This window comes from Brachionichthys hirsutus, chromosome 11, assembly GCF_040956055.1.
Source record: "Brachionichthys hirsutus isolate HB-005 chromosome 11, CSIRO-AGI_Bhir_v1, whole genome shotgun sequence".
Taxonomy (NCBI): Eukaryota; Metazoa; Chordata; class Actinopteri; order Lophiiformes; family Brachionichthyidae; genus Brachionichthys; species Brachionichthys hirsutus.
The window spans coordinates 7,930,653-8,217,789 of record NC_090907.1 but is presented as its reverse complement, the minus strand read 5'-3'; the positions used below and the strand labels follow the sequence as shown (position 1 = coordinate 8,217,789).

General features: G+C 43.6%; 3 protein-coding genes across 3 annotated transcripts in view; 1 reads left to right on the top strand and 2 right to left on the bottom strand.

Moving 5' to 3' along the window:
- The window catches only part of b3glcta (beta 3-glucosyltransferase a), a 45,887-nt gene extending 45,601 nt beyond the window's left edge, over nucleotides 1-286 (bottom strand). Inside the window, 1 exon segment of the mRNA XM_068745773.1 lies at nucleotides 148-286. Within this exon segment, the coding sequence (XP_068601874.1) occupies nucleotides 148-286 (139 nt within the window).
- Nucleotides 287-53,020: 52,734 nt separating this feature from the next.
- robo2 (roundabout, axon guidance receptor, homolog 2 (Drosophila)) lies at nucleotides 53,021-104,375 on the top strand. The gene is made up of 29 exons (XM_068745771.1): nucleotides 53,021-53,078; nucleotides 53,713-53,870; nucleotides 54,124-54,244; nucleotides 54,360-54,498; nucleotides 61,271-61,407; nucleotides 62,468-62,479; nucleotides 65,957-66,081; nucleotides 67,483-67,654; nucleotides 70,194-70,399; nucleotides 71,445-71,526; nucleotides 71,638-71,803; nucleotides 71,946-72,112; nucleotides 73,829-73,950; nucleotides 75,707-75,938; nucleotides 79,111-79,235; nucleotides 79,325-79,496; nucleotides 80,434-80,622; nucleotides 81,529-81,555; nucleotides 84,080-84,122; nucleotides 88,082-88,209; nucleotides 88,830-89,102; nucleotides 90,022-90,147; nucleotides 94,304-94,463; nucleotides 96,854-97,117; nucleotides 98,088-98,302; nucleotides 101,730-101,912; nucleotides 102,341-102,499; nucleotides 102,644-102,910; nucleotides 104,173-104,375. The coding sequence occupies exons 1-29, from the start codon at nucleotides 53,021-53,023 to the stop codon at nucleotides 104,373-104,375; spliced, it is 4,431 nt and encodes a 1,476-aa protein (XP_068601872.1).
- An 18,844-nt stretch (nucleotides 104,376-123,219) lies between these two features.
- On the bottom strand, nucleotides 123,220-266,094 carry robo1 (roundabout, axon guidance receptor, homolog 1 (Drosophila)). The gene is made up of 31 exons (XM_068745770.1): nucleotides 265,968-266,094; nucleotides 254,399-254,488; nucleotides 226,026-226,352; nucleotides 165,311-165,468; nucleotides 160,991-161,111; nucleotides 160,139-160,277; nucleotides 159,892-160,019; nucleotides 156,391-156,399; nucleotides 155,346-155,470; nucleotides 154,942-155,113; nucleotides 153,148-153,353; nucleotides 150,807-150,888; nucleotides 150,456-150,624; nucleotides 150,193-150,359; nucleotides 149,977-150,098; nucleotides 148,269-148,500; nucleotides 147,347-147,468; nucleotides 145,622-145,793; nucleotides 143,510-143,710; nucleotides 141,377-141,403; nucleotides 140,300-140,342; nucleotides 138,567-138,721; nucleotides 136,379-136,765; nucleotides 135,602-135,718; nucleotides 134,328-134,472; nucleotides 133,852-134,076; nucleotides 132,766-133,268; nucleotides 132,528-132,689; nucleotides 129,242-129,517; nucleotides 126,671-126,858; nucleotides 123,220-123,336 (listed from the first exon to the last, which is right to left on the bottom strand). The coding sequence occupies exons 1-31, from the start codon at nucleotides 266,092-266,094 to the stop codon at nucleotides 123,220-123,222; spliced, it is 5,214 nt and encodes a 1,737-aa protein (XP_068601871.1).
- Nucleotides 266,095-287,137: the final 21,043 nt, after the last annotated feature.

Sequence of the window (287,137 nt, the reverse complement as noted above, 5' to 3'; positions counted from 1 at the left end):
TACTCCACATGAATCTCGTTTGCCACTCACTCCCTGTATCTGTATACATGTTCCTTTACATTACATTATTCAGAGACGCTGGAGGTTGGAGGTGTAATAGACCTGCATCACGGGCAACAATACAGTCCATGTAATGCTCTTTCTGACCAGTCTTTATTGGTGCTGTGACAGCCAGCTTGGTCACAGTGGCGTGGTGGCGGAGAGGGTCTAGAGGGGAGGGGGTCAGATGGACGAGGTAATTATCCAGATCATTGAGCATGAAGGTGGGGCCACAGACCGCTGTCATCACTAGACCAACAGCTGGAGGTTGAAGCCCCTTCAGCAGCTGTGTGATAACACACACACACACACACACACACGTGTGCACCGTCCACAAGAATTATCCTCACCTGTACTGCGATGAAACATTGCCCAGTGCTGTGATAATCAATGGCACAGCCAGCCGCCTGCACTCCTCTTTCTTTGCGATGCTGCATGAAAAGTGAACATACATCTTCTTTGTCACACTGTTCATTCGGTCATTAAGAAAATACGAAAACGAGACCTCCTCCCCCCCCACGTTTCCTCTTGTCACCTTGTGTGTGTGTCGTAGCTGGTGACATGCCTTCCTTCATTCTTCCACATGAGGAGAATAGAGACATTAATGGAGCTGGCAGTCCTACTGCATGAGTTATTACTCTGCTCTTTCCCTAATGGAGAAAAATGTAATTATCAGCTAATTTGCTGTGTTGTCTCTGGTGACATGAAAGTTTCCCATAATGTCGGCTCCCATTAAATGCTTGGCTTTGGCTCTGTTATTCAGAATCGGGGAGTAAAGAACTCAGGTAGGTGGCGTATATGGCCCACATCACACCATGTGTGTAAATCGGCTGCCGCTGGTCTCAACTTCAGCTCATGTTTGTATTTTATCCAAAGCGAAGTGAAATATTATCATGTGCACTTTGGTCATTGATTATCTGTATTTACACAGAGGGGGTTCTCTCATCTGTGCACCGAGTGTTTAATATGCTTCCCGGCTTTCATCGTCACAGTAAATTGGCCTGACTTCATGATTACAAAGACTGCATTAGTTAGAAACACTAAATCTTCACAATTTATAATCCAGTCTCCTCTAAGAGTTGTGTACAATATAACACCTGAAAGATACGGGACCTGAATGAACCTCCACATAGTCTGTCTTACTAATACTCACAAAGTGTGTTCCATCGTGTTCCTTATGTATCTCTCAGTCTCCGGTAAGGCTGGATATAATAAGAGTCGGCAGTGGAGACGTCTTCTCTATGCATATGATGTTGATGACATCCGGTGGGACCATTAAAACAATGTGTTATGATTGGACGTCTTGAGCGGTGAAAGGGATTGATTTCTCTTTACCCTCCATTAAATCCTCAGACATCTGGCATGCCGTTTCCAGCACGTTTCCAACTCTTCCCTTTTGTATCGCGTTTAAATATTCACGAGTGCCTCCTGCTTGGGTGCTCTCGCTACCTCCTTGTCAAAATACTCTCAACCCTAATTTATTTATTTCTCTTTAGGATATGTACACGTAAACTCTGCACTCAGTTAGTTTTTAGACAGCTGAATTGAAATTCGGAGCTATTATATGGTGCAATGCCATGACTGTTTTACCTATACTGTGAATATAGATGGGTTTTTTTTTGTAACTATGAGCTTGTGGTGTCTGTGAAGGAGACTGTGTTTAATTGCATGTGTGTCCACGCAGGCTATAGTGAAGCTCTGAGCATGCTGACGTTGTGTTGTTGTATGCTAGACCCGCAGGCCATGCATGAAGAGGGAAGGGGCACATGAAAAATACATGATGATCATCCCGCCACAGTGCACACAAAGCTTAATTGGAGAGAGGGGCCCCTCCCTATTTGTGTATTGAGGGGCAACAACATAAATGGCATCATCCTTTCGTTACGCCTTTGTTGTAGTTTTACACTAAGAACAGCTGCATAGACAAAAAGAAAAAAAAACTACTCTGAAGCAAGTATCCAGTATATGAATATCCTTATTTAGGATAATGTTTTTTTGCATTATATTCCCAAGCTTGCAATGTAACAGACATTTTTAATATTCTACTTCCATTTCTTTAACAAATGCAATCCATTTTGCAATCCAAGATGCTCCAGCCATTTAACAACCTAGAGGCTGTTGTTGAATTTAGCCTGAGGCATTGTGAAAAGGGGTGTAAATATATGGGTCAAGAGTAAGAATCGTGTGCCCCCCCCCGCCTGCCTGTGCGCTTTCAGTCATTATTACACTGCACAGCTGCTTATCCGTGCATACCTCGCCTGCAACACAGTAGCTTATCAGCAGAGAAGCCACACTGGCTAAATCAATTAGAAACTGTGAATATCTATGGATCTGTAGTGTGAAAGCATCAACATCCCTCCAGCTCCTCCTGAGAAAAGCTAAATTAATAACTCTAAGTGGATAATGCCCTTGCCCAATCAACATGAAAATGGAATAATTGCAAACAGTGGAGATATAGCCAGGGCACATACGGTATAGCGCTGCTGCAGTCAACGTGCAGGCTCTTGCTTTGATAGCTTGGTATCCCCCTGTCCTAATATGCATTCAAATTCAAAATACACGTTCTTAATAATGTATAATTATCAGGGGCTGCAACGTATAAAAGTGTTCTTGGAGTCATTTCTTAGCAGGTGCTGTTTTCATCATTGGCTTCCGGCTGAGTGGCTCTATTGAACAAAGAGACTGGACTCTGCAGCGTGAGCATGGAGTCATGCAATGCCCTGACAGAAGTCAGGCTCACTGACTAGTCGTATATAACTAGAACATAGAGAGAGCTCAACCAGCGCTTGGAAAAAAGTAGAAACAAGGTAGTAAATGTTTTATCTAACATATAGTATCATCAAATCCTAATTTTGTGGTTCCACTGCAAACTTTTCTTTGTGCTGTTTATTTTTAGCACTATGGCTCATCCATGCTGCCAGAAGCACAACAGCACACCTGTAAAGAGAATCAAAGTGCTTTGACTCATGTTAGACTGTCCCCACTCAAAAAGATTGCGGTGCACTTGAAATGACAGTAATGTTAGTCCGAGCAACAGGAAGGAGTCACTGGGTGGGTGGAATACAAAACCAAATGCACAGAGACCGGATGGGTTTTCATTCAGCCCAGCAACAGGAGCTGATTTGTTGAATGCAGCAGAGCACAGAAGACAAGCAAGCTTGTTTTTGACGCCACGGCCGCTGCTTCATTTTAGATGCCTTTTGATAAAAAATATTTTACCTTTGTTGATAAGCTTAACAACCAGCCAATGACAGCCTGGATAGGGAAGGACGTCCAATGTAGGTTTACAGCATGCAATACATCTTCCAATTCAAGAAATTGCTATGCATTTTGTTGCATGGTCTGCACCAAGCGCTAACATATTTTAGACTAACTATGACTGAACGGAATTTGTTTGGACAATATAGTTAAATGTTCTGCACAGTATAGTTTCTTTTCTATGACTTATTTGCAGTGTAAAACAATAAACATACTGTAGATAAAATCATTTTAATTTGCTTAGCCTAGAGTTTGTTTCAGCGAATGTGGATCTGACTAGTTGTTTTAATCTCTTCTCTCTGGAGTGGTTATTCCCCCCCCCCAGATCAGGTTTCTCTGGGTTTTCTCTTGTGCACTTTGTCATGTTTAACACTCATAGATTTAACACACCAGTATGACCAGCTTCATCCTATTCAGTCTGTTCTGCCCAATTACATTTAAACAGATTTCAAGGTCATGGAATTGCAGATTCCTTTTTATAGCCCTTTCTTTTTCTATTCTCTCTCAGCCCCCCCCCCCTCTGACTTTATCTCTCTTGATGCCCCTTTGTCGTCCTTCATCCACTTCATAATTTTACGCTCATCCATCATGAGTGGATAGTCAGGTTAAGTAGTTCTTGTCTTTGTAAACCTCCGGTACACCATCCACAATGGCCCTCGAAAACGACAAGACTAAAATCGAGAAACTGTTGTGAAACCTCCGAAGGAGACAGCTCGGGCTCTGCCCCTCTCCAGGGTCAAAAGAAGAAGGGTGCCACAGAACTGAAGGAGCAAATCAATCTCCGCTGAAGCATAAATGTTACGATGTCAGGGCAGCCGAAGCCAAATGACACTCTCAATAACGTAACATGTAAAACATGAGAATCCATTTGACTTTGGATTAGGTTGCTGCTCATAACACGGTCCTTTCAAATGATTGCCGTCTGCAAGGAGTCACAGTCTGGACTTTGCTGCTCACAAATTCAGCAGTGTTTTAAAGCATTTGAGGCGGACAAAAGGTTAAGAAAGCGTCTTTCTCTTCTCCCCCTTTGTCCTCCTCGGACAGCAATGGCTTTTGAAATTATTGGGGTCCACCTTGATCTGATGGAAGCGGGGATGAGGTCAGGCAATCCACTGGCCTGCCTACAAACACTCTTTCATGCTAGACTGCCTTTCCATAAATAAGAAATGTTGACCCCCTCACTAATATAATATTAACCTGATCTCGTCCATGGAGTATATGCATGGGGGGTTACTGTTTCAGCGAGGGGTGGTAGAAAGGCCTCCAGGCCATGCTGCTAATGGAAACACACGTACACTGTGTTTGAGGATTAGACCAAAGCTCATCTACAGGGAATACAGGCCGGAATAAAAAAAAGGTGGGGGGGGGGGGGGGGGGGGTGTGATTGCGGAATGTAAAGGCATCTAATTTATATCCATTTCAACATTTCAGCAGAACCGCATCTTCTACTGGTGGTCATGGAGTTCACACAGTATAATCAAGGCAACAACAAGAGGACTGAATGTAAATTGCGACGGAGGGACGTTGAAGTCATCTATAGCAGTGTCTTCATGCTGCGTTTACATGGAATCCCTCCATTTCCATAGGCCTAAATTCACTGTTTTCTGAGAGACAATCTATTGGTCACAGTCTGGGACTAAAATAGCTCTGTTTAGGCCAGAGAGGTTGAGCTCCATTCCAGACAGGTACTGCTGGACACGCTGTTAGATAAATGAGGTTTAGATATATCACAAACCTGACACACGCTCTCATTCAAAGTCTGTGTCAAATAGTCAGAGTCTCATTATTTTAAGCAGATCCCAGGGTCAGTCGTTTGTCAGTTATTCGCTATGTGCCATCCAGGTCGCTTCGAAAAATAATCGCCGTATTAATACAAGCCTTTAGTTTTTGGTATACGATTGCTTTAAACAAGTTGGTATGAAATTAAGCCCAGCCACTGCGTCATCACATCACAGAGTCCCATATGTGCCCCACTGGCGCAGCACTCAATATGTAACGTTCTCCATGAAGATATGAACTGATGTGAGAAAACAGAGATGAAGGTTACTGGCTGGAACAGGAGCAAAGTAGTGGAAAAGGAAGATCTCCATGCGCCGCCAGGCCCGAGGAAGCACACAACCGAATCACCTGATTTCAATCACTCTGACAAGAAACTCACTGGAGATGGAGGCGTGTAGAAGAACCTGCAGATAATAGTATATCTGGAAGAAGGAAACCACATGCAGCACTCTATGCCAAAAGGTTTGGCAAGGAAACAGTCATCTTTTCAAAATATCCAGCAAACATGAATCAAATTAACCTCTTCAGCTCCAGAATTAGTAGCAAGTTAACAACAGCAGCTTAAGTTGAGCTGAGCCGTCAGCCAACCCATCCAGATGTCTGTCATATTTTGTTTCTTGAGCATAACAAGTATTAAAAATATTATATACTCAATTTTTATTGTGTGTGTGTGTGTGTGTGTGTGCGCGCGCGCACACAACAGCCAAGTTCCGAGGTGAATTAAATTAAGATTCATTCTGTGTGTGAGATCATCCCCCCCATGAACTGATTTAGTGATTCTTTTAGTCAGGCTTTGTTTGAAGTTATACCCAAATGTTATGACAAATGTCTCAGCAGCTCCAGGTTTTCTGTCCGTGGTGCTTTCACTGCAGTGGCATCGGTGGCCACTGCAGTGACCTAATGGTAATAAGGGAGGGAAATTAGCTTGTGCTTCTCAGACATTTCCTCAGTGATAGTGCATTAAAAAAATATTTGCAAGTCCCAAATCTCTAGTCCAAGTCTTGCATGTCATTAGGATGAGTCTTAAGTAAAGTCTCAAGCCACTCAGAGCACGATACTGCTCAAATATTATGCTGGAGACTGAAAGAATAATTGCTAATGATGACTTTATAATGGCTTCATTCTGGAAATGAGAATGAGGCTGACAGAAAATATTTCAAGTCTTTATCTTGAGCATTCATTAACGCAACTTTAATGGAAATGCTTTTGAGAGCGAGGAATGGTAATTACCACCATTCATTTTCCACTGAGCAGAACGCTTATGGTGGTTCCACCAGAACCAAGGTGACTCCGACCTCACGTTCTTAGAACATTGTGTTTATGTGCCAACAACTGCCTTGTTGTTTGTTAATGTCCCTCACAACTGATGGTTGCTCGGAATAATTTTGGTTAGTTCACCTGTTCAGAGCAGAACACGCTGAGAAATTGCCTTTTTTTATACGTGTATTTAAAATGTAGAATTTGATCTGCCTTATGAGAGACAGGAATTCTTGGCCATGCATCTTTAATGTATAGCTCCGCTATTAGGACAGAAAATCCGCTGGAAATGTGTAGAGGAATGCAGATGTGGTGGCGAATGCTGATTGGATGCACCGATGTTCACAGTGTGGAAGTCGTCTATAATTTACAGGGTCCCCACCCCTCTCTGTCACTAACAGATGGGGGGTGTCGGCTTAAAAGACTGAGCAAGGCTTTAAGAGAGGATTGTCTCTTGAAGACTCTCCACCACCAAAGCAGAGAAATAAAGCCCAGTTCGGTTTGATGCAAGGTCACCAAATGTACTGGGGTGCATCTTAAACACAGCTGTAAGGTTTCCAAGTGCAACATGTCTTATCAAGGTAGATGCTTTAGAGGAGGAGGGGGGGAGGCGATGGAGATATGGGAGGAGAGAGTGTTTCAATGTGGAGTACACACAGATCATTACCATCCCATATAGCTCCAGGGCTCGTCACACTGAAGGCAGGCAGATTGAAAGGGCTAATGGGAGCCGGGGTGATGCTGTGTGGAGTCATTTACTACAAGAGGCGTGGTGGTTGAGGGAAAGGCGGGGAAAAGAGGAACGCCTAATCCTCATTCTAAAAAAAAACTAAAAGAGAGATTTCCTTTCAGTGTTCGGGGTTGCGCCTTGAGGACAGGTGCCCAGATGAGAAAATGATGATGCCCCCTATATTGTGTTGAAAATGACTGTATGGCAAAGAGCTGCCAATCCCTCTATGTGTTGTGTCAGCTCAAACGAGAACAGCCTGTGCTTGTTGGCTTGTCCGTAGCCTTGACACCAGATGTGAGTGTTAGCCGCAGGATGAGGAGCAGCTGCTGTGACCTTAGAATGGTATGGCTTGGTTGAAAATCCTCTTCATGTTTGCCTCTGAAGTTTGGTGGCCGTCGTGATGGTATTTTGTGGCTTGTAATGGCTAAGCTCAGTAGGATGGGACGGGTTGGGTTAGACTGCAATTTGGGTTGTTTACATTTGTCAGACATGCATGCAGAACTAACACAAACAACAAACACCATGTCCACAAAGGTCATCTGCAACGCTTGTTACGATGTGACCACTTTACTTCACTCTTAGGTGGACTATGCTCATTTTTCCAGTTTTCTTTTTTTTTTTTTACTCCGAGAGCCAGATACATTTCCCTCCTTCTGGCAGTAGAAGGATCGAGAAACAGGGGTTCCATCCGGAGAGCTCGAGGCAGCACCGTGTGATGAGAGGTGGATGAAATCATTGTTTGAATACGAAGGACACAGAGGAAGCTGTCTGATACAGTTCAAATCAATTTGATTTGAGCTCCGGGTTCAAAGGCAGGCCCCTGGGCAGCTCTGTATTTTTAGTTATGCCTTTAAAGCCATCCGTCATTTTTAATCCTTATTAACTTATGGAAATCGCAAGCTATTTTTGAGGTGTTGATTCTCATTAGTTTACTGATGGCTAGACGATGACTGGCAGAGAAGCGTAGTCATCTGAATTTCAATGGGATCATTGATTTTTTATTTGTTTTACATTCACTATAGTTTTAATTATATCTATATATATATTTTTGACATTAAGTAGGGCTCTGCATACTGTAGGTCTGTCTGTGTAGTTTCTCAATGACTCATAAGACAAATCTAGTACTGACACACCCTCACATACAAAACACTGTTCAAAAGCTTTCTCGTTTCAGACATTGTGTTTCAGGTATTGTGTGGAGAGCTTTTAAAAGGTTAGATCCTGTGTTTGACCTATTAAGGGGAATGCCCGAGGACACCTCAATCTTGCTTTGGACAAAGTACACGTCTCTGGACAAAGCTACTCTCCGCCTCCTTTGAGGAGACCAGAGGTGTCGCCGACTGTGCACATGAGCCCCATAAGACATTAGGGGTGTATTAGTATTTATAAAAGCAAGAGCGTTAACACACCCCAGTGCACCGGGATTAGCTTGCGTTGCCCGGTCGGTAACCTACTGTTTTCTGTATCGTTTTCCAACCTGGGTCTTTTCAGACAAAGATTGGGATGAGGCCAGATTGTTGCGTAATTGGTGTAGAGAGGCCAGAGCTCCCTGCGATCCCATCACTCTCTTCACACCTCGCTGGTATTCCCCGGAGACCAGCACCATACAGATAAGAGGAAGGGGTATTTATATGTTCGTGTATGAGTGAGAGTCGACTGTGCGCTCATGTGACAGAGGAAACACTTAGACGTGTGTGTGGTTGATTTGTAGATTGGCCTTCTCGCCCAGTCATGTTTCTGGTTTTACTACTCCAAAAACTGCCTAAGACCCGTCTGTCTGTCCCTGATGCTGACACTGACATTGGATCATTCAGTACAGGAAGTCTGTTGACCTGTGTGTCCATCCTGGGGTTCACCCTTGCACATACAATATTTCCTCAGCAAGCCCCCATTGGCTTTTTTTTTTTTTTTCCTTCCTCTCCTCCTTTTCATCTCAGACGGATAAATTCTGCTTGGCTACCCTGCCGTCAGAGGGAAACTGAGTGGTGGGTTAGGCTCGAACAGAGTGAGGGTAAGAGAAAAGGATAGAGCAGAAAGAGATAGAAATAGGCTGCCAACCAAAAAAAAGAACATTTCATTTCCACAGTATTCTACACACTGGTTTATTCACAGATGGAATTGTTGACATCACGCTTGGTCCATTCCTTTGTCCCGGACCAAACAGGGTTGACCCATTATGTGCCTCTGCTGAAAAGCTTGCATATTCTGTAAAGATTGAATGTCACAACTTTGTTTAGAACCAGCCAATGAGCCCATTGAGTCCAGAATACCACAGAGTTTAGTGGACACAATACTGACAACAAGAAAAGGAAATACATTCCCAGATACCATCTATCCCAGCCTCCTTATCTGGACTCTTCTTGCCTTATCCCAGAATCCACATCGCCGGTCCTTATGCATATTTGCTTAGTTGTTAAAAAGACACTGAGGCCATGTTATCATCCAGCAGGGCTCTGTATTTATTAACTCCTCACTCCTTTGAGATTCCACTCATGTCTCCGTGACTCAGTTTTCCTTTGAAGTGGCATGTTTTAGGGTTCAGTTCTCTTTTTTTATTCTTGTGAATCTTTAAAAAGCCATTGCTGATATTGTTTGATACATTTTTGCTCCACCAGTCTTTACTCCTAAAATAACCATGATAAGTATTTGCATCTGTCTGTTAATGATTTTGATTTTCTGCATAACTCTCCTTTTGAGTTTTCCATGTAAGGATGATTTAAACATGACTGAAGGCTATTCATTACCTTAATTTAGCATATCCAACACAATATGCACAATAGGATAAGTCATTACTGATGCATTTGATGCACATATTTTATTTTATTTTTAATTATTTGTATTTGTAATTTCTATTTTATTTTGGGGGGGGGGGGGGGGGTGTGTATGGCGGATGTTTAAAGAGGGGTATTCAAGAAATCCACTGCTCATAAGTAGTGGCACTAGAGTTGAATGAGTGGCTGTCAAGGCTGCTCAGCTCTGACTTGTTGACAGATCCTCTCTACATGGCTGTGTAGGTGTGTGTGTGTGTGTTGTGAAAGAGGAGGCAGCTCAGCTTTGACACTGTCTGTAGCCGGCCTCGCAGAGTGGACACATGGGCGTTTGACTGCAATTAGCTGCATTGTAACACACAGAGATGTTTTTGGGCCCTGCATGTGCTCACACATGCATGCATCTCTCACACATGCACGCATCTCTCACACATGCACGCACAAGGATTTTTCTGTGGCTCATGAATTTGACATGCATAAATGCATAGACCGCTCAGACGAGGCTCCTTCTTGTTGTTCAGGAAGAGTCAATAAATTGGCTCCTCTTCCTGCTTTCTTCCAAAAGATGGATGAACTCTCAGAAGTCTTGTTTAAGACGCTTTTTGTTAACAAGTTATTTTAGATGTTGCACTACTGCTGCTGGAGTCCGGTCCGCGGTTCAGACTACAGGTCTTTGTGCACGGCTACAGGCAACGCAGTCTGAGACAATAGGTGTGAGGTGAGGCTCGCGCTTTAACCTCAACACTACCAGCATTCCCTCAAACAACCACCCCCTGCCTAAGTTCTCCCCCACCCTGACTGACATCCCTCTGTGGTTCGTGTATCCCCAACAGCGACGGTCAATAAAACCCAGCCCGATCCAGCACATCAAAAAACAACCAGCCTCAGTTCTTGTTTGAGCCAACAGCATCATGAATAACAATTAACACCCTCCAAAAAAAAATAACACAGCAACCTCCCATGACTCCAGCTGCATATCTGGCTTCTGGGGTGCATTAGCATTAATGATTTCTCTGCCTTCTGGTTTCTGGTTTCTGCCTCTCCAAGCTTCTATTGCTTTGCATGTCCTTTTTTCACATCCACTCTATATCTTAGGTAATCCATGTCCCTTTTTAAATGTGTCTCACAGCTCTCGTTATGTAGATAAATTGCTGTAATGTAGTTACAAAATCCAAACATTACAAAATCTTGTCTGCATTTTCAACAATTTTCTTCAATCAGAAACGTCCAATGGGGGAAAAAAAACAGCTGGTATTTTCGATAATGGTTGAATCCAGTCTGCTCTGTTGCAGTGGTTAGGGAGACAGTATATGCACTTACTGTGAATATGAAATACTTACACACTGTGTTTTTGCTGATGCCAGCATTCCCCTAATTTGTCCTTTTTTCTCTCTCTCTCTCCAACCTGCTACGCTTACCTGATGGCACCACCCTTTCCCAAATGTCATCAATCAGGTGAGTCTTTTTAAGTCCTATTCAGTTTATTTTATATTTACTTCACAAATGAATAACTCTTACTGCCGGTTGTGCTTAAAGTTTGCTATTATTTATCTGTGATTTGTCTTTAATGGGATAAGACACATTTTCTTTTTCATATGATATAAAGGAGTAAATGCAGCTGATTGTCTTCTTTTTTTTTTTTTTTTGGTGCATTTGTATTATGAGACCCTCATAAACATACATGTAAACACACACACCCACACACATGTGAACCCACATGCACACTTAGTTGTACCTTTCAAGCCCTCTTGAACACTAAGAATGGAGCATGCATTTTCTTGTTGTGAATTTGTCATGTGGTGAAATGAGAAAAATCAGACGGCCGTTCTGGATTGCACATCCCCCCAAAACCACTCCCATTTCAATTGTTTTTTGCAAGTTTGCTTTTTTTAAATCTCAAGTAGCTGTGCCTTTTTTTTCTCTCCTATCTCCTTTTTATGATATTTTCTCCTCATAGCGCTCTCTCTCTCTCTCTCTCCCTCTCTCTCTCGCTCATGGCTGGAGGAAAGTTATGGAGAGGAGAGAGCTTGAATGAATTATGCATTCAGCCACATAGTGCACCAATCCTGTTGGGATCCACCAGATGCTTGCCCTCCAGACTCTCTGCTTTTGTTTCTCTTACCTCTCTTAGCATGTAATTAGTTGTGTCTGTGTCTTTGCTATTGTCTGTTTGTTTATTCCCCATTTAATAATCAAAGAATGGGTCACATTATTTATAATTCAGGACACTTGCTTTTTACATGTGCATCACACTCAGACCTCCGCCAAGCAGCTTATTCCCCTCCTAAATTTTTCCTGGTATCTTTATACACCAACCATGAAAAGTAAAAGTGAATGGGCGTTGATGTGTATTTTTGACAGATTTTTGAATCCGTAAATGGAGTTTTCAATATTAAAATGTAATATTCTGTCCTTACGTCATTCTGGATCTGATCCGGATCAAATTCGGTGGTGAGATAGAGGCCCCCGCCCTACACGACTGTGTCACATTCCATAAACATCAGTGAATAAACAATTGAGATATTGAGGAACACATTTTGAAGTTCCATTGACTGCAATATTTACAATTCCAACTGATCCATAATCTCTTCTGGAGCATCACCAAAATTGAACAATCTGTTCCGGCTAACATTCCCGAAAAAATTTAATCCAGATCTGTCCAGAACTTTTTGAGTTATCTTGCTAACCGTTGGACAGACAGACAGACAGAAAAACGCCGGCGATTCCCTCGGTGGAGGTAATAATAGCAGATTATATCCTGAATCCTCGCATTGTAGACTTGTCCCAGGGTCTGCGCCCTCCATTTCTGGACATGATTACCCCACCTTCCTCGCATTAAGATGTGTGTGTCTGCAACATATTTGTGTGTGTGTGTGTGAGAGAGAGTCCCTGTACGAATGAAAGGGATATTTACATGCTCTAATGATGAGGGATCAGGGTGAGGACAGTGCCTGTCAGCACCCGGAATGAGAGCGGTCCTGTTGCCAGAGGCCAGGCTAAAGAAGGAGAATACGAACAGGGTCGGGGTGGTCGCAGCAAGCGGGGGAGGGGGAGTCCGAGGCAACGGAGGCTGGCATATGTCATTGATGACTCTGACCTCACAGCTAATTCCCAGCTCCTTCCCTGAATTCCTCTGTACACAAATGATGTGGATACAAGAAAGCGGCAGTCCGGGTCTGTTGAAGAGGACGACTGATTAGCGCTGTTAGACTGAGGGATTGAAACCTTTTCATTCTGGCACACAACGCCATCCCGCTGTTTTAGCTGTGCTAAATTATGCTGCTCATTGATTCAGAATTCACATATAATAACCCCATGCTGGTTCAGACTAAAAAATATTGATGGAATAAAAATAAAAAAATGTGGGGTGACTTTTAATTTGTAAAATGTGCTGCTCGTTATGTAGCGCTTTCTCTTTTCTCTGAAGGCATTTATTTATTTATCTATGTTACATTATTCCTGAATAAGGCAGAATCCCAGGGATTAGTTGAGTCTTATACTTAAGCCTCTAAAGATGCCCTGTAAACCTGAGCAGTTTCTGAACACTCATCTTCACCTGAGGGACTCTCTTCTCAGCTGTGCTCCAGTGTGAGCAGCGGGTGTAATATCACGCCTACTCCTCTACCTTAGGCACAGAAGCCAAATGTGTCTGAACCCAAAAATGACCTCCCCACTGGCTGTGTAGCCCCAAATGGACTCGGCTGAAATGCAGCAGAAAAGTATTGTCTACATATCTACTGCACAATAAACACAACATACACATATCTGAATGGGATTATGAAATAAGCATCAGTCGTAATAGATTAAAACGTTCTTCAATTTGTTGTTTTTCTTTTATATTCTAGGAAAAGCACCGCCGAGCCTTCAAAGTCTCCGTAATTACTTGTGTGCCAGTAGAGATAATGTAGTGTACGGCTGGAAGCTATTGACTTGACCTCTGACACTAGAAACGACCTCAGGGCATGCCCTGGCTGTTGGGAGATCTCCCATGATATACTGATGCTGCAGTCTGTCCATACATGTTGCAGTATTGCTGCAAAAGACCATTGATAATTCAGCTAATGAGTGCGATGGGATGACCAGGATTAACCCCTCTTTAGCACCCCGCCGCCTGTTTGCCTGTCCGATTGTGCCTCATCGTGAAAAAGACAATCAATAGCTGGATATATGTCACACAGCATTGATGAAATGATCCACTGAAAGAAGAATGTCGAGAAAAGAGAGTGGGTGTTTTACTGATTTGAAAAGAAAAATAAGAATAACAGTCCTGTAGCGTAACATGTTTCCACCCGCGTGTCCCAGGTTGGTGGAGCTGGTAAAGCCACTTTAAATGCTTCAATGAAGATGATGATCTACAACAAAGTTACCTGAGTCAAAAAGTCTAGTTAGATTAGCAGAAGAAGATGATTGACAACACACATGACACAAGCGCGTTAAAATTTAAAAAGCTGCATGTCAGTGAAACGTGATGCTGAAATGAATTCATGTTTCAAGTCCCTTTGTGGTCACAAGCATGACTTCACACTACTCTGAATATTTAGCAGAAAGTTCTGATATCAGTACTTGTGGCTAATCCCTGCTTATATCTAGTGAGTGCAATCTGTACAAACAGTTTACATCTTTGTTATTGTTTTGTTTTGTTGGTTTTAATTTATTACATAAATTTGACCCTTTTCAGTATCAGAATACTTTACTAATCCCAGAGGGAATTTCCATCAGCAACATTGCTCCAGTCAACAAAACCCAGAAATAAGAATTGGACAGTATGCACATAGTGCATTAATATAAAAGTATAGTAGTAAGTGTTCTAGTTGTTAAACTACAGCTAAACTAATAGTTCAGGACTCCACATCACTGAGGCTTGGTGGAGTACAGAGAGGGAATAATCATTAGAGAGCCGAGCAGCCCGGTGTTGCCACATGCAACAGCCAGGGCCCTCCTTGGGGATGTGCTCTGGGCCCTGCTCCACCACATCAGTGGAGGAGGCCCCATCCAGCAGCCCTGTCTCCGAGCTCCTCTCCACCTCCTAACACGACGACCAGGCCCAGGCTCTGCCTACGCCGCTATAATTATAACAGGAGCTCCACAATCTGTAATTTATAAGTCTAAAACATTGTAATTAGCTATGGCTTTTATGGGGCGTCCTAAATAATGCCAGACCTTATATATATAAAGCTAACTGCCCTGCTCTGCTCAACATTGCCTGCCTTGGGTTTGTTTCATATGATCACAGGGGGAGACCTAAGATTATTATCAAAGCCATCCACCTCATCCAACCTCATTCAGGCAACCTCAGTTTTTTTTTCTGACTGGTATAGGAGATTTTTTCTGGGGTTACCCAGCGACATTACGTCAGAAGATCTTGTCAGGTCCTGCTGGTTTTGGGATGTTTTATTCCAAGTTTGGTGGGGGTGGTTGAAGGACATAGACTTAATGTGTCTTTGGCATTCCTGGAAATATTCGTGGTGTGGTGAGGGATCCCTTTGAATGATCTTGATATATATACTCCTTTTCTCGTTTTTAGAATAGTGATGGAATTAATGACTCTAACAGAGCAAGACAGAAAACCAAAGCGGGCAAGGAAAATATTACCATATGCCTGAAGTAAAGACAGATTTCCCAGTGATGCCCTGAGAAAAATACAGGACACAGTGATGGCACAGTCTTCAGATTAGTTAAGTGGAGGCTATGTTTTATGAAGCTGCAGCAAAGTCTGAGCTCCATAGTTAAAAATACAGAAATATCAAAAGTCTTTATTTTTGCCTTTTTCAGACGTTTACCGTCCCCGAGGCGGAGGTTATCGCCGGCGTGTGTTTGTCTGTCCGTCCGTCTGTTAGCAAGATAACTCAAAAGGTTCTGGACGGATCGTGATGAAATCTGACTAAGAACAGATGGTTAAATTTTGGTGATGATCCAGAAGAGAGTCTGGATTATGGATCAGTTTCAATTTGTTAAAATATTGCAGTCAATGGAGCTTCAAGATTTGTTCCTCAATATGTTGGTTGATTATTGACCGATGTTTATGGAATTTGACAGTGATGTAGGGTGGGGACCTCTATCTCACTACAAAATTTCATCTGCATCGGATCCAGAATGACGTGAGGAAAAAAATCGTACATTTTTACATTACATTGAAAACCCCCATTTACAGATTCAGAAATCTGTTACGAATATATGTCAACTCTGATTCACTTTTACTTTTCATGCTTGTTGTAGAAAGATACCAAGAACAAACAATTTATATATATTGATGACCCAGATCACCATGTGGATGGTGTAAATCTAATTATGAGGGGGATGAGCTGCTTGGCGGAGGTCTGCGTGCTTTCCTCGTTTACTTTTTTGTCCACGGTAGCTATGATAGTCAGGTATGCAAGGGAGCTGATGGTGCATGTGGCTGGTTGTTTCTTCAGTAATCGGCTGCATTGTCTGATGGCTGATTTCCTCCCCTTTCTGTTTCGGTGGCTGGTGATTTATGTGGTGGTCTTCACATTTGGTCTTAGGGAGGTAAAGCCTCTGAACACGCTGGAATAACTCGAGTCAGCATTCCTCCCAGTCTCTCAACTTGTTCCTAAGATGGCAAACATAAAACAAAAACAAAAAAACGGAGAGAAATGACCAAATCTCTGGAAAAAAATGTAATAATTTAGCTGTTTTGTCAGAATCTGTGTGCTACAGCGAGTTACATGGTGAGGCACAAAACTACAGCAAACAAAACACAGCGTAACAAAGCCTGAGACTGAGAGGAGGCAAAGAGGTGAAGTGTGGGATAAAGAACGGACCACCCTGGCCACAAGGAAAACTCTCAGCACCCACTCCCCAGGACACGATAGACAATGGTCCATCTGCTGGAGACACGCAGGCGCTTTCACTCCACAGAAAAGCCCCCTCGTTTGTATTCAGCCTCCCCGCATCTTTCTCTCTCCTCCCTTTTCGACCACCCAGACATTGCTGCCGCCCCATCTCCCCACTCTCTCGCATCACACATATGCAGGAGATGATTATAGTCCTCCCTGTCTTACGGCCCTGCCTCCAGTTTTTTTAGTATCCACTGGAGACAGATCCTACTGATAGTTCAAGGCAGACAGAGGCTCTGTTCCTTCGCTGTGTAAAAGCCTTCTCTTTAGCAGACAATTCACCTTGGAATCAATTAATCTTAAGCCTCCCTGGTAAAAAAAAAAAAAAGCCTTCAGGAGGGATTTTATTTTAAACTGGTATTTTTTTTCCAAGGAAATACACAGCTGAGAATTCAGTTTCAGGTGTTACAAGGAGCTAATAAACAGAATACTGATCCAGTTTCTGATCCTCCTGAAGAGATGAGAAAAACGCCTCACAATATATATATTTTTTTCCTTCACGATTGAAGATGCACGTAATGAATGTGCGCACATATTTCTGTCTGCTTGGCAGTCTTTGTTTCTGCTAGTTTGTTTGTGCCTTTGTGCGCCGGCTATAGGACCGAGTGCCATCGGGCCCCCTGAGATGTGGCTCTGGGGCTTCCTGTGCTCCCTTGGCATGTTGTGGTCTTTAATGACAATATGGTGGCCCAGGCAGTAACAGCTCCTCTGAGGAGGGGGGGGGGGGGGTAAAGTAAGAGCTGCAAAGATGAAAAAATGATGTTTGCAAGGCTTTACTGCTCTGTCAGGCTCTCAGAGATTAGGCTTTCATTTTATGCACCTTATCTTATCTCAGCTTTCACCACCTTCCCTGACAAAATATCTCATTTTGCTAGTTTGTTGTGATTTTACCTTTAGAAAATTTGATCCAAATTAAAACCGAGATTCACCACCATAATGTCGACCTTCCGTGCATTTTAAGTGGTTTTAATGAAACAGATTTTATTGTTGTGTGGTTGACTGTTTTCCGTTTCGCTTGCACTGATTCCACGATAATCAAAGTAAATGCGTGCATTTGCATGTTCTTGTGGGTGTTTCACTCAGAATGTCCTTGACGTGAAGTAGACGTTAATCCTCCCTTTTACTAAGCTGCCAGCTCTTGGGTATACTTTGAACCCATCCAACCTAAATCTCAGCGCGTCTCTTTGCTAAGTGGTGGGTTGCAGACTATAGTTTCTGTCTGTGTATGGCAGCTTTTCTCTGATGGCATAATGCATTGACCCTCCCTCTTGTGTTCAGACTGCTGATCATACTGACGCGTAATCTGGAAATAAGTGAGTGCCAGAGAGAAGGGATGTCCTCTTTAGAGCTTATCTGTCTGCCTGGTGCTGATGAGAGGGTTCGCTCTATGGATGAGAGAAGCTCAGCACATCCCTGTGACCTCAAACCTACCACAACCACTTTTCAGGGACACTTAGGATGGATGTGGGGAGGTGAGGACAAACCTTGTCCTGTTCACTAGTTCACCACGAATGCCAATAATGTTGATGGCAACACAAACCAGTGGCAGTATTTCTCTTGTGACTACTGTGAGTGTGTTTGGTCGAAAGAAAGGCAAGCTACTTATGTCTATACAGTCTATTTTATGATTTAAATGCAAAGATATTCTTTACTGAGACCAATTCTCACTCTGTGCTTTTAATTTTAAATGACAAGTGTTCTTAATGCACAAACTACTGGCTACTTTTTTGATTTGTGCATGTGAGGGGAGTTGCTGCAGAGTAGTATAATAACTGTAATAATAATAATAATAATGATAATAATAACAACAATAATTAAATCAATGTCGGTAAATGTGTTTCATGAGCTGAGCAGGCTTGGCGTTAATGAGGTATGGAGTGTGGAGATAGAGCATTTTGCAGAAGAAAGGGACAAGATGATTTATTTGCTGAGGAAACCGCTGTCACAGCAGCCTCGCTCTCAGCCCTCTCCTTGGTGCCCAATGGGCCAATTAGACAAGGCTCTAATCCAGGTATAACACCTAGCCATGCCACTAGAGAGTAGCTGCACACAAAACGCAGGCCGGCTGCTGTCACATTCATTTCAGTCACAGAAACTGTCCCGCATTTCCATTTTGCATTCTGATCAGCCTCCCCTTTGTCTCGATCACTCCCTGCTGCGGGGCACCTGTGGGCCTGTCGGGCAGCACGGCTGTACAGTCGCTGCCGTACGGCCGTTGCCATGCTCATTTGATTAGGGCTCATAATGAAGACATTTGTGCTACACTAATTAATGAACCTGTTGTGTTGCTCTTCGTCTCCCTCGCATCCCCACTGAAGTTCAGTCTCTGGCCGCCCACCTTCCTGGCGGCCTGATGTTTGCCCTTGCTCTGTGGCAGTTACCAGATTGTAGGCCCCACACTGTGGCTCAACTCCACCTACCAAGTGTTGGCAGTTAATTTGACTTAACCTTCCGTGACAGCAACAATTAATACGGGATGCTGTGACACTCAATCGGTGCAGACTGATGGTCGCTCGGCTGTTTGACACTGTTGGGATCGGATTTTAATCTGCGTGCTGTCATCCAACGCCGTGGCTGATTATGCAGCTCTGGAAGCGATGAGCGCGTGCTCCGGACTAGACACGCCAACAGTCACGTCTAGCAGCTGTCAGACAAGGACAGCCCTCTCATCACCGCAATGAATAGAAGGCCTCGTTGTGTCTTCATATTATAAAACACACGAATGTCCAAAAGATGCTCAGCACACGCGCCTCTGTGTTATAACGTTGCCACTAGCCTCCCCTTGACTGCAACACCATTGGCAACTGGTGTCAAGGCAAGGGCAAAGCTGGGCGGGAATGGATGGTCTCCTGGGGGGGCAGGAGCCTTTATAGTGGCTGTGCACAGGAGGGGAGGGGTGTCATATTGCACATCATCAAGCAAAGCAATACGATTAGACCAGTAACCAGTTTTAATATCAGAGCTCGGATATTGCCAGAATATCCACAGTACCAACTTAGAAATGTCAAACATGATTTAGAAGGTTATTACACTGCCTACTGGGGAAGATTAGACGTTCACTCCTTCTGTTTTCATCTCTTTGATTTTTATCATAAATCTTTCTATTCTCTAAGCTCCAGCCATCCTTTTTTGATTATTGTACAGCTCAGAATGTGAGAAGGATCTTCAGCGAGAGAAACATAAAAAAAAAATACATTACATTAAAATGTAATTGTAAAATTACTAAACATCACCCTCATCTTCTGAAAATCAATGTGTCGGCTGTTATGCTCCAGAACAAGTCTTTCAATCAAAAATGTGGGGAACGCTACGCTCTGTGGTGTCTACAGGGTCTCCAGTTAAAATTAGGAGAGGTTCCATAACTCAGCCATCATCCCCTGCTGAGGCTCCAACAGATCAATGCTCAAAGGCAGAGTGAATTTGTGGAAGAAATGTGCTTCAGAAAATTATTGTTAAGGAACTTTTCTTTATCTTCCAAATGAGTTTGATAAAGGAAAATACTGCATTGAAGCAGGCAAAAAAGTGATATACAATGTCAATGGTAGACAAAGACAGAGTAATAAACTTTCAAACCATAAAACCAAGAGACTTGAACAAAGTCATCTTTTAGTTTAAGTCAGAAACACAATCCTCCAAATATCACAAATACTTCCACTTGTTTATTGAAATGTGTATCTCCCTCCAAAATCAGCTTTAGACTATCCTGCTAGTATTTTGAACCGTTGGAATAGACTGGGTTTAAAGTGCTCTTCAAACAGCCAAATACATGTTCAATGTTTGATATTGAATAATATCTAGTTTTATTTTTGTTTTTAATTTTACATGGATCCGAACATGATCAAGGTGCCTACGGCTATTTAATAAATAAATTATTAAAAGTATTCAGTTGCGATATCAGAAGAAGCTGTATTGTCTGTGGTTCATAATAAAAGTATGCAGTCTGTACAGCAAAAAAATACAAAAAGCAAAAATAAAAAGAGAGATGGTGGGACAGCTATAGACCAATACAACTAAGAACTGTCTAACAATACACAAAAACCAACAATAGTGTATTCTGGGGAAAAAAAAAATCCAATAATTAAAGCCCAGAGACAGATTTATACACAACCTAAAACAAAAAAAAACATGCAAGTTACTGAAAACTGGGAGGAAACTTAAGAAAACTACAGATTGATCCATACAAATCAAAGAAAAGAACCACCCTAGATACATCCACTAAAGTCGAACTGACTGAAATCCAATGGTTGAGGGTCTTCTGCACTGGCCTTGTTGTGCCTGTTGAAGATCTCTGTTATGACAAAAGTTAGAAATGGGCCACTCTTTTATTTGTTGTTGTCTGGATGGAAGCCTCTCGCATTCTGGATTCAGCCAGGGGGCAAAGATCTGCTCGCCCCTACTCCACATCATCCTGCATTAATCTCAATGTGTGGTCTCTCTGGCTCCCTTCATCGTGGTAGTTTGTTGTGTTACCAGTACGATTGTGAATACACAGTTCTGTTGTCTTCCTATGTTGCTGCTGATGGGCTGCTTGAGGCTTTTATGGGGCAGTGGACTTTTGATACTTGCAGGAATGATTATATGCTTTGTTTAAGCACATTAGTTACAGTGTTGGCCGGGGATGACTCAGGAGGGACCAATGTGACCGGCGGCTTTAATTTTTTGCAGTCTAAAGAACAAGATCAGGTGATGTTGCAAAGGCTAAGTTCAGTTCACAAAGGACACAATTTGCCTCCACTTCAATATTTCACCTTTACTCACTCCTGAGCATTGCATATTTTCAAGCCATAGTTATCGCCTAAGTCTGAGTGTGCGTATTAAATTATTTCTAAATCTTTATGCACCTGCTCTCCCTTCCCCAGCTGCTTCCATGTATCAAAGCCCCGCAGGGGTGAACAGAACTGATACTGCCACCCCACTCCACCCACACCCTCCCACCTTTCATTGCACCAACCAGCTACACCTCCTCACTCATTCCCCTGCTGGAATGTTAGCGTGATGTGTTGTCTAAAAAAAATAAAGAAACACTTTGATTAACGATTACCCAACCTGCTGATCTGGAATGATGTCAGACATTACACTTGCATCATCCCATTCTTTCTGTGATGTGCCAGTGAGATTGCCTGAAGTACCTTACGTAGTCTTGATTTAACACCTGGATGTGACGATCGTTGTCTCTAAGAACCTTTGCCAGATTACTGTGACAAAGTCTTTGACTGAAGCTTGCATGTACTTCATCTCCTTAAATTGCACGGTGCATTGAGACCCAGAGATCAGGTGAGAGGGTCCACAACAAAGACCTCTGCAACAAAACAACTTTTGCATTCAGCCCCCATGGTGTGCGTCTTCAGCTTGCATGCTGACGAAAGAGGTGTGGTCTTAATTTTTTAATACAAATAGCCATTGCCACCTGGAAAAACAATGATTCCCCCCCCCCATTACGCCTTTAAAACATTCATTGAGAAGGATGGCGAACAATAAAGGCACAACTGTCTGGCTTTGTGCGGACAGTTTAAAACAGGGCTTGTGCGTTCAGCCAGCAGGCCTGGGCTGCATGCACGTTCTGCTCATGTTGTCTCTGCTCAGCCTGTTTAGGATGTGACACATTGAAGTGCTGTGTACTCATTTTCACATTTATTTTCTTAATAAATCACTGACTTTCTCTGTAGTACACGGAGAGAGGAGGGGGGGGGGGGGGGGGGGGGCTGTCTGGAAATGAAAAAGCGCTATTTAAGCACCCCCAGCTGCTCAGGTGTCCTACACTCGGGATCCTTCTCATACACAAGTAAATACTTAGTTGATGCAAATTGGATCGATCAATCAAAACGGGATGCAATTTGTTCAAACATTTTGCTGTCAGATATTTACTGGCTCTGGTATTGCATACAGGGAAGTTCCAAATACAGTGTTGTAACTATTTTAAGCACCGGCAGGTGTGGATAGCGTGGATAGCGTGGGTGATAAACAGGCAGGGATTGGGAGCGAAGAGGGGAGCAACACGCCTTTGTCAAGAATCAAAGGGAATGCAGGAAAAGTCTGGGGGGGGGGGGGGGATGCAGGAATAATTAAACAGCCTCTCTGGCAGCGAGCCAGGCAGAGTGTGAGGATAGGGTTCAGATTAAAAGAAGACTAGAAGACTTGGAAGTTAGCCAGTCAAGATTTCAGTTTCATTTTACTCTCCTTCCCCTCCCCATTTATTGCCAGTGCCAAGATGTTTTGCCAGAAAGTAAAGGAAACTCCCTTGTAGGTAGCGTTCCAATAGCAGAGTAGACAAAGGTGTCGAGAGGCCCTTCAGCTAGCATTTGTCTTGCATGTACAGTGTGTATAGTTGGCTGTGAGTACATACAATACTCTTTAGTATCTGACACCTTTTGATAAGAACGTCTATACATTTAATGTGCCCGGACTACTTTACCTGTCCATCTTCCAAACCCAGCAGCCCTTTGGATCGAGCCAGCTGAAGTTCAAACTTTATTTTTCTGTACATGTGGTCATAAATCCCCGATGACAACCCACAGTGGTGCACCAGAGAAGTCACCATGGTCCTCAACTTGACCTCCATTTGTTCTTGGAAATAATGGTGGAGCGAGCAAAACAGCGATATTCAGCAACGACTGCTGAGATGGAGACTTTTACTCCCAGCTATGTGTTTGATTGGTGGCAAATAGAAGTGGACTGGGCAGCTTCTGTGTGTAAATGTGACATTGTGAACGTGGAGCCAAGAGGTGCTGAAAAAAGCATCACACTCAGTTGACCTCCCTTATATAAATATATATATATATTTAAATACGCCCTGTTTCCCAAACAGACCATGCAAGAAGCAAAGATTCATTGTGCACAAATTGCAGCTTTTTACAGTTGACATAATACCGCACAATGAATGACACTTTGAAACAAGCTTGCCCTTGGCACCCCATCTTTTGCCCGGCCTTTTTCCAGAGCCCAGAGGTTTGTCACAGCACCAAGGCTAAAATGCTGGCATTGTGACATGTTGCTGTTACTTGTTATTTCAGCCCACATCTCAGAGCTGTCAGGCCTTAGCTGCTGGTGATGTAGGAAATTGGCCTGACTGCTTTCAGAAGGACATCGCCCCTGCTTTGACTTGACCTGTCACCTTCACTTGTCACTGAACTATCACTGCCCAACACCTAGAAGCAATTTCAGTCGTACCTTAACCAGATGCAGCAGCAGCAGCCGGTGCTTGGAAAGGAAACGTATATTAGCTAATTATCCGTTTCCACTATTCCTGTCTTCCATTTAACGTGACAGCAGTCTTAAAATATTTGACATCTTGAAATGCGAATTATCAGTTGGAACAACTTGTTTGTGATTAGTGGAGTATTGAATAAATTAGTCATTGACAGCTACTAGAAGTTCTACCAAGGAGTTCTGTAGGGCAGAAGTGGTGTTGTCAGCTACATAAACTAAAAACCCACACATGCACATACACACAAATACGAAAGGCTAATACAAGCAAAAGATGCCGTCGTTAAACACGTCTGTGCTATATTTAAAATGTATTCACAAAAATTCACACAAGTACGCACACTAAAAAATACACACACGCCCTCAAAATCTCTGCTCCACCACCTGCTAACCACATCCATAATGTTTTCCTCTACCCCGCAGCTCATCAGGGATTAGGGAAATTGCCTGGAATGAAAGAAATATGTTCTTTGATGGCTCCTTTTCATGCATATGGTGGCACGAGACACAGCTGGAGGTTTTCTCTTCTTTTTTTTTTAAACCAAGGAAGATGCTACAGTTGTAGAATACCTAAACGCAGTGAACGGATGAGCCGTTGTGTCCTGTTTTCTTACTGATTCAGCGCGTAGACTCTTGTGGCGATATTATGGCTCAGCTATCAGCTTCATATTCTTTCAGCAGAAGCGAGCAACGTAATTTGCTAGATTCTGTAACCACAGATTTGCCGTTCCCTAATCGAATTAGTCCTTCAGTCTGCACAACCCCTGGAACGCTTTGCTGCGGTGCTACTTGATGCCGCTCTAGCTTCACATGGCTCCGCCCTCATTTGAACCACATACACAGCAACCACAGTTCAGTCTGACCGGCCAACAGGATGTCAGCAGCCTGATGGTGAGGGAAGATGTAATGACCCCCTGTGCAAGCGTGGGTGGGACGGAGAGGCCAGTCAAGCAGGTAGTGGTCTGTAATTGTAGCAGTGTGACTGCACTTTGAGGCTTTCAGTCAGACCATCTCCACTTGATGGTCTGCGAAATCTGCGCATTTTGTTGGGAGCGTTGGGGGCATTGGGAAGTAATTGAAGGGTTTTAGTGAGCACTGCTATCGTCCCACGCAGCAAGTCCCAGTTTACCACCACAGGAGGGCAATGCATCTGAACTTTGGGGGGGGGGGGGGGGGGGGGGGGGTACAGTTTACGGAACGTGACAGTAACATCTCTGCTACTTGGATGGACAGTCTGTCTATGTTGAAAGCATAATGATAAATATGTTTATACACTATATCTATGTTGAATTAATTAGCATTTTCATAAGACGAAATGACATCTTAATGACATCTGCCCTTTTATGTATCTTATTTAAAAATTGAAGACGTTTTTTAGCTCTCCCTCATCTGCCTCTGTCAATTGAGGATGAACGTCCATTTTTGTGCGTCTGTCTGTGGAATCCACTTGGATGTTTGCTTAGTTTAAAACCGCTGCAGGGAGGCTTTGATCATGTCGAAACGGACTTTGCTTATTTTAGGAAATGCATTTCAAAAGGGTGCAAATGACCCCCCGCAGACGGAACTGCACAAAGCAGATGCCAGACAGTAGAAATATGGCTGAAAGGGTAAGACGAGCCGTATAGAATTCATGTGTATGCATGCATTGGTCTGCTTCCGCCACTGAACCGTACTGTTAGTTTGGAGTACCATGTGGCCCGTCACCACAATCCCAGTGCAAAGGAGCGTGGCTGTTCAGTCGTGCCAATGAAGTGAAGGGTGGAGAGGAGGAGAAAAAAGACTCTGGATTTGTAATGGACTCCCAGTCTGAAACTGAGGGTTTGGTCCAAGAACCACAACCAGGCCAGAGTTACAGTACTCCTCTGTGGTCAGTCCAGCCTTGTAGCGTCCTGGCTCAGGCCAGGGCTACAGAAATAACAACAAAGAAAAGGGAAGTCATTATGGGCCTGAGCTAGTGCTCTCATTGAATTATTATGATGGAGTCCAAAATAAACAGGCACACCACAAGATGTTGCTTTGTGTATAAAAGGGGAAAAAATTATCAAGATGGAAAAATCAATCAAATTATAAAAACTGGCATCCCATTTCCTTTGAAGTCTGTCATTTTCTAATTCTGCTCTTTCAGCCAAAAGAGTTGGCAGTGTCTCCCTGAAATACTTAATATACAGCTCTATTTGATATTTATAGGAAATGGAAGCGCAGTAAAAAAAACACAATGACATATAAGGAACACATAATACATTTAAATTGTACCGTACCGTAAAGCCATGATTTGAAAAGAGGCCGGTTACAAATAGGGTCAATTTAAAAGTGCTCTTGATAAATAAGAAAAAACCCCACGGGTGGCTTTGAATGAACCCTTTTATCCAAAAGATTGGCCGTGCACTCCAGCGTTATTGGGATCATCTTGAACTAAGGCACAATATGCTTTTTTTTTTTTTTTTACAAATGAGCAGAGGTAATACTAAGATAAATAGATTCACTGCATTACTTGAAATGAATTCTCAGAGAGAGACATCATTGTAATAATGGAAAGCTCAATGATATAAGAAGATGACAAATGTAAGTGTTTATGATAGACTGCCTATGCATTGAAGTTTATGAGGTTGGTTCTCATCTCAAACAATCTCTTTGAATTAAACTATTTCTTACCTTTGTTTAAGTTATTATGATTTATGGAATGCATCTAATTAGTGCCTTTAAGAAATGGATTTCCAATTATGTCAGAGGAGAAAAGTAAAGTAGGATTTTCCAACTTACCCAAGTTGACCTCTTACCATTCTCATTTCTTATTTCCAGTTAGGAAATTGTGACAGACAGGGCTACAGAAAGCCAGACACACATAATGGAGTGAATCATGAGTGACAGGGACGCTAAATCAACAGTCCCCCCCCCCCCCCCTGTGCTAATTGAGGGCTCACATCTTCTTAGTCCCACAGAAAGGTTGTGCTGTATAACTTCCCATTGTGAGGTTAATGTCCAGTTTATGGGCAAGAGAATATCTCTCCAACCACAACAACCAATGCTTAAAAACTCTCCCACAAACCACACAGAGTCATATCTCTACCAATTAACTCAGCTCAGCCTGACACGTAAGCTGCCTGCTTCCCAGGGTTGGGAAGCAGAAAGGCGGGACTTGCATGAGGTCCTGGGATGGTGACTGGCCTGGGGGGGGGGGGGGGAATAGATTGGATATTGTTACTTAGGAATGACTAAATCTTGCCTAGCGCTTAGCATGCTGACCTAAGATAGATGAGGCCAGTGTCCTCCTGGCAATTTCCACACAAATCCACTTCTCTGCAGTGCTCAGCATCGGCTCATGGCGCCTGTTCTCCTTTATTCACTCCGTTGAGTGAGAGAAGATGGATGAAATGAACTCTCTTTGTTTTTCTTGGCCCTTGAGCATTATGCTGCCCAGTTTCATTGCGAGAGTGAAGGTAAATAACCATGGAGGGAAATGAAGTCGATGAATAATAAATGTTGGGGTGCGCCATGTGGTTCCACGGTCCTGAGAGCAGAACAGATCAGCAAAAGGAGCATCCGACGTTCATGCGAACTGGTAACATGAGGCTTGGATGAGGTCTGCTTGAGTCTGTGGGCAGTGTGGGGATTGGCTAAATTATTAGTATCTGTTTTGCATACAAACACACCTGAAATTCACATGAGATCTTGACGAGACAATGTTTAAAACAAAAAATTATTTTAGCTCATTGAAAATGTTGAATCAAATATTTGTAGTTACTCCTTCAGATTGTACCAGTGTATCTATGGTTACGTCCAAATTATACGGTTTCTAACTCTGACCCTTTTAACATCAAACAAACATAAAACTAAATTCTAAATTCTGAGCAGTTGTAATGCATTACTATATATTATATAACCTGACACACACAGCTCTATTAAATCAAAATGTGCAATATTGCATATTTCTCATGTCCTGGAATCTACCTTTTGATATTTTGGGAATTTTAAGATTTTTCCTTATTTTGTTTTTAATTTTTTTTATCGCCTCACAGCAAGAAGGTGCTGGGTTAGAATCCGATCTATTTTTCCCCGTGTCCGTGTGGGTATTCTCTGTTCTCCGGTTTCCTCCCACCTCCAAAAACATGCAACTTACATGAATCGGTTAATCCAAATTGTTATGTGTGTGTGTGTGTGTGTGTGCGTTAGTGGTTGTCTGTCTCTGCGTGGCCCCGCGATGACACGTCCGAGTTGTACCCAGACTCTCGCCCATAGCAAGCTGGGATAGGCTCCAGCAGAACTGTTTTTTATTAGCAGTGAAATTGCAATTATCAGGGACAGCGACAGCGTCATACGCTTCAAATGGAACTAATACTAATACGAAATACTTTTTTTTATTGATTTGTCCCTCGGAGGGCTACTGAGTATTTCATGCTTGTTTTCTTATCATTTCACAGGATTGTGTTTTTTATAAAAATCAGTGTTGTGGTCTTAATGCTTAGAGGGATAATCAAGAATGATGGGCTGTCAGGGCTTCAGCTGCAGTTTAAACTTAGTTTTAAGACCTCTCGCCTTGATGATTCCCTGTGACATTGTTTGGCCTTTGACAGCTGTGTCATTCATTTCCTTTTCCTGTCATGTGTGTTTTGTGTGTTCACTTTTACACCAAAGAGGACAGACAATCCTTGATCTACAGTTTTCTGTCGTAAATAATCCACATGTTGATCTCTGCGTCAGTGTTTTACTGTTAACACTGGATTTTGCTCAGATTACTTGCAGCTTGCCTGGCCAAAGTTAACTTGTGCTGTGACATAAATAAGCCATCAGATATGTTGGAAATGTGGGGAATCACTCCATGACACACTTCGTCAATCATCTGGATATTGCCCCATTTTTTGTCGGTTTGTAGGGATTTAAATTGTTTTGCATTGCCCCAAATAATGGAATGATAATGATGCTCTGCCAGGGATATAGAGGGAAAAGAGAAAGAAAGTGGTCATGGTTGAGAGAGTACATTTCCTGGGGTCAGGGGTCTGGGGATTAGCAGATGTCAGGAGGAAAGCTGGGAGGATGGGGTGATGCAGGAGAGAGATATGGGGCATGTAAAAGTTGGAATATGATAGTGGTCTCAGGCTGGGTTCTAAACCTAACCCCGGGCCACGGTGAGTTCCTTTAAGCCCTGCAGGAATTTCAAGCTTTTTATCTGTTCCGTTTTTAACTAAAAGTGTTCTGATATGTTCGGCTTCTTTCTCTCTAACCGGTTGTTTTCTCTTTTTCATGCATGCTTCCGGCAATCGTTTTGTCTTCTGCTGAATATTTCTCAACAATGGCCGTGCCTCCCATAGGTGAGTAAAAAAATTATTCAATTTCTTGTAAATTTCAAGCACAAAACTTGAAAAAAATAAAAATAAAACTTAAGATGATGATCAAAAGGCTTAGAAAAGCGATCAGTTCATTTAGAACTAATTCTCTTTAACAGGACTCTCAACATATGCTTTCACGCCCTCAAATTATGCACTTATACGGACCCTACTCAATCCTCCCTGGCTGAGAAGTTAATATTGGTTCTGAGGGCCCGTCTGTGTGTGTTTAAGACCAGCTGGGATCTTGCCGAGTGCAGAAGGAGAGAGCAAGCGGGATTCTGAGGAGAAAATAAAATCTAGAAAATCAGCGTAATTGGCTCAAATTAAAACGCCACATGAGAAATTGGAGAGGGAGGTTTTCTGGAACGATGCACTTGTGCATCGCTGTTTGTGTTTGAGTGGGAGGACGGTGCCATAGGATGCTAGCAACATCCATCCTCGACAACAGATGGGCACGCTGAACGAGGAGCAGCCGAGGAGTTTGATGAACCCCACTGAGGCCTTGTGTTGAGATGTGAAAGAGGCCCCACCTTCTCTACATGTAGCTCCGTCGGGGGGGGGGGGGGTATACAGGCCTTGGGAGCGTTGTTAAGCTTTCATCTACAGCCATCCTCCCACCCATGACAGCTGGTTCAGCCCATATCTGTGGTCCCAGAGAGGCCAAGGGCAGGGTCACCAGCCCTTTATTTAGCTGTAAAACATAAATCACTTCTGCAGGGGAAAACCCTCTTACACTATTTCCTTTTAAGCATTTATTCATAACACAGAATTTGCCGGTAGTAGATGTTCCCTTTCCATACAATAATTTTGAGTTTGGGCATGCTCTTACGTTTCCTTGATTATATTTTCTTTGCTGTTCAAATGTGTTTAGTTTGGAATGCTTCCACTTATGCTCCCTGACAGCATCGTTTCACTCCCACTTTCTGCAGGGAGGCAAATAGAGGTCTTCTCTGTCTCTGGCACACATTGAGCATCACACTCCTTCACTGTCTGCGTCTCTTCTCTTGTTGTCGTCTACCCAGCCTCACTGTCAGTTACTGTCAGGGGAGAGGGAGGCGATCCAGACACACTATCGTGACCGCAGTCCAAATCGCAATGAGGGAAGCCTCTACGACAGGGACCTTCCCTTCTAGTGTATCTCAAACCATCATGGCATGTTGTGCCGGGTATGTGGTTCTTGTCACCAGGCTTCATTGGAGGGATTAAGAAGTGTCTCAGTCCTTTACAGATTCTGCCCTGATGGGGTCTCCTCTATGTTCAGACAGTATATACCGGTAGTTGTTTTCAGCTTTTTATTGACGCCTCATAATCCAAAGGAGTGTCTGGGCTAATCAGGCGTTTGGGTTGTATGCAAAGGAACGGTTGGGGTTGGTTAAAGGCCATGCAGGTCGCCAGCCGAATTGTCTCAACATAGGGGTGTCTGATTAGCGGGGTGCTTGAACGTCGGGGTGCCTCAGCAATGTCGTTATCCATGTACTGGCAGTTGGTAAGAAGGCAGCAACGTGCTGGTGGAGTCGATTAGATGTTTCTTCTTCAGCAGAGTTCAGATTCAAACCACAGTGAAAGCCGAGCTCAGGATGTATTTAATTGCTGCCAGTTTCAAGTACGCAGGTCGACCCTTAAATTGACTATATAGTGGAAAGAATCCCAACACAGAGTTACCCCACAGGGCACAACAACTCTGAGCAAAGCAAATAACAACAATTCAAACCGGTCTAGTAGTCCGCTCACGTACAATGGAAACGGGACTTTATGTACGCTGGTCCTTTTTTACATCCCTCCAGAGTGAGCGAGAAACGGAAAGAGGAAATAAGCACCCATAAACTTGGCATGTTTCATCTGCTGTGGTGTGACTTTAGTAGGGGGGGGGTGAACAACTTCAACACCCCACTACCTCAATGAAGCCATATCCGTGTCCGCCAGCTGGGAGCCTCGACGCCTAAACCTCTGAAATGTTTAACCCTTTGGATGTGGAACATTTCCATTTTCCTTATATAATTAGAATAGAGTCTTGGCAACAATGTTCAGTGTATTAAAAGTAGTCAAGGAGGATTTCTGTGTATATTTTACATGATATTTGAAAACTAGAAGTCCCAAGTCTTATCGAGGGCGTTTGTGTGGAGATCTTGAACCGGAGCCTTGGACATTCGGGACGTTTACTTACTTTTTATTACCCTTTGTTCATGATACTGTGAACTCCTTAATGCTTAAAGTTTGCTTCTTAGACTTAGCTGTGGTAACTTTTAGAGTAGCTTTATATTCCTGGATTAAAGTCACCGGTGTTTCCTCTGGCTTTGGGTCTTCATTCCATTTTGACTGGCTGGATCAGGATGGCCGGAGAGGGTATAAGAGAGAGCTTTAATCTCCCTATCCAAGCTGCGGCGAAGCTCTGCACTGGCTGCTTTCTAACTCTATCAGGACCAGACAGAAGTCTTTGAATCGAGACCTGAGGACGACTTGTGCGTCACTGTTGGCTTATATCCTCTTCCTTCACTGCCTGACAGCCACAGGCTGAGTAATGAGACAAGCTCAGACACACAATGTCGGGTGTAACATTCCTAAAATCGCTGTCAGAGCCGGGGGGGTAATTGTTTATTTGAATATTCTAGTGAAAGACAGCTTCCCCGGCGTTAGAGCCTCGGAAAACACATTTACAATGAGTGAGAGTAATTCTGTATTAAAATGAGCTGAAGTTCAGGACTACATTCAGAATCCTGTAGTTCATGGGGTCACACACACACACAAACACACACGTTCCTGTTTGTGTGTTTTCTCTCTTACCGAAAGGGAAATGCAATCATACCTCACCAATTTATTTAACCTCATCCTCACACTGACTTCCACATTTTGTTCACAAATTCCAACCTGCAGTCTGAATGAGCAAAGTAGAGTAAATAAACACTGCAGACCTCCAGCTGCCACGTTGCTGTAAGATCTCCTCTTTTGCCCTGATGGCCGCATCCACATGGGGCATCAGTGTCTGGCAGTGAACGCATCAGAGAATGTTTACCTATCAAGCAGTCTGTGCCGAGTGAGATATTTTTTATTTGGCCCTGGGCTCTCATTCCGCTAATAGATAGGGCTTCACACTTGATGAATTGTCAAAAAAGAAAGTGCCACATTCCTCCTCTGATGGCACTCTGAGACTGTTAATGCTTTTCCTTGCCTTCGTCCCGTAATGAGTGGAAAGAAGGGAGCACAATTACAAGCGGAGGCCATCAGGTTTCATCTCCGTTACACATTTCAACCGCTGAGTGTTATTATCGTTCATTAGTTTAGGGCCAGATATGTGCACGGCTAATGAGAAAGCGCAGCAACCAAGAACCCCGATGTACCGGAAAGACCACAATTAATTCATGATGACACATTGCCTCATAATGCCTTGAAAAGGATGAGCAATCATCTGTTTCTTTTTTTTTCTTTTTCATTTAAAGAAACATCTCAGTAAAACCTAATTTCCACCATGAAGTCCAGTTCAGTCCTGTTCAATTCATGGCCATTTTTCTTTTTTTTTAGGTTTTGATGATTAAACGTTGAGGAAGGTGCCAACCCTTCATTCCGTCTTGTTGCCAACCTTGGCTTCTGCTGACCACACAGATCTGATAGCCTTTTCTGTCGCATATCGCTGATTGCTTAATAAGCACAATCTGAGTCGTCTCCTTATTTGCACTTATTTCCAAACCCTTTGTGTGCTCTTCAGGAATCCTTCTGCCTGCAGCCTCTTAAACACGGACTATTCCGTCGGCATCGAGCATCCACATAGTTACAGTGAATACGAACACGGCAGAATAAAATACTAGCATTATACTGTACTGTCACTCCGGAGGTAATGGCTCCAGCAGGTAATACATTTTGCAGCTTCTCAATAATTATACATTTTCCCTCTGTTCTTTCTGAACTGGTAGGAAATGTGAAAATGGTTAACCCAAGTAGCCCCGGTAACAACCCTGCCTGAAAAACTACAGCCCCCTGCGGCAATGCAAATCAAATTTAGGCTTTAAGTTACATTTGTTGTGGCTGAGTGCAGTTTCCAAGTGTGCTGTGCCGAAAGCACTTTGTTGGAAACACGGTATAAATTGCATTGTGGTCTGTGTTTGTTTAGACAGCAACTTTCAGAAGGACTTGCGCCTGGTACAGGACTGTTGAAAGAAAGCTCTGTGTGTTTGTTGGCAATGAGGAGGTCCGCCGGCACTGCTGTTTAAGTACACATGGTGTTACTGGGGTACTCTAGCAGGGGTGGGAGTAAAGCCGCTCCGCCCCCGATTAGCATGGGGGGCAGACAGAGAGGTTAGCCGGGTGTTTCTGATGGTACAGGATGGGGCTAGGCTTTTGTTTTGTTTGTCACGGAAACATAGAAGAAGAGAGAGAGAGACATAGGAAACGTGCACAGATGTTTTAGCAGCCGCAGAGCAGCAATTTTCTCCGCCACATTTGCTCCCATTCCTCTGGGGGTGGGGTTCACGTTTACAGTGTGAGGTGTAAACAGGGAATTTCTTCCATCGGTGTGAAACTCAGAGGCGATCACCTCCATCTCCATGCCAGTGACTCACCACTACGTGTAGTCTCCCAGGCCTGAACTCACCAAGGTCTAATTATCGCACAGGCGCAAGCAGTAATTTCAGCGAGCGTGAAAACTCAACCCGTGGCGACCTGGCTTGTGTACGCGGAGCTGCTCAAATTACGTGGTGCTGTGGCAGGCAGCCATCGTAATCTCCCCTCCTTTATTCATCCACTTGCCGTGCCCATCATCCTCACTCTGCTTAATACAATTTACCACACAGTTAAGGCCGATCAGTCTTTATTTTGGTTTCTGCGGCTTTGCTGCCTTTTTATTTGGAGCTGTCATTCTTTCATGGCTCTTTTGTTGTTCTTGTTGTTTTTTTGTTTGTTTATGATCTTAAAGATGCTTGAAGAGCTTTTCCAGTTGTATTCCTTTTTATTTGCCTCAATGATAATGGCCTCTGCGAATTGAGTTATCTTATTCTTGATCACTCATACTGTAAATTGTGGCAAATATTTATTCAGTGTTATCACATGACATTTTCGTGATTTTCTTTTTTTTTTAACTACTGTATACTGACTGTGGGGCTAAGTATTTCCAGGCTTATGGCACATACTTTATCAAATAAAATACCACAAATACCTAAACGTCCAGTGAGGCTTTTCTTCTCTCATACAGAAACATAAAACAAGTCCAAATAAGTATGTTTCTTCTAATAAATGGAGTGACTGTTCATTCCCCCTGAGACAACAGTATTTAGTAATGTCACCTGGGGCAAACAAGGAGGGGGTCAGAAGCCATTGGGTGAAAATGGAGCCATCTAACCTTCCTCATCCTTCATCCTGATGTCTGGCTTTAAGGTAGAAAGGAGGAAGCCAGATTGGATAAGATGACAGTTGGAGTATGGGGGAGACTCAGACCAGACTTTCTGCGTTGATGGATAGAGAGTGTTTAAAGGGCAGTTGATGCTTTTGTAGTTGCAGAGCAGCGGAATAAAAGAAGGAAGACTGAATGAAAAGATGCATCACTAGGGAAAAGGTGTTAGTCTGAGTCCAGGACCAGTAAAAGGGTGGGAGGGGTAAAAGCGGGGTGTAAAGGTGGAGATCTGGTAAAGAAGGAATTAATGCCGGCTGCCAGATGGAGTATATTCCAGAAAATGTTGCATAAACAGGCTGAGTCTAAAGAGAAATGGGTCTATCTTATCCCGGACTGTCAAAGTGCCATTTGGTGGGTCGTGGGTGTTAGAAGGATTATGGGTTTTGCCAAGCAGACCAGGGTTAAGATGAATGGTTGTCCTTTTGGATCCAAGACGGCCATTATCATTCCCACATGGTGCCGCCAGATAAAGCCCCCAAAGCCTTTTTGATTCACGTGGGCTTGTTGTCCGTCTCATTTTTCTTTTGTTTCTTTTGTCTTCCCAGTAAATGCTATATTTTATGCCTCCTCCTGCTGCAGAGTGAAGCTCTGCTTGTTTCTTCTGAATATAGCATGTCCCAGTGATTGCTCTCAGAGGCAAATAAGACAACATTCTGGTAATGTCAAAATACCATGCAAGTCAGATCAAAGTTGTTCTCTCTTCATAATTACTTTTTTATCTTGAGAAATACAAGTGAAATAAGCAACAGTGTTACACTGCAGTGCACCAAAGCTTTTTACTTGGTTTTCTCCAGCAAAGTCTGCCATTTTGAAATATAGTTTCATCTTTCATTTACCCAGCCGCATAATAATTTGTTTAAATTAATAATACAACTTCTGATTATATTTCAGTGAATATTGGACCAAAATTGCTAACTAATTTTATAACAGTAAAAAGAAAAGACTAATCTCAGACATTTATTTAAAAAAAGTTAACTGGGAGATTTAAAATCAAACATTCATCTTACTGACATGCGTATCATGTTTTGTTAGTGTACACATGTTGAATCTAAAATAATGATCTATCTCAATGCATGTTCAGGCTGACAGTCGGTGATGCACTTTGCTTTGGCCCCTGTGTCCTTACCCTGCCCTCCTCCTCGGTGCCGCCCATGTTTGCTCAGCGGTGGACACAGGCCTCAGCTAAGAGCATCTCGGGTGCAATGATTAAGTATTAATTCAGGCGTGTGATCGATTTCCCGCCAGCTGCTGAAAAACAAGCGAACACAGAGGACAATGTTCAAATCCAAACCCAGATTCATTTTCAACAGGATTTTATTTTATTTTATTACGTTTCTGTACTCTACACCAAAAAAAATGTATTTTGTTTTGTCACTGTGTTTGCTTTTCACTCTCCAGACATGGGCCTCAGACACTTGTGTGAAATCTTACCAAACCTTATTTCTTCACACTATTATTTTGTCATCCATTCCTCCAAGGCGAGCTTTCGAGCGCTCCTTTGATGACCGGTTTCGATTGTAGGTTGAGGGGTTTTCATTGGCTATATTTCATAGAGTAGTACACAGAGACACATCCCTGTTCCTTTGTTTCTACCCCCACAGATCGCTTGATCTCTGACCCCCGTTCTGAAAAGATTGACACTCGTGCCACTCAGTCAGGGAAGCTGCCTCCCCACCCCACCTCTAGCCCTGCAGGCCACCAATTAAGTTGAATGTCAGTTACCCCCCCCCCCCCCCCCCCCCCTTTTTTTTTTCCCTTTTGATGGTACTCCACTACATGGAAGCCATATTGGTCCTGTCTATTTGTCTTCATGAGGGTCTATCACAGAGATGGCAACCCCAGTGGGGGCCTCCACATCTGTGGTCATGTCTCACTCACCGCCTCTAACTATCCCAGAGAGGTCCATGCATATTTTCATCAACCCCTACCTTGAGAAGGACTGTACGATGGAAACCCATTCCCTTGATTCTTGTTTTCAGCATGGTAATGAAGAAAGCCATTGCTATCCTGGATGCACAGAGGGGGCCCTGGTGCACTGGGGCGTGTATCAGGCCTCTGCAGTACAGTATATTTCCCTGCAATTGCATGGTGTGACGCGGGACGGAAATTGTGGGCAGAGACCAGTTAATGGGCCTGTCAACAAAGCCTTGTTTTGAGTTTACAGTTTTTAGCACCATTTTCCTGGTGTGGGCGTGCATTTATGAACACGTGACCGCCCGCGTGCGCAAGCAGCTGCGCGACGTATACAGTTCCATCATCACTCAAGTCCAATGGACGTTGGCGGCAGTGAAATTAGTCCGTCTCTCCCTCAGTGGCGGACTGTCAGTATACTGAGATGAAGGGACGGTGAGCGCCGTGGTCCCAAGACACATTTAGTAGAAGCCCATTTTGTGGCACTTAATGTGTGACATCGACTGTCAGAAACACAATGACCTACAAACAGCCAGACGCCCCCATCAGACGGGGATGGCGAAGGAAAGCCACAGTGGATCATGAAGAGGAAACCAGGCCAGGATTGGCGCTCTGTGTTGTTTTTGGTTGTTTTCTTTGATGCCATCTGGAAAACTTGCACTTCTTGAAGCCAACTATTTGATTGCCGAACACAGTGGGACGGTAAGGGTTGTTTTTGTGTGAGGTTTCAGTCATTTTCTTGAGCAAGGGCAGACTCAGTCCCTTCCTTTAGGTTTTATAGTATGTGTGTTAACAAATAGCCAGCGACCGACTCCCGGAGTTTCATTTTGTGATGATTCTAAGAAAAAGCTTTGGATAAACATCAAATATGGCTTGTGTTGCTACATCCTTCGGTTTCAGAGAGGCAATTCTAGCCATTATGCATCTCCACACTTTGTGGAAGATTTTTCCACTCTTTTGATTTAGTGTGTACAGAACCAGACAAGGTTAGTAGAAGCAGTTGGCGATGCACACAATGTTGTCACTTTATAATATTCCTCATGCACTCCCTGAAGCATCTCTTTAATGTCTGTCAACTAAAAGTGTGAGGTTTCAGTCCCTTATTTTATCACCCATTTTCCACTCCTCTGTTTCTCCATGTACCAGATTACATACAACCTCCTTCCCCTTAAGCTACTCTGATTGTTTCACTATGAATTATGTTACAATGGCCTTCATTATTAATACAGCCTGCTTTTGTATTGTTGTGCTTTTGCTCACCACATGGTCGGCCTGACATTCATACGAGTCTTAGACTGACACCTAACCGCTGTCCACCTAACTGTAGGAGGACACAGTTAACGGATAACTCAGGTCCTATCCTCTTGTTGCTCTTGCAGAGGAGTGTCTTCGCTATAGATTGTGGGTTGGTTTCTTTGGTTTTTGGTGGATGTCAGTGAGTTTTGGTCAAGTCAGAGTTATGTGTTTGAACAGGTGCTCCCGCCGTGTAGCATTCCATACCTCCAGGTTGTAATGTGTTGGTGGTACGTGTGCAGAAGGAGTCCTGATGAAGACAAATGGCTCATTAGCTATCACCAAATCACCGCTGATGATTAGTGAATACAACCATGATGCTTATGGCCCTTCCAGACACCCAGTGGCTCGGGCAGCTCAACCCCAGGGGGGGCCTAAAGGTCCGCTAGGACAGTTATCAGAGACTTACACATGACCAAACTCCCTGCAACACCAGAGGCAACGATTGGCCACCACTTAGAGCAGGTATGGGCAAACCCAGGCCCGGGGGCCATATGCGGCCCGTTGGCCTTTTTAATCCGGCCCGCCAAACTTGTCCAAATTATATAATTAAATAAAATTGTATTATAATTAAAGCTCATTCATTTGACCTTTTCCCTGTAATGCTACCTGTAAAAGGCCAAATCCTTTAATGCAATAGCTTTCCTGTGTCATTTATATTAGCTCACACAAATACTCCATCCATCTGTTCTTGGTCCGGCCCCTCTGTCAAATTTTAGAACCTATTGTGGCCCGCGAGTCAAAATGTTTGCCCACCCCTGACTTAGAGTCACTGCCAATGTGTCACGTCAGACCCGGACATTGCTGAAGGAGGGTCTGGTGAATCTAAAGATGCAGGATGTGTTGTGACAAAGATATAGAGGGAGAGAAGGAGTCTCACCTCACAGCCTCCTCTTCTGTCAAAATGTTTATTGTTGATGAAACCTGAATGAAAATGTGATATGGATGGATACATTTTTGTAGATAAATGGAGAATAAATGAGCTATAAATTCTACTTTTGTTGCTGAATTTGGGTTACGTGTTGAGGCATATTTTGTATATATGGGAACTGCACTATACGCTGACGTTATATTAAAAAGGTCTGCAATAGAATAACCATTTACGTAAATGTACAAATACGTTAAAAGTTTATGTTTATATAATTTCTGCCATCGTATTATTTGTTTGACTTTTAAACAACCGAACTGTGAGCCAGTGAGCACAACAACGGATACGGCATCAGATTAATTGGGGCTGGGAACCGTGTGCATATGTTTGTTTTATAGACGCTTTTCTTCTGCAACAAAGACCTTGTCTTGCCAGCCTTGATGCACATGCGTGCGCCAGTATAGGGGCAATGTGTGTGACTGGCCTGTGTGTCACGGCTGTTGAGGCCCTGTCGAACCTCCAGGGAGTTTCCTTCAACCAGTTCATTTCATCCTCCTGCTGTTGCTGCCCTGTGGGACGCAGAGGCGCGCAGAGCCCACAGATTGAGCCTCCCTTGCTTGGCGTCGGCCCATTCCTCCAACAACGCTAATTACTTCTCAAATAGTAATAGATGAGGCCTTGTTAGCAGCTCTCAGTCCACTGGAATAGTCAGAAACGTGCATCAGAGGGGCCACTGATCAGTCTGAGCTCCCTCCTTCAAAGGCTGGACTTCACACGGAGCTGCAGAGCCGAGGCGCTAATTACGCTTGCAGTTCCACACTGCTGCCCTGTGCGCTGCCTGTACAGTACAGACAGCTTTTGTCGCATCACCAGACATGCCTTGTCTCAAATCCAGGCCAAATCACGCAAGCATGTGAAATCTACAATTCACTGATCAAATTAGCTCAATGTCTATTTTTGACTCTTTGCAAACCAGCTGTTAAAGGTCCCATATTATACTCTTTTTGCAGAAGATAATGCAGTTCCCAGATACTTATATGAAATATCTGTGAGAGTATTTAGTCAAAATAGCAAACAGATGCTGCAGGACCGCGCCCCTCTTTTCTGTCTCTAACAGCTCTGCCTCTGAAAACAAAACTAAGAAACTAATGAATGTGGATGCACATCTTTTGCACGTTTTCGTACTGTGACGTCACAGTAAGTAAGATTTCTTCCAGAAGCGTTTCTGTACTTTATTACAGAACGACAAATCTAGACGAAGGATTGTCTGGATGGTTTATTTTGCTGTTTTTGGGTTGATAATGACCCGAACTCACCATAATAGTGTAGAAACATGGGAAAGGTGAGCTTTTTATAATATGTCCTCTTTAATGTGGTGACATTGCAGAAGTCGTTTCTGTCATGCTGACAGTTTTTACCTCAACTTTGGAAAGTCCTGCTTACAAAAGGTTGAGACAAAGAAATATTATGTCATTACAGTTCTTTGAGAGAGAAAAAATGCTGACATCTCAGATTCAAGTTTGCCATTAGTGCTCCTCCTAACGAAATTACCCAAATTAATGCCAGAGTTTAATTAAACTTCAACAATGCATGGCTTTTTTCTGTGCTCAATATTAGAAATTACATTTTTTGTACTGCAGAAATCCAATTAAAAGGCCTTGCCTTTGTGTTCACTTGGATGTGTCATCACTTTCACCAATGCGGGTTAGTACCTCTACTTCAATTCATGCGGGTTGCTTTATCTGACGAGTCTAGGGCCAGTTGTGCGTCACAATGAAGACACTCTGCTGTATTGCTTTGTTAAGCCTATGTGCATATTAGATATTGACTCGTATGCACCTCCATCAGAATCCTTATTGGTTCAAAATTGTGATTAGTCACTCTTCATTGCTTAGGTGATTGATTCTACTGAATTCCATTCGACTTCAATATCATTGGCACCTGATTTGCTTGCTGTAGTCAAGGGAAAGGAGATTCGACACTGCTGTAATTGTGGTGTGGTTTACAGTGGGCCTGTTTGCCTGTATCGATCCGCTGTGAGAAATAATAATAAAATGAAAGTAAAGCTATGCAGGGACGGAAGCGGCAGCAAGTGAGCGTGGCTTGTTACTGATGGAATGATGTATTGATCGCGTCTCACGGGGTGCTGCGGACCAACCAATTCTAATGGGCGAGAGAGGTGAATCTCCTGGGTTGCCAGGGTCTCTCAGACAAGAGGCAATGAAAGAGAAATTAACTCAAGGAACGGGGATAGATGGAGTGACGGATGCATGGATAAATAAGATTAAATATATGCCAGAATTGTGCAGAAAATACTTTTGCAAAGGTGGCATAGAATACAAATCTTGCTAATGTGTCCAGGAATGCATTATTGGAGTAAAACCTATTAATAAACCTTCAACTCTTGACCTCTATTATAGTGGAGAGTGAAACATGTACTCATAGAAATGGGAATGGAAGTGCCATTTTGCCCTACATCCTGTCTGCAGGCGATAAACAGGTCCCTGCTTTTTGGATTGGTTTTAAATGATTAAAAGTCTGTCAGACAGAGGAATGTGTTCTGTCAAGGATAAGATGAATTACTCATGAGTAAAGAATAAACCCCTGTCGAACAGGTACCCAGTTTCAGATAATGAGGGGAAAATAAAGCTGAAAAGAGACTAATGGTGGGAGACGTAAAGTATCATCTGTCTGGACTGTCCAGCAGCAGCTATCGAGAAAGCCTCTCTCCTTTCCCCTCGAGTGCATGAAGCCTGGCCTCGCCTAAACTAATTGATAGCCTGTACATTAATTTGAGTCCAACATGAGTGGCTGCTATTAATGAAGTTGGAATCTGCTATAGCCTGACAATGAAGTGTGGGCTCGCGGGAAAGAGATCTACAGCTTGAGGCGTTGTCGAGAGACGGAAGCTGGAGTGGCGTGGAGTAGAGCAACCGTTACATTTCAAGAAGGCATTTGCTGTGAACTCGGAATCCATTTTCGCAGTAAATTACTTCTACAAACTGGTCGAGGACTCAGAGTGTGGCACCGAAAGCAAAGTTTTCCTCCTCAGATGCCTTGAAAAGCTTCATAGTGGAGAGCGATGAAGTGGGCAAGAAGCGCGTTGATGCTTGATCGGCTCAGATTGATCAATGTGCGTGCTTGGACAGGCCATTTGCTTTTACCCCCCTGTAATCACTGGCATTAAAAGCAAACACGTTTACACTGTGCTGTCAGCCGTGAAGCGATTATGGTAATCAGCAGACGAATTTGACAAGGCAACTTTAAAATGCTTCATTTTTATTTTCTTCAAATGAATTCATCAACTTCAATCGTCTGAGTCCGAAAGGGAAGAGCGCCTTCAATTATCTGCGTTAATATGGCTTTTTTTCACTGGCCGTGGGTGTTCAAATTATAATTTGACAAAGCATGTGGTTATTTTAGCATGAACCCCCCCCACACTAACACAATACTGATGTAAAACACGCAACAATTAACCGGGGGGATGAGACTCCTGCGGAGAATGCTAAGTGCAGGCTGTCAGGTGGCATGGCGAGGTCAGGGGTGCCTTTCCTCGATGTAACGACTCCGCTCTCTAAACAGAGGCGCTGTGCCCCATCTCCTCTTATCTCCCCCCCCCCTCTCCCCTCCTGCCTTTATATTTAATTCAGCAGTCTGCGTAGTAGGAAAGCAGTGTGTGTGGGTTACCTCTTAAAGGCTGGACCATCCCTTGTTTAATAGTAGCTGCAAAAAAAAAACGGTTCGCCCTTTTAGATAAACCAGCTTCAATGGACCCATTAATGTGAGACACATCTTACAAGGAGTAGCCATTTTAAGTATCAGCATGAATTCTTTATTTCTTTATTTGTTTACAGCGTGGGGCAGGGGTGCAGAGGTCCGTGCTGAAATGGCTGCAGAGGAAGCAGTCATGCATGAGTGGAGCGCCTAACTCTTCATTTAAAGACTGCTCCTTGGAGGAGGAGGATGCTTTCTTGTGGCTTGTTATGCTTCCCCCACACACAGACATGCTGCATAAAAAAATAGCCCTCCATTTCCGCGATCATGGATTCAGTTATTCATGACTTAAGGCAGGAAAATGAAAGATGGTGGGGAAAAAAATACTTTGCTGTTTGTCTCTGTCTCTCCCTGACTCTTGACTGAATTGCTTTTTAGTTCTTGACTTTTATTGAGGAAGAGCATCTCCTGTATCAGCAACATCAATTGTAAATAGAGGAAAGTGGCTATAATGATGTATAATATTCAATAGTGCTGAAGCAATTTGAAAATGATTAGCTAATCTATAATAATCAAATGGTCTAAACCAGTGTCGCAAATACACAGAAGCTTCTTGTGCATTTGTGTGTCTCTAATTGTTGTTATTTTCCAGCCTTGCAGCATGTCTGGCTCGTGCTTTGGCGTCTTAACAGTGATCCTTGCCATCAAAGAGTCCAGAGTGATGCAGCACATGAATGTAGAAGTAGCTCCTTTTACAGCTGCGGTGCAGCAGAGGCTTGCACAGCACGGCAGCTGCAATCGCTGCCTCTCTGTTCTGCTGTTTTATGTGTCTGTGTGAGATGGAGGCGTTTGAAGACAGGGATAAGGCTGCTGCTGTGACGCTGTCTGCTGCTGCGTCGGTCTTCGGCTGCAGACATTTGAAGACAAGAAATCTAGCTCTGAGATGTGCCAGGCAGAAACTGGAGAAAAGGCATAACCTTTGGTGAGGGAGAGGGAAATTGTCTTCCATCATCTCACATTGAAATGCATTAGAAGATACGCAGCATGTACCGGTACTTCACATTTTGCAGTACATTATTTTACAGGGACTCTGTTTTAATATGGTGCAATACATGATCATTATTATGAAGGTAGAGAAAGGTAGAGGAGGTAGTCAATTTAAACTCTAGATTGAAGCTTCCCCTGCCATCATCCACATGTATCGGCTTGCTAGTGAGTGTCCAGCAGGGGGCAGACCACCATCCATGCAGAAACAATCTTGTGGAGCTGTTATCTCTGTGTGTAGCTCTAACGAATGAAACTACACATGCTAACTGGGTTTTTCAGGGTCCACAGTCTCACAATCATGCTCTTTTATTACCCAGGGGGCATTGCGTCTGGTTGTTCCTGTTCTGTTTGTGTATGTGTCTATACCATACATATACTGTGTGTGTGTCAACTCTTCTGGGAGCGTAGTCCTTGTGAACAATCAGGGATTCCAGTGAAGGCAAGAAAAAGAATTCAAGTGGTGCCTGCTTCCACACTAAATGTCCAGCTCAGCGGCACGGCCCGTTCTAATGGCTCCCCAACGTCCTGCTTTCTGGGATTAGACGCGGCGATTTCAAATGTCATTGTATCACTTTGACCTTTCAAGGACCTGGAATTAATCATCAAATAAAAACGTTCCTTCTGCCTTAAATGGCAGGAATAGTCACCTTTGATCCAAGCATCAGATGAAATTGTCTTCAGAATTTAAGTGATTTTAGGATTCGTATAAAGGTTATGTTTGCTGGAACGGGTTTGTCAGTAGAACTGGCAGATCCTCTTGGATGAGAGGGAAAATCCACTTCAAACTAGTTCTAAGTGCAGTTGACTTAAAACAACACAGAGATCTATTTGTGGCTTGGTTCAAGTAATGAAAGCTCCTCAATTGTCCTGAATTGTACTAACGTGTAAAATAAGTACAATGAAATAATGTCGTAGTAATTACAGGGATTTCCCTGAAAGAAAAGCTCCCCTTAAACTGAAAATTAATTATATAATTCTTCATTCATTGTGGGACACGCGGTTGTCCAGATGTACTGGATTGAAGAATAACGGAAATACACGTGTTTGATTGTCCACTGACTAAAATGCATGTTATTATCATTGTGATTGAAATTCATCTGGTAGAATCATTGGAATATGTTCTGTAAAATTTGCATCAAATTACTCTTGGAAAATTAATACAATTTAGAAATTGCCCTTTTGAAATTCCTTAGACTAATAGATCTTCTCCATTACTAGACTCCAAGTGACTACTAGAGTCGTGCACAAACATTCAGTATCGAATACTCATGAGTTCCATGCAGCAGCCCGTCATGCCTGCTCCACCCTCATCCCATCCCGCCTGCCTTTAGAAGTTCTGGTTCGCCGGTCCCAGCCTTTGAATTATTAGCTAATTGCCAGGTGAAATTAGTATTGATTGTGTTTGGTTGAGCAGCCAGCAGGAATAGTTGAACATAACTGTTCACAGACTGGTCTCTGCTACTGGATATGAAGGCTGGCGACTGCGAAGATAAAGGGCTCTGCATGGTTGCAAGCAACTGGACATCCTAGCTCAAAACACACAGACAGCAGACGCATAAACAACAGTGTATGTATTTGTCTATTTATTTATTAGTCTGTTTGTTGCATTGAATCTGCTGTGGTATCGGTGCACTGCGACTGTCTTGTCCTTGCTATGTAGGTCATCAGTGCCCGCCAACGATATCTTATCCCATCTGCAGTGCAGTCAATACTGTTGACAGAACTCCAAATAGATTCAGATTAGAAGTTGCCTCATTAACTTTGTTCCGTGCGTTGCGTAAATGATTAACCTTACATCGTCATCCTGCAGAGATGCATTGGACATACGCACCATCAGCACAGTATGAAAGTGTTCGGTTTAATCCGCTTTTTTGAAGTGGTGCCTCAGGAGGATGGGATACATCAGAAGGAAAAAGAAAAGGGGAGTTGAAAAGAAAGGAAGGCTGAGGGGCAGAAGAACAAGAATGGTTTAGACACAGTGCTCTGCCCCGATCCTGATCCTGATCCTGGCAGTCAGTTGTGTGTTTCACATTGTTTTTCTATTTGCATGATAATACAAGCATGAATTGACTCGCCCACACCCTCTGGCACAAACACCATATTTACAAACTGACAAATTCAGCAGGCCAGATTACCTGAGTGACCACACTGGATTTTTACTCCATGGCCTGAAATGAATGCAATTCCTCCCTATTAGCACACAGGTTACATAATCATGGTGTCCAGGAGCATCCAGGAGGTGGTAAGACGATTACAGATGAGATGAACACAATTCCCTCTATTACTAAATGAATACAAATTGGATTTTTAAACCGGGCTGCCACAGATACTCAAAAAGCTACCATGATTGTTAATGTTAGAATTTCTACCTCATGTATTGTGAGTCTGCATCGTGTTTTTAGTGTCTCTGATCTGAGCAATGGGTTAGGATCAGTCAGGTATTAGTACTGCTGGTGCATTGCTGTGCTGTGTGGGGAAACTGGTTTCCACACAAACTGACGGCCTCTGCAGTACAGATGGTTGAAATTGTAATTTGCGTGTGTGTGTGTGTGTGCGTGTGCGATAGGTGAGCCTAATGTAGCAGTGATTTGCTGAGCAGGCAGCAGCGCTGCTACAATTTATTCCTAGTATTTAGATGTTATGTGCAGCATTCAATCAGGCCTCAGCAGACGCACATAAAACAGATAGCGCACATTCAGGATGATAGTGGCTGCACGGAGAGGAATGTTCCGTTTCGCATTCTGACTAAATGGTGAATAGCGTCTCCCCCCTCAATCATGAGCCGCTCGCACATAACACATATACATGGGCGGGGCTGTTGTAAAAGTCATCTCTGTACCCAGTTTAATTTTTGCTCTTCCTCTAGGCTTAAGATCTGAACAGTGATCAATAAATCTCTAGAAATGTTCCTGCATCTAGGTTCCGTGTGATTTAACCGCCCCCCCCCCCCACACACACACACACACACACACACACACACACACCACATCTGCTGCCTGCGTTCTGCTTTTGCCACACTGATAGACATCATCCTTCCTCTCCGAGAGGCTGGTCCAGAACCTCTGGATGATTCCTGCTATGGAAAATGTGTTACCTGTGATGTGTTACCTACAGAGGAGGAAATAAATGCCCTTAGGTGTGAAGATTCTTCCTTTCAGGCATTATTGATTGAAGGAGAGATGATCTGAGGGAGGCCATTAAGAGGATTGAGGAGGGGTGAACACGCAAGAAATGGCAGCGATCAACATCTCTAATCGAAAAGCCACATACGACGCTCGCTGTAGGATTGGCCTCACATGCGGCGCTCGCCGGAAGACATAGGATTAGTTTGGAATTTACAACAGTTGTGGAAGATCAATTGTGTTTGTTCAGACGTGCTCTTTTTCTGCCACCGTATTGAGCGGCAGCTTCTGCATCTGCACCAAATGCACACATGCCTGCCGATGGGTGGGGCTCTGTCGCAATCAGCACGGCGTCACATTAACGACGCACAAGCTCACACAGGACGCTCAGTGTTTAGGATGTGTGCCATTATCTTCTTGGTCCAGGCATGTAGCTCTTTGCTACATAGGGAGAGTGAGTGCAGCAAACAGGGCTGTCTGCCCCCCCCCCCCCCCGCCGTCTGTGCTGCAGCACATTGTGGAGAACACACGCACTTGGGGCTCATCAGACCAATCCAGATAAAGGCTGCGCAACTCCAGCTGAGAGTTTAATTAAAACGGAGCTGCCATCACAGAGTGACACCTTTTTCACAAGCTCCTAATGGCCCTCAGTCGAGTCCAACTGCCAATCCAATTATACACCAAAACAATAAAGTTGATATGGAAACGCTACAGCGAATAGGACGGCATGAACGGAAAGAGGGTGAAGCTATTAAAGATTATGTGAAGATTTGCGCAGTGGACTGGGTAACAGGGCTGCAGGGGGTTTCATTTCCACCAGATATTCCACAGCCGGCTGTACAAGCGACTCCCCTCCTGTCTGTGTGTGTGTGCTGGTCTCTGAGGAAATGCTGCAGCTTGGACACAGTTCAGCAGCATCCTGGGGATTATGTTTCCCTGTGGAAGGTCACCGCCGCAATGCCATTAGGACAGAGCTTACACAGGTGTGCAGAAAAGTGTGCACACAATCAGCACAAACGGCATTTCATTTTTATTTCCCAGATTCATCAGATTTCCTAACACTGTGAATCCTCTTGTGTGACACCTGCTGCACTTGAACAGGCACACGAACAGAGGGGGGGGGGTATGCATATTAGCTATAATAACACTGCAGGAAAGAGCAGAGATGCTGAGGATGCAAAATAATGAGATATGAAAACATGATCTCAAAGGAGGAAGAAAAAAGTATGGTGAGGAAAGAAAGAACCGAATGTTTGGTTTTTGGTTGTCGAATGTTTTGGATAGCCAAGTGAGTTTATCTTAAATTTGCTATTGTGAGACCTGCAGGTTGCCACTGACATAATAAATACAAGGTTATAGTCTGTATTAATGTCCAGCTGCACCGCTCTCATAACCAAATAGCTGACTTAATGAGAGACTTGTGTAAATAATACATTAAATAAAGCTGGCTCAATAGACTGGTGCATTCAGGGACCACTGGACACATTTTCCGTAGGTAAATGTAGCAGGATGAAATCTCCAATTTGTCGACATAATTTTATTGAGGGTAAAGGAATTATATCATATTGATGTGCTCCAAATACAACATGCTAACTACAACTGTTCTGCATTGCACTCTTAATCATAAAGCCCCAGCAGCTTCCAGACATTATATCTTTCATTTATAGATGAGACACGGGGGGGGGGGGGGGGGAGCAGGAGACTAAGAGAGGAGACGCTACAGGTACCTGTTGGCCTGAATGCACAACGTCCTCCCCAGCCCTTATTTGCCGACGCAGCAACGGATCCACCTTCTCCACCATGACACCTCTCTGCGTCCGTCAGTGGCGTCCGTGCTGGAATTGGCAGGAAATCAATCCCGTCCTCATATACAAGTCACCCCCCCCCCCCCCACCTCCCTCTTCTTGTCTCCTCCTCCTTCCTGCACACTTCACTCCCCCCCCCCCCCCCCCCCTTCCGTCTGTAAAAGTGTCCATTCTGGACCGAGCAGAATCATCAGCACAACATCGCGTCTAATCGGAGCAGGCACAAAGACCCATGGGCACAGTGTTTGTCAGTATCAGCCAGCTCCAGTTTCCGTTCCCCCCCCCCCCAACACAGGCATGACCATAAACAAGACAACAGAATATAAAACTAAAGTGGCCACTGAAATGATTTTAGGAAAAATTGCACCTTTAATTGCTGCGCCTGTTAATTACAGATCGCTGTGAGAATAGGAAAATGGATTTGGATACGGCACGTCGTTATTTATTATGCAAATATATTCCATTTTAGACACAATTAAGTGATTAGAAGGCTGTCGCTCTGCTCTTTCTTCCTCTTGTCCTTACTTTTCTTTTCCTTTGCTTTTCAGCGTATTACCGTAATGAAGCCATTACTTCTTCAAGTGAATTTTAATGAGTTTTTAACGAACATTTTAATGAGCTATATATTACCATAAAGAATGTATTAGGGTAAATTGAATTTTGCCAGCGCACGTGCGTTGGTATTGTTCAAGGCTTTAAAGGAATGAGGTTCATTAAGACTAAATAATTTTGTTGCTCAGGAGCAGATCTGCACATTTTTCCTGAGCGGGCAGCAGAAAGGCCCGCTGCAGTCCTCCTGTCATTTCTGGGCCGCCCGGGGGCCTTGTTAGGCCAAATTAGGGGTCCTGTTTGAAGAATGAGCGTCGAGCGTGGCTGCTGTTTAAGTAAGGATGTTTGTTTAGGCTAATCGGCTGAATCAAAGGTAGATGCACAGTATGTAGCATGAGTTTGATGGAACACCCTCTTTTCTTTCAGAGGCAGCTCGACCTATTCAGCTCCTTCGTGCGTGTCTCGTCAGTTTGACCTTGATCAAGCATCCTCTCGTCTTCCCTTGTTGTGTTATGTCTTTCTTCTTTCCTTCCAGTGTTCTGTCCAGAGCACATATACTCTGTCTCCTTTATTCCCTCCATGGCCGTATTAAAAACACGCATTTCATACGATAGCACCGTTTGTGATTTTGTCCCCTTATGGCATTGCTGCCAGCTATGAGATTCTCCTCACCGTCACTGTTTCCCCACATTTCCTGCATCTTATCTGTGGAAGTGACAGTGTTATTTACAGCCCCTTTAGCTCGGGATTTGCAGATATAGGGAGAATGACGGTGGAGATGATATCGGGCTATGGGCTGTGGAGAATGATCATGTGTGCGTCTACAGCTCCATCTGCAAAAGCCTCATCTGTAGTCGATGCAGAGGAAACCCCGACAAGACAGTAAAGCAAAGCGGGGGGGGATACATGGGGCAATGCTGTGGGACTGGGGAAAAATACCAAATTGATGAACTAAGAAGATGGAGGAGAAAACCAGAGAATGACCTCTGACGGTGATAGAAGAGAAGACAGACAGAGAGATGGTGATGAGTTGTGCTTAATGACGAGAGCCTCCACTCGTCTCTCAGAGGAGGAAACAGCCTTTGGCACCGCCAGGCAGCCATAGTTTCTGCAGTTGTTTCTCTGGTTTGACCTTCAGCCCCTCACTGGAGGAAGATAGTGTGTGAAACTGCTGCTTTCATGCCTACCTGCTGAGGGGGTAATTTCTGCATCTGGATGGGGGGGGCAAAGGTTAGGTCTGGCCAGTGGGAAGGCAAATGAGTGAGCCAGAGCTGGAGAAAATGATTGCATCCCGAGAAATGGGGCATGTCTCCTTCCACAGCGTGCACTATTATATGTGTGGCATTATCCTTCTCCTGCCTTCAGCGTTAACAGTCACACAAAACTTCAGTGACAGCACATAGAGTGGGCTTTGTATGTTTTGTCAAGTGAAATATATACTGTCTGTCTTATCTCAGGGTGCAATTGAAAATGGCGGTATTGTAATAGCACTCTGCCGGATGAAGCGCAAAAAAAACACTCGAACAAAATGATATTATAGCTCGGAGCTACTCCTCCACAGCTCTCCGGATTTTTCCAAGTGTGTGTGCATGCTTTATTTTCTAATCAGTGCGGGAGGTGGTGGATCTGGGTGCCGGGGTATGGCCCCGGGCTTCTGGCTTGTAATCTGTGTGCTTCTTTGCCCCTGACCCAAGAGAATATCCATGAAAGCAAAGCGGGGGCGGGGGGGGGGGTCTTTCCCCCCAGTAAATAGAGAAGGAAGAAAAACAATAATGCACGTATTATTTTAGCAGCTATTTCACGGTTTTCACTTCTTGTGAAAATGTAAATGTCCATGAATAGAATGAACGTGGATCTCGACAACAGTGTGTCGTGTTTGGGAGGGGCGCGGCCTTCGTAAACCGCATAGATCTCGGTACTTTGCTGTAGTGTAGGTGAATGCACTGATCTCTGAATGCAGGCCGGACACATCAGCCAAGGCTTCAGTCAATTTTACCACCAAGCAGTGTCAACCTGCAGTGAGTAATAATATTCTGGGTGGCCCGCACCGATGATCTCTCCCTGTCCTGCCACTTCTGAGCTACGATGCTGTGCATTTGTGCTGACATGTGTTGGCGGGTCAGGATAATTTTTGTGTTTCTGAAGTCTTAGAATCCTGCTTAAAATTACACACGACACACATACAGTGGTGGACATTGCTAATGGTTGCTGGCAAAGCCTCCCCCCCGACCAATGTACCGCAATCTGGTTCACAAAGTAACTGTGTGGGCGTCTCCTTTGTGTTTCATTTTGGCAAAGACTTCCTCTCAACCCGTCGGCTGTTCCACAGCCTGCATTGCAGCCTGACTCCCTCACCCTTAAGTTTGAGCTGTTGAAATGGTGCCAGCTGAACGACGAGCAAATTTGTCTCATGCTCCTTCATTCAAATCAGCCCATTCCTCTGGTATTTGAGGAATAAGTAAAATACGTGGCGAAACCAGATTATTCAGATACGGGTTCATGTTTTGCCTGCAGCTGGATTTACAGATGTAGCGCTTGCCAACTGAGAGAAGTGTATATTTAAAAATAAATGAATATTAATAAGCAAGCAAGCACAGAAAAGGCAGAGTTTGGGGCTTGCTGGAACTCCATGGGAGGTGAAATGTTTTCAGGAGAAGCAGATCTGGGTGTTTCAGGGGGATAGAAAGGCAATTACCTTACATCTGCCGGCTTGTTTGGCCCTGAATGCCTAAAGGCGTTCCGAGATGGAGCAAAAGTTCAGTTTTTTGACATGAAATAAGCATGAAGCCACTCAGGGATTCATACGTATCGGATGCTCCTCGCATAGATCAGCGGAGAAACGAAGCCATATCACCATTCTAAAAGCTTTGCTTGCAATAAGGTCTGCGATGTAGTTTTCAACATGAGATATGAAATGAAGGAAAGCGCTGCACTGGGCTGATGAATGCTTCAGCTGTGTGTGTGTCGACTGTGCAGGTTGACCTTGATGGCTGCGGCCTTGTAGTCGGGATTAGATAGTGTGCTGAAGCGTACTTGGATTGGACCCTCCCTTAGTAAAGGTCAGAGTGTAGTCTTGTTATCAACAAGGCCAAACCAACACACAGGGCATAATCCCTGCAGCGCTGTCGTCTGTTTGTCGCTTCGCTTTTGTCACATCATTAACGAGCATCCTCTATATTTTATTTGCCCGACCGTGCGGCTCCTCTGTTTTCATTTTTCTGCTTCTGTGTTTTGCTTTTTGATTCCAATCGCAGAAGAGAGACGCGTTTTGCTGTCATGCACTGGGGATTGTTAGATTGGATTGTGCGGTGTAACACAAGTGCTGTAATGATGCGCCTAATGTGTGTTGCTTTTGTCACAGCTCTGTTTCAAAGGAAATTGATTCCGACCAAATCTCATAGGTGCCAGCAATGGAAGGAATGGGGCAATTAAATCCGATGTGATCTTCAAAACAACGCGTAGCTTGAGGTACAAACGAGGCCATGATTAGAAAGCCTAGTAGTGTGCTCCGTTAAGCCCACCCTGGCCGGGGGGGGGGGGTTGACTCCTCTGGAGCTGGCTAATTATCTTAGCTCAATTGATTAGGGGGCAGCTATCGATGAGAGAGACAGAAAGCCTCGACTTCTACCCCTTCGATATTCTCTCCTATTACCTCTGTGTAACAGATTCATCTGAATTCATGTCACACAAAGGTCCCACTCCGTACCCCCCCCCCCCCCCCCCACCACCCCGTGCATCCCCAGGATAATTGGGTTGAAAGCTTCCTCTCCTCCTCCACGCCACTCCGCCTTTGGTAAATAAATAAATATGAAGACAATGGGTGCACAGCTTTCTAAAGAGAGGCTACACAGAGTGAATGGAGAGATGAGAGAAGCCTAGAGCGTAGGGACCTGTTATCCTGTTTCAGAATCCCTGCCTCCCGGCCGTTTTCCCCGGCTCCATGTGATATTTGCATACGGACCTGTGGTGCTGTCCTTAATTCAGCCCCCTCAAGCGTCTTCAAACATCCTCCAACGGGCGTGGCGTCCTTTATCCTTCAGAGGAATCATGTGTCCCTGGTTGGATGGAGGCCGACATTCTTAAAGTGCTTTTCCATGGATTAGATTTATTGTAGCTCAAATGGAGAAAGATCGGTTTGAGTACTCGCAGCAGGGGGTGTCAGAGCGACCTCCAGTTTGTACGTCCTTTAGTGCACGAGGCCTAAGTTCACCCATCGGTGTGTAAGATGAACCATGTCCCGAATACACAATCGACTCAGAGGTTGTGAAGGTTTTGGTTTTCTCATTAGTGTGTGTGGGGATGTGTGTGGCTAAGATATTGGTGCGTTACTGCAGCTTTCCTGGTTCGATAACGAGCCGCGTTGTTTCGCCCAACACTGAGAGAATATTTGTGTGATGAAAGGCCAACCTGAGGGTGATTAGATTCAAGGCCACAGTTGTTCATCAGACCACCCACTGCTTTTTTCTTCTTCTTTTATTCCTCTGTGATAAAACGGAGGCCGTGTTGGACCTCTTTGAGCGCTCACATGTGAATGACATCAGTCTTCAGGGCATTCTGTGCCTGTTTGTTCAGCCACCTCTGCAGGGACCTCCATTTACTCCAATTATTTTTACTTGTACTTGCATTGTCAGCTGAGCAACCAATTTAAATAGCCGCTATGAAAGCGGCATACATTCATGATGTGTTGAGTACACAACTCGATGCATGATAAGACCATTTCAGTGTGGTGGGATTTAACATTTACACATTTAAATTCGGGGCTATGCTCCACAACTACATTTCTTCTTTTCTTTTCTTTTATATTCCCTCAGTGTTGCGAGATGATTTCAGACAAAACCCGACTGATGTGGTGGTGGCAGCAGGCGAGCCGGCGATCCTTGAGTGCGTTCCTCCCAGAGGCCATCCTGAACCCACTATCTACTGGAAGAAGGACAAAGTGAGGATTGACGACAAGGACGACAGGATCACCGTGAGTGCTGGCACCATCTGTTGAAATAGCCGGGCTGAAGAGGAGCTACTGTCAACATCTGCTTTGAATTTTATAACGCAGGGCACAGGAAAATGGGAGTGAGCGAAAATGCCTTTGTTGCTGCACTTTAACGTAAAATGTTTTGACAAGGAATGACTCGCGTTAGCTAAAAGAAAGAGGAATAAAATTGTGAGCCAGTATAACCAAATCCAAATGTAAGATGTGGGTGTTTTTATGGAATTGTTTTGTTCAGATTCGAGGGGGGAAGCTGATGATCTCCAACACGAGGAAGAGTGATGCTGGCATGTATATTTGTGTGGGTACCAACATGGTCGGGGAGAGGGACAGTGAGACAGCGCAAGTCACTGTGTTCGGTAAGCTTTATTCCAGCACTTCTATTAATATATATATAAAAATATATACACATATATGTTCCCTTTGCATTGCTTCATAAGGATCTACATTTCAATTGCTTCCCCCGTCCTGCAGAGCGACCAACCTTTCTTAGGAGACCCATCAACCAGGTGATTCTGGAGGAGGAGACGGTGGAGTTCCGCTGCCAGGTGCAAGGAGACCCTCAGCCAAATGTACGCTGGAGGAAAGATGACGTCGATGTACCTCGTGGGAAGTAAGTACATCTCCCTATCTATTCTGAAAAAAGCCTTTATTCAAAAGCTGAGATAATGATAAAATGATGGCTCAGAGGGTCAATCATCCATTTTCTGTAAGTGTATGTGAGCAACCAGTGGGGCATGTGTGTGTCAAGATGTATGACCGTGTGTGTGTGTGTGTGTGTACTGATGTCAGTCTGAGTGACTTTTGTTTAAGTTATTCTGACTGTAAGGACATATTACTTCGCGCTGTTGTCTGCCACTAATTTATTATAAGATTACCCTACCCTTGGGCACCCTGGAAGACAGCTTCCACAGCCATAACAGGGTTAGACGGCATCTTGTGTCAAGGAAGGGGCCTGCATGCCGGCAAACAGATATTGAGCCAGTCAATTAAAGCTGAGTGACAGGTAAGGGGGCAAGAGGGCTGGAGGATAGACGTTTAAAGGGGCAGAAAAAGTCTGGCGGGTTGAAAAGTAGACATGGAGATAGAAGAAATAGGAAGAGCATTGTCAGTGAAATCTTGTCACAAATAACTTGGAAAATATAATTCCCTCCCTTTAACCCCCTTCGGCAAGGTCTGTGCAGCCTTGCGGATGCAAGCAGTCAGTGAGAGTTGCTAAAGTAGAGCTAGATAAAACTGCGAAAGTGTCATTTACATGCTTCAGCAGTAATTTGTTTCATTTCCCATTTAAAAAAAAAAAAAAAAGAAAAAAAAAAAAAGGAAAAAATCAGAAGAACTGATCTGATGCAGTGATACTGGTCTAGTTGGCCCCTGTTTTCCTCTTATGACTCATCGTACTGGCAGTCAGCAGCAGAGCCATGAGTGGACTTCAAAGAGAGCGGGCTTGTGTCCCCAGCCAGAAAGTCGTTCACACACTCTTTCCATCACCTCGTACGTACACACCGAGGACCTGACATCACGACTGAACCGACTACAGAGTTGTGTGTGTGTGGGTGGGTTGTTTGCTTCTGATAAGGCTGTGGTTCACTGGGCAGGGGGGGGGGGGACGTGATCCCTGTGCCAAAGCAAACGCATAAAAGTATTTTAAGCCTTTGATGGGGAGCTGGCTCTGGAAAAGAGTTCATTTTGTTGACTAATTAACAGATTTATAAAACGTGTAGCATGAGTGTCATGTGCTGGCATCTTCCTAATCACCCTTTTGAAGTCTGGCCTTATTTGGACATTGATAAAAGCGAGCCAGAATTAAAAGCGATAAATACTGAAGTGTTTCTCAGGAGTTTTTTGTTTTTGTTTTCCTTGCTTTATTTTATTCTCCGGTTTAGCTTTGAAGCAGAAATAAATGTGTGGAGACAGAGATATTCTAATTCTGACATTTTCTGCTCCGCGTTTTGTGAATTCTGATTTTGCGAAGTATAGTGAACTCTTTTTGCTTTCTCTGCTAAATAAACTTCAGAAATGGCTTCGGTATGTCTGATGGGAGAATTTCTCTAAAACCTCGGCTAAGCTTTTTCAATTCTAAAACAGAAGGTGTGCCAGGATAAAACAAACTGCCCTCCGAGGGACAAATCAATAAAAGTGAAGTTAAGTGATACAATTTTACATATGAACCGATGACTGCGTGCTGAGAAACTTAGTTGAAGCTTTGTGTGCTGTATACAAGAACATAAATGCTTGTGTAGGATTAGAATCACTGACCAACTCCTAGAGAAATACATCTGGATCTTTCTGCCAGCATACATAATATTACAGTAGTGCCTTCCCAAGGGAAAACCTTTGACTTTTGTCATCAAGAAGCTGGACAGTCGACTGAAAATCAGAAAATTCTGACAAGTGACAAAAGTCAAGTATTTCCCTGATATATACAGCATATAGTGTACAGAACATGGTGTCCTTTCCTACTGTGCCTCTTTATTAATTTTTTTCTTCATATGGAGTAATGTCAGTGTCAGATTATTATCCATCTGTCCAACATCTCAGCACAATCTTGGTGAAAGCACAAACTAGCTCATCATGCTTTCTTTTTGTTTCTCCCAGTAAAAAGGCTTGTGCAGTGTGTGTTATCTTCTGCTGGCTACCAGCTCAGTGCGCGGCCCGGCCGTGTTTCCCTCCTTCGGCTCCTGGCTCTCTCCCCGTTCGCTCTGAACCCCCCGTGGCCTCTGTAGTGCTTTATCAGAGACCCTTTGGTCCTGTGGTCAATCTGTATTTTGGTCCCCGTTGACCTCCACAGCACCATGGTCTTTGTGTTTGTGTGTGTGTCTGTGTGTATGTGTGTGCATACGGACCGGTGTGGGTTTATATGATAGCGGTGTGTATGTCATTCTGTTTGATACAGTTGTTAAAGCTAGTGTGACAGCAGCGGCTGTTTTGTGCTGACCATCCAGTTTCAGCGATTCCTCACCTCAGCAACTCGGCAGAATGAAAATACGGCAGGCTATGGTTTCCTGTCTTCATTATGTCCTCTGATATATAACTGGATACTTCTGATATTTATGAAGGGGTTGGTCAGCAGATTGGTAGCGGCAGGATAAAAAACTTATTTTATCTTCAAGTATTTTTGAAACTCATTGGTCCAACGGAATATGTCAAATTAATTAAAAACATTGGGAATAATGTATTATCAATTAGCTCGAGCTTGTGGGGATGATTCATTGCACTCTAAAACAAAGAATCTCTAATCTGCAGATCATAAAAACCCTTGCTGTGATCTACTTGGCATGCAGATTTCCTGGGAAGTGATTGCTCAGTGTTGATACAAATGGGATATGCTCAGTGTTAATACTTTTAGAATAAACAGGCAGACAGTGGCCTGTGTAGCAGCAGGCCTGCAGCACCAAGGCTGTTGGAACAGCGCAATACCACTGGGAATGGTAGGAGGCAGTGTCGCTACAAGTTACGACAAACGTTACTGTTGCCATATTTGCTGTTGACATTTCGCCGCGACAGTGTTTGATGCAGACGCCCCTTTTGTCTAGTATAAATGAGCCATTGCATTTGCTGCTGGATATAACAAGAGCGTTACCAGCATTAGTTGGCTTTTGCAGCTGATATCTAGATTAACCGCCACCCAACTCTGTTTCACTCAGTCGAGGTCAACGCGTTGTGTAATTGCGTCGTTTGTCATTTTAATGCTAGCGTTACTCTTGGCTTATGCCTCTATTAATTGAACCCATTTTTCTATTTCATAAATGGTGCAGTGATGTTTGTGAGAGTGTGTGTGGTAGGTGAAGGTTGTCTGTCACCGGGGTACCACTACTTTATTGTGATTTCACATTAGAAAGAGCGTATTTTACTCGGGAGCGACACTGCCTGCTTGGCGAACACGAGAGCAGGTGGAAGCATCTCGGATGAAGGCGAGCGCTGCGACACACTGACGGCAGGTTACTTCTGCTGTGACATTTCACGTGTTGTGGCACATTTCTTTTGGCGTATGCCCTCACACACAGACATACACACAAAATAGAGAAAAGGGTAAGAAACGCTTCCAGGCATTGCTCAGTGAGCTGTGATTTGTTATTTCAATCTGCAACATTTTTCCAGTGCAACCATCACATCTCCACCCAATAAGGAAATGCTGCAATGATTCCTGTTTTTTGTGGCACTCAGGAGAAGTGACTTTTTTCTTTTTTAGTTTTCTTTCCACAAACCCCCAGCCAAACCGCCAGGGTTGAAATATTGCCAAACTGTTCCTCGATTAGGAAAAACTGACTTCTCTCCATCGGACTGATTTGGTGGGGGGGGGGGGGGTACTTGACCCTGAAAAGGCCCGAGGGATGCCAAGAGCAAGATAAACTCCGGCCGAGGGCCTTACAGAAGCTGGATGAGAAGTTTCCCTGCCTTCACTTTGGACAGACTCCCTCTCTTCTGATCAGGATAAGGTAAAGCAGTCAGATGGTGATAGAGTGAAACTGAGTGCCGGAGCAGCGAGCAGGCTGGAATTCACCATGTACCGTCTCTTGAGTCAAGCAATACATCCCTTCTGTCTGCCGCCGGTCCCATTCACATGTACACAAAGAGGCGAGACAGATACGATCCTCTCAGGTCGAGTCATTGTGCAGATAACTATACACACTCCACCCAAAAGATAAGACTCTGTTAATGTGAGGGAATCGGTTGGAGACGGGCGTGTGTGGAGATTTTCAAGACAAAATCATCAAAGTTTATTTTGGGGATTTTTCAAATGTAAAGTTTTTGTAGGTTGTCTTATATAGTTGTCTTCTTTGCTACACAGCTTGTGTGCAGCAAACATTTCAATTTGACGACCCAAAAAAGTGCTGCTTGTTCTTGGCATTTGCTTACATTCCCATCACTCCTCATCTTGCTGAAGCTGCACATGAGTGGATATGTGTTGGATGACTGAGTGTTTGTGTGTGTGTGTGTGTGTGGGGGGGGGGGGGGGTTAACTTGTTAGACTCCAACAGGGTGAGCTTGGCTCTTGTATCCCCTTTGCATGTGCAATTACATTCTTGCGCTAATAGAAACCAGAGCTCTGCACCAATCCAGTCTCAATAAAGAGCTACTGTTCCATTCCTGGTGTGTGTGTGTGTGTGTTCAGAACGGCCTCTTGTCTCTTCGTATTTCCACTCGTCTTGTCATCGAGGCTGATTCTATATAGGACGTTGATTACAGATTGATTGGGCTCATGTTGCCCGCTAATCGGACATGAACCACCCTGAGGTTCTGTTTTGGGAGACTGAAGGAGAACCAGCAAAGTACAATGAGCAGATTGTTCAGTGGGTTGCCTGGTGGGTTTTGGCAGATGCCAGGCTGTGTGGTCTGAACTGTTCACCTGCAGCCCTAGTAAAATAGACCGAAGCAGTAAAACTGAAGTCGACCTATATTTCATTGCCATATCCCTTTTTTTTGTGTGTGAATATTTTAAAACTAAATTGAAGTTAAATTATGTTGAAATAACTTTTACTATGTAGCACACTTTGCTTATGTGTGCCTCGTAGTTGGAAAAAAATGATACCTAGCAACGCAGGTATTGCATGTGCTGTTGTCCATTTCATCCATGGAGGAGAGCAGCACCGCTTTAGTCAGTCCATTACTTTTCCATTGCTTTTCAAGCTTCAATAGTAAAATGGATCATGGTTCCCAGTGGATCAATTGTTTTATCTTTGATAATCATTTAATGTATGGAGTAGCATTGCATCTCGCTTAATCATTCTTTTTTTAAACTGCTGCAAAAATCTGGTCAAAATTAGAAGTTTGTGTGAACTTTTGTTTTATTACTAAATTACCGGTAACTGGGATTCATTACTAATTACACAATGAAGATGGAAAACCTCATTGTCACATTTAAGTCAGGACGTTTGCGTTGTCACTGTGAGGATCTTAAGATGCTGATCTTGTCTTTTCATTTGAAGTATTTTATTTCATTTATGAACAGCCTCATCTCATAGGAAATGGTGATTGATTAAAAAAGATTGCATGATTGTTTTGCTCAATAAATACAGTCAGAAATATTTGAACGAACTGCGGTTGTAGTATCAAAGAGTGAAACGCATGATCTTGTTTTCCTCATTCTTTAAATGTCCCAACTTGTCCCTCCTTTACCAATCATCACCCCTTTCTTCAAGTCAGGAGGTCATGAAATGCTACCCGTCATATAGCCAGAGGGCAGAGCATGAAATGGTTCTCTCTTTTTTGTTTAAGCTTGCTTTTCATCTGACAAAAGTCTTGCTCCAAAAGCTCTCATTCCTTTTTATGCCACTTACTCACCTTACATGCTTTATTCATGTCTCCCACCACTACCTGAACTGTACATCCTCTCTCACTAGAACAAAGCATTCAGTCATGACTCAGTCACATAATCATTATGGCTTCTTAAGTACCCGTGCGGAGATGAGGAACTGGCAGTCAAAATTGAGGAATGTGCTTCAATAAAGCTGCCTTTGAATGCTTGCTCGGGAAATGTCATAATAGGGGGTGGAAAAAAAACAAAAAGAAAACGAGACACGGATAAACAGGGCAGATTATTTCTGCAGCAGCCAGTGGCAAGCAGCCATCACTGCACCTGACGGCTGAGCAGAAGGGTCTTTTCCCACTCGGAGGGAAATAGACCACAGCTTATTGTTACTGTAAGTCACACCAGAATCTACCGATGTGAACCCTAGTTTGTTGCAATGTCTTGTATCTCAGATTGTCATGCATCTTCGTTTTATGTACTTTTATGTACTTTTATGTTAGAGGATGAACATATAATCAAGTTGTAATAGTGTCACTTTATTTGCTCTCATTTGAGTACCAGAGTATGAACAGTCGATGGTTGTCAGGCCGACAAACATCCAACACCCCGTCTAACTAAACCAGACAAATCAACAACCAAACAATTCTACAGCGAACCTACAACCACCTGCAAACGCATAGGGATAACACAACATTTAAACTACTGCAGTATAAATTTTCCTGAATGGGTTCTTTATTGATTCTGTTAGATTATTTACAATAAGAAAACCTAGCTATCTGTATAGACTTATGGAAACTGTCCATTCATGCACATGCAGTAGATGAACAATGGTACAGTTACACAGAGAGGGAGAGAAACACCTCATGAATATTGCACACGTCCAGAGAGTTCCAACTGACTGCACCCATCTCGGTTGTACGGTTGTCATTGTTGAATAATTGATCCTTCCCAATGCAATCTCCATTTGTCAGAATGAGCAGTTGTGTATCTTTGTTCCTCACCAAGAGGAAATACGCCAGGTGAAATACCGAAGCATGTGCTGTTCGTCGCGGGGTTAATGCTGACCCCCTAATTTGCTGCATTTTCATTCAGTTCTGACGGTAATATTCATGATGTTATGTGTCTCTTTTGACAGGTACGAGATCAAGTATGACAAGGACGACTATGTGCTTAGAGTGAAGAAGGCTTCCGTTAACGATGAGGGCACGTTCACCTGTCTGGCAGAAAACCGGGTGGGCAAGCTGGAGGCGTCGGCCATGCTCACAGTCAGAGGTAGGAGGACACACCCGTTTCTTTGCTTGTCAGAGCTAGCACATAGCAACACCTAGAAAGGTCATTGAGCAACACGAAGTACATCGGTTCCTACTGCGTCTACACAAATGAAAGCCGAGAATGCTGACTCTGACAGCCGACACACAGTCTATGAACCTCTTTCATTATTTACATTTCCTAGCATGGCGCCGACACCCTCCCCCCTACTCACGGTGGTCTGCTAAGCCGCCATGCTCTAAGTAGCCAGTCAGCAAAGCCATTTCACAGGTTACTGGTGCACACCGCCAGTCCCACACCTGCGGTTTACAAGGTTAATAAAAAAACATTCTTGCCATAATTCCCCCTCTTTTCACGACTCTTCTTCCCATTAAACCCAGGGTGTTTAAGGTCTCTGTGGGGCTCTGTAGGGCGACACAGGCGACTCAAGGAAGCTAAAACAGTCCCTGGGGTTTTTTTCAACTGTTTTTATACAGTTTTTTTAGAAGGTGTATCTGTCTGTAGTGTTATATTTGTGTTTACCGTCGATGGTGAGGATGCATGCGGTTAAAACAAGAAACGTATGAGAACCCCTACCCGCACCGTCTCTCCTGGGGAGATGATGTCGGAAAGATGCAGTCGAGGCCTGAAATTCACATGGCGTCTTCTTCTTTAGTCTTTGAATTGCTCTCTCCCTTCCTCTCGCTCTCCTTTTCTGCTCTGTCCATCAGCAGCGAGAGTTGTAGCTTTCATTAGAGCAGGCAGGGTCCAGTAGTATGTTTGTTTCTGACACAGGGATGGCCCTGCAGGTATCCCTGTGGAGCATTTTAACCACCAGGGGCACTCGCACAAGACTGCCTTTTTTATTATTCAATGGGAATTAGCAAGTATTCAATCGGTGAAATAAATACTACTGGATCCTCTGTGAAGCGATTCCCCCCGACGCAACATGTCATTCATTCTGACTTTGGTTTATTTGTGTCTTATTTTATTATGTTTGTTCTGTTCCTCTTCTCTTGTTTTGTGTGTCCGTGTCTTGATTTGTTCCTTTTGTGTATCCACTCGTTCATTGTTGTGTCTCCAGCTCGCCCTGTCGGTAAGTACCCATCCTGCTGATTTGATTTCATCCTGCATGCCCACTCCTTGCATACTACTGCACTCAACTGACTGAAAATCAATTACCATTGCTTTGACATTGCTGTATTGTACTAACACAGATGCTACATGGTATTGTATGCCCTCGGCTTTGTTGTTATGCAATAGATGGATAGATTTTGCAGCTCTACCTGAATCTCGGAAACGCTAACCGCTTATTTCATAAGGACTTTGGAACGTAGAAAGTGTAACTCCATATATTCTATCATTTCCAAAATGTCACGCTTTAAACAAAAGCCACAAAATGCACCAATTAATTGTCTCTGTCAAGTGCATATTTTATATGTTTGTATTTTCATCACTTATAATTGATCTTATCCGGTAGCTGGATCCGGTTTAGCAGCGTGGCTCTGCACAGATTTATTGACTGAAGTAACTCGTAGCTTCCGTTAAAGCTGTAGCTTGATGCTAAAGCCTGGCCAGATTGCAGACCCCATCCTTTACAGTGACTGAGAGGTCTGGCAGTCACCGCCATTGTCATCTAATCTGGTCCAGGATGTGTTTAACTTGCATATCTTGAGGCCATCTGGGATTTTTGGAACGCAAAGCTGAAATCTGTTTATTTTGGATGAGTCTGTTTCATTCTAGTGTTCCATTCCACGATGTGGGAAGGCACATTTTATGTTCCTATAGTTTGGGAAAAGGTACACACTGTACACAATACATTGTTAATGGCGGTGATTTGCACATCGGGCATCTGGAGGGAGAGGTGTGCTTTCCGAGCCTAGAAATAGGAGAAATACAGGAACACAAAACATGTGTCAGGTCAATGAAGGAAAAGCCAAATTATGGCAGGAATGTGTGTTGAGATGGGATTGACTGGCAGAAAAATCCCAGACACTGCATCAATGGCAGGACTGCGGGTGCCAAAACAGCCGTGACTGTTCTATGGCTGTCAAACTGTCAGCTTTCAAGAATATGGAGGAAATTAGACATTCACTCTGCCTGTGAGAAGAGACAGTAATTGCTTTCGACTTTGAATAAAATATGATTGAATGTGATATTTTAAAGGAGACTTCTTAGTTTGTGCCTGGGTCTGCTGAATGGATGCCTGCCTCTCTGTCCATTTGTTTCTTTCACCCTTACTGCAGTTTTTCTCAGAGTCCTTTCCAAGCCAGGCAGATGTGACTCATCATGAATTAAATATGGGCACCTGATCATGTGTTTCCTTAGGCAGAGACAGGAAGGAGCCTCTCACATGTCATTAAAGGGCTCTTAATCAAAGCAGGGCCATCTCTGAGCCAAGCTGTGAAGCTGTCACACACACTGACTTCCTCTTGATTTGTATGAGTTTTTGATCAATTTTTTTCACTTTGCCCCTCCTGCCCCCCACGTGCCTGTGTTCTTCTTCATCTGGTGTTCCCCCACCCCACATGTCCCACAAGTGTCTTTGCTTTTCTTTTCTTTTTTAATTTACAGAGGACATATTTCATCTCAGGCTACTTATAATAGATAAACAAGCCCAAAATAATATTGTAGCTGATCGATACTGTGCTCAAATTAAAGCAAAGATTTTCTTATGTTATGAGATAAAAAGCTTTTCTTTTTTTAAAAGCATGCGGCTAACCAGCAATGCAAAAAAAAATCTGCCCCCCCAGTAAAAAGAAATCTACAATGTAGATGTTTTTTGCAGTACTTATGTAACTGTATTCCATATTCTAAATCGTTATCTATTTCATAGATTAAATCTGGCTTGTGTGCAAAAGAAGCCAGTCTGGAAGGCGTGAAGCCATATTTTTAGTGAGTACTTGGTAATGCAGTATGTAGGATGGAGCAGCAGAGGAAGAGAAGGGCGGGAACTGAGTCCTTCCTTGCCAGATCATGATTTAAGAGCTCTGTATCGGGCCCGGCTTTGTATGAGCCGCAAGATATCCGAGCTGCAGAAGGCCAAATGGGAAGCCAGTAAATCTGTAGCCATCTGTACCATTCCCAACTGTGTGTATCTTTGACAAATACACCCCACCCCCCTTTCCCCACAAAAGGGATTACATGCAGAAACCAGCCGAATCGGAAGAATTTGGCCTTACTGAAATCAGCTAGCGTTTCAGTGAAATGACTTTACAAAGAAATTCCAAGATCAAAACGAATGCAAGATGTTACTTTGCAACCATTCATTTTATTTTTTTATTTTTATTTTTTAAAGAAAGTTCTTTAGAATGTATTTTATTTTTAAATTGTGTTTTTCTAGAGGCCTCTAGTATCTTTTGGCATCACTTACTTGAGGTTAGAGGAGAATTGTGTCTTTGCAGGAGCCATGCTTCCTCCTCTCTGAGCCCTGATCTTGAAGTCTTATCTCTGGCAAACATGCTTGTCGATGCCGGACCAAGACCCCAAAGTGACAGTCAATAATAAATAAATAAATAAACAGTTCTTTGATCAGTGCAGAGACATGTGTATAGGTAAACTATGATTCCATTATTCAGTTGCACTTAAGTATGTCTGTTAATCTGAATGTGAGTCCAGGTTATTTTTAATTTATAAAGATAGCGTTCTGTTTTCTCATAATCTATGTTTGCTGCCATTTGTAGGTCATTGTAGTTGTAATTATTTTTGAATAAAACAGTTCATCATGGGAGTGAAAGTTTGGTTACCTCCCTATGTCTGCCATCAGGGAGACGGTCATGGAGTGACGAGAGGCCACGCTGCATGCCAGAAGAACTCCTGTCTAATCTTTTAACTCCTCTCTCTTCATTAATGAATTGTGTCTGTCAAGTTGTCAATCACAAATCTCTCGCTTGGTCCCGACTGCACGAGTGTGAAAACCGGTCTAGAGGAAAGATCGAGTCACAAATATTGACTGAAAAAGCTTCACAGTTCGATCCCAAAGTGTCATGGCGTTTCAGGCCTAGTTTCTCTGTGACTGAGCAGCGTCAGCTTGAACTGCGGTGAGCGCAGACCAAATATTTTCCGTCCCCCCTCCTTTAAGCGCCTTTGATTCTGAGCCATTTCAGCTTGCAGCTTTTAGATGACGTTCATTCTAATGGGGACTAAATCAAGCATTCCGAGTCAGATGTGATTTGCCGTCATGTGTACATATTTGTGGATGTTTCCGGGGCATGGGTGTGCCTTCGTGTTGTCTCGAATCTCGGTGCCATTGTGACCAAGGCGCGTCCCCTTGTGAATGCTGACGGGACTGTCATTCATTCAATCCTCAGTCTCACCTGAATGAATGGCCAAACTGGTTTCCATGGCAATGATGGGCATTGGTGTTCTTCCCCTGCTCGGAGCCCCTTGAGAGTGAACAACCGACATAAAGCTGCATGGAAACTCTGTACAGCACTCCTGTTTTGATATTAACATTGTGTTTATTGCTCATCTTTGCTTGAAATCCCCAAACTCTGCTAATTCGGCCCTGATGCTCGGCCTCAGGATGTACCACCTACTACTAACACCGCTGTCTTTTCTTCCCTGACTTCAGCTGCACCTCAGTTTGTCATACGCCCAAGGGACCAAATTGTGGCTCAAGGACGCACTGCCACTTTCCCGTGTGAAACCAAAGGAAACCCTCAGCCTGCTGTCTTCTGGCAGAAAGAGGGAAGTCAGGTAGGAGCCAAAAAAATCCCACTCAAACCAGCAGGTACAAAAAGTCAATTTTGTATTATTTCATGTCATTTGTTTCGTTATTAGCTTTTGTGATCTACATTGACAATTTGGATTTCCCTCTTTAGTAGCCACAGTTGCCGACTACTTATGAGGCCCCTGTCTTGCACATGCATGCCACTCACAATCTGTCATCAGTATCTTTACTACAGGCACAGATATACCTTTGTTCCCAGGAGCTACCAAACAGCTGTGTGCTTATCGGTTTCCAGCGACCCTTCGCAGATAAGAACGATCCTATCCCTCATTGGAGTAGATAGCCCATTCAAATGCCTGGGTGTCCTCGTAGCACTCAACAACTGTGCCAATTAGGAGCCTGTTGGGGCATGTAGATGAGCTAGAGATATGATTCATCTCTGGCTGAGGTTCAAACCTGCAGAAAAACATTGATACACCACTTTACGCCTGCAGGCCAACAGTTACTGTAAAGTTCTTTCTATCTGGGAACAGAGGTGAGACACAAGCTTACAGGTTTGGACAAACATTTGCATTCATACCACTTATACTTGCTTCTACCCACTGTCTGAGCTGAAGCCCATGACTCAGGATCATTGAGTAATCTGTGATCTATGAGTAGACATACATCCGGCTTGTCTTTCACTTGTCATTAAAGATGAGCCTTATAAAGTGAATGCACTACAAAAAAACGTTTGGACAAACAGTCGCACCTTCTCATCTTGCCCATGTGTTCACAAGTACTCTTTCTGCTACCGCCATGCCAACATGCAAAAAATATGAAAGTATTTGTCGAGAGAGAGAGAGAAATCAAACCTCATTCAGTAGCGTAATTAAATGACAGAAAGGCCTGCTTTGCTCACAACATAATGGAGTGAGCGCCTCTTGTGTGCTGGATGGGCAGTGCCTAATTTAAAAACCAACATAATTTGTCCCATTCAAGTGATTAGGTGCAATTAAATTAATGAATGGGCTTAGATTTTAACTTTGGAGTCATGAGACACAAGGATATAAAGAAAAAGGGCTGGGATAGGGTGGTTGAATACTAGAAACGATGCTTTGTCAATGCCAGCAGTCCTCTAGTCCTGCATTTACTCTGGAAGACTCTTCCAAACTGCTGTGGAATACAAGCAGAAAGAAAACTAATCACTGAACCAACGAGAGCAATGGCTGCCTTCGTCATCACAGTGGTGCCTCTGGTTTGGCGTGAGAATATGCATGAAGCAAAGTCTTCCGACTGTAGATGTGGCCATTTTGTGAGGTTATTTTTTTAATCAGCTAATAAATGAAAGTTTACATTTGAGCATATTGCACTTGTTTTGTAATTATTCCAAGTCACACCAGTTCCACTTCCCCCCCTTGATTGTCTCGTTGCTCCTCTTCCTCCAGAATTTGCTCTTCCCGAACCAACCCCAGCAGCCCAACAGTCGCTTCTCTGTGTTGCCCAGCGGAGACCTCACCATATCATCGGTGCAGCGGGCAGATGCCGGTTACTATATCTGCCAGGCCCTGACCGTTGCGGGCAGCATCCTCGCCAAGGCACAACTGGAGGTCACAGATGGTGAGGGAATACTATCACCTAATTTCCTCCATAAAACACACTGCAGCACACAAGCACTGTGCAAATGGTTGGTGCACAGATGCAGGTTTGATTCTGTCCCACATGTTCTTAAATATTTAGCCGTCGACAGTGATTTATACCAAAGCAAACCACATCTGACTTTATTTGTAATGGTTTTGCTGTAAAGGCTGTTTTGCCTCAGCAAGTTTATTTGACAGTAGTTTGTCCTCTTAATAATTTCAAATTTTACCCACAGTCACAAATAAATGTATTTTACTATTCTAATCCTAAATTCAACTTGTGTTTGAAAAATCCAATCGTACCGATGACCTTCTCTTCCTGATTTTGCAATGTGTTTTTTCTTTTATTTTGTTTTCCTCCTGACACAATTTAATTAACTGACTTTTCTTATTTTGAATTAAATAAAGCACTGCCCTTGAGTTCCCTCAAGTTCATTGAGCAGTTTGGGCGATGTGGAGAGGCGGAAGCGTGTGTATGTCGGGGGGAGGGACCGTAAGAGGGAGGCACATAGAGAAAAGGGAGACATGATTGTGTGCATGAATGACAATGGTTTTGTCTGGAATGGTTTCTGTGGTCCTACGCGGTCTGAAAGCATCTAATCTGCTCAGCTGTTGTGATGCAGGACAGACGGCCATCCGAACATCTGCCGAAATAGTTTATAAGCGACGGATTAAAAGTATAACAGGACACGTTTTAAGTAATTTGTCTGAGGCAGGAAAGGATATTTTGTGTGTGCAAATTGCTTGGAGCAATGTATGATTGCATTTTATGGCTAAATACTCTGTTTCATAAATTATTCCAGCTTCATTAAAAGGTACATTCTTCCACTTCAATATGCACCAAAAAGAAAAAATATTGAAAGTTTGCTCATGGGTGTCAGGCAGCTTTCAAGGTAAAGGAAAAGAAGGAGGAAATCATATGGGAGGACCGGGGTAAGGTCAGGGACACACCTGCCACGATCATCTTGTGATTTACTGCCTGGAGCCCCGACAGCAGTCTGAGCAGTCTGAGGAGTTCAAGGAGATCTGTAATGAGAAATTCCTGATCCAGAGAGTCAAGGCCTCACTTGAGCCTCACCTCCTCCCACTGTTGCTCCTAAGTGCCATCAACACATAGATCAGGCACATCAAATCTCATGACCTGGGAATGACTCATGAGCCAAGACTATTCATGGCTTCCTGCCATTGTTTAACAAGGGAAGCATTGGAGTTGTGGACTTCACTTAAACCATTCGTTAATAGACATGGGCGCAAATGATGATTGAGTTTTTATTTAATGTTTTGGTCAAGGCAACGGCAGCAGGGTGCGCTTTTGCGGTAAGAGAAACCTGAAGACGATGCGACCATGGCCGGTAGCAGGTGCTTCTGATCCTCTCCTGGCTTAGATTCTTATTTGCTCATCACGTTTGATTCAAATTATATGATTTGACCTCATTTCTGAATTGCAGAGGACTAAAGAAGTAACTGAAGTAGATTTATGAGATTCAGGTTGCGGTAGATAATATTTCACAATACCAAACAGTTTTAACTCTCCTGTCTTTGGGGACCCAAAGGAAGTGGCCTTTCCCTTTGTCGGATGATAGAGAGAAAATAGGGGTGGAAGCAAGAGTGTGATAATGTGTTGAAAGGTTACTAAGGTAGACTTGGTAATTAGCCCCTGCAGGTCTGACATCATTAATCCATACCTTCTAATTAATGTGGGTTCCGTGATGCCAGGGGGTTGCCACATTATTCAACTCTAAATATATAAACTGCCTGTGTGCGTGCTGGAGTTCTAACTCTCTAAAATCGCCTCTGACATACCGAGTATTTTATACAAGCAACCCAGGGGCTTTCAGGGGGCTTTGTAACAAATCATATGCTCATGTAAATAGAATATTCACCGCTTGCATCCATCTGAACTGAAATTGAAATATATATATAGATAGAAATATATAGATAAATATATAGTTATAAGGCTATATAAAAATGTTATATTTTATTGATACAGTATTGAGTTTTTATCTTATTATCTCATTCGTTTTGTTAAAATTTCGGCATTAATGTCACTGTTTACACCTCAGAGAGGCATTCTGTAACATGTGCAATTTGAAATTCACCTTTTGCGACTTGTGCCCCGTGCTGCACATAACGAAGTATTTATCTGAACCACACTGAGTCAATATGCACGAGTCCCACCGCCAAACTGTACCACAGAGTCTAGAGTAGTGGATAAAAATACGGCTACCCGGGCAGTAACTGGAAACCTCTCAGTATCCCTCTGCCACATCAAGGAATTAAGAAAACACCAGTCAGCTTTTCTTTCCCTTTTTCCTGGAAGTACAGGATATGGTCATTGTTTTGTGGTTCAATTATAAGACCTGCAGAGAAAATAGTCTACTCTATGAAATATGCCCACATCCACCCCCTGTGAATCTTATGATCAATGCTGCTCAGTTTATTTTACAGTTAAAAGCCTTATGTGAACACAATCATCCATGCAAACTGAAATGTACAAGTTTTTTGCCTTTGTAACGCAGTGCTCACAGACAGGCCGCCACCCATCATTCGCCAAGGCCCATCCAATCAGACGCTCGGGGTGGACAGCGTGGCGTTGTTAAAGTGTCAGGCATCAGGAGACCCCATCCCCTCTGTCAGCTGGCTGAAGGATGGGATCAGTCTGCTGGGAAAAGACCCCCGTATGTCCCTGCAGGAGCTGGGCAGCCTACAGATCAAAAGCATTAAGGTAAAGGATGCTATTGGTCTTACTGGTACTAAGAACAACTAATCACTCTACTCTGCTACTCTGCCAATGATATATCTCCAAAGCGCTGTCTCTAAGTACAGTTTGGCCTGTGATTTTATTACATCCGCTCCCTTATTGCTTCACAACATGCCACCACTTCTCAAAGTCACCACTATCCTTGATCTTAAGTTAGACATTTACACATTCGCACACACGCTCGCATGATTGCAGTGCACAAGCCTTTGTTCAAGTCAGCAGGACGTAACTTAAGCATAGCTTGGATGATGAAGGTACCATAATGCCTTAAATTGATGAATAGGCAGCATCGATTTCTTTTTAATTGTTTGATGGTATCACTTAGTGTCCCGACAGCTCAAACTGCGCGGCCTCAGCTGTGCAGGGCTGGATGGGCTCCAGCTGTAGTGAAGAAACGTGCGCATACATGCACACATGTGTGCACACATGCACGTTTAGAGATGATTCAATTTAAAAGGCTCGCCTCTTCCTTTCCCCACTTGGAGGCCTCAGTGGAATATCTATTACGTTTGACAAAGCTGCCGACCACTGACATGTTATTTAATAAATGGAAGGCGTGCGCAGGGACAAAACCCAGCAAACTACCAAAGTTCCTAAGAGGGATGGAGAGACAAGCCAGCTGTCATCGGTCCAGGGGGTTCCAGCAGTCCACCCTAAATTAATTAGCCCTGCTTTGTTGTGGTCGGCAGGACAGTGGAGGGGGGGGGGGGGGGGGTGGAAAAGTGATGGGACGGTGCTGAGTAGAAAATGGAATTCATTAGGAAATTAGCGTCAGCACTTTGAGGCTCTCACAAATGACACACAATTTTGCCAGCGCAAGGCTGGTTCATGAAATTGCCCCATCACTTCACAGTATTTCAGCGACAGAAGGAGCCATTCAGTCATCCTGGTCCCAGAGCATGTGAAATTAAATGTCCCTTCCACTAAATGTGCTTTTAGTGGAGTCATTAGACTTTGTGTGGGTTTTTACATTTATTCATTTATACATGTGTATTCAACTGTGTACCAGCTCTCCGACTCTGGGATCTACACCTGTGTGGCCACCAGCTCCAGTGGGGAGACATCATGGAGTGCTTTTTTGGAGGTCAAAGGTACAGGATTTGGTAATGGCTACATGTATTTTATGAGCAGAAAATAAAAAAATCTATTTACTGTAATTTTAATTCCAAAAATTTCTGATTTTTCTTTTTCCATCTATTTAGAATCAGGTGAAGTGGTTGTCATGAAAAACCATGATGAGAATGAGCTTCCAGGTCCTCCATCTAAACCTCAGGTCACCGATGTCACGAAGAACAGTGTGTCTTTGTCCTGGCAGCCTGGGATCACCGGAGCATCGCCAGTCTCCTCATTCGTCATCGAGGCATTCAGGTCTGTTTAAAAAGTGACATCACAACCTTTCTCTGTAGTTAGCAGTCTATTTATGTGGCAGCTTGCATGGAAAAATGCATTGAACCATGAAAAATGTAATAAAATAAATAATAAACAACTTTTCTTTTTTTTTATGTTGCAGTCAATCAGTAAGCAATAGCTGGCAGACGGTAGCAGATCACATCAAGAACACTCAGTTCACTGTGAAGGGACTCCGGCCCAACACCATCTACCTGTTCATGGTCCGAGCCGTCAACCGCCAGGGTCTTAGCGATCCAAGCCCCATGTCCGATCCTGTGAGAACACAAGGTACCTCACACATGAATGTCAATGGAAAGCTATCTATGTATATTCAGTAGGGGTGTAACGGTACACTAAAATGACATTTCGGTTCGGTTCGGTAAATCTTCGGTACCAAAAAAGCAGAAATAAATAGCTTGAAAAATTTCTGGTAATATTTTGCCCAGGACTTTAGTTTTGCACGGAGCGCTAAGATCGCACAAGTAATAAATGTAATGAGAATAAGTGCATAAATCCGAAACGATACGCAAGTGCACCGAACCGAACATGCAGAACCGCAACGGTTCAATACATCCCGTGAACCCTTACACGCCTAATATTCAGTGAAACCTCGGTTCTCGATCGACTCGGGAGTCGTTGAACAACTTCGTTTTTGACCAAAGAAATTTTGTTTAAAATGCTTCGGACGTCGAAAAGAATTCCGTAGTTCGAACACACTTGTGTAGCTGAGGCAAACCGAACACACGCGAACGAGGGCAGAGTCTCCCCGTGTAGGTTCGGTTTGAGTCGACCTGCAATAGGAGAAAGACTGCTATTTGTTTCCTTCATCTGTGGATTTTTTTGCTTTGTTCACTTTATCTTCGACAACCGTGGTTCCACTGTATATATGGTCTATCTATGTGCCCCCCCCCCCCCTCCAAGTATAATTTCTGTTTCTTCTAATACACAGAGGTCACTGTGTTCCCTGCCAGAGTGTCACAATTAGCAGCCCCTCAAAGTATCCTGCGGTGAATAGCTGTTCTGAAACACTGGAGAAATTTCCAGAGGTCAAATTCCTCATTTCGGTCCAGCTCATTAAGGCTACACTCAAGCAATTATGCAAAATAATCATTCCTACTTTTGGATGGCCCATCCGCGTTGCTGCTATCCATGCAATGTTAATGAGCATAGCAGGAGAAAATGACACCCTCCAAACAAACAGGATTTAATACTGACTATTCCATGTCCAGATTACGATGCCATGTCAAATTCCCAGCAAAAAATATAATAAATTAAATGTATGTTTAAAAAAAAGTATTCAGGCAGCATTCAGCATAGCTCATTGGTGCTGCTCTGGTCTTGATATGACGTATTGATAGATCATTCGTTATGGCATGCATCAATCACAAATTTAACTTTCACTTCTTTTTAACTTCTTTGACTTGTCTGGTCCCATTGCTGAGGCCCCTGAGGCATGATACATTTCTTCTTTCAACTTTTTTGAAAATGGTTTTCAGTGGAATTTTTTTTAAATGCACTCAGCATCTCATGTGCTGGGTTTTATGTTGCTTTTAACTTGAAACACAAGCAAGAACAACACGGGAATGAAGCTCGGTAAAAACAGTGTCATAGTGTCTGATTGTCTCCTTCCCTGTCAGTCTGGGGCTGCACATTCATGGTTCAGTTGTTCATTGGGTTGTTCAGTGAGTGGATACGAGTCACACGTCTGAAGAAAGTTTCTGTTCTTTTCTTTTCTCCAAACCAGACGTCTGCCTCATTACAAAATACCATTCAGCCATTTTAATGCAGATGAACTGACTCCTTTGAAATGAAGTTGCGATAACCAAATATGACCTTTTTTTGTTGAAAACCAATTGGTCTATTCAGTCACTCTTTTCCCATTCCACTTATGATTGCTGTGAATGAGCTTTTTTTTCTCATGAAGAACAGAATCACTGTGGGTGGGTGACATTTTATTTTGCCACCTCTTTATCTCTCACTAATTTTTCTGTCTTTCTCTCTCAGATATAAGTCCTCCAGCTCAGGGGGTCGACCACAGACATGTACAGAAGGAGCTTGGTGAGGTCATAGTCCGGTTGCACAACCCGGTCGTCCTGAGTCCAACAAAGATTCAGGTCACGTGGACAGTAAGTGAAGCTTGTCTTTCTGCAAATAGGATGCATCTACATTTGATTAATGGTCGTCCTTCAGCAAGGTCATCAGTTATTTCATTGAAAATACATATATATTTAGAATATTTTCATTTGATTCCATAAAATGTTATCCAAATTCACATTAGTTATTAGAAAAGGTTGCGTTTTACCTTCATAAAGGTGTCCTTCTTGCTGAAAGTTCTTGCTGAATTCTACTATAAAATGGATTCAGACACAGCGAGGCAGGAAAGCTGCAACACATATGATGGCGGTCCGAGGAACTATAGTTAGAACAAAAGCAGTGAATGTAAAGACGTACTCATCCATGATCTGTGAGCCCATGAAGCACATTGAGGATGGAGACTATTCATTCTTTGCTGCAAGATTATTTCCTTTAACCGCATGTGCATGAGGAGATGTCAAAGACATCTGGCTGTTCATCAATGTTCCATTTGTCTTCGTCTTGAAAAAGACACAGGAATAAATTTAGATTGAAATTAATGTTTCCGGTCAACCTGTGTTTTGCCAACAGCAGTTTTCCTACCAGGAGTGGGGGGGAGTGGATTAATCTTCCTTTACATCTGCTCTTCCACTGTGAATAGGAGCTTATTCCCTCACCACAAGAATCAGCACATTATATCACAGAAGAGGCCATTTTTATCTAATGTGTAAAATGAGCTGCCGCCTTGGCTAAAATGATTTGATGTAATTGTATGGTGATGAGGACAAAGTGGCTGAGGTGTTCATACATTAACTGTATGTGCTGCTTTATTTTGATATGCCGTGTCCAAATTGCTCCGGTCCAAATCTGTTTCATTACCCACCAATCACTTAGCGCCATTGCTTGCCTGTTTTCTTCTTCAAATCTACCACATTGTCAGCTTTCCTGGCAACATGTTTATTGACCCTGTAATAAGTTTCACCCATGACCATTTTAATGCATTTCTTTATGATTGTAACGCACGATCAACACAAATCAATCAGGGACTTCTCAGTAAACAGAGGGGGGCTGCACTAAGAGAGCTTTTATATTCCCAAATCATCCATTAATGAGTCACACATCCAGTTTTCTGAGTTACCCTGGCTCTGCCGGTGAAAAACAGATGCTTTATATCCGCCTGAAAGCTTTGCTCACTTCTTCTACTGTTAACAAGCCGTTACAATGACTTATGCAGCACTCCTCTGCTGCATAAATTCTGTGTTTTCTGTCGAGCTAAATGGACCCAAGCTTTAAGGAAGGGGTCCTTTATGGCTTGCCAGGGGCCCTCACATTTCCAGTCTCTTTGTCTTTTCTGTGGGACAAATTTGTCGTTATGGTCTTTACTCTGTATCATCCCTACGTCCCATGGGTGCCTGCATTTGTTGCGGCAGCACAAATGTACATCTTAGATGTGGTGGAACCTGCTTTCCAGTGCCCTTTAGTATTTACCATATTATGCATAGGCAGCATGCAAATGTCCTTTAAGACGGCATTGCAGGCAGTTTTTATAATCGAAGGGGTAACATTTTGAGGCTGGCAGCCTTTGTAATTTAATGGTATTGATTGAGTTAAGTGTGTCATGGTGGGTGATGAAATGCCCATTATACAAGCGGTAACCTCAAAAGTGTCGTGAATGCAACCCTGTGAGGAATTTGCAGAAATTCATCCTTTTACGTGCCGCTGGTCCGAGATGGCATCTACCAATTGCTCCAGCACTGCTCCTTTCTGACTGAAATACAACTGTAATCTTGTCTTAATTTCCTTTCTCAGGTGGATCGTCAGCCCCAGTTCATCCAGGGTTACCGAGTTCTGTACAGGCAGACGTCAGGAATGTCTTCACCAGGACTCTGGCAGACCCAGGATGTAAAGGTCCCTTCTGAGCGTGGTATCGTCCTCTCTGCACTTAAAAAGGGTATTGTGTATGAGATCAAGGTTCGCCCTTACTTCAACGAGTTTCAAGGCATGGACAGTGAATCCAGAACTGCACGCACCTCTGAGGAAGGTAGGAAGAAGAGCATGCTGGGTATTTGTGTGTTATCTCTGTAAGCAATAAGCACACATGCAACACAGCACATCAAACTGTGGATGCATAACTGCCGCGTAGGATGATGTCTGATGTAATTCTGTAGCTTTCATGTTTTCTTGTCCTGACATTACAAAAGCTGTTGTCCCTTGATGTTAAGAACGATATATGTGAATAGTTTTCATGTTTGTACCTGTCTGTGTGACCTTCCAGCTGTGCCTTTGTTTATGATTGGTGATGTGGGTGCCAACCTACTGCTAATCCATCACACGGCAGCCACAAGCCCGAGTTGTGATCGGACAGGGAATCTGTTGTGTGTTTCACGGTGCCGCGCACAGCTCTGTGTTTGCGCCGGTTTCGGGGTTTTTTTAACCTATGCCAGAACAGAAGTGCATCCAAAAACATGACACCAATCTCACTTGAACATTTGTATCTAATAAAGGAAATTCAAATATGATGTCATCTGAAGTGCTGCTATACATTCATACAACAGAATAACATCTAGACTGTTCGTACTTGAGACAAAGCCCATCTCTCAGTGACAGATTTAGGTTTGCATGTATAGTCGACAGTTCACATCCTGTCTATGTGACAGGCCAATTTATTTTCCCTTCCTCAGAGAGACCATATCTCCCATGACCAGCCAGCGTGTGCTGCTGTATTGGAACTACCATCACATAACAGCTGTTTCTTCCATGTGCACACATACACAGTAAACGCATTCATAGCTGTACACCACCTCACTCTCAGGCCACCAGAACATGTAGTCTCAGCAATTACCAATGCTGATAACTCCTTTCTTCCCCTCTATCTGTGTCCATGTCACTGAGAGAGGCTGACCGCTTTCCCGTCTGTCACGACCCTGCCGCTGTGCATGGTCACAGCTGATACGCCCTCAAACACACAGCTCCAGGCTCCTCAGCGACACGAGAAGGGCCGGGAAGGGCACCTCTTTACTGAGAGTGATTGAAGCTTTGGTTGTCCATTACCTAACACAATTATGAGATTCCTAAAGCTGTGTAAAGCTGAAGGTTGTGTGTCATTACAGTTCACTCTGAACTCCAATACAGTGTCCGTCTCTGCAGTTGTTTTCACACATTCTCACACTCCTCTCCATCTGGATAGTCATAAAATACACTTGGTTATCTGCTAACTGATTCCCACTGAATGGTAGTCAAAGAGGTCATTTAAGGGGCACATACTTTATGCTAAATAATGCTTATCGAGGGGGGAAGGTGAACACTGTCATTGTTGTGCACATGCTCATTGGTAGTGGACTCGTCTTCATCCATGTTAATGGTCATCTCTTGGAAAAGACCAAAGACTTCCTCCCACACCGCCCACAGCTTCACATTAGCTGTTGACTCTGTTTTCTTTGTTGGGTACGATGTGTTTGTTTTTCCTTTAACATGCAACACAGTACGGCATGCGTGAGAGAAAGGGGGTCACATTCCTGTCTGCCATATATCACTCCACTAATGGCTCTATTAGCACAGCCTCTGCAGGCCCCTAATGAAAAATGTGTATTGTTTAGTTCAAATATCTGCGATAATAAGCTGCTAAATCATTCATAACATTAACTTTGAACGACATTGTCTCTGATGGCTGCGGCGCGCCAGTCCAGCACTTTGTCACCTGGATGTAATGCAGCGTTGGATAGCCCTGAGCATGGTGGCTGATCAGATGCTCCCTCGGTAGATTGTTTCTAATCTGGCCAAGGTTTTGGGTTCATCATTGGACCCATTCATCTTCCGCCATGCCAAGCCTGCCTGGATCTCTGGGGGGCTGGTGTGGCCAATCGTGCTGAGGGATGAGCACAGATTTACAGGGTGACATGTGCCATTTTGGATGGAGGCGAAGTGAGGGAGAGGCAGCCCAGGAGTAATTGACCTGTCAGTATTCCGCTGTGGCGCCGCTCTCCTGCCAGCAACTGCGGAAATGAGAAAACATTATTTTTCAAATGTTTTTTTTTTTTCCAGTTGGACCAACTGTTTCATTTGTCCTCTTTTACCCCTTGTAAGGTCAGAGGACTGTTGCCATCAGAATAACAACAGAGTGAGCTTTATGAAAGCTTGGCTTGTCTTGTTTCCATCCACTCCCCTTCTTCCCGTGGACAGAGATGATTCATTTAGGCTCGCTCTCAAGCTCTCTCTGAGCCTTATGCACTGGCTTTACTTTCAATAGAACTGCTCAATATGTTTACAGAAACCTTTATTCTTCTTCTGAAACATTTTAGATATATATGTCTATATCCATCTTGTCTATGCTTCATCCTATACGCCTGTTGACTTGCACACCACCCAAAGTTGGTCAGTGTTGGGTCCAAATGAAAATCTAGCAAGGACTGAAACCCAGGATGCGGAGGCAGGAAGTCAATATAAGTCTTTAATAGGTGCTCAAACAGAAAACGCTCAGTGAAAAGGGGGGACGGGCTGGAACATCCAAAAATCCAAATAACACAAAACTCAGCCAAAGCAAAATCAAAGAGCAAGCCGTTCAATACAATAACGAAAAATCACAGCGAAAGAAAAAAGAGACGGGTGAAGAGGCTGGAAAAAAATACAATTTGCTGGTCAAATTAAAAATGCACTTCCACAGTGAAAAAATACGGGAATATAACCATTTAGTTATGGCAGAGGAAGGGCTGGCATCACAGAGCAAAGAGTATAGAGTCACGCAGAGCGAGAGCACAGGAACCCAAATGATCACGATAAACTAACTAAAAACCAAACCCTGACGGGTCAGAGCGTGAGTCTCAACTTCAATACACTTACACAACTGCGCCAGACTCTTCTTTTCTAAATCTCAGTATAGTCTCTGTACAAATCCACCTTGCTTGGACAAGATATTAAATCAAGACATTAATGATATTTCTACGCAGACCTGCCCTTGTCTTGTTGTAAATCGCCCCTCGAGACATTTTGACAGTTTTCAGCCAACTTTGCTGTCCCCAGAAAAATATGTAGGTGTGTCTCATTTTGCTTTTCAGCACGCGTCCGTGTGCATTTGAGAGTTCTAGTTGAAATTCGCTATTGCTACCGTGTGAACCCTGAGGGCCTTGTTTCTATGGATTAAATCATCTTCTTCTGTCTGAACAGGGGAACGGTGTATTTTTATTATTGATCAGTTTATTTTGTGCCTCTTCTTTCAGCTCCCAGCGCTCCACCTCAGCAGGTAACCGTCCTGACTGTGGGAAACCAGAACAGCACTTCCATCAGCATCTCTTGGGATCCCCCTCCCCCCGACCACCAGAACGGCATCGTCCAGGAGTACAAGGTACGGTTTTTATTGTTCTTTGCCTTATTTCTGATTTAACTGAAATAACATCATGTGGAATCAACCTGCCTTTGACCGCTCTGCTTCAGATATGGTGTCTAGGGAATGAAACGCGCTTCCATGTGAATAAGACGGTGGATGCGGCCATACGCTCGGTGGTGGTGGGCGGGCTGCAGGTTGGCGTGGTGTACAGGGTGGAAGTTGCTGCCAGCACAAGCGCAGGGGTTGGAGTCAAGAGTGAACCTCAGTCTATTATTATTGGTAAGATGGATTGATACACAGCATTCACAACTTTCCAAACTCCAGTTGAGGTTTTCCATGCAATTTACATCAGTGTTCACAAAGGATACTATTTGATGATTTTGTTAAAATTCTTTTTTGACGTGTGGTCGGACCACAATTTGATTTATGTGGAGCTCAAGCAGATTGTGCCTGATTTGACCCATAACTGATGGCTTGGCCTGGAGCATGTTCTTATTTCCCCAGTGTCACTCACACAATCCATCTCCAAGAGCAGAGCCCCGAGCTTGCAGTTATTGTACATTGCGTGTTTGAGTTTCTGTGCAAATGGCTGCGGTATCATCTGGTCACACAGTAATAAAAAGATGAAAGGCATTTGTGCAACTTGCTTGCATGGAAGTCTAATGTGTGCGTATTTGTTCTTCTTGCAAATGCATGTGTTCCTGTCAGTTGGTGGGAACATTTGTTTGCGCTCCAGGAAATATTGTCAGACAGGCTGAGCTCTGATTGGAGATCAATACTAGCCAGGATCCTCTCATTTCACATGGTGTGTTTTACCGACGGTGGAGTGAAATAGGGGCTGAGCTAAGCAAACAACTTCACCTTTGGGTTTGTTATATGCTTTAAGGCTTTGTCTTTTTCCCAGTCTGTACATTATATTTCGCTCACATCCTTCAGAACTATAACCGACCCCACTGGTCAATATCTCAGCCTCAATTCATCAGACCTACTTTCTTCCACCTTACGTTAGCCTTTACCCTCTCGATGTATATGTGGGTGTTCATTCCGCTCAGCGAAGAACCGTAACATGTTCAAGCCCTTTAATATCACAAAGCTAATTATTTTTTATTGTATTACCTTGAAGCAGCAGATCGGGCACCGCGGATTTGTTCCCTCACTGTTTCTCTGATTTTAGTTATAGACGGCATCACTTTACCAATAATTTCTTTGCCCCCAGGTAAAGAGTTTCGGGACGTGATTATACATGGAAACCGTAACAACAGCATCACTGAGCAGATCACCGACGTGGTGAAACAGCCGGCTTTTATCGCAGGTATCGGAGGGGCCTGCTGGGTCATCCTCATGGGCTTCAGCATCTGGCTCTACTGGAGGAGAAAGAAGAGAAAGGGCCTGAGCAACTACGCAGGTCGGACATAGATTTACGCCAACCTTCTGCAGTAAATCCTCCTCGCGCCATTCAGTCAAAAGTTATCATCTTTCTCTGTCAAAAAAAGACATTATCTTTTAGCATTGATCAGCACAGGCATCATGAAACATAGGAGAGGCTGCTACCGGAGCTGCTGAAACAGCTACAATGTTAAAGTTCAACAAAAAGACAGACATTAGTAGGAATCATTTTCAAACTGCTGTACGAGCTTTTGTGGAATCCGCCCACAGCGTTTGCGAATAGCCCAGGGTGGTCTAACTGAGTGGGCAGACTGGACTCTCTGTAGGTCACTGAAGGTGGAGTTCATCCACCTCCCCTCCCACACACTGACCCTGACAACTTACTGAGTGACTCCCCCCAGTCAGTACTACAAAACACCACGTCTACATGCACTGCCAGGGGTGTGAGATTTAATGAGCGAGCAGAAAACGGCAACCGACACGTAAATGATTCAATCAGGGCAGCGTGGTATTCTAACGTCGGTTAATGCCTTAATGCCCATTACAAGGTCAAGATAAGCTTATTTACATTGCTGTCCCGCCCCCCCCCCCCCCCCCCCCCCAGCTTTTTTTTATTATAAGTAAAATACATATTGTATAGGGGAGCTGGTATTAGCTGGCTTGGTTGTTGCACTCTTCCTTTCTGTTTGTTTCATTGTGCGTTTGTGTGTCCTTTGGTTGTCGCGACCGTTCCCACACCTCTGTGGCCTCTGAGCTGGCTGCTTTTCTGGCTGTGGTTCTGCATGCTTGGTGACGACACGATCGCACTCTATGATCCTCAGCATCTTCTTGGCTTGATCTGGTCCCCAGCGTTTAGATGCACCTAAAGCGCCGCTTAGTCTTCGCAGGCTTTAACACACAACTTTTCTGTCTTCTTGTTTTGCAGTTCAGTCCTTCACCTTCACCCCTGCAGGTACTGTTCATTTGTCCTGTCTCCTTGCTGCACCTCCATGCAGATTCATCGTCCCCACTTATAGTTTTTAATGCATAGATGCCAGACCGGCAGTCATTGCTAATGCAAATCTATGCTTCACGATCATGAAGTCAGTTGAACCAAATAGAAGAAGCCAATTAACAAGTCAAAGATATAGATTTGGTATTGGCAACGACTAGAGCCCTTATTTGCCTTATTTACATGTTCTGATGCATTTGTTTGTATGTCTGTTGTGCCTCCCTGTTTCTGAATGGAATTTCATCTAGTCTTGTGAGTTATTTTTTGTCCATCTTTTCCTGAAAGCCAGAGCATCCATTTTCCTCTTCCACCATTAATATTAATCTAAACTATGAAAAAAAAGTGTAATTTGTAGTCCGGAAAACACGATATATAAATGAGAAAGTTTAATGGCATTACAGATATAAGTGCAGTGTGAAATATGCACACAGGCTCCTGTATCGTGCACTAGCTAAACATCGGATAGCTAAATGTTTCCTGTAATCACCACCAGATTTTGATAAAGCATGCATGTTGCCATTTGGTCCCTTTTTAGCCTGTATCCAGAAATCCAAATGAGCCTGGCATTTCCAGCACAGCCGATGAAACTGCATTGATGTTGAGGAAATTAAAAAAATTGGAATCAAGTAATTTCCACAAGAGGTTTCATTGGCAAGTGTCAAACAAGGACAGATTAAACAGAGATTATGGAATTAGTGTGAGGTGATATTCAGAACATGAGCCAAAGTGTGACTGAAGAGTCTCACACTCCTGCTCTTTTTTTTTATTGACAATTAGTTGATGTATTGAGAGTGTCCCGTCTCGCCTCCTAAAGCTGTCAACACATGAGCGATCAATCAGTATGCCGTTGAGGTGTACAGCCGGCAAGAAAGAGATTTGATGGAATTTTTATATGCTGATTCTCTGCCCCCCCCCCCCTTCCCCTTGATGCTTATTAAAGGAGATTAATTTCGATTCATATTGGAGAACGTGCTTATCTGAAAAACAGAGGCGAGAGGCACAGCGATGGCGCCGTGTCGCTCTGGCCAACATAAAAGTGTTCCACAGCAGCCCAGAAATATGCCACAGATAGATACTTCAGAGACCTCCCCCCCTCCACAGACACCCCTCGCCTCCCCCATCCCCCCCCTTTTTTAGTCCCTTCTTCAATGTCGGAGAATTCTCGGATGCAAGTTTGCTGGTGGTGGAACAAAGAGATGTTGCTTCACCTATGGCTGAATAAGGAATGTGTTTTATTCAGGCAACGTAGGTTTTCTCTGCGTAAAAGGTTTGCTGGGTGTTGAGCATTTTATCTCCCCACTCTGCTACTCAGAATCTTAAAGCTTAATCCACTAAACAATTCAGCAAATTTCCCAACATGGTTTACCAGACTTGTTTTAAATTGTGTTTCTGATTCAGTTCAGAATAGAGAATCTGGGATTAGATGAGCTCAGTTATGTTGATGCTGCATTAAAAATGTTCCGTTATCAGATCTTGTATTCCACTGTGGATGTTTCCTCTTCCTCACATCTGCGTTTTGATGTCGCCCGTTGAAACCCCCACCTCTCTGGCCCATGCCTGGGCTTGTTCTGGAACCAGCCTGAATGAAACAGAAAAGAGAAGAGGAATGTTCATGTTCCTTCTCTCTTTAATCTCCATATGTGGAACAAATGAGCCAAATTACTAACAGCTCTCCTTCTCTCTCTTGAGTAAACCAGCCCCCCCATTGGTATGCGGTGATTTCCAAAAGTCTTACAACTTTTTTCTGTGTTTGCTGTGATCCATTGAAGTTCTAACATGCTTAGAACTCATGATGGTGCTTTGTCATCACGGCCGTTGAACAGAGATGAAATGGATCCATCGCAGCCTTCTCTCACTTTGAGCCATAGAGTTTTACTAGCCGTTGACAAAGAGTGCAATCCCTGTTATCTATAGATCACTGTAATGGAGCCGGCCGCTTGTATACGGCTACTGGGCCGCCCTGCTTGCTGAAGCATCAGTAACTCACCCTCCATGCTTGCAGATAGAAAACTCGGCGTGATTAATGAGCCCTCTGCCTTTTCTAATCACTTTTTGGCTGAGATTTAATCACAAATCTGATAATAACTCAGCAGCAAAATAAAAAAGATGAAATGAGTTTTTCCTCTCATCAGGCCTATTGTCCTTGAGGATCACATGACGTCTCTGCTTATTCAAAGCATTGTGCAGTCTTCATCGCTGCACTTTCTTTTCTTTTCTTTTTTTAATTTTTCATGAAAGGAATTGGACACAGAAGGACATCTGCATCCCTTCATCAATGCATCAACTATCTAGTTGTGTAAGAAAGCAGGATCTGTTGAAAACATGATGCAGCAACTGAAGGGAAAACTATACAGTAATAATAAAAAAAATATGATGTATTTTATCTTAATTAATCAAATGTGTGTTTCTTTCATAATATCATGCAATGGAAAACAAACTCAATATCTTGCTTTGTCTTCTTCCTTCCTTTATTTTCTGATTTCAGTGACTTTTCAGAGAGTTGATGGTGGCCTGATGAGCAACGGAAGGTGAGTGCTCAGCTGTTCATATCACTCGCAAATAAAAGTCCACCTGTCATTATTGCCGTTCCAACCCGCCTTTGCTGAGCTTGGCGTGCCTCAAGGCAACCTCTCCACACACCCTCATACATCAAGGGTGCATCAGGACTCTCTTGATTCCAACACTGAAGAATGACTGAAGGATCGAAAAAGAACCTAGAAACTGTCTGCGTGCCTGCCATGCAAGCCTCCATGCAAATATACATTTCTACAACATCTCCATTCATGCATTGATAGATGAACTCATAAATCTCCCCAACAGAATTAACAGAAACAATTTAAGCAGAGAGTGCTTTTATTTTGTCATTTATCTTACGCTGCCGGCTACAGGCAACCCAGGAGCCCTCCGGAGTGATAAATTTGCCTGTCACCTCGTGCGGGCGGCTCGGATCTGAGCACATGTAATAATGTAAAAATAATTACCCAAGGGAGAGATGTGTGCAGGTACCCCGCTTGCACCCCCACACTGCCTGCTTCGTTTCAGTGTGTGTGTGAGTGAAAGCGAGTGGGGCTGCAGAGACCAGGGCACATCTCAATGACACCAGTTACTGAGCCTTTGTGGGCATTCAAGGGACTCCCCTGAGAATCCTGGCCTTCTGTCTATCTCCTGCTTATCATACCTGGCTCGGTAAAGCCTCCAGATCTCAAACACTCGGTGAGATGTTGCCCACTAAGTCTGACCCTGTGTGTCTCTCGGCTTTTGGGAGTTTGTCTCTGTGGAGCTGCTGCATTTTTATATTGATTTATTTATTTTTCCTGTGACTGGACGCCACAATTGACAATTTTGCGTAGTGTTCAGTGAGCTGCCAGCATGCTCTCGATGAATTAACCACGCTGCATTCCGTGAATTTTCTCATCCACTTTCTGCTTTCGTGTTTTTCCTTCAATTTTCCACATAAGCGGTTCTGATTCTCACTTCAGCGAATGGGATTTGAAATGTCTGTATTTCTGGGGCTTCATATTTGTCATATCTCTTGTCGGTGCAGCAGCAACTGCCACAATTTTCACAACCCCGGAATAGGATGCATTCTGGGATTGCCATTCTAACGGGGGCATCTGAGCTGTTCGCCACTCCTGTGCCATCAAATCCCAGATGTTGGAACTTGCCCATCTGCTCTGAGAGTGAAAATGTACAGCACAGTATCAGAGGAAAATGTGTTAATTTGTTACATGGAATGTTTATTGCATTAATTAGACAATAGCAAATGAAGGCGCATCTGTTTTCAGTTTCCCATTGGCTCCTTCCAAATTGCCCTGACTAAACAATTACAGGTAATCGATCACAAAATAAATGATTCATGGAAGATGAATAGGTTGCATATTGGTAGACCTGGACGATTTGACTTTGGCAGCTCAATTGAAATTGATAAAGGTCAATAAGGGCTCATTCCTTGTCCCCTTGTCAATGTGGAGATAGCAATTAGGAGGAAGTAATAACTTCCTATCTTGGCACTGATCAATATCTGAGCAGAGCAGATTCACTGCAATAGGTGAGGAGAATAGGCTGAGCATTGCAGTGCACCGCTTTCATTGACTATGTTGCTATGGAGATTCCTTTGCATGCTGGGATTTGCCTGCTAAATGACAACATGTTTCTCTGTGAGATTTAATCAGAGACTTAATCTAGAAAGTAATCTGTGTTTCCCATTGCTTTAAGTGTTGGCTAATGTCTAGACTTTTAATCTAAGTTCCATTCACTCGTCCGTGAGACCATAAACACGTGATTTATGAAGTGGGATCTTTTACTTGCCTTATTTATGGGAAGCTCAGTGTCAGCCATCCTAGGCAGTATTTATGGTTCCCTCCCCCATCACAAGTAACTGAAATGTCGAACAGGAAGACAAAATGCTTCAAATCAAATTTTATCTTCCAAGGTTGACATCCATCTTTGGTCAGGCAGGGATTAAAAGTCAGGTGTTGACTTTTTATCATATGAATGACTGGATCTTCACCCCCCACCCCTGTATTTTACACATATTGATGCACGCGCACGTGCACACACATGCACACACAGTAGAAAACAGTATCATTGTAATTGTCCTAGTAGTACTGCTGTATGGTACAAATTTCAATGCAAGATTACACATGGTCTTTCTCTCAGGGATGGGGTTTGGACTCGCTGGAGAACACGATTGAATTAAGGAATGAAAGTGACACAAGTAATGAGACGCAGGCATCATCACAAAAAATGAAACATGAAAAATGAATCTTTGCAAACTTACTGCAAAAACACAAATAGACCTACAACATTGGTTGCTATGACACACAATCCAACAGTGTCTCCACGTCTTGCAGTTGATTGTGAACTTTTGTTCACAAACAGTCTTTCGGTATTTCTTTTGAAATACTCCACTGGCCTCCTCGTCCTCTGTTCCATCGGATCTTTAGTCTGACGGTGCTCACAACTAACAAGAGGGTGGATTAAAAGGGGAGACGGGTTGTTTTAGGGAAACAGAAGGCCTACAGAAAGATGGGATGGTGAGAGAGAATAATGGCAGTGGTGGACCATGCCAGAAAGTAACTGTGGTAGGAAAGAGAGAAAGAGATGTATTACCCTATAATAGTGCATCTGTGTCATGCACAGCCATCAATTTGAATGACTAGTTTCCCCAGAGGGCCTGTTTTGGCATTCAGAAACCACAGCAAGGGCTTATGGCTTGCCAGAGCTGCAGTTCATTTAGCCGCTCTGTGAAGCGGCTCTGCTCATTAGAACCTGTGGCTGAGGGACAGACTGACTGCAGCGCACCCATTACCTGCCCTTGTCCTCGGGGCTTGATGCTCGCCCCTTTCCACACGCAGCACCACACTGTAGCTAAGAAAGAAAAAAAGACTTCATCAGGCAGGCAGGCTGCTAACTGCTGTGCTGCACAGCTCGTCAGACAACACGTGTGTCCCCTGTATGCTTTGTCCTGCACTTCCCGGTGCTGACAACAGGGTGCGCTGTGCTTCTCAGAGGACAATGTCATCTGCTTCGTCAATTGTCTAAAATGTTGCCGAGAGAAAAAGAATGGAAGCAAAAACAAGTAAAATATGTTTTTGATGGTATTTTGTCTGCTTAAGATGTGTTTATGTCTGTATTACATTTTGTTCAGATTTATCTCAATCTGAAAGTAAACAAAAACACATAATTTAATTCCCTATTTTTTTCAGCAGCGTTATGGTAATGAGCCTCAAACGTGATTGTACACTAAATTGGACCTAATGGCCTCCCAGCAGTCATCCATGACAGGTTAAAGTCTTAATGGCTGATTTTAATGGGTCTCACCCCCTCGGAAGTGACACAACACCTGAAATGGAGCTGCCCTCTCCCATACGCAAATACCCCACAAGTGTGTCGAGGTTGTCTCGGCATGGCTGTAACGCAGGGTTTGACGTCTCATCAGAAACGAGTTTGACATCTGGATGTCACTGTAGGGGGCTGATGGAAAATATTACCAGAATGAAAGCATTATTCATGAATATGGAAACAATACACACGTGGGTGCACTGCTGTATGTATACAGAGAGCTGATGCATGCATTAGTGTCTCCACAGCATGCTTTTGCATTAATAACTCAGGGAATGTGGCAGACGCAACAGGAGAAGGAGCGATGAAGAGCTGTGAGTGCCGGAAACAATCCCACCTTTATGGGTGAAGAAACGTATTCGTAGAGTAGTTCTCCCTTTCTGAGCGTTTCATTAGCTGCAGTTTCTTTGGGCGAGCTTATCGCACGCAAGCACACAGTCTCCTCCAAAAACATTTAAACTTGTGTTAGCTGCTGGTTGCGATCATTTATTCATTCATAATGTATGGATTATTTCTGAATTCAGAAGCGTAATGCAGAATTAAACCGTGTATGATGTGTTGTTTTTTTTGCCTCCAATGTTTCAGTATGAATATAATAGGATGGTATGGTTAATCTTGCGTTTCCGCCTGTGTCTTTTCTCAGCCGGCCAGGCTTGCTCAATGCCAGTGACCCGGGTTACCCCTGGTTAGCGGACTCTTGGCCGGCCACCAGCCTGCCTGTCAACAGCAGCTCCGGGGGACCCAACGATCTGACAAATTTTGGCCGAGGAGGTGAGTGCCATAAAAAAAAAAAAAAAAGAAACATGCAGGAATAAAGATGAGAAATTGCCCTCCTTTCTGTTCTCGTGGCGCTCCTGTTCATCATGTACATATATGCATATCCCATGAGTGTTTGGTGGTATATCTATATATCACGTCAGATGATAGCTAGAGCATAAACAGCAGGGCCTCTACTGTCACCGGGCTGAGTAATGGCAGGTTGTCCAGCCTGGTGTCATCGCCCATGCTTCAGAGGAAAAGAATATGAGAGGAGAGATGGGCAGGAGAGCAGGGGGTGGATGAGCGTCTGAAAGGATGGTCGAGATCAGCCAGTCGTGAAGGACAAGCACAGCTTGACTGGTGCAGATGTGGACACTTCCGCCTCGGCTCTACATCATCTCCCCTTCACTAGGCGTGCAAACCACCCGCTGCAGAGAGTCGGCTTGTTCCTCCCTCGCTCTCTCTCGCTCTCTCTCTCTCCCTCTCTCTCTCTCTCTATGTGTGTGTGTCTCTCTGTCATCACAACCACATGCAGAGCGGCAGGATTATCCCTCATACATACGAGCAAGTTGATGTCTGAATACTCGAGAGCTACGGCTGTCCCGTAAGACCGCTCTCTTCTCCTATCCCAGATCTCCCCTCTGGGCAGGGGGATAAGACCGGCACCATGCTCTCTGATGGAGCCATTTACAGCAGCATAGACTTCACCACCAAAGCCAACTACAACAGCCCTGGCCAATCATCTCAGGCCACTCCGTACGCCACCACCCAGATCCTCCACTCCAGCAGCATCCACGAGCTGGCCGTGGACTTGCCTGAGGCCCAGTGGAAGGCCTCGCTCCAGGCAAAGCAGGAGATGGCCAACCTGGGATACTCCCTCCCTGACAAAAACTCCTGCAACAACAGTAAGTTTGTCTAACAAAGTGCGTGTGCTATTTGCAATTCATGGGGATGATGTTACTCTCACAAGTGTTTTTACCATATTTATGATGACCTGCCCCCTTTGGGTGAAATTTATCCAGTGACATCAAATACAAATCAAGGTAAATCAATAACAAATTTTTATTTCCAACAAAAGTGCTATTTGAATTTTTAATTTCTCCAAAAGTATTGAAAGCTTTTCTGAACACAGTTTTGTTGGAGACAGATGGTTTTAAAAAGAGTTACCCCCCTCCCCCCAGTAGATATTATCTTGATTACACTCCGAAGTGGAATAAATATCTCGTGAAAGGGTAGTGCAATTAAATCACCCATCCATTTTGCTGCTGGGGTTTTATGATGGTGCCACTCCTCCTTCAGGTAAGGAGTAAGTGCATCTCCATTTTACTTTGACCTATAATTTATGAAATAATCCTAATTAAGAGCAACAGAATTTAAGTCTTCCAATGTAATGAAAATTCCTCAGCTGTACCTTCCATATTTATGACCTCATTAGTCAAGAGTCCAGTTTTTATACTTCAATGTAATAACCCTAAAAAAAACAGTTTTCTGATTCTGCCTAGGAAATAGGATAATGTATGATTCAATATTATTTCGATAATACTTTCAGTGAGAGACGGCAAATAAAGAATTAAAATCGCCAGTGTTAATTAATTTATCTAGTTTCATCAATTTGAAAATCTTGCTTGACATAATAGCGTCGTCCAACGATGTAGATCTTCTGTGCCATGTAAATAAGGGCGTGTCTGAACGGGTGCTCCTGAATGAACGACACCTGAATCTACCCGTCTTGCTTACTGCCCTAACTGCATGTTTGCATGTGCATGTGCTGACTGCCCAACACCTGATGCCACTGTGATTTTTGCCCTTTAACCCCCACTGTAGCCCTCCTTTTCATTCCCGACTACCGATTGGCTGAAGGATTGTCAAATAGAATACCACACAACCAGTCACAAGATTTCAGCACCACCAGCTCTCACAACAGCTCAGAGCGAAGCGGCAGTCTCTCAGGTTGGTCTTTGCAGCAGAGAATCTTCTAAAGGAAACCGGGACACTCTCTGGGGTTCTGCCGCTTGACATAATGATTGACTGAATTTTTAAATTGCTCTATTGATCTGTTATTTGCATGAACTAACCTGACAGAGATAATTTTCATGAAACGCTCCCTCTTGCTCACTAGAGATGTTTTGCTCACTCAACTCCAACTGCTTACAGTCTGTTCAATATTGCACACACACACACACACACGTACGTGTATATATATGTATATATATATATATATATAGTTCTCGGTACAGTAGCTATTGTATGCGGCTGTGCTGTGATATTGAGTAATGGTTGGCAGCTTATTGGAGCATAAAGAAACAGGATTTAAATTACAGACTAAAACTGTGATCGCCTGACAGACGATGGCTGCGAGTCCCGCTGCTGGGTTTCTGCCGTCACCGCTGGTCTTTGCAAAGGCTTTGTCTCTCACTGTGTGAGTGAGCAGACAGGAATAGGGGCAAAAAAAGAGCCTTTCACACAGAGTAGAATGCACGCACACCATTATAGATGCTTGGCTGAGTAAAGTGGCAAAAGTGCCTCCCTTTTCTCCTCTCCTCCTGATGGTGGCCGACAACGCTAAAACCCATGTTCAGAGAATTACAATGTCATTTATAGGACACCGAGGCAGCCCTCTCCCTGCCTGCCTCCCACTCGCTCGTCTCTTTTATCTTGTTACAAGCTGCTGCTTTAACAGGTCTCTAATTCAATGCTCTGGCCTGCAGTGGCACGGATGGATGGATGTGATGTCCCTATGACTGCGTGTGGCATGTAACTTCATTAGAGGAAGAGAAAATTCAATTAACATAAAACATGCATGGTGTAATGGGTCAGAGAATGTGTTTTTTAAAAGAAGATGATGACGAGCCATGTGGAGCCTGGTTAGCTGTTTCCTTGCTTTCAGGACTTTTGTAATGCAAATCCTCTGAGCAAAAAGCAAATAAGGAACAGTTTCTTTAATAGTTTCAAATAGGTTTAAATAAATAATATTTATAGTTAGAAATGTAATTTGATAAACATAAATAAAAACATATTTTTTAAATAATTTGCCTTGATCCATGCACATTTATCTACCCTCACATAGTTTGTAATAAAGTTTACAGTTCTATACGATATATACACTCGCACATAATTTTTATCTTCACAACTTTTCTATACCAAAATTTATCTGCTGTACATCTTACATCTAAGGCGAGAATTAATGCAAGCTATGACTTGATACAGACTTCAACAAAACTTGCTCTCCCTCTAGGGAGATGGAAAGAATAAATGAGTGTCAGGCCTCGAGGAGAGGAGCAGGATGAGAAACAGAAATAGAGCAGCCTCCATGGCAGCAAGGATCTCCGCTGGGGACATGGAGCTGCTCATTAAAACCTTTGAGTGGTGGAGAAAATGTAGCTTGTGCTTTCAATTTGAGACCCTAAAGTCTCCCTGCACTCCCCTCACCCCCCTCTGAGCCTCCATGATCATGGGAAGTACATGGTTTTGTGTGACCTGTTGGGTTGCTTCACCTCAGAAATGTAATATGCATTTATTTTTTAGCAAAATACAATTCTGTTGCATGACTTTTGTTTGTTTTGTTTACCTTTTTGAGATCATTCTTTCGCTTAGAAGTTACATCTGACTCTTTGCAGAGTCCGTAGTCTGTGGCTTTCCCTTGCAGCACTGATGCACTCTCAAAACAAAGCAAGCTGAAGGCGAAGCAGCCCTACAGTTATAAGCTGGGAGCGCCCAAACTTTAGGTATAAATACCCAACGCTGAGTCTATATTTAGTCTGAATTCCCCTTTGAAGAGAGGCCCAGTCTTGTCAGAAGAGACGGTTCGCTGTGTAATTCCTGTACAGCTCCTAGCCACAGCCTCTCTGTATTTTTCATATTTGGGGTGAGCTGTTATGATTCTAGTGCCAGACCATCCTTCCCTGGAAGAGGCTCATTTACAATATTGATGGCTGGTCTTGTGCGGAGGGACTAAGGATGGTTGAACGATCACGTCAGCTTGCCATTTATTGGTAAAAGTAGAGCGTCGCCCAGAGGTACGATTAGAAACCCAATTACTTTCAAACTATACTTATGCTGGGGTGCTGCCTGCCTTGGGCTTACATTTGTTTCTTTTATTACTTCCTTTCATTATTAATCTCAGTCTGACACCTCTTCTGTCTCCTCCCGCCTGAGATTTAGTCTTTTGTCGAAGCATTTTCATCTGGACTTGGCAATGTAATCTAAATCTTCTGGACTGTTTTTTTTTTTTTTTGGTCCACCATCTGGCTTCCATCAAAATCAGCAGAAATTAGTGGCAGTGTCTCTGTCCGTCTCCTCTCGATGACAGGGACTCTCTTTTTACTGAGTCAAGGGAGTTTATTGGAACATCGTGGAGTGAATAATGTTTCATTTAGTCAAGATGCCTTATTGGCAGAGTGAAAAGTGATTGCAGGCCTTTGGCACCAAGGGCTAACCAATAGATGACAGATACAAATGTGTTCCTCTGAGCCAAAGAGGGCTTTCGCTAGTCTGTGTGGCTAGTGGTGTCATTTAAGGGATAGAGATTTAAAGCTGCATTTTAGGCTCCCATAAATGGATTTATTCAACTAAATAATATGCGGTATGCGTCCCTACCTTGGGTTCATGTCCACAATCTAAAATAAGTGTACTTTTACTGGAAGTATTACAATGAGTAGAGAGCATGTCTGTGCCAAAACCATCCTATCCACATTGGACTTCTTTGCCACAAAGTTAAAGAAAGTGGGAGAATAAAAACTGGATCAGCCTCTTTATTCACCAAAATGTTATTTTCCTTTCCTGACTCATCCCACATTCTGCTACTAGGAAACGCTTCACTTCTTAAAAACTCATAATACAGATTTGACTTGCACACCATGGAGACTCGAAGCAGTGTCTGATAAACTTGAAATATATTTAAACTTTTATGATGGAGTAAATTTAATACCCAGTTTCTGTGGTGTATATGTTTTTGTTTGTTTGTCTGTTAGTAAATAAAAAAATTGTTAAATAGGTGTGACGGGTGTTTCAAGATGTTAGTTGTTAGTTTTGCCATCAGGATTGTGAAGTAAATGTCTTAATAAATACATACTGCACATTTCAGTCTAAATTGTAACCCTTTAAAAGTGTAAATCAAATAATCTTCCGATTGCAGCCCTAATGTTTAAGTAACATATTACCAGTATGCCTTTTGTAATTATATAGAAGAATTTGTAAAAGAGATAATAACATGTCAAAGAAACAATCCACAAACCAATGTTTACTTTCCATAATAGGTTTGAATTGATCAGTTACCTCTAAGAAACAACAGAATTAGCCCAGCGGCTGAAGCTCATGTAAATAAAATGTGTTTTGTTTATGTTCCTAAAATGTTTTTTTTTTATTCCATTTTAAATGAATGGATTTTCTTACCATAGCATGATTTAAGGAGTATGTGTTTACTTTCCACCTCGAAGTCAAATGTGTTTTGAAGAAAAATAAGGTTCCTTCACGGTGACCAAATCACATAAAAACCAGAGTTGACCCGGCTGGCAGATTTATAAAGATGGATGGGACAGAGGAGAATCTGGTGATGGAGGGATATGAGTGGAAATGGACGGGGTCCGTGGCTCCCCAGTGTAATAAAAGAAATGAAAGTAGTAATAGACCCTCAGTGAATTCGATTAGGGACACACTGACACTACACAAGCCATTCATTATGATGATGCTGTGAAGTGAGATATTTCATTGTGGAACCAAAAGCCTGGTGTTAAAGGGGATGCTGAGAGATGGGCGGAGCTCAAAGGTCTGCCTCAGCTTCGTTTGCTGCCTGTTTCTATGGAGATTTGAGTCTTTTCAGCCAATTAATCAATAGAGGCAAGCTTTTCATCAGGCAACCTTGAGCTTTTCCATGCAAGGACTGACAGACAGGATCCCATTCAAATGTCGTTTTCCAAGGGTGTGGTGAAACTGCATCTAAAAATCTGTTGAATTGAAATGAGTTTCTTTAGAAAACATGTTTGTCGCATGATAAACTCAGCGAGTGTAATTTGCAATGCTATCCCACCCGTGTATTAGTTTTTAATGTATTTTCTTTTATAGTCTTGCATCCACTGGCTGTTTTTGAAACACACCCACTCTTTTGTAGGTGGAAAGGGAGGAAAGAAGAAGAAGATCAAGGCTGGCTCCAAGCCCACTAAACCTAATGGGTCCAACTGGGCCAATGTTCCCCTGCCTCCTCCACCTGTACACCCTCTCCCTGGCACAGATATGGACCATTATCCCAATGAGCATCATGAAGGAGGAGGGTATGTGAATCAGGGATGAACACCAATTGTGAATAATATGTGCTTTAAAAAAAGGTTTCTGTAGTATTATTCTTTCAGTGCAATGTAAAACATGCATGATTGAATTGATGTTTCATCACAATTAAGCTTTACTGGAAACTGGAAAGCTAAAAGTGTTTTTCACCTTTCATTTCATTTTTTTTTTTTGTATCTTATAATCTTCTGGTATAAAGAAGAGCCATGATGTAGCCTGCAGTCCAGTTCTGTTCCCACATGTGTATTGGAGCCTGTTGAGTTTACGTTACTTTTTTTGGATGCATGTTTTTTTTTTTTAAATGCTAATTAGAATACAAGTAGATTTTAAATTTTGCATCCTTACCGTAATTGCTGAACTATTATGCGCACCTGTGAAAAAGCCGCACCCACTGAATTAAAAAATATATATATTTTGTACTAAAATAAGCCGCACATATTCGTAAGCCACAAGTGCAATCAGATCCGTAACTTCGGGATAAGGATTGGCTCTAAGGGCTGGGTCGGTCGGGCTGGGGTGCGAAGCGGGGCTGGGCTCGAGCCGCGGCTGGGGGAGCAGTCGCCCCGTCGCCCTCCCCTCTCCGCCCGTCGGAGGCTGCGCGGTGCGCGCGCCCGCCTGGCGGGGTGTCCCCGTCCCCCTTGCCCCCGTGCCCCTCATCCTCCGTCCGCGGGAGCGTGGTGCGGCAGGGGTGGGGACGCACGGGAGGTCGAGGGGGTGGGTTCCTTCCCCGCTACGCGGCGCGTCCGACGCCGCGTAGCGGATGGCGGACAGGCGGCGGGGACCGGGTACGGCGGTTCCGCTGGCGGCGACTCTGGACGAGCGCTGGGCGCTTCTCGCGGATCTCCCCAGCTACGCGCAAGCGGGGCTTTCCCTCCGGGCGGGCGGGCGTTAATTTTGTAACGAAAATAAATAGGCTTTAACGAAACACGGCTCGTAACGAAAGTGGGAAAATATACGTAAATTTGCCGCGTCGTTGCATAAACCGCAAGGTTCAAAATATTGGAAAAAAGTAGCGGCTTGTACACCGGGAATTACGGTAAATATTGTAAAGTGGAAATTAATGGAGCACAGAAAATGGAGCCAGGAAATTCCCATCTGTGCATTTGCAGTTGTTTAGAACCAGCGCTGGTATGTTGACCTCTCTGACTAGAACCTACTGAAAAGAACAACCCATTGGTTGCCAATTTCAACAACGACATACATTTGTGTGTGTGATAAACAGCGTTCTGCTTTGTTTTCTCTGTCGCTAATGACTGCACATCTGGACGAAACTGAGGCATCAACGTTAGCGCAGTCTCCACAGGCAGCCAGATATACACACATGCGCTCACACAAGCTCCCACACAAAAACTCATATACAGTTGGCTGTAGATGAAGCTATCTGCTGATCCTGTCTTCAATCAATCAGATGACTTCATAACTTGAAGATAAATGAAGCGAAAGAAAAAATAAATTCAAACAGTCTCCTGCCACTACTCGCTCGTAGACACACAGATGGTTTCAGATTAATCTATTTGCTGTTCCCCACTCTGGAAAAATTATAATTGCATTGTTTTATTAAAAAGTGAGACAGGCAGAACGGGTGGAGGGGTGTTGCACCAGATGATTGTTATCAAGCTCTGAAGTAGATGCAACATATCTGCCTTAGTCGAGCCATGCATCTGATGCAGTGATAATAGCCTCTTATGTTTACATATACATGACTTTCTGCAATCAGTCGACACATTTTAACACTTCATTTCGTTTAGTAAATGCAGCAGAAGCTCAAACATGTCCTGCCGTAGCTTCGAAGCTTAAGCATTTGTGTGGCTTTCTCTCTGTGGTCTATGTCTTCTTACTCCCATTTACAATCTGGAAGTCATATCTGCTTTAATAGGCTCTCTGGCACATGAAGAGTCCGGTGCACTGTAAATCTGAGGCTCCTCTTAATGGTGGCAGAATAAAACAGTTATGTCCTATGGAGTGTGCACTGACAAATTTCTTTAATGAACATTTACTTTATAGCTCGTATTATTTCAGCATGTACGAGCACAGCTATGAGTGAGGGAAGTGGAGCCTGTCTGCCTCCTTAATTCTGTCATATAACTAATCCTCAAAAGGTCAGAAAGTTTTCATCTGAACACAAAAGCATGCTGTAACATATTTATCAGTAAAATCCTTCTTGTTATTAATGATGTTTCACTTCTTTTTCACTTGCTGCTTTTCTTTATTACATATGAACTTATACTGAGTCGAGATGTAAAACAAGGAATTTAAATGAGCTGGCTTATATTGGTTTGTTTCTGAATACTTTCTCACATTTTGCCAAAATAATGATATAGCTAGTGTTTGAGATTTTGATGCAGCGTGCACTAACTTTGACCTTCTCTCGCATTAGGTATGAGAGTGACGGCTGGGGCCCACCCATGCCTGTGCAAACTTATCTGCACCAGGGCATGGAGGATGAGCTGGAGGAAGAGGAAGAACGAGTTCCCACCCCACCCATCCGAGGGGTGGCGTCATCCCCAGCTGCTGTGTCCTTTGGACAGCAGTCCACCGCCACCCTTACCCCTTCTCCTCGGGATGAGATGCAACCCATGCTCCAGGCCCATTTGGATGAGCTGACCAGAGCGTACCAAATGGACATGGCAAAACAGACATGGTGAACAAAAGCAGAATTTAAAGAATTAGATGTTTTACTACTCCTTTAAAAGCCTTTGTTACATTTATTTATACGTAGAACTTCTACATGTCCAATTATCGCGTTTACATCTGCCTATTTAGAAAGATGCATCGGTGTATTTGATTAAAAAAATGACTTGCTGTCATTTAAAAATGTTTATCGTGCATTTCTTCCTGTGTTGATGTCGGGATTTATTTTAGCCCTGCATTATTCTTCCTGTCATCTGTGTGTGCCATGGACATAAACCCATTAATCTTTTTTATTTTAATAGCCGCTTGCTACCACTTAGGCGACTGCTGCTTTTCTCACTGCGACGCACACAATTTCTATGGCTGTTTGCATAAACGCACAAACATACTGCACATTCCATTGTTGTTGTGCTCATGCAAGTCAAATGAAGGCCATGCTTCATTCTGCGGCAAAACAGAGAGAATGAGAGACTGGCCTTCATTCATAATAATAATGTGGGGGGGGGGGGCACGAAAGCCTTGTCAGGAAGGAGATGTCATGTTATCCAGTAATGACTATGTTGGTTAGAGAGCATCTCAGACAACACCAGAGGGCCAGTAATTACAACCAACCCCCCACCGCAAAACGTGTCAAAGACGATTCTCTCCCAAACAAATGTGGTTGTCAAAAGACCGGCTTCCCCCAAGGTGACGGTCTTGTGTCCACAGGACTTTGAACTATCCACAGCAGCAATTAGTGGGTCATAGTGGAATTGTCCAACTTTATGCAGCATTTCACCTTTGAAATGCTCTCTCAAATTACCTATTCACTGATTTTATTTTTCCATCCTGTGGCATGTCTAGCTAAATAAATATCACAAAATAATTATTTTATCCCCTTCATAATCATCCTTCCTCTCTAAATGTGTTGTGTGTTGATCTGCTACAATAGTATTTTGGGTACTATATACAGTTGGGGTAATACCTTGTCCTCTTCCCAGGCACATGCAGGTCGGCTCCCTTCCTCCTCAGGCTCCAGCTCCTCCAGTGGGCTACGTGTCGAGCACAATGGTTTCGGACCTGGAGACGGACCTGCCCGATGAGGAGGAGGAAGAAGAGGAGGAGGAGGAGGATGAAGGCTATGGAGCCAGGCATCCACATGGTATTGAGCACACACCAGGATCCAGCATGGACAACCTAGACAGCTCCTTAACAGGTCAGTGCGTTGTTGGACCCTTCTTTTTTCAGCTGCAATTACTTGTCATTTATGTTGCGTAACACATTTTGAAGCAATTTTTAAAAGTTTTAAAATTGACTGGGGATAATTGTGTTTAAGTGTAAATGACTATGTTGTAATAACTGAAGGAGAAACACAATCCCGCTGTTGTTGCGTCTTGTCTTACAGTGATTGGATTGTTGTCCATGACGTGTTCTTAATCAGTCTGCTGTGCATACATTTTTATGTTTTTTTATGTGAACATGCTTCCTGAGTGTCCCTTAATCAAGTTTAAAAAACAGTTTGCAAACTCTGGGCAATTCTAATTATAATTTCCTAAAAGAGATAAGAAAGTCAATGAATTTTAAACAGGATAGTGAGAAGGAAATTAAGAGAGGCATGTTCTTTAAATCGCACACGGCCCTGGAGCCAGCCGGCACCAGCCGTATCTTCCTGAAGAGATGTGAAATAAATTTCACGTGTGGCATATTCCATTCCAGACTGGAGGCACCAGTTCCATTTAACAACTCATTGTGAACTTTTACAGCCGTCTGTTAGGGGGGCATATGAAGGGCGTGACATTGCACCAACTCGACCTGAGCTCTGGACTGCTGCTCTTGCACAGACCAGGCCTCGCTGTTCAACTGTAAGCTGGAGAGGAAAACATGAGCGATATTTATTTTAAATGCATTATTATTATTATTATTATTATTTAATTATTTTTATCATGCCAGTAAGAAGTTTTGATTCAAAATTCTTGCCATGTGGCATTGTGCTTTCCAATAAAGTCAACAAATCCTAAGAAGAAATCCAGATTGAGAAATTTATGGGTGAAAAATACAGGGAGGGAGCAGAAATTATACATCTGCATAGATCTGAAAGTGGAGGAGCCGCTCCAGTTGAGAGAAGACTCAGGAGACGGTTGGCAGTGCTGCTTGTTGGTCCGCCATGTCAGTGGCAACCCTAAAGAGTAGTTTTCCATTGGCTGATGGTGCTGCTGAAGTATTTGGAGGAATATAACGCAACAGCCAGGCCTTAATCTACTGCATCTCTTCTCCGCTGTATTGCTCTGAAGACAGCACTATTTCTTTGTGTCGCTCTGCCTTGAACCTCATCGTTTTGCAGCACAGACGTGGTCCCAGCTCCAGGGTTAACGGGAGGAGGGGAGGATGGCGAGGGTAAATCTGCTGAGATTTATTATGGCCACCATTTGGAGGCTATATAAATAGGGGAGGATGGCAGCGAGATCCGTGTCGGGCCGTTGCCTGATACATTTGTCATTGTTTTAATAATATGGAAATAGCTCTGTTTTCCTAATGTTAAACCAAAGGCTAGTAGATCAACCCCCCCACCCACCCAACAAATATAAAAAAAACAGAAGCAGCATCCTTCTGCTCAGGGATAATATTTCATAGACAGATTGTCTACACGGGTTTTCCAATGTATTATGCTCTGAGGGTAATGCCGCACATTTTTGGGAGATAAATGTAAATCCCTGTTGTGGTGACTATTGAAGTGCCGTGCGTTGCTCGAGCCAGAGAGATGAAACCACGCAGGTATTAACTGGGCTATGTGGGGGTGGTGTATGTCAAGTGAACCTGGGATGTGGTAGCAGTGAGGCTGTTTCTCCAATAACCTGAAAGCTTCTGGGCGATTACTCGCCTGTAAAGCCTTGCCAGGTTTGTGATTAGGGTTACGTCTCCTGACGGTAGGTAGAGATGCCTGCTTGTCAGGGAGGAAGGATTTTTCTGCTTAATGACATGCAGATTAGGGTATTCCGTCTATAAAAATCAGTTTAAGAGGCACGATAGACCTGCGCTGGGTTTTACTGGCCCCATCTCCGGTTTACGGGCCTTGCTCTGCCAGTGCATAGCGCATGGGGGGGTTATAGCCAGTGGTTTTTTTAGAGTACATGGTCCAGCCCATGTCTCTGGATCAAGACCAGACCTTTATCAAATAAAATGACTGAGATGTAGAGCTTGGTTTGGACGTAAAAAAAAGCAAATTTCTGGGACAAAAAGAAAGCTAGATTGATTTTTCATCAAATTACGTTGCAATGATCACAGTTTGATTGGACTGCTATTTCTTAGAATAGAAGTGCTCCAGAGGTTCAGCAGTAGAAAGTGGCAGTGCGACTGAAAAGTCATTCTCTGATGTGATTTGCTGAGGCAGTGTTCCTTCCCTGAGCCAGAGGAGTTGGAAGCTTCAGCGGCCTGACTGGAACTGCCTATACTTCAATATCTGCTCTATTCTTTGTGGGAGGATTGGACCCAGCGGAATTGCTGTCTTTCTCTCTTAAGGAAAGAAGAAAAAAAAAACTCTTAGAAATTTTTTTCAAAGAAAATGGCACTGCATGATTGAGGGCTCGAGGTAGTTCCTGCCTCAAATTCGGTTAGCGTTTTGAAAATTGGTTGTGTAAGGAGTTCTCTACTGTATGCAAGCTTATATTTTATGAAAGTTGCCATTAATCTGAGAGAATGTTGCTGCAATAGGAGTGAAAAGATGTTGCAACTTTACTTGTTGAAGGTGCAATGCGCTGAAACACATCCAGAAAGTAGCCACCTTTCTGAGTAGTTTATTAGAAGTTGAAGACTAGCAGATGGGGAGAAGTGGAAAAGTCCTTTAGGCTATGTTCCAAAGGTATCTGGATGAAACGAAAGTTGTGTGTGTGTATACTTTCAATGTGTTGTACTCTTTTGAAAAGTGACGAACAAAGAGGTCAGCCTCTTACTTCAGGTAATATATATCCTTTGATTTGATTTTTTATATTTAAAGTGTTCACATTTTCTCTTCTGAAGATTATGGAACACTTGAGACAAAAGCGGCAGCACATTTATGAAAGCCAATGCAAACACATGATACGTATATAAATGATATAAAGATGAAATATAAGTGTTTTGTGATATGCTTAATCTGAAGCAACTGAGCCACCTGCCTGCCAGGTGTGTTCTCTATCAGCAAAAGACCAAAAGCGGTTGATGTCAGTTCTTTAGTTCACTTGTGTGCATTCTGAAGTGTGATTGTGGGCTTTTGTGTGGGTGTGTATTTTGTGTGGGTGGGTGTAAGACATGTTTGGCATGTTTTTTGTATTAGATGAAATGGGGCAGGCCGGGACAGAATCACAACACAAAAGCACTCACCTGCAAAGAAATGAAATGCCCTTCAGTGACTCGATATGTCATCACAATATCACAGGGTGGGGTGTTCATTTTAGCTTTTATACAAGATCAGGCAATACATTTCTCTATCTTTGTATAATCGCAGCACAGATATTCACGATATTAGATAATGTGGTCCTAAAGGTTATTTCCTTCAGGACCTTGTACCATTCTTCCTATTTAAGAAGAATGGTACAAGGATTCGCTTGTTTCATTCAGAACACCGTCTTGATAATTCACACACACTTTTAACCTGTGGTGTTCCACAGGGTCCATGGTGAATGGGTGGGGCTCCGCTTCGGAGGAGGACCGTAATTTCTCCAGCCATAGGTCCAGTTTGGGTAGTTCGTCTGATGGCTCCATCTTTACCCACTGCAGCTTTGCCCAGGCCCTGGTGGCTGCTGCAGACAAGGCAGGCTATCACCTGGAAGGCACTAGCCTCAGCAAGAGAGGTTGGTGTGGAACCAGCTTGTTGGAGTGGAACTTGTACCAGCGGCAGATGACCTGTGCTCCTCTGCTCTGAGGTCTCCTCTTGGCTGTCGTTTTCCTCCTTTTGGATTTGCTTCCTGCTGCTCGTTCACATTGTCTCTTGGCATGGCACCTGTTGCAAGTGGCTGGACTGTTATATCTCTCTATTCAAACTTGGCCTCCACTCCTCTAGAATTCATCTGACTGTTCACTATGACTTTCTTGGACTGGATAAGTAATATCTGGGGGCTATATTACAGGCTTCTGCTGAAAGGTTTCCTTTCATTCTAATGACAGTGTTTGATTCCTCATAGGGTTTTGGATCTTGATTGATAATCTTCAACCTTTCTGAATAAAATTAGCTCCATTCTCCAGGTCTCTTTACTAACCGTTTCTTGTTTCGCTCATGTAGGTAAAGGCTTGTCTCACAGGCCCCGACCCAGCAGTCCATTCTCAACAGATGGCAGCACAGTCGGCACACACAGCTTGGGTCACCAGAGGGCCAACAAACCCACACGCAAACCCCGAAGCCAGGGCACAGCACCCCACCGGAGAGATCCTGGTGCAGACGGTGAGGCAGCGACTGAAAATACATTTTAAACAGTCAATGGGCAAAGTTCCTGAAAACATCTGTTGTTGTTCTTTTAGGAACAAATATAATTCATTCTGTAAAATTTCATGGAAATGATTACATTTTACATCTTTCTTGACACAGACCTACCTCCTCCCCCCGAGCCTCCTCCCTCTCAGGGACAGAGTCGTATTCAGGGGCCCCGCAGCATAAGCAGCATGGCACCCCCTACAGATAGGAAGGCTTCATCTCTGGAGCGCACACAAATGTCAGGAGTCCTGTCTGGGCTGGATGATATGAAAAGCTCCATTGACAGACAGACACGCAGTGCTATGGAACATCATCGCCAGGCTCAAGATAGGCTGGGCTCCGTGGACCGAGCTGATGATGGTCGCAGGGGACACAAAACAGGTTGGCATTCCACCGGACTGAAGCCTCGAGCCGTGTGACATGTACCACAAAGGGTTTTCTGTTTTCATAGACTAAAGTATTTAGTTGGACAATTTGACCTGCTTCTCCTGGAGGACCACAAAGCATTTGAATGAATTGCTTGGCAGTGTAGCCAATGGTTGTCAGGAGAATTTATTCTGTACCAAATGTTGAACTAGCAGATGCATCGACAGACTGATGACCGACGTCTTAATCTCTGCATTCATGCTGCCAATGAGTTTACAAAAGGTTCAGTGATGCCTTATCGTAACTTTTTTTAACGTAGTGCACGCTACGCATTATGCAAGCATATATGCTCACAAGCTTCACATCTAGACATCACTTCCTCAAGAAGAAGTGTTCTTAACTATTTGCTTTTAAAAAAAATAAAAAATAAAAATGATTATAGAGTAATGGGAAAACAACAAGGACAAATGAGTTACTGCTGCAGCACGACAGTTGGGGTGATGATGGTGAAGTTAGCATTCATGCTGCGTTGAGAGCGGGTTCCCGTGGACAGATTGCTCTGTCTGCCACTTGTTCTGATTTCCTTAATGCCGCGTTCAGCCTTCCAATGCCCCTGCAACTGTTGCCAAAATGGGCCTGCTCTGCTAATCGGTACGGCAGCCTCTCCACACGCCATCTGTGTGTGTCTGCATCCGAGTTTGGTGCCATTAGCTCTTGATCTACATGCTGTGTGCCCTGCACTCTTTGTCCAAAGACTTTCTCTGACAGTTATTCATAGACTGTGAGACTGTGTGCCACAATCACCATTTTTACCCCCACCACGAAACAAAAAAAACATAGGTGACTTCCCATAGGTGTCACGGTGCTGACTCAATCACAGTAGGATATGTGGCGGTCAGGGCAGACTCTATTATAGTCATTAGCAGAGCAGTAGGCAGGAGGTTGATGGAGATTCCATGAAATGACAGTGACTGCTGAGGTTTAATATCATAATGACCTACAGCAGGGGGTGTAACATTTGGCAGTGGTGCCTCCATTATTGTATTTACCCCCTGATAAAATCTCTGGTAGCTGCAAGACCATGTGTAATGCTAAGAGTCTTTGGCTCGCCCAGGCTTATCTTGTTGGCACTGCCACTCTGCAGATATCAGAAGGAAAGGGGCTGAGATGTGCAAAGATGTCTTTGTCTCTGTGCATCAGATGGTAAATGTGTTTCACTACAACACAGTAAAGGTCATGCATTGTATCTGTCTGTCCGTCCTTGTTTGTGTTCTCAGAGGAGGGGTGCTTGCCATACAATAAACCATCATTCCCGTCTCCTGGTGCCCACAGCTCATCTGGCACAGCCTCCTCCAAGGGCTCGACAGGACCACGAAAGACTGAGGGGCCACGACAGCCACATCAGTGGACCGTCACAGAGCACGCCGATTTCCTGGGTACCAACGGTCAGGGACAGTACTCGGGAGAGTTATGTGAGTAATTCAGCATACGCTGAATCATTCAATTGCCGGAACCTTTCCCAGCTGGCTACGGGCGAGGGGCACGGTGCACCCCAGAGGCATCGTCACACATAGACAGACAACCGCTCACACACACTCTACTCACACGCACCGACGGACAATTTGGGCTAATCAGTTGACCAAAGCGGCATGTTTTTGAAGGTGGGAGGAAACCGGAGAACCCGGTGAAAGCACACTCGGACATTTGGAGAAGGTACAAACTCCGCACAGATAGGAATATGAACCTGGAACATTCTTGCTGTGAGCCAACTGTGCTACCCACTATGCCATCAGCACAGAAATCACCACATTTTTTAAAAAAAAGTGCTGATCATGAACTTTCCTTGTAGCATTTAGCTAATATTCCTGCAGCTTGATGTTGCCTCCGTCTTCATGTCTATCCAAAGCCCTTTGTCCGTGACACTTTCTGTCAGTGTGTTGTAATGTAAATTTTAGTTGTTTTGCATGTACATGGAAACTTAATTGAGAGAAATGTGATTTGGATTCATGCTGACTAGATGCATCAAGACTCATGAGACGTGAGGAAGTTATCTCCTCGTCTAAATTTTGAGCCTCTCTAAAACAAGCCATGTTATTTCTTTGACAGTTTCTTTCATTCCTCTTGCGTCCCACAGAATGATCTGCCTGGGATGTGAACTGGAGTAAACCCCGACGTCCTCCCAGTCGAGGCAACAAACTGTCCTCATCTGTGTGTTCTCAGATGGAAGCAGAGGAAACTCGAGAGACAAGCAGTGTCACAGAACTGTAAATGTGATGTATAGACACACACATACTGTACATCTCACAATGTTTTTTGTCCTCAAGAAAATATTTTCCACCTCCTACCTTACTATAATTTTGTTTTTGTTAGAAAAAGGCAAGTAAAAAAAAAATGACAACATCTATATGGGAACACATTTTCCGGTTACTGCCCTTGGAGGAAGATGGATCTTTTTTTTTTTCTTCCTGTAAATATATTCTTTAGCTTGTTGTTGCATTGCTATGCAAGTTTAATTCAGTTCGGTTTCTTTTCTTTTTTATTTCCACTCACAGGAACAATTGGTTTTATCTGGTTTATTTGTATTATATGTGAATTTATTGGCTATTGTGCCATACAATAATTGTTTTATAATCCATTGTTTGTTTATAGTTATCATTAACTATTATCATTATTCTTAATTATTGATTTTGCACTGCAATTTTTGGTGATAAGCACAAAAACATAACTCCTGCTGACATGAAGAACTGAAAGAATATGTGAAGAGGAGTTTCTGTACTGTAAAGTAAAGCGAAGAAAAGTATATACTAATGTACAGAGAGATAATAAAGAGTAAGGCTTTGCTCAGAAGCAGCAACAAGTAAAGCAGCCATTTCCAAAGTAGAGGGTAAATGGGTGGAGGCTGGAAGAATTGTACACAGAAGAAGCCGTATTACTGTAGAAGACAGAGTTGATTATTTAATTCTTAATTAACTGCCCTAAAACTACGGATTGATTTAAGAACATTTTGTGCTCAATATTATTGGCAGGTATTGTCTTGTTTTTTTAAAAGAAGACTGAAATAGTTTTATATTATTATTTTTATACAAGGGTCTCCAAACATTTATATTTATATTTTCCCCCTCATTTGCCCCTTGGTTTGCAATCTAAATTATTTAATACACTGACTTTACGCTCCTCCTTCAGTGTAATACCGTGCTCATCTAAAATAGTCAAAAGAGTGGCAGTGGAATCTGTCCACATGCACAGTAAAAGCACTTAATGACGCAGACTTAGGATTCTTCTGTTGCCTTGATAGGTAAGCAAGGCCCGTCAGACAAAGAGGTATCATGTGATTAGTAGCAGTGGTTCTCACAAACCTCCCAATAATAGTGTATTACACAGTACATGGAGCAACGTTTTTTTGTTTACATATTTTAGCATTTTATTATGGTTACATTTTAGGGCACTTACAGTTTCAAATGTATGTTCCACTATCTGTGGTGCGGCATCAACAAAGAACAGGGTTGCCTGCTTTCATCTGTCAAAGTACTTGTTGCTCTCAAGGTCGGCTCCTCGGTTAAAAGTACATCATCGACACAGTCTTCTGTCAATAGCGTAAGGAGTAAATGTTATCTATGATTTACAATGCGTGATAATAAAGCAAATCCTTGTATGTTACCGAGCAGGTCCAACGTCTACAGCCACGGTTTGGAACAGGACACTTTCTATCTGCCTGATTGTCACGAAACACACAAAACACACACTTGTCATCCACAACTTTCAACTCCTCAGCCTTTGAAGCTCAATTTTTGACAATTTTTTTATTGGTTTTCCTTTTGAAATGAAAAGCTTGTTTGTTTGTTATGCCTTTTATGGACTCAAAAAACGCTGCTTAAACTTTTTAAATATTAATGTTCAGGTTTTTGTGGTTCGATGAGTTGCTGTTGTTGTTTTTTTGTCTTTTTTGTAGCCTAATACTAATGTTGATAAGAGGTGGGGTGGAAACTAAAGGCCGTCAAATGCTATTGTGCTGTTTGTTGTCATGCCGATGTCTTTTTATTTCATTCACCCTGTGGCCAGTGTTCTGGAAATGAGGTGCAAAGAGTATCTCAGGTTATTTTACATTCTGGTGGTGTTTATGTATGTGTATATATGTGTATATATCCATACGAATCTCCACTTGACGATTCCATTCCATTTTCATGAACAAATCTATCCTTCTCCTATCTGATTTTTTTTTTTTTTTTTTCTGCTGTGGATTTAGGTTCTGAGTATAACGTGCTGGTTCATCCATCTTGAGACAAGATGTCAGTAAAAGAACATACCAAATTAAAATTGATGTTTCTACACTCCAATGCATTTTAGTGTCTCTTTAATACTCAATGTTTTCTTTTACATCACTGTTGTTTTGTATTTATTAAAATGATAATAAAAGTATATTGTGAAATATGCATTAAGATTTGTGGAATATAAATTATAATTTTTTTTGTTCAATGTAATGTTTTCTGTCGGATAAGCAGCGAGGCCATGAGGAGATGATGGGCAAGGAAATGCCGATTCAGTATTTGTCTGAGTCATTATTTGTCCTGCATGTCCACCGCTCCGCTCCTCTCATGTCAAAAACTCAGAAGCTTTAAGCCTTTATGTACACGAGGGGTGATGATGCTCACAATTTGATTTCAAGACAATAGAGACATCTATTTGTATGGAAGCAAATACTGGCTTTCCCTCTTTTGATTTTCTTAATATTGTTAATTATTTGTAGCCTATCTGTGTGTCGCCTTTTTGCTATAACAGTGGATTAAAAATGGTAGACAAAAAAGAGAAAGTTGTTGGGTGAAGTTTTTCTGTCGAGTATGGGGTGGGGGGGTGAAACCCCAATCAAATGCCATTTTTTCTACAGTACAGTACCTTCTACTTTTCTGTGAAGTACCTTCTGTATTCACTTGCATGTCCTTGTCCAAGATGAGTGGGTCACGAAAATACGCTTTTACAGTCTCACTCCCGTGTCCTGTAAGATAAATCCTTGTTCTTTTATTTCCTTGTTCCTGAATCATTATCAAATAAAAAAAATATTTTTGAAAAATGTAAATGCCTTAAGTTTGTCTTTGGTAGAAAGACTGCTGCACAGGAGAATAGGTAGGCAACAATGGGTGCATTGGCATTATTTGTCTCTTGGTTGCAATATTTCGGGTTTGGTAAACGGCTTTATGCTGCATTTCATTTTTGTTTTTTCCAAAAATACCCTTTCTGATATCTTGATTGCTTTTGACTCAGGTTGTATTGTGCAGTGAGTGTGTTCATGTGTGTGTGTTTACACTCCTGACTCAGTCGTGCTTTTCTCCATCAAAGCAATCCCGAGTCCCGACCTTGATTCTTCGAGAGGAATATCACCAAACACAAGTCCAGATCTCCTCAGGCGTGGAATTTGCTTTCAAGGTCTCTTTCAACTAGATTATGAAGAACAATTTATGTAAACCTAGTCGTGTTTATTTTTAAAATCAGCCTTACCTGTAAATATATACTGACACGATAAAGCTTATTGCTGATCATCTGTATCTCTGTGAAATATTTCCAGGATTCCATCTTCTATTTCTTTACTTTTTTTTTATTAGCCTGCATTGCAAACAGTGAGAGGGATGTTTGTCCTTTGTCCATTTATCTTCCCTTTACTAAAATATGCTCTGCTATTCTCTGGAGTTTTCAAAAGGCTTGAATTCATTGCTATGACTATTTGAAACCTGTTATTGTTTCCTACTTATTATGCAATCTTTTCAGCTTCATTTTTCTTGTTTCAGCTTATGCTTTTATATGTGTTTATTTATTCATTAAATCCTTGCGCATATTTTAAAAATGGCCCCTGTGTGTCTGCAAATCAAGCTAATTTCCACTCGGTGTCTGTTGAAAGGTTGTATCTGTTCATGCCTTCCTTTGCAGCACTATTCTATGCTCCACCTGTTTGAAGTGTTTTTTTAATGCACTAGTAAATCCCTTCTGAATCCGTAGCCAATCATCCACATGAGATGTAGCAGTTAAGAGCCGTTTCTAACCCCTTTAGAAAGATTATCTTCTCTTACATGATGTTTTGAAAACCATATTAATGCAAAATTTGAGAATGACTTTAGTGGTAAAATCTTCCTCTCGTTTGTGGTGGAGGGCCATTGATGTGTGAAATTTAAAACAGCCCTGGGTCAAACGAAAATGTTGCATGAATAACTCATTCTCATGATATTTATTTTCAATGGCTGGATTCATATTTATCGAGAAGGTTCAGCGATTTACCCTGGCCCTTTAAACAAACCCATCAAGACAGACGGGGGGGGTCCCATTTCACACTTCTACCTCTCGCCTCTGCCTCGGGGGTAGGATGTGTAATGACTCCCCCCCCCCCCCCGCTATTTCTAACCGTTTACAAGTGTACAGTCATTGCACTCTTTATTTCTCAGCTCTGCCAGAATATGCTCCAAATGCACATTTTGTGGCGACGTACCTGTTTGTCTGCATATTCCCAACAGCCTATGATTTCATACGGCTGTGTGGTGTTGCATCAGATCGGGTCTCTGGAGGAGCAAGCTGAAGCTGGTTAACTAGCAAATAAGCTTTGCTCAGCAAATACATGCTGCAGGATTGGTGTGTGTGTGTGTGTGTGTGTGCGTGCGTGTGTGTGTGTGTCTGTCTGTGTTGATGAAAGGAAACATTTACTGGCCCTGCCGCAGGATTTCTTTTCCTCCTGTCTCTCCTCCCCTTTGTTTCTGGACTGTTGACAATGAGTGCAGGTGAGAGGGCAGCAGAACCAATGCAACACCATTCATCACGCATGTCAGACAGCTCGGCCAGCTGCTGGGGACAAGTGGCAGACATTTGCATTTCATCTCTCTCACTCTGCCTCGGCCTATATCTCTCTATATATTTCTATAACTGGTCCACGTTTGATAAATGACTCCAGAAGACACACATTTCTCCACGTGTTTGGATTAAAATGGGGATTAAAATTTACCAGGACCTCACAAATATTTAGGTTCGCATCGCAGAGCCCATCGTTGTCCTGTTTTGTAAGCAAACATGTAAATATAGTATACTCATAAAAACAAAAAGCAAAAAGCATCAGGACCTTACATTAGAGAAACTGGAACTTGTGAATGTTTGGTATTTCACCATGAATACTAAAATGACTGATTATCATTAACATTATCAGTTGCTAATAATTGTCCTGTAGATAAATTGACCAACTAAGCATTTAAGGGCCGATCTCTTCTTCTTAGATGCTATTTTGTTAGGTGACAAAAAGAAACACATAAAAATTGTTGTGGGGATCAGATAATCAGCTGCTTTATATCCTCCTGTCACCAAAGCATTAGTTATCCAGTATTCATTATTACTACATTTAGGACTGCTGCCTTGTTTTTACGTTTCACCTTCTTCCTCTCCATCGCTGCTGTTCATTAAAGCAGAGAGCAGGCTAATGAAAGCAGAGATTTTATTCAGAAGATGAAAACTCTGTTGTGATCAATACACAATAAATGATTGCCATGGCTTGTCTTATGAAAATTAACGATTGCTTTTAGTCCTCTTACAGTTTGTATAAAAATGTGTGTGTGTGTGTGTGTGTAGGTGGCTATGTGTGTGTGTGTTAGCACCACACACGCCCACTAGATGCGTTAATCTGAGTGAACTTGTCACAACCTGACAGTGTAGCAGTGATTCTGAGCGTCCTGCTCCTGTGGGCTTTTAACATGTGATGGCTGCAGGTGGGACGGTTTGATAAACTATCTCTTAATCAAAGCTTAATTGTTTAGCCTGATCCTGAGTGACCTGTATAATGGATCCTCCCCCTTTGATTAATGATGTGTGCTAACAAACACGGCGGGAGGCACCCCGAAACCTTGTCTGGCTCTCGTTAATTAAAGTCCAGGTCCAACAATTGATGTGGTGAAATGTTAAATAAGAAGAGAAATCCTCTAACTAGCTGGTATTTGTCTTATTGTTCAGGCGGGTGGATGTGTGATAAATCCCCAGAAGCAGAGGATTTATACTGGTTTGATGATATAAGCCCTCTATCAAAGAGAATCAAAGGGAATGTGGCATGAAAATATCAGCTCAGAGATATGTGGCCCCAAACTACACGTGTCCTTCAAATCTTAGCCATGAATAAGACGCGTTTCTAAACCGATGCGCTGCCTTCTGCTAGAAAATCACAGCCGAGATAAAAGAGCCAGCTTCCCCAAGGTCGGCTTTTCTTTCTGCTCGTATGAAGCGGAGCGGAAACATGCAGACCTATCCTGTTCAGCCGTTCTCTTGCTCTCTCTCAAACACACACACACACACTGGGATATAGATTTTTAAAGTCTAACGTTTATAGATGCCTCTACCGAGGATTTGGACTTCCTGGTTTCTTCTTCTGAATGTTGCAAGTCTATGACTGTTTCGAACAGAACACGAAATAAACACATCCTTTGCATTAGATTGAGGAAAACCATCTTTATCGGAATGTGCCGCACCCGTTATTTAAGAGATTTGTGGCGTATGACCGCTGTATGCTTTTTGCATACCATCTTGCAACCTTTAGTTCCACAGTTGATGAAGAGGAAGCATCGCTTTCTTGTCTTCCTATGAAGCGATGCATTCGGTGAGGAGCACAGCCATTGGCCTTCAAATGTGAATGCCACCAGTACTTGAGGCGTAATCATTTAAAATTTAAATCAACCCACGTGGGAGGCCTGAGAGGGTGTTCAGGGTGGGATAATGCTGGACGTTATGTTAAAGGGGTATTTCATTTCATTTACGTCCCTTCAGTTAGAAATCCACTTTGCTCTGTTATTTAAAATTGTCTGTTTGTCACATGCAGTTTGAAAGATCTGCAGATATTTGACGAGGGTAGAGACGCACCTGCACACCCCAGCTCTCTCCAAATCTCCCTCCAACTCCATTTTCCAATTACTACCTCAGTCACGGATAATAGCAGATGATGCAGCTGCAGGTTGGGTTGTCTTTATTGCAGAGGCATCTGCTTTCTGTTTTGTTTTTAATCCAGATCAGCATGACATAATGCAGGAGTTTGTCAAATAAACATGAACAGAAGATTACAAGAATAAAATAAAAAAAATCAGTAGTGGTAATAATCTTCTAATTTGCAGCAAAGTACAAGCTGTGTGTTTGATACACAGCTTGCACCTTGGCTTTGAGAAAAATAACGACTAATGGTATGAAAATAATATCAAACATTATTGTGTGGATGTGCTTTTGTCTTGCCATATGCGCCACATGTCTTCCTTACACCTGAGCGTCTGTAAATGAGAGCAAAATAATCCCTGTGGCTCTATTTTCTTAGCTGGTGAGATGATTTGTGCCAAGCTTGAGACCCAGGGAGGAAACAGCCAGCAGATGTTAGGCTCCCACAATCCTTTCTGCCTCGATCTGCAACAACAAAGCAGAGAAGGGAAAATGTCACCTGCGCATCATCCCTGACGGCCCTTTAAGAATGAATAATTACTTTGCTTTGACTCGGGGGTGAGGAAAGGAGAGGCGCAGAAACCTCTCGCCGTCTTACCTTGAAGTCCTTTCAAAGAGGAAGCCCCGCATTACGGCAGGTGATAAGACGGCGACACCGAGCGGGCTGTGACGTGCTGAGATCCTTCAGAAATAAAAATATGTTTTTCTTGTGGAAAAAAAACGCTCGGGGAAATGAAATGATTCACCCCAGCAGCTCGGTACATGTTCTTCCCCAGAAAAAATGAGATGGGGACACGGGGTTCATCTGTGAAGACGAGTGGGGGGGGGGGGGGTTGCGTTGGAGGATTGGCTGGCTGTGTTTAGTGAACTGCAGTCGTGTCAGGAAGGAAGCAGGGCTTTAGAAATGCATCATTGTAACCATTATGCTTAATAATTTGAATGGCATGTCTGTGCATGACTCAAAGGCAGTTGTATGGGACACACAGGGTTATTAGAAATGACTCCCCCCAATGATGCGTGTCACTGAAGCAACAAATTAACACGATGAGATGGAGGCATGTTAAAACAGCAGAGAAAGGGAGGGAGAAGACTGAGAGAGGAAGTGGGAGAACTGTGACGGGAACAGAGATAGATGCAGAGAAGGATGTTACTATTTCCACCCTCTTGTGCTCTTTTAAAGCTTTTTCTGAACACCAGCTGCTCCTATTGTGATGAAATGAATCTCAACTGTGCCGAACAATAGTAAATGCACCCAGATGTATCCCCCATCAAATACTTCCACATCTCCTCTTTTTCAAACTACACAATATGCCTATGACTGTGCCAGCAGGGGTTTTTTTGTCTTTAGTTTGTGCATCCTGTTTACCATGTTGCATAAATGCTAACTGCCACTCATTTGGAATATGCCAACCAAGGACTTGGTGAATGAGTTCCTGTCCAGAAGACGTACCGTTATCTGTTTCTGCTCTTGTTGCTCTTTAACTATCTTGTTCCACCTTTGTTCCTTTGCTCTTTGCTCAGCGCCTCTGTTCACCTTTGTTTCCCCATCTCCCATCTCTTACAGCCAACAAGGCATGATGCATGCACGGTGTTTTCACCTTTTTCTACCCGGTAATTTATGCTGTCAGGAGTTTTCCCTGCTTGGGAGGAGGATGGTCGGGCCTTCGTATATCGGGGTGTCGAAACGTTGCTGCGTGCTTAGCATGGAGTATTCTGCAGCAGGTAATTGATAGGGGTTTACTGCCACGGGCAACACAAACTGGGATCGACCCACCTTTTTTTTTTTTTACCCCATGGTTGACATTAGCTGGTTGGAAATGCAGAACTGATGTCAGGAAATGTAAAAAAGAATTGTGGAATGACGTAAAAACCAGTTGCCAGTTGAAAACTGACAGTGTCAATGAAATCATTCCTTCCTGATATTTCGACGAGAGTATAGTGAATATTTCTCAGGTTACTGCATGTAAAATGTTCAAAATGAGTATGAATTGCGCAGCACAGGGCACGCCGTAGATGATCATGTGATACAGTCATTGGGTTGTCACCCCTGATGGGTATTTGACTTTATTATATTACTAAGGAGAAATGAGATGCAGATGAGGGAATGAAAGCACCAACCACAGTCTTTGGCCAGATGTGAGACAGATGTTTGGCACCCAGACCACACCAGGGTGTCAAAAGAATTAACTTTGCATCGCATTTGTTTAAATGAGGTGTACAACCTGGGAAATGACTGTAAGAACAGTACAAGAGTCAAAACCTAAACATTCGTTGTTTATTAATAGTAACCTTACTATTCCTGTAAATTTGACTTGCAACTGTAAATCCGAGGAAACACCAGACGAATATATGATCACATTTACTTCAATCATTGATATCTGCATTGATCTCATTGACATTTTTATGTGGTAAAGGGCAAACAGCTGCTGAAGAGCCAGGACGTGCTGCTGATTTCCATTCCATATGAAGCAGTGGGCAATAGAATGTGCAGCAGGATAACGAAATGGACCAGAGTATGTGTAGTAGAATCAACATAACTAAAGACAGTGTGATCTATTTATCAAAGTATTAGTCTGGGAACACAAAGCCTTTTCATCACCTTACAAAATAACCATTCCAGTCAATGTTCAAATAAGTGAAAATAAGTTGTGTTAGTGGAATGTTTGCACTCAGCCAAGACGTTGATTTGCAAATGTTTACATTAAGGGTTAATCGATTGTGTATTTTCAAAGGCTGCATAATGATACTTAAAAGATACTAAAAGGTGCAGGGGAATTTTATTAGCAGCCACCAGTCGCTATCTGAGTTCATTTCAAACTGAAACATAGAACCAGCTTCTGTGATTACCCTCAATATCTACGTTAAACTCTCATCCTTTTCTCTCCTGTTAGGAAAACACTGATATTGATTAAAACGATAAAACTTATGGCGATGATATTTTTGGTCGTACCATCCAGCCGTTTATCATCAAATCAATCAATTGCGTTCCGCAGCTTGTTGATCCGGGCGAACATTATATTCCTCACGCCCATTTTCTTTCATCTGAAGGGGATTCTATGCATCCTGTTATGAATCTTTTTCAACGCCTACATGTTTCTAATGACGCGAGTCCCCCCTGCACCCTCTTGAACTTAGAATGAAAGTGCTTCACATCCATCCTCACTTCGCAGGCAACAATCGTCACGTTACACGTTCAGTCGGGCACGCCGGCCTGGATTCTTCCCGAGTGATAAAAATAAATTTCTCAGCTGGAAAGCTTCCGCAGACTGCAGATACATCCGATCTCTCTGCTCTTGATGCCAGTGTCACACCAGCATGATTCTGGCTGGCTTACTGAACCTCCAGCAGATACCCACTCAAGCTCAAGAACTCATTACCAAAGTGGTGTTTCTTGCTAATGAATTTGTCTTTCACCCTGCTATTTCTAAGCGTCTCACACAACTTTGGGTAAAACATGCTGCAGTTCTCCTGACAGGAACAGAAATAAAATCTCTCTGGGGGGATTTTATCTTGAACTGAACTAATTATATTTTGTGATTGATTTTACAGCTGATTTCAGATGCACCTAATAGGAATCCTAATTTAGACAGTTTTGAAACAAGAAAACATTTCAAATTTAATTTTATTATTTGTTATTTACATTATTGATGTGTTTCCAATTGAAACCAACCTAGTTTACAGTTGTAGTCTAAAACACAATCCCTGCACGCCAGTTGGGTGCAAACATCACGTAGTGCTTCCCACCATGGGGTTGACTCAGAGCCCTGTTAACTTGCACTCGCAAACATTGCATGCACGTAATAAAGCTTTTGAAACTGTGCAGCAGTGGCATTGTTCTAATCACTTTGCAAATACAGCCTCAGAAGAATAAAAACTGCATCACGCTTGGATCCAATTTGTGTTACACTCACCAATTACTTTCACGGTCCAGTCCCCATGTAATACAGAGAAGCCAGATTATCTGCTGGATGTCTGGATGCTGCTTGCTCCAATTACAGACGCAAATGGGAAAAATACAATTTGTGACAAAAACATAATTTGTCCTCTCGCCAAGAAAAATATAAACATATTTGCTCTAATATACTTTTTAGTATATTAGAGCAAATATTAGGCAGTGCTTGCATCACTGTGTGATCAAGGAGATAAAAAAAAAAAAAAAAGAGGCGATAACTGGTCTCTAAGTAAAGACAGGACTTTATTTAATATCAAATCTGAAGAGATCTTGATGTTTCAATGTAATCAGATGAAGCTGTGGTGGATGTTCCGTGTCTAATTGGGTTGTTTTATAATGAATGTAAACAGTAGTACCAATGGCGTTCATTACACGAGTGTCGGGAGGGAAGTGAGTCGGAACATTAAGCATGGTGTGGTGATTGAAAGAGCTGCGTTAAACTACAAAGACCAAGAACGAGCTATTTAAAGTAGAATAATCCATTTTAAAGTGACTGTGAAGTCAAACTAGGGATCTTGTGATCTGGATAGAAATAAATACGGCCGAGGCAGATTAATACATTTTATTTTATTTACTCTTAAAACGGATTTGATCATCTGTAGCTAAGTGAATGTAAAATATAAATAACCAATAACAGTAGAATTAATAGAAAATAGTTTAAGCATATTCTGAAGATCCCATAAAACGTAGTCCTCGTTTCTAAGTCAAATTAACACGAAATAGCGCAGACGCTTTGAAGTTCTTAATGAATAAACAGCGCATTTCATTTTGATCATGTCCTCGAGTTAAAGAAAAATAGTTATTTTAAAATAGTTTTAGTTGCTTAAAGCTAAGTTAAAGTCCTGCACAGGCAGGAAGGAAGTATAATCAGCGGTGCGTAAAAGGCACCTGGTGTCCAAAAAGAAAGGCAACGCTGCGCCCGCAACGAGCAGCGGCGAGAATGCTGCCACAGTCATCCACGCCGTGACACCTGAAGACTAAAGAGGCAGCCGGTAAGACGCTTTAACAAACTGGTGCTGCTGCTGTACGAGCCTGACGCGTTGCCGTGCCGGCACGGACACGCATAAACGGGATTGGTGGTCGGAATCTAAAGGAATGTTGTTGTTTACCATTTTACAAAGATAAAATCACATGTAGTCAGATTATTTTTATCAAGTAATCAAGGTTCAAATGTGTTCATTACATTTTGAATTATTTTATATTCAGTAATAATAATATTAACAATCGCAAATGTGAAAAATATTTTTTTAGTAATATTTAACTAGCTGATTTTATTCTGGTATATAAAATCCAACAATCAAAGATAAATGCTTTCTGCACTAATGAGTTCCCACATGCCAAACTCGGGTACTTCTGAGAGGGAGTCAGGGAGCTGGTAAAGTTGGAACAGGGGTCCTTTGACTTCTGAGAGGTAGCTGTGTCTTGCAAATGTATAAATTGGCTGTCGGAAACATTGTATGGAAGGAAGAGAAGGCACAATTGCTGGGAAAGTGGAGGCAGAGTGACGGAGATGAAGAGGAGTGGAAGATGGGGAGTAGTGATGAAAAACTTGGGAGAAAGCCAAGGTCAGTGTTAAATGTGTCATAAAGGGCTGGCGATCGAGAAATGACTGTTTCAGACACAATCAACCTTTATGGATGACACAATAAATGAAGATGGAGTAGATTCACTTACGGAGCAAAAAAATGGTTTAGAGCTTTTTATTCTAGAATAAATCCACTGGGTAGTAAACAACAAATGGTCATTGAAACTACAACTGTGACTATTGCCACATTCATAATGATGCTTTCATTGTAGTTCAATGACATTCTTCACTTCTACAGCATGGCTCTCAACCACACTATGAACACTCGCACTCAATACCTACAAATAGACTTTAATTCAGAGCAATAAAGCAGAAGCAACCCAACATAGCAATAATTCAAAGGATCTGACAGGTCAGAAATAATGAACAAAACATTATGACTGGGCAAACAGGCTTCATGGTTAATGCAGGACTTTCTGGAAGAAGATGGAAGTTATTTGAGGGCCTTTCCTCCCATGGGAGAGTAAAGTGATTTGGCCCTGCTCTGTGGATGTATTCCATAAAGGGGAGGAGATAGTAGCTGTCTGCAGCAGGATGGATGAGAGGAGGAAATGAGAAAGACATAGACTAGGGATTGGATATGACTCTGCTGCCAATGATGGTATCAAAGGAGCGTTTCTAAAACTGTCATTGGCATCCTGTCTTCTACTTGGTGACCAGGGAAATGGCACAGCGCTTGCATCACAGAGAAGGCTCTGTGCCAGTTCCTGGCAGAGGATGATCTCACCCAACCAGCTCAGAGGATTACCTACTATAGACAGAAGATAAATTGTCATGGCTGTAATTGCCTGAACCGTTAACCTGGAGAAAGGAAGTGGTCACCCTACCCTGGGAGGTCTAACATTTGGGTTCAATAATAGAACAACATCGAGGTATTGACACATTGCAGTAATGACCTACCTTCAGGCTGGGAGCTTCACATAGAGTAATGATGAGCCATGCATGCCTGCAAACCATTGCGTTGGCTTCTCACCAATGCAATTACTGCACCGATGCATGGCTGGGCCAAAGCCCCTATAGCAAGACGATTCCATGCTGCCCCGTTTGCCACCAGTTCTAGAGCAGAGAATAGCTCAAAGAATGACTGTGTTAAGGTATGACGCTGAAGGTTTAATGTGTTGGATGTAAATTGGTGTAAGGGATGTTGACGTTTATGTGTGTTGAGCCCAACAAGTGAAAAATTGAGATAACAAAAGAGGTAATTTTGTCTTTCTCTCAAGATGTGGGTAGCTTTGAAGGGCTGCATTGAAATTAGCTGTAATTATAGAGATGGATTGAAGTATACAAAAGACGGGGGAATCACTCCAATTATGCAGAGTTCATTAAAAGTTGGACCCCATGCCATGCTGCAGGAGCAAAAGAGGAGTCGAGATGTGTTGCACAGATGCACTGACCACATAGGAGCAGCACTGGAGAGGCTGTTTCAAGTACCTGCAATTATGAATCTATAAAATATTAGTTATCCCTTACTGTACGTTTTACATACTCATCTATGTGTAAGAAAAAACATAATTGGCACCATGATGACTTAATTGCAAGACAATTTTGAATTTTTTTCCACCATTAAGCTGACAAATGAGAGCGCACGATTTGATGGTGCTGTACAAGGAGGAGTTTCTGCTCCTCACAAAGGTGAACTCTGTATTCTGAAAGTTCACCTTGCGGTAATGAAGATGGAACAATGCTATCGGTTTGATGTCAGCGGCAACTGTGTAGCGTCAGTGCATATACAGCTACACTCTGAGCAATTCCTGGAGAATGAGGAAGGACGAGATGATGGGAGGGAGGGAAAAATGTGAGATGAAGAATAAGAGAGAAACGGACACGGAGACAAAGAGAATAAGAGAGAGAGGGGGAAAGATCACAAATAGGGAGGAACAGAGTGAAAAGGCCAAGACATTTGTCACCCTTTCCTGCAGGAGCGTTGCAAGAAAGAACAATATCATTAATCTCCTGACATTTCAATATTGTATTAACCTTTTCTTGTGGAATTTTCTTGGCTCATTAGTCTTTTTTGAAAGGGGGGGGGGGGTAATAATCAATAGAACAAGCTCTGGACACAATCTAGAAATACTCTGCAGTCAAATAACATCCAACCTCAAGCCAGTCATGATGCCGTCCTGCCTTCAGCAATCACTCCCTTTGTCTGTTTTAAATTCCCTGCTTAGAATTCCAGCAGCTCATAGAAAACGATACGCAGAGGTGAAAGGGCGCAGTTGTTGCTGTCCAGGAGGTCACAGATATAAAAGAGAGAAATTACAGAGCTTAAGATGGAAACACAAACACACCAGCCATCTTTACTGGGTGGGGGGGGATTAAGGGCCCATGGCCACACAACGTGTGATGAAGCCAGGCCTCGTCTCCCCCAACTGGCCCATCAGCAACCTGTCGCGAATGGAGAGATGGAATGAAAGCAGGGATGGAACCCAAAGGGGCCCACACCCTTTAAACCCCACCACCACCACCATCCTCCATTTACCTCCACAGCCTGCTCGCCAATGCCCTCTGCTTCCATCCATCAATGATTGTAGAGCAGCCCCCCCCCCCCCCCCCGCCTCCCACCCCCCACCCATCATTTGCCTAAGAAAACACCCTAATTTAGCCCCATTATGTGCCATCGCCGAACACCAAGCACCACCAGGCGTCTGCCATAATTTACATTTAGCCTGGGATTGGCCGTGCCAGTATTTTGTTTAGCCGTTATGGAAACATGTCACCTTTTAAATGGTGTGATTGTGTGTTTGCATTAAGCATTCCAAACCTTGGGGGGGGGGGGTTTCCCCCGGGGTCAAGGGTCACTTCAATAATACCGTGATTTAGACAAGAGCATTTTAATGGTCTACCTTGGTGTGTGTGTGTGTGTGTGTGTGTGTGTGTGTGTGTGTTCGTTCAAAGTGATGATTAGCTACTCATGATTCCATCCGAAACTGTTTTGATCGAATAAATTGAAAGACCGACACTGCATGGGTTGCTGTTATCCCCTCTGTGGACTACCCTTTAGTTTTAATCCTGTTTTCATGTCTGGATTAAAATGAGGAAGACAAGGTTATTTTTAATTCAGGTGTTTAACATTATGACTACTGCGGTGGAGAACAGCCAACATGTTGCAGTAATAAAACTGTGGGAGTTATCATTTTATAAATAACTGTCCATTTGCCAGACTCTTTAAATTAAGTTGACTTTGGACCAATTTTTCTGATTATTGTGATCAATGATTATTTAGATGCTTCACTGTGCCCTAGCAGTGCATTCTCTCTTTTTCTTAAGTTTATAAACCTTTTTGCTTATTATATTTTTATATATTTTTTCGTGTCATGATCATAGATTTTGGTCATTGATATAGATTAAAATACTGTTCGGACTGCAAACAGAAACCTGCAGACTTCTGATGCCAAAGCCTCCGCAGGGTTAGGGTTAGTTAGCTGCTCAGAGACAGACTGTACATGTAGATCAATAAAACTGTTCATACTCAATAATGTTCTTTACTTTCTAGTCTTTAAAATAGAGATGATCAGGCCTCTTTGATTTCAGTGTTTTCATACCCCCCCTCCACACACACAAACACACACACACACACACAAACACACACCAACTACATGATTATTGAAGTGAATCTGATCATTTAATCTATTAATCAAACAACTTAGAGCAGTATTCCTAGTTACTACCGTTATTCATTGGCGATAGTCGTGTAACACTGACTATCATCATGTTGCATGAAAAGATCCGGTTACAGATTCCAGGAGGATGGAATCAGGAGGATCAGAAAGAGCTGAGGGAAGGAAGATTCCTCAGGGCGGCATGGGGAGGCTATATTCCTCTGGGTTAATTGTGCGGACCCCATTGGTGCTAAATAAGGATCGTTAGAATGACTGGCTAAGTGACAAATGGATGTACGAATCACTCAGATTACTTCCCAGTTATTAAAAAAAAAAAAGCTTGCAATTGGCTGCCGTCCACTCGCTCGTTCGCTCGCTCTCATTACGCCTGGCAGTCTCGCCACAGACGGATATCATTTACAACAACTCAGTCTTCACAAGTTGAACAATGCCTAATTGTTTAACGTTGATTAAAAGCAACTTTCTGCAAGGACGTGGAATTGTGATGAGTTGGTTGGCGAGATCATTAAGTCGAAATGAGTTTTGATTGATTGTCTGAAGAGGCTGCGTTTAACCTGCAGCTGTAGCGTAAACGATTGCGTTGGGTCGCTGGTAAAGCGTCTGTAAACACTGTACACCTGTTATTGCCGGTTCCTCCCCACCTTTTTCAGGGGGGGGGGGGGGGGGTGATGAGTCGTCAGACCGTGCACATCTGTTCACTTAATTACCTCCCAGTTTGGGAGGGAGGTTAATGAAGCAGTTTGGTGATCAGGAAGACAGGATGAATGTGCACAAAAGAAATTAGGTTCTGGCTTCTGGAACAGTAGCTGAGAGCAACAGCAGTTTAAATTATTGATTGGGAAAAACTAAAACCTGCCATCGAGAGAGAAAGCTGGAAGAGGAGCTTTACGAGTCTGTACATGTTTAGCATATTCCTCTGGAGTAATTAGGCCTCATGCAGACACTGGCAGGATAAACCGGATGAGTGAGTCTTTCGTCTTTAACTGTACTTCCTTCTGAATAATTAGACTCATTCATCCTTTCTCAACCTGCAGTCCTTTATTTATAGGCTGGGAATAAAACGGAACCTGAGTGGGTGCAGGTGCTGTCCTATATAAAATGCTGTTTTTAGCTTCTTTTGTGCAAGCAGAAATTGGGGATTGTGTCGTATTTTACGGCTGTAGCTCTCAGTTGCTTTGAGACTTAAGCTGCAGTTTTTTTCAAGAAGATATTCTTTGTGTGGAAAAATGACACGGATCTCAAATAAGTATTGTTTCCCATTATAATTATTACAATTTAGAACAATATTTATGCATCCCAATTCATGCATTTGTCTCATAACATCTATTGAAACATTCTTAAGACATTTTCCCACTGGTTTGAGCAAACACTTCACAATTATATTCAGGAAGCTATGTTCTTGCATTATCATAGAATTAAAAAAATATCCATCCATACTCCCAGGATCTGTCCGTCTGTGTGACTCCAATGTTTCCTCATCCATTCTGCTCAGATTAGATTTGTAACCAGGCTATTCTCTTAGATTTATGTCCTCATAAACCTCCATTGTGGTCCTCCAGAGGAATACTGTCGGGTGATATAGGATGATAACCAGGCGGCTGCATATTTTAGTTTGTGTGTCCATCTGTCTGTTTATCTGTTGAGTCCAAGAGGAAAATCCTATCATTATACCAGCATCCCGCTCGTCTTAAATATTCCCCTTCCCCCAGTTTCCATGCTGTGGACATGCTACTGCCTCTCTGTAGAATAACTGTAAGAGCCAGGCAGACCAAAGGCCATCCACCTTCGTCGTGCATATTCTTATGATAATGGGGTGAAGAACCCCAACAGCCAGAGTATCTGCTCAATATCTTTAATCACTTGCGTTTTATGGAGGAGCCTGGACACACCTCCGCTCATTAAAATGATGGATGGAAGCACAAGTTGATGCTCTTCCCTGTTTCTCATTTGTTCTTGTTTAGATAGGCGCCTTTTGGGGAACACCTGGGGGAACAAAGGGGGGGGGCTGACAGAAAGCGGAGGAGGGGGGGGGGTAGGAATTCAGAGCCTGCAGTGGTCATGGCTAAACCATTATAAAGACATTACTGAATTACACTGATGTAGCTGATTATTAGCTTACCTCTTTACACGGTAAATATCAGCACAGAGTAGATCACTTTATCCCCAAAGACAGCAAGGGGTCACATTTTAGGTGAATGTGACCAAAACACAAATTACACACCATTTAAATGCCAAAAATTCAAGAGTTGTTGAATTCGCTCTGCTGAAAGCTCTGATGGCTTTCAGCAGAGGACTGGGAGCGGTTGGTCTCCTGAGGGCCCAGGATGTTGACGTGGGCGGCTCCAGTCATTAGATTCTAGAGACGAGGCTTCCGTTCCAGTTCTCTGAGGCTCAGCATGGGGTATAAAGGGAGGGAACCTTCGTCGTCATTGCTGATGTTTGAATAAGCCATACAGACAGCAGTTGACACTGAAGACTCCCATAGGCCAGTTTATTGCCTGTGTGAGAACAAGCAGTCGCCAGGTAAAAGTTAATAAACTGGAACAAATGGGGTTTTTTTTGCTCTCCGGTTAGGACATGTCACCGTAGAGCGTTGCTCTGTGGTGACACAGTTCCTCTGATTTTCTTAATATATTGTTTTGCCTTGTCAGCAGCTATCCCAGAGCGTACAGAGCGATGAGGCATTTTGCTGTTATGCAACCTCATTGAGACCTACTTACGCCTAATTGGCAGCAATCTAGGCCTGTCAAATTGAATACAATCGCCTCTCTGTTGGTTTAAGTTTCACTCCAAGGCTTCTAATGCCCATACTGAAAGACTTGGGATGCTGATGCTGTGAGTAATGGAGAACACTAATGAAATTGGCATTAGGTAATACATTTGAATGGCTGTACTGAACAGAATAGCTATTGATGGCTCCCTCCTTAATTGTGTTGTTAAAGTACATTGTGTCCTTTGGGTGATGACTTCACATTAGAGTGCAATAGATCCATTGACATTGAGGTTTATTTTGATGCTTGTCAGTTATGGCTTTCATAAATGTGCCAATAAAATACATTTGGCTTTTATGAACAGTATTGTGCCACACATTTTGCAGAAACAGAATCCTTGGAAAGTTAGGCCCGATTTGCATGACAATGATCTTTGCAGAGAATGGAAAGGTTTCTCCTTTTGCATTTTAGAAAATGTCTGTTGACTTGACAATGTTTTGGGGACACTCAAAGTGGTTGGAAACATTGCAGTATGCATTCCAGGGCACAAGTTGAAGGTATAAACTCTGAGAGCCAACTCCTCCAGAATGTTAAATTCAGTGGAATCTGCAACAAAAAAACAGAACAACACAGTCCAACATATTTTTATGTTTTTTTCTGCTCTTTTTTGAAGGACAAGCTTATAGTTAAACCATTCAATAATCAATACGCATAGGCCTAGACTGCTGCCATAACCTATGACACACTGGGTCCCTCCCACTCCATCTGGTTATTCACATTTTATAAATACATGTCACTAATTATTCCTCTTTCTTCCCCATAGTTCTGTACTCGTTCTCCTTCTGTTTGTCCCTCTTTCTGTCTGCAGGTCCTTCTGTCCGTGGCAATGCAGAACCTGGACTTGTGACTGTAAAACAGGTATCCTCATTGCTAGCATTAGCAGTTATAGTTTCAGTATTTATTATATATCAGCTCTTTAGTCAGTGGTTTGTGCAGCAGCTTTATCTACATGTTGTAAACCGCTGGTTTTATTGTACATTCATTGTTTCTGTCTGCTCCTGTTCTCCTCTCTCCCCCGATCCATCCTTGTACCTGTTTCTCTTTCATTCTCTCTCTCCCCCAACCCAATCGGTCAAGACAGATGGATGCCTCTGAGTGTCGGGGTCTATCCATGAAGTCTTCTGCCTGTTAAAGGTAAGTTTTCTCTTGCCTCCGTCGCCAAAGTGCTTGCTATTGTGGGACAAGTTAGGGTCTATCTCTCCCTGCTCCACCTGTAAAATGACTTGTGTTAGCTTTCTATTATGATTTGGCGCTATAGTTATAAAAATGTATTAGAATTGAGAAAATCTTTGACCACTGGCTTGTCACAAACCGAGATAGGACTGAAGGGCCGTAACGAATGAAACACAAAGTAAATATTGACAAATGACGGGGTGCAGTTTGAACAGTTTTATTTATATTTTTTTAAGTTCTTTTTACTTTTTTGCTTTACGAAACAAATGTTTGCAGATGTCCTATGAATAAACAACAGCACCTTTTCTCCATTAAAAACACAGGGATCTGTCCCCCCGTCTTATGAAAAGAGACTTCTTGTCCATTTCCATCCTCTCCACGTCCCCAAAGTGACTCTTAATTCCTGTATTTGACATTTGTTTAAGTGCATTTATAGACAACGACACCATTTTGATTAATGTGCAATAGCTGAGTTTATGGTCATGCCAAAAGATATTTACATTGCAGCTATGAATCACATTAACTGTCTTTCATCACTTGAGCTATAGTCAGAACCGGAGAGGGAGACAATCACAATGCAAGGAGTCTCCTTTCAAGTACAGCCTTCGTAAACAGCAACCTTTACCTACATCATTATCATCAAGATTAACTTTGTCATACCTGTTTTCCTCCAGTAAGACAAAAAGGTTAATAGATAGAATGGTTTAAAATAAAGTTTAGTGATTGTGCTTTTAAAACCAAAGTAGAACAAATAACAGACATTGACAACGACACGAAACATAACAGTGCATTACAAAAAGAGGAAAATATTTTTTTTTAATCCAAAAGTGGCACTTTCTTGAGGCAGCTAAATAATATTGCAATTTACAACATGGATGGAAATGATAAAATAATTACATTTACTGGCATAATAAAATTAGAATTTGCAAAATAAAATGAAGACAAATTTAAGGTACCACAATGGGTAAAACAAGAGGACATCGTGTATACAAGTATATTTACAGAAAATCCAGCCCGTCTGCTTGCAGCTATTTTACTACAGTAACTTCTGACTGTATGGGCTCCCAGTTCTTGTCAAGGCAAGCCAAGTCATGAGTTCATTCCATATTGCATTAGAATTAAACATAAATATACTACTGCGTATTTCATTTTGAATTCACCATTCCTTTACCTTTAGACACTTTTTTTTCTTTTTTCCGTAAATGAAAAAATCAGATAAGTTAAAAAGAAACAACAGCATTGGTCTGTTTTCCAGATGTAAAGAAACACTCCTAGTGTAACGTATGATGGCAGTCAACATGATGGTGAAATACTGAGATATTTAAACTTGTAAGCGAAATAATGGTGCTCCACTCTTGGAAAAATCAGAACAGTTGTCGGTTGTCCTCTTCTGTTCTTCAGCTTTCTATCTGGGTGAATACAGCAACAAAATAAAGATGTTGGTTATTAGTGTTTAATACCTAGAGCTGCACTGATATAATGCAGACACATTTGCATTTATACATTTGGCAGTGAATACGTAACAAGAGTTTACAAGATGTCAGGCATGCTTTATTGTCCTGTTCACCAGAAAGCATTGAGAAGTTGATACATTTTCCTAATTAGCAAGCTACAGATCAGAACTCCTACTAAATATAAGGATAAGGAAATATAAGGGACTAAATAAGAAAGCTTTCCGCCGTTGTATTTCATGATATAAACTCTGGGTAGTATAGTCATGTTGATATTTAGCTTGTGTCCTTGTACCTCTAGCTCTTCCTCTCCTGGTTGGAAGGCCCCCGTGGTGTTGAATACCATGTCTACAGGGTTCCTACGGCCTCCCTCTCCTCTCCGCCGGCCCCCCGAGCCCCTGGAGGACATGGAGCTGGAGGAGCTCGGGTCTCGGGGACTATTGACTGTAGGGAACTGTGGTCGGCTATAAGGCAGAATGTCCTCTGAATCTGGGAACAAAGAACGATTGTAGAAGGAATGAGACTTGAATAAAACACTGGTCCGTTCCCTACTACTACTGGACTTCAGGCTTGTCCCGTGAGGGGTCGCAACAGCAAATCAATGTTCTCCACTTCACCCTGTCCTTTGCATCGCCCTCACCAACACCAGAGACGTTCATGTCCTCCCTCACTAAGTCCATGTATCTTCTCCTGGGTCGACCTCTAGCCCTGTTCCCTGGCAGCTCCATCCTCAGCATCCTTCTACCGATACAGTCCCTTTCTCTGCTCTGAACATGTCCTGATCTCCAAAGCGTCTAACCTTCACTGTCCCTCTTATTGTCTCATTTCTAATCCTATCCAACCTGGTCACTCCCAAGGAGAACCTCAGCATCTTCATCTCAGCCACTTCTAGCTCTGCCTCCTGTCTTTTCCTCAGAGCTACTGTCTGTCAGCCGTCCAACACGGCTGGCCTCATCACTGTCTTGCATACCTTTTCTTTCATCCACGCTGACACTCTATCACAGATCATACCTGATACTTCCCTGCACATCTTCTTCACTTCCTTCCCATATCTCCATCACTCTGCAATGTTGAACTTGGATACCTGAAGTCTTCAACCTTTACGTCTATTCCTAATAACTTCACTGTCCCCCCTGGGACCTTCACATCTACTCTGTTTTACTCCTGCTCACCTTCATTCCTCTCTTTTCTAGAGCATAGCTCCACTTCTCTAAATTCTCCTCTACCTGCTCCCTCTGCAGATCACAATGTCATCTGCAAACATAATATTCCAAGGAGCTTCCTGTCTCACCTCATCTGTTAGTCTACCCATCACCATGACAAACAAAAAGCTCAGAGCTGATCCTTGGTGCAATCCCACCTCTACACTAAACTCACCTTTTACTCCCACTGCATATTTACTGCTGTCGTACAACTGCCATACATATCCTGAACTACTCTGACATAGTTCTCTGCCACTCAAGACTTCCTCATGCAGCACCACAGTTCCTCTCTAGGCACCCCGTCATAGGCTTTCTCTAGATCCACAACGACACTATGCAGCGCCTTCTGACCTTCCCTGTACGTCTCTATCGCTAGCCTCAATGCAAACATTTCATCTGTGGTACTCTTCCTCAGCATAAAGCCATACTGCTACTCACAAAGGATCTGTACAGGCTGGCCAGACAGAGATGGGAAGGATGTTCAGCATGTTAGAGTGATTAAGGATATAGATGGCAAGGTGTTGACAGAGGCCAGCAGTGTGCTAGGAAGATGGAATAATTATTTTGAGGAATTAATGAATGAGGAAAATGAGCGAGAACAAAGGGTAGTAGAGGTACCTTCTGTACGTAGTCTAGCCTCAACCACCTTTTCCAATAGCTTCATCGTATGACTCATCTTTATCCCTCTATAGTTTCCACAACTCTGTCTCCCTTCTTGAAATTGCGCACAAGCAAACTTCTTCTACATTCCTCTGTCATCTTGTTCCCCTCTCGGATTGTGTTAAACAACCCTATTAAAAATTCTACAGCTAATTATCCTAGGCACTTCAACACCTCCACAGGTATGTCGTCCAGGCCAACTGGCTTCCCATTCTTCATCCTCTTCGTTGCCTTTTTAACTTTACTATTTGTCACTTCGTGGTCCACAACAGGTACTTCTACTACCCTTTGTTCTCGCTCATTTTCCTCATTCATTAATTCCTCAAAATAATTATTCCATCTTCCTAGCACACTGCTGGCCTCTGTCAACACCTTGTCATCTATATCCTTAATCACTCTAACATGCTGAACATCCTTCCCATCTCTGTCTCTGTCTGGCCAGCCTGTACAGATCCTTCTCTCCCTCATTACTATCTAACCTGGCCTACAGGTCATCATATTCCCGCCGTTTTGTCTTTGCCACCTCTGCCCTTGCCTTTCGTCTCATCGCCCTGTACTCTCTACTCCCTTCTGTCCTCTCAATGTCCCACTTCTTCTTAGCTAACATATTTTCCTGTATACATTTCTGCACTTACTGGTTCCACCACCAGGTATCCTTATCTCCTTTCCTTCCAGAAGATACACCCAGTACTGTCCTACCTGTCTCCCTGATCACCCTAGCTGTTGCATGCCAGTCTTCTGGAAGCCTATCTTGTCCACCCAAAGCCTGTCACACCGCTTCCCTGAAAGCCACACAACACTCTTTGTTCTTCAGCCTCCACCACTTTGTCCTTTGCTCTGCCTTCATCCTCTTCATCTTCTTCACCACTAGAGTCATCTTACACACCACCAGCCTATGTTGGCTGGCTGCACTCTCTCCTACCATGACCTTCCAGTCACCAACGTCCTTCAAACTGCTCCGTTTACACAAGATGCAGTGACGGGTTCGCGCGCATTACAATTACCTGCATGTTGACGGGCTTTGTTGGTCATGCTGCCCCCGTGTTTATTCCCTTTAATTCCATGAGCAGTCTTTTGCCGCTCCTGAGCCTCTTTGCGTTCAGACGAGCTGGTCCTGGGGTCCGAGCCCTCTCGGGGACGATAGCTCCCCGCTCCTCCTCTCTTATCTCGACCCTCACCTGCTTTGGGGCATATCACTCCTCGGCCTTCCAGGGCTGCCTTGGTGGGGTGTGTAGGCGACTTAAGCATGGCTGGAGGCGGGATAGGCGGAGGTGGGAGATCTGAAGAAAAAACACAGGAAGTCGGAACACGATGATTACCAGCGATTCCACAATGGCGAGGGACAAGTATCTGTGTACTCTTTAAACTTTATCATCCGTCACACAGTTGTCTCACACCTGCAAGGTGATACACAAATACAGCTGCAGTGTGCACACAATCACTCAGGTCTTTACACATGGCAGTGCAAAATGAAAACTCCTCTGTGCAGAGAGTAAGCAGAGGAGATGACATTAGAGATACAGAATATAGCCAGATAGTTATGTGATTAGAACAAGAGGCCAGGAGGAGGAAGAGGGGAGTGTGATGGTCAGCAGCTGGCTCTCCGACCTGCTCAACTTCCCCTGTCGATGAATCAATGTTGTTTGTCCTTGAGCCATTCTTCATAAGCGAGCAGCCAGCGGGTTGCCTCGCCTCTCACACAGCCATCCAAACAAAACAATGAGAAAAAAGACTCGTCTGGCTACGATCGATGGCTTTTCATTTTATAATCAGTTCCCGACTTAAAGGAAGGGGTCATCCGCAGCTGGATTCTTAATCCACACAGTGAATATAAAGTGAATATATGCACCAAAATCTCAGGAAACTCTCAAACCTCGCTTGCATTCGGAAAGCTACCTTGTACTTATTTTGGGAAGAATAAACAGTGTAATTGGATGTTTTTCAGAAGGATAATAGTTGAAGCTCTGTCTAGTTGGTTGAATCAGGCTTCGATGTACTCTTGCGATTATCCTCCACCTTCATCCACTTCTCCTGAATACAAAAGTGGAGCAGTCAATATCATAGTGCAGGGAAGTGTGTCTGTACTTTTTTTTTTTATATCTCTCTTGCCTCCTGAGTCCTGCCTCAGCCTGAGTCAGATCAATGCCACAGTCTATGAGCTATAGCTCACTACACAGGAGGAGCACAGCGCCCATTAGATTTATGAGGAACTACTGGCGAGGACAGAGCTCAGGTCTGAAACGTGTATCTGGGCTTGCCAAGGAGGGTGTGTGGAAGGAGCTGGTGGTTAATTAGACAGACAAGGCTGAGATAGATCAAAAAAGACAGGAAAGGGTTAAGTTCAGAGAGGAGGAAGACAAAGACATTAGAGGCAAATGCAGTATGAATCATTGGGGGAATGTAACTTGGGTATTTCCACATCCACTGTGCAAACACAAGTGAAATGACTTGGTCAAAGTGTCAAAGAGTCGGGGAGAGGAAGCTGGGTTCCTTGTTGGTTCGCTTTATTTTCCTGGCTTCTTTACTGCCGTCTTAACCGATGGTATTTATGTGTATTTATAGTGATGCTGCCTGGATGGTCTGTCGGAGAGGAACAGAGACATAAAACAAATTCTAGAAATACGCACTACAGCATATTGCTTGTGCAGCAAGCATTATGAGTGTTTTCTTCTTCCCTCTCTGTCCTTTCAATTTCACGAAAATACAATTCCCTCACCAATCACAGTCTTCCAGACCACAGACAGGGATATGCATCCTGAGTCGGGGGTGGGCGGTGGGTGGGGACAATAACCTCCAAATGGAAAACAATCCATTCAGATCAAATTCAATCAGCAGGGGGGGCTGATGGACATACATAGATGCAGAGCTGTCAGTCCACCCCCTCGCCGCTCAGAGAAAGACTGAGGCCAGTGGAGCATGGAAGAAGAGGACCGAGTAGAGAGGGAGGGAGAAATCACTCCAAAGGAGGGGCAGTGGATTGGGGAGAAGCCAGGGTATAAAGATGATGGCAGGAGGCGGAGGTTTGGAAGCAGGAGGGGGGGCTGGATTTTCTGCAGCGATGTAGTCAGTCTAGCTCTGGGTGTGCTGGATATTAAATCTCCCCGCCAAGTGCTTTCAACCCTCAAGGACACCTGACACACAGAGGAGATCCAGCACTGGAATGGAACATACTGTCCATAACGCAGCGGGCGAGAGCACGCGATCAAATACAGACAAATAAAAATAATAATATCAGACAGGAAGCAGCCAGAAACAGGAAGGCTTTGTGTTGTAAAGAATCATGCAGTAGAAAGTCAACTGCTCATCTGCTAAACAAGGTTAAACTTTCCCCTCTGTGTAGAGGTGCTCCGGGTCTTTAGCCCCTGTTTGGTTGATGCTCAGTCCCTAAAGAGTAAGAGGTGCCACTTCAGTATGAGCCAGAGCACCTGGATCAATTTCATTAGTTGCCTGAGTTGAGAGACGTCACAGTGTCAGCATAGCCAAGCTGGGCAGAGCTCCCAAGAGACGGTCCCCTCCTCCCCCCTCTAGCCAACACGGGCCTGGCGTCCAGCCCAGCACTCGCCCGATATATTCAGCACCATCCCAGATTGGGAGTGATGCCCTGTATGCACGTGCATAAACACAGCAGAGTGGATTATTAAAGCTCTGGCTCACAAGCGCATTCACAGACACCACAGCACAGTAAATCGCTCTCACTCCTTCCATATCTGCAGACGCAATAAAGGGAGAGTCATTTATACACATTGGCCATCTGTGGACTTGTGGGACACAGCGAACCGTCTGCTGCTGTTAAATATCTATCTATACTGTCCATTGTACATGCAACCAAAACAATTGGTCAATTTAGTGATTATACTATATTTGATATTTTCCTATCCTCGTGGCGCACAACAAGACAATTGCACAAGGTCTTTAATATTTGCAACACATTCTTCTTCTCTGCTCTTTCTAAAATAGGTGGGCAGAAGGCAGCATCACAGAACAAGAACGCAACACTCAAACTGTTTAACCATTTCCTTGGAGGAATTAAATCTAACAAACATTCATATCATTTCAGAGCATTATTGAATACAAACTAATTGTCCACTAAAATAAACTTGTGCTGAACATTGGGCTGGATATTAAACACTCATTAATACCTACTATAAAGGTCTGGCTCTGTGTGCACAGTTTAGTGCACACTTGTTGTTTCCTGATTGAAAGCCGTTCTCTGGCTGAATTTTGTATCTTGTTTTATTTGTATTTTATTTTGTCCACACCTTAAAATGTCATTCAGTAATGCAAATGTACCTTCATTAAAGACTTCATGACGTTGGTTCCCAGGATGCCCTGCAGGATGCTGCTTCTGCTTCTTAGGGGGCCTCCTGTGTACAGCTGCCATACTCATGCTACTGTCTGTAGAAACGGGGCTGCCAGGACGATGGCCTGGCGTGTTTATTTGGTATTTTCGTGCTGGGAAAGGAAACAGAAGCCTGTTTTTACCGTTGCTTTTTTCTAGCAGCAGAGTGGCTGACCATGTGAAACCTACCTGAAGCTCCTCCGACCTCAAGTCCCTGTGTGTTGGGATATTTGGCTACCCTGAGGCCTGAATACTCTGCGGCTGCGGCAACCGCTTGAGCAAAGTCGGCATCAGTGAAGAAGGATCCGTCTGATGAGCTGACGGCACTGGACCTCCCAGAGGAGACGTTATCCTCCTCAGAAGCTGACCCCCATCCGTTTATCATGGAGCCAGTCACCGAGCTCTCCAGGTCGCCCATGCTGGATGCAGGCGTCTGTTCAAGCCCTCGCAGCAGCAACCTCCGCGGATGCATCTGGGGATGGTGAGGGTGTGCATGGGGGTGGGTGTGGTGATAGTGCATCTTAGCCACCTCTGCATCTGTCTCATCCCCCTCCTCCTCCTCCTCCTCTTCCTCCAATATATCCTCCTCCTCCATGCCATCAGTGTCCAAGGCCAATGGGCTAGTGATGTACCCATATGTGTGTGAAGGAGAAAGGGGCCTCGGATGGGGTGGGGGGCTCACAGCATGGCACCTGCAAGAAGTGGCAAACACCCAGCATCAGGATTCCATCAAGTTTGAATAGTTTGGATGCATCTTGGAAACATACAGTCCATTTTAAATGTTTTCCTTAACTTAAAAGGTGTTTCGAAATAAAGAAGAAATATAAATGCTAGCAGTGGCTTGAATTTAATCTTTCCTATTTCATCTTAAATCCGTGACGTCACGCTTTGTGCCCTCACAGGTGGATTATCACACTGATAGTACCGTGTAGACCTGAAAAAACAAGTGAATGGAGTGTGATTCATTACATATTTTAACAACTTTCCACTTCCTGCAATTTGATTTTTATGCTGTAATGAAACGAACTGAAACAAATGACTCCGCTGAAGCTAAGAAATCCATCTAAAAGCGAAGATATGGCCAAAGGTGCTATAACACACAGACTTTGGAGTTAATGGGCTAAATCCAGGGAAAAATTGTGAAGTTCAAATATTTTTGATATTTCTCCACGAGGATTTAGTGAATTCTTTTCATGTTAAACATATCAAGTGCTTCTTTTACACCTTTTTGCATGCATCTATGATGCCGGGCTGCTTCACATCATGCAGTTGTACCTGCGTTCACGGTTGTCATGTGCATCCTGGAGCATAGGTTGCATTTCCTCCTGAGGCGACGGAGTGAGAGTGGCTGTCGACTGGTGACTGTAAGATACAGCAGCAGGGGAGGAGGCGGCCCCTCGGATAGGAGGAGTGGGCCCCCTCTCCATCTCCTCTTCCAGCTCATCAGGCTGCAGGTACATGTGAGAGGGGGGCACAGGGCACTGCATGTCCGGGTCACAGCTAACAACAGAGAGATGGGCTCATTATTTCCTTATCATTCACAACCCCCCCCCCCCCCCCCCCCCAAATGCTTTGCCTCTGAAACCACGAAAACATGCAGTAAATATTCATGCCATCCGTCTATCATGGTTTGACATGAGTGTAGCACTCATAGATAGAAAACCCTTGGGGTGCATGCTTGCTTGAATGCCTCCTTTTTAAATACCGTGTGTGTGTGTGAGTGAGTGATTGTCACTGCAGACAAATCCCACCTTTCTTCCATCGATAGAGAGTACTCCTCTGTGCTTCGACTTGGGGGTGGGTTTGCAGGGGGAGGGGGCAGTAGGTCGGCCCAATTCATTGTGCTTTGTTTGGGTAGTTTGGGGGTGCGCACTCCTTTTTTCTGACTCTGACTCCCTGCTCAAAAAAAAAGAAGCATTCTGTCAGTCACAAGACACCTTCAGACATACGGACTCATATTTTCATTCTCCAAGAAAGAAGGAAATGCATTCATTTTTAATGCTGAAGTAATCGCAACATAATGAGTAGGAACTGGCCGCAGGTAAAATGCATTAACAAGACTCGCCGACAAAGGAAAGATCATTTTACGCGCCAGAGTGCAAAGGCTAATGCGACCATCCACTCTATGCAAGTGTGTACATACTGTATGCCTCTTTGTTATTAACTAAAAAGAAATACTGTAAAATGTATAGTTATTTCCTCGCAGGAATATTACACAGTGCCAAAAGAAAAGGTGGCAAGAAAATTGTGGAAAAGGATTCAATTAATACCGAACTATTAAAATTGTGAACCAATGAGCTGTGCGGTGCGCTGAGCATTAGGGGCTCCTCCTTAATGGGCTTGAACTTCAAACGCAATATCAGAATGGATACATGGCATTAAGGCGGCAGTGTTGCATGCCGTCTACAATGTGCTATCATTTGTCCTTGTCCACACACAGACGTTGAAGCGCTGATGAAATTAAGCTTCTGCATACAGGAATGAAAGTAAAGTCAATTAACAAAAACAAAAATAAAAGCAGGAAAAGCAGAAATAATACCAAAATTGCCTTTTATCTGATCTGCTTCAAACATTCCCTGGTTGACATTGCAACCAGAGAACAAAAGGCACATGCAAACGCTCAGCACAGCCTTCCTGCCTTTGTGTGGAGGCATTGTTGTTGGTTTCCTCTTCTCTTTATATTCAGCAGTTTTCCACTTTCTGAAGGCATCTCGATCCCCCCTCCCACACACACATACACACACACAATTTCTCTTCAAGATAGTATGACACGGAAATTAATTAAATTAGCATTTTAAAGCATGCATTATTAGCATCTCAAAGTGATTTATTGCTTCTGAACAAGACTGCGATTTTCAAACGGAGCTCGGGGGGCTGTGTGTGATTATATGGTTCACAACAACCATTAGCAGGGATAATACTTCAGCAGTTAAATTAAAAAAGAAAAGAAAAATTCAGAAAAGGGAGAGAGAGGGACGCTGGATGAGTCATAACCTCTGAATGCCCTTCCTGGGATTTTTCTCACCTGAAGTACTGCTGCTGCCTCGATCGGAGCTGTTGTAGGAGCCTCCTGTGTGGCTGTCGTGGCTCTGGTTGTAGGGGATGGTGGCTGGCATGACGCCATCACCTCCTCGGTAGCGGTCTGAAGGTGGAGGATAACGGAGGTTTTTAGTCAATGCATCATCTGGCTGACTCGATAGCTTTCGTTCACATGGTGAGCAAAGAGATTGATGAGCAAGGAAATTAAAAGTAGCATGATCGCTTCACATGGGAAACGTGAAGCGACTTTGCACTGCAGATAGATGACAGATGTGGCAGAAGGCATGCAGCTCATGTTTCATAATGATCAGGCGAGTACGAGAACACGTGCAACATCTACCAACGTCTTTATCCAGTCGCAACAGAGGGATGATAGTTTCATTCAAAGCGCCGAAACAAACAGTTATTTTTGCCTTTCTTTTAGGAATCTGATGCCAGAGGTAAAAGCTCACACCTGCCGTCGTCACATCAAGACAAGCCAGCCGTGCAGCACTGGCCGACATTTAGCTGCAAACATTACGTGATCACTTGAGGGGTTAAATGAATTCCATACAGACAGCCAGAAAGAAAGGGTGACGATGCCGATGTTGACTGAAAGGGAGCTAGATGGAAATATGAGCATGGCACTTTTCTACAGTGTTCCTCAGTGAGGCGGATAGAACCGGGATAGGAGAGAGCAGAGGGGGGAAAGTGGAGGGGTCATGGTTTGGAGTTACCCTCTGGAGCCATGGCTGCTGGGGGGGGGGGGGATCCACAAACTCACCCTTGTTCAGCTTGTTTTGCTCCATGATGTTGTACTGCAGCTGGGAGCCCATCTCTTGTTTCTGCTGTTGCACCGAGGGGGGCTTCCAGCAGTGCTTTTCATTCATGTCCCCTCCAACCCCGATTCCTCCTCCACTTCCTCCAGTCCCTCTGTCTGAGTTCATGTTGTTGCCCAGGATGGAGGACTGGATGAGCTGGGTGGTGGCGTACGGTGTCGGCTGCCCCCCCGGACCCACAAAGCGGCCTTCTTTCAGGTTTGGGCTGTTAAAGGTCTTCATCTCATTGATCTTGTTGGACAAGTCTACATCTCCATAGACTCCTGACTCGGGCACAATGAGGTTGGTCTGCTTGCTTTCCATCTGGTTGTTATAATTGGCGATGCAGTCGGCTGAGGAGGGTGAGGAGGGTATTATTCAATCTCGCCTGCTGCTGATCAGCTACACAGTCGTATGCCAGCTCAGTAACAACAGGGAATCATCTACTGCACAGCAGAAAGATTGTATTTGAGGAACGTGAAATACAAAATACGTATTAACTTCAGGATTTAGGAACGTCACCGCGGCCAACGGAGCGCTTTCATTCCCAGTTAAAGTCTGATGATCTACTTTAGTAGAGTGACACAGGTGGTTTCACACCTTCTCAGTCAGCTCACTCGTGACTCATTGTGGGTGTCATGTCTGCTCTTTCCCACCTGACAGTGGGATCTGCTCATTGAGAGGGACGGAGAGACATGTCTGTATCAAAGACCTGGGATGCAGCTCGCATTAAAAGCACAGCTCCCCGACAGATCCAATTTTCGCTGGCTCATAAGATATTCAAATCCTCCGGCAGATCTTTGCGGTAAATACCAAAGATGGCCATAGGTGCGTACTGCTCGTGCCATGCATCTCGCATTTCAGCAGCGAAGAACAGCTTGTCACTTCAAAGGTTGACGCGTGAAAGCACCCCTATGGCTCAGATAAAGGGACATCAACTCCTCTTTCTTTTCTCCGCCACCTATGATCCTCTTAATGTTCACAGAGTTTGGGTTTGGCACACACAAAGCATGCATCTGGCAAGCTCCTTAGTGTCATACAGCGGGGGTGTCATGCGAAGAGAAAGGGCTGCCTTCCGCCTGTTGCTACCTGTTTAACTCCACCTCAACATGGTGAGAGATGTTTAACACTCCAACCTCAGACGGGTGATTAGCACAAGGAAAAGACTGAACTTGATGACTATATAGTCCACGAACTGAATTAGTAATCCTCGCTGGGAAAGGTTTTGATGTAAGGTTTATATTGCATGGCAGGATGGATAACAGCAGGACAGGAATTATGGGCTGCCCTTAAAGGCACAGTCCCAAAGTGCATCATTTAGAACATAAACCCTTTCCCTACAATCTGGTCTGGCTGTGCAAGACTTCAATAATAGCTGGAAGAGTATCAAATCAAATCATCAAGTCATCAGATCGGAAGTTCTGGCTGTTCCCAGCTAGGTCAGTGTGTGCGTTGTAGTGTCTAAAATCTTGATGCTGAATTTTTCCTCCTTCAATTTGACAACTGTATTAGTCCTCTACTAAAAGGGTACCACATGTTTCTTCCCTGGCCTCCTTCTCTTCCCTCATTCACACACTTCCTGTGCTTTTAACACGGCATACAGCACGTTTACACTCCCTCACCTGCTGCTCCCATCTTGTCTTCCAGGTGCACCTTCCCCTCGCTATCATTATTTTTATTTCTTCCTTTCCTTTCTAGCCACTGGTCTGCAGTTCGGCCTTGACCTCTTTGCTTGCTGCACATTTCTTAAATAACGCGAGCACTTAGGGGAAATTACATTACTGGCTATAACAACAGTATGGAAATCAGCAAAGCAATTCGATTAGCAACAGAGTAGAGCCATAAGCCCCTCTCAGTGTGCTTCTTTTATTTCCTTCCTAAAACAGCTCTACTTTAACCTCAGATAAATCAAACACACACACACACACACACTCTTCAGGTTTTTCTTGTGTACCTAGAGAAAGGAGCGATGTAGAGAACAATTCTCCAGAGAGCTAACCCAGATATCAGACTTTACTCCCTATTGAATTGCAGATTCCCTCAGCGCCTACATTACTCATATCTGCAGTTATTCTTCAAGGCCCACTTCGCCGTGTCTGCAGGCTGCATTCATTTTGGGTGCTTCCTACATGCGGTCGTGTCGACACTACGTACCTGGGCGGCTGTATGTGGCCAAGTTGCTGTCGCTGTTGCCGTTGCCTGCGGTGCAGCAGTTGATGCTGCAGTCGTTGTGGTTGGAGCAGGAGTTGGGCCACGTGTCAGCCAGCCAGGGCTGAGTGGCCGACTCCCCCATGTTCAGCAAGCCAGGCCTGGAAAAAATGGAACCAAACGGTCAGTGAAAGGATGAGCCTGAGTCAACGCCTTCATGACATTTATGTGAATGAATGAATGATCTATCATTAAGGTGTGCACACACACACACACACAAACAGCCCTGGAGCAAAGTAGAAAAACGGCAGGCTAAACAAATTGCGTGCACTCGACTTGTCCGCCGCTGTCACTGAGCCTAGTGAGCAATGGTGAGCTGCCTGGATTGGACAGCGTGAATAATTCCCTCCCCATGTAGTGAAATGTGCATCTTCAACATCCAGTGAAGCACCAACACGGGCCGCCTAGACTCCTTGGTCTCACACGACATCTCTGTCAATGTAAAGGGGCTTTCTGTTCTTTCTTTTTTTCCACAATATGAGTGAAGAAAATAAATTATGCAGACCAGTTCTTCCCATCATTCCCCGAACATCCAGCTCCTCCTTTTATCCATTTCCTCAACTTTAATCCATCAGTATAAGATCCCTTGTTAAGCAAGATTCTACTCCGGCAACTTGTCCTCAGGGTAAAACACTGAGTATATAAAAAGATCAGAGAAAAAATGGCCTCTGTTGCTTATGGAATTAATTACCAGGGCCATACATTGTTTCCATACGACTCCCTGTTTGCATATCCCAACACTAAATTAGCTTTGAATTACTTGTCCTTGTTCCCTCTCAAATGACTCATTCTTGGATTCATTTCGGGTAATGAACAGATTTGTCTTTTACAGGCAACCACAATCCCACGATGGCTCCTCAATCACCTCGGCAGTTGCGTGTTGATACCGAAAGGCCATTGTCTTTGTGCAACGCTCACACAGCCAAGCTGCACACGGGACTCAATCACAGAACTGGATAACATAATGAATATGGATTTACTGCTGATGTCTCAAGGCTAACTAGTCATTAATACATGGCAATACACACAAATGTACACTTACAATCTGTATTGTGCATTCTACACTGTCAGTAAAGAGGAGGCATGCTTTGAATACTTAATTCCTTCATTTCCAAATTGTCTTCAGGATCAATAAAGTATCTATTGCTATTACGGTAATTATCTGAATGTTGGCACTTATATGAAAACAAGCTAAACGTCATCCAGAGGCTGTAGAAATGAATGTTACTGAGTTGATGTTGTGTTTACAAAGCTTAATTCAACACAGTCTCACTATCTGTGCACACTGCAACATTAGGTGTGGCACTCTGCGCGTGTGCATGTGAGTTCCCTCAATGTTTGAGGATGCAGTTATGGCACAGCCTTGTGGTTGTTTGTGGCTCACCACCACAGAGATAAAGAGGGGCTCCTGGCAGACTGCATGGGGCTTTGTTCCTGTCATCATAACGTACTTAATGCACCTCCAGTCCTCACCCCTTCGCTGCTCTTAGTTGCTTAAGAAGGTAACAGCACTCCCCCTAGTGGTTGTTTGCTAAATGTACACTTGCAAAATCAAACTGGACTACTCAAGGGGGTTTGATGGCCCATCATATCTGATATCTAATTGTGCTCATTCTGTAATTTCCCTAAAATAGATTTAATACTTGACAATAAGACTGATACAATAAGTAAACACTTACCTCCCAGCACTGCTAACACCTTCTCCACCTCGCTGGTATGCCACTGAAAACAGAGAAATGACAGTTTCTGATACGGTTTCACCCGTCCGTCACAATAGTGTCTGTGTGATACTATAGTTCAAGTGATCTTTTGAATGTATATGTACTGAATATATACATAGCAACAGGATCAGAAAATAGACATTTAAGAGGCTCTAAAAGCAGCAAAGCGTCTTCATGTTTCAGGCTCCAAATGCTGCAAGCTGCACATTAAAGATGTCTAATGTGCCACTGTATGAGGAGGATATAAGCCTCCAACGTTTATTATCACATCTGAGAGGAGGTAAAGGGTGCGGACATTTCAGCCCCTTTTTCAAAATGGAAGTTGCTGCATAATTGACTTGCAAAATTTTCAGCAGCTCATGAAGCAGACTTGCAACTGCAAAACTGTTCTATACGTGACTGAAAGCCTCGAGGCAGCAGAAACAATACTGTTTCTATTTAGACAAGACCTCGGCACAGACAGGATCAGGCAGCGTAACCGCAAACACAAACCGCTCAGCACTATCTGTCTCACATCGGTTATTGCACTGAATGCTGGGAATACCCCTGACACGCCTCGTGAAGACAAAGAACTTCAGGTGGATGAAAGTTCAGAAGTGAAAAAAAAAGGCAGAAGCAAATCTGCATATAAGGAAACATTTTGTATCATTCACAGATCACCTTCTGAGCGCTGCTGCTACTTTCCCCATGGTGGTGTTTTGCCGCAACGGTGGCGCGCCACTGTGTTAAATCACACCTGAGGTCGCCAGCAGCCTTTTGATCAAGCTGTCACTAGTTTTAGCAGATTCTCAATGGTTGGCTTTCATGGTGATATTCTGTCATGAGCATTTGCTCCGTGGATGGACTGCACCAAAGATCATACCCTTTGACTGACCTCTCTGCCCATCAAACATGACCATGGCTGTTTCAGATTTTAATGGATGTATTTCTCAAATGCAGAGAAAAGGGGGAGCACTCACGTAGAGTTCAGTAAATGAATAAAACAGTGCGTCACTTAGATGGAGCAGAAGAAAAGGGAAATAAAACAGTGCTTACCTGTTGGTGTGAAAGTAAAGGACGGCACTGTTGGGGCAGAAAGAAAGGAAATCCAATTATTGCTGTTAAATTAGGGTCCATATTCCATTCTGATGGTACAATGCATACGCTTCATCACCAGCTGTATTCTATTTCATTCACAAAAGTGTTTTGGCCTGTGTGCACATGCTATTCATCTTTGATCCTTGCAAACATCCCTGTTTTCCAACCGTGGCGAGTGAATTTTAGGCGGCTGGTTCAAATCGTTGCCCAGTTTGTTAAGCGCCTGCTGGGTGGAGGTAGATGTGGGCGCGAGGCAGATGCCACCCGCTGCAGCTAAGCTACTCGCAGCTTGGAATGGAAAGGGCTCTTGTGCAAAACAGCCTTCTGTCGGCAGATAGAGATTCTGTAATGGCTGGTGTGGCCTACGTGTATCCTTAGTAAATAAAATGTACTTTGTTCTTACCCTCTTTGAAGACTGATGAATACTACTGTAATTATTTATGCCGTGGGATTATTCACTTCCTCAGATGGTGCCTGTGCCAATAACGCGCCACAATCATCGGACGGCTCTTTATTTGTAGGTTGGGCGCCTTTGAAAGGGAAACGTTGTAGCGCCCAGAGTGCAAACTGTCAGTGTGTAAATGCATAAATCTGGTTTTCATGCTCCAAAAATAAAACAAAAACTGTCACTTATGTTTAATCCTAAACCACGAGCAGCTGTAGCACTACTATGACCCTTTAGCGACTAGTAATTTGGTTGCTGCAGTCGCAGGCTTTCCGATGATTTATTTGGATTATTTCAGTTGCGCTTATGTCTTTCCGTTTCTGCAGCCCGGGACAATAACCTTTATAAAAAAGAATGTCGTATTTGAAATGATAGCTGATCAGCCCAGGAGCCCTGTGACATTTGTAATGATTGCAAGGAAAGAATAAAGAGCATCATTATTATTATTTTTTATCTCGAGTTTATACAAGTACGTTTTGTGTTGCGCCAAAGACAACACCAGCACACACTTTTTCACACAGATGCACCGCGCACACACACACACACACAAGTCCCAGTTCAACCTATTTCACCCTGAGTGCAGGCTGTTGCTTCATGTGGTTGCAATTATACTCTTTTCAAGACATTCTTGGTTACCAGTCTCAACAAAGACCGAGGCTTCTTGTGGTCTGGGAGAATGAGGAGAATGAGGGGAAGACCGTCTGCCGAATGTGCCCTTTGGGGAGTTTTGCGAGTTCTTGTAACCCAAATTCATCACACAGAAGCATCAGTTTTTTTTTTCCTTTTTCAAAATATTAGCCTTTATGAAAAAGCAGAATTCTGATATTTCTAGATGGACCTATGTGGGCTCAAGATCAAGCGTCACCCACTTTCAGGTGACTGCAGTGGATTGGGAACCTGAACAGCTCGGGTTTTATGAGTGACAGCCGCAGATTAGCAGCAGTTAGGTCAGCACATTGTCTGCATACCTGAAGGTGCATCTCCTCTCAGCCCCGGCAGTCAGCACTAAACCTGAGCCCAGGTAGCGTTCACAGGCAGCAACTGCACAGCCCCAAGGCCCAGTATTAATTCAGCCCACACATAAATGTGACTCAGAAGGCTAATAGGTTTCTTTACACTCAGCTATTGCGGGCAGAGGTTGGGCTCAGCCTCGAGCCAGATTAAAGCCCTCTGGTTATGATGCAGCTGCTCCAAGGAGATCTTTTTTTCAAAACACATGGCAAGTCGACACGATAAACAGAGTTTGCGTTACACTCAGCTCTGGACTATAGCCCATCCTGTCTAAAAGGACATCAGGAGCATCTCCATGATTAAAAAGGGATTATGTCAAGGCTTTCTCCATTTCCCATCACAGTCAGAAGGGAGTTGTTAGCTAAACGGGGAGCGACTGGACCTCGAAATGCGCTTTACTCAAAACCACTCTTCACACACTCCGAAAGAATCGGCGTAACAGAAGAAGGAAAAAAGTTTCAAAAAATCTCTCAGCAGGAGCTCTCGTCATATCTTCAAATACTCAACATTCAGTCAGAAATCACCATGGGTGCTCGACAAAGCCCTTTTGTGAATGATGGCTTCACGTTGGCACACCTCAAAGCCACACTGCAAATCAGATTCTCAAGTTGCTGCCAGTGCTCAAGTGTGCTGACCTTTGCGTATGCCTGCGTAGCTGCTGGGGAGGCCGCTCCTCTTCTTACGGTGTTTGTACAGCCAAATGCTGAACACCATGAGGATGATCCAGCAGGCCGCTCCGATGCCGGCGATAAAGGCTGGCTGCTTGACCACATCTGAGATCTGCTGGGACAGGGGGTTCTCTGTGCTCATGGATTCCGTCATTCGCCCGGATGCATCTGATGGGGAATTATTGGAAGAGCAGGAAGGATAACATTATATTTGGTGGTGCAGAATTGAGTTGCAGTGATTTGAATATGTCAGCAGGGAGGAGGAGAGGAATAGGACCATTATTTAACAGTCAAACCAAGTGGAAAGCCCAAACACTGAAAATGTCTATCTAAAAAATGGATTCAGCCCGATTCATAAATATGAACGTTCTCTTTTCTTGCGATGCACAAACAATTCTTCATCTCAGCAGGAGTGTTTGAGGCTGCTTTGTGGAAACGGAACCATTTCTCTCTAATATTCAAAAGACTTTCATAGCAAATCCCATCCAGCAATGGCTGGTAGCAGACAGAAAGCGACCGAGGGCATTCACAAAGAGTGCACGCGCACGTGAACGTTGGCCTTGTGGAATTCAACAGGAAGACTCAGAGGCGTCATTTACGCGGATCAACGGATGCCTTTGTAAACATAAATGAATCCAAATGAATTCTTCCCTTGAACACAAACACCACAGTAATTAGCGAACCGAAACACAACTGTGAAAAGCTGAGGTGTGAATGCCTTGCCGCCATTGGTGCTGTGAAATGCACTGGAACAGGCTCCGTCTGCACCGAGGCTCACAGCAGCCAGCTCTCGGCCTGCTTTTCTCATCTGTCGCTCCTCTCCGTGCGTCGCCCTCATGCGTGACACATGGAAAGACTTCTCCGGGTCGCCCCACGCACTGCCGTCCGGAAATTTCTTCATGTTCTTACTTTGTCGCCATCTATTTTTCCGCCAGTCTTTCATGCTGCAGCCTCTCTTCTCTATTAAGTTTCAGAGCCAGAGGCCAAACACAAAAACACTACACCCACTGAAACCAGCTCCCTGCCTCCCTCCACATCCTTCTGACTGAGCCTGCGTCTCCAATCCACTGCCCGTCTCCTAATTTTAGGAGGCTGTCTGGCCGAGTGAACGGCGCACGCCAATGTGACTAAGCAGCCCTCCAGGGAATGCGCAGGTATCTAGGCTGCGATGACGCATGCAAGCGCAGAGTGTGACAAATGCATTTGGGTGAAGCACTGGTCCCCGAGGCGCATTGTTCCACTTCGGTGTTGGAACATGGCAACAATCACCACAGGAACTCTTCAAGAGTAATTGCGTCAGTCACAGCCAGTGGTTCTTCATGCCCATCTCAGCCCATTCAATCACACATTTAAAACCAGATGGATTTCTCCTTCTCCCTTACATTCTGCCACATCCTGCTTTTCATGTGTTTTCCATTCCAGCTAGAGTAGAGGCCATGGGGAATAAAAAAAACCCAACTGAAATGGCATCTCAAAATATCTGTCTGTCTAGACAAAAAGGCTGAAACGCAAGCATGCATTGATAGCATGTCCCATCTAAGCCGAGAATGCAAGATTTATTGTCGACTTTACTTTCTTGCAGCACAGCAGAGGCAGAAACCATTGCATCCTTGACTAGTGATCGGAGGAGGGTGTGGGCGCCAGCTCAATAAAATGTACCCGTGATGATCGAGCAGCCAGCTACTGCTGCTAAAAGCCATCTCACGGCGCACTGTCGCTCAAATTCGTCCTGCTCTTCTGGGGTGAGTGTGACAACAGTAATCGCTTCAATTACAGTGTTTAAGCATCACTGCTGACAACGAAAGGAATCGCAGGCAGAGACTTATCATTTATTTTGTGACAAAGAAAGAAATTACATAACTGTCTGTTTACTTGGCCTAAAAATCGCATGAAAAGCTCTTGTCGTGAGCCGACTGCATTAACGTGATAATTATTCGTCAAACACCGTGGTTCCTTCCTTTGTATGAGGATAGCTGGAGGAGAAACACATCGACGTGCAGCAAACACAGCCACTAAAGTTTGAAAAAAAATAATGATATGACCCCCTGTGAGAGCAAAACAAAGGCCGTTTCTACCCACCGAGCTGAAAGAAGGTGATATCACTCTTGACCCCAGGACCTGCCCCGGTGCTGGCTGCGACTTCCACGCTGTAGCGGATCCCTGGGGCCAGGCTGGGAATCAGCACGGAGAAAGTCAAGCCATCGACTGTGCGGTTAATGTGGTACCTGCTCTCGTTCCCCAGGCACCAGATCTGCCGCAGAAACAAAAAGACACAGAGGAGATTGAATCAAAGTTACGGGGGGGGGGGGGGGGGGGGGGGAGCTAGCCGCCAATTTGTTTAATCAGAATTGGTCAGTGCTGCTAATGCAGAACAACGGCGAATATTGTGTTGCAACTCTAAGGCAGGAAAAATCTGTGCAGCATAGCTTTATGTTTTAAAGCCTGCACTCCTGATGGGGGTCAGTATTAACTGAAGTAGCCATAACACGGCTGATCCAGGTTGATGCCTGTGAAAAACAACTTGGGATCACTTCGTAAAGTATTTTCCGCAGAAGCTAAGTGCTATCATCTGTGCGTTGACTGAAACCAGGGTCATAAAAGAGCCATCCAGAGGCCTTCAAGTCCTGAACCCCTGCTTTCTCCAGCCCCCACCGGCTCCCACCAGTCAACCAGCTTTGCACTACTAGGGTGTGCACTGTGCACGTCTACCTGTGCATGTGTCTGCACTCCTGTAATGGAACTACAAAGCCCTGACATTTTCTGTGTATCTTTAAAATTGAGGTGAGTGGAAGCACCGCTGGGGAGCGAGCTCAGTAATGAATGGCAGGACACTCTCGAGCTGGATTTAAAAACCATGAAATTACTCGAAAGCCCATCAACAGAAAACATTTACCTGGGAAATTAACAGTGGCTCATCGTTTTACAGGGTGTTCCTCATCTTCCCTCCTACCAATAGCCTATATTCTTAAAAGAATGCCTAAAAGAATGTCCACATAAAACACGGGACATCTACAGCATAATGCAGGAACATGTCTGCTGTGGGGACATGTCTAAAAGAGTCTATAATATTTGTTATGGAGGAGGGTGAAGGATGCACAGCTCCAGACCAAAAGAATGGTTTAATATTTTACAATACGTGTGTGTATTTGTTTACATCTGCACAAACGTAAAGAGTTAAAATGCTGAAACATTTTCACATCAGAATCGTAATAATGCATTCTTGTATCGGATGTAGATTTTTTTAATATATATATATATAGATAATGCACTAAGCCCATGACCAAATAATCATTTGTTCTACCATTGTGTTTTTGATGGATGGAATTAGAACCCACAGAGTTCAAATAAAGTATCTCTGGTAGAAATCCTCATGAAAAGCCAAACATTTGATCAACACTTAAAGTCTGACTATTAGAAGTGATAAATCAATAAGCATCATGATAATAATCATACTATAATTTTTTTTTTTTTTTTAGATTTTCACTTCAACACAATTCACCTTTGAAGAATCATAAGGTGTATGAGTCTACTATCTCCACCAGATGGCACTGGTTCTCAACAGTTCACACCAGCACCCCCACTTTTGACCCATTCTTTGCCCCGGCTGAGGGTCTGTGCAAGGAGAAAGAGCTGAGGAGTGTGCATAGGTGTGCCTCAGCCAGGAATTCACTATCTTTCCATGTCTGTGCCATTGTCTCTTTTATCTACTCTGTCTGCATCTTTGTTTGTGTCTCCTTTGTGTCCCTACAATACGAGCTGTCTCCATCAGACCTGAGGTTGCTACTTGCTGTTATTTCACGTTACCTTGTACTCCTGGACCATTCCATTCTGCTCCTCTTCTGGAGGAGGTTGCCAGGAGACCACAATGGTAGTTCCATTGTCCCTGCTCTCTGTCACTGTAACCTCACGAGGCGGAGCACTGGGAGCTGAGAGAAGACGATAAAAACAAACCTTTAAAGACCATACCGGTTCAATTTTCATTACTGCATGCCATCTCTCCTTTCATTCCATTTAGCTGTCAGAATTAAGTTTGCGTGAGACTGCCGGAAGCTGAGGTGAGAACAAAAGACTAATCATCAACATTACGATGTTTTTTTTTCTACAAACCTAATTGATTTATTTGAGTCAAATGTTTTTGCACGTAAAAAAAAAGAAAAAAAAGCTAATTGCAGTTTATTCATTCAGACTTGATGGAGGTTTTATGATGGGTGGGGAACAACAAACCTGTGCTGCAATGGTAATTAAGCTGGAATCATTATGAATGCAACATAAAAGATAGAATCACAGTGTGTCTGAATGTCATGAAAAGGGGTGTGTTACGTTTAGAGATGCAAAAACAATTATCCAAAAAGGTATTAATGGAGGGGAATCCAGCAGTGAAAGATCCAAACACTCCTACATGTACAAAACACACACAACCCCCCCTTCTCCGTATTCACATTTATTTTAACCCATTTACTACAGATTGAAATTTTAACTTGGGTTTAAACCCAACCTCATGAAACTGCCACAACCACACCCAACTAGAAATTAGCACAACACTCACTGGAGTGTTGAGCAGGGCTTCCATGGGGCCATTTAAAAAGCTGAGCATGCACCCCAACAAGCTTGAATACACCACATGTAAACATAACATAATCCTGCCGCCAGTGACTGCTGTATGCTCAAACACACACGCTGTGCACGTGAAATCAACATGAAAACGCACATGCACACATGCCCGCACCTTCCTCCAGCGTTTTTCCAATTTTCACATCGCTGTCCGTTCCCTGGAATTCATTGAAGAAGGGGCGGACTTTGAATTCATATGTGACTCCCTTCCTGAGCTGCGGCACGACAGCGCTGTCCTCTTCGGGAGTCCGGACCTCAAACACGGCCCAGTCGTTCCTCCGGAGCCCCTCCGGCGAAGGCCTGTACATCAACTTGTAGCCCTGGACATACGGTGACTGCTGCTCCACCTGGTCAGAGACGAAGAAGACATGATTAGCTGCTTCACATTTCACACTGGGAAATGATACAGCAATGCAATAGATTACAGCATCATTGGACAGTGATGGATTCATGCAGCTCATACAGGATCACTACGGAAAGAGGCGCCAACTCATCACATCACCGTTCTTATTTTATCCATCCGCATCTAGATTTCTTTCTGACTGGTTGTCCATGCACCATTTAGAGCAGCAGCGATTTCTGCAAACCACAGCATGAGGTCATTGGCCAGAGGTTCCTCTGTGTCTGGAGCTAGTTAAATGGGACCCAGACTCCCAGAGCAGCCTGTCTCATCCTGTCCTGATCTCCAGTGAAACAACTGGTCACTGAAGTGAAGTGAAGGGAAAGGGGGGTGGAGCCCAATACAGAGAACCAGAAGTTTAACATAAGAAATTCACTGGCAAAAAAAATAATAAAAATGTTGTTGTTTGTGATCCAGCATGGATAGAAAAAAAACTATGCACTCCATGTGGAAGGTAAACAGCATTGACTTGAAAATAAATTAGTGATGTCTTTCTCCCAAAAACACGCTGCTAGCTCACGTGGTCTTCATTAGCCTGAGACCTGTGCAACCATTTACCACAGCACAATGGAAAAATGCAAAAACACACAAACATCACATTGAGAATAGATTTAACCCCACGAAAACAAGGAAACGGTGGCGCTCTTCATCACACGAGTTCTCCTCGTGTTGAACGCTTTGCTTGAAGATTCCAAGGAGACCGGGTATATGGGCAGTTAACGTCTCGAATCAATCTGGACCTGATCTTTTTCCACGCCTCTTTTTCAGAGGCTCTTCTGATCTGCCCAGCGAGCCATCACACAGACCAGCACAACGGTGGACAGCCTCACTGCACAGATTGATTGTCTCATAATCAGATCAGTTGAACGTTAGTTCTTCATTTTCAGCTGGTAACAGCAAAAACATCAGAAGCTCCCAGTTCTACTCCTTCCTCTCCCTCCAATCCGTTTTAACATCTGTAAGTCATTTCCACTTAAGAGCATGAGCTGGCCGCCTCGTCCTTCTCGCTTGTATTATTTTAACAGCTGTCAAGTGCTTTCTATCTGAGGGGGCACCGACTGGCACGCCACACGCCGCTATGTGGTTCTACATGACCAGCAGAAGGCTGCACTTGGTAGGCTGGCTTTAGGGCGGTTGGGAGTCCAGTCTGGGCAGAACTGCAGACTTTTGGTCCATCTTCTGCCAGATGGACACTTGGACTCTATTCCTGGTTGTTCTCTGCAGCATCCTTTCTCTGTAACTTACTACAATTTTAGGAAATAAGCTCGGATGACGGCCTGACAATTTGTCCGCAGGCACGCCTCTAATCTCACATCGGAGCTTTTGTGACCAGCTGTGCTGATCCATGTGGCTATCCGTAGCTAGCTACAGCTGTCTTCAGTGAAAGTGGCACTAGTGCATTCATGGAGAACATTGTACTCACTGTCCACTGCACCCTGACAGATGAGGAGGAGAGGATAGTGGGGTTGTGGAGGTGGATGACCACCTCGCCCAGCTCCCTTTGGATCTGACGGTGATCCACGCCCTGGCTCGTCGGAGGGATGTCTGAACGCAGAGGCACAGACACCAGCAATGATTGATCGTAAACTTGAAGGAGGAAGCAAAATGCAGCTGTCAAAATCAGAGAGCCATTTCTCACCCTGTGTTTTCACAGCATCAGTGATAGGACTGGGATCACTCAAGCCATAGGCGTTGGCTGCCCGCACTAAGAAGAGGTAGACTGCACTGGGCTTCAAGCCCTTCAGTGCAAACGACTCTGTTTTCACGTGATCCGCCAAAGTCTGCCAGCTGCTTCCCGATGCATGACTGCGGACACACAACAGGGGGGAATGAATGCTTCAAAGGTTCTAGGAAGACCACGCAAGTATTTTGTTTACTGATTGCAGAGATGATTCGTTTTACCTGAAGGCCTCAATTACATAGGAGGTGGGCGTGGCTCCAGCATTGGAATTCGGCTTCCAGGAAAGGGAGACGGAGGTACGGGTGACGTCAGTGACCTCAGGCTTGGAAGGGGCACTGGGTATCAGGTTTGGGTCAGTAGGTCTGTTTGGTTGGACCGGGACTCCGAACTCTGAAAGTCAATCAGACAAAAGGAAAAGAAGAGGGAGAGATTTAACACTCTTGTTAGGCCCGAGCGCCTATCTAGCTTGACTTGTGTTTTTACAGAGTACAACGAGTACAAAAAATGGAAACTTGACGCGAGAACACTCCTCCTGACGGATGCCAAACCTCAACAGTGGTGTAAAGGCCTACCATGGATTTCTAAGGAGGCCTTCCATGAGGCCTCTCCACCGGGCGTGGATGCGATGCAGGTGTAGATGCCACTGTCACCAATCTGGTGGAAGAGAGGGGCGGATATGCAGTTAAATGGAATGTATTGACATGCGTGCCACGGTTGGCTGAGCTGACGCTCTCTCTCCCGCCATCGTCGCTCTGCTTATTGATATTCTGCAGGTGTTGGTAGCAGGCAGCTGTCATTGCCTGATAATCTCAACATTATCTCTTCCCAAGCAGAAGTCGTGGGAAAGCACCTGGAAAGGCCAAGTGTCGGACCATTGCTAGTCAAATGGGAAAGATTTTCACAGGATCATAGACTAATTGGAGACCCTTTTCTCTGTCTGCCGACCCCCTGAGTGCTGAACGTGGTAGCGTGTAGCATGTGGTGACAATTTGTGGAGACGATATACTACATGCTCACAAAAGTTGGGTGATATTTTAACAGTATACTGTAGTTTATTACTTCATTTTGTATTTTGCTTGAGTTCAGGCACAGAAAAGAAGTCAGAGATTTCTCTCAATGAAGAGAGAGGCCTTGTCGGCTATATTATATACGCATATATATATATATATATATTTATGCCATATCATTTCATGCTGCATGGCCACAAATTGAATACAGTCATCCCAGGACCCCTGGAAAATCCATGAAGTGGAGACGCCATATTTATTTTATTATTATACGTATATTTTTACCTTCATGAATCCTCCCCTGCACTGTTAGCAACCTACCCCCAACTGTACTACCATTTCACACACACCTATAAACACATTTGTATTCTAATGCAGTAACAGTAGTGTATACTGTATTTCAAAACTTGAAGGAAACTTTCACAAAAAACAAAAGCGCAAGTTAGACCCAATGCCAACGACTCGCACGCTGATGCAGGATGAGCGAGGCGGAACATCAGGAGATGCTGGAACGCACGTAGATCCGGACGCAGATCTCGTTCACATGCTGTATACGTGTTGTAATACGCGTTTTCATTTATTTTTAACTACAGTATCTTTTTTTACTGTTTTATTTTTCTTAGGCTAGAAAATGTTAATTTTATCAATAAAATAATGGAAATAATGGAAATGTAAACAATTATATTTGGCAAGAAAATGGGATTGGAGCTTTGAACGCGGCTTTATCTGTTTTAAGCTATTCAAAGGTTGCTTGACGGTAGTTCTTATAAACAGATTTTTCCTGCTGAGGTTGAAACACATTGCTGCCAATCTGATTTTACAAATCTGTCCAGAGAGATTCATGATTTATTCATATGAATCCAGACTTGCACTAATAATCTGCTTATCCGCTCATGGCCTGCAATCCTACTGAATTTAAATAAAAATAATAGTTTTTCTGATGTTCTGCCAGTTAACAGGCCGATGAAGAAAACAAAACGCGACCATGTTGGGTGAGGAACATGTCATGTATTCAAACTGCTCTAACGTCCGCTCTGTCAACTGCAGTAAAACAATGATGTGCTTAGTCGCTCATGCATTGGACACCGAGGGTTACCAGAAAGAAGGAAATTACTAGATCAGCAGCCAATGCAAATTACCCTCGAGGTGTGAAGGAAAACATCCTCATGCCATCGCATGAATCAATTACTTCTCCCATCAGAGACGTCCCCGTTAAAATGTTGTCAAGGAGAATCAAAACGATTGTTGACGTAAAAATCCCTGTGGAGGCTCCTCTTCTGTAAGCGGGGAGGGGTAAACCGATGCATCTCCTCCCACCTGCCTCGCACTCTCGGCCCAATCGCACTGTAATCTTGTCACCACAAGACGTGCCAGCATCTATCAGAACAGAGCAAGCTGACGGGAACTCTGACCCTGTGACGCCTCCTTCTGGGAGACATGTCAGCACCCCCTAGTCTCACGCTTAGAGTGTGTTCAGCATTATAGCACACACACACACACAAACACACACCCACTGTATGTAACATCCACCGTGTTTGGTGACTGACAGGATCTACAGACTGTTCGACTTCACAGACTCCATTTCAAACCTGTGACAGCTACCTGACAGCTCACTGAGGCTGACTGCTGGCAGGGAACACAGGCTTTATTTACCAACCAGCAGGGTTGCCCGCCACATCAGACACTCCTGAAGTCTATCTCAATTCATTATGATTAGACATTAAAGGCAGCCAAGTAGCAAATCATGAATAGAAACAGAATCTCATTTTCATCTAAAGGAACGTATGACAGGAAGATGCTCCCACTCCCAGCCTCATTACAGAATCGTACATTTACTTTGCATGATGAGAGGGCCATGATTATGGTTCGGGTTATTGCTCCTCCTGAATGTGTGCATGGATCTTACCTTTGCGTAGCGAATCTGCAATGCGCCTGTGTCCAGCTGTTTGACCCTGGAGTCATGTGTGGATACCAAGACGCCGTCCTTCCTCCACAGGATGGTGGGAGTTGGGTTCCCGAATGCCACGCAGTTGAGGATGACCGTGCCATCCACAGCTACTGTCTGATTGGTCGGGCCTTGTCGGATAACCGGTGGCGGGCGGTCTGACACAACTGTTGAAGGAGGAGAAGTCACAATCAGGATGGAAGGAGACAAAGCGAAGGTGTTCCTGTGCTGTCGCAGAGAACGACGCCATGTGAGGAAAACAAACAAAACAGCAGATAATCCGGAGCGTCTGACAAGTTGCAGCAAAGCAAGCACGGGAAAACTGCAAGGCAAGGGCAGTGAGAGAGGAACTAAACTCAATTTCTGGAACTGGAAACAATTTTCCAATCATTCCGCAGCAGGAGTTAAATACTCAGCCAAATAAAAGCAGCATAATTAAAATCAAACGGCCTCAGATACCCCGGCTCTTTTGCTGCAGCACTATCAGACACCTGGCACCACTCATAGGAAACAACGCTCACAGCCATCAATCCCAAAGCCCATCCTCTAACCATCAAACACCAAAGACGGGAGAAAACAAACATCCATTCACAACAGACAACACCATTAGCATGAGGATGTTTGAACTCCTCCCCGTCTCCCCTCCTTGTGAACCCTGGATGTTTTAAAGCCAGCAGACAAGAAGCGGGAAAGCATTTATTTGAAGACGAGTCAAAGCATGGAAGATACAGAGAAACAAATGCAGGGAGGCAAATGGAGAACAAGAACCAGAGATTTCATAGAGCAACCGTTTTCCAGCTTCCTTATGACTCTGCTTTGAGTTGCATTATGTTCCTGTTACAGGTTTTCCGCCTCCCTCTGATTATTATTATTCATAGCATGGCAGATGACCATTAATGTCAGCACCCCTGAATTATTAGCAAGCTGTATTCGGTGAGGACCAATCAAATCAATACATCATATAGTGTAAAGACGATATATAATAACGTATGAAAATGTGCATAGTCCCTCAGAATCATGTTGCGATGTCAACTCAGGGCCACTTGTATTTGCTTTTGTGCCGGGGACGGTGTAATTACTAAAACATTGTCGGTATGACCTATAATTACCAGATCTGCCTGCGGAGAAGTGGCGGCCGCAGAGTGGCCGGCTCGCTTTAATAACTGTTATTATTATCCAGTGAGCATGACTGAATGAGAGAGAGGGAAGAGGGGAGAGCGATACGGAGCATACCACTGTAGGCCTGAAACGAAGAGGGACATTTGGTAAATGAAGGGATGAGTCTAGGTGTGTCTTAGACAAAATAATAGTTGCCCAGATCTCTGCAGGAATGGTGGAAATAAAGCCAAGGTTAGTCCATCAGGCTGCCAGAGACTGGCTAACACAGTAATTACAGGATCCAGTCGAGCCCTCACCACACAGCCACACTCTTCCACTGGTAGACAGCAGCAAGCCAGCCATGGAATACCAAAGGAGACATCAGCCAGTGTGAATCCAGCAGCAAAGCCAAACACCGAGCCACGGTCTGGGTACAGAGGCACCAGAGAGTCTCTACCTCTGACAGGAACACATCGGACAAGCCAGACCAAACCTCACTGGGTATTAATAAGCTCTCCAGCACTACCGCAGCATTTCAGATGAACGGCATTATCTGAAACACTAATATTTATCCACTCCTAGTTTTCTTTCCCGTTTCTTTTCTCCTCATCGGAAGCTTTGCCGTCTGAAGGAACAGTTTAGACGAAGGCTGTTTACCATCGGTGACCTCGAGCAGAGCTTTGGTGATGACGCTGCCGGCGATGTTGAGGGCCTGACAGCTGTAGTAGCCCATGTCCGAGCGTTCAGCATCAGTGATGGTCAGGTCCCCCGTCTGAGATACGGAAAATCGGCTGGACGGTTGCGGAGGTTGGTAGGAGAATAGCAAATTCTGTGGAGGATGAAATCAGATTACCAACCGACAGGCTTTTATTCAGAGCTATTTGGCTTGAATAAATGAACTGAACATGAATATTCATGAAGTATATTTGAGGATAATAGCTCTCAAGTGAACAATGCCTTCAAAACAGTTATTTAGCTTAGCATGAACATTCTAGCTCCCTAAATAAATGGATAAAGAGCCATTTCAAAATGAAAAGCTTGAACGTTGTTTATTTGTTTACCTGGCTGCCTTCTCGTTGCCAGAAAATGGCTGGCTGTGGGTTCCCAGTGGCCTCGCACTGGAAGGTGACGGTTCTGCCAACTCCAACCACCTGGTTCCTTGGTCTCACCACAAATGCTGGGGGGACTGTAGGACGTCCATAACAATGGTTAACCATTGAAAGGACAAACATGTAGCTATCATAATTTTACAGTTACATGTGGTTTGGGATATTTGAATGGATGACTGCAAGTGTGCTACATGTATTGTATTTTCTGGAGAATTCAAGCTTCCAAAATGTGTTCCGTGCGTGCACAGCAGATTAAATAGTAGACTGATCAAAATCAATTTGCAGCCGTAATATAATATAATGAATAGAAGAAAAAAAAAAACAGGGGTTACTCCAATGCACCCCTCATTTGCATGGGCAAGGGCAAGTCGCATTAAAATTTACATGGAAATGAGGAATAAATTTGAGCCATCTGTCCATGGTGACACCCACCAATAGTGCAGGTCTGAACCAGGATGCAGCATTCATGCATTTTAATGATACATTCCATTTCAGAGTAAGTGCAATGTCGTAGCCCAATGCCATCCATGCGGCTCTGCAGTGACACTAGGCCCGGATGCCTAATAGGCCATTTAGAGGTCCAAGGCCAGCTAATGCCTTAGCTTCAAAATGGACACTGATAAGTTCCCAAATATCATACATCCGCTAAGGCTTTAATTATTTTAATACAGCAGCTGTCTGACACACAGATTAAAGCAATCTGAAAACTGTCATTGGAAAACGAGATCTGCAATCTGTCCATGAATACCAAAGGGTGTTCGGTAATGCATAAAAGGAGAAAATAATAGTCTGAAATGATGCGGCTTTACCTTGGAGGCCCAAGATGAGAATGATTTTTTTACCCATTAAAGTCCTTTTGTCACTGTTGCCCATGACAACAGAAACATGAGTGCTGATTGGAGGGTGGAGAAGAGATGGGAGGAGGATGGAAGGGGGGTTGTGACAGCTTCCCGTCTGTCAGGACGGTGAATAGGTGACGGGTGACATTTCAACTTACCAGACATGACTAAAAAGGAAACAAAAACAACAACAAAACAGAGATGAATAAATAAATAATGAGCAGCATGACAGAGTGGAGAGATAAGGAAAATAACAACGTGATGTCCATGAGCAGTAATCTTGTTATTCTATGAGAAAAATACAATGCACATTGCAGCCTCAACTCTGATCCTGGGGACTGCATGATACAGAAAAGAACAAAAAGGAATGCATTACAATGCAGACGTACAAGAAAATGCTGAGGAACATCTGATTCAACATTCCATCTCAAATTGGGAAAGGCTCAAGGGCAGGAAAACTTCCAGATTAAGTTAAACAAAAGGGAAAAAATACCATCAGACACACAAAGCAGATGTTTTCTGCTTAGCAACATGCTATGTTGTGTTTGCCTGTCTTTTCAGGCAGCTATCTATGTACCTTTATTGAGGTTAGATCCCCCCCAGAGGAGCAGCTAGATCCCAATTCTTCAAACGCAGCCGGGCAAATGTGCATGCCTGACTCATAAAACCGCAAGGTGAGTGCTGTCAGTCGTTGGTTGTATATCTCCCATGACCAATCACTCGCCTTATCTAATCTGTCTGCTTCAATGGCTCCCACGGAAACATAAACGCTGTCAGTCAGAGTAATGGCTGACCGCTCCCTCTCCTCCCCCACCCCCCGCTTTGGCCTTTAAAATGCAGATAAGCGTTACACCAAACTCCCAGAAGAAGCCGCTCACCACTACCCATGAGCGAGAGGGTCTCGAGAAACAATGATGAGACCATGCACAACACCACTAAGAAAAACCTACACACATCCATCTGTGTGTGCCTGAGCCTTTAGTTAGGTAACCCTAGCGCTCGCATGGACCTGGAGGGAGAGGGGAGCCTTAAATATGGCCGTTCTACTTTGTTGTGGGTTTTCTAAGAGGGGAGCGTCCATCACTGAGCTGATCAGAGAGGTTGAGGAAAACAATCCGAGCACCGAGGCCTCCAGCAGCGGGAGGCAGAATATCTACAAAAGACTATATTAGAGATTTGAGGTGTGCTGCTGTACAGTTGACATGACTACAACACGTGCCTGATTGTACATGGGGGGGGGGGGGGCATTGAGAGCTCTTTGTGTGACAGAGGGCATTACAGAATTAGAGTCAATTCGATGAAGATAAATCAAATGCAGAAACACAGACGTGGGTCTGCTTGTGGCATCCAATCAGGTTTTGGTATTTATCACAACTGTAACAGCAGGTAGGCTGCTGGAAATAAAGCTCCTCTCATTTAGACTTTTTTTGGCATCGGTTCCAAGTCGCTCTCCAGACGTTTTACACGGGCTATTAGCAACTCTGCTCTGGGGACCACCAGAGTCCTCTCTACACATAAATCAGTGCTAAGAACAAACTTAAACATAATTTCAGAATGGCAATGATTTTATGTATTTACATTCATATGGTGGAAGTTCAATGGTGAGATTAATTAACAAAATCCAGTACAAACATTATCATACCATTCCAGGCACAGATCAAAATGCCTTTAAAAACACGCTTTCACATGTTCACACACCCTAAGACTGAACAGTTAAGCCGCTCCTACGTCCTCGTCCGCTTTAGATTAATGGTTTTTACGATGAAACCATAAATACGCCTGGTGACTTGGCTAACTATGCGTTTCTTCCATCAATCAATGTAATATTTCACCTGACAGATTTATAAGTCCAAGGGAGGTGCAGTAGACTGACAATAATTGTGGGACAATAATTCACTGATTGGTTTAGATTCTAAACTTTAGAAACACAAGCAGAGCTCACAGAAAGAAAGAAAAAAAAAACAGCCCGGGGAACGGCTTCCATAATGGCGACGTTGTTCACTGACAATCTGACCAAGGAACGTGTGAAAGTCCACCCGGGTCAATCCGCTGATTCTTAAAGAGCCTTGACTTGCAGGACACTCTCTGTAACAGAGTATGGCTTTTCAAAGAGTATTATTGGTTCTATTTTTGACCTTAAAAATCATATTGAATATTTTGTGGTGTATTTTTCTCTGCCACTAGCTCACTACCAGCAACGATATGATTAACTCCTGAGTTATTGATCAGTATTAGAGTCCCAGACTAAACCCATGCCCCCCCACCTTTCTGTTGTCTTAACTTAACATCGTTTCTGCTACTTTGCCCCGTTTAGACCGGTACAATTACCCGGCTTTTCTTTCCATTCATGCACATGTAATTAGGAACATGTCATTTCCAAGCATGGGACTATGGCCTGCTTGCCTTTAATTAGCTGGACTCCTCAGTGCCCACAGCCTCTCTGGCCACCAGCATGTCCGGGTTTGGATAAAGCTCAGAAATTTGAAGACGAGATGGAAATTTTTCTTTGGCCATAACTATGAAGGGATCAATTACATTTTTATGTTATAAAACATATTCACATGGTGTTTTCGTAACTCTTTTTTAGCATTTAAATGATGTTTGTAAGCCTGGAGAACAACTCATTGAAGCAGTGCAGCAAGCTGCTCCTTCTCATTAATGAACCTTCATCCAGGAGAGGGGAAGAGGGAAAAAAGGCAACGCGAGAACCATATGTATTGATGGGTGTATTGGCAGGTGTGTCTAATCGTCCCTTCCAATTATTGGTGTCTTGTGGAGAAACTCAAGACATCATTGCAAAGGGTAGCCATGTGAGGATGAGGTATCTGCATGAGAGGGTGGAGGATGGAAGAAAAGTACAATTGCCTGGTCTCTTTCAATATCAGCTGCGCTGACTTTTGAGAATGACATTAATACAACTGACCTCACCACAGAAACCTCTCATCCCCATCCTCGCCACCACAGTCATTCCCATCCCCAGTTCCCAACAGTTCTGCTTCAGTGGCAAACCACCACCAAGACCACTGTCCAATCCCCATCTCCCTTACATTGAGCCTGCTCCATTCCTCCCTTTTTTTTTTCTTACCCGACATCCAACATTCCCATTAGTCCGGCGTTAAATGGCCCCTGTGTTCCTCTGATTCTCAGGAGGATTTTTTTTTTTTGGGGGGGGGGTGATCCCAGCCCCCAGTTCTTCTCAATGGTTTCTTTCTAAATGTTCACACTGTGTGACCGACTGCTTTATATTTCAAATGTGCTAATAAGATGCCCCATGAAGAGAACCACAGGAGAAAGACAGATATTCTATGTGTTTGAAACTCGCACTGAACGTCTCAAGACACGAAGGAGCACAGGCCTCTGGAGAAATGCCACTTGTACAGGGCAAATTAAATCTATGGCTGTCCAGTTCCCATGTGCCCCACTCTGTAGCTTTCATGGATTTTTGCTTTTCTTTTGATTGGAAATCAATCAGCTAATGGAGAGAGAAAAGTTGAGCGTGATGGCCGTGTGGTACAAAAGCTGAAGGTTGCTATTAGAATGGGGATGTGCTAAATTGCATTTTAATCAAGATGCACCATATCTAGAGTGGAAACGTATTTACAAAAACTGAAAAGTAGCTGAAAAGGAAGTATTTGGAGATATCCAGTCTTCCTTCTTACCGTGGACGGTGAGTGTGGCCGATGCTTCCGCTTTGCCCACCATGTTCTCGGCCACACAAGTGTAGGAACCAACATCAGCTGAGGTCAGGCGGCGGATCTTCAGGGTGTGATCCTCACGAATCTCATATCTAGGTTACATCAGGTGGTCAAATTGTATTCAGCAACACAGAATTACTCAGCACTACATGGGTCAGATGATGACGGGGGGGGGGAAAGCAAGCAGGCGACGAATGGTGATGAGTCATACCTTCCTTTAGGCAGGTCACCATCATCCTTCCTCCAGCGCACAGTGGGAACTGGGTCACCACGAGCCTCGCATCTGAACTCGACACCCTGGTCCACCAACACGACCTGACTCCCTGGGCGATGCACAAAGCTTGGACGCTCTGCATAGATAGAAAAATATGCATATTTTAAAAGTCAGATCATAGAACAATCTTGTTCCTCTTCCGGCTCATCCCGTCAGGGGTCGCCGGATGCCATTCCTGCCGCAACCCTCTGCATTTATCCGGGCTTGGGACCGGCTCAAGAGAGACACTACCCGTGCTACCGAAGAGGCCGCATTGCAGAGCACAGAACAAAACAGAATCAACTATTGTTTCAGTCATGCTAATTGTGGAAATACTAGTTAACAACACAGAGTAACAAAAATAACTTGTAGACTTGTCAGTACAAATTAGTCACAAGAACCAGAAACTATTCCTTAGAAGGAAAGTATTTGATTTTGTTGACAAATTATACTCAATCATAAGTATCTTCCTTTATGAATCTGATCTGTTTTCAGAAGAAAAGAGGTGAATCGAGTGGAAAAGTGGGTGATAAGTGATAAAATCAGGAGCCAAGACATGTGTGCTGCTCGGGATGAGAGACAGCATGGGGTCAGAGGTCACTCGTGGTAAGACAGAGTGCAGCTGTTCATAGGAAACAAGCTGCTGGGGGCTTCATGGGATTCATAGTTTAGTGTGAGATTAAAGGCCATCTCACACACCACCTGATAAAGGTCCCTGGGAAATAGGAAAATCAAAGTGTGCAGATGTGAGTGTGCCCTTTTGGGGCAGCAAACAACAGATTGAAATACAAAAAAGAAAAAGTAAATTACCAAGCACTGTAAGTTCAGCTACTTCACTTTCACGTTCCCCGACCATGTTTGTGCCGACACACACATATTTCCCAGCGTCACTCTTCCGGGCATTTGTGATCATCAGCTTCCCTCCACGTATCTGAGGGAATAGAAGAGGAGGAGGTGAGAGGACAAACATGGATAAGACAGCAATATTAGAGTCGGAGATGCACTTGGGGCTTGAGGTTGACAGAGACAACCAAAAACAGCAGAACTCAACCGTTAAAAACATTTCCTGATTGCATTTAGGGACGCCTGCAAGCATTTACTTAGCCATTACAACATTATGATGAAATATGATGCACTCACTCGCAAGTAATGGCTTGGTGCTGGAGTGTTTGCGGGTTTTCTTTTTTTACGGAGAGAGATTGACTGTCTCTCTTGACAGTTTTTGCTGTTTCCACTCAGCTTCCACTTGAAGTCTAAATCACTATCTGCCTGCCTCTATCTTCTTCCTCAGAGTGAGCCGAGCCAAAGGACACTCTCCCAGTCCGACACAAAAGCAGGTCCCTGAGGGAACACCTGAGGCATTGCAGGACTCCGAAAACAAGAACGACTTGCAGGACATTCTTGGATTATTTTTGGGAATGTTTAAAAAGATGAGATTTCTCTGAATTTATTTTTATTTTCCCTGCATGTGCGCACAACTACAATGCAGAGCAAGTGAACAGACAAGCACACACACACACACACACCAAAGAGGGAATGTGTGTTTTGTCCAGGTGAATGTCATGTCTGTCATTTCCCAGGGCTTTGATTACAGGCCAAAGGAGGTGCTTTGTTCTCAGGCAGTCAGAAAGGCAGCCCGGGCCCCAGCACAGGCCCCTTAGCAGCCCTTCTCTCAGTTCACAACCAGTGCACAGACAGACAATAGCACGGTGCACCAATAATCTCTGTGTCTTGATGGGGCTTAAGGTTTTAAATGCACACATTATCCTGTGAGATCAGGACCACCTTCTGCAAGGACGTAATCGATACCCTCATTAGAGAAGCCCTGACAGAGAACCTGACACACAATATTACAACAACACGCTTTCCCCATGACTCCTCTGTTGAAACGTCAACCTTCTTACACATACGTTCATTTGTAAGCTAGGTTATGTCTCAGTATATCCAAATGTTTGTACCTCACATACTCATAAAGTAGAGTTTTCATGACCTGCACCTGACAAACCTAAACAGTGGGTATATTGATCTTTGTCTAAACTAGCCTACGGGTTAATGTGAGACAATTGGGGCCGGGGACAGCTTTGAAACGGGACACATTCTTCTGGTTCCAGGGCATTTCACAGCCCTTCGTTCCTTCTTAACATTCATGGTGAATCAGGAGGCAAAGGCACTCGAAGAGGCTGCGGAATACTGGCTTATTTAGGGCACCCTGCGGTGCTGGAAGGGGTTTGAAGTATCATTATGTTACTGTTTGTTTGAGAAAAGGCTTAACAGCTAAAACACTGTGACACTCACAAAGGCCCAAGGTCAGGGCAGACCATGCAGCACAGAAAATGTGTGTGTGTGGGGGGGGGGGGGGGGGGGGGGTTGTACTGCTGGGTCCACAGAGCTTTGGCATGTGGATCCACTTAAGGCCCGTCCACTCTATCCGTACCCGTGTGGCAGTTCCTCATTCTCCACAGGAATATTTGGAGTGCCAGAGCAGCAGGGACTCGAGAGCCGGCTAACGTAAATTAATACAGCAGTGGCCCGATCTTACTCTGGATGCATATCCTCTCCACACAGCACGGCAGCACCCACAGGCTGCTGAAAGGCCCGGCAATCAAATACCTTATCCATGCATTACAGGGAGATGGCTCTATCCCGTTGCCTTTTGTCTCATGTCATTTGGCAATACTGATAATGGAAAAGCTCCTATTCAGAATGCAGCCGGTTGGTATTCACACAGCCGTTCATTTTCCAGTCTGATAATTAGCCACAACTATTGCACAAAAGGAGGACAATGCGCCACATCCCGCCCATTCCTGATATCACAGAAAGACGCTTGCTCTCAGCAGACAATGGTCCGGGCTTAAATCCTGGCATTTCTCCTTTATTTGTATTTTTACCCTTTCCTGGAAGAGCAGTTTAAACAAATGCAGCCAGCTTCCAGTGGCACAGCAGCATTACAAGGTAATAGACCTACCTCTGTTTTTAAAGCTCAGTGGGAAACTCCACGGCCACCCCATGTGGTGTCATGAATATATGTGAGCTGGAACACAACATGCCATTTGGTGTTTGCACACAGCTGAAACGGGTTCCTTCTGATGTACCTGCTGCTCTCTGAAGCTCGCAGACTCTTTATGCTGCGGCAACCAAAGCCCAGGCCACCCAAGCCAGTCAAATTGTGTACGGGGAGAAAATCCCCACTGCAGGTGGTTTGGGACCTCGCTCTGATCACGAGCCATCACCAAGGAGACTGCATGTTTCAGCATGTTGCATGGTGGGAGGAATGGTCTGCACTAAGGACGACAATACAAGCGGGCTCTTTGACATGCTCAGCTGTTCATCACATTATGTGCAGTGCGTTCCACTCTATGGTCCCATTATATACACTCGTATCAAATGGACCGTACCATAAACAATCTAGAGATGTTGACACATCGCTGATATAATTTGATCTGTAATATGGATGTCCACAGGTCAAGTTTGTCATCGCAGTTGATCACACATACTTAAGGTTACTGTAAGAGTGGTCTTTTGGGAACATTCTGTCTGTGAGAGTTTGTGCTCAGCCACGCCAGCCGGTGCACGCAGCACTGTTAAATCTACGAGGCACTGCTTTCAGTTCCAACTCAGTTATTTTTTCATTTGTCTTACAACAGCAGAGGATTTCACACATCAGAGATCAAAGTCATATGTACAATATCACGAATAAATCCTCAGGGGTCGTTTGGGTATTACTGTAGAAATTACACACAAACTAAATAAATATTGTATGAATGCTCTATTAAGTAAGATTAAGATATAATAATTATGGGATGGGTCAATTTGTGTTGGAGCCATGGGTAATACTGAGATAGATTTGGTCTCCTAAAAAAAACCAACAAAAAAAAAAACTCAGGAAATCAATGGAGCTGAAAAGATAAATGGATAAATAGATTAACGTCGCATTTGACTAATATACCAATGAGAGCAAACTGAGAGTGAAGGGTGAGAACAGTACATACAAGTAATATGCAAGGATCAAAACTATAAAAACCCAACAAACCCAGAATTCAAAGGCCACAAGAGCTCCTGGACAAATATTATATGATGCTCCTAAGTAGATTATTAGCTTGTTTCTTTCAGTTCGGCTGCCCAGCAGCCAGACGCAGACTCTTAGCCCTCTGCCGGTGCAGCGTAGAACAAATAGAGTGTTTGCAGTGAGTAAATCTGCCTCAATTGGGTTCAGTCCTCAGCTGATGATGACTAACAGAATGAAATGTCTACCAAGCTATGAAAATGTATTGAGCATAATGATTCCATGCTGTGTTTCAGCACTACAGTCCATCCTGTAACATCTTCAACAGTACAGCCTATTTATTATCTGGGGGAGGCTGGATTTTCCATGGCTGCACTATAAAGTTAGCTGTCGTCAGCACTATCTGACTGTTCAACAACCTTAACCCCCACCAGTCAGATTGTGAAAATGAGATCCAGACCCTCATCTAATTACTTCCTCCTCACTACTGCGCATGTTAGCTGTGAGCTAAGTCAGAGTATTTTATTTCCCAAAACCACACATCCAAACAGTTTCATAAAAAAAAAAAAGAAAATCACTTCCAGCTGAAGACCACGGATGCACCTTTTTGCTTAGTGCTAATAGATTGAGCTAAGATTATTCTGATTGACAACCAAGCATCGGTTATGCTTCGTTAAAGCTTGATAATTACTAGTTTAAATACATGCAATTAAGGTGGCTCTTTTGGACTCTGCAGGCGATGCTGCTGAGTGAAACTCTCTCCTTGTTGATTCTCCTCTGCTGGTTTCTCCCTCCTGATCTAGACTTTCCCTGATTGGATTCCATCAGCAGGCCACCCCGGTTCAATGCACCACTCCTGACTGATTGATCAGCACAGCTACCTCAGTCAATAAAGGTTGTTTCCGTCAAAACTGAGCTCATTCAAATCTATATGTGAATAATGAGCCAAAGAAATCGACCAACAAACGGTGGTGGTAATCAAGACTTGACCTGTGGCTAAGGGTCAACTTGTGAATATGTTTATCCTTTTGCAGAGAGCAGTTCTACGGCAACAGAAAATGCACTTTCATGTTGGCATGCATGTGCTAACACACACACGCACTCAGAAAAAGAAAGACATATCTTACTGTGATCCTCTCATCTCGATCATCTATGTTTACAGCATCTTTTTTCCATGATATAGTAGGCTCTGGATGTCCACGTGGAGGTTGGCACTCCAGGACCGCCGGCTCTCCTGCTGCCACAATGACATCCGCGGGGTTCTGTCTGAAATCGTCACGAAGGACTGCAGGAAAACAGGGAGGAGAAAGACAAATAAAGCGAGTCGTCCTTTAAGAAAACACAACATATTGTGATACCAATGGTAAACATTGTAACCGGCCCCATTTACGAAGCCAAATGCGTTTTTGAAACTCAAAATTAAATCCAAACAAATGACAAAATGTAAAGTAAACATCACTATTGATTTACTGTCACAAGTCTGCCATGAAAAAGAAAGTAGTATTGATTAGATAAAACATATATATCTGATGGTATAATATGCAGTGTTCCAGGCTTATGCAGTTTCCTTACCTTACAGTCAACAAACTTTAAAACAGTGAGAATGAGCATTTCTGCCCATCATCATCTTTAATAGCAGTGACCTTCCTTTTTGTTGACCTACTCTGATAATGTCTGCACACGCACTCACACACACACTGATCATCACCTCTCCATCACTGCTAGCTCATCTCTCACCGACACTCGATATTTACATCGCCTGCACACTCCGACCTAACATGATTCTTATTCGCATCGATATTCCCTGTAAGGGGCGCCGAAAAAGATGACACGGGCATGGATTTTCATTATTCAGACAGATAAGAGGCCCCACAGCTTTCCATTCCTCGCTTTCATTTGATACTGAATGGATGTGAGTGCTTTAAGAGATGAGCCGAATAATTCAGACGTTCATTTGTAGCTGGACGCAAAATTACAAAACCTGCCTCACAAATTCATTAATCTGAGTCTTGCATCCTCATCGGAATATCACATTGGTACCCATCAGGAAGCTCCATCAAGGTGGGTCAATGCATATCTATATTCTGAGGAGCAGAAGAACTGCATATCTCTGGACTCCACATTTCCAGTGTTAAGGATAAACCAGACTTTTATTGAGAGGGGAGAAAGTAATGAAAACGCAATAAGCTCCCTCTTGTGCGGTGTGCCAGTAATCATTTTCCCAGCTTCGCTGCGTACACATAAAAACATATGAAAATGCTGCTTGTAAATTTCCGGCAGAAATTCAGGCCACACACAAAGTGTGCTACACAGGGTCAGCACAGTGTGTGCGTGTGTGTGTGTGTGTGTCGAGGAAAGTGATGTAAATACGTGCTTGTGTGCGTGTTTCTCGGGAGCCTTTGGTGCCTGTTATCTCACACTCAGCTTTCACTTAAGACACCTCAGTCCCAGATCAATGCCAGACTCACATCAGCCCCCCCGAATCTACTGACAGGGAACAAATTCCAGGACTAAATCCTTCTTTGCACTTTGTGAGGGAATCGGATCCAAGAGTCGGCGGATAAATTTGGAGCAAAATGGATAATAATAGCCCCTTTCATCCTTGACTGCATAATCACATCCACACCCTTCCGTGTGCAGCTGTAACGTCATCAGTTCTTTAGCGAGGGGAATTATCCATCAGAGGATGCAACAGGATATCCTCCGATATTTCACAACTCATGAGCTCCTATGAGGACGACCACACTTCCACAGATATCAGCACCGTGCGCTCTGTCCACACAGATGAATCATCACTACGAGTCTAGCCCCCCCCCCCCCCCCCCCCTTTAGATTTTTCTACACTCAATCTCTCCCAGGCCAAACTCAGCAGCGCAGCTGCATCGTGAGTGAGCTCATTTAGTGCGGTTAAAAGCAGATTCAGCCATCCAGGAATGCAACTGTAAACACCAAACATCCGATCCATTAGAGCAGCAGCTCCGTCTGAGGAAGAAACGCCGCCTCCGCTTGTATCAGCGAGGTCAGCCTGTTCCGGAGGGCATTCCTCAGTCCTGACTATCAAGGTGAGCGGAACCTTTGAGATACTTTGACCAGACTGAATTAATATCTAAAAGTGTGTTTTTTTTAATTATCAACAGACATATTTTTTTGTTTAATGAGCCTCCTGTTGATCATGAATTTGAACAATCAGAAGTCCAAAATTATTCCCCACAAGGCTAATACAGAGCTAGTAAAAATAAAAAAACAACACTTGGTGTACAAGAAACTCAGACTTTAAGTGTGTGCCTTCTCCTCTCAGTGGGTTTCTACCCCCCCGGGTCTCACTCTAACTCTTTCCGCTAACATGCAGATGCATCGTCCCCTCTGGAACATAAAAAGGGAAGTGTGGTGGGGAAAGGGGAGAAATATGAAGCCGCAAAGCCTGGTTGGAGGCAAGAGGGAGACCTGGCACCGTTCAGTGTTTACACGAGTGACCTCCAGGCCTCTTTAACAGCACTCACTCCCCCGGCTCACTGCCCTCTCTCCTCCTCCAAACCAACACCTCTTTGTTATAAACACAGCTGAGTGCAGCGCCACAGACAGCCCCAAACATCTGCGCAGTGAAAAACTAATTCCTCTGGGATGGAGGCAAAATGAGCGAGAACGAAAGGGAAGCAGCCAGACAGTCTGTCGGACAGGCAGACAGATGGACGCAGATCTGGATGGGGTGCAAAGTCCCAAATCTTCCGCCAGGAATCGTTGTTTGATCCAGAGCCTCGGCGGAATCCATTGCCCCCTGGTTTAAATGAGACAATCAGCCTCCAGTCCTTCCTGCATACTGCATGATCCCCTGCCTCTCTGTCCATTCCTGTTCTAGCACCCAGGATTGGGTGAAATAAATGGGATAAAGGAGCTCTCATGCTGCGTGCTGTCCTATAAGTGTGCGTGTGTGGTGTGGTCTGTCTGTGTTTGTGATAATGAGCCTTCTCTACCATTCTGTCTCTCTCGTGAGCCTGCAGCTGTCCTCTAGCAGATAATATTTCCTGGGCTATTAACAGGGAGGCCAAACTCAATGTGAGTGTGTGTATTGTGTGTGTGTGTGTGTGTGTGTGTGTGTGTGTGTATACAGAGAGAGATTTTCAGTTTGTGGCTTCATTTGTGGAATTGGGCCAGAGTCACAGGTCCCAGCATGAAGACGCCTCTTTGTCTGCCGTGGATTTGTCCAAATACGCTGACGATGGGATGAAACCGGATGAGCATCCGGACCTGGACAGCTATCGATATGCGAAGAACATATCATATCATCTGGCTGACAAATGTACCAAATGTACCAAATGAGAAGTTTAGTTAGCAGTGGCAGTCTACTGTACGGTATGGTGAATCACTCCCCAGGTCCACAGTAGCAAACTGAAGCTAATGCAATTAGCCGCCATCGTCTCATGCATCCGAACCATCCTTAATGGTCAGCTGAGTAGCACTGAAAACTCATGTTCATCTGCTCCACAAATTATCCCCCATCAACACACACATACATACACACACACACACACACACACACACACGCACGCACACTGCTCCTCAGGAAATTGAAAACAGACGTTTAAATGTCAAATTAAAATGAGATTCCTGAGCTGCGCCTCCAAAATTTATGAAAATGAAGACTTAATGCCACACACAAGCCTGGGTGGGGAGATCAGACGAGCTTTGTTCAGAGGAAATTAAACCAAGTACAACAAGCTTCCCTAAAAATATTTGGAAGGATAAAAAAAAAAAAACAGACCCACTGGGGAATAAAAGATGTATCATAAGGTACCCAGAATCAATCCTTGAGAGACACACAGCACAGCAAGGGTGTGTTTCCTTGAAACAGAATGGACAAAGTAAGCCCTTTAGGAAAATCAGAATGTGTGATAACAGCAGGAAAAGGTTACAAAACAGAGGAAGAAGAAAAGTAGGAGCGAGGGAAAAGAAGGCATCTGCTCCATGTAAGAGAAGATATTAAATTCCCCCTGTGCTCTTTTCCAGGTGTCCTTGAGGTAGCTCTACTTCTATAGCACTTCTATATGTCAGGCTATTTGGTGTAAAGGAAAAAAAAGATCTGATGATGTATGCTTTGATGAATTGAAAAAAAAGAGAGTAAATGTCTGAATGGCAAAATATTACAAAAGGTCAACATGGGGATGCTTAAAAAATATTTGCATATAAAAGAAACTCTCGGATCCACACTCATAGCAACATTTAAAATTCTACCCAGTCCTGCTCAAACATATCCAACCAGTGCACAAGTGTTCCTGCTGCACCGCCATGACTGCTCTGCGGCCGTAAGCACAGATCTTCCTTCCTCGCAGTATACAGTAGTTACCCTGTGCACAGACACTTCCTTGTTGATGATCACCCCGCCTCTGGCTCTGTCCTGCGGGACAAACTGCTCTCATTGTCTCCCTCCATCCTATCTCTCACTTTGTTTCTTAAGTTCTTGTTCGCCTCTCAGCATTTGAGATCCTTATCTTAGCTCTCTTCCTCAACTCACACTGACCAGCTCACATCAAAGGCTGCTGCAGGTAGATTATTTGCCAGCGGAATGCTGCGTGTGTGTGTATGTGTGTGTGTGTGTGTATGGGGTGGTGCATTTTCACTGCACAGAGCTAGTATTTTGCTGCTGGGTGTGAAGATATATCGGGATTCACTCTGGAGAATCACTGCCTCCCTCCTCTCCCTCTTTTTTCTCCTGCTGCACCCCCTCCCCTCCGCTGACCCCACCACAAGGCAGATGAGACTGGATACAGGAGACTTCCCTGTAATTTTCAATCCTGGATTCCATTCTTGGGCTCTGAGCTCATACCCGCTTGCCCATCCTGCCCTTGCTATGTCAACCCAACCCAACCCATAGCGGTTTATGGAGAGAAAATCCCCACTTCAGGTGGTTCGGGACCTTACTGTGTGTATCACAGAAATTAAAATGACTTAAGTGAAGCTGTAAATAATAGCTGGGGCAACAAATGAAGCCATCGTATTCTCCAACATGTGTTAAGTGTAATTTATAGATTTCCCATTTATTTCCAAATGCCATATCGCTAAATCATTTAGAAAACGATGGGTTCTCTCTGGACACCTGTGACATTCAATATGAGGTCACATCTGCAGAGTCACAGAAGTGCCTGAGTCCATACAAGACACCTCGTGGACACGTTAATATGTCAGCGAGAGCAGACAGGCTGTTACCCGACTGGCCTTGAGGGTTTGCACCTGCACGCCCTTGTATGCCATGAAGTCATCCCCCTGACTCAGATGTGATGTCATGTCACACAGCAGAGGCAGGATGCCTCAATTAGCTCTTCTATGCACACTCAGAGCCAGAACAATAAACTTTGTGACTCAATTTGCAAATAAACACAGACACAGCTGGACATGCTCTCCCTGTTGTCTGAAAAAAAGAGGACAAAATAAGCATTTCTTGAAAACCATTTGAATATATTTTGTCAGTCCCACATCACTTCGGACTGTGGCTTTGCTTTCATTAGCCTTTATAAGTCCTGTAAAATAAACCACACCATATGAGGAGACATGTACTGATGTGCGTATGACGCAGGACCAAGGCATGCCTGGCAATGGCAGCCTATGCCTGGCACTGTTAGCGAGGACAGATAGCTTAGCGGACCTCTCGGCGTGCAGCATTGGGCAAGCCTGCACTTGCCGGAGCCGATTGTGGTTACGGAGATCCATCTGGAGGTTCACTCTCCAGACTTCATCGTGGATGTGTAGACCCTATTTGTTTTGGTATCCAATAGCAATTATGTCTGCACAGAAACACAAACACGCGTGGACGCGCACACGTATAACACATAAAGAAAACCTCGCCCTACAGCCGTGCAGACAGGGAGACCATTGAACGCCTGTGTTTGTTTAAATGGTCATAACTCTTCTCGTCAGACTCGGAGAGAGAGAGAGAGAGAGAGAGAGAGAGAAAGAGAGAGAGAGAAGGATGGCGTTTGGCGGACGTGGCGAAAAGCAAAGAGGGCAGCAGGGAGGCAGGTTTATGCGAGTGACTGATTGACTGAGTGACTTGGCACCTCATAGTTCAATAAACAGTGCCTATTTGATTGCAAAGGTGGGTGAGCAGCAGTTGGGATGAAGTAGAGGGTGATTCTGAGTGCTGTGGCTGAACAGGAAGGAATGCTGGAGAAAAAGAAGAAAAAAAGCACAGATCCAGAATTACGCTCTTTTCTTCTCTCACAAACATGCTCTAAAAAGGGAAAGATTCAAATCCCATAAACTCCTGATAGGAGCACCAGATGCAAGCAGCGTAATAAAAACCAGTATGGGGTGATCATGTTGAAATGCAATGAGGAGCCATTTGCCAATTTGTCGGCTTCTGTCAGATCAGCCTGTTCACTGTATATCTTAAAGGCTACTATAAAACGAGAGGCCTGTTACCTGTCAGAGAAACGGCTTTGTGCACTGTTTCCAATTCTAGATCAAATATTCTGTTTACACTACATTGAGGTGATGCCAATGGGACTCCCTCCGTTTCCATTATCAGACAGAACTAGACTGTTTCACTGTGCAATCAAGTAACAAGAATGGAGGTAACGGTAAGAGAAGCGGTAATTCAACACAATTTAATGCCGCATTTCCTTCATTCACACCGCTGTTGGACGTGCTGTACTGATGTAGCTGCTGAACAATGCAGCAGTCAACACTGGGTTCTAAGTACTTACAGAAGCATGTCTACGGCATGTCCTCATTTATAGGAGGAGATCTAAGGCCAGCTGCCCGAGGAACAAGGAGCAATTGAGAAGCAACGTAACCGAGCTCTCAATACTTTCTGTGTCATCTTGAGCCTGAAGCTCTCTGCATGGAGATACAACAGAGCAGATGTAACACTATAGTTTGCACAAACATGAACACCTGTACAGTATGCTCTCCCATTCTCTGTCTCTATCTCCCTCGTGCAACCCAACTGGAGCAAGTTAATAATATGGCCCCTGTCATTGTAATAAACTGCAGCGGCAGGATGCTCGCACGGGGCACGCCGGACGTAAAGAGCATTATTCAGAGCAGCATTCATCATCATTCATGGAAACTTCACGGTGTAAATGTTTCAGAGCCATTTGTCTGTTATTATAACTCTGTGACACATTTTGAGAACATATGTTAACCAAAAAAAAGAACACGTTTCTTAAGGGCTTGTTGTAAATGATCTATGTAAACGTTTTGTACCAAACTGCCTGCGTTCAGTTTTACTGAACACTATAGTCTAACTGTAATGAGATTTTACACAAAGCACATTTTCCATCATAGAATTACAGTAAATCCTGTTACCTGCAGAAAAGCAGGTGAGAGCCATGACAAAGCTTCATCCACTGTTTAAATCCTGCTATGCATTTCATGCCACTCAGTTCACATTGTGTGAATGTTTGCTGACAATATCCCACCGTGAGCTGCCCTCCCGCCTGTGTGGCCCCACCAGCTAACCCTCTCCCAGCATCTGCAAAGATGAGGGCCTTATTAAAACAATCTTCCTAATTAACATTTTTGGCCCCTTCACCCCCACCAGCCTTCCTACTGACCCCCCCCCCCCTCCACCATCCTGCCAGCCAGATCTGACTCCTTCTCAGCGCCATAATGATGACAAAGACACTGTGTGTGACCCAGACCGGCTGTGGGACCCTTGAATGTGACTCAACTTAGATGGGAATGTGAAGAAACTTGTTTTCCATCCAGGCTCTGTTTTTATTTCTGTGCTCCGTGTGTCTGAGGGGAAAATGGGATGACAGAAAGCGAGGGATAATATACGAGTAAAGCAATTAACACCAGCCCTGGTGGCACAGTCACATCACACTCCTAATTTGATATGACATGCAGTGCTATGGGCTCATTTGCACGGGATGGATAACTCATGAACCTGATGAAGACTGTCTGGCTTGCCGTTAGAGGAGTCTCTCTCTCTCGGCTAACCCGCACTATATGAGCAATTATATCTGCAAACACAGCCTGCTTTCCTGCAGAGCGCCATCTGACCTATACCGCTTAGTATTTTTGGGATCATCCTGAGCAGACCTTTTCACTTATCTACTGGCTTCACCAGAGATCTCACAACACAATTACAGGATGCTCACACCAGCGTCCCGCTTATCCTCACAAAGTAGAGCCACATTATTGATAAGTCGTGGAGACTGAGACGCTGTTATTCTGTTCTGATGACCAAGGACGGGACAATGAGATCCTGATGTGGAACTAGAGATGAGACCTTTAACAATAGACCCTTTCAAAAAGGGATTGTGCAACAGTACCAAAACAAAGACTCCCTAGAAAAGCTCCTTCTTCTTTGACTGCAGTTGTGTATCACACACACACACACAAAAAAAACCCACAGCATCCTCACTTAAGCAGCCCTCTCGGTGGTTTGATCCTACTACCTCCCTTGCAGGCTCAGATGTCTACTATAAATAACTCCCTCACTACACCGGCTTCACGTTAACCCACAACAGAGATGCAGAGTAAAGGCAAACCATCCCAGCCTGTGTAAAAGGAGCTAACGGCTGTAGGCTTGTTCGTGGAAGGTCCCAGACATCATGCAGCCCCTGCTCTTCTCAGCTCAGTCGGACCTTCCACTAGTTACAGTTAATCAGAGTTGGGTGTGTTTGCATTGGCACTCGTGAGCAGGCAGGGGTGTTTGGTTGTGTTTTCATTCTGATTACGTTGCCCGTGTGTTTGGGCTACACCTTATTATTGCATGCCTAATGAGATTCGGGGGGGACATGTGATACATGGCTTTTCTCTCGGTGGCATGTAAAACAAATTAATTCAAAGCAAGAGAAGCAATAAGTCATTGCTTTCCTCCTAAAATGTAAATCTTGGGACTAATGGAGTTACAGTCCAAATGAAAGTCTCATTTGGACTCATTTACGGAACAGTAGTGAGCGAGTGTTGTGGAGAACCCTATGTCTAGATCGGGACAAGACCATAAACTAGGATTACATCAGCGGCTGTTGCGGAGGTGACTGGGGGGGGGGGGGGGGGGGGGGGGGGGGTAATACGATAGTTGCTGTGTGGAGGGAAGCAGGCAGGAACAGAGGAAAATGGGGAAGGAAAAAACACAAGGGTATCCAATGCAATGTTACAGCAGATCCCTCAGCCTTTCGTCATGGCCACTTTCATTTCCAGCAGGCTAAACCCCTTTCCAATCACTTTACCAGGCACAGGGGAGACAGAAAGAGGGTCAAAGAAGGAAGAGAGGCAAAGAAACGAACAGGAGGTTAAGTAGAAGCCCAGCAGTAGGGGGGTCTTCCGGAGAAATAGGGCACAGGAATGTTAAAAAGGGTGAGACGAGGCAAATACAAGTCTGGGATCCAAACATGTGCTGCAGCTCCATCAGGGCACATCTTTCTCTGATCAGTTGCCGTCCCCATTCCAATGGTTTCCACATGGAGCCTAAACTCTCCCAGATGGGCCCGGGGAAGATGAAACAATGTCCATATTCCTATCTAGAAGCAAATCTGTTACAGTGGGAAGAAATTCCAAGAGGAAAGGAGGCTGAGAATGCTCAAGTGAGTTGAAACTTCATCTTTAGCACTTGACTGCCACCAGAGTGTCTAAGCTTATGTGATTATTGCCCAACACTATGTTGCTATAGCTTTTCACAGCATTTGTCAAGTTGTTCAACATATAATATCGAGCATGACTGATGTTGACTAAGAGGTTTTGCCAGTGTGCCAGAAATTACCCTGATCCCTGTGAAATTAACACTGTGTAAGGTTTCAAGACTGATGCTCGCCCCGGACTTTCTGTCTTTACATTATCAATAGAAAAGTGCCTTTGCCATTTGACGCTTATTTTTTATGGTATACTTTGCTACTGTTAACATGGCTGAACTGTTCTGGTGAGCTGATTTATGGTCCTATTCCCCTGGAAACAAAGCCAAGCCCAGCACTGGAGGAAATTTAAAGCTGCTGCACCAACTTTACTCAGAAAGGACTCTAAAATATCTGCTAGATTTATAGAAATGGGGTGGGGGTGGATCCATTCCTCCTTTGAGGCACTGTATTCATCTTACTGCTTATTCCATTTTGGCAGCCTGGACTGACGAATAGAGGAGTGTTTAAAGGTGCATTCCGTCTTAAAGTATTTTATGTTGTGATGCTGATTTCTAAAGCTGCGTTAGTGTTGATTCAGCCTCTCCACTCTGCCTGTCATATCACCAATTGCTTACTTCTGCTTTCATGTAGCTAAAACACACATATTTCATTCCAATTTCTAAATAGAATAAATTTATCTGTGCTGAAATTATTTTGATGATGTATAATTCACCGCAAGAGCAAAATAGACTGAGAAGACTCTCTGAGGAAATGTTCTTCAAAACACCTTTTTATAAAAAATGCAGGGACAGCCATTGGAAGCAGCAGCCTCTGGTTCACCCCTTCAAAAAAGAAATCCCACTCAACAACGGATGCCATTCTCAACATCCAGAGGCATGCGGTCAGACAAAAGGCCCCACGTATTGTAGAAAGATTACTGGGAGAGGGGCTCATCTGGAGCAGGGGCAGGAGGGAGGAAATTTAAGAGATGGGGAGAAATAGCTGGTTGGATGATTTGGAGGATAATTCAGGGCAAAAAGACCACGGCGTTTGGGAGGGGGGTTCAGATGTTTTCAGTTTTGCTGCCAGTGGGGGGATGAAGGGATCCATTGGAGATTTTAACTGCTAGCAAAGAAAAAAAAAAAATGGGTTTGCTTGAGGAATCAGAAAAAAAGTAAAACAAAGAGACAAATTAGAATCTAGATGTTTGAAGATATATTGAATCACAACAGAAATATGAACTAGTGATGCCTATTATGGCTTAGAGAAGTCAGATGCTGCATGCTCTCAGTGAGAGAGCAGCTTGAGCGAGCCTCAATATGTGCTTGAGGTCATTGGGTGTGTGCACGCACACACACAGCAATGTGTTAAGAGCTTGCATGGTTGTGTGGTCAGTGGTACATCTCATTAGCACCTGCTGACCCACCCGGTTCATCGCTCTTAAAGGGCAGTGGAGCCGGGGCGCACAGCAAGAAAGCGTGAAAGCAAACATGAAGCACTCTCCTGTGCCAGCAAGTGAGCTGCCCTCTGAAAGGCAGAGACAATGAGCAAGCGACCAACAAACGGTGGAAGATGACTCCTCAACCAACATCCCCATCCTCGGTATCATCAGCACAGACAGGTCAGGAGTCAGGGAACAGATAAAGTCTTCCTCCATTTTTCCAACTCCTCCTGAGATAAGGCATGCCACCTCATGGGGAAACGATTTACCATGATGCACTGCCCTAACCTCCCTGTTTTGTAAATCATCAAATAAATCCATGTTTAGTTTCCGTTAAGACGAAATATGCCAACAAAGCCACGATAAGAGCGCAAGTCGCTAAAAAGCTACATTGTGCTAAACAAAGGGGGGGCAAATCAGGCAAGGATGTGATGGGGCTTGTTGCCCTCTGGAGCAGCGCATGAGGGTGTTTTGGTTTGTTGTGGCGAAAATCAAAATAAAACAGCAGTTTGTATCATGTGGGCGAGACCTGCCCGGGAGCAAAAAAATGCAGCTACAACGTTATAATCACTGCCCTGCCTGGTGATTGCAGCGCCTGGACATATGCCTGCATGGATGCAACAGGTGTGAGACTGATCTCCCAATACTATTCCCCTTCCAATGGAGGTGTGGAGTCAAGAGTGAAAAATTGTGTGCCAGCAGTTCCTTGTTTTTTTCATCTCAATGGTTTGTCATACTGGAAGGACAGATACACATTTTGTGGAAGCGTCTTTTACCAGCAAAATACTTTCTATGTCACATCATGCAACACCAACCAGCAGGGGAGCAAATCACTCTTTTGTTCACAACTGAGATGAAGCAAAAGTCCCCCCCCCGTCCCCCGGGGAATGTTCTCTTCCATTCATCTATGTACATCATGCAAGTCGGGAACAATGGAGAAACCTACTTGGGGCCCAATAGTCTCATGGAGTCAAGTTTTGTCTCTCAGTCAAGTAAAGGCAATGATTTACAGCTTTATGACTGTCTCATCTGCCAACCTGACATTCCCAAAGGCAACAATGTTGTGTAGTTTGATCCCAGCATAAAAAACTTGCAAGACATTCAACATCATGGTTGCATTATACTGCATGGAAAACTCCAAACTTCCAAAGGAAGTTCCCGTGCAGCCACGAGCATCTGCCCGCAAATGTTTAACAGTGATTACCAGCATCCTCCCTCGAAGGACCAGATTCCACATGCCTTCCATTGTCTGAGTCTCCAACATGTTGTATGGGGGGGGGGAGATAGCATCTCAGTAAGGCCTCTCTATGTGGAGCGCTCTGGCTCTGTGAGACCTTCAGAGCCTGTGGGAGGCAGCACACCTGCACGGCAGACAATGGCAATACCTTCTGTAGATTCTGCTGGCCTTTCAAGTGGCGATGGATGTGAGCGCGATACCTCAGGCTTTCAGGGCTCAGCCTTTGTGACGAGAGACAGCTTTGAGATGAAACAAGCAAAGCTTTTAAGAAAATTCAAGTGTTTGGTTAACCACCCATTTTACATCAGGCGAGGTCTTCACATGTGACATGCACAAGGCCAAAATTGTGATGATGTCTGAAAGGGGGGGTGCATCCTGTGTTGCTCAACCACTCCGCTGATATGCCAAAACATTTCCAGAGCACAGTTAATTGGTGTAGGGTCAAGTATCACAATGGAGACTGAGTGAAAATATACATGTAGGAGAGAGAACCCATAGAAGATGACCCAGGGTTGGGGTGGGAAAACATCACACAGACAGAACTTTGCATTCCACAGCAGAGCATCACAGCCGCGACTGCATGGCTCGTCTTCCTTCACTCTGTGCTGTTGGGCCATATCTGACACGGCTCCTAAACAGAAACTAGCTGTGAAATATGACACAATAAAAAGCAGCAGATTTCTTTCAAGAATGATCTATGAATTATTCAGAAGCAAATCATGGCAGTACTTCTTTCTCTCTCAATGTTGCTGCCTCCATTCTCGTCTTGTTTTTGTTTTATACTCTCTGACTGTAGCTTTGTTTCAGCACCGTCTCTCTATATCATATATATATTCTCGTTGTTGAGGGAAGATGTAAGGATGGGGAGGGGGGGGGGGGCTCCCGGGAAAACACGGAGTTTAACACTGTGACTGACTGATGCTAAAGTGGACGCCTCGGCTCTTGACGGGGCTGCAACAAAGTCAAGTGAGTGGAAATTTTGACGAGTAAACAGAGACGTGCCGAACATGCCAGACACCGTTTAGCGCAAACTCTGTCATCGCGTGGTTAAAAACCTGGCAGAGTGACCATGCAATCCCGCTATCCGACCCTCGATCCATCTATCACCATCTCTCCATCCTCCTTAACTACACACCATAAACACATGACCTTGGAACAATAATCCTTTGACTGTACATCACAGTGGTTGACTTTGTGGCGGGAGGTGTGATGCTGTAGGACCGACAGTGCGATGTCTCTGAGCGATGAGAGAGAGCTGGGATTGCAGAGTGAAGAGAAATGATCTCTCTCGGGTTCGTCGCCTCACTGCATATGATAAATACACATATTGACCTGGCTCAGGACCAAGGGTGTGATCTGATCGGGTGCTGGTTATCAAGTGACTGCTTACATTGCAGATCAAGCACAAATGTAAGGATTTGTGTACAAGGCTCTCTGTTTTTTTTAATCTCAGAGTACTGTCGACCATGTAAGACATTTTGCTTCCAATTTCATGGAAATGTATTCCATAAACTCAATATATTTTGGGATTAGATACTTTTGGGACTTTTTTAAGGAATGCCGCTTCTGCCCTATGCACCAACTTAAACTCTGAAAATGTATTTTGCCCGCTTCCAGTTGCACATTCTGATTTGCCATTTAGAAGTTTTGCATCGCATTTGTGCTTCCTAATTTTGCATCGCCTGCTTGGTTTCAGCAATTGCTGAAGCATGTGTCGGATATCTGTGTTTTAATTTGTGAAGCACATGCAAGATGATTCTATGCACATCATTTGACTTGAGATGTCCTTTATCATCACCGTGTTTTCTCTGCTTGAGCATGTGCCAGTCCAATGCCTACAGGCCCAAACCGTAGAGAGAGACGCCATCCCTGGAAATGTTATTTCCTGATGCGAGGCACATTTCCTCTTCTTTTCTGTAATAACTCCAGTAATGAGAAAGAAAATTAAACAACTTGATGAAGTAGATGAAGCATGACATTTTGCATGCAACCCTAGTGTACTATAAAGTACAGGCAATTCACACCACAAATAAAAGTGATTGTTTATGATGGAATTAAAGACCTGGAATGATCAACCTCAGCCGTGTAGTAAGAGCAATCAACAGCCACTCTACATGAAAGAGAAGAGGAATGTCCACCCTCTCATCCGTCCACTCTGCCACTGATTCATGCATGTCCACTCATCCACCCACGCCCATCTTAAGCCAATAATGAGCGCTGGGATAATGCAAATAACAACACAATTAAAGGCTAAGCACAACTCCCCACTCTAGTCCAGGCAGTCGGGAGCACTCACACTGTGATGAAATGCATCCAACAGTTTCAGCTTTACAACCCCTGCTTCCTGCATGTAAATTGTGTACGGATGCCTTTGAACAATGAAACAAATCACAGCTGACAGCTCCAGCCAGAAGCCCTTTGACCAGTAGCCTGATAGCCTAGAGTAAGACAGCAGTGCTGGTTTGCAGTAAGTTCTTCCCACTGGAACAGAATCCTTGGCTGTGCACCATGAAACACAAAGGCCACAGGCACATGGACTTAGTCCAGGATGTCACGCTTGGTTTGAACTCTTTTGACAATGAGGGGGGGAATAATTCCCTTTAGAAAATCCTGGAAGACATGGAACAGAGGAATAGTTCAACATTTTTGCTGGACTGTAGTAGACAAAATATAAATCACACCAAATTCAGCTCATACTAATAGTTTAACAGAAACAATATGGCATGCAACTACGCAGTGTACACATTAAATTGCCTACACAAGGGTCCATTTGTCATGACCCTGATATATTTTTGTCTTCTTCTGTCTCTTTTCTTTGCCCCCCCCCCCGATCTTCCCCGATGTCTGTCACAGCCATTATTTTATGAAATCTGATTCTTGCTTTCCAATTTCCTTCACGGAAAAAGCACAAACATTCCCTCCTTCAATGTCAGCCACGTCTTGCTGTTCAGCACAACGTGCCAAAGATGTCTCAGTACCAAGAAGCAAGCTGCATCCACTCAGATGTGCCATTCCTTTCAAGAAGAAAACAAAAAAAAACACATTCATCCCAGGATTTCACTGTCTTTGTTCTACATCCCTGCCAGTCTGTTAATTTACTCCTCTGAGAGTGTATATGTTGAAACACATGTTTTGGACAGGCAATATGAGCACAACAATCTACTATGGAGTGTGCAACAGCCCTTCCATGATTTCCTGTCCTCAAAGATAATATACAATCTGATGTAGATGAAGAAAGAACCTAATTGACCTGAAATCGGCAGTAATTGGCTGCTATTTAGCCTCTTCCTGTCCTGGAGGAATACAGGCACTGGGAGAATATCCTCTTGTCCCTTTCAAAGTGCAGTGATAAGCAGTGGAAGCGTGATACTGAAGTGTACCTATATCTGCAGGGTGTGGTGAGCCTCAGGGTCAACTACTCGGATTTGACAACATGACCTATGGCTGCAGGTTCGGCTGATACATATCTGCTACTGACAGGTTCCATCATAAAGTCTTACTTAAACTAACTCTCTTATCAGCGGCATCACCCCATGACCCTCGAGACAGGATCACTTTCTAGATTCTTTTTTCTGGCACGTTGTCAAATAATGTCTGTGTATGTGTTTCATTCTCTGTGGATGAAATACTTTTCAGAACTCTAGTTTTCTTTTTCTTATTGGCTCATGCAGTAAAAATCTTTCAGACTGCCTAAACCAAAACATGAAAAATAAATAAATAAATAGAACAGAAGTTGTTGGTTTTTTTCCATGAAAATAATGACATTTGATTGATTGATTTGATGATTATTTCTGTTTTGTTTACCAATGGAAACACAAGACTAAACCGAAGCATCCTTTGTTATGCATTGTGATTTTATAAGTTCTGCTGCAGACTCCTAAAAGCACAGAATGCCCTACTGTGTGCCTGTGAATAATGTGCTCATTGCTCAGAGATAAGCTAATTTGATTTTATCTCAGCTCCACGGGCGCAGTTAAGTAGAAGAGACAAAGTGGAGCAGGATACTCAACTTGATCTATGAGGTACAAGGGCTGAACATTCACAGTACGCAGTGATGGGTAATAAAAGAAATGAAGCAAGACTTAAACGTTGTTTGCGCTGCTGCGGCTGCATGACCTACATCTGTAGAGTGGAAGAATGCTGAGCCTTATCTAATGTGGAATACGGCCCGAGGACAAGACGAGTCATCTTGGCACACGAGTCTCAGTTATTCAGTGTAATCTTCTTCAGCGTTTTCAACCGTGAGAGGGGTCTTCGGTGTCGGTGAGTGTGCTGCGTTAAGTGATGCTGTGATAGAGTTTGTTTCGAGTTACATTCTGCTGGGAGAGCCATGAAGTATCAGATGTTAGCCCAGGCAGGGTTACATTAAAGGCATTCCTGCGAACCCTCAGCGCTCCCAATCTCTGTTTCTCCCTTCCAGAAAGATGTCCAAGCCATTGTTTTTCTGAGATGACTTTTCAGAGGAGAAAATCTGATCCTGCTAGCTGCCAGTGTCACCAGTGGCCCCCCGTCCTCCCTTGTCATTCAATCCCATCCCCTCCTCCTTTCAGGAATGCACTTCAGTCACTCTTTCTCATTCTCCCTCCCTCTTGTCTCCAGGCCGCAGTGCCCTTGGCAGTCTGGAGAAGTGCATGTTTGGTTGTCCCAGATCTATTCATCCTCTCTGGTGAAACGGGATACGTTAACCTCCTCTGTGTCCAGCGGTCTCCATCCCAGGCTCCTGTCTGTAAGAGTCAGAGATCGAGAACTTGTGAGGGGAGGGGGCGGGGGGTGGGTGGCGCTAGCTCGATGGCTGGCCGGCAGACAACCCAGAAACACGAGCCTGTCAGGCACCACTGAGAGATGATACTGGATCCGAGCGAATGGACCTGCAGCAGTGAGTTTATGTTAAATGTGCCAGGGTCATCTGCTGTGCTGCCACCATCTGACTCCCTCGCACCAAGCAGTGGAGTGTATCCAGACTCCGAACCATGACTAATAAATGATACCGAGTGGTAAACATGCCACACTGTGCCTCAGCAGGCGAGGACGCCGGTAAAGGTGTCCATGTCAGTGCTGTGACATACTGCGACGTTACAAGCAAACCCATTGCTTCACATTAATGTACAAAACTAGGGACAATTACAGATAGGGTTTCTCCATTATGAAAGGGGGCTATATGAAACCCCCTACCTCATGAGACGTGACAACCTCTCTGCACCTCACATTAGCATAATGTACGCTCGCCATGTGAGCCACAATTTGCCTAGAACCCCCCCCCCCCCCCAACAGGTTTTTATTGCGAGTGTGTCCATTAAAAACAACTAAATTTCCATCTCATTTGGCTCACCATAAGGTACAGTGTTGGCAGTCTTTGAAAGAGTAATGTACTCCATTAGAGCAGGAAAAAGCGTGCGACACTGTAAGATGCATGTTCTTTTGTCGGAGCACTCAGTGTGAGTTAGTGTGTTCGCAGATGTCTGTGCAGACGCCAGCGCACGTCGGAGCTCCTCGGCCTTTTCTGCTGCAAGAGCAGAACAATGGTTAATTGGGTCCAATTAAGATAAAGTTTAATAATTTAATTTCCTATTCTTTTCGGCATGAACGCCGGTAAGTGTGTTAATGACAGTTCTCGAGAAGAGCGGCACGAAGCAAGCGGCTAAATGTGGCTCTGCCAATCACATGAATGTTCCCGGCAGCGGCCAATGGAAGGATTGCTTTCGTATGCAAAATAGCAGAAAGTGTAATAATTAACTTTGATAAAAAAGTCATTTCTGCTCTATTTAATATGGAGTTGAAGATACAGTCATCCTTTGAAATGTTAATCTCCAATAACATTAATACGTTGTAGGATAAGCGTCCGGATTTTCATAAATTCAATGATACATATTCTACTGCAGTAATACTCTGTCCCTCTGTAAGCTGCTTGCTTGCAAAGGAAAAGAGGAAAGAACAAGAACTGACAACTACAATGACCAATGGTGTGCGCCCCCCCCACCCCCCATCCCCCCCCCCCCCCCCCCCCACCATGTACAGCACCATGATGTGAATCCATTTACAGTTTAGCCTTAATAAAAGTATTTTCTAGACTTGCAAATGTTAGGAATCACACAAAAGTTGTGCTCTGTGATAAGTCTGACCACAACCAACGCAGAGCTCTCCCAGAAAGCCCTCGTCTCATGATAAATGGACATGCCTGCAAAAGTCCTTGAAACACAGGGGACACTATACATTGCCACTAGTCCATCTGTCTCAATTGTGTTCAGTGGCCTGTGATTTCAAGGAATGTGTCTTTCTATGTGTGTGTTTATCCTATAAAGAATGAACGCTGTTAAGCCATTACAACTGCGACTGAAATGGTGGACCAATTATGATGGTCTCCTTCAGCATGCAGCCTTGCAAAACCAAACTCCATGAAATTGATTACCCACACACCTGGACCTCATTTGTGACTCTAACCCCCCCCGTCTTACCGACTCTCCACGGGGCTCTGTTCATTTATTACCAAGAGGGAAAAAATGCTTTAAAAAATGTATGCATTCAAAGTTATGGAATAGTTCATCCGAGACAGTAGGGGGAGGAAGGAAGGAAGGAAGGAAGAAAGGAAAAGGAGATACATTTCTATCCATCCATCCATCATCTTCCTGCTGCTGGAGCCTACCCCAGCTTGCTATGGGTGAGAGGCAGGGTACACCTTGGAGACAGACAATCATTCATACACAACGGACAATTTGGAGTAACCAATTCACCTAACTTGCATGTCTTTGGAGGAAACCAACACGGACACAGGGATAACGTACAAACTCCGCACAGATAGGATTTGAAACCGGTACCTTCTTGCGGTGACAGCGCTAACCACTATGCCACCCTGAGATGAATTTCTAGACAATGGATAATCGCCTGCCTCCCAGTGTTCCATTCTTGCTATCATTAGCAGCCTGAGTCTTTTATTCCCTCCTCCTATTCTGTATCCCATCTCTAAAACACCTTTCCCTCCATTTCAGTCTGACCTCCCCCCATTGCGCTCAAGGTTGCCGGGGCAGACACAAGGACATTCCTTTAAGAGAAACGGCAACGCTTGACTGCTACTAAAAAAAAGAGAGATATTTTATGGGTACTGGTGACAGTAAAACTCAGTGAGATGACAAATCTGCCAGTTGTGTTATACTGAAAATACACAGGGGAAATATGTTTTACTGTAGAAGTGAAAACGAATACTGAGAGGTTTTACAATAGTTCATCTTTCAAAATGCAATATTGTGATTCTATAATCTTTGAAAGAAAAGGAATGTCTGAAATAATGAGCTCGAACTATTCTCAATCTGATCGGACAGGAAGGTGAAGATAGAGGAGGAAGAAATGACTCTTGTCAGCCTATTTGTGTTCTGTTGTTGACCTCCGTCTCTCAGTGAGAAAACCTCTTGGGACTCCCTCCGCCCTCCGTCTCTCCATCCTTCCGCAGGCTCGTTCCGCCCTTCACTGCTGACTGCCCGGCAGCTATGCATATCTGCTGATAACATTACAAGGCCTTCCCTCACAGGGATACCTTGCAGGGAAGTGGTGTGACAACACCGCCAAGTTGCACACAGACGGCTCATGTCATTGGCTGTTTTCGGTTAGGTGAAATGTCGACTTTTCTTACCTCTGGGTCTGGGTTATTGACTTGATGCCAGTTTTTAGTCTTAGACTCCAGAGAAAGACTCCAACTCTGAACTCCCACTCACTTAGTCGAAATGGACTATTCTCGTTGTACACAAAAACCATGAAGAAGAAGAAGAAGCTTGTTGTAAGTAAATATGTTAATTGAAAAAGGGAAGGAATTTTCCACACCTGTACAGTTATGTGAATGAGCTGAGCCGCCGGTCATGTGGTGGCGGGTCCCGCGCTGCAGTAGCTGCTGACTGAGCCTGGCGTACTGCTGACTGGGAGGTGACCTCCCCCCGTTTCTCCTGGCTGTTGTTTTGGATTCTTCGTAATTAGAAGCGCCCAAGCATGCCTGGCATTCCTAATAGAGGTGTTTTACACTCGCGGCTGACACCATCACTCAATCTACAGCCAATGGTCCTTTCCCAAAGGTCAATAGCTCAGACGTCTCCCCCCCCCCCCCCCCCCTAAGCTGCCTCCTTCTCAGGAAAAAGGGGGTGGGGGTGGGATTCAACACGCTCACAAGCAATAAAGCCACACGCCGCTTTCTTTTGTTCCCTCCCTCCTGCCCAACCTCTGTGGCGCCTGACAGCCAACACTTGCGCTGGGTTTTACCCGAGGTTCCCTATTGTGATGGATGACTCCTCTGCACCCTGTACCAATAAAGACGGATGCTAAGCATGAATTATTAAGGGCCAGAGCAGAGCAGAAGATTGTGATATTAAACCCCTTATGAATAATTCCAGCATGGCTACTGCAAAATGAATTACCTTATTCCTACTGCTGTTTGTCTTTAGGGGTTAAGGTGGTGGAAGGAGGTGTTGGATGAAATATACTGAAAATAAAAATCCTTCTCAATACTTGGGGGGGGTGAAATGTGTTTCGAGACAGTCTTTTGATCCAGTGGTCAAAGACAGGTCCATGGAGAGACTCCGACTGGGATGAGAAGTGTGCAGAATGCAGACTGGGAGGGGGGCTGGAAAGAGCCAATGATTGGGATGAGAGGCTTGGAGTTGCATGTCCAATTATCTAGCTGGAAAGGAGAGAAGGGAGCTGGCCAATTAGAGGAAAACAGGAGCGACCTCTGCCACTGACACGGCGTATACCCCCACAGTTAGAAACAGACAGGCAACAAGAGCCTGTAGAGACATGAAACCATACAAAAATGTCAACTCTAGACAGACAAAGAAAGAATGATAAAAGATACTTCACTGAAATGTTAAGGAGAACAATGGTGAACACAGCTGTTGTCTGGGAGACGCACTCCTTTATGTAGGGCCCCAGTTTAGTTTCAATGATAATGATATTTGAGAAGTTTATGATTAATCCTGGTATTTTCTCTCCCTTTTTGGTGCACAATCACATTTTATCTGTTATTAAAGTCCTGCTGTAAACTAACAGTATGAAGAACACTGGAACGCAATCGCTTCCCAGTCCATTCCGTCTGTCGACAGTCAGCTCAGGAAAATATGATGATTATAACCTCAGACGCTGCAGCCAGCCAAGCCCTTGACTGAATAACATTTAATAGGGTTATTACTTAATAAATAATGTATCCACCTCTGCAAAAGCTCTCTGTGTTGCTGCCAATGTTCAGGTTCACTATAATTTAGAGTGACGTTGACTATAATTACAGTCTCTCTTAAAGAAACTTGTCAAACTGGGTATGAAATCCGTGGGTAACAAAGAAGACGAATAAGAAGACAAAGTCTGCTTTTAACAAAAAAAATAAAATGCTATCCTGCTATTCTCAGGATATTTTATTAGCTGTCAAGTAGAAAAATGCAGTTTTAACGAGAATCCTTCAACATATCTGGAGCAGAGATGAATGGAGCGATTAAGAATCATTCATTCACACTCCATTCTTCAAATTAAGGGGTCAGGGACTTATTGGCTTGCAGAACATAACTAATTGCTTGGGTTAATCTTAAACTCTTTGAAGGTCAGTCAGTATCACGTAATGTGATTTGTTCCGTTCAATACTTGGAGATTTGCTAAAAGGCTATTCATATGCGCACTCTAAATCCTCCAGATCAACATTAGTTTAAATAAATAGATAAAATTACTCACTTGGAGTGTGAAAGCGTGACAAACCACTGAAACCCCCCCTCTAACTGTTCTAACACCTCACTTCTGGGAAAGCCACATATTCCGATAAACTCCAACCGTATTTGCGGTAGACGATAAATCTGCATCACCGTTCCTCAATTATTTCGTGACTATTGCTACTATCACTGAAAATACTGACTGCTCACTTGCGTCAAAAGTGTCTGAACATCTTAATGTCTTTATTTAAGTCAAAGCCAACTGAGGGCTTTCGAACTGAACTGCGCTACAATCTATGGCTAAGTCAAGTCCAAACAGAGGTTTTTGTCATTTAAAACCAACTATATAATTTATGGTGCTGCAGGAATGGAGCCAGAACTCTAAACTGAGACAATGCGCGATAATTCTGGGAAAACAAAAAAAGGAGCAGGTCTGACCTGCATTTCTACTATCACACTCTGCGATAACAGGAAACCGTCTTCACCGCAATCAAGAGTGTGGCATTCTCTCCAGGCACGTGCGTCGCAGATTATCATCTGTTTCCGAGACTGGAGGACATTCACAATCATCTTCAAAGCAGCACCCTCTGTTTCTGTCCTTCAGGAATGCTCCTCGCTGAGGCGGAGAAACGTTTTAGTTGCGGAAGGAGGATATTAAAGAACTTGTCTTACAGCTGGCTCACGGTACAAAGGCTCTCGCACGCAAATAATTAGCCGCAGGTCCATTTCACACGTCTGCCTTGACCCCTGACCTTTTTTACTCACCGCTACTTCCTGTGAGCATATTTATGATCCTGTTGTAAATGGCTCTTTGATGAAGGAGCAGCACAAATGTTTAATACATGCAAAGCCATTAGTAGCCCTTTGTGCCTTAATGCATCATAATTTAAAGTTAAGCAGCCAAAGGTCAAGAGGGCACCCTGGTCTGACCCAGGAAGGCCCTCGGTGCTTGATCAGTGGTCAGTCTCTAACAAGCTTCTTCAGCGAGCTCCACTGAGCCGGATTAGAGAGTAGGGCTGGGAGCTGTGGGCGGATGAGCAAAGTAATATATTATAAGATACAGATTAGTAGAAAATGTAGAATAGGACAGGGTCATCAGTCTTTCATGCCTTCCATGCACCACTCCTCATGGTGCTAAATCAAGATCACACAGAGAATGATTTTAAGAGTGATTCCAGATCATTTCTGAAAGAAGAAAATGTTTAAAGTTGAATGTTCAGATATTTTAAACAGAATTTTGGAAAAAGTCATTTCTATGTGAAGATATAGCCGAGTTGCAGCTATACTGTTCAGTGACATGCTGATTTAGATTTAATCACCACTACCTAATTGCACCTTGACAAGAGATGATCATCCCTCCATTAAAATAAAGGTGGGTGACATGTAAGACTGCACAAAAATATACTTATGAAAACATATTAAATAATCATTTAATTATGCAGCAAATGCATATTGATTCATATTTGAGCAGCTCTTTACAGGGATGCTGTATGTTACTGCCTTTAAGGGCGGCGGGACATGCGTGGTTCGATAATGTGCATTTGGATAAAGCATTGTGAATATCTTTGGGCAGACATATTGCACTGCTCTGTGGATACTCATCGACTTTACTTCTTTCCCAACTTTGTATTCACTTCCCCTGGTTTATACACTGGTCTTCTACCTCACTCTTCATCTATTTCCAATTTAAATGTTTGGCTCTTTAAACCATATTAAGATTTTACACACTAAATCCTATCATGGGGGATAAGTTAGCAAGCAGTATAGTATAGTGAATACTATAATAAAAAGGACATATATCGGCCTTTTTCATTTCGGTTCACATAAATAGAGTTGGGTAATTGAAAACCTGTAGATTACTACATTATAAATTATAAACAGAGCAGTAGTTCAATCAATGTGCTGATGAAGACATCAAATTAAGGCATTGATAAAAAAAAATAAGCACAAAGTCTGAAAGCACATTATAAACTATTTCCAAAATAAATCAGTCTATTTCTATTCTCTGTCAGCAATTAAAAATCTGCATATAATATATAATCTGAGTGTTCACTTACAGCCATTCATCATCAAATGCTTGGATTCATGAGGAAGACAGTAGCTAGAATAATTCCAGCCCCTTCCCGGGCACTCAAAGGTCGCTATAAAAACTCGAGATGGATAAAACATGATGGATTAGCACAGCGTGTGGGATGGGAGAGGAATACTGGAGGGTGGCATCTGGGGAGATGCAGGAATTTTACAGCACAACATCTGTCTCTTGTGCCTTCTGCTTTAAAGAAGCTGTCAGACTGTGGATCTTTCTGATTGCAATCTGCGGGTGACCACAGTCAATGAAGCGCTCTGTCCGCCGGATCAATGGAGGACAGCACTAGTGTGTTTTTGGTATCTCCCCTCTACACACACACACACACACACACACACACCAATTATCACTCATGTGGCTCGAAGAAATGGATGACTGGGAACTGCCAGACTCATCAATCTCGCCCCAGGACTAACATACATAAGCGAGGAAGAACAGGCAAGTAGCCTGACATTTGAAAAACATGTTTCACAAGACTGTTATGTGGTTTCAAATAACATATCATGCTCAATTGTTTTGCTCTGGTGTGTGTATGTCACATCATTTCCAAAACTGCATCCAAACCTCTAATACCCAGAGTTACAACTTTTGGTGAATACGGAGGAATAACCAGTTATTGTTCTGTGTCGAATGAAAAGGCAAAGAGCAATGAAGGGAGCAGCATCCATCCATAAAAGGCTGGGCTGGAAAAGATGTGAGGAGGGAATGTAGGTTACTAATCCACCCAAATTAAAGGCATAAAAGAGATTATGTCTACTGAGGCTCTCACTTCTAGGCCATCACACCACTATCCTCTCTACTTTCAGCTCGCATCACGCTCAGAGAACTCACACATTAAAAAAAAATACAATTCATGTTTAGCAAGCAATGTAAAAAAACATAAATCAGACAAATGTGCCTTAAACAGAGTAAGGAATAGACAAGGTCTTAAACCCCGGTACATCATCGTACACAAAGACATGCAAACACGAGCACACATGTGCACCAACGCGGGACACTGAGCACACCACATGCGCCGCCATTAGCATAATAAACTGTCTGGGAAGCAGCGTAGGAAAGACAATTGATGTTTCACCAAGGCCATGTAACTCGTGTAATGTGGTGGGTAAACAGCACAGAGATGCACTCAGCTCTCTTCAAACACCTGCCTCAACACAATATTTAAATGGCGGCTTACGCTCAAGCGCAATGCGACTGACCTTGCTTTCATCCTTGGGAGACGTTTAAAATAGAAAACCTCATCCAGCTTGTGAATATGTTTAACACACACACACACACATGCATACATATTGACCTAGCTTCAAAGGCAAACATATTTTAGTACCGGTTATTTAAGATGACCTGCAGCATCGAAGTGTGGAAAAGAATGCCGGACAGACACAGCAATTCTATCCATGCACGATCTCCCACCTTTAGACAAGGTCATGTCAAATGTTAAACCCTGGATTAACCTCCAACTACAAGATTCTAACACCTTTTGTGAGGTGGAATTAAATAAGCATTAATCAAACGGTTACACATTTGCCTGATGAGCTGATGGGTTACGTCATACGTGGGCAAAACTACATCCGTCTCTGCTGCAAAGCATTGGCTGCTCACAATGAACAGCAGCGAGCAGATGAGTCAAAATGCCATTTGCTCCCAGCTGTGGCTGCTCGCCTCACTGGAGTAGCAGTGGAGAGAAAAGAAAATGCCAACAAACGGCAAGAGAGCAGATGATCTGAAGCATGGCTGCTCCAGCACGACAGGCATTTGCATGAGGGGCGAATAAGAGGAAGGGCAGGAGACTACAGAGTGGAAAGCATACCTCGAACCTATCTTTGTTCCAGGTAATGACAGAGCAGACGTCTTGAAACGAGTAGGTGCGGAAGAAACATGTGGAAGGACAAGTGAGTTAAATAGGGAGAAGGGAGGAAGAGAGAACTCACAGGCAGATATGAAGCTGTGAATTCTGACTTTTTATCTCAAGAGGAAGTTTCCTTTAAAGAAATGTTCAAAAGAGGGAGGATATCCTCAAACGCGTCGAGCTCTTTTAATGTGAAACCTAATCATCACCAACACGTCTGTCAGACAAAAAGACTTCAAAAGGAGCGTTTTGTCTAAGAAAATCCAGAAAGAAAAAAAAATTGTAGGGGAAAAAAAACCTACGGGAAATATTCCCTTTCTGAGTTTCTGCCCGTGTCGTATTTTCATTGCCCTCCCCAATGATCTGTGAGATTTTAAGGTCTTGGGGAATCTCTCAAATCTCTGTTGGCAGGAGGGCTGCTTTGAGAGCAACCACATCCCAAGGGAAATGCATGATGAGAATGCTTTCATCCCTCGGAAAGCCGCCTCTCTCTCTGCATGATGTTTATCATAACATCGCCAACATGGATACACTCAGAAAGATTTTGCCCTTGAAAGGTTCAGACACGTCAGGACAAGCGGATCTTTTTGTTTTTGAGAGGTCACTGTTTACGGGTCTATTAGCTGTGCAGGAAGACAAATATAATATCTGAAGGTAATTACTTCTGATGATAGCAGCGACACGATCATCTTGTGCGATCACCTGTCTTACTTGTCGCTACTTTTGCTAAAGGTTAAAAGGGAGGTGATTTGTCATTAAGAGGTGATTATTTTAGGTGTCTCACAACCCCACTCTGCAGGAAAGTTGTGCTGACAGATGCCTTCCTGAACAAGGCCTACATAATTAACAGCATCTATATCCATTTACCAGATATGTAGATAATTCAGAGCAGCGCCACACAGATTCATCTTGCTTGAGTCCACTTCTATTTCAAGGGAAACCAAAGAGCAGAACACGCGATCCGTCACATGCAGACACTCAAACTGATAGATCAGACGTGTGCTAATGCAATACACAGGAATGCCAAATACACTTGACATGTAGCTCTACTCAGCGCTCACAAACTATGACGAGGAATTCCTTTAAATATGATAATACTGCTCGGTTGACGGGCTGGAACACAGATAAGCCAAGTCAGGCTGAGAAGATAAGTGTAACAGGGTTTGCAGAGGATCACGGCTGACATAGAGGGAGTTTATTTGGGGACAGCCTGGCGTGAAAGTGAGGATATGGGCCAATGATCTTTCTTGTTGCGGGTGAGGGCTTTAGCTATTACGTTTAGTTCCATTGCTGCAGCAGCAGCAGCTGACACCCAAAGCACAGGAGGCCTCAGAAAACGCATGCAGGTGATGCAAACCGAACATGCCTTTTGCTTGATGATTTGAATAAATCAACAAACCTAGAAGCTTTATTAATCTCAGGAAAGGTGATTGGGTATTTTTTTAGTAATCAATGTCCGGTCCTTAGCCCCTTTTTTTTACACATCCTGCTCAGCACACCTTTGTGGCGCTTCAACCTGCAGTATAAATGTTGTAAAGGCTGACGAGTGGGTCATTGGCTTTCCATCGCTGAGGAGGCAGCAAAGGCAGTAACCACGCCAAACTGATGTCCACATGAACAGACGGGGGGGAGCGACGTTTTGACAATGCATCATGAGTGCGAGCCATAATCAGGAGAATTAAGAGACAGCTAGGAGCAGTTAGCAGGCTGCAAACTGAGGAGATAGCATGGGGAGCAGGAGCTCAGCGGTTATACCGCCTAGCGTCGAGTCACAAACACTAAACGTGTCAATTATATCCCTGAAACCATGCAGGTCATGCAGTGTTATCATGAATTACAGCTTTTTATGGGTTTATTATTTCTCTTATCCCGAGGACTGATTTCACTGAAGGCAAGATATTACTGTCAGGAATGATATCACAATGATCTTCAACTGATAGATGGAGGAGCCTGTCAAGTGCTGTGGAACGCAAGTGGTATGCAGCTAACTGCAACCAGGGAGGGCAATTCGTTATTAGTTCTAATCATTCACACTTACCTGGAGATTGTGATTTATTATCTTTAAACACACCTCATTTTTCTTTGTGTGTACTGGGGAGGAGGACTTCATGAGAGATATATATATATATAGGGTATATAGTAAAGGGGGGGGGGGGGGGGGGGGGTTGCACACATCCCGTCAGACTTTGAGGTATGGTGATGAACTGTGGCAAACAGACCTTATTAACACAGAATGCTTCAGGCCCTCCTCGGCCCTTCTCCACCTAAACACAGCAACACAAAGAGGGTGACCCCGCTTTAACCTCGGCCCCATCCATCCATCACCCAACAGCATGCACGCACAATCACACTCATACACACACACACACACACACACACACACACACGCATACACACAGGTCCAGAGCCCATATCAAGGCCTACCCTGTGGAGAGTTTCATGCTGCTTTACTCCATTAAGACTTCCATCATTAGCAATTGAACAGTCGAGCAGCGATGCAACATTTGAGAACTTTCATATGCGTTCTCCTGTTTTAGACTGAAAAATGCTTGTTAACTGACAGCAAGCTGTAAACGTTTAGATTTAATGGCGTACCTCCTCCTTATTAACAGTTAGAATAGTAAAAAAAAAAAAAAAAAAAACTTCTGCATAGTTCCCAGATATATAATCTCCAGCTCATGTAACATATTTTGTACCGTGAAAATTAACATCCAACATTTACCAGGAATTTCTCCTAAATCTGAGGAGAGAAAGCTGCAAACAGACCCGTCTCCTGACAAGCAGCATCGCTGCCAATGTTCTATGATTTCTGACTTTGTTTCTCATTTTCTGTTTATTATATGTCTAAACTGTGGGTATCAACCAGGTTAGCTAGGTGGCAGGAGAGACGGCAGACAGACAGAAAAAAAAAGATAAGGGCTTAGACAGTCAGACGTGGTCAGTAAAGCAGAGGAAATCCCTATCATTTGTCTAAGGCCCTGCAGACGTATGTTCAAGCTCAAGGCTCGACCCCCCCATCCCCCATCTCTCTTCACTTGTCTCTTACTGGTTTAAGGTTCATGTGGAGGTGAGGGTTCCTACCTCCCAACCCTTTTCAGTGACCCCTTGCTCTCTCTGTGTCTCAGTACAACAAACCCCCCGAAGGGATTGACCTCTTTCCCCTGCAAACAAATCCCACGCATGCACATACATATACACGTGTTGCTTTTATGTGCTCTGCAGGTGTCGCAGCACACTGTCAAGAATGCAACTCCCCTGCACGTGTACACAAACACACCAAGAAGGCCAACAAAGGGCCAAAAGCACACCAGGTGATGGTTTGAGCATTGTTCCTTTTCCAAGGAGCAAAGAAACAGAAGTACACTCTGCTCTTATTCTTGTTTGCATGTTTTTCAAGTTCATTTAGGCCTCGTTTGACAAAACCTATACTGAATATTGGTGAGAAATACCCCCTCATAGGCTGGGCTATTAATTTAAAGTGCACGTAATCTCTGTAGGCTATTGTCGAGAAGTGGATTTTAAAAGTTTGAAGAACATTTGATGTGCCAAAACCTCCAGAGGATGTAATTACTGGTAATATGATCTTAAGTGGCAAAACAACAGAGGAAAAACTAGCATTGTTAAGCAGTGGGAGGGATTTTCAGGCCAAGGAGAGACAGACCTGGGATGACCCTGACATGCTCAGTAAAAATGCCAGTGATAATAAATCACCCAACATTTCACTGCCGTGTGTCTCCTAACGCAAGTGTTGAAGGATATTTCACAGTTTGACTTTCCAGGTCATGCATGTCTTCCCACTTGCCTCTCACCCATCCCCCTGCAAACACATCCTGGCTTTTGGGACTTTGAGGCCTTTTTAACTAAATAGTATAGTAAATAAAGAGTTCTGAAAAACAGAACTCAGCAAATCTTCATGGCTTCGTCATGAACGGCTTGTCACTTCCACCGGTGGACTGATAAATGTGTTTATCCTACAGCTGGCCATGAGCAGCCAGTCTTGAAATAGGAGCACATACTAGTATACTGCATTGCACATGAATGCTCTTAACTGTGCATAAGCACAAACATAACTGTATGCAGGCCAGAGAAGCTCAATCAATTTCCATCATTCACAATCAATAAAAACAATGCATTAAGCTTGCTCATCCATTAAAATGTGATGCGTGCTATTTAACAGCACACCTGGTGTCAGTGCAAGCAGAATCAATATTGTGCCCTGACCCAGCTGCTTCACCTTTTAGATCCGTGGTAGCCTCCAGTGGTAATGAGAGGGCAAGGGGGGGCAGCCATCCTGTGTTCACACATGGACAAGAGGCAGGCATAGCAGGCCGAATTATATGCAAGCCTGATATACGTATTAAAAGGGTATCCATTACAAATTCCTTCGCCATCGTAGCTAATAAAACTGTCCTGTGATCCAAAAATCCTGCTGAGCACAGAAAATATAGGGAGTGGGTTCTGGGGGGTAAGGGGGAGGGTGTGTTCTGCATATCCCTTTGTCAAAGGCAGCGCATCTCAACATTAACTGATGTTGTCACTAACTGATGTTGTCACCTTCAGTGGGGGAAGGTTGACAGGAGGAGGGCATTTATTTCCTGAGATGAGCAAGAAATTTGAATATTATAATATTCTATAAAAGTAAATTCAATTTGTATCTTACATCAGTGAAGATATATTTTTTTTAGATGGAAAGAAGAATGATTGCATTGCATCCTTTACTCCTGCAAACACAGCTCAATCCCCTGCAGGATTGTGGGTAAAGTGACAGCTTGGGCACATCACTAAGATGAATGGTTCTGTCCTACACAAGGCCTTTTAATTAGCTCCACAAGTTGCCTTTTATAAAGAGCACACACACAATCTAACCCACACACACGTGGCATTGGGTACATATGTTCACAAACATGTGCCCACAAGCAAATGCAAGGATGCATCTTTGGCATTGGTTTAGGCCAAATTTAAAAAGGATACATATTTTTGCAAAAGAAAAGCTTTTTTTTCTTTTCTTTACATGTGTTTCAAAAACACATGCACAACAAGAACAAATACCATTGACAAGCCACCACCCCCATGTATGTATAACCAAAATATGTGGGCGTTAAATAGCTATTTCCGCTGCCTGAGATCAATCCAGCATCATTTTAGTGTGCAAAAGTGTGACAGCAGTGGCAGATTAAGGGAGGAACCTGGCAGCCAGACGGGTACCATCAAGACCAGGGCAGGAAGCAGGAGATGGAAGTCCTCCTCGTTTGGCTCCTTTTCATTCCCTCTCTTTTCCCTTCTCCTCCTCCAAGAATCTTCCTCCACACATGGTTGGGAATGGAGAGCCTCATCCATCATTAAAGGGTGGGTGGGGTTATAACAGGGCCTGAGAAGGCTGCAATGAACCACCAGAGCTGTTCCAATTACAGAGTGACTGATACCAGATGATGAAGCTTGTGGCATCCATTGCATTTGCAACATCTGCACAGATGAAGGGCTATGGAGGGAAGCTGAGTTCCAACGACATACAAGATCATCCAATTAGTGTGGCTACCATACATCCAGCTTCATGTTGGCGGGTGGAAAAAAGAAAGACTGTATGACTTGGGCCAAAAAAAAAGCTTAAATTGTGCTACATGCTCTCATTAGGAAAAAGGCAATTTAGTGGGCTGATGCATTATGTCATTATGAGTCTGTAATAGAAATAGTGAATCATTGAGAAAGAAAGAAAGAAAGAAATATATTTTCAATTCAAAAATTTGATACAGCTGACGGTGGTAAGTGAAGTGGACATAATGGCTTGATCTGTTCTCCCTCTGGAATGTTCCCCTATTCCTCCTCTTTACTGTAACCATTCTCTCTCTCTCTCTCACACACACACACACACACGCACTACCATCTTCACACACAAAACACACAGACAGTAAAGGGGCTTACAGTGCATCTGTCACACTGCTGGATCAAACGCTGTAGCCTTAAAAGACACCACCAGCTGTTATGGAGCCTTACGGACTTGTTCATAGCCCATTGTTGTCTTTCACTCCTCAATTTCTATTCGATCAGATACATGCAAACACAAAGGAGGGCAGCATGTCAACATCCACAGGCCTTTGAAGTGCAGGTTGAATGTTATAGTTGGGCTATCTGAGAGCAGCTTTAAAAGCGAACAAATGCCTGTCGGCACCAAACCCATTTGTTGCTCAGGCCTACACTAGATAACAGGCTCAAAATCGGAGGAAGCTATGGAAAATCACGAACGCAACCACTCATTTCCTAACCGGTTCCCCATTTTCACAGATCTACTTAAACAGAGAGCCCAACAAATCTGTCAGGTACACTGTGAATAACTGCATTCCATTCACTCCATCCTGAAATTCTCTCTCTGCATGGAAAACGGCCATAGCTGCCAGGCAAGTCAAACAGATTTGATTTCACTCATATCTAGTAACGGTGCGTTTTTCTTCCTCCTGCCCTGGCTGTAACAGAATATGCCTTGTTCCTCTTGGCCTCGGGAGAAACCTTCTACCCAGCAGTGCTCGAGATGGACCAGGAGAAACCTGACTGACTGTGTCTGGAGGCAGCTCTGCAGGGAGTGGACTCGTCAGACGGCTATTGGACAGGGAAAGGAAGATTAATAGAGTAAAGGGGGCAACGGAGGTAGGGGAATCAATAAAGCAGCCAAGTGTATCCTTTCTGTGGGATGAGCCGGTCCAAATCTCCCTATTCTCCCTTTCACATAAAGGAATGGTTCATAGAATCCCAATCACAGAAAGAAAAAAAGAAAGATTCACAGAAAATCTTGGGAGAATAAATCGAATAAACTTTGCACAGTTTTTGGCAGAGAGTCCAAAAAGAATAATCCTGAAAAATACAGAAACGGCCACTGGGTACATTACCATCCCACAATTTTATTATGAAATACAAAATTAGTTGAAAAAATATCCTTCAAACGATTTCAAATCCATGGCAACAACAAAAGCAAAGATGCAAAAAATACATTCTCAACATTCTCTTTTGTTTCTGCAGGGCTTCATGGCAGGATGTCTGTCTGCTGCTGATCCTTTGGTCTCTGACTTGTCAGTATATGGAAAATATAAAGTCCCAATTATGATGAAAGTTAGAGAAGCAAAGCTCATGGGGAATGATGACAAAAAAAAGGCAACAGCCTCTGAGAAGTACCCTGTTACCTCTTTGAGACAACCCAGGAAAAGAACAGACACAAGCAAAATGAGCTCTTTCTCCAACTGAATGAGTCACTATGTAGTATTAGCTAGAGGCAAAATGTAAAACACAACAGTTCCACACATATCTGACAAATTCAGCAATGCAATTCCACTTGTTAGCCGTATGCTCAAAGTGCATCTGTCACTGCTGTCGTTAAGAGAGAATGCATTACTCAAGTCGGCATTCGGACGCTTAACCTCTGCCCGCAAAGGTAGAACATGGTTTAATTGATGACTTCTGATCAGTAAAGAATGCCAAACATTGGCCAACAATCCCTGTGAGCGCTCTGTTGAAGGCAACACTGAAAGCCTCTCCCACAAGGTCAATATTGGAGCCACTCCATGCTGATAAGGAACCAATGGGAGATAAAGAGAGGGCAGAGGTGCAGAAGAGTTGACACTGTGTTAATATCCAGTCACCCTGATTCATGAAGCTGACCTCATATCCTGTGTATTATTGTCCACCCAGCCCTGGTGGTCAGGAGACCGACACAAGTAGTGCGATGACAGAGTGATGCTGAAAGCAGAGGAGGTTGTGTACTTAAGGGGCATTTAGGAGCCAGGAACCAAGGGGGGCAGGATATTATTCGTCAACGAGGCCATGCCCAAAGTACTCACAGGCTCAACTTTACCCCGTAGCTGTCTCTCCAGTTGGAAACGCAGTACAAAAAACATACCAGTGCTAAAATGGATCTCCAATATAAAGACTGACTTCCAAGTTTTCCATTCCAGCCATCATGCTCAGCTTGTGTAATGTGGATGCCTATAAAGTCAAACCCATTTGTCTCTATGGAGACTTGGACAACCTGCAACGTCTCAACAAACGTCTGTGACAATAGGTTCAGAAAACATTTTCAAAAATGCCCAATCAGACCATTTCCGGGTGTCACCTTTTTAGTCTAAAGACTAGTCTAAAAATGTAGTTGTTCTTTTTCCTGGCCAAGCAACATCCTTCTTCCAAGTTTCACAGACTGCTCCAGCAGTCTTTGCATAAATAGTCTGATAAGCATGCAAACAAACTAACAGACACAGGTGAACAAATAATGTGGCGTAGGTGAGAAGACTTTTATTGCGACACCAGCTGCTTTGAAGAAATCGATCGACAGCTGTCGACTCTTTTACAGTAATGTGGGACAAATCTACCTTCCAGCTAAAATCTGAATCTAGTCTGTGTATCAATGCAAAACTCACGATTTATGGGAAGTGTCAATTATATATATGTGTGTGTGCTTTTGCATATTTATACAGAAAGAGAAACTACAACTAATGTGTGAGTTGGCAAACATGAAACTCACAGGAAACTGTTAAACAAGCCAAGGAATTATGATATGCAACCAGCACATCTCTTTTTCATTTTTATTTTAAAGACAAAGCCACCTCATTCTAAACATTGAGTTGATGGTGGCCTAAAGTGAAAGTTATCTGTTACATCGCCCCCCCATCACCCCTTCACCTCCCAGCACGGAGCAATGAAGCCTTGAGAAGGAAACGGAAAGCCAATAAATATATTTTTAGAACAACGCTATCTTTGTCAAACTGCAGGCTGATCCATAGCAGACAAAATGGGAAATGTTTGAGCAATGAAACTAAATCTGAGTTCATTGGACAGGATAAAGGTCTGACCTGTCCAGTTTTTTTTTTTTTTTTTGGTAGGCTCTTTGTGTTTAGAAGAGTAAACGAGGTGTTGGAATGTGTAAAAAAAACTAAATAATAATTTCTTGTTTTACAAAACCCCAATTAATTCAGAACTGAAACTTGTTCAGTGATATCCATGTTTCCAGCCAGGTGACCTACACTATTTCTATATTTGACTTACTGGTGACAGGCCTATGTTTGAGTCTTTGGTTAAGGTCATGTGCTTTGTTTGGATTTGGGCCCTGGTTCCAGACTGCCAATCATACAGCACAAATCCATAAGTCACTCAGCTGGCTCACTGAAGAACCCAAAGCTCTGAGTGTGGAGAAAAAGCCAGTTGGGAGGCATGGGAGAGTTAATGAATGCTTTCTGTGGTTGTCAAATCTATCAAAGGTCCCTCCCACTTGGACGATGGCCCTCAAACATGAATGGGCTTTAGCATGAGAAAAGCCAGCCGGTTCCTACTTTCTCAAAGGACAGTGATTTGGTACCAGTCGTTGACACATTTCACCAGATTCCGGCCCATGTTCATGCCCTTTCACCCTCTGATGATTCTCGGATCTCTCCTCTTTCACAGAATGTCAGACAGAGATACAAATTGGACGTGCCATCCGATTGAAGAGACATTGAGCAGAGCATCAGCATGTGATGAAGCAGAGTCGGGAGGAACCGGGACGTCACAGTCAGTCCATCAGATTTGTTTTTTTCTTCAAGACCCAACATGCCTTGCTGTGGAAGAAAACCAACCATGACTTCCTGTGCAGGTCTGGTAATGACGGTGTCCAACCAAGCTGACAACTCACACTCAACATGACCAAAGCACACACACACACACTCCACATCCACAGCAAACACATGCAAATAAACTGTGCAGTAAAAGCAGCATTGCTTAGACTACCTATTCACATTGTAGAGTCATGTCTTATAAATAGAAACAGCCAAATGGTAAAAGATAAACTTAAGACAGAGTTGTGTCCCTCAGCAGCATCTGCCATGCAGTAAATCTGCCCACAGCCTGCAGCTGTCAACAGGAAGCTCAGAGTGACCTCCACACACACACACACACACACACACCCACACAGAATTCAACACACACACCAGTCTTTCATCTGTTCATGATTGGACAGGTCCAGTGCTATATATCTAATCCATTCCCTCTTAGAAATAAGCAAATTAAAAAGTGCTATTGGATTTTTTGTAAACACATGCTATATTTAACCACGGTGCCAGCCCGCATACCCGACAGGCCGGTGCAGACAAACGAGCTCTCTGACAGGAGGAAGGGTTTCTGGTTTTTGTCAGTGCAATAGCTTCTATCACCTCAAGAGCCGCGTCTAGTTTGTCAGTTTGCTCATATTTTCCCCCGAGCCTGTTGGTGGAAAACGTACAAGAATGTTTTTACCAGTTTGTAACTTTATGGGCTGGCAGAGTGAGTTCGGGTGAGTGCAGCGAGGATGTCTTTTTGGGCCTTTAATATTCAGGGAGGAAAGCATGAAAGCAATGGATTCGAGTCTCTTTCAGAGAGAGAGGGGGGGGGGGGGGAGAATGTGTTGTGACTACGTGAGTGTAATCATCCCTCTTCCATTCTTATCATAAGGCATAATGTCGTGTTTAATAATTTTCCATTTTTCCCGTTAGGTCGTGAAGATGATACAGGTGATGGGGGTTTTGACAACCCCACAAAAACTACTGGACGTGTGCAAGAGGCATACGTTACTGGATTTCATGAAATGGAAAATATGAACAGAATGGAGCAACAAGAAAAACATAAGAAACACAACAAACACTCGTATACAACACCTATACGTTCAGGCAAGGCAGATTAACAGTAATGAGGGTGCACTAGTCTGAGGATCTCAGGGTCTAACATTGGTACACAGACGGGGGGGGGGGGGGGGGTGCATCCTGCTCAATGCCAACCTGCCATCTGTACCCAGCACTGGCTCAGTTAATGAGGAGATTAAGCCCACGTGCACAGCCCTGGGACAGGACCCTTACCCTGCCACCAGCAGGAATCCATCACACCAACACTTTAATACAGAAGCATGACAGAGGTGGACAACTGCACACATGCTGAGCAAAAAAGAAACCCCACTGGCTGGCGATGCGCGGGGGCATGTGGGTTTTCTGTCTGGCCATTCCTTACGGATGGAATTGTTGGTGTGTGACTGAGTGTGCAGATATATGCATCTGCAGTATGTGAGGATGCACCAACAAAGAGCTGAGCATCCTAACAGAAAGGGAGAAAGATCATTTTTACCCCGTGTCATAACAGCGTGGACAATTGCAAAGACACAATTTCATCTGAGCCGTAATATGTTTACTTTCATTGCTATGTAATACAAAATAATTGAGTTTATGGGGATGATTCTTAAAATAATTTTATTACAGTTAATAGATATTTTTGAAAATTAATCATTGTAATTAAAACGTGAACTACGGGGATTGAGCATATTATATTCATTTATATTTTCACTTCACTAAATATAACTAACCATTTTATACAGTTCTTGACTTGTCTTGAGTTTTTTTTTACTTAGTCAAACCTGTAGGTGGAATAAATCGAATTAGTGAAGTCAGTTTTTTAAGTGTAGGCTGCAGAAATGTCCTTCATGGTACCAGGGTTACAGTAAATTATTTTTACTCTTGTCTGTCTGCCGGATAAATGCAGGGAGAGGGACTCAACAAGAATTGGGCAAAGAATGTTTATGATAGGAGTTCCTTTAAGCAGAGACCCCAGCTTGTAAGGGTGTATGCTACTATTTACAGCCAACACATCCTCATCACGCCAAACCAGCTCTATAGAGACCGTGTGCCTCTAGGCAACCGACCTCTTTGGACCGGTCCACATGGAGCACAAGGGCCCGCCAGCCTTCCTGGTAAGTAGCTGCAACATTACGTGTCACTGACTTCCTCCCTACGGCTATCGCCACCTCCGCTCATCGGCCGGGGTAATGTTCTGCTTCCAAGGAGACGAATGCCAAACAGCAACAGTGAATGAGATAACGTTTGCAAATGGTTGATTATAAAATAAATGAAGAGATCAACGGATGAATCCACTGACCTTGGGTACACTTAGCCCTTAATTACTGCTTACTATGTTCCCTGGGAGACACATTCATTAGAAAAGGGATTGTGGAGAATAACAAGGGACATTTTGTACGGAAATACCTGCCAGGGAGAAAGCTTGAAAAATGCCACATCTCTATCTCTCATGGGCCAGTGTAGTGTGGAGCTGGTGTGCTGTGAAAAGGGGACTTTTAAAGAATAAAACAAGAGAAACAAGAGCAGTTGGACTCGTAAACTTCCACCAACATTAATGCTTGACATTTTAATTCGAACCTTTCATGCCCCATATTGCCGCCTGACCACAGCGAGGAAACTTTAATGACTAGTTAAATTGGGTCTTCATAAAACAACGTTTATTTGCCTTGTCCTCCATTTACTCTGTCTGTGTCTGAGCTTGTTTCTGTTCACCAACTGCTGCTGATTCTGCTCCCGCAACAAAGATGGATGTTCTCTCCTTCGTCTTTGCATTGCAGCTCTGGAAGCCATAATTGTCCCAGCCACCACCCACTCTATACCACTAATCTGAGAGGGAGAAGAGAGACGGACTCCAGCCTGCGAACTCATCCCAGGGGTGGAAGCAAACCTAACCTTTAGCATCTGAACTCTGCTATTCCCTTTGTCCTTGTTGCTTTGTAAAGGTACATCAGACTTAAAGATTTGTGTGTCAATAGTCCCATGAAACCAAAGATCAGCTATGTTTTTTTCTTGATCGTCCCTTTTGTCCTCCCCTGGCCCCCTCTGGTCTCTCCAAGGCCCTCGGAGCCCTCTAATAATGGTCTGTTCATCACTGATTGTCAATTAGAGCTTCTGTCTCCTGTGAGTCAGGCACAGAGACTTTAAGGAGCCGTTGACAGACTCAATCATCTGTACCTGGTTAGTCACTGTGCAATTTAAAGATTACGTCACCACCACAACTACCGAGTGTCTCCAGAGTCGCTTGGACAAATAACCACAGACGAATGCTAGCAGGCAACCAGTAAGCAGTCATTTGGAAAGCCTCAAACTGAATACAGTGAAAAACAATGAATTTAAATAAATGAAAAATAACACAGATATGAAAGTTACCTGCAGTGAACCAGAGCATAATACAGAATGAGAAACCCTAAAATACAGCCAAATGGAATAAATGGCTTGTGTGTGTGTGTGTCTTATACACAAGCTCACATCACACCAGTAACAGAACTTGACTAACATTGTTCAGCAATGGTGTTTTATTGGAGGCTTGTATTTGTTAAAGCGTCTCAGCTCCTGCGCCGAGAGAGAAGGCTAAACAGAGAGACTGTTGTGCACGGATCTGGCTGAGCTCCACTGTCCCCTCCAGCCAAACTACCATATTCACACTTAAAGCCTTATGAACTGGGGGCACTATGTGTGGGTGAATAGTTACTCTACTTCTCGTACCTTTTTTTTTTAGTTCACAATGCCAGCCAGGCTGAGAGCAATTGTTCCAGTAAAAGTGTTTTTTTACTTTATTTACATCAGTTTTTCTTACCCAGCTTCCACTGTGTCCTTCTGGGCTGCTGAATAGCTGACCACGCCCTCTCTTTCAGGGTGCCCTCTCTGTTGCTGGAACAGTGACGCCCAGGCAAGACCTGGGTCTTAAATAAGGGCTTGAGGCTTGACACATGTGGCCTGTGAACTGACAGCGGCTTTGTGAGGCAGGGGCAGTGTGCGTCGGGGGGGGGGGGGGGGACACACACACTCAGAGAGGACAGACAAGCTGAAGGACCCCCTTGAGAAACAGCCTGAGCCAACAACCACAACAACACCTCAACAAGGGCTCCAGTCATCCAGCAGAGCTGAGCTGGAAGGAAAGGAAAGGACGGCAGCACCGCTAGATGCCAAAAGGAGTCAAAAAACCCTGTGTCGGAGGGAGAATAGGAACACTAGGAGGAAGACAAAGCTAAAAAGGAGATTAGACAAATGATGGACAAAAAGTTGGAGGAAAGGAGAAAGGGGGAATGAAAGTTGAAGAGACTATATTGGTGAGATAAACCCACTGTCTGTTTGTCATAGACAGGAAGTTGGGACTTGGGAGGCATTTATACAATAAGGTAAAGGCTGAAAAAATGATGTGATGAAATAGGAACTGGCAGGTGAGAAAGGAAACGACAGCAACTTGAAAACCTGTTGTGTGTCATGACACATTTCTGAAAATGTAGTATTGTGTTATATCCGTGAAAACACGAGCAGAGAAGAGAAGAAGAAGAAGGAAAAAACCTCCAGGAGAAAGGTTTTAAAAAAAGCACCGAGAAACACTTCACTGTGACAGCATGGCACGGAGACGACAAAAGAAGTGGGTTTTTTTTAGAATCAGTTAGAGGTCAGCAAAACGTCTCCCCTGAAACAATTAAGTATTAATGATTGTATTGTTGGCCGTCACCTTTAGGCTTCCAGCAAAAGCTTTGCAGAGCCGAAAGAACGTTAGTGGGAGGGAAAAGGCTTTCCAGGACAGCAAACAAATAGAAAGAACAATTAGAGAGGCTCTAAAAATCTATTCAGTGCATTTTGCTGGGAACTGTTCCTCTTCCATCTCATTCCCAGTCACCCTGAGTCACTCCTCGCTCTGCTGGCTGAATCCCAGCCTAATCCTCCACCTTACCTCCATCCCACATGATTTCACAGTTGTCACTGAAGGCTGAATTTCCTATTTCTTCCCCTAAACGGTCGGGGGGGTATGGAAGATGGCGCCACAATAGAAAAAGACTGTCTGGACGGTGATGGCGGTAGAGCTGGTGGGGTGGTCACTCACAAGAGTTAACTTTCCTCACTTCACATTAGAACCATCAACGTTTCACTAACGAGACAAGGGGTGCCTCTATGAAAGCCTGAGAGGCACACACACCCACTCACACACAGGCAAACTGAAGGTCATGATGACATCTCCACCTGTCCCTGGCCGATCAACTATGTCCACACATTCTAATGAGAGTCATCGCTGTGGAAAGAGGCTGAGCTGGAGCAGACTCCCTGTCTAATTACAGTGAGAGAGGCCACTGTCCTTCCTGCTGCTGACGTGAATTTACTGACACTCAATCCTGCCTTAATGAGCCGTGGAATCCGTTTGACAGAAAGAAGCAAAAACATACAGCTGTGCAGCGTGGACGGTTTGACTAACAAGACAACAGACAGTAGCTAATGGTTTAAAATGCCGCTGAACACTAAATCCCTTCTGTCATGTCCACAATTGTGCCCATTGATTCCCCTCTACAGCTGCATCACCGTTTGGCTTCCTAGACATCAGATCTCTTGAGCGTCTATGCCAGCGGTATGTCGTGACTGCCCGGTGCAGTGAAGTCAGTTAATAACTGCTGGGGCCGTGTTCTCGGCGTAGACGGCATCCCCCCGATTAGCATCGCACACACACACAAAGGGTCAAGGTGTGCTAACAGTAAAGAGTCCAGACACGGGAATGCAGAGGGCAGCAAACCGCGATACAAAGCCATTCATCACAGCACTCTCCAAGGACACGCATATCAGCGTTTCCTTCAGACATTGTTCCACAAACAGATTTCTGCATACTTTCAGAGTCCCGCTGTCTATTTTTCTCACCCATGTGCCTCAAGGTCTATAAGCGACTTCCAGAATCCTTACCGTCTGTCACTCCAGCAAAGAGCTTTAATAATAGAATTGCAAATATACAATTTGAGGGTTCGCCTAACGCCACGTGGGTCACAGTGATAGATGCCAGAGAGGTCACCTTTGGGACTGTAGAGAATGGTCCCGGAGTTGAAGGGTGCAGCAGCTGAAGACTGATGGTCTGATGCACAGGAACGGAAAACAGAAAATGTTCCCAGGAGGGGCTGCAGGGGGACACAGCAGTAAATAAACCGTACTTCACTGGTATGCCGTGGTGATAATATACGAGTCGCTGATTGTATGGACTGGCCTGGTAGATTCAATAAAGAGCAAGTGGTTGTGACCAATGAGAGGAGGTGTAGTCCATATACACCGCTATGGATCATTTAGTGCCCCATCAACAGAGTGGGGCACTATGTGATGGTCAGTAGTCACAATCATCGAGGTGTGTGTGTGTGTGTGTGTGTGTGTGTGTCAAAGTAGCTTTATTTGTCATTTCCTTAACATGTCAAAAACATACAAGGATTCGAGAGGACGTTTCCCACACTCCTACGGTGAAACAGATAATGTGCATAGGCGTACGTTTCTGATACAAAAAAACACACACAACATTCAGAGGAAAATGTACGCAGCAGTAATAAAATAAAATAAAATAGTACAGTAAATTAGACAAGTGGAAGTCTCTTAATGAAGTAGCAGCATGTATTCTTATATGACTTCAAATAATAGTGGAAGATAAACATACTGATAAAGGCAGCAACAGACTAAGATCTGTTGTTCATTCCCTGGATTCTCTTCACAACCCTTTGGTGATAAACCCAAACATGTCTGGCCAATCTGAACACAACACAAACCTGTCCTTGACGCCAGACAGCAACAACACACGCCGCAGGGAGAAACGTGTAAAGACAACAGCAACGATCCAGAGGCAGTAATGAATTCTCTACTGAATGTGTCCCTCCTCTGGGCGAGGACAATCCCCGCTTGTCTCATTAAAGACTTTAAACTTTCTGTCCCCGCTTTGCAGTCCGCCCCGCTTCAGGCTTCCTAGACGTCATCAAGTGTCATATAACACTCTTACCTTTCAAAGCCTTCCGGTGTTACCGGATGGGAAAGCGATCTAAAAATTGTTGGCATTGGGATTAGAACAAGTTTGAAGCAATAAAACAAAAACAAAAAATGGAAACAATGAGCAAAGTGCAGGGAAGATAATTAACGAATAGCTGCATAAAATGATCCAAGCTGCAACAGCGGGGGCCGCTTGTCCTACTTCTGTTGTAAATTATTTGCACACAAAGACACACACATACCCACAACTAAATGGAAGGAGGCTGAATTAAGAAGTGGTTCAAAATGGAATTTAATAGTTGCTTGCCAAACAATCTTTGCCATAAAAATGTCTGAAGGAAATAAAATCTGGGACAGCATGGCCATTGAGAAAACAGAGAAAAGCTGGCAAACAAGAATTCTTGTAATAATTACTGAGAGACTGCATTTGAAAAAGAAAATGGCCAAACAGTGGGAAACCAAAAACTTTCATTTAAAGGGATTTTGTCCAGCAGAGTGGGTTTAAGAGTTCACTTGTATTTGTTAGGCTGTCAGCAAGGGAAACAGACAGCCGCCCCCCAGAAATGTGAGAAAGACCAGGCAGATAATGAAAGCAGTTTCCTGATGAGTATGTTTACTGTATTGAGTGATTTGTCAATGAATTAATATTAAAATAGATCCAGTTCAGTTCAAGTAGCCTTGAATCCTGAGCAGTAATTTTTCCAGTGTTGAACAAATGACTCATTCCTGTGGCAGGCAATTGAGAGCAGTGATGTGAATAGAGCGTTCGATATGGTGATGGCTTGACTCTCCGCTCAGCGTCAATGTCTCGGGGAGGCCCAGGAAAGAACCTTTGTTCCATCAAGGGACTCCAAAAAAAAAAAAGGATTCATTTGAATTTGGTTTACAATACAGTGCCTTTCACGTTAATCCATCTGGCCTGTGCCCTGCTGCAGTCGCAGGCGACTCCCTCCATTCACTCGGACAGCGCTCTTTGTCTGCAGGAGGGGGTAAATGTCAACTCTACCACTGTCTGGGCAGTGAGACATACTGAGCCAGAGAGAGAAAATGAAGACAGCAAGAGCATAGTCTACAATTAAAGAAACCCTTTCTTCTTTTTCTTCCTTTATTCTTCTTAAAGTTAATTTGTGTTCCAAGCCGTCTTGGTTGATGGATATTCAAAATATGATAAGTGCTGAGGTCATTTGGGTTTTGCAGACGGAGAGCCGGCATTCAGATTTCAAAAATAAGATGTTGTGCAAAAACGAATCATAATAATAAAATCGTCATGTCCTTCCTTCCTGTGCACTAAGTGGCTCACATTATCTGGCATCCCTGCTGAGCGTTCAGATGAGCCTCACCACGCATGCATCATGGCCATTTATTACCCTCGCCGAAGAGGAGGCGAGGGTATTGCAATTGTCTGTCTGTTTGTCTGTCCGAGCGCATAATTCAAAAACTAGTAACCCAATCAACTTGAAATTTTTACACAAGCAAGGTTCTGTCCGTGGCTCGGTCCTCCCCGAGAATGGCGTTGATCCGGATCTGGATCCAGATTCTAGAATTATTTTTACATCTGGAATTGTGCCTGTGCTGTAAACTGCCACTTTAAGAGGGAGGGACACGAATGGCATGATGGGAAAAAGAGTCCAGAAGATGGCTTGTAGTACATTCCGGAGCAGCAAGCTAGAGCAGGTTTGGCCCCTCTGATCCGGAAGCCCCGTTTAGTGTCTCACAAGATCGAATAGTCTTTTGGAGGCGAGGGTCTGCAATCTCTGATTGTCTTTCTAGTTTCACTTGGTCTGGAAATCAGGATTCTACCAAATTGCTAGAACGGACCGCTGAGGAACAATTCAGTTCATCTAATTCTTTATACATTTTCTTCTTTCTTTCTTTTAGTTTCTTCTTTTCTTACCACCTAGTTTCTGTATATCTTAATGAGCACAGTCTGAAATTCTGCCACATTAAATGTAAAAAAAATTTGTTCAAAAAAAAGAAATGTTCAAAAATAGAACAGGGCTACAATAAATCATGTAATTTCTGAAATTTAATACTCAAAAATCATAAAAAGTGAGTGATTAATTTGTATTAATAATTTTTTGACATACTAGTTTGGAGAATAAAATGGGATGAAGACTGTGCGGTTGCCAAGGGAGAAGCAGAGAGAAAAAATGTGTTGAGGTCCAGGGCACAAAAAGAAAAACCCTTTGGCATTATAACTGGGGGGGGTACAGCCTTGCCTTCCTCGTGGCAGATACCGGAGGGATCTGTTTTTCCCTGCACACCGCTGAAGGACACTCATTTCAAACCGTTACTAAAGGACAGAAGTGAGCAGTTGTGGCAGACAAACAAACTGCTGCACAGATGGGATTTTTGAAGTCTCTTGACTGTTACCTAGTTAACAAGCTTTTTAATGAACAAGCGTGGCAATCTACTGAAACAAATATCAGTAAACACAGACAAATGCTTCATTTAAAGGTAAAGTTAATTAATGCCATTTATTTTCCTCCGGAGAACAAAAGAAAAAGAAAAAAGATAATATATGCAAAAAAAGAAGAAAAAATAACAAATAACAGATTTTAATTAGATATGTTTTATCAAACTACACAACCGTTTCAGCTGATGTCCTCCCGATGCCACTTAAATAGCCTCCCCTGCATTAATCAGGCATCTCACTGCAGCACATTATGCATTGAATATGTCAGTAAAACTTCTCGCTGAGTTTACGGCAGAGGTTCCCTCCTTTTTCTTCATTTAAGTTCAGTTCCAATAACTAGGACAACTTCTTTGTTCTTATTATGGTGAAGATATTCCTATAAAGTGATGTCAGTCTAATAAAAAATAAAGATGAAGGAAAATTGTACTCATATTTTATTGATAAATTGCATGCTCTGCACAGCGATGTTCTAAGACTTTCAAATAATTATGTCAGATGATCTCCTGCTGTAAAAAAGTTTTAACCCGACTGGAAGAACTGTACTCTAATTACAGTTAGTTTTTTTTAAGGTCAAATCTCTGCAGTTTGACAAGGATTTAACGAATATTCAATTACACAGTGGCTTAGTTCTAATATAAGCCAACAGATTTAGCTGTCAATCAGAGATTGACAGCATGCAGCATGTAAAAGTGTAATAAATGGACACAGTGCTGTGACCATGACAGATGTGTTTACGGTAACTTACAAAGAGCTTGCATCCTGCTGCACTTCCTTGTGCACAAGCATGCTGTCAGTGTTGATTGCAAGAGGTCTTTATCACAGTAAAACAAGGCATTCTGGCCAAAGTCAAAAGTGAAATACATATTGCACACAGCATAAATTGGACTGCAATTTCTGCAATGCTGATATTCTTGATTACTGACTACTCAAAAATGAATACTTTACATCTGAAGTAGAAAGAAAACCCACTGAGAAGCAGATAATTGTAAAAAGAGGGTAAATGTGACATGCGCATTGTAAAAAGGTCCATTAAGGTAGACAGCTCAGTCTATAGTCATCGTGGTGTGCTGCACATTCCAGCCCCCCTGAGTGTGTCAGGGAAGTGGGGCCCCTCCACTGTGGTTCCAACTATATAGCGCTAAATCACTGCTGGGTCATACAAAATGGGATGGTGGTAACCAAACATAAATAAATAAGAATGACCTCAATTTCTATATGCTTTTTCCCATTTCAATCAGCTGCAAGGATGGAAACCATAAGGCATGGGCACATTCTGGGGTCAGTCCACGCTCAATCGCAACCCCCCCCTCACTGAAAACAGTGACTCTTTTTAAACTCTTAAAGCACTGTTCCCTGTTGGCAGAGAAGTGGGAAAGTTGGGCTCAGGGAGATAAGGGGGGGGGGGGGGGGCTTTGGCCCCAAATCCTCAGCTGTCAAAATGTATAAACTTTATGAACAGAGACAGACAGGATTAAAGGTGCAAGATGGGAGGTCAAAGAGGAGGGGAAGAGTGATGGAGGACGCCCAGCTCCATCACTGACAGATACCAGTTGCCAACAAGCAGCAGCTGATTACCAAGAGCACACTGCTGCAGAAAAAAGAATTCTGCAGGATGACCAATGACTGAAACTAAAACCAAATCATATTTAGTATTCAGTTCTATGCAAGTATGCACATTATAATGAAAGGCAAAACACAGAGGGAAAAAAATTGGAAAGATTAAAGTACAGTTCAGTGTTAGAGGTTTATATACCTCGGGGCATTATGATGTACATGGTAGTTACTGCACTGTAAACTCCCCTGACAGCAGGGCCTCAGAGAGGGAGGATGCGTCTGAACACAACGTTGTTCAGGGACACTGTGCCTGCTTTGTGTCTCCTACATCAAAGAGATGCAGCTGAAGAGCTTCCATTTTCACTGTTGAACATGGACTTGGTCTGAAAAACGTCTGCGTTACTTTCTCTTTATTGCTTGTGAATGTATGACAATTACACACAGCCCTGAGAAGCAACGGTCCCGTTTCTGTTTCTACTTCTTTTCACCAAGTCCTCCTCTGCACACTTTTGGCTTTCATAAATAACCAAAGCATCTCGTAAAACAATCTTATATGTGTAAACTGGGAATTTCGATCTTAATGCTCAATTCTGATTTGTCCAATCTACTTTTCAAAATGTCCAATCTACTTTACATTCATTCATCTCCTTCACCGCTTTTTTCCGTTACCGAGTCGCGGGTTGTGCTGGAACCCATCCCAGCAGTCAACGGGCGAGTACACACTGGACAAGTCGCCAGTTCTATAAAAAACACTTAAGGTTACCATGACATGGAAATATGTATTTTAAATGGCAGTAAAAGCAATGTCATTGTAAATGAATGCAGACAGATGTGACATTATGCTAATTATTCAAGCTATTACTTTCCAAAGCTTTTTTTAGAGGTGCACAAGATATTAAAAATAAATCAATTTCATTAAAACACTGCTTAGTAGCACAGTCCAGCCGATCACCTTGATGACACCCAGCCATTTTTATTGTCTACAGCTGTGCCCCATTCACACACAACCTCCATCTCCTTTCACTCCTCGCCCCATGCGTTATTCCACCCTAATCAATATTTACAGCATAGCAAAATGCCATTGATGCAATGCCAGTGCTTATGTGCTGATGACACTTCCTTGGATGAGGAACAAAGGAATATAATATTTGTTAAGAAGGGACCAGCTGACGGCAACTGTTGCAGTTTAGCGCTGCAGCAGGCATGATGGGTGAAATCCATCGGCTGGGTTTCAGAGAAGTTCGAAGTTAACCACTGTTTACGGTCTACATCTCACTGAGCTCCTGATGCCTGAGACATAAATGTCTCTGGCCTGAACAAACAGACGAGATACTCCGTCTGTTAGGCAATTCCTGTCAGCAGGACAGAGTGATGCTGAAGCTCTCTGATGAAAACAGGCACATGAAGGTTATAAATTGGTTTCATCTGGTGTCTGTCCATTCATTCAAAGCACATATTACAGGAATGTACATGCGCACACTTCCTACACACCTACCCTCTCACACATACATCCTCGCTGAAAGGTTTTCCCTCGAGTCCCATCCGTCTCACTTTGTTCCGCAAACTCACTTGTGATTTGCTGAAAAAAATCCTTAGTGAGCATCTGTTTAACTTAGTTCTAAGGCGTGCACCTGAACAGTATTTCACTGTAATACTGACTAATGAATATATCCCTGCATTTATTAGCAGCTATAAGCGTTAGTGGGAATTAAGAGGAGTGACGATTTCTGTAAGGAAAGGTCTGAGCAAGAAAGAATGATGCATTTTGAGCATTTTGGCTTCAATGGTTTGGGTGTAATATTCCATGGCATTGAAGATCTCTCTATATGAACTAAAAAAAATATATTAGGCCCTGTGTTTTATTTCTTACTCTTATTTTATAAACATTCATTTTAACTTGGAAAAACGATTCAATTAAAATAACACACTGGAAAAATATATCGACAATCCCAGACTAAACGTTCCCTGTCTCCTTAAATAAAAATTTAGGACCCCATGCTGGATCAGGAATTTGTTAAGATAAAATGTTTCACATAAAAAAATAGATGGCTAATGCAGGTGTTTGTTTCATGTCAAATTCCATCCTTTTGTCCACAAGCTGGCTAGATGCTCATTCTGGGACTGACAGATGGGCTACGGGGGGGTCTTATCTCAGCCAGCACAGATAAATCAGACAGGGATACGGCTGCTCACACATTGTTCTGGAGCACAGCAGAGAGGAAGACAGAGGCATTTTAACAGACAAGCCACACACAGTCTTCTTGCCAGACTGTTTGTTTAAAGCCTGCTTTAAGGGTTTATGCTCTGCTCTGCCTGTCCTCTGGAATGAACGGCCAACATCCACGGGCTCCAACATTGTTTGGACTGAGTAAAATGGCCACCTTGATCTCCTCTCTGGTGACAGTTTCCAGACAGCATGAGGCAAGAAAGCTGTCTGCTGAGAGCTTTGAAAGATTCCTTCTACCTCTGACCAACTTCGCTACCTCTGCCATTTCTACCAATTTTTTAAAAAAATAGCAATCTGGCATGTGCAATTTGGAAGTCATACTTTTGAAGGTTACACCCATTGCTGGCATGCAAGGCAACCAGAATACTGTATTGACAAGACTTGGACACCGTCATCCACACTGTGACATGCGTGCTGCTCTAATACATCAGCGCAAACGTCACGGTCCATTTCTATCACAAAATGGTTGTGTCGACATTTCCCTTGAATTTAAGAGTACATGCCAAAGCTAATGTTATTGGACTTCTTCCAACTTTTTGGTCAAGAGGAATAAAAATTTATGCCCACAATGAATATAGTTGGACATCAATCACGAATAACATGTGTGAAATGTGTGTGCAAGCAGAGAGGACAAAGGTGGCTTTATGTGGCTTGGCCTGAGGGTAAAGAGCTGGGTTCTATGACGGAATAGAAGAAAACCATATTTTCTGATACCAGCTTGGGCACACTGCTGCAGAAATTATTTTCATGCTGAGGTAAATCGAAAGAGTCAGTACTTGTTGTGGCAGCAATGCTTTCTTTTTTTCCAGAAGCTGGGTAATGCAACCACGTTTAGGAAGGACAAATACTGGGGGGCATGTGCCTTAAACACAAGAGATATAGTAAAGAGAGGATCTCAATGCCGACTTTTACATGAAACATGAGACCAGCAGAGCCGAGATTTCACAAACTTTATACAAACAATTTAATGTCAGGTGTGTGTGGGTGAGTGGGAATCATCCAAAGCAATTAGAAGCTATGGCTCTGGAGAACTGCATCAGAAATTGGTCATTACAAAGAGCTTAAGCCTAAATGATGAAACTCACATTTTAGGGACAATAAGTGAACAAGAATATTGATGTGCATACATGATGAATTATGCAGAGCTAAGTAATTATGGGCCTTGAAGGGAAATCCAATACCACTATAAGAACATTTTAACAGCTAATTAGACCACGCGTGCATTCCCAGCATAATTAATTTGTGGACGAGATCCGATCTTATAATCAATATAGTTCCGTACAGGTTTCATCTTAAAACACATATCTACATTTTTTCACAAGGGAACATTACCCCACTACAAAGAGGGCTCCTGGTCGAGGTAACTTCTGAGGCATGAACCATCAATAGATCTGGTGCAGGCCAACTGTTCCATCAAGGGATCTCAAAACATCAAAGGAACCAATGGCAAAGCGGAGAAAAGGAGTGAACTTAGAACAGTGGCATCAGTCAAAAAATGCCTAACAACTGGGTTCCCATTCTGCTGATGAAAGCGGCACTGGAAGAGGATCTTCATTTTCAGTCTCCAGCAGAGTGCGAAGGCCATGGAGTGTTAAAGGCATGACTTGCATTAAAGGGTGAATTGCATTAAGAGCAAACGGCAGCATCGAGGGATGAAAGCCAGCTGTCGGGCCGCACTGGCGACTGAGCACTTCACCACTGAGGATGGTGTCTGTTTGCCAACAGTAAATAACCGCCTCGGGCCCATTTAAGGCCATCTCTTTTTCATTTCTACAAACAAAAGCAGTCCACCATTGGGGATGACATGAGCTCTTCTCAGTACCTACTGATAAACAGTCTGATCAAACAGAGCGCTATCCGAAACAGGCCCAAAGCCAACACAGTCAGAACTCTGAACTAAGCAGAGTACATGAACACTCGACAGTGTCAGGCCAGCACAGTGGACAGTTTAGTCCTTTCTGCTTGTTCTCATTCTGACATCTGCTTTCTATACAGCGGTACTCACTGGCAGAGGTGGGTAGCATGGGAGTACATATACTGTATACTGTATACATGTTGGCTATCTGTATTTTACATGAGTATTCATTTTCAGGCAGCTTTTTATACTTTCATTCCCTCCATATATATATATATATATATATATATATATATATATATATTCTACTTGTTACATTTTCAAAACAAACATTTTTATTTTGCATTTGCAGGCATTTGCTGCATGTTCTTCTTAAATAACATGGACAAACTACTCCTAACTGGATTACAACAGGAATCAACCTGCTAGATTTTCAATGTATTTCCCCACACTGAGGCCCAGGTAAAAAATTAAATTAAATAAAAAAATCCTCAGTATGAGCTGAGACTGAATTTCGCAAAATATCTCAGCTGGCAAATGCTCAACGAACCACCAAATGCAGGCTCACGTAGCTATGAACACACAGACTCACAAAACAAATGTCACACAAACATGCGCATCACACTCCCAGGAACATGCACACAACATTTTATGGCAGCATGCCTCAAGCAGGAGAGTTGCCAGCTGTCAGAGAACTTTGAGAGAACAGAACACCACCTGTCCCCTTATCCGTCCCCTCACAAGCCAAGAGTGACTCGCCGTCCAACTGGAGCCACCTTCATCTTCTCTCATCCCGAGTTTATTTGCAGCATGTCTGATATTTTCTATTCAACAATCTATCCCTGACTTTGTTGCTCCTTCCCATTTCTCCCCCAAAGCACCAGATTCCGTGCAATCACTTCAGATCACACCAAGGCTCGCCAGATTAAGGGGTAATCTACATGCTGAACCAGTTCTGATGGGGAGGTTTAGACTTGAATTGGAGATGGCCCTTTTGACAGATGTTGCTCTTTTTGTCCCGAGATAGGAATTTGGCCACGAGGTCAGCGACTGTGTGAGGCGGTGATGGGGTGCAAGGTCAATTTGTCTCTGCCGCTATGTTTACATTATGTTACTCTTTCACCGATCTCCTCTCTTTGGGTGCGGACAGATTGATGGAATGCAGATTTAAGCACGGCAAACTCCAACCAGAGCTAAACCCGCGTTTTTTGCTGTTTTACTTTCTGCATGCTCGCAAGCCAATGTGATACAGAACCATTAGAATGAGCGTGCTGGGAAGCGGGTTTTGCGGCTAAATGACAGCACAATCTTTCATTGCTGGCCACACCGAAGTTAAAGCAGACTTGCTCAGCCCTGTTGCAGCTCAGTGACATACAGCACAGTGTTAACAGCAGCTTTTCCTGAAGTTTAAAGAGGGAGGCCTTCTCCATACAGACAGCGAGAAGGACAGCGGCCAAACACAGGCAGCATGTGCGGTTTCCAGGTAACCAGGCGTAGTGGGAATGTGATGGCAGTGCTAATGGGGAAGTTTCTTCACAACACACATACATACGCACACAATTCACACAAGCCTTCAAGAGTAGTGGAAGAAATGAGCGATGTCTGGGAGACGTAGTTGATGTATTCCAGGTTGATGTATTCCAGACAACCTGAGCACCACCATTGCAGACGGAGGTCACCACTGCGTAGCACAGCACAAATTCAAATGGGCAGGAAGCTGACAACCCACAGAATTGAGGTGGGTGCTGGGATGGCAGTACCGGGTCAACAGGGACCAGCCCTTGTTTTTTTGGAAAGGATCCACGAAAACGACAGGGTCCTCCCCGGCGCCAAAGCTGTCACTTCGTCTCCTAAGGTCAAAAATGAATTGAGATGGCAGTAGTGAACCTTGGGTAATGTGATTATCTAATCCTGGCAACACACTGAGCAATGATTAACTTATTCTCTACCCTCTCTGTGCCCTCCCATGCTGCTTCTTGCAACTCTGTCAGGCAATCAATAAGCCATTATAGCTCCAAACAGTGGGGCAAATTAATTTACAGCTCTACCTGCAGAGTCGGCACTCTCCACTAATCCCATTGGCAGGGAAAAACACGGCTGGATGCAAAGGCCAGGTCCCGAGATCAATCTGTTACCACAGAACTATTGACAATGCTTGAAGATAAAGTCCAAAATAGGACTTAGTAGGTATGTTGTAACTTAAGACCAGCAGGGAGGATGTGAATCGTCCCATCTTTTGCGTGATCAGCACTGTGGATGCCAGTTAAATACGGGAAGAAAATTAACATTGGCTAGCAGCATTGGGGGGGGGGGGGGGGACTCTGGTAAACGAAGCTATATCCCTTCATGTCACTGAAGGGCTTTCTATCCAAACCATTAGATGGGAGCCAATCAGGTGAAAGAAGCTGACAGATTAGAATCCGATACTGGTGCAAGAGACACAGAGAGAGAGGTCTGGAAGGAAGAATAGAAATGTCACCCCCAAGCTTAACAGCAGAATGATGGTCATACAATACCGGGCCTCTTCGAGTCAGATGTCAGCTATTTCAAACTTACCCACAGCAACTGACTCCTGTTTGGATTTTTGAATGGATCCCCTCTTCTTTACTCCGTTTACACATGACGTGCTCCTTTTATCCGGCTCTGCGCCGTCTATGGTTACACGGAGATCCCATTGTGTCCTTGCCACACCTTGTTTAGGAAGGTCACGCAGCCACAAAAAAAGAGGTGAGAGTGTATCTGCTCAATTCATTACGGCGTCAACCCTCGCTTCCCCTTATGGTCCCAATCAGACTATTATATGTGTTTACAGACGCTCCATTGAGGATGATTACATTCCCCACACATGTAGTTAAGCCTGAGGTGTGCAAACAACCGTCTCTAGGTTTATGAGGTGAGACAGATTTTCAGACAAGTCAAACTGAATCAGTCAGAAACGCTCAACAGTGATCAGTGTTAGTTTGTCACTTTTGGTTCAACCATTTGTTCTTATGGTTTTTGTCATCCGGGCATCATTGCTGACTCGCCCAGTTTGTAACATGAAACTTGGAATGATAAACATTGTGGGCTTAGAAAGAATACTTCTAGCATTGCAGAAATAACAGGATATAGCACAAAGACAGCACGGTGATAACGTGCCACAGGTCACACCTAAGCGAATCCATTTTGGAATACTTTCGCATCGACGAAAAGTAGAACCTCATTCTCTCCCAATTGTTGCTTTAATGCTCAGATGATCTCCCACTGCGACCAAGGACAATCAGAAGACAACTGAATGCCATCATGCATCCTGCATGTGTTTGTCAGTGATTGATGGCAGGGCTGTGACTATCTGCAGTCAGCAGCAAGTAGATTGCAGTTCATTTGTAGTCAGATAGCCCGAGACAGATCATTATCAGTGTGTGAGACTACTGCTTCGCGCGCCAGCTCATCCTGTCAGTCTTCCTCCAGGCTCAGTGGCGTGCGACAATGCTGATAAAATTTCAGATATCTTGATCCAACTCCTCCTCCCCTTATTTCCTGTCCTTTCTCCATCCCAGTGGTCTCAGAAATAAATCCTGCTTCTCTTGCTTCAGTGAATTCACAGGACACTGCGTGAAAGCAACACAAAGAAAAAAATGTGGAGGAATAAAAAAAAAAAAAATCAGCACAGTAAAAAAATCTATAGCAGGCGTATACCAGAAAAAAGAATGAACACAATGGTGGTCAAGAGATTGTTGCCTGTGTTATCAGTCCATTGACTGTAAGCAGAATCAGCCTCTGCCAACTCTTGGGGAACTAAAACTCTGCCTCTCGACAGCCCCCACCTTCTCAAAAGCAGATATTATTATCAATACCTGCTTTTGTACGGGGGATTTCCGTTTGCAAAAGCTACTGAAGCTCCACTCTAGGTTTTTGTATTCATATTTCAAAGTGGACCCCCTGAGATATTTCTGGTCTTGTTTTGCACAACAACAAAGAAAAAAAAAAGACTTTCGGGTTGAGAAAGTAGCTGAAAAAAACAAGAAGAAAAGTTGGCGAAATAATGGTCTGTCTTTTTGGAGTAAACAGTGAAGACAACGGGGGCGAAAATATGGACTCACCATTTCTATAAAGGCTCATACGCAGAGCGACTGAACTCCCTTAAGCACATTTTTCAAACTTACCAAAAATGTTCGACGAAAATCCACAAAGTTCCAGTCTCCAAACCCTTAATCCTCTCTAACTCCATCGTCTCGGATCGGGGAGCCTGATAGAAGGTTTCAAGCGAGGGCTTTACCCAAGTTTAATAACCAGAGCATGTCCGCATGCAGAGCACAACACCCCATCATATGACCAGACATCAGAGCCCAATACACACAGATGATGAACACACATACACACAGTGTCTCTGGCCACAGATGAGGTGGAGACCAAGAGATTACGCCTCACTACAAGAGTAATACCCAGGTCTCAGCAGAGGACGTTTAGAGATTAAAGTCAGCAGCATGCATTCATCTCACCAATGGCACATGGAACAGAGCCAAAGAAGCCCCCCCCCCAAAAAAAAACAAATATGGAAACTTCTTGATAAAAGATGCACATCAAAAACACACTCACTGAAACACACAGGGTTTATAAGAGGAGGGGAACTAAATGCACATTGTTATCAGCCCCCCCCAAGTGCTAGTACAGGACCACTGGACTCAAGAGCTCTCATACTGTATCTTATCTGCTCGAGCACTGCATAATGTTAATATCATCCATCACTATCCTGGAGCCCGGCTCCCATCCTACCCTGATCCTGTTTAGGACTACAGCCAGAAGCAAGGATTACATTGAGATGAAAAATCAGTCTCTGTTGCTACCAGAAGGAAAAAAGCATCTCTGGCTCACAGCTTGGAAAAGTGTTGATAGACGCAGAGACAGAGCTGTGAAGGGGACTCTACCTTTTCAATGGCATCTTGAGATATCTGGGCCGTGTCATTATGTGTAAATGGATTGGACCGCAAAACCCCTCGCAGACACAGAGGAAAGTGCTTCAAGTGGATGCCATAAATCAGCACCCCCCTTGGTTAACATAGGCCAGGCATTTTCTACATAACAGACCCAAAATACACAAACAAATAGGATTTTAATATGAAGTTGCTGTGTTAAGCATTTCATTTTGTATCATTATATCAAAAATGTAAATGTGAAAAGGGAAATTTCACCTGAGTCAAAGTTTGAATTACAGGTAATTGAATTAATTATTTACTATTCTGTCTCCAAAAGTGCCCCGTTATGCATTCATCCTGTTTCTGTTTGAGGAGGAGGCAGCAGCAGGGATGTTTTACTGCCCATCTTCCCTGAACCAGCAGGCTGTTGGAGGTGGGCGGAGCGGAGTGATTGATGGGACTTTGGGAAGTCTCCTTTACCCACATCTGTTCATCTGCCTCTTTAGCTCCTGTACATTTTCCTCCATAGAACACTCCTCTGGACATTGTTCACTAGACCAGTGAAGACAAGCTTACAGATACGCACTCACACACACACCAAGTATTTTGGGGGGGAATCCTAGGATTCATTGTCATATAAACCTATTGATATTGCTTCCTTTGATACACAGTGTGATGCCAATGCTCAATGCTTTGTGCAAACGATGTTCTGACAATTCAGTGCTGGCAATACATTTGCTGAGGAGGGGGGGCTCACTGCTGCCTCCGCTCGGGTTCATGGGCCTGATGCACCGTTTTGCACAGGACTGAACCGGAATACATTTAGCAAACACACAGCAACCACTGCAGCGGTCTAATAAATTAATAAACAAGGATTTGTGGCAAAAGCCAGCAGCATTTGTACAAAGCGTTTGACATTACTGTGGAACAGAGAGGAGTTCAGCTCTGGCTGCAGCCACATACACAAAAACCACTCAGATTTAAGAAGGGTCTACATTCCAGCATGAAACAGACTGGAGCGGAGGCCAAGAAGAATATGGGGTGTGAAGCGTACGTCGCAGCTGCACGTTGACTCATGAGGTCGACCCTGGCTGCGCCGTTTGCACCAATTTGCTCTGAACCTCCCTGAGACAAATAACTGCCACAGAGCCGTACTACGCTCTGCCCCAAGCCCACTGGCTGCTGGCCAGCAGGCTCACTGCTGCCTCCGCTCGGGTTCATGGGCCTGATTTCTTCAGCTCTTACATGCCTATTCCCAGCCATTTGTCATTGCCTTGTTGACTCATTTCATCGTTAGTCCCCTTTTATATATATGGGGACTATTTTATATATATGCCAAGGAGGAAAATGGAAACGCTAAAAAGACAGCAACAGACGGAGAGGTGTGAGTAAATGAAATTCAAAGACAGACAGCCACTTATATTGCAACACGTATACGATTCTGTGAAAAGCAACATAATTGAACGCAACAATTACTGTGCGGCACATTCGTGGAGACTCGTTGCCGTTCTGTTTCAGTGGATAACAGCTTAAAAACAACAGGCGGCAAAGAGAACAGATGGATGAGGGATGGACGAAAGAAATGCCAGGAGGGAAAAAACCTCAGATGTTCTATGGAGAGACAAGTTGTGTTCAAGGGGACAATATCAAGACCCGAGTCTTTGAGGACCAACAGATGTAGTACAAGGGCTTTCCTGCATGACAGACAGAGAGTCGTCAGATCAGTGGGAGGTGGCCATTCTGCTTTTTGACTGGCGCATGCCAGCCAACTGTCATCCACTCCCCAGATGACTCCTCAGCTGGTCCCACATGAGAATTATCCCTCCTCCAAAGCCCCCCCCCCCCCAGTTATCAGTGTCAGAGAAGCCAGCTGACTACATACACATATTTCAAGATCAATTACAATCCCAAGTCATTTGCAATGGGTGAAATTTGAATAAACATCCTTTTGCCTCTGTTGTTAGAGGCTGTCAAAAGTAAACCTTGCCTCTGGAGAGAGCAGCTCTGTGTGTGGATGTAAGGTACACAGCCAGCCATGTGGTCAGCCAGGCCGCCGCACGGCCAGCCTTGAGGTTATCGCCTGCTCGAGTAGAGCAGGGTGCCATCCATTACTTAGCTTTGCTATCTGTGCAACCAGAAAAGAAAAAAAAAGAGACACAGGCTATTCATAGAGGCTCCCGGTGGCCTCCCGCGGGATTCTGCGTAAAGGAAACTGCTGCGACACATCACAGAGTAGAGTGAGTGAACACGTAGAGTGTGTGTTCACTCAAGAGTGAGCAACTTTTCAAATACTTTGGAATATCTCTTTTTAGCATTTTGTATTTATTTTTTTGCAGTGAATTGCATTTGAGAAGAAAGGCATGTAAATATGCCTCACGCCATTCTTTATCAACTAGGAGTCGTTGAGCACAAGGGAAGTTGGCATTGACATCTCTAATGCAAAGGAAACAATAACATAATAGGAAAAGAATCCTATCTGGAGCTTGTTTGAGTGCACAAGGCAAACAGCCCTCATGTTGAATGCATGCAGCTCAAACTTTGATCAACTGAGATCTAGAAACTGTGGGCTGTGCCGTACATGCGGTTAATGATTAACCAAACAAACTTAGCTCTCCCAGCCTGACAAAACAGAACTTGTTGAAACTTGGATGATGCTAGGAGTCATCTGCAAGTGAGGGGAAACTGTAAAAAGTCAAGCTCTTATAATAACATCCCCCGAAAAAAGTTGTGTTTGTAGCTTTTAAAGTGAAAACGTTACAGTCGGGGAGATAAGCAAAGTAAACGCAATTAAAAGCACAGCGTCCTCTTTGGAGCTTGACCCAAAAAGAGTAAACGCTCTATCGATTTACAGCAAGTCAGGTTTACACACACCATCTCCAATATTTATCTCAAAACGGTTGATGTATGACAACCATCTTCAACGAGCTGCTCTAAAACGTGCTTTTAAACTTAAAGAACCTTCAGCGTCTGGCCCCTTCTTTCTCTACAGCTTTTTTTTTTCCATCCTGGTTTTGCCGACAAAATAATTATATGTAGTTAAGCATAAGCTGCAGAGGGGAGTGAGAGTCAGCGACTCAACCAGAGGGGGAGAGAGAGGGCTGGAACACGCTGGCTTGTCATTATGGGTCTGTTTGAACCTTCAACAGAATAAGCAGCTCAAACTTGAGAGCGGGCCAGTGGTACTCTGGTCTCTGGCGAGTCCCGCCGTGTGTCTTGTTTATCTACTTTAAAAACCCACCTCAGAAATAAACACTGTGTATCAACTACAATTAGGGAAACATGTTTTTGCGTTTTTTTTTTTCATTCCGACCTGTGGAAACTTGCAATATGTGCCAAACACTTGAGTCCCGCAGCATGTTTCTATTCACAATTCATAAAATGACTTGGTCTCCGAAAGCAATTTGGATAGTTTAAATTTAAATTGGGCAGAAAGGCAAATTTGTTGACAGGCTTGGCTATTATCAGAAATTGCGGGATATATGAGGACAATTAACCAGTTGCATCAGCGCCCAGGAATCAATTTCTAAAGCTCATTTCTCTCTGATCATCTGAAGTATTTTTGAGCTCAGTTTAACAACAGGGTTCATGGAATATATCATAAAAGATCTGTGTTTGATCAGGATGCCTGTAAAGATCTCAGAAGTGCTGCTTCTTTATATTTAATGTAACTGAAATTGACAACAGAAAATATTGAAAGCAGCTTCAAGGGCAGAGCAGTTTGTCACGTCCGTATACATTCGTACCTAGAATAACTATGATGATAACTATGGTAATACAATATGGTACTACAACAAAAACTGTAAGTGAACATCCCCACTGATAAAACATAAAGTTCTACAAACTGTTGCCGAGCACGCACTGCGTGCTCCAGCTGCGTCACCTGCCTACCGGCAGCTAAAATGCTATTTATAACCCGACACTGGCGCATGTTACGCAGCGAAACAAAAGGAAGACAAGAAGATTCAACACAAGTGAGGAGAATCCGACACCCTGGTTCTGCAAGTTGTCACCTTTTAAAGAAACATATTCTTGTATGAGTCATAATTAATAGTGGCAACCATGAAAGGCGTCACCACCAGCCCGAGGATAGAACATCAGAGATCACAGAACCTGTGCTTTTCAGCTGGTTTCATGTAAGGTATTATGTGGGTGGTGTTGAATTTGTAGGCTATTATGTTATAAGAGGATTTCATATGTCAATTGAATTGATTACTTCAACATTGTCCGTAGGTATGAGTGTGTGCCTGAGTGGCCGTCTGTCTCCGTGTTGCCCCTCGATGTGCTGGCGACGTGTCCGAGGTGTACCCCACCTCCGGCCCATAGCCAGCTGGGATAGGCTCCAGCAGACCCATGAGCCGCAAACTGGAAATATGGCTGTGGATGAAATGATCGTCTCATCTGCAAGACGATGGATGGATGGAAGGATGGATAGATGGGTTTGTATCTCTTGCCAATGCGACTGCCAACAATAAGACAAAAGAAAATGCAACTGCACAGCAATCTAGCACGATACAACAACGCTATCTTGTACCCAAGACAAATATCTTTTAAAAAGCCATGAGCCCATGCTCAGCTTTTCAAACCATAAAGACTCCAGACGCACTCACACATGCACACGTTCCAACATACACACACACACACACACACACTTCTTTCTTTCTGCATCTTGATTAGATTACAGCGGTCGGGTTGGTGACAGCCTCGGGGCTTGTTTGAAGAGCAGTTGATATCCGAGCTCTGCTTCTCAGCCTTCACTCTCAAGCCACTCAAGAAAGCAGTGATAATAGCGCTGACAATGTGACCTCACCAATGAAATCTGCTTTTTAAAGTAACTATGGGAACATATTTGTCAACACAGGTCACCACTCACAAAGACACTAAGTGGTTCCTCCCCCCCACATAGCGTACTGAATGACAGCCAAATAAATGCATTTCTAATATATGTTCAAGAATGCTTGTTTATCCCAAGATGATGAAATCCACTTGAGATCAAGGCAAGTGTGTTGATAGACAAAAAAAGGAATCCCTCATACTTCAGTTAGTCGAATGGGAAAACTGAGATAACGACATATAATGATCGTTTTCTATCTGTATAGGTAAAAACTTTGTGGCGCAGACTATCATGTATATTCGTATCCTTTTTGAGATAAAACCTTATATCTAACTCACAAAAAGCAGAAGCCGAGCCAAAACAGAACAGGCTTTGTTCCCATTGTGTCTCCCGACCACCTACCAAGGCCTCTTTAGAGAAGCACTCACCCTGGAATGATCAGGCCATTTCTCCCCCCAAGGCCCTGCAAGTCTACCAAGACCGCTGAGCCAAACACATCCTGCCCATCTCCTAAGAGATTATTCAATTCAATGAGCACATTGAGCACAGGAACACTGGAGGAAACTGGAGACTGCTATTCAGCTACTTCTAAACCCAAAGTCTTTCACACACACAAAAAAAACAAAAAAACACGCGAAAGGCAAAGAAGAAAGAGGAAGACATGCTCCACATACTGGCTACTTCCAGCGAGGCGTTGTGGCTCACTGCTTCTCCCAGGTAGTTGCGGGCGACGCAGACGTAGGAGCCCTCGTCTGGCTTGCTCCGCCGTCCGTGGACGATGCGCAGAAAGAAGAGGGAGCCACTTGGAAGCAGCATACGCTGCGAGCGGGGATTGTCCCGGTCCGTTTCCACCCGCTCTCCATCCTTGTACCACTCCACTGTCGGGGTTGGTCGTCCCTCCGCTTTACAGTTGAGAGTGGCGGGCTCCCCTTTGGAAACTATCAGGTCAGATGGGTGCTCCACAATGCGGGGTGGGGTATCCTCTTGGCGCAGACGGGATCCTGACAATAAAATGACAAGAGATCAAGTTCAAACATGACACATAATAGAGTCTGAAGCAAAGGACTTTTCTTTTGCAACGGCTTCTATACATCTTTCTCTCAATGTGCAGTATGTCATTTTCAACTGACGGCAGGCATCATTGAAATATTTAACGGATAGAGCGTTATCTTCCACTGAAGTTGCACCTACATATATCTCCAAAGCACAGTTAAGGTGGAAATGTTAGCCTGTTGTGCCTTTTTGTGCTGATTTCTTTTCTAACAGCTGCAGGGAGAGGAAAAAAATATTGTACCATTACAGACTAATGAATATGTATGTTCTACAAGTATTCGTCTTCAATCGTCCACAAAATGCACAGCCTGTATCTGTGAGGTAAAGGTGAGCCATTGAATTACTGTAAAAGCTATTTTAGATAAGCTCAGCATTGCTCCTACTTCATGGCTATTTAATTTCTCAGATCAAACAGCAGGAAGAGAAATTAGCAGGAAGTAAGCAGGAACACCATAAACCTGAGAAGTTTAAAAAAATCAAGGGAATGCAATTGAGCTATTGATGCAATGCATAGTTTAGCAACAAAGGAGAAGCATAGTTTACACTACTGGAGAAAGACAGAGCAAACCACAGCAGCACCAAGGGGGTTAACACCCCAGTGATATTACAGCCGATTACTATTGGCCCCGCTGACCAGTCAGCTGTGGCTATCAAACCTGCTTTGCATGCAAATTATCTTCCTGTTGTTAAGGCCTGAAGGATGAGACTTGGTGGTTCTGAAGGCATTGTGTGTTCACACACAATAGTTTGCGTATGCGTGTGTCTGTGTGAAGGCGAAACAGAAAGGCCCAGAGGCTCCCCCCTCACCACATCGCCCAGCATCGGGCCTTTGGATCCCATTCAGGACCAATTAAAGAGGGCTGAGTCTAATTGGAAGCACAGGCCTGCAATTAATTTACATAGCTTCCCCATGAGCTTACCACACTGCCTCATTTCTGTGCCCTCCATCCATCTCCCCATTACCCTAGAAACCCCGTGCTGAGGAGGCACCTTCGTGTGGTCGCCATATCTTTTACGTTAAGTCAGCATAATCACTGACAGCCCTGTGGAAAGACGAATCACTTCATTGCAAATGTGTAGCACGGCCATTGATGCATAATGAATCCAGCATCCAGCAAAGGACATCATGATCATGAGTCTCTTCATTCCTAAACGTTTATGGCGGGAAGGACTTCTTTCCCTCAAAGGGTTTACTCCGGATATTCATCGGTTCTTACATGAATTCGGTTTCCCCTTGGGTCCCTGTAGGAATTGTTTCATGTTTATATATGCTTCATTGTGTTTTACACACTAAAGGACACAAACTGCATCGGTTGCGTTTGCCGCAGTTAAACAATAGATAAAAATGACTAGAATGACCGGACTTCTCTGTCATTGCAGGACCATTACGGCCCGATATGCCATTTTATTGATCATCTGTGGGTACGAGAGCATCTGTCGAGATGAAAGCTTTAGTGTGGCCTTTAGTAAGAATTTATATATATATATAAATATATATATATATATATATAAACAAGTGCAAAGACCTATTTGTAAGCTGCAACCTTCTCTTCACAAGCCTTTGCTGACCCTGTGTTAATGAGGACCAGCCGTTGGTTCCGCCAGCCTACCGGCGCTGGGAGAGATGAGCCAACGCTACTTGCTCGCTTGCACAATACTACTAGATCAACTGCACCGCTACCATCGGCCTTCACCAGACAAGGGAGGCTGAAATGTTTTATTAAAGAGGACTTTAAAGAGCTCCGTTGCTATCTGCTCTGCCCTGATTTAGCTATGGCTCCTCTCTCGTTTGAAACGGTCTGAAGTTTGGGCTTTTTATCGGCGAACCATTAACTATTTAGATGTGGCCCACTGTGAGGAGTGCCATGCAGACGGCAGCCCTGTTTGATCAGCTCCTGTTCATTATAGATGATTATGCTGGATGTGCATGATTTCGATGCAAACTGAGACTGCAGTAATCTACTCCTGGAGGTTGCACTATCCTGTTACGGGGGAACTGGTGAGCTGCTGAATAAATATGCATCAGTTAGAACCCTAATAATAAGTGTTTTCTGTTTGATTGCTGGGAGAGTGCGTGCTTTGAGCAGCGAGCGGCTGCAGATGTATCGGTTACACATAACTGTAACGCTTCCTCCTCTGTGATCAAATTTACTGTGCATATGTTGTGTGTGTGTGTTTGTCTGTGTGTGAGCGACCTCAGTTACTTCAGCTCCATTACCTCTCACCAGGACAGAACCCTGCAGATGGCGTGGAAAATTATTCCGGCATGGCACAAACACTCGCTACAGGTGCATCCCTTCAGGAGAACAGCAGACGCTGAAGATCAAGTCTGAGCTCACAACAGAAGAGGAGCAGCTTCTCTCGCGATTGAACTGGCTTGTTCAGTGCTTCTTTTTCACTTGGCTTTAGTCATCTGAAACTACTACTTTTTCCACTTCCTCCTCTGCTGCTTTCAAAAGCCTGCGCTCTTATTTTCTATCCCCCCCCCCTCTCACCCCCTTCATCACTTCTAGACAGAAAATGAGGAGATGAGCTAATGCAATACAGAGCTTCACCTCAGGGAAGCTGGGACTGCTCCAGCAAGGATCTGATCGATCAAAGCCCCAGGCAAAATTCTCCTTTCTTAACCCTGTTCACTTGCTGAAGTCCGCTGTGAAGCTGTTTCCTAATTTACTCTCTCTCTCACACACACGCACACAAAATTTGAACTCGCTTGAAGGAGTCTTTGCTTGCCGTGGAGGCAATAATAAAAAACAACAACAACTGTTTGTTTTTCTCACTGCTTAAAGCAACTCAGTAATAAACAAGGAACCACAAAAGCCGAAAAGCACCAACAGCACAGTGAAATGAGCAGCCCCAGACTCCTCCATACAACAGAATCAGATCAGGACTTGAATGCACACAGCATCCTCGTGCAGCCTCAGATTCCTCCAGGATATTTCCCCACTCTGGTGTCTATGCTCCTCATCCAGAATATTTCTGACGGCCCTCCCGGATCCAAGGTCACTCGGCTGATTACATCATATATTAATATTATGGCTACCAGCCTCATATTGATTCATATCTTCCTTCAGGCTAAACTGGATTTTCTCCGTGCAACAGGGGTTGATGTAGCATGAAGCTCCATGCAGGGAGATAATAAGTCTTCAGTCTGATAATGACAAATTTCTACCAATCACACAAATATACTGAAAGATAAAGTGATCTAAGGTTTTTGATTCAGGGATATTGGATTAATTGAAATTATCAGATTATACTAATATAAAATATCTAAGACCTACACGGAAAAATATCCTATATGCCAGAGAAAAAATACACTGCAACATTGTTTTTGTTTATTTTATCGAGTTAAGGTTCATAATTATTAACTTGATGGGGTGCAACAGCCATCTCCGCACAATTACTTGATGTTGATGCTATTGTTATGTCAACAGCGGCACTACTAATTTTGTATAATTACATCACAACTCCCATACTTACGAATTGAGAAATGTCAATGGAAGCATTCCCTGTGAAAAACCAACCCAGCGACAAGATGAATATGCAATAAAATCCATGCATCTTGCAGAGCTATAAAGCTTAGTTGTCTGGGAGGCAGCGATCGATCTAACTGCTGAGACTGGAGGCATAAAAGTCGACCCTGGAACTACTGCCGAGACTCTGGGCAGCCTCGGGACAATACAGAACCAGGCTGGGTCAGCGCGATCAGAGGCAGGGTCATTCCTTAAACACAGTACCGTAATTGCTGAACTATTATGCGCACCTGTGAAAAAGCCGCACCCACTGAATTAAAAAAAATATATATTTTGTACTAAAATAAGCCGCACATATTCGTAAGCCACAAGTGCAATCAGATCCGTAACTTCGGGATAAGGATCGGCTCTAGGGGCTGGGTCGGTCGGGCTGGGGTGCGAAGCGGGGCTGGGCTCGAGCCGCGGCTGGGGGAACAGTCGCCCCGTCGCCCTCCCCTCTCCGCCCGTCGGAGGCTGCGCGGTGCGCGCGCCCGCCTGGCGGGGTGTCCCCGTCCCCCTTGCCCCCGTGCCCCTCATCCTCCGTCCGCGGGAGCGTGGTGCGGCAGGGGTGGGGACGCCCGGGAGGTCGAGGGGGTGGGTTCCTTCCCCGCTACGCGGCGCGTCCGACGCCGCGTAGCGGATGGCGGACAGGCGGCGGGGACCGGGTACGGCGGTCCGGCGGCGGCGACTCTGGACGAGCGCCGGGCGCTTCTCGCGGATCTCCCCAGCTACGCGCAAGCGGGGCTTTCCCTCCGGGCGGGCGGGCGTTAATTTTGTAACGAAAATAAATAGGCTTTAACGAAACACGGCTCGTAACGAAAGTGGGAAAATATACGTAAATTTGCCGCGTCGTTGCATAAACCGCAAGGTTCAAAATATTGGAAAAAAGTAGCGGCTTGTACACCGGGAATTACGGTATGTTTGCCCTTTCTCAATGAAAAGTTCAAGTCCCCCACAAGCAAAATCGCTCATCCCATATTTTAAATAATGATTACTCTCTGCAAAAAGATGGAAAGAAGAAAAAAGGCAGTCACAAGGTTCACAAAATAAATTCAAGTTCAGTGATCTCCTGAACTGTACTGTAAGAGTCAAAGTGCCTCTGTCTGTCAATGCGGTTTTTCATGGCTCCTGTCTCGGGAGAGTGCGACGAGGAGGAGGAGGAGAGCCAGAAACCTTCCCTTTAATCCAGGAGCCGGGAGACGGTTTACATATGCGCTCACCATGGACCCCTGGAGCATGGAGCCATAATGTGTCTACTTCCTTAAATGATAAAGCAACATCAATCCCTGCTTTCATTGTACTGCACGTGGTTATATGTGCAGTACTGAGGGAAAGTTCATTTCCCCTTTACAGATGCTCAAGGTCATATAATATCTGACACGTGGCAAAACTGAGCGGCGTTGCAGCGTGCGCCATATCGTCACACCTCATATCAGATGTCCAGCTGAGCAAAGGGAAAGATATGGAATATGGGTTTGCGATAAGGAGTGCCCTACTGTGCATGGTTGTCCTTATCTGCAGTGAAATTAATCTGTGATTAGGGGATTTAAGAGGGATTTGAGGCAGAGATAAGTGCTGAGGGCGTGTCCCTTGGGGTAGGCAAACTAAGGCGATCCTGCTCGGGACGGTGCCGGCCAATAGGTAACGAGGAGCAAAAGAAAAGGCACCCTTGTCTGTTGAAGTAGTGAAGATAAAGGGGCGATAGGGCAGAGATAAAAGGGAGAAACGGGAGGAGATCTGGGGACGGAGAGAAAAGGAACAGTACCGCACCCCTGCTGCTCGGATGGCATTAGCATGAAAGTTAATGTCATTTGAATATTTTAGAGTTTCCGCATCAGGATTCCACCCAGGAATGTGGCGCATGAACAAGTTTGCCAATTGCATCAGATCAGGCTTGTTTTTAATGTTACACAAGGCTATCACTTACACTCTAAAGAGGCAGGATTAGAGCCCAGTGTGTGAGCCTGTGTGCAGACCAAAAAATGGGGAGGATTTGGGGGGGGGGGGGGTGGATATAGTTAAGTCCTTTTTCTTTTCTTGTCTCTTGGTCTTTGTTTACCAAACAAAACAAGCTATACAGCGACCTCACCGATCCAGCAGCACTTGAGAAAAGATACCGTTTTACAAAAAACAGTGCCTTCATCAAAGTTTGTGCTTTTTTTAATCAAAGCAAAAGGTGGATTGAGCGACCTGAAAGTGTTTGCCCTGCAGTGCAACCCAACACTGTACTGTTTGACTGTATGCTCGTAGTGATATATACGAGGAGTATGGCTGCTGCAGACCATATTGCAAAAACAACAGTGATCTTTTGATGTGTTTAAGGAAAATATATTTAACAGGTTTAATGAAATCATAAACAGTTAGCTTGTATCTATGTAAGCCTCCTAACATTCTTTCCAATTATTGATTTAATCTCAAATGATAGAGTAACTGATATAAAGCATCATAGCATCACAGTATGCAGTATGTTTGTATTGCTCTGATAAATGAGCTGATATATATCATGAATATGCAGCACTACCTCTCAGGGGCCACCGGTTACCAACATAAGCTCTGGGGTAGTCGTATGATCACAGTTGTTCATCAGGACCCCCCCCCCCCCCCCCCCCAAACCCCCGACCAAGATCTCCGGCACTAGCTCATGGCTGTGTCAGCCGGGAAACCCATCCCTGGCTCTCCCCAGGTTTTGCAAGTTAAATTGGGAATGAGACGACCCGAGTCGAGCACACCTTTGGGAGGGCTGAAGTCTATCCCCCCCCCCCGGCTGGAGCTATTACAATAAGGGCAGTATTCCCTCGACTGCTCCAGGCTTCTTCCCAAATAGGCCTGACACTTTTGGAAAACACCAGGCATGATCATGTGTATGATAAAGGAGTGTTGGTGCTCGCAAAACACATCTTAAATCAACCGCTGACAACAAAGGAGCCTTTGTGTGATCTGCCTAGTTTCCTTCATGAATAAAACAACTCTTCATAGTACTTCCAAATGAATTGTCAGTAGCATAAAAATAAGTAAGTGAAAAGACACAACATGTGGAAAATAAACTTGACAAGAATGAATTTTCAGTAGAAACTCATTGGACACAACTGCAGATGAGCTTGATTTCACGTTGCTCCATTGATAGTCAGTGGGAGCAGGTGTAAATGGCCAGACTCTACAAAGGGCCACCAGGGCATAATTAATTTATCCAGGTTTGAACATTGCCCCTGCATACGCCAATCCTCTCAGACAAGGAGGAAATCTACGCTGGGCAAGATTTAAATGGCTGTTCGGAAGCTCCTGTCAAATTGGCTGCAGGCAGCTACCACAAACAGGGCGGATCAAAGAAAGTCTGTCAGTCCTTACAAGTGTAAGCCATCTGTCTGGCATCTACCTTTCAATCCATTCATAATGAGCATGCCTGCATATGACTTTGAGCCAACTTCTAAAGTCATCAAGTTGATGATGCATATTCAAAGCGATGACCTCAAACCAGGTCCATACTTCTAATGAAAGAACTCCAGTTGTGGCGTGGAGGATGTCAGCAGAGCACGGATCCCTGGAAAAGATCCGTAATTAAAATTCGCCAGGCTTACACTTCTCTGGATACAGCACATTCAAGGTTAGGAGCGTGGTGGGGGGGATTACGGAGAAAAAAGAAGCATGGGGGAGTAGGAATGAGCAATTGGGCGATTACTTTATGTTTTTGTTTTTTGGCATTGCCTGTTTTTAATGAGGTTTGACCAGTGGGCTCTCAGTGATGCATCAAAGCATCCTGCAACAGCAGGATAGGAGAAGCAGGGGTAATTGAATATGCTGGTGCATTCATTTCGCAACAGTGAACAGCAGGTGTGTCACAGCTAACTTCTTCTTCCAGGAACTGCCTGAGTTGAAATCCTCAAAAGATGAATTCATTAGAGTTCAACAAAACATGGTTTTATTAACATGTTCAGGGACTGACTGACGGGTCTGGCTCTATTCTCCAGCATATTATGCGGAGGAAGGAAAAACTCAACTAAACAAAACACTGCTTTCAATTTGATTCATAAGCTGCTCCCAGTTTTTGAGTCGGCGACATTATGCTGTGGTTCTTCCTAAAATCGTGTTCTGCAATATCTCTGTTCCTGTGGTCGACCATGAAAGTGCTGGAATAGGTGGTAGGGGGAGCTGAGCGGGCTCAGCACGCTCAGCTGGCACAGCTCTGCCACTAGGAGTATGGCATTCAGGCTCGCTGCCAAGAATAAGAACAGTTCTGAAGAGCAGCCAAAGTGAATCAGGGCAAGCGTGGCCAAAAAGCACCTAATGCTTTTTAGATGCTATTTAGTTGATGGCAGCGGCTGATACAGGCCTCCTGTTCGACCGGTGTTATGTTACAGTCCCCGAGAGCCGAGTCGATGACCTTCTGCAGGCTATTCCAAATGTTCAACCAAACACATTCTCTCAGACAGCTGGGTGTTGAAAGAGAATTTCAGTTACAGCATTCAGACGGGGGCACTAAAGTAATGTCTGAGTGCATAAACTTGGCACATTTCACTCCAGTACCCTTTAGGTTAAAAGGGTAAGCACGGAGCACATAGCTCCGGACTGTCAACAGCAACGTGTGAAGGTTCGCGCATGCACGTGCATGCATGTGCACGTATGCGACAGTGTTCTGTACACTATAGCTGTGGATACAAGGTATAGCGAATATGAAACGTGGCTCCCAGAGACGGAGCATAGGTTCAGACTCAGTGGAGCCAGTTCCTCGTGTGGCAGGATCCCAGAGACACCAGTGCGGGGCTGCTGAGTGGGGGCACGGCCCAAATCCAGCCAAATGGAACACAAATGGCCCCAAACTGTTCAAAACCTGGCCTGGAAAAATGAGAGTGGGATGTAAGGCTTGCCATGTGATGCACTGTAAATATTTGGTCAAAATTAATGAAGGGGCTAAGTCTGCCAGACAGCCTTTTTCTGTGCCCAGTCTGGCATTAAAATAAATTTCCATCTGCAGACAACTGCTCGCTGGCCTGTGCGCTTTCAGGAACCAATTTACCACATTTTGCCCTCACAACACATACCAACTTGTCCAGATGCATGGTATATCCAAACTAATATTTTCTTTTCATGCTTAGCATTGAACATAAATGCGTCACCAATTGTTTATTTCCATCTGTTGGCTTTCTGCACCTGACAGCAGAAATGCTGTCAGACATCTGAATAAAAAAGAAAACCTGTCTGCCTCCAGAGCGGGGAGATGAGGAAATCAGATCTGTGCGGGACAGCTGTGATGAAAAATGCAAGAGACAAAATATCCCTATCACTATCAGCCTTTCAAACCGTAAAAAAAAAAAGACACTGAGGATATCTGTTCTTCCTTTCATTATACTGATCTTTGTCCAAAATCATTGATCAGGGGGACAGCCAATTGTTAAAATAGATTGAAATTGTATAGCATCCGGCTGTCAAACACTGAATGTCACACATATTCACAAGCCATGCAGGAAAACAGGTATCACCGGGAACGTTCAAGTTAACGGAGTGTAAGAAGGTGAGATTACCAGAGTTTGAGTTCTGATAGAGACATGGTGGCAGACGCACGACCAAATGTAAAAGCTTAGAGTTTGAAGAACCTGTATCTATTTCTGAGACAGCGATTGTTACCAAATTCATTGCGTAAACAGGGAAATACAGAGACTGACTGCAGAGGACTGTAAAATTCAGAGACTGAAAGGAGGACAGATAAACAGCTTTGCAAGTCTTTAAAGTTGAAAAATTGAGTTTAAAACCTTTTTAGAAAAGGTGAGCTAACTCAAGGCTTTTGGTTTAAATTGGAAGGATTGTTACTCAAAAGGCTGAATTTTATGTGATTATTAGGTTAGGCATCACCCGTTATCAGCGGCAAAGAACATTTTTAAAAAATGGTTTGGGATTATTGTGTTCATTTCAAATGTGACATTAGAATTAAGAAAAATGTCACCAAATTAAGCCTCATAATAGATCAGGAGAAGCGTTAATCTCCATACTCAGAGTGACTGTGTATTTACATGTTGGAAATTCACCCAGTTATTTGAATCTTCCTCACCATGGTTACCGCTGAATGGTGGGAGCGGCTACAAAGGCAGTCCTATAATAGTGAAATTCAAGGTCACTTTCTAATTAATTATGTTTTCCGCTACTTCCCCTTAAATGGAACCCCCCCCCCTGCCCCCCTCCCACTTTTATCACTGTCTTTGTGCAATAGAATTAGCATCCAGGATATCTGGATATCCATCTGAATGCTGTAACTGAAATTCTGGAATTAGCGTCCATGAATCTCCAAATTAATCGTTTGTGCAGCAAGGATTTCTAAAATGACACAGCATGATATTGACATAAACAGGAAGTCGCGTCTTATAGGGAGGAAGAACGTTGTCACCATAGCTAATCTTAACTGTGACAGTCTAGCAACGAGGGGGAGGAACCCAAGACATTAATCAACTAATTAGCAGTCTCTTTTCTTAACTGCTAATTTAATCTATTCCTCTCAGCCACTTTAATGGTATTTTTGCCTGTCAGTTATAACGAAAGAGAGGTTTTGCATTTGAAAAGTGTATCCAGGCCTTGCAGTGAGAGGGTAATAGAATGGCCTCAGAGCCTGGGAGGAGGCCTGAGCGCAGGGAGTCAGAAATAAAAGAAGGCTACTGGGAAAAAGGCGGTTGTCAACAATGCCCCCCCCCCCTCAGTGTCCCCAGCGGAGAAAACCAGAAGGAGGGAGGTCTGATGCTTTTAAAATGCACAATGCAAAGCAGGTTAGCATGGCTTCTCCACCACGGCAAACGGCCGGATCGGAGCGAGCTTTGTAAGCAGACTTTAGGTTCGTAAGGGAAGTCGGCCAGACTTCACCAAACCCCCAACGCCACCTTCAAGCTTTTAACAAGTATTTATTCCCTCAGCACTTTTAAAAAAAAAATCAACCCCAACTCTTCCCAGATGTCCACCGTTAAAAAAAAACCCCATAACACCTGCCCTTGCTTTACTGTATTCCACCATCATCCTCATCAGCACATTCTCCCCCACGAGGGACCAGAAGACGAATATGCCATGCGAGCACAGAGACGGATCAGCGTATTCCCAGAGCTGGTGTATCACAGCATGTTTGACTGCTCCATCCTCCCCGTCGTCCTGCGTGCTTCCTCCTCCACCTCCTCCCCCCCTCTCCCACACCCTGGGGTAGCCTTTGTGTAGCTGCTCTCTCCCCCAACCCCCCTCCTATGCTCCTCACACACCCTCAGTGCCTCGTGAACCATTCCCTTCCCCTCCTCCATGCCTTAGAATCACCCTGTTAAGGCGACACATTGTCGTCTCCCCCCGTCGCCACAGGCTCTTTCGGTGAGCTGGGCTGCTTTATTTAAGAAAGGCTCTGCGCTGACCAGCCACAGGAAAAAGAAAAAGGCAAGTCTTAAAAAAACTGGGCCAAAACGAAACATAAAAAAAAAAAACATGGGGGATGGGTAAGAGGATGAAGAGATTCCTTAAGCCCCCTTTCACCACCCCACACATAGACAAACACACTCCCCACCTCTCCTTCCATTATGCTTACATCTATATTAGAGGAGTTATGAGGAATTTAATCCACGATGATTCTAGATCAAGTAAACATGAATAAATGTGGATTAGAGTTATGTAATGTGCTCAAGTACTACTGCGCCCTACGTCTACAACCTACCACTACAAACGTCTTGCATTTTTATTTGTATTTTTTTTTTAAACAAGAGGAAGCAAAGCTGTGGGAATCCAAAGCGTGCCATTTGTGAACCGAGACAGAAACCAGACATCACCTTTCATCCTACGAGGACACGCCATTTATAACTCCAGCACAGACTGGCAATGGGGAATGTTTGTCTTCCGTGTCAACTGTCAGAACAAGATGCATTTACCGTCCTGGGTGAGCCATGAGTCCTGGACACGCCTGCTGCTTTCCGCTATCAAGCAGCTCCAGACTTAAGAATTTATGTGAAGTTATGTCCCCCAGCATTCTGAGTGGAGGTGGCTTAATTTTGCCTGCCTATATGTTTTAAGAGCTTTAACTGATTGACAACTTGACAAAATGATAACTGGAAATGAAGACTTGACAGCATTTTCAGCTATCTTAAGTCTCTGTCTGTCTAATATGAATCTGGGTAAGACGGCACATAATTCCTGAGAAAAACCATGACGTTGACACCTCAGCTCGGTGAAATTATCTAAATCCTCTGATTTTTAATGCAAACATTAATATCAGTCACGCTTGTACCACAGCAAATTACAAACTATCGACATCAATTAATTAATCAAATTAAGCAGCGTCTTTAGGGTCGTTAGAAGAAGAGCAGTTGGAGGGAAGAGCATCGCTGGGAGTCACCGCCTAATTACCTAACCTCAAACAAACCAGTTGGTTTATACAGTCAGTCGGTAATGACTTAGCCCCAGTTCTCATGAACAGGGAAACGGACACAGGCTGCACAGCTACATTCTTCCATGCGCGCTCACTAAGCCAACGCGGGCCTAATCCCGGATCTTAGGGTGTAAAACCCTGCTTGAGTTGGATCAGGATCAGATTAATGCGCATTAGTGGAAGTTATAGAGAAATAGCTTTATTGGCACGGTCGCCTCGCAGGCGTGACATTTTCCAACATGGCGGCACGGCGGGCCAGAGAGCCTTCACCTGTCGTGCTTCCCAAGACAGCTGCGGCTTCAAACATCACCCGTAGGGCGATCGAGTCAGAGGGTTAAACCTGTGAATGCAGCGGGACTTCAAATGCGAGGGCATCATTTCACAGCATTAATAAAAAAGAAGTCCGTTGCTCAGAGAGACAGTGACGGGCAGAGGCCGGACATTCAGAAGCATGTGTCAGACCGGTCGAAGCGGGACGGGAGGCAGAGATGAGTCTCACCTGCGGTCGGTGGTCATTAATCGGCCTGCTGTGTCCCGTCGTGTCACCAAGACGTAGGAGGTGGAAACCTCGCCAATATATCAGTCCTTCAGAGTCAATTTGTCACGACCCCAACGGTTCTGCTGGGCGCCACCGCCGCAGCGTTACTCTCACACCCCCTCCACATGCTGCTGTTACAAGACACACTCAACCGAAGAGCTTGCAACATGAGCACTTTTTAAAAAACAGTATATTCAGCTCGAGATGAGCTCCTGCCCGTTACTATTTTGTTGAAACAGCCCTTATCTCTCTCCATATAATCAAGAGAGCAAGAAGTCATCCTCCTCTCGTCTCTCATATCTCTGAGGTGAGTTTAAGGTCTGATGAGCACTTTTAGAGGAGATAATAACTGTTCAGTGTATAGCAAGAGGACAGATCACCTGATAACAGGACAGGACGTGATGGATGGAGAATATATGAGGTATCAATTTACAACCTTCCGGCTGGGCAAGGCAACATGCAGGAAACCACAAGTTTGACAAGGGCAAAGTTCAATTTCTTTCACCCTATTTTACACATAAAACTAGAATAAATATATTTTCTTACATCCAGCCCAGCCCAAAATAAACTCATTGTCCTCTAGTTAGTTCTCAACAGATTTAAAGTTTAACTTGAAGTCCGATGCCTTTCCTACAGGAGAAGGAAGTTGACAGCCATCCAATTAGGAATGAATATGAAATATTCTCCTGCTCAGGGGTGTGTAATCCAATTTTCCTGACAATAGTGTCTAATCCACATCCAATCCTTTGAGTATCTGCCGTCTGGTCCGTCTCTATTAGCGGGCCTTATTCTCACGCCTCTCCCCACATATCCTCACAGCAAGTTGTAATTGGAAACTCTGGAGTGTTGCAGTCTTTCTCGAAGGACAGGTCCATTAGTGGCTCAGCCCAGGCTCAGGACCGGACTGAGGGAGGCGTAGATGGAGCCGCCGTGCCGCAGAGTTGGAAATGTTCACCTTTGACTCTACTTCCTGTTTAGGTGCTACAACGTTTCCTCAAATGGCTGCACCATCACCAAGATCCTGCTCCACAGAAGCTCTGTTTGAATGTAGAAGCAAAAATGATATGCGTCTAGTGCGTGTGTGTGTGTGTGAAGATCACACATACATATATATATATATACTAATTATGGGGTGGCAGAAATGTGTGACTCAGAAACAAATGACCTGGAAAACCCCAGCTGCACGATTCAGGAGCTCTACAGAGATGCCAGCGTGATGGCGAGGACAAATAATGCAATTACAGATGAGTGTAAATCACTGAATTGATATTTGAATGATAATAAAATAACAGCAAGAAATGTAAGAAAGTAACAGTTAAAGTAGAATCAGAAAACAAAGGCGACTGTTGTTGAGGTTCCACATGAAATCCATCAATGGTATTAATCTAACCAATTACACAACAGACCCATGGTATTGTGGTCAGGCTTTTGAGATGCCGCTTTGCACTTTAAATATTGGCTGTATCGCATAAACAAAATGCTGAATTCTGCAGTAGGTCTGCTTTTCGAAGCTTCTTTAGTCAAAAGGGAACATTTCAGCATTCAGAAAGCTGCCTTTTAAAAGATAAAGCTCTAAATGCATCAGAGATGAGCTTCTTATAAACATCAGCCCACAGGCCTGAAGCCAACTCGCTGCGAGACAGAAGTCCAACATTCACAAAGTGTCGTCTCATGGTTTGGAACATTTGAGTCAGTACTTGCATCTGTTTTCACTGAGAAGGTCATGTTGTGTTATGTAATCATATTAAGTGAACATCAGTCTAACAGAATAGCTATATATAAATATATAAGATCACATGTTTCATGAATAATTCATGTTTCACTTTTTGGCTTTTTTAAAGTTCAGCATGTAAAAGTCAAATAAAAGGTCTTACCTGTGCAGACCTGGATAATTCCGAACACAAAGACAAATCCAATGGAAGTTGGAGACATAGTTCAGCGTCTCTTTTATAAAAACTCTTCCCCTGTAATCCCAGTTATAAAAAAAAAAAAAGGCAATTCAGGTATCTACTCCATGTCAAACTGCAGAACAGACTCTTCATATCCAGAGTAAGAGAATTAAACGCATAGATTGTTGTCTGTAAATCAGAAAAAGTAAAAATATTCTAATAGTCTGTGAGCATTTTTGTCAAGATTTGCATGAGAAGTGCTCAGAAGATGAAAAAAACTAAAAAACTAAAAAGCTTCAAATCTCAACACATGTTCCGTTTTAATAGGCTTGTCCTTCCGAACTGAATGATGCGTTCACACTGAGAGTATCTGAGCGTGGAGGTGCGACAGCGCTATCCTGCCATTCAATTCATCCCTTTGCTGCCGTGAGCTCAGACCAGTTGGGAGATCTCATTCAAATTATTGAATTGCTCTGCGCGAAGAGAGATAAATAATAAATCCGCTGTGAATGAAAGTTGACTTTAAAAAAAAAAGGTAGATCGCTGGAGTCCACGCTGAAAGGCTTTATTCCCGTCGTCACATTATTTCAGTCTAGATTTGAATCTGTCACTTGAGATCGGAAACTTTGCGAGTAAGTCCTGTCCTCCCTCATCCACCAGATCCAGACGCGCGATCAGCGCAACTTTTCCATCACTTTTTTTTTCTCTCGTCTGTGCGCCGCCTCAACTCCGACCGGTCCTCGTGCAAAGCGCAAAGCCCGAACCTCAGGCGTGAGGAGGGAAAGACGGGTTCATATTCACAGCATTTCATTCAAGGGAAGCGGAATGCCCCGTGAAGTGCTGTGCGCCTTTCTACCCCCTCCATAGAGCCGCCAGTTTCACAGAGAAGAAATTTAACCTCTTCCCGCCTGGATCCCAGCGCAGTTACGCAGCGCACGTTGGGAGGCAATCCCCCAGGATTGTGGAGAAACAGGAGAAACTAACAATATACAATGAACAAAGAAGTATTTCATTATTTCTGTGGGTCAAGAGCAAAAGAAAACTGCGTACAGATATACTGGTCAGGGCGCATTTTTAGAACCAAATAGTTATTTAGAGCTGATTCTTCATTTCTCCAGGAAATGTTTTATTTTTTACTTGATTAACGTCTAAACCTTATCACTTCACAAGCAGGCCGTTATCTTCAGCATAACCGTTATACGTGGGCTAATAAAACATGTGGTATAAATATAAAGCCAAATTAATCATCAGACGGCAAACACGCATCAGTGCGCGATGATTACGCATTTAAAATCCGATCTAACAATAAGTGGCAGCTCGCTCATGTAACAAATGTTTCTTTTTTCTAAAGTATGTGCTTCTTTTCTGATGTCAGTAAACCTGATTTATCTGGAAGTTGGATACTGGAATCAAGATAGGACTCAGCAATTGTCTTTACGATCCTGGAAGCATCGTTTGTGTTGAATTTAGTCAACATTAAAACTCCAATGTAGGAGATACAGGGACGACTATAAAGAACTGCTGGAAGACTTCCACAGTTCAGACGAGCTCAGCTCAGGACGTCACTGTGGACATTTCTAACCAAACAGCGCCCTCCAGTGGAAGCTGTCTGAACTAACCAAGGCTGGAGCGAGTCCAGTGACTCGTGGATTTAAAAGCGCAAAGGCAATTGAGTGTATCAGTTAGTTTTTCAAACTAAATAAAACAATTATATTTAATTCATACTGATGTACTTTCATCAAATATGGAACAAGTAATACAACAAAAAAATAATATATTGCGTGTTGGAGAGGCAGCACCCCCCCCCCCCCTAAAAAAGGATGCAGGCTGGATTGAAAAGTTGATCAGGCGGGATGGAGCTGGAATCGATGGTGACAGTTGCAGAGAAGAGAACTTTGGCCAAACTGCTGGCCATCATGGACGATGCCAGCCACCCTCTGCAGCCTGTCATCAGCAACCAAAGGAGCCGGTTCAGTGGAAGGCTGCTCCTCCCCACATGCAAAACCAACAGACTCAGAGACTCCTTTGTCCCACGTGCAGTAAGACTGTCCAACTACAGTCTTACTGCACTGGGGGGGTAGAGTACAGAGCATGGGGAGGGATAGACAGACAGAGACACTCGACCTCTCCTTCGTTCTCATGTTCCACATTTCACATTTTACTGCCCTGCATCTGAAAAGTAGATGTTCAGCTGGAAACCACCGAGTAGTAAAAATGCATCGAGCCACCAGCGGGGAATGGTGGAATCAATTATCAACAAAGTCCTCACTTAGACTCACCAAGGAATGGGAAGGCTAACAGTTCCAAGAAGACATGAGCATTTAGAATTATAACGTAGGTCAGCAAAGAAATAAAAGCAAAACGGAATGGAATGATCTAAGAGCAGTAAAAGACACTCAATTGAATGTCTCAATGGTTTCTTGTTCTACGCACAAATGATGAAGACTGGGGCTCCATAAACAGAGAGCCTGTCTACCCTCTTTCTACTCAGTTCAAACCTTAATCAAACCAGCAAGGCTAGGAAAAAAAAAATATGCATAGGGCTGTGACGACAGCTGAGATCCCAGAGCGTGTACAACTCTACAGCCAGGAATATGCAACATACTAAAGGCCAAATAAATCCACAGACTCATCACTCCAAGGCTTTAATGCTTTAACGACGATGCTTTCAAGAAACTGGCAGTCAAAGGCTTGATGAAAAATAACTTTTTGGGTGACACTTAATACTCCAACACACCAATTGTATTACTTACTGTGAAAGACCGTGTTACATTTGTGAGGTCTGTTGTGGGATTTCCTTAAAGCCTGGTGGTTTTGGTGAAGTCCAAAGTTATTAGTCAGTGGTTTGCACCAGCGAGACTTCTGTGAACCGGAGACGCGATGGGCCGCCTGTGGACCCTTGTGGTCTTTAGGAACTCCCAGCATGACCAGCATTGCAAACAGCACCACCAACAAGCACACAATTTGCATGGCGACGTATGTGGACAACACAAGACCAGGAAATCTGCATTACATGGACTTCTGTGGCTGCAGGCAGATGCTCCTCAAAAAGTGGCAAACAATAAAAACCTCAATCCAAAAATCATCTTGAAAACGATAAAAAAGTTCAACAAACTGCAAACAGCACATTCCCCACAGAGACTCCATCATGCTGCTACACTTGAGATCTGCCAAATACACAAACCCCTGCAGCACTGGCCAAAGCAGTCTCCTAAATCCTGTGACAGTGACCCCCCCCCCCCCCCCCCCCAAAGAGTATAATGGGATCTTAATGAGGGCAACGCTATATAATGTGCCTGGTGAATTTCACTCCCCTCACCATCTAATCGCTCAATAGAGGAACTGTCTCTCATTGCCCCTTCCTCTTTATACTCCGATAATTCTCTTTTTAATATTCAAAAGGAGTGTGTGTTCCGTCTTTCCTTGTGATATTTCTATGCATGCAGCAGCACGCGGGGGGGGGCGGGGGGTGGGGGGGGTCATGTAGACCTCATGCTGGGTCCCTTTTCACTGGTGTTGGACTCCTCACAAAACCTGGGCCCCCTCAGCATAGAGATGATGGAGTGACATACAGGCAGGCGAAGGAGCCCACGCTCCCCTTCCCCTCGCCGAGGCTATTTATGTGCTTTAATTCTGCTCTCACCAGCACACCCAACGCAATTGCATTGAAACAAACCTTTTTCTCCCTTCAAAAAGATGCTCCCCGTTGAGAAGCAAACAAAAAAACTCTTTCTCAATAGACACAAAAGTAGGAATACATTTCTGTCCTCAGAGTTTCACTCTCTGGAGGCTGAGATTTCAGCTTCTGAATATGTTAAGAAGCAAACAGTTTGCGAAGCTGCAGCTTGAGTCACCTTTGGCAGAATGTGGCAGTCGGGTACAGCAAGAGCTGCCTCCACAGGAAGTAGTTGAATTGTGACTATCGTTTACTCGTCTCACATTTACTACAGGCATCGCGTCATTCCAGGCTAGTCCTTGAGGAGTCATACTTCCAATTTATATAAAAAATTAAATTAAAATTAAAAAAGACAACTATTTATGCTTGTGGTCTTTGTGGGGTGGCAATGGGCAGCACGTCTCCAAGGTGCAGGTGATAACAAAAGTACTTATCTCTTCAAGCATGTGTTTAATCTAAAACCAAAGAGTAGCACATAAACTTCATCCCTAACAGAGGAGCGAGAGCAATCCTACATTTCCCTTCAACACTATCGCGAGGTTCGCACAAAGCTCCAGCTCAAATGGCCCTTCTATTCCCAATGGTCTCAGTAGTGATGATTTCATGAGCTTCTTCATTGACACAATCAAATCTATTAGGGGCGACATTCATTTGTCATCATGTGCAATCCCTGAACGAAGGAATTGGAAAGATGACTGTTATTGATAGTTATTCCCGCCGCCGAGACGGATGTTATGCAATCACCGGCATCTGTTTGACTGTCCGTCTGTTAGCAAGATAACTTAAAAAGTTCTGGATGGATCTTGATGGAATGTTCAGGAAATATTGGGAATGGTACCAGGAAGAGATGAGAACATGTTGGTGATGATCCAGAAAAGATCCTGGATTATGGACTAGTTTGACATTTTCTGCAACATTGCAGTCAAGAGAGCTTCAAAATGTGTCCCTCAATATCTCGGTTGATTATTTAGGAGGTTTATGGAATTTGACACAGTCATGAAGGGTGGGGGCCTCTATCTTACCACTATACGTCACTGTAGAAGGATGCCGAGGATGGAACTGCAAGGGAACAAGGACTAGAGGTCGACCCAGGAGGAGATGGACGTAGTGAGGAAGAACATGAGAGTGGCTGGTGTTGGGGAGGACGATGCAAAGGACAGTGGAAATTATTGATTTGGTGTAGCGACACCTCACGGGACAAGCCGAAAGTACAGTAGTAGTATTATAGTCAATCCATCCAATAGCTATGCTGTCATAAGCCTAGACTGCTGCAGTAGCTTCATCATCAGATTCCTCTCTCTATGTAACTGACTCGTTCTCTCTCTGTCTCTCTTTCTCCAACCAACAAGATAGACGGCTGCCTACTACGAGTCTTCTGCTCAAGGTTTCTGCCTGTTAAATGAAAGTTATTTATTTCCTCTGCTCATGTTGAACGAGTTGGGTTCTATGAGACAAGTTTTTCCCTGCCTGCCCTGTCTGGAAAATGCCTTGAGATAACTGTTATGATTTGGCACCATGTAAATAACGCTGCTCCAGATTACTGCTAAACCATTATCTTATTGCAATCAAAAGAATGAATGAAACAGTCAGGAGGGCAATGTCTTCTGACAGACAGAGCAAACCTCTTACCATTTTATTCTCCTGAACAGTCCTGAAGTGGAATAAAAGGATGACAAAAAGCTTTGTCTGGAGGCATCTAAACATATGGAATTTTATTTACCCGACTGAGCCAACAATTCTCCAACCTCATGTAGCACAGGGAAGTCTCCAATTTTAAAGCTCTCTGCTAGAAGTAGTTGTAGCATGAGGGATTTGTGTGGTCTCTGCAGGATGTGTAACATTAAAGGTCCCATATTATACCCTTTTTCCACAAGTTAATGCAGTTCCCAGACACTTGTAAGAAATATCTGTGACAGTCTTTGGTCAAAATAGCAAACAGATGCTGCAGGACAGCGTCCCTCCTTTCAGTCTCAAAGAGCTCGGTCAGAAAAGCCTCTGAAAACGAAATTGCATGCACATCCTGTGCACGCTTTCGTACTGTGACATCACAGTAAGCTAGATTTCTCCAGAAGCGTTTCTACAAGGATTGGCTGGATGGTTTATCTAGCTGTTTTTGGGTTGATAATGACCCGAACCCACCAAACTAGTCATGTAGAAACATAGGAAAAGTGAGCTTTTCATAATATGTCCCCTTTAAACGGCGGCTGCTTCTTCAGGCAGTAGCCTCGAGAAGTCCCCCTGCTCTGTCATGGCGCTTCTGAGAATGAGATGATTTTTCAATGCCATGACAGATGGTTGACAAGGGACCAACAGGGACTCATAGGAAGTGGTCGGCAGGGAGACAAGATGTAAGGACAGATGACCTGAACTCCGGAGGAAGTTAGATCATACTGTTGTTACTGTTTCACTGCTAAAGGAGGCTACAAATCATTTCTGATTGGCTGCTGAGGGAGCAGTGAAGCCGTGAGAGCTCAAATCATGCCACAGCCAAAAGTGCAAGCCCCTGCCATCAAGAGAAATCTGTTTGGACTTGAACATGTGAATAGCGGGTAATTAATGTGGAACAAAGTGGAATATGCACATAATCACATAGTATTTGGATGTTTGCCAAAGACTTGAACAGAGTTAAATTCAAGCCACTGTAGGCCAGTCAGACAAAAGGGACCACATTTAGGCTTTGACACACATCAGCAGTGACTGAAAGTGAAGAACCAAGTGTAGTCTTGTCATAGTTCTGGAACGTCTACAACAGAATTTTCAAAGATTGTCAGGTGTCCCCCCCCCCCCCCCCCCCCCTACTGCAGAATGTGCTCTGGTTCTTCATAACTACAGAACAGCCCAAGAATGTATAATTCTGGGCTCCATTCCAGAATAAATACAGTTAACCCACTAAAATGACCCATAGATACAAGAAATACATTCTTTCCCTGAATAAGATGAAAACTCTCTCTTGTCACTACAACATCTAGAGTTTGCCAGCCAGCGGAAAGCAGCACAGAGAATTCAAAGATGCAAAGCAGAGTGTGACAACGCATAAATAGAGGAGTGAGCACATTCTTCTTCTCACTATAGCTTTTCTGTTGAGTTTTCAAACAGGAGTAAAAAAAAAAAAAAAAAAGACAAAGGTCCATTGAAAGAAAATGATTGAGAACTAAACAAATCTGTTTCTGTTCATGAACCCCCGCCCCCACATGCATGTCACTGTTGCAAGAAATGTGAGGAGAGGTTGGGGGGTAGACGCTGAGGAGCAAGAAAAAAATGAGGAGCTTCACAGGATGCCGCAATGAGGTTTGGAGAACAAAGCAGGATGAGGCGATAAACAGGCAGTAGCTTTTCCGCTTGCTTGCTTCCACTGAATCTCTCTTTCTCCGTGTCTTTTAATGGGCCTCACATTAGCATCTGTTTAGCGTCATCGTCGACAAGGTCTACGGAGACTGATTAAAATAGCCCAGCTATCCAATAACAGCTTGGCAGCAACATCAAAAATACAGTCAGGAACCGGAATATTTGCAGGAGCAGACATTCAGAAGGTTTGCGTGAAAGTTCTGTAATTCTGTTGATAATGCTGATTATTAGTACTGGTTCCATGTCCTCGTATTCCATATGAAAAGATCAAAAGTCTAATATTATGTATAAGTACTCACCATGGATATCACTATGCAGCACTTTGGTGCTTACGTATCCAATCTATATTTCCATAAGTAAGACCAACCTCTCCTTGAAAAAGAGGTTTTTAATCTCAATGGGATTTTCCTGGTTAAATAAAATAAATACAATATAAAAGGGGTTGAGTGAGTATAGCTTCTCACTCCAGCTATCATAGAACTGCACGAAGGCAGAGACGAGAAGCGGCATTGTTTTTCTTACATCATTTACTTAATTGATTTAGAGACAGAGCGCTCTAATAACTGACAGTGAGACTCTGGGTGACGGAGCCAAGTGATGCCTTTGTTCTCATCACTGCTGGACCTCAGCCAATCACATGGAAGTGAGAAAAGAATGGATCTCGACCCAGTGTAGAGCAACACTCTGAACACACGTAAGGTGGACACACAAAAAGTAACTTATCAGTCGTATTGCTTCAAGACATAGGAATCAAGCGCATCATAAAAGATTCACGATTCAAGATTCAATATAAAATAAAATATCTGTAAGCTGCAGCTGTTGAGGATTTAAAAGCATTACTTTTCAGTCAAATGTGTTCTCAGCACCGTGATGAAAATGACCCTCACAGATGACACGAGTCATCATTCATCAGTCAATCAACGTATTAAACCAAAGAGGAGGGCATAGTCACAGTTGAGTTCAGTTCATCCGCATTCTTGAAATATTCAGAGAGAAACACACATCGACTGCAGCCCAGTCGACAATTAGTCTCACGCTTTAGATAGCATTGGCTGTTAAGCATGAAAAGTAAATGTCCAATTTCAATGGGAAACTTTAAGAGGTTATTATTTTCTATTCTATTTATCAGTTCTTAATTGCATTTCACTTGTGCCGACATCAAGTTTCAGTTCTTGTGGTGGCGACATGCAGCGTCTGTCGTTTTCACTTCACTGGTCGCGGGTACTTCAAGCCGGGCTTCACCATGGTGCACAATAGCAACTTGTTTCTTATGCTGAAAGATGAAAGCTAATATTATTAAATAATGTTTTAAAATATTTAAATACATTTTTCTTCTATGCAATTAGTGTCTCCCTTCAAAAGGAACTTGAAGCATTAAAGTCCAGATGATACCCAAACCTAGAGACAACATTTCGTTCTGCTACTGTGACCAAGTGAGTGTCCAGAGCAGAAAAGTATTTTAAATGGATTTCCTTGGTTGGATTAACATTCCTCCTTCAAATAATTTGGTTTTGTAACCTATATGTTTTCACTCATATCATTGAAATCAATCAAAGAAGAAATAACATCAATTATTTTTTTCAATATTCATGACAAACCTCAACTGCAAACCCAAACCGCAGAGTTGAGAACTGATGGGGCATTAATATTTCACCCAGAATCTTTCCAGAACTTCACTTAAAATATCATTCTGTAGTATTTATGGTTTTGTCTGTGCCTTAGAGCCAATAGCAGTGACTGATCCCTCTCTGAAGACTGTGAGCGGAGACGAATGCAAACACACCGCTCATTCTCAAAGCACCCCCCCCCCCCCTCCCTCCAATGAAAAAGCCTTCTTTCTCTCTCTTCGCCGGGTTCCATCAGCTGCCAAAACAAACTGGCGCTGTGATGGATGTTATAAATATGATCGATGGGATATCTGGTGCTGCTGACCTCACACTGTGCACCAGAGTCCAGGGAGCAGGTGCTGCTCGGATTTACAGCCCTCTCCCCGTTTCGCAATATTCTCCTCTCTTAGAAACAGACTCAGAGCCGTGCTGAGACGCAGCCACACCGCTGAGTCTCCACGGCCCCCTACAGCATCCACCGAGTCTGAAAAATAAGCCTAATATTGGCTCTGGCTGAACTTCAATTGCAGCATGACTATGCATGAATCATCGCAAGTCATAAAACCAGCAGCTATTCTGCTCATCGTCAAGCTGTCAGTTACCCGTCATCAGTGCTGGGAGCAGCCACATCTTTCTATAAGGTGCATGGAGAGCGATGCATTGGTCATGTTTGTCCTTATATCATTGAAACCTAAGTTGTGCGCTGTAAATAAATATCTACGTTCTAATTTGTTATTACAATTAAAAGCAATAACATTGTAGTGGGTGATTTAAAAAACAGCTCCAGTTTACAAGGGACATCCAGTAGTTTTAGTTTACTTATTACCAGCTAATTTGGGCTTGTTTGTCTGTATCTTTTTTCAGACTGCTTTTTAAAAAAAACACATTTATTATAAGTGTGGATGCGCTGGCTTGTTCCCAATCTCCTGCAGAGTTGTTCATCTATAAACCTAGGATTTATCCTCAGAGGAGAGTCACTTCCTTTTAACTCGTTCCTGTTCTGCAAGTACAAGAGCGACGTTAAAAGAAAATTAATGGATTTTATCACTTTTTTTTTTTTTTTTACAAGGTTTTAACAAGAAAGAGGAAGAAAGCGAACGGAACTTGGATTGGCCCAACTTGATTTACAAATCAAGCAGCAGGAAAATGACCGCTTGTCCTGTGATCTCACACTAGGGCCTCTCTCGCTCTACTCAAAAAAAAAAAAAAAGGATGCTGGCTAGCAGGATCTAATGCAAGTAATGCTTTTTATTGCTTTCCCTGTTAGCTCTTTCAAAGTAAACGCAAGATTTATGTTCAATTTTCAAGTGGTGTTACTGGCAAGTGTTGAAAGAGTCATAACTCAGAAGCATTTTTCCTTTGTATCACAATCATTCTTCTTTTATCCCTCGGGTCTAATGCCTGTTATAAAACACAGTGGATCTTAAAGAGGTCTCCTCCTCTTTCCCTCTGTGAGAACAGCCCAATATGTTAATATTTTTTCCTTGTGGGCGCTGTTCTCATCATCTGGGCCGGGGTATTGCAAAATTGATATCAGTGTTTACGCAACATTACAGTGTGTTGCATTTCTGGACTTTTTTTTTATCACTAGTGGTTACAGCAACATAACACAGATGCCAGAATCTGTTATCATGTGTTTGGACTTGTTAAAGTCAATGTTGTATTAACGTTATGAACTACCAGCACCTCTAAATTCATAGGACCCAAAGTATGTCCTTCCTCCTTTTCGAAATTTGACCCATTTGCAAGGAATCTCTCACCATTTCATTGAGAAATTGCACATTCCAGTGAACAGGCGCAGATTATTAGCACTTAGCAAAACCCTGTTCAATCACCTTCTCAATTATCACAAGGACACGAGGAACAGGAATCTGAATATTGTAATTTAATTCTCAAGCCCAATCGTTGTGCTTTCGCCCCCCCCCGGGCTAACTCCCATCTCAAATCTTACCCCCACTCCAGTACCTCTTGACCACATTACTGCTTTCTATCCTGAGAAGAATGTCTAATAGGCACGGTTCCTTAGGACATTGCTGCGCTCATCTGTGTGGATGAGGAGATGAAAAGAGATTGGATTGGGACCAAAACTCCCTGTCCTGGCCTCAGCAGCAGCGAGGCTATGCAGGACATGAGTCCATGGTTATAACTAATTATATGTAAATTCTTCCTTCACCTGTGGCCAGGGATCCGTCACTTTAGGCTCACTGGTAGGAAATGAGCGCCGCTGCTGTACTGATGTAATATGTGAGAGTGCACCGAGGTGCAGGCGCATGTGTGTGTGTGTGTGTGTGTGTGTGTGTGCAGCCCTCTCTTTGAGTCTTGTATCATGATTGCTATGGCATTAAGACTGATGAACATAGAGTGTCAAGGAGACGTGGTGCACTAATGCTGTGGTGGCTCTTGGGTAATATATGTGGGGGTGGAACTGTCAAGGAAATTGGTTTTCAGGGTTGGGACTCAAGGCCAGTGCAACAGCCCAGTAATGAGACGAAAGGCACACTGAGAGAAGAGCGCTTCATCTCTCTCATGGTAAAGCGGTCAGCGCTGTGGATCCATCCCACCAAACCTCAGCAGTATTAAGCTACCAGGCACCAATTCTGTTCTAACGGGAATTAAAATAATGTTTTTATTAAATAATCTTCAAAAGTATCTGATGCCACATGAATGAACAATAACTTGCACTAACGTGTCCTAAAAGATGAGACGTTCAACGCAACAATCCATTACTTATTGAACGTCTCAACGTAACGCAACCGCATTGATTTGTAATGGTATCTGTGGGATCTGTGGCAAAGCAAACAAAATCAAAGATATTTTTGAGATCCATCGTTGCATGATTTATCAGTTTATAAACTAGATTCTACTGGCTTTAGTCTTGTGTGTGTCTGTGTGTGTGCTAATTCTACACGACTGACCTCCATGAATGGAGACCTCTGCATTATACTTAATTAGTGCTCACGGTGGAACATCTGCTCATCCACTGGGGGCAACGGCATTAAGAGAAGAGTAAAACTGAATCCTCGGGTGAGTGGTTGTGAACGTACGGCGAGGTCTAATCCTTTCTCACGATTGATTTTAATAACCCGATAAAAGCAACTCTCTAAAGTCGGTGCTCTGATCTGTGACAAACGCAGAGGTAGCCGTCAATGAGGGAGGACGGCATGAGCGCTGATGAGCGGTCTAAAGTCGGGCGTGGCCTTTCATGTTGAGGCAGAAGAACACAAGGACTGTCTCCTCATGTGTGTGTCGGCCTGACATGCAGCGTCCAGCAACGTGTAACTGGGAGAGCTTTAATATGCCTCTTTAATCTACTGCCTCCACACAGGTCAGCCTCATTTATTATGAATGTGAAGTCCTTTGCAAAACTCTTTGATATCAGGAAACAATCTGCAGCTGGCTGAGAGTCGGTGCCTTTGGGGACCAATGAAAACACTTCTAATATATTGCAACCAGCAGGTCAGCATATGATTTGTTGTAGAAATTCACTGCAGGCTGTTTTAATACTGGGTTACTACATACAGGATGTAAGCATGTCATTTCTGGATACAGTGCCAGCTTTTTATAGTTTTATATGAAAGGAAAAATGATCAGGGGACAGCAGTAGTCACAGAGTTCCCCACTAAACTTGATTCATGTTTTATTCAGGGTTTAACAGCAGGATATGGTGGAAGGATGACAAGAACGTACCCCTCCTTCTTCCTCAAGGTCAGGAGGGAGATCAGATGAACATGAGCCAGCGTGTCAGAAATCAATGAACCAGTTTATGCTCGCAGAGATCACATGGCAAAGACAGAATTAAACATTATTAGGCATAAAAGTTCTCCCTGTCACAGTTGAAGACGTTCTCTGTTTCCACCTGAGCTCAACCTGGCAACCATTAAGATCATCCTCACATCCCATTGAGTCACATTGCCTGAAAACTGAGCCTTACTTTGCTCTAACGGAGGCAGAATGCGGTATTAGCGTGCATTAGTCTCATTTCCAATTCACTGACTGGGCCAGATCAATTTCCTTCATTTACAAGATCAGATGGGATTAAATGGCCAGATTACAGAATTACTCCTGTCACCGTTTGCCGGACAGATCTATCATCCTGAAGATGAACCCAAAAGCGGTGCGGCAGAGATGACGTGATTTTCCTCTTTAAATGTTTCATTCAAAGACACAACGTCTGATTAACTGGAATATTTGACTAAATGCTATTTTACAGTTTATTTTTATAGATTTCTGCAGTAATATTTAGTTGGGCTCAAACTTCAGATGTTTTGGCAGCACTAATAAAAGGTTCAGAATCATGTTGACGGTAATTTTATGGGTCTATTGGTTATCGTCTGAAACTAAAGCAAAATAAAAGGTTGAGCTGCCGACCCTCCACGCTCAGTGACAAACCTCAGTACGGGATTGCAGTTCATTTTAACTTCCTTTCTGCTGAAGCCGTGTGAGGTCCAGTAAATCACCTGGGGAAATAAGACTCTTCACTGCACAACACACTGAAAATATGTTCTACCCTTCCTCTGGGGGGGAAAGCGAACCAAAACACATCCACCATCACTAATTTTCTCCAGACTCAAATCCTTTATGCGTCCTTGTGTGCGTAAGCCAATCCTTCTGGAGAGGACAACATTTAATGCTCCTCATTTCCCCCGCGGAGCTCTGTGGTCTGGGGGAGATACCAGCTACATAAGCTGAAGCAAAATGTAGAACCCCTATGAGCAGTTAAAATGAAGATCGTGTGTGAACATAGATTTACCACAGAAACATGTGGAAAGCTTATTCATCCCATCCAAAGACTTTTTTTTTTTACTGTGAGGAAATTTATGTTGATTTAAAAAATGGGAACAACTGACTCACCCACATGCATTTTATGATCTTGTTGATGGGGATTACAGGTTTCCATATCTGGAAACACATGCTCCTCCTAAATGTATGACATACACTTTCGGTGTTTCTGTGCGAGATCCTTGATACAACAGACTCATTATCCCAAACCTTTTCCTTCATCTGGGAACGACTCAAAGTCTGCCAGTACTAACAAATGAATGCAAAGACACAGTACCTGTGTAGCCCAAAGAGTTGTCATCCTCCTGTTCCGTGGGGGGTCCAGGTGTTGCCCCTTCACCGGCTCCATCCCGAACGACTCCGGTCTCTGTCAATAGTAACACCACAGGGACTGAGAACCCAGATACATTCTGCCCACTTTCCCCATTCACGCTCCGAGGTCGCAGCCCTCTGCATCCTCCAAACATGCAGAGAGCGAACACACAAAGAAGGTCCGGATTGCATCCTTGTACAGCCCAGAGCCTAAACACCCACATCGCAGTGATGGGCTAACATCCACACCCACAATAATTACATGTATAGTCCAAGTGTGTCAGGAATAAGCAATTCAATCAATCGTTTGATAGATCTGAGAGTGATGTGCAGTCTTCTTCTCAGCAGGGTTGCTTTTCTTCTTCTTCTGTTGTCCTGTGTTGGGCCTGGCAATAAGTGTGGGTTCACCCCTCCCATGTCAATAGCTGTAAGTGGCTGCACTCAGAAGGGTGCATGTGGGCAGGATAGAAGAGGGAGGGTCAGGGCACACCCTGAATGATTGACAATACAACCTTGCATGCACACACACCGTGCGCGCAGTGTTGATGCAAATACAATGATCCGCCATTAACTGCAAATCATCTCCTTTTGATTCAGGCCTGTGTTTGTGCCAGCGTCTTCCTCGGGGGGTGACAGGTTGAGTGTGTGCGACAGGAGGCGTGTGGGCGGGACAGTGGGAGGAGGCGAATGAAAGAGTGCCCAAGAGGCCTGGGGTCTATTTGGCTTATTTGGGAGACAGGAGGCCAACTGTGCCCTTATGATGGCTCTGTGTGAATTAAATCAGATGCAGCCATACCAATTCTCTTTGTGCCCCTCTGACAAGGGGTTAATTTGGACTGGGTGTTTGGGGTGAGGGGGGTGAAAGGAATCTTAATCAAAGAGAACCCAACCCCTTTTGCTAATGGAGTGTCAAGCCTGTCGGAAATATCCGTTTCCTCAATGAGATGTGGCTTCACTCCTGATTAAATAGCAGACGGGAGAGTATTTTGGGCCACCAGAGTGTGAAGAAGAGGGCGGTCCATCATTTCACCCACCCCTCCCACCATTAGACAACGGACAGCAAAAGTCTATACATACTTTTCAGATACAGTGATGACCCAACAACATCACACTACACAACAGTTTGGATTCATTAATAATAGCAAGAAATGACACCAAATGCAGCGACCATGCACAGTCACTATGGATCCTGCAGTAGTGAAATGAAGGTGACAGTGAAAAGGCCTCATGCTGGGCCGAACCCATCCATGAGGCACTTATCTGCCTCCCTGCTTTTCCAAACAGCAGCAACTTGTTTTATGCCCCACAGGAGAGCAGAGACTCCGAAAAATAGCTGCGTAGGCAAGCCCATCATGCACATGAATAAATGTGATCATGCATGAAACACATCAGGTGTGAACGGACTGGTCATGATGAAAAACAGACACCAAACAGAGTCTGATGAACAGTCTGACACAAACAGCTTGATACCCGTGACTCTGCGAGCATTTTCAATCCATTCATAACACAATAAAACAACCGCAGCATCTGAAGAAACCGGTGCAGCGCTGACAGCTGGAACAAGCACGAGGCTCACATGTAACCACTAACAACTATAAACAAACGAAATCAAACCCAAAAAGTGGTGATGATCTAATTCTTCAAATCTGTCCCAATGTTCCTATTTATCCAAAATCTTATTTTGGTGCCTCTGAACTCATTTACTGAGGAGTTGAGGATAATTAGACACAGATTTCAATTTCACATACACTGATGAGAATTCATTTACACTCTCCGGAGGCCGCTGACGTCAGCTGACCACTTGTCTCTTGTTGTGTTTAAGACAGAGCTGAAGAACCAGGGGAACATTTTTGTTCAGCAATTTAAGCATCGTGTTTTTTATTGTCTGAATTCCATTTATGGACTGTACAGCACTTTGGTCACTCTATAAAGCCAAAACTTTTAAAAAAGCTTCCAAGTGGACTTTGAGCTGTGAATATTTAGGTTTTTTTAAAATGGCAAGGCTTTAATAAAAAATTGCTGAAAGAATTGAATCACTATAAATCCTTACTTATTATGATAAAACTCTTCTATATGTTCACTTCATGCATTCAGTTGGACTCTGATTTTCTGGGTGGTCCATAGTCAGAGGTCCACTAACAGGTCATTAAGAGGTGCCGTACCCAGATGCCCCTGGGGCATCAGGATGGAGATCCAGGACCTCAGTGCTCTCTCACTAGCCTCTTTTTACCCCCTAGCCTTCACTCCCCCGTTGTCTAATTAATGGGACACATGTGCAGATTACCGACAGCTTACTAAAACATACAAAGGCAACCTTAAACCACCCCTCCCAAGCCATTCGTCCTGCCGGCCCATGGGCCCCAGGCTAAGCCCCGTCCAGTCGTCAAACATGACAGCATGTCCTCCTCAACTGGTCACGGGCCTTTCTTCAGGCGGGCTCCGTTTATACTCTTAATTCATAAACTGCAGGCTAATATTTCACTAGATTTCAATGATTTTTCAACACTGTGCCAGCGTGCAGCCACTGAGCTACTTAACCCCTGTACGGCCTGATAAGACAATAAACCATGGCACACAGCGTATTGCCCTTGTAATTGCGGTTGTTTAGTTTGACACACACTGGGAGGTCTGAATAGATTTGCTGTAGAAGATACAGGCCCACTGCTGTCCTGTTGTTATCGTGCCATGGCAGCAGTCTTTAGGCCCTGGCAGCCAGTACAAGTGATGGATGAATAACAAGTCGGGTCCTGTTAACTGAACTGTTCATAAGCTAAACATATTTCTGTAACATAACTTGACATATTGGGAAACAGCTCAAGCCTTTAGTCACTAAGACCCAAGATAGACCACTCCAAATAGCCAAAACAACACAACATGTGATTATCACACTTTTTAATGCAGTTTCTGAAAATGAGATAAACCACTTTAATCTGTGAGTTTTAGAGAGCCTGGGAAGCGTATTTTGGCAAGTTAGAAGAGAACATGGCTTCTCTCTGTTTCCAGTCTTTGTGCTAAACCGAACCAACAATTTAAAGCTTGTTTCAGTTTAACTTCAGCATGCGGACGTGAGATCAATGGATATCCTCGTCTACTACGGCTCTACAAAGTCAAGTATAATACTGGATTCTCAGTCACAAATAACTAGCACACACACACACAAACACTTGGCAGCAGCCTGCCGGAGTGATCGACTGTTAAATGTCATCATGTCTGCCTCTACAGCCACTTTGAAGTATATTAATAGTAAATCAATACCTGTAATTCCAGCCATGAAATAATTACTGTTCCATACTCCTGAATCAGATGATAAATCACTTACCAAGGAAAAAGAATTGTAGACCATGATGTATATGATTACTGCATGTACTTTAGGTTACACTGCCAAGTCTTACTCATATCCTGGCAGTAAAATGTTCTTTTAATGTCTTTACTATAATTGGCCATAAACGTTTCTGTTAAGGATTTATATACAATGTATTAACCAGTTAAAACATAAAGGCCGACTATCAGCACATTGGAAGAGCGGCTTACATATGCTAGAGTTATGTATAAGTTTCTGAAAGAATGAGTGCAATAAGAAGAAAAGAGAGGGAGAGATATGAGTAACTCCCACCCACATGTAAGGTTACAGCAGTGACAGTGACAAACTGTCAGAATTAATATATTAATTCACATGACTGAGCTCCAATGAAAAACAGATTTGAGCCAACGTTGATGTCATCGTGCCGGAGTTTACTGGTGGGAACATCAATGCAAAGTCAAACAGAGGAACGTTTTGATCCTACTCGGTTTGTCAATGAATTTTGATTTCATTGTTGACAATTCCACTGGAGTATATTCACATCACTGCAGTAAATAATGGCGAGTCGGGACTTGACTCACTGAAAGGTTTGGGCGGAGGCCATCAGCTAGAAAACCACAAAAAGGAAATCAGATGGACAGTTTCAGGACAAATGTTTCTGTGCTGACGGGTTTGAAGGATGCTAAATTTTGCATGGTCACTCGAATGCAACGCTGGAACTGAATGACTACGCAGAGGTTTGGTGAATAACGGCTCACAATGTCACCATCGCAGCTGCTTTCAGACCAGTGCCTTCCCTGGGGAGCATGTCATGAAGAGCTTAAGTTCAAAGTCTTTGGGCATCACATCCCACTCTTTTACATTGCATAATATGTATTATTATTCACACTTGAAGCTGTTTCTCAGCTTTTTATTTTTAACCACATGGAGGTCAAATAAGTTCAAAGCCTGTCAGGAGTCTGAACTTGGTCTTACATCCCAGAGGAGCTGAGACAAGCGTCATCCAAGCTGCCGAAGGCATAGAAGTCCATCTCCATGGGACAGGGATACATACAAGACAGAAACAGACTGAAGGAAAGATAACAAAGAGAGAGAACCAGACTTCACTTAGCTGAGAAAATATATTTCGTATTATAGCCAATGTGAGCGTCCTCTGAATGCTTCCTGTATGTCTGTGTCTGCAGGTCACGATCATGTCTCTTCAGACGATTATCAGAGTTCACATCTAACCACAAGTGCTGACAGACAAATGACGTCTGAAGTCTTCCCAGAACCAAATTACTCAAATAGCACAAGAAGTTCAAGTAATGACACATTAATGGCAGTAAATGATTGTGTTCTACTAATTGTTCACCTCCAATAATTGAGGAACGCTGCCATCTTTCCTCACTACCCAAACTGCAAAGTGGATAAGAGACAAATCATGTCAAAAAGTCTTTAATTAATAAGACAATCTCAGGACAAATGGTGTGTTTAGTGGAGCAGAAAGTTCATACCCCGTTTCATGGCTGTGCCCCATTAATGGAAGACTGCCGTCATACCACCTCCCCCTGCTCTTAGATTGGATTAATCGGGCACATGTGATCTAAACATACACAGTCAAACATGCAAATCTAAAGGGACAGGAAAGTGTAGTTGAGTACATGTGTTTTGTTTTTTTGCATCAAAAAATCCATCAATATGGGAATAATTATTTCCCAAACCTACAGACAAAAAAACCAAGCCTCTAATCTGCCATCCCTCCCAGCAACATTTACTGGAGCTGCTCTAATTACAGTCTGACTTTCCAGGCAAAGGGACTTCCCTTTGAAATGTTATGTACGGTCTGAACATAGGGGTGTCTGAAGTTAGGGGCGTCTGAATATAGAGCGGACCCCAGCATCTAAGGGTCCCGGGATTCAATCCCGGGTTTTGCATTGAAGTCCTGTCCTGGTTACACGACTACAAAACGAGTAACGTTTTTACATTAGCACTCGATATGGAGAAAAGCAGTCCGACCGGTACAGCATGGCTCTATAGACTATTTATTCATTAAATGGTAATAAAAAAGAATCGAATAGTTCAAGGATTCCTGACTTCAGGGTAATGATCACATACATTTTTCTGTGATTACCTGAGTCACAGTTCAGTCGCCATCTGATCTGACATCAAGCAAATTGAACAAACAGCAGGCGCTATCTGGCTTTTCCAGGCACGCTCGCTCTAGTTCCACCACCAACTGGTGCTCATCAGGGAGGAGCATGTGTCTGCTGCACACCAATGTTTCACAGTTCAATGAGAGGCTGAACATAAACAAACTTATGCGCTCAATATGTCTAGGTCTGATTAGCGGAGATGGAAAAACAAAGCTCCCAGATGCCAGGATCACAGCGTTCTTTACTATCTGTCCACAGATGTGCAGAGGAGTCGGCGTGACCACAAAGGGAAGACGGTTCAAATCTGCAGGATACCATGACAGGCAGCGAAAGAGTCTCAATAGTTTAAAGATGAAACACGGCTTTGACTTTGGCTATGTGACACCTGGTATGGATAATCTGACTGAGTGTTTCAAACCATCATCACAATTTGCGATCCAAGCCAAATCAAGAATCTGAGACAGGTTAATGAATGAAAAAAATCTGCTGGCGAGCCAACTGAGATCTGACCACGTCCTGGTATTGACAAACACAGAAATCTAAATTAGGTTGACCGATTTAGGATGAAGGAAATGTACTTGCTACGTATAACCCAAGGCAAGTTATGAGTCAGCTGGATCAAGATTTACAAGAACCCACTGTCTGCGCTCTCTGACACATCAAGTCAAACATTAATCCCTGGAATTCAGCGGTAGCCTTGTAAAATAGTCAAGTGTCTTTTTTGGAAAATGCCTTGAGGATATACGAGGGCAAAATCAATACAAATGCTCCTTAAGAGCAAGAAAATGACTTTTAGGGAACAATGCTATGTATTGTTACCGGTAACATAACCTCAAATATACCGTTTAATATAACGTGCTTCCAACGAACCTTCAAACTGTCATTTCAGTAAATCAAAATGTGTTTCAACTTGATATCCAGCCAGTGGGTGTTCAGAAAATGTCATAATTGTGGGTTATAAAACATTGCTGGATATTTCATTACATGTGTGCCCTAAATCATTCTGAAAAGTTGACTGAGAGGATTTTTCTTTTCAACATACAATTTTTTTTTAACTTCTTCCCACCGTATCTTTTATAATCGCCAATGAAAGATAAATTGTTCGGTATCTGTGACGGCATCAGCAAATATTAATACACACTTTCCTCATATCACATGTAGACTTCAGAATAAGTCATATACAAGTGCTTGTATAGAAATGGATCAATTCCAGCTGTAGCATCCAAGTCTACAATCCATATGAGATTGAAATAAAGAGGGACGACATGTGGGGACCCTGTCATGTCTTGCTTTTTGTTTTAGCATGTCATAATAATTCAAATGCAAGTTCCCTGTTATTATGTATTGTTTCCTTAATGTGCTACACAGCTGTCCGGTTCATACTCATGAGGAAGGGAAACATTCCCTTTAATGTTCGGCCGGGAATCGGCATTATGCCAGATAACACCCGAGGAAATAATATGATATTAAGCATTTTACAATAACTGCTAGTGTCAAATAAATCGTGCAAAGAGGTTCTCAGGCATCGGGATTGTCACACATAAGAAGGCAACCATGTCACATGACACGTGGGAATGCTGAAACCGTAGGCTGTGAGACATGCCTCGTAAATCCTGAGAAGGCTAAAAATGCAACAAAAGACAAAGCGCAACACTCCACACCTCCTGTCAAGGCCTCATACGGCCCTCCCTTCTGCGACCCCCCCCCCCCCCCCTTCGATTCAAAAAAACAGGCAGATTTATTGGTAGCAGGTGACTCTCTAAATTACGTCAAGGCTGGGGGGGCTGATGTGCTACAGCGAAGAGTATTATATTACCATCTGTTTGTGTTCAGCTGGACACAAAAACAAAGTAAGTTTTTATTTTGGAGGATCTTGTCATTCTGTAGAATAAATATATAATGTGTTTGCAGACAATTCAATTCAGAATGCAACAGTTCCCGTTTCAGTGCAGCAAATCCACAGATTTATAAAACCTGCAATACAGATTTTTGTTACGATCAAGAGGGATGAGGGGAGGACGGGACAAAAGCCACAGCGTCAGACATCTGGTGGTAATATGTCCAATAGTGCCTTCATGTGGTGTGGGAGTATTCCTGTGCTGCTTCACGTTAATCCACCAACAGACCTGCGTTCTGAATGCCGAACAGGCCTGTTTCCAACATTAGAAAAGAGAGTTTCAAATTACATAAACCCATGCAACCATTTAACTAGAAAAAGCAGTTGATAAATCACTAAATCCATACAACTAAAAAAAAAAAGTTGTCAATTACTTTTCTTACCCAGAGTCCTTTTAAACTGGGAAACAAAGAAACCATACAGTATAATAATATCAATCGGGAAATTAATGAGGGATTCATTTGAGGTTTTATGGTGCTGCTGCCATGGCTGTGGGTAATTCCCAGATTGTTCTCTTCTTCACACTGCGCTGATAAAAGCCAGCTCCACATGGCTGCCCTCAGCGAATCAGTGTCATCTTATTTTATCTGTTATTTTAAACTGCTTTTAAACTCCTGAATCACCTGGCCAAACAAAAGCTTCAGGAAGGATCTATTGGAGAATCTGTGTGTGCCCATCACATGTGCTTGAAAATGAACTTCAATTGAGCGTTACGAGAGTAATCTTTATCCGACCTTGGATCCTCGGTCTGACAATCCCGGCAACGTCAAATCCAAAGAGGATCTTCTTTCCCATTGTACGTAAATGATGTGTGTGTCAGCTGTGGAGGGATGCGGGGAGACCATGGAAGACTGACACACAAAAAGCTGCAATGTATTTACCCTGATGTGGACCTGCATTTAAGGAGGCATATAGAGTTATTAAGCTTATTTATAAAACAGTTTATAAAAGTTCGGGAAGAAACTAACTAACTAACAATATAATAATAATAAAGTAATCATTAAAATTAATTGAGAGTTGCAGTGGCTATGGTAATACCCTCTCTCTATATAGTTAGTGAGAGGAAATTCATGAAAACTTCATAGAATTGCCATCTCTAATAAAATCAAATTAGTCTAAGCACAACATTCACAGAGCAGCAAATCCCTTGCTCCCATCGAACCAGCCGCAGGAAAGGCCATCGCTGCTTGTGCACCCCATAAACTACTTTTACTCAGCCACAACACCTATGGTCAGTGGCCTGATGTGAGTTTGAGACGCGCATGACAACAGAATGAGTCGTGCATACAGATGTTCCGCTCTCTGGAAGAGTGAGGCCCATCCTGTAATTATCACTTCATCAGCGAGGTGAAAGAAAAACAGACGCATGAGAAGATTTTGTTCTGGGAGGCTAAATAGCTGACCCGTCTGTGCTGCGGTTAGACACAAAAGTTTGCTGCATTCAGCCAGATGGACTTCCTGCCTTATAATCGCTTTATGTCTAAATGAATTCTGCATATGTTTCAGGAAATAAAATAAAAAGGTTTTCCCCATCAGTTAAAATGCCAAAGAAAGAGGTGACAGTCTTTAAATTAGAATTTATTTTGGAATTTATTCCATAAAAAAAGGATATTTGAGCAAAGAAAGTAGGCATGAATCTAAAGATATATCAATGTCTTTTCACCTACTTTTTCCACTTCCCCCTGTTTACTTCAAGTCAATTCTTACAAGACTGGATGAAGGCGTAGTAAATTAGGCTTTTCTATATAACAGACATGTTATGGCAGTTTTTCATCAATTTCTAGTGAGACACTTCACCATGTAGCCATTTCTTGTCCATGGGTTAATGTCCTGCTGAGATACAACCTCCATGAGGGCATAAAACACTACGATTCAGCCAGCTGCCTTCTTGCAAACACTGTCAACTGTCAAATGGAGAAGCTGGACACAGATGTGTCTAGAGTATATATATATATATATATATATATATATATATATATATATTAAAGCATTGATTTATGTTATTTTAAACTTTTGGTATGCGCTGCAAGTTTGGAAATGTGGATTCTTCACACACGTCTTCAACCCAGATGTACAGATGATCTTTACAACACGGTCAAGATTACTGCTATTAATTCAGCCCTCAAGCAAATGTAAAATATGGTCTAATACCCCACTTTTCTTGGCGTATGGGATTAAATAATGTTAGGGCATTATGCAAAGGTAATTAAATTCCCTCCAGGCATTCCATAGAACAAAAATGAAATAGACCAACAACCCATAAACATAAAATCTTCCCTAGCAGTGGAGACATAGAAAATAATTTCTTACCCTAAAATGCAACTAGCTTCAGCTCAAGATCTTTTCAAGTGAAATCTCCTCTAAGAGAAGTAAAGCACCATTCACACCTAAAGGTGACCAAACTGGAGCACATTTACACACCAGGATTTGAGGTTCGAGCCTCAGTCCACATGCAGATGTATCTTTGAGCAAGACGCTTAACCCCTACTTGCTTCCCAGGCATATAAAGGCTGTGCAATGCTGTTCTGGGATGGGTCAAATGGAGAGAATGAATTTTCCCAAGGGAATTTCAAGGGAGTTTCTCAAGGGAAACCATACGCATTTTCTAGGTTTCAATTTCACATTTTAGTTGTTACACAAACATTTTTCTCTTACAATATAAATAAATGCATATTTCAGATTTTATATATCGAGTAGGTTTGAAATGCAGAGTGATATAAAAAAGGATTCCATCAAAACCTTGTGAACGTCCAGTTAGCATTTCTTTGCATGTTTTGGCCTCTATTGTAATTCTTATGACATTCATTAATTTACAGAAAACATGAAGACAGAAAACATGTTCTTTTTTTCAGTGGATACAGATAAAAGTTGCAGAGCAAATATAGAATATGAAAAAACTATCAAGCTGCTAATTGTTATATTTAATCAAATGGACTTTATTTTACCTTTCCTTTAGTTTATTTTTATCAACAGTTACAAATCAAAGAAAATAAACAAGATAATTCAGACAACTCCGCGGGGAGGAATTCCAGGCATGTCCCACTGGGAGGAGACCCCAGGTTAGAGCTCTCTGCTGGTGGTACCCTCAGAAGAGCTGGAGGAGGTGGAGCACCAGACCCCAAATAAGAAATGGGTGGATGAAGATCATTCAGAATCCATGATTTTTTTTATAATTGTTTAAATAGCAAATAGTACAGTCAAAATACTAGTATCCCAGTTCACTGTTCAATAAATCAATAATATTGAGTTAAACATTAATAACCGTATGCTGTGAAGAAACTCTGATTTGAGTCCACTATTGAGCGTAATACAAGTCGCAAGCAAAAAAACAAAAACACCAAAACGCATGACTGTCAATGTCATTGCAATTTCAAAGTGCAAAAAAATCACTTTACATTCCACCCCAAGACCATCACGTGTCTCCTTGGGAAGTCAAGTGACCCGTTTTATGTTGATTTAGTGTCTCCCCATCTCATTTCAATCCTTTAATCTTGGAACAGTGTCAAGATAGAGATCTCCCTCTAACCTCCACAGAAGGGACAGACACAAAGGGACACCCTCTGCCAGACAATCACATTAACCCACAGCCAAAAGCACGAGGACAGCAGTCACGTCCTGAACCAACCACGGCTCTCATTTGAACACCCCCTTCTCCTCCCAACATCCATGCACCCGTGTGTCAGCATGTATAATGAAGTCACTCAGAGCTGCACCCAGCTTTCACGCTGAGGAAATAGGCAGCTCCATCACTCTGAGTAGCTTTTTACAACTCAACACTGATCAATTAATGACTACGAGTGAGACCCCGAGAGGTATTCATGCAGGGATATGGGAGTGATGCTAAGAGAAAGAGTCTTGGTGAGAGAAAGATAATAAACTATGAATTGCAATCCAACAGCAGAGGGCCACTTCTGCATTCACGTCCACATTGATACGGTTGGCAATGCAGGCCAAGGTTACAGACCTCGTATAGACGATTTATTTCACTCTCGCAGTCAGGTGCCACAGACAAATGAGCTGAGGCTCGAATAGCAACCAGTGCAATCACAATATTTACTGCTCTCTGGATCTATCATGGAATGAAAAAGAATAGTAAAACAAAGTACAAGGAAGAAAGGACGTTTGACCTTTTTGCCGTCAGCTGCAGGAAAGAAAGGGAAGGGAAGTGAATTAATTATAGATGTGAGGAGGAGTTACTCACGGCTCCGGTCACCTTTCCACCTCCAGCTTCCCCTGTACTTGCCCGAACTGTCTCCTGGAGCACAGACTCCACTCGTCACCTCCGCCAGAACCAGGAGCAGCAGCAAGGGCAGCCATCCACCAGACATGCCTGCCTCCAAAGCTTTTATCCGGACAAAGGTAGAGAGGCTGCGTCCATTGGGAGTACTGTCACACACTGTGTAATACCTCACACAGCTGTATGGAGAGAGCCAAAACAAATACAACACCTCCTCCTCCTGCTCCGCTTCCCTTGAAGCGTTAGCCCCGGACCAAGACTCCAAAGCCCATGAGAGGTCAGACACTCACCACAGACACCTTTCCTCTTCCTGGATGACTTTAATGTTCCTTCTCAAGGCAACGGCTTCATCGAATTTGCAGCATTGGTAGCCAGGAAACGTCAGCCAGGATTTCTGGATTTTCACTCTGAAATATTGATCCAGCCGTTTTTCTCCTCTCCGCAATCTCTCTCTTCTTCCTTTTTCAATGCTCGTTGGAGTTATGAAGGTATGTATTGCAGTCCTGCAGCCAAAGCTCTCAGGGAGATGCAAAAGTTCTCCGGGTCACAGCGTCGACCGGTGACACTGACAGTGAAAGCATCACTGATCCAGCAGCACTCGACTCCTGTCACCGGCCAGCTCTGACTGAATGAGTGAATGCATCCACGAGTGCATGTAAAGGCATGCATGCCTTCACCCTCTCTTCTTCTTCACCCACCTACCACTCTTCTCTGGTCACATGAGGCATTGTTGATATGAAATATAAGGAATAAATCACAGAGGAGTCTTCACTACATAACGGCCTTGACTTGTCAACGGAGCGTCTGAGAGAGACGGGGAGAGAGGAAGACGAGAGGGAAGGAGTGGGAGAGATACTGAGGAGAGAGATTGAGTGAGAAGCGTGGGGGGGGGGGGGCGTGAAGAGCAGTTTCTCAAGTACAGCAACTCTTGCTCTTTTGCAAGCTCATGATGCTCATTATTTCTTTGTGCACACCCACAAAGAGTTCAACAGCTAACCTGAGCAGGAATCTGTGTATATGAATCATATAATGTGCCTGTCTATGCTCAACTCTCCTGACCACCATATACATACAGTAGCCTACATAGACAAGCATTCAGACCCGTTTGGCTGAATGTTTTGTTGTATGCACGTTGTGCAAACTGCAAACCAAATTAGGAAGCTACAGATATCAAGAGAAGAAGGTTTCTCACATTGCACGGAGGGTTTTACAACTCTAGGACCCTGAGGCTATATGCTAAGCAGAAAGAGGGAGGCTGAAGTGAGAGTCAGAGCCACTATCCAAGACGATAAAGGAAGTAGCTGATATCACCAAGACCTGCCAATGACTTGAAAACACTGATAGACAGCATTGGAGGCACAAGTCAAGGCAGCACAAGACCAGGCTCCATGCACAAGGGCTACAAAGGCTATAATCTACAACAGTCGGCAAGACCCAAGGTGCACGCTTGCAATGACGCCCCTGAGACAGTCCTGCACATGCTGGAACAGCAGGGTGTAGGAAGAAGGTAAAACATACAGAAAGAAATAGAAATAGAAAAATATGAATAGTGTGTTTTAACTGCATTAAATAAATTAATCACATTTTAGATGATAATCAGTTTATTTCAAGAGAAGCTGCAGGACATTTCTCAGAAAAACTAATTCATTGAATGTTGAAATACATGTTCTACTTTTGTCAGAAAGTTAAAGGGGCCTTTGTGACTTTGCATACTCCATGTTCTCTATGAATGGTATACAAGTAAACAGCTTGCATGCAATCAAAGATATTATAATGTCTATTTTTGTCACACAAAAAAGCTCAGCAAGTTTGGGTTTGGAGTTACTCTCCAGTTTCCTCCACTTGCCTGAGCAAACTAATGTGGGATGCAGAAGGTGATAGTGGCACCTCCCCTCACCCATGTCTCTCATTTGGGTGAAGGTCATACCTTGAAATAAGATATCCTAAAAAAAAACCACAATGAATTCCAAATATGGATCTGCAATGGACGAGGTCAGTGAGACAAGGAAAACATCAAAACACGTTATTATAAATAGATCACAAACCTAATAATAATAATAATACTGTCATTGAATTATGTCTGACCGATTTGATGTTCTTATATTGTTAAAAAATGTGGACAATGACCTACAAATGCTTTCCGCCAGTCATGTGATGCTGATGTACGGGCCCTTGAGGACAATGCTCCGAGAAATGTAATTAATTCTGTTACATTAACCACCAATGGAGTCTGATTAAAAAAAGCTCTCCAATGATTAGGCCTGTGAAATAATAATCCTTGTACTGAGAACAGGGCACCTCATCCCCTCAGGATGCCAATCTAACACTCCAACTACATGCTAAATGTCACTGCTAATGCCAACTGCTTGGAGGCCCCGACACTGAAAATGCCATGTGGGGGACATTAAAGCATGTGACAACATTAAAAGCTGTCGACATGCAGCTAATGTGCAGGTTTTAAGGTGCAATGATGGATAACATGCGCAGTAAAAAAAAAACACACAAAACAACCTGTGAGGTTACAGAAAGCAGATGTAGTAGACGTGAGGTCTTTTGTTTAATGAATTGAAGCGAGGCGAGCATCAGCTTGTGAAACTTGCTGCAAACATGGGAAATTGTTGTACGGTAGTTGTGAAATTTCCTGCTTATTTCCACTTTTGTATTTGTATCATCATTTCTATCATTCTGCTGCTAGCATGCATCACTATTTACGCAGTATGATTCATCCATTCAGATAGGTTGCTGTGTATTTTAAATCTTGGTGTTATATCAATTTGTTTTATTCATGGCCCGACTATATGTATGTGTTTCTTTATATTCTGTATAGAATATACATTATAATATAACTTAATCTGTTTTTTTTTTTTTTTTTTAAAGATTAAAGCAGTCCACCGATGAATTTCAAGAATCCATACTGAATAACAAACCCTTTAAAAGCATTTATTTAATCACAGGTGGAAACTTTAAAATTATGAGGTATCTCACAGTAATTGTGGTTCTGGTTATTATGGCTAATATGAAGCCACTGTGGATTTAAATGTAGTTTTTAATTGTGTTTTCTACAATTAATGGCCTAAAAATATATCTACGTCTTGAACTGAATGTTGCACAGATTAGAACAACCTGTGTTCCTCCACAACAACTCCAAGCTGTTGATCTATGCCTCCTCCTTTGACTCATCCATCTATTTTTATGTGCTGCATATATCAGAATTCCACCCGACTCCTCTACAATCATGGATCCTAATGCCCTACAGGGTCCACTGCCTTATCACGTGTCCATGTTGTCCGTTTTTGGTGTCAGCAAGGAAACAAATGTCATCTAACAGCAGAAATTGACAGACAAATCCATTCTCCTCCTCAGGATGAAGCACAATTATCCTTTGCTGAATAATAAATCTGACTAACCATTCTGATAAGAACTGTAGGCTATGTTGTAACTGTCTGAGAAAAGAGACGATGACTCCACCCAGCTAGACACTGCAAGTAGAGGGATACACCCCCAGCTCGCCTGCACGGTAACCTCTTAAGACATCATAGAGCACCTGCACTGAATTTCCTGTGCTAATATACTATCCACCAAAGATTCCACAAAATGCTTTTAGATAGAAAATGTTCATCGTAGCCACTTTGTGTGTCTTTCTAGTCCCCATCTTGTCAGTATGGTGTTTGTGAAGCTGCCATTCTGGCCCGTCTCAGTTCTGCCAATGTGATCTGACAGCAGGGTTGATGGGTGGCACAAGACATCCAGCAGGGACGAACAGGCGGAGGACTGGACACGAGCACATGGCTTCTAGCACAGCAAGACATTCTCCAGGACTGGCACACACTTTCTGAGACTCATGTATGCTGGACCAAAGGGGGAAAAGCTGGCCAATGGGAGGACAGCTAGGAAAAAACCTGAAGATTGCACATCCGGAGAAAAAGTTCAGGTCAAACACCCACAGGAAGCAAAATGTATCCTCCAAGATGAACCAACACAGTTTGTATTCTTGGCACAACAGCTGTTTATTAGCTTTACTTTTTTTTATACTTCGGCTTTATAGCATTATGACACTAAAAAGAGAGTATGATCCTATAATTGTAGTCATTAGTCTGTAAAATATGCTCCTCAATTTTGTTGGCTAATGTTGTCTACAGTTTTCTGCTTTTATGGTATGGTCTGACATATCTGCTCGAAGCATTGATATTGGTGTTAAACTCATAGGAGGTGCAAATCTATAAGGGTAATTTCACCTTTAATTTTGGATAGATATATTAATTCAAGGGGTCAATCTGGGTACGTGCTTTAGTGAAATGATAAAAACACAGTAAAATTTCAGCCTGTCCTTTCCAGTGCATTTGATTAGAATTTTTATTTTACTGCTCTGGAGGGAGGCAGCTGGATCATAAATTAGCCATCAGGACTGGCTCAACAGTAACACTGCAATGACAGATTTTCTTTCAACCCACATACCAGAGCTCCGAGAGATTCATATTTCATTACCGTCTCAAACCTCAAGTATGCAGGGAAGAATCAGAATCCCCATTTATACAGATAGAGGCGTCAACCTGAGCTAAGAGTTACTGCATGGCGTGCAGCTCAGGGACATCTAATCTACGGGTTGTGGTTTAGCTAACAGTGTGTGCATGCTCTTTGATTACATTGTACACCTCGATGCATGTTCATGCATCGGCATCAGCGCCTCTGCTGTGTCTGACTGAGTTACGTGATGCATTGAGGAGGATGAACAGAATCACACCTAGCACTCTTTGCATTGCAAGGCTACAATGGGTGTGTATTAGTCTGACCACACCTCCAGTGACCCACCCGTCTCTTCTAATACACACCCATAATATCCCGCTCCAATCCAATGAGAAGTCGCAGAAGGAACCAGCCTGAAGGTTAATGTGTGCAGGGAAATGCGTGTGATTGATGACTTGCAAAGACGGAGTAAGGAAGCTCAGATGTTTACTCGAGATGCAAAGTTTTATTTAAAAAATCGCTGAAATGTGTGATTTGTTAAAGATTGCATTGAAGTTTCAAAAGATATCCGCATCTTAGATAAAACTGAGGTATGTTGATGGGAAGACATGTCCAGTGTTACTCTGATAAAATATAGTCTGCAAAGCAATTGTGATTTGCCAAGAGGAAGGGACTGAATATAGGAGAGGTAATATTTTATGACAATGAGCTGCTGCACTAATGGCAGCATCTGTTCTTTCACACACATAAGCAGGGTAAAGCGATCTGCCTCCACATCCTCCACCCCAAACTCCTGGGGTCATTTCCTGTAATGCCAGTCTACAGCGGTCTCACCTTGCAGTGAGATTCCTGCCTGCAGCACAATCGTCCAGATCGCACAACAGACTGAGATTTACAGCTGCTGTTGCTGCAGGGCCATCTGGACCATAACAACTCCTCAACACTCGGCATGGGACTATTTTCCTCTCCCTCAGTACATGAGTCATGTTTATCATGGCGCGTTGCTTTGCACGAGTACTCTCCATTTATTTTCACAATCAAACTATCTTTTTGAATCTTCTTTTGTCACTTGCCATAATCACATTTACATTTTGCATGTCATCAAAGTGCTACTGTATTTCGTGTATGTTAATTTTTAGAATATATTGAATGATTGATGCAAAATGAAACATTGTAACAGCTATAGATACTTCTCGTTCAATGATGGTGTTAAATGTGTTCAAAATAGATGACTAAACTGGCATAACGTGGTACAACTTAATCTCGCTCTGATAAAAACCTTCTCCTGCAGGGGGGCGAGTTCACATTGGCAGAAATGGTACATTAGCTCATCTCCTTTCAAAATGTCACATAAAATGAGCTGATGAGAGCACTCAAGTTGTAAATTATGTCTGATGTGGGCCTGAAAACTCTTTACACTTATCACTGCAGAGGCCTCTTAACTGAGGTTACACACTTTCCACTGTGAGTCCATCCATGGGCTGTTTGAACCCAGACAACCTGCCATTGGTCCCCCCAAGTACATACAGAAGGTGATAACAAAATCTTTAGTTTGAATGTGACTTATTGATAATGGGGGGGTGACATAACTGCGATCTGCATACCCTGCAGCTCTATAGAGTCTCCTGCTTAGGTTCATGCTCATTGCACTGTGAGATGAGAACCAGGTAAAACATCCGGGGTCATGCAAATGTGTGTTAACAGAGCTTCTAGATGGAGAGTAGAAGGAGGCTGCACGCTGAGGTCAACTTCTGTAATGTGATTAGAACCCAGCAGGAGGAGGCAGGGTTGAATACAGTCAATATTAAGTTGAACCATCTAAGCCTTAGATTCTAAAAGGCATGGATTCCACTCCAGGGAGGCCAGGCAGTCAGGACAGATCCATGTTTAGGTGATGACGTGGCACCAGGGTCCTAAATTAGACCTATTTAGATTAGCTCTCTATCCACAATATCACTTACACCACAGATTGAGCAGACTAAATTATTTACGGATATATATACACAATCCTTTATCCTCTGAGCTTCAAGGGCGGGCGGGTTATTGTGTTGATCAATTAGAGGAGAGCTCCATGTGAGACTCAAAAGCACACTAAATATTGGCCCCATCGGGGAATGATTTGATGGGTAGAAGGCAACACTGGGATAATCAGACACAAAGAAGGATACAGCATCTTCAATATAATATAATTCTTCTCTGGCTGATTCTCAGTTGCAAAATGAAACTGAAAACAGTTTAAAACACGAGCCGGATCAGGAAATCCAATGAAAGTTGTATTTTTCTGTACATTTTGAAGCGCAGGAGAGGTTCTTAGATCTTAAATGATTGGCCTCATATTTCTGAACCTGCTTTCAAAAACCAGATGTCATGATGTACACATATTTATCGAGAGTTTTCTTATTAGTTCATATTGCAATTTTTGTGTTGCACAGAGGGACAATGAAAACTGCACCTCACTATCTTTTCTACTGCATAATAAAATATTTAATCTCTTCACAAAAGCTTTAAATTGATGATTTTATGGTATAGTACGCGTGCAGAAATATATATATATATATATATAGATTTGTAAACCGTTGCATCCTGTTGCTGTTCGAGACAGGATGGTTGAAATATACCCTCTGACCAGGTGGTGGCAGTATCAGACAGCAAACCTGTAGAATCACCGCTCCAGTCAGTCGTACATTACTACACCATTCAGCGCCGACTACTCTTAATTTGACTTGTATTATTTTTTAAGTCTTTTGAACAAGGGCTTGAAGAAACCACACAACTTTAACCATTTTAAAATGGAGAACAAAGATGGAAACAGAGAACAGGGACGAGACGAAGTCAAAGATACCTCAGATTAAAATTAAAGCCTTCATTCCTGTTAATTCTCACGGTTGTGGTTGTAATGAGTGATCTTACCTCCACCTCCAAAGGAGGGCAGTAGAGTATCATGTCTGAAGCTGCCTGCAGCTTCCTCAGTGGTTGTTTGTATTCTGTCCACCTCTTGCTGTTTCATTGGGACTAATTACAGTGTCCTTCAACAGAACAGTAGGAAAGTGTTCACTAATTGGTCAAAGCGAGTGTGCGTGCACCTGAAGCATATGATGACATAATGCTCACATTTCTCTAGTCTCCCTCCCCTCAAACACACGTTTTATTTTCACCCTCTTCTACGCCATTTTTTTCACTTTATCTCCGACTTGACAGACCAGTAAGCTTTAAATCCCTTTTATGCAAACTTCCAACAGAATCACTTTTTAATTGCATAAAGTAAACAGTGAATGTGTGACCAGATCCCCTCTCTGGATAGATTTAGCTCAGTTACAGACGGCGGATTAAGTTGAAAAGTAAGCCTGCAAGTTATTTTTGAGGGGGAAACAAAAACCGGATGAAAAGAGCAGCGAGTGGCACCGGATGTCACAATCATCTCTGTGCAGCTGTTAGCCTACACACAAGGAGAATCATCATATGGGGATGATAGCGGCTATGTGATTAATGGACCCATTTTCTGTGCACAGCTTGTATAGTGGGCCTACTTGGCCCCATTAGTAAAAAAAAAAGCCCAAAGCCACCAAGTGTCTGTGTACGCCATTCGTCAAGGCAGATGTGAGCAACAGAAAAGGTTTGGTCTTACGCGTTCATAACATATGCACTATAGAATGTAGACAAGCACATTCCTGCATCTATCATCCGTCTGTTTTTTGATATCTCGGCTTTTGAACGGCTCGAATGACTGTGGTGCTCAGAGCAAGATGGGAAGAAGGGATCCAAGCGCCTGTTTCTCATGATTGAATTTATCAAGGCTGCTGGTTTAGAGATGGGGATATTCTAATGCGCGGTGTGTCCTTCCCTTACTTGACTGGTTTCAGGTAGTGAATCCAGCAAATAGAGGCCAGACAGCCACAGGGACGTCCCAGCACCCCGTTCAAAGCTGCATGCAAAATCCACTGTTAAATTTCATTTTTTGTAATCCCTTTAATCAGAAACAGGGGAATAAAGCCAGCTGGTAGGAACCCATGTTAAGATGTAATTAAGCATCTGATTGAATTTCAGAGCATTCCAGAGCGTGTGTGTGTGCCAAAATGAGTGTAGAAGAAGAGGGGTGGTGGGTGGGGGGGGGTTGTACACCAGATTGAGCATCAGACTTGGAGGGGGGGACACATTGCCAGGCACCGAGGGGGTGGGGGGCCTTGAGCTTATGGCGGTCTTGGTATTTTCCAGCATGCTCCACTGCATGAGTGAACAGCGATCAGAAGCACATTTTTATACATTACTAGGAAGGCTCCCATGTCAATCATCTCCCTGCTGTCACTGAAATTGGCTTTTTCTTCCTTGACTCTCAATATATACAGCCCCACAAAATAGACAAAAGGTTATCTCTACAAGTCCATTCTATCAGCAAATGCATGGCAAACAGGCAGTGCAGGGGTTGTTATGGGGCATGTTTGTGTTGGGTGAATTCTGGAAAAGCTATTTCCTCCTCACTTTTATCAGCACATGCTTCTTTTTGGGCTGAGTGTGGACATACTGCCTACATACAGTCTGTAGTCCTGCTGGGAATAGGCCAAACGTGTCACCTAATCCATGACCATTTGATAGAGCACACACACACACAGGCATCTGTAATGAAATTCAGCCACTCAGAATGCATTCACCCCCAGACAGAGACAATATAAAGCCCAGTTTGGTCAGAGGGAAGAGCTGTCACACCAGTTTAGTCGGACTTGGATATAGAAAAGATCCATTACTGAGGCCTTTCATCAGCAAACAGTGCATGATACCTGCGGGGCTCTGAAGCAAAGCATGGACAAAAGAAAGGCACACAAAGACAGGTGACACAACTTGACAGGTCATCATGTGTACCCTCCCACCGTCCTTCACCCGGCCATCCTTCACCATCAGTAACCAGAACCCATCTGGAGAACGAGCTGCGTGTGTTGAACTGCGTTACAGGGAAAAATAAAAACTCCATGTTTTGTCTAAAATGATTAAAAATATGTATTTTATGGTGGTTGACCAAGTCCTTACTCATATTATATCACACGTGCCATTTCCACAGATGTCTCCCCACTTTTGTTTTATTCCTATACGTCTGGACTGAAATGGCCTATTGTGACCTCATCATGAAATGAAACATGCTTTGATAATGCATGAGGGGGTTAGGGTTAGTATAGCATCACAAGCCAACAATAACTTGTTTTCCACTGCAAATATCTCTTTGGACACATACTACACACATAATCAGGCAGAGTATGTTGAATAAATTTGTCTAAGATTCATTATTCGGGACCTGCGGGGAGAATAAAAAAGGACACGGGTAAGCAGCCGCTCAGAGAAAGGCCGTGTATGATCAAATGCGAATGCAGTATTGATTTTCCTCAATTGTGTTTGCTCACGTTGCCACTATTAAATATGGATCCTGCGCAACTGCCATCTTGACTTTGCCTTGAAAGTGACATGCTCTCCATAAAGGGCCAACGCTTTTTCAATAAAGCCTCATGTCAAGAGAGAGGATAGCCTGACACTGCGAGAGACTCCACATTTGATTTGCTTCAGAGGCAGCACATCAATGTCTCAGCAGACCTCGCGTTAAGCCATGTCAAAGACAGCAGCGAGAAGAGCAAGGATGACAGGAAAGAGGTGAGCAGGACGAGAGGATTTTCAACTTAAGTACCTTTTTATTGAGATTATTAATGGCCTTTGCTCAAATGTTCTTGTGGGCGCAGACATTAAATATTCTATCTATCTAGCTATCTATCTCTCTATGTGGAGCTCATGTCATATGTATGCAGGATTCTATTCTAACCTATTGGACACGCTCAGTACAAACAGGAGCTACAACCAACTTTAAAATGTTTCCTCGCTGACATCATTTTGACCTTCAGAGAGAGACCTTATCAGAGCAGCCAGAGGCTAACAGGACAGAGTCACCTGCAAACAATGTGTATTACAAATTGGATTGGAATGAATGAATGAAGACTTAGAATATACCTTTATGGTACACTTGAGTGAGTTCTATCTAAAAGAACCACAGGTGATAGCTTTTATTATTTTTCATAAAGGATCACCACTTTAAAATAAGATCATTTCTGCAGATTTTCAGATATTTGAAATTTTACCTGAAGAAAGTAGTAAAATAAAAATGCGATTAAGATGTGAAGGAAAATATCTACCGGTAAATTATCCTTTCCCTCAGATCCGTCCAGATTTTAAGTAGCAAGTTTATTGTAAACGGATATAAAAAGAACATTTGTCAGTCTAAAATATTTAGTCAGGTGGCTAGAGATGAAGAGCATGCATTGAAGCTAGTTGGGAGAATTGATTGTGAAGAACATTAACAGATGAAGCTGAAATATGGACATGGAAGTGAGGCTGGAAAATTTCACCAGGGCTTGTTAGTTGAGCAGACCGGTGATTAGTTGCCAGATGCATATGCAAGAAACGCAGAAATAGTTTTTTTCTCTGATAAGTCTCAGACATTTATTCAAAAACTGTCCGGGCTCACAATTAGAACTGTTGGCCATCTTTCAAGTTGGCCCTCTTGCAGCTTTTTAAAATAGGATTACAGCAATATTTTACTCTCAACCTTAAATCGGGAACATTTTTATAAAGCACTTTGCAAAGTGTAATGTAAAAATAAAAATATGTATGGTCATAGCCATAAAAAAATATTTTCAGAAGTTGCTTTCTCAAAATCTGTAATATTTAATTTCCTTTCAAGTCCCCTGTCGGACACATCTAACATTTAATCAGATATTAAGTGGCTCGTTTTGCTGCTAAAGACGATTGGATTCGTTTCATCGTGTAGGATTAGATTCAGTTTATGCAGATTACGTTCTACACACGATTCTTTCAGTTTGGCAGACCTTTGGACAGCCAGACTAAACTGAAAGAACTCAAAAAAATAACCCAAACCATGGGACGATGCAGAGCAGGCAGAACATTTCTTCCAGGCTCTCAGTCTTAGCAGATGGGACATAGTAGATACCAACGAGTGTAATGTTGCCGCTGTCTCAAAGAATCCAGAAAGTGTGCTGCAAATGTACCACATAATTATGCAGCATTTGAGACAATTGTACTTTGTTACTAAAAACCGCAATGTGCATCACCCCTGTAAGAAGCCCAACCCACCCTGAATGGCATTAACCTTAATATTGACTGCAACTGCAGCTTTTATTGCTTATAATCATATTATAGAACAGATACGCTATTTGTTATAGTGCAACATACTGGAGACACTTTAAAGACCACACATTTTGACTTTCAGATAAGTAAGCTCAGACTCAGAGATGTGAAATATGCAGACATACACACTCTCACGCACACGCACTGACGCACACACTGGCAAAGGCAAGGATATGCCCATGCAGTTATGTTATCCCTACAAAGCTGATCTCATTATTCTGTGTCCCCTGACATTTGAAACCACGGAGCGCTCCCATGCTAATCTCGAGCTCTGCGGCTCCTTTTACTGCACACTCCCGCCCCTAATGACAGAAGAGTCATAACTTATTATTGCTAGGCCAAACCTGAGCTGAAATTATGCAAATGTAACCTGTTTGGTGTGGAAAACATCTTTATGTTTCGCTCAATGGGCTCTCAAGCGGGAATCTAATTCTGCTTGCTGACAACTTAAATCAAAAGGCCTTGTTACGTTTGAATAATGGTCCATGCAGTGGGGTCGGCTCGCTGAAGGTTGAGAAGGAGAGACCCACTTAGTTAGGTGGCATCTTATCAGATTGGAGCCCGCCTCATTCATTACCTTCCATCACTTCCCTCATTTGCAATAAGCAATAACATTACAGGATGATTTAGCTCAAACGTGGCGCCGAAGTCAGATCCGGAGGCCGGAATAACGGCGCCGAGATTTGTGATTTGAGCCGCAATAACAGCCACTAATAAAGTGTCATATTCGCTCTCACCTACACACCTGCCCCAAAACTTTGTTTTACCTCTTTGTCTTTCCAACCCAGACGTCAAGACAATAATGCAAGGAATAACACAATCATCTTGAATGCACGTCTTCCTAACAGGCCTATTTGAAGTCAGGGACGCCAGACTCCTTCCTATTTATTTAGACAGTTAACGGAGCAGCATCACACACACAGCAGGCCTCATTTCCTATTAAGCCAGCATCTTCAGCCTGCAAGAACATCTCTGTCTTTGGCAGGCCCTTATCTTAGATCTGTGTGAGCGCCCACAACCCCAAGAGACTGCACAGAGATTGCATATTCATCATGGACAAGCTTCGTGCAGCGTTTGGATCTATACATTGAAAGACTTCCATTCCTTGCATACTTGACAGACATAGTTAAAGAAGCTGAAGCCAAGCAAGCAGGGCTTCCGATTAAAGTTAATTCAACTTAGATTTTGACAACTTTGCCTGGCTTAGCGAGAGCACATGACGTCGCTCAACTGCTCCTGCCACCATGTGGTAAACCATTGGCGGGCATGTCTCCTGTCTTAATGGCAGACCACGTGATGGAATCCAATCCTCTGTAATTAGATAAATATCCCCAAACCACCATTCTAGGGCATGCTAGCACGGTTAAGAGTGTGAGTCGCAATAAATTAGCAGCTTGTGATGAAATTAAAAAGATCACAGAGCTGATTCGATGGCTAAGCCTCCTTTGCTACACCATCCATCACTCACAGTGTGTGAAGTGAGTTCACAAAGGGGAGCAAAATAAATTGAGAAAATTATATAAAATGTAAGCTGTGATATTTCTTTCTGGCTGACATTTAGCACCTTGCATTTCATTTTCTGTCTGAAAATGTCACTGACAGAAAATAAAACTGTCCTCGTCTTTGCCTTTGAATGCAGAGTTGATTCTAAAAGGATCGTTAGAAAGTTTGGATTACTTTTGTGAGACCAAGTTATTTTGAGTGATCAATGATAATAAATTAAACCAGAAAAACAACAACTTTATTTTTATCCATTTTAATTACAAGAGTGGAGACGCCGATGCTTGTGATGAACCCATGCTGCTTATTGTTGTGAAGATAATCAGATCTGCAAACATAAATTGTATTTGTGCTCCCTTGTTTGCAGCAAAATGAGGGTAAATGGATTTTGGTTATAGTCGCCAGTGTGGGCTGGTGGCAACAAACGGAGATATAAAGAGGGAAAAACCATAGAGAGAGAAACCAAGGCTCACACCTGCAGACTTAGAGATGGACAGATCCTTTTGGAGCAGCATTTGTTTCTTCTTGTCTGCATGGTTCTGTATTGAGAGACAGCTAAGGATGGACACAATAGCCTGCAGGTAGGGACAGATGGGCCGGTGCACACCGGCACGGTAACTGTGTCTCCGCTTCTGGGGCCAGCCGATCCCCGACGGGGGGGGGGGACATTAAATTACGAGTGATGCAAAACTACTCGGTAAGCATGCCAAAGCATTTGTCATGATTTAGGTTGGCATGTGGCTATATGGGAAAGACTTTTCAGCACAGCAGACAACTAAACAAAAAAATAGACAAATCTGCTGAAAATACAGGCTTGTTTCCCTACATGGTTGTTAAGATGTGTATGAAGGACAACACATGTCCCCTGGGCGACTATTTCATTTTCTGTTTAAGGCTTTTTCAGGTTTCAGGTGTTACAGGTTTGTCTTTTCCTTGTTTTTCCTACAAATAAACAAAGAATGGCCTCTCACCTTCCTGGTACACACACAACCATGCAAGCCCATGCACACCATATACATGACGTCAGTCTCTGCTGAACTGGAGGCAGATTCTTATTCTGTAGGCATGTCTGTGTATGGAGGTGAGTGGAGCTGGAGTGCTTCTCCTTGGCTTTAGGTCAGGGGCTTTGTCCACCAGGGACTCAGACATTCGCAGGCTTCTCAGTGCTTTAATGGGGCACAGAGGGAGAAGGCGTTTCAGCTGGGACCGTCTACCTCCTGTGGCAAGCTTAATTGGGTATAAAGAGATAGAGCCTTCTCTGTGCCCTTCACCTTAGGGTAAACTGTATTATATGTTTAAGTAAATACTTCAGACGTGGTGTGCAGGATAAATCCTGTTTTGCTTGGAAAGGACTAACTGTGCGCGAGTCTTTGTATTCTTGAGGCGTGCAGGACATTACGCTCAAATGATGCATTTTCAGTTTTGCTTGAAGACCACAGCCGTGCACTTAGGGGACTGTTGGACTTGCGCCGCTTTCAAGGGGAAACTGGCATTCACCTTGATGAATGGATTGGAATGCCACTCCACTCCCACAGTCTTCAGTTCTACAGATAAATCAAGACACAGACTATTGGATGTGTGAGACTGGGCTTTTTCTGGGGTACTGCTGACCATAAAACCACACACACACACACACACGATAAAACAATCCTAATAAAGTAGGATGGATAAATCCCTCTGAATCTGCAGGAATTATTGAACAATAAACCTCTTTTTTACACCGTTTCTTCATCAGTGGTCAGAGGGAGGCTGGATGGCGTGGCGTGGTGGTGGTGGTGGTGGGGGGGGGGGGGCTCAGCATGCGGGAAGTGTTAATGTGTGCTAATACACTAAAAGCCATGGGGCCTTTTCTAGGTGATGGATTGTCACTACTAAATTAGTATTGATGACAGCTCTCGCTGCAGGTCAGGCAGGAGCTTGTAAGGCAGGTAGAGAAGAGTATAAATGTGAGGTTTAGGGATACCTGTAAAAAAAATAAGTGAACTGGGTTAAAAATCAGCCAGCCAGTCACACAGACACACACGGTTATATGGAGCTGATTTGCTATCCAGAGCATTCTATTGTGAGGTGAACCTACTGCGAATGGTTTTACCCATCAGTAAGGAGCAGTAACAGTTTGGGAAACAAACATCCTGATTATAACACATCCAGCTTTTTGATTACGGCATCATGTTAATAAATGCTTCCTCATTTTCCATAATAATTGAGGTCAGTCAGTAAAAACAAGTGATGACTCTACAAAATAATAAAAGTGGTCATCGAGAATTGCATTAGAGACCATTCCATCATTGCTGATTTACTGAGGAAGACACAGCAAGCAGAGTAGTAAATGTTTTAGTAAATTGTAAAACTCATTTTCCCCGATAATCATGGGGACACTCAACAACGGAATATTCACTGTTACAAATACTTTGGTCACACACAAGCGAGATAAGAATCATCCCACAATCAGAATTCCAATTTTCCAAACAAATGTTACATGAAATGGACCAAACATGATCAAATCCAGGTCATGAATGACAACCAGAGGAACAACAACAATACATTTCTCTCAGCACAACAATGTGACAATAAAGACAACAACAGTCTCGGCTGCAGTGTCTTCTCTTTTCCTTCACAGTTTTGCTGGAATTTTAACAAAACACAGGGCCTCACTATCAATTCATAATCGATCGATCCTATTCCAAGACATGGAGTGTAATCCTCATTGCTGGAGCCAGTATAATCCATAAGACTGATGGCAAATCAATAACAAGCAGCGCGGCCCTCATTGAACAAATGGCAAGAGAGCAGAAACGTGTAAATATCAAGATTCCTGAATGCATCATCGGATATACTAACGGCCACTCAGCAGGCATGCAGTTACATAAAGCCTTGATGCCTTAATGTTTAATTTTACTCAGCCAGTCAGTGAAGTGGTTCAGCAATCTGCTTGCCCGAAGTAAAGGTGCATTTGCTCCTACACATATGAATTTACAAATAAGGAATACCAAACATAGAGGATCGCATGTTGGAATCAAACTGGGGCCACTACCAAGAACCGGGCCTTTGTGCATGGGGCGTGTGCTACCAGGCCGCCACAAACCATCCTTACTGCTGAGCTCTGGTGCAAAGATGGCTTTAAAAAACCTGAGCAGGCTAACATGTCCCAAGCCAGTCGATGAAAGTGATGAACCGATGTAAATCTTTACTGCGCAGCACGGATGTCGTGGCGGTGAGGGGTTGTTATTTGACGGCACATGTCAGATGCACTTAGGGCACGTCATGCAGGAGTGATGGGAGCCCTGTCAGAGTGCTGTGTCAGCTCGCTCGCTATTGATTGTCAGGCTTCTTTGGGGAATTTTACGTGGCAGCAGCAAAACCAATTGAATAGAGAAATCAGATGTATAAATAAGCAATGTTCTGGATGAGAGCACCCCCGGAATGACACAAGTCACCTTGACACAACCCTGCAGCTCCCTCCCGGAGCAATCAGCGCCAAATGGTGCCGTGAAGTCTTTAAACACTGACACACTCACGTCTCTGGTGATGGCCTATGTGCTTTTAAATAGATAGACTTTAAATAGAGTGCAAGCAGTTTTCAGTGGACTCAGTTGGAGTCTTTCTTGATAGTGGCAGGGAAATTTTGTCGATTTATGTTGCACTATAAAATTATAAGACAAGTGTTAAATGTGTCATCAAAGGCCTCATTAAAGTCTGTAATTGCCGAGCTGGATACATTTGGTGCTGTTAAAAAGAGAGCATCCTGCCATTTGTTTCTGACACTGTTGTAAGTCGTGCGGCGACATCCACCGAGGGGGCGCACTAACCCTTTCTGATCTCAGACACCGAACATGATGGGGCACAGAAGTCTGGGCCGACGCTGCAGCTGCTTCACTTCATGTTCCGCCGAGTGACCGAAGACGGTGGGTGAGCGATGGGAGATGAAAGGTGATGGATGAAATAGCCGATACATTAATCATCCCACAGGTGGCAACACACACTTTAAGATTTCAACATCATGAGCACACAGCTCTAGATTTTTTTTTTTTTTAAACCCTTTGTCTTGTAATTTTAACTCCACGAGTAAATCACATTTCATCACATCCCTCATTTGACTGTAGCTTTTTCTCTCTCTCAATTCCATAATTCATCTCTGTGGCAGGAGAGACTCTCGACTCCCTCCTCGGAGCAGACGAGCTGGCAAAAACAAATGAATGAAAGATTGAAGGGCATTGTCTAAAATAGGAATGCAGTGCACAGTAAGACTGCAACATTCGCACTTCTCAGTGAGAGAGAAGTGATTCTCATTCCCATCACTATGCTTTGCTTACTCCTGTTGCTGATCGGGTCAGGAAACATGAGCTCAGCACCTTGGCCCCTTCCACAGATCGGCCATGTCAGCAGACGAGGGCAAATTCTACAAGGTCCACTTGTTACATATGCAAAAACATTTAGCAGAATTCGCTGTGGCTGTACAGAAGTGAACAAAGGGAAACTGCAACATTTTGCCGACAAGCGAAGTAAAAAAAAAAAAAAAAAAATGGTTCTACATCCAATCAGTAACAAGTGAAGATGTGGCATCCTGTCCGGTCTCTCTGCCCCACTTCCACTCACCATCAGCAAACTCATCAACAAACACAGCTCTGATCAAGTGATTAGACAAGCAGTGGATGGCTGGAAGCCTCAGAAAGTCCAGCCACCTTCCCCACTGCTCCCTTTACCCTCATCAGCCAGGATGAAGAGACGGCAGGGTGAGGACAATGCAAAAGATACTTCGGCTGACAGTTCTCTGACAGAAAGATTAATGACCCAGCATACAAAGGCCTGGTGCAGTACGGCCTTTTGATAAGACACCCTGGACCCCCTTCCCCCACCTGGCTGCATGAGATATAAATCAAAGATCTGCAGATTCCAATAGCCAATTAATGAAGGGTCCTTGCAAATGACACTGTGCCTCCCAGCCCCTGTCCCTGCCTGCACTTCATCTAGATTATCTGATACAGTATCGCAGTCTGAAGGAAGAAAAAAGACCCGTCAGAGATTGTGACAGGCACTTATGATAATGTGCGTGTTTTAGGACTAGAAAGTGTAATGGAGATGTGAATAAAGAACTAAAGTTGCCCCCAGACAATTTATGTGCAGAGAAGAGGTACATGGGGCGGGGGGGAGGCATGGGGAGAACATGCAAACTCCTCACAGAAAGGCCCCAAGTTGGATTTGAACCTGTAAGGCAACAGCGCTAATGTGTGCACTATGTGTGTTTTAGTCAGTGTGAAATTATGCACAGGAGGGCACATGCACTGTTAGCCAAAGATGAATGTTATTGTTAACACGCCCATATTTAACCATATTTGGGCATAAAACAGACTCATTCTGTTATTTTTCTTGCACATCATAATTTGACTACCAAAGCAGCTTTCATTCGATTATTATGCATACTATGAGCCACAGTCTATTGATTGATTACACACAAGTCGGACAAATCGTTGAAGTGATGAGCAACTTCATATAAATTATTGATCTGACATTTAACCCCCTCTGCTTGTGGTTTAGTGAAGAAAAGCTTTGTCTAAAAGGCTTGTTTTTGCAGACGTCAGTAAATCTTATAAGAAACTCAGATCTAGATTAAAAGCAAAATAAACACCTTCTTTGTATTCCTCTTTGCCACACTGTTTATAGATTTTTACAACGTGCACACATAATTTAAGTAATAGGGGGGGGGGCGCGTGTTTAAAAGCTTGAGCATTCTGGATTACACAAAACAAGTGTCTATATTCCAGTTACTTGACAGACGCATCCTAAGGAACAATAAGAAGAAATCTGGGGGGAAACTTCTATGCAAAGATAGATCAGGCTTTAAAATGTATTGAATAAAGATGTGAAGATAACGTTTCACAGTAGTTTGTGTAAATGTGCGACTGTAAAGGACCTATAGGAGCTGGAACGATTAGACCTTATGAACGAGTCGCAAAACAACCACCAAGTGCATTTAAGCCTTACAAACTGTGACCAATACTAATGTTATACTGATAAAATGGGTACGACGGATATATGACTAGATCCGTTTGAAAAGCCGCTGCTCATGGGAACTGTAACCTTCAAGCTGTGTCTTGTGCAGTCAACTGCAGAGAGTTGATAAAAGCAAATGCTGAGCACACAGATGCACTTGTGCATCAAAGCCTGAAGGTGTGACAAACACAGGCAATAAAACTGTGCAAAGAAAGGCAAGACAGTAAAGGCAGCGCTGTTCTGTCTCGCCCTCACCGTCAGAGACATGGTATTAGTGAGGCAGAGACTGTGGGGGAAGTGCACCATATGGAATCAAGAGTGAAAAGGAGCAGAAAAAAAGCCGATTGCAGTCGGTGCTCAACCGGCATCGGCCTCATCATCATCATCATCATCAGGTTCTCCAAGCAAGCAAACATACATCTGCTGAATGCGTAGGGTATGTTTGTGTGTGATGGTACTTGTACCTTGTGTGTGCCTGTCTGACTGAGTGCACCAGGGTTTTACTCTTTTCTTGGATGTAGTGGCCCAGCTGTGTGTATTTAACCCCCCATACTTGGCCTTTCCATAGATCCTTTTCTTCCAGGCAGTCAATTGACAGAGGCCAATGTCCTCTCAGCATCCTTGAGCGCAAGTGATGGGCACCCAGCCAGTGACTGATCACCCCCTCGTTCCCTCTTGTCAGCACTTTCCCTCATCCAGCTCGTCATCAATGCTTTGCAGTAATAAAACCAATGTCATCCTGCTCCTTGTGAAGTTCACATGCAGAGATAAGGGGGGGTGTAAAACAAGATCCACCACTGGCTTTTTGCTCCAAATTAATTTCCCATTGTCTTTGTGTACGCGACTTCCTGGGTGGCAGTCGGTGCCGACGGTGAGCTAATCGGATGTTTCCATGACTGATTTTAGCCTTCATTAGCAAAATGTCTTTCTTTCAAGTCATTTTCCATTTGACTTTCACACTCAGGTTTGTGTATATCGTGTTTCTAAATGGAACTAATTGATCAAGTGAGGCTTTTCTGGAGCAACAGGATCACATCTTTAAGTAATTAAAGATGCATGTGGCTGCAATAAACATGAGAAAAATGGGGGGGGGGTTGTTTTTCGAGGCTTATTACCTTGACAAAATCTCAAGTGTGGGGACTTTGTCCTGGGAAATATCCTATTGCCCCTGAAAGAGCATCTGATCGAGCGACCTCAAAGCACAGAGACTAGGACGGTATGACACTGCGAGGCCCTCATGAGAAACATGTCAGAAAGCAAATGTCAGTTGCAATTTTTTGTCGCACTTGAACATGAAATGGCGTAGAGCAGATACAAACCTATTTTTTTACTTTTGGTCTATTTACTATTATGAAAGTGGAAATTTCTAGAATGTGCTTGTATCTCTGAACATCCTATAACATTTCTTATCCACATAACTGAGTGCAGTGCACAGCGGCAGGTTGGAAGTGGGGTCTGCTGAGATTATAGGGCGGTGCAGATGGGACGACAACATTAAGAGGTGATAAGGGAAACTCATAAAATTGTACCATTTCATTTCCTAAATACACAATAGATGCCTGGGCTGCCTGACAGACTGCTATCAGCAGGTCTGCACAACCGCTGACTTGTATTTTCAGGTAAGGGAAGAGAGGACACATGCAGCTACGACTGGAGACATGCAGGCAAGTCTTTTTTGAAGGACTAAAATTTCATCCAATTATCAAATACTTTATTCCAGTTTATAATGTGGAAGAAGCAGTGAATGTGGAGGCAAAGTTAGCATCTATACATACTGTTTGTGACCTTATAGCTTCTTTCTGTCTCCATATATATTCTCTCTGAACACCTGCTTTAGAATGCACATTAATATTTCATGTCACAAGCAGAGACATGCATGCACAAGTGAGTGTTTTTAAGTCTCCACAGCACAGCATGCAGACAGAAATCTCCCCACAAACAAACAAAGAGGCACGAGCCTCTTTACAAAAAGTAAAGTCCGTTTTCTAATGTAGCTTGTTTCA

Coding starts and splice junctions, on each gene's coding strand:
- robo2 (XM_068745771.1), top strand. CDS start 53,021: ATGGAGAAAGATCGGTTTGAGTACTCGCAGCAGGGGGTGTCAGAGCGA. Junction 79,236..79,324: donor GCATCGTCCAGGAGTACAAG/GTACGGTTTTTA, acceptor GCTCTGCTTCAG/ATATGGTGTCTAGGGAATGA. Junction 89,103..90,021: donor CAAAAACTCCTGCAACAACA/GTAAGTTTGTCT, acceptor CCCCCACTGTAG/CCCTCCTTTTCATTCCCGAC.
- robo1 (XM_068745770.1), bottom strand. CDS start 266,094: ATGTCTGGTGGATGGCTGCCCTTGCTGCTGCTCCTGGTTCTGGCGGAG. Junction 226,353..254,398: donor CAACTCTTTGGGCTACACAG/GTACTGTGTCTT, acceptor TTTTATTGTCAG/GATCCCGTCTGCGCCAAGAG. Junction 161,112..165,310: donor ATCGAGATGAGAGGATCACA/GTAAGATATGTC, acceptor CTATTCCCTCAG/ATACGTGGAGGGAAGCTGAT.